The 266,903-nt window shown below is 42.0% G+C and overlaps 11 protein-coding genes and 1 long non-coding RNA gene across 35 annotated transcripts; 3 read left to right on the top strand and 9 right to left on the bottom strand.

Annotated features, from left to right (window-relative positions):
- Window positions 1-32,337: 32,337 nt before the first annotated feature.
- On the top strand, window positions 32,338-64,535 carry map3k10 (mitogen-activated protein kinase kinase kinase 10; the record flags this gene model as incomplete). Of its 2 annotated transcripts, XM_080459126.1 has the most annotated exons (11): window positions 32,338-33,334; window positions 53,380-53,560; window positions 54,885-55,033; window positions 56,838-57,013; window positions 57,299-57,545; window positions 58,891-59,013; window positions 59,086-59,224; window positions 60,140-60,252; window positions 60,356-60,654; window positions 61,600-62,134; window positions 62,327-64,535. In XM_080459126.1, the coding sequence occupies 11 exons, from the start codon at window positions 32,338-32,340 to the stop codon at window positions 62,725-62,727; spliced, it is 3,360 nt and encodes a 1,119-aa protein (XP_080315252.1). In that variant the 3' UTR covers window positions 62,728-64,535. The 2 variants fall into 2 exon arrangements, with proteins under 2 accessions (XP_080315252.1, XP_080315251.1); XM_080459125.1 differs by having other exon boundaries at window positions 32,401-33,334; window positions 58,891-59,224.
- Window positions 64,536-70,778: 6,243 nt separating this feature from the next.
- On the bottom strand, window positions 70,779-94,685 carry ttc9b (tetratricopeptide repeat domain 9B). Its single transcript, XM_080459165.1, has 3 exons — window positions 93,933-94,685; window positions 72,609-72,791; window positions 70,779-71,352 (listed from the first exon to the last, which is right to left on the bottom strand). Exons 1-3 carry the CDS (start codon window positions 94,399-94,401, stop codon window positions 71,258-71,260), a joined length of 747 nt encoding a protein of 248 aa, XP_080315291.1. The 5' UTR covers window positions 94,402-94,685; the 3' UTR covers window positions 70,779-71,257.
- Window positions 94,686-98,267: 3,582 nt separating this feature from the next.
- cUnh19orf47 (chromosome Un C19orf47 homolog) lies at window positions 98,268-105,187 on the bottom strand. 2 transcript variants are annotated; one of them, XM_080459014.1, is made up of 8 exons: window positions 104,943-105,187; window positions 103,530-103,617; window positions 102,827-102,941; window positions 102,319-102,400; window positions 100,609-100,734; window positions 100,337-100,486; window positions 99,655-99,728; window positions 98,268-99,569 (listed from the first exon to the last, which is right to left on the bottom strand). In XM_080459014.1, the coding sequence occupies exons 1-8, from the start codon at window positions 104,959-104,961 to the stop codon at window positions 98,940-98,942; spliced, it is 1,284 nt and encodes a 427-aa protein (XP_080315140.1). In that variant the 5' UTR covers window positions 104,962-105,187; the 3' UTR covers window positions 98,268-98,939. The 2 variants fall into 2 exon arrangements, with proteins under 2 accessions (XP_080315140.1, XP_080315141.1); XM_080459015.1 differs by lacking the exon at window positions 100,337-100,486 and having other exon boundaries at window positions 104,943-104,972.
- A 5,406-nt stretch (window positions 105,188-110,593) lies between these two features.
- fosb (FBJ murine osteosarcoma viral oncogene homolog B) lies at window positions 110,594-116,007 on the bottom strand. 10 transcript variants are annotated; one of them, XM_080459908.1, is made up of 6 exons: window positions 115,714-116,007; window positions 115,262-115,419; window positions 113,327-113,710; window positions 112,852-112,959; window positions 112,090-112,434; window positions 110,594-111,938 (listed from the first exon to the last, which is right to left on the bottom strand). In XM_080459908.1, exons 1-6 carry the CDS (start codon window positions 115,775-115,777, stop codon window positions 111,873-111,875), a joined length of 1,125 nt encoding a protein of 374 aa, XP_080316034.1. In that variant the 5' UTR covers window positions 115,778-116,007; the 3' UTR covers window positions 110,594-111,872. The 10 variants fall into 10 exon arrangements, with proteins under 10 accessions (XP_080316034.1, XP_080316029.1, XP_080316031.1 ...); XM_080459903.1 differs by having other exon boundaries at window positions 112,065-112,434; window positions 115,262-115,449; window positions 115,714-115,993; XM_080459905.1 differs by having other exon boundaries at window positions 115,262-115,449; window positions 115,714-115,993.
- A 1,307-nt stretch (window positions 116,008-117,314) lies between these two features.
- On the top strand, window positions 117,315-139,308 carry LOC308107848. Its single transcript, XR_013935245.1, has 3 exons — window positions 117,315-117,426; window positions 123,176-123,362; window positions 137,109-139,308. It is a non-coding gene; the product is annotated as an uncharacterized lncRNA (long non-coding RNA).
- capn12 (calpain 12) lies at window positions 129,791-144,777 on the bottom strand. The gene is made up of 21 exons (XM_080460414.1): window positions 144,541-144,777; window positions 143,317-143,386; window positions 142,480-142,598; window positions 138,906-139,039; window positions 138,583-138,754; window positions 138,404-138,487; window positions 137,259-137,350; window positions 137,080-137,157; window positions 136,825-136,997; window positions 136,493-136,743; window positions 136,209-136,288; window positions 135,064-135,186; window positions 133,637-133,673; window positions 133,479-133,550; window positions 133,350-133,395; window positions 132,977-133,038; window positions 132,593-132,661; window positions 132,365-132,443; window positions 132,124-132,240; window positions 130,317-130,369; window positions 129,791-130,217 (listed from the first exon to the last, which is right to left on the bottom strand). The coding sequence occupies exons 1-21, from the start codon at window positions 144,739-144,741 to the stop codon at window positions 130,191-130,193; spliced, it is 2,139 nt and encodes a 712-aa protein (XP_080316540.1). The 5' UTR covers window positions 144,742-144,777; the 3' UTR covers window positions 129,791-130,190.
- Window positions 144,778-154,807: 10,030 nt separating this feature from the next.
- znf296 (zinc finger protein 296) lies at window positions 154,808-164,830 on the bottom strand (the record flags this gene model as incomplete). Its single annotated transcript, XM_080459875.1, is given in 5 exon segments — window positions 154,808-157,745; window positions 161,511-161,894; window positions 164,553-164,696; window positions 164,699-164,801; window positions 164,804-164,830. Coding segments are annotated over 5 exon segments (2,466 nt in total). The 3' UTR covers window positions 154,808-155,937.
- A 576-nt stretch (window positions 164,831-165,406) lies between these two features.
- clasrp (CLK4-associating serine/arginine rich protein) lies at window positions 165,407-179,975 on the bottom strand. Of its 5 annotated transcripts, none has more exons than XR_013935215.1 (21): window positions 179,863-179,972; window positions 178,066-178,205; window positions 177,714-177,811; window positions 177,525-177,626; window positions 176,709-176,788; window positions 176,432-176,516; window positions 176,187-176,323; window positions 175,943-176,039; window positions 174,685-174,763; window positions 174,527-174,600; window positions 174,073-174,114; window positions 173,762-173,989; window positions 173,016-173,318; window positions 172,753-172,938; window positions 172,085-172,128; window positions 170,717-170,777; window positions 170,338-170,396; window positions 170,177-170,223; window positions 170,014-170,099; window positions 169,837-169,861; window positions 165,407-166,028 (listed from the first exon to the last, which is right to left on the bottom strand). XR_013935215.1 is itself a non-coding variant. In XM_080459877.1 (21 exons), exons 2-21 carry the CDS (start codon window positions 178,162-178,164, stop codon window positions 165,986-165,988), a joined length of 1,971 nt encoding a protein of 656 aa, XP_080316003.1. In that variant the 5' UTR covers window positions 178,165-178,205; window positions 179,863-179,972; the 3' UTR covers window positions 165,407-165,985. The 5 variants fall into 5 exon arrangements, 2 of the variants coding, with proteins under 2 accessions (XP_080316003.1, XP_080316002.1); XM_080459877.1 differs by having other exon boundaries at window positions 172,089-172,128; XR_013935213.1 differs by having other exon boundaries at window positions 173,016-173,989.
- Window positions 179,976-182,852: 2,877 nt separating this feature from the next.
- Window positions 182,853-238,879, bottom strand: LOC308107949 (uncharacterized protein). The gene is made up of 14 exons (XM_080460560.1): window positions 238,120-238,879; window positions 231,299-231,643; window positions 207,061-207,118; window positions 198,269-198,517; window positions 195,725-195,785; window positions 195,041-195,171; window positions 193,564-193,683; window positions 192,743-192,856; window positions 189,743-189,856; window positions 186,133-186,246; window positions 185,668-185,714; window positions 184,802-184,978; window positions 184,264-184,414; window positions 182,853-184,181 (listed from the first exon to the last, which is right to left on the bottom strand). Exons 1-14 carry the CDS (start codon window positions 238,276-238,278, stop codon window positions 183,745-183,747), a joined length of 2,277 nt encoding a protein of 758 aa, XP_080316686.1. The 5' UTR covers window positions 238,279-238,879; the 3' UTR covers window positions 182,853-183,744.
- Window positions 238,880-242,261: 3,382 nt separating this feature from the next.
- snrpa (small nuclear ribonucleoprotein polypeptide A) lies at window positions 242,262-245,128 on the bottom strand. Of its 2 annotated transcripts, none has more exons than XM_080460328.1 (7): window positions 245,074-245,128; window positions 244,690-244,770; window positions 244,430-244,602; window positions 244,160-244,336; window positions 243,519-243,695; window positions 243,178-243,266; window positions 242,262-243,092 (listed from the first exon to the last, which is right to left on the bottom strand). In XM_080460328.1, exons 2-7 carry the CDS (start codon window positions 244,760-244,762, stop codon window positions 242,933-242,935), a joined length of 849 nt encoding a protein of 282 aa, XP_080316454.1. In that variant the 5' UTR covers window positions 244,763-244,770; window positions 245,074-245,128; the 3' UTR covers window positions 242,262-242,932. The 2 variants fall into 2 exon arrangements, with proteins under 2 accessions (XP_080316454.1, XP_080316455.1); XM_080460329.1 differs by having other exon boundaries at window positions 242,268-243,092; window positions 244,848-245,102.
- A 273-nt stretch (window positions 245,129-245,401) lies between these two features.
- actmap (actin maturation protease) lies at window positions 245,402-252,810 on the top strand. Of its 7 annotated transcripts, none has more exons than XM_080460323.1 (8): window positions 245,418-245,636; window positions 245,715-245,914; window positions 248,432-248,500; window positions 248,660-248,784; window positions 248,871-249,000; window positions 249,133-249,203; window positions 250,205-250,585; window positions 252,566-252,700. In XM_080460323.1, exons 2-7 carry the CDS (start codon window positions 245,742-245,744, stop codon window positions 250,540-250,542), a joined length of 906 nt encoding a protein of 301 aa, XP_080316449.1. In that variant the 5' UTR covers window positions 245,418-245,636; window positions 245,715-245,741; the 3' UTR covers window positions 250,543-250,585; window positions 252,566-252,700. The 7 variants fall into 7 exon arrangements, with proteins under 7 accessions (XP_080316444.1, XP_080316447.1, XP_080316448.1 ...); XM_080460319.1 differs by having other exon boundaries at window positions 245,424-245,555; window positions 252,566-252,810; XM_080460324.1 differs by having other exon boundaries at window positions 245,424-245,507.
- On the bottom strand, window positions 250,793-266,686 carry itpkcb (inositol-trisphosphate 3-kinase Cb). Of its 2 annotated transcripts, none has more exons than XM_080460316.1 (8): window positions 266,254-266,686; window positions 262,875-264,160; window positions 255,117-255,216; window positions 254,746-254,959; window positions 254,132-254,336; window positions 253,541-253,642; window positions 252,576-252,647; window positions 250,793-252,444 (listed from the first exon to the last, which is right to left on the bottom strand). In XM_080460316.1, the coding sequence occupies exons 2-8, from the start codon at window positions 263,964-263,966 to the stop codon at window positions 252,235-252,237; spliced, it is 1,995 nt and encodes a 664-aa protein (XP_080316442.1). In that variant the 5' UTR covers window positions 263,967-264,160; window positions 266,254-266,686; the 3' UTR covers window positions 250,793-252,234. The 2 variants fall into 2 exon arrangements, with proteins under 2 accessions (XP_080316442.1, XP_080316443.1); XM_080460317.1 differs by lacking the exon at window positions 266,254-266,686 and adding an exon at window positions 264,236-264,373.
- Between the last annotated feature and the right edge of the window lie 217 nt (window positions 266,687-266,903).

The following is a 266,903-nucleotide window of genomic DNA, read 5'->3' as shown; positions in this document are numbered from 1 at the left end:
CTGAGAGCGGAGCGGTAAATAATGAGACTCGATGCAGTAATCCACACAACATGGACATCAGCTAGTGACTTTGCATGTTTGCTGTCGCTGCAGCAGAGCAACGATGCTCAGACGCAAGGCAAACAGCATGTGCTCTGTCCAAACTTCATGCTTGACTTCTAAGCCAGTCATCAGATGTGCTTCCTCTTGTATTGCAGTTTAATCAGTCTGTCAAACTCTCTCTTTCTGCAAGCTGCACACAGCCACGTGCCAAGTGAGCATCAAAGCATGTCTGAATGGGCTCGGAACTATTCAAAGAAGAGAGAAGGCTTAGGGCAGCAAAAATGCAGTCATCAGCAAACCTTCAGCATCTGTTAGTTGTTTTGTTTTCATAACATAATCCAGTGTCACAAATTCCTCAGATTTTTTAGAAGATGCTTTTGGACACAGTGTATGAAGAATAGGATGTCAAATTCTACAGCAGGGGTTTTCCAACATGTGGGAGAATAAGCCAGACATCCCCGCACCCTCACAAAATATCCAATGCTGTTCGTCTACAATAACACATAAGTATAGCATTCACCCCTAATAACATCCATTACAACAGTTCCCAATGAGGAGGGTTTCCTAAAAAGACCAAGCCTGCAGGTTCAGGGCATATCATAATAATTTATTTTTTTAAACGGGGGATTTATCACCACACAGGCATCTTCTCAACACACAGACAATCTCTCCAGCCTTACTTCATTAATGCGTATCAGCTGGCGTCAGGTGGAGGTTGGCACAGAGCAACGATAACAATCTCGATTTTGTCAGATGGTTACCTGTTGCAGCTGCCTGAGACGGAGCCCCTATTTTGTCTGGCTGTCAAACAAACCACTCGACGCATTTCTGTGCAGTGACGTGCCTATCAGACACAAGATCTTTTGGAGTCTTGCTGATGAAATGCACACGTGTTTCCCTGCTGAAAACAGGGGGCACAGGGAAGATCCAAGGCGTAACACGACACTTCAAATATAACTGTTCATATAGAAAGCATTAATGATGCATTGAGAATAAGCATCACTTATCAAGTATGAAGTCACCTCATGGGAGCTTTAAAAATAAAGAAAACATTTAAGTAATAAAAAAACTTGGTTGACAGCCAATTTCATAAGAACATATGGGCAGCAGACAGTGATGTGGCAAAGCTTGAACCTTGTGGCCTGGGCCTGTATCCTCTTGAGTCTGATGTGAGACTGGGTGTGAGTGTGTGTGGCAGCGATCAGTCCTGGGGTGACTTACACCGACACAGCTGTTGTGGCTCCCACAGAGACGTCTCAGGGGAGAAGGGAGCGCTACTGGAGCAGCACAATGATTAACCCGAGGGCGTGCACAGGGACTGTCAGGGAAAACACACACACACACACACACACACACACACACACACACACACACACACACACACACACACACACACACACACACACACACACACACACACACACACACACACACACACACACACACACACACACACAGACAGACAGACAGACAGACAGACAGAGGCAGGGCTGCATGTCTGGTACACCACTTAAGATATGATGGTGCACCTTCAGTTAATCATTCACTGAATAATTCAGCAGAACTCAACAGACCATGCTCTCGAGATTTTTCTTGTATTGCTGTGTCTTTACTTCCACAACCCTCTTTTAATAATTTATTGTCTGTATTATAATTTAACTTCCATATCTTATAAGTTATGGAGGGGTTATGACAGGAAAAATAAACCATACGCTGATCCAGTTTTCAGTTGTATTGGGAGATCTGTCAGAGCAACTAAATCTTTATCGAGTTCATTCAGTGTTTTCTTCAGGCGAAAATGAAACATGACTTTAAGAGGAAGGGGGCAGAGTGCTCTAAGAGTTTAAAATCTTAACTCAACCATCGTAGTTTAAAACAATACCATTCAAGTATAAAGTGGTTGAATAGAATCAATGTCCAACTATGTCCCAATACTAAAATGAATAAACACTTTGAACTTACAAAGTCAAGATAAAAATGTTAGTGCAATTTAAAATAATTTGTAATCTTTTTGTAGTACATTTTGGAAAGTCAGGCAGAATTAAAAACAAAAGTAGTTTATGCGCACATTTCAGTTCCTGTCACATAATCTATATATAGTTGGAGTGATTTAAACGAACCTGAGAAATAGGAATGAACCGTATACTTCAAATACAATACAATGTTTTTATTCAGTTTTATTCTGTTTTTAATCAGAATAACAAGCTTTTCAGTGTGGTGCTAATTCAGTTTCAACAACATGCAACAGCTGAAATTATCAGCCATGCATTAACATGTTGTTATAAGTTGTGCAAATGTGTAAATTAGTTGATTCTATAAGAAAGAGAGAAATTTTTTTTTAAAGTTGTTTAATTCAAATTTTCTTTCTCATGCACTTTGTTGGAAATATTTGAACTTAACAGTAATTCCCAAAGCTTTGAAAATGAAGTGGCATAAGTTGAGGTGTCTGACATTTCAGATTCTTTACCAAGTGCATATTATAACTTGGATCATCAAAAATTTGTGGAATGAAATACAATGAGCTGAATAAGGTACTGTCAAGCCATTTCACACTGCAGTAATGCAGTCATCTTCTACAGAGATACACAGGTCACTGTGTTTTGCTTTTTCCTGTGCTGTTGGGCAACAAGTACCTCGACACTATAATTAATACTCGAGACAACTATGCAAAGAATGATCATGCATAATATAGAGACAACAGGGAGGCACGCCTGTCATTGCGTTGTCAGTGACATGTGCTTTTCTAATTGGGAATAATGTTGCATTCATGGTTGCTCACCTGTCAAGAAAACGACAGCACTGAAGGCACTTCGCTGACAGTTATTCAACTATCATGAATACACATGTCATGTTTAATCAGTCATACAGAGCGATGATAAGCCTGCGTTTCCTCTTCAGTGACTAATCCGAGCAGGACCAGACAGAAACCGTGCGACATTTCAGCAGTGACAGGTCACTAATTTATGCTCCTGTGTTTACGTATAACTATGGGTGCTTTCACACCCGTCGTTTTAGGTTGATCCAGTAATTTTATTGAGCGGGTGCAGTGTGGCAGCAACTGCACCAAGGCGCACATCAAAAGCCTGCTGTACATCACAAGTTTGAGTTAAAAAGGATCCTGTAGCGGGACGAGCTATGCAATGGTTTTTTTCTGTGAGCATAGCTCATAACATCAAACACACGGAAATGCCACCAACCAAAGCCAACTGTCAACAACTCTTAGGCACAGTGATGTATACGCTGTGTTTCAGGAAAGCCTCACAAAAAGGGCTCCAAACACTCTGGAACAGCGCTGTGAAAAAGGCCAGAAAAGTGCACAATGTATTGAATTAAACATTCTGGAATGTTGTAGAAAAGACAAGCCCCCGGTTCAACAAGTCGCACAATGTACATTACATATAAACATCTGGCTACCCATGTGTTCAACCGGGCATTTGGCTTCATCGTGTCTTGACAAATTCAAGAGAACCCGTCACGTAATCTATGATGAGAGCCACCATTCTGGGGTGGCTGTAAGGAAAGGATAAGTCACAATCCCTTAAATTACTACAATTTTGAACAGTGAGGCCGGTAACGCGTTAATTAGAAACGCGTTACTCTCATATGACCACATTTTTCAGTAAAAAGCTATTTAATGTGTTACTATTTCCAAACCAGTAATCAGATTAAAATGACTTATCCAAGTCACTGTGCGTTACTATTGCAGCGTCCCGCAGGACGAGTTTCTTGTCTGTGCCACTTTATCATTAAACAGAACCGGCTGCTCCTCCATTCTCCTCCAAATGGACACACGCATGCAGCGTCCGCTTGCTCATCTGACCCGCCCCCTTCTCCATACTCAGCCAATCACAGGCCACCACGCTCTAACGGTGGGTTCAGGTGACACGAAAGAATCGGAACCAAACGTCATCACTAAACCTTAACATTGCATCAATAACAGAACTGAAGAGATGTTACACTATTTTTGTAATTTTCCTGAGTAAAAATATATATTGGCAGGAAGCGCATCCTTTTTTCAATCAATCAGTCAATCAATCAATCAATCAATCAAATACTTTATTTGTCCCTGGGGTGCAATTAAAAGGTCGCATAGAGCCAGCAGTGCAAATAAATAAATAGATAAATAGATAAATAATGCAACAACAGACTACAACTACATCTCTGGGTAAACAAATACCAGATATCGGATGATAAAAGCACAAGTCAAATATAATTACAACAAATAATGTAGGTCCAAGGTTAAATATGTATCAGCACGGTGCAGGAGGCCAGGCAGTGATCAGCACAAAAACCAGTTGTTATTTTCATGTTGAGATGGCGGGGGGTGTTGTGTTGCGGCATCTGCTGAAAGTAACTTAAATAGTAACTTGTAATCTAACACTAATGAAGTTACTTTTTAAAGGAGTAACTAGTGATCAGTAATCAGATTATTTTTTCAAGGTAACTGTGGGAACAGTGGCACTGAATATTTCATTTTGCTTCGTAACTTGTGATGAGATGCATCAAGTCAATATGATGGCCCTGAAAGGACAAGAAAACGGAGGTTTACTAAAACAAGTAAACATAGAACATTGTTTACATCGGCATATATTTTCCCAGGTAGATTGATACCAAAATGCTGTAACAGAGGAAGCAGAAAAAGGAGAGTGTTGACATCTATGTGACTGTGTGTGTGTGCGTGTGTGTGTGTGTGAACTCTGGTTATTTCAAGGTTCTTCCTGTAACCAAATCAGAGCAGTGACAGACTAATGAGGCTAAATGATGATGAGGCATCAGGAAGAGAAAGCTTCCAGCAGGGAGAAGAGAAGATGTGTCAAACAGCAAGGGCAGAGCCTTGGCTTTTCTCCGGAAGCTTTGCTTTTATAGAAACACTATCTCTGGCAGGGCGGAGCTGCTCCCATCATTGACAACGATATCCACCAGAAGTTTAGGCTGCCGTGCAATGAAAAAAGACAAGCTTGATTATTAAGTGATGGTTATTTATCCCCACAAGCAAACTGCCCTATTCAAACAGGGTCGTGGTTAATTGCTCCCTCTCAGGTCCTTGAAGCACTCTGGGTTTTCTCACCGTCCTGTATCAGCTAAAGTACAGGGTGTTGCTGACATTAACAGATGTGAGCACTCATTCAACAGCCCCCCACCCCGACTAGACTGCCTGCCTGCCAGCCAAAAGTCTTACAATTTCATCTTATAATTTCCAGTGACTGGATCAACATGGGTCAAGCATAGGGTAAGCTTCAATCAAAAAATTCCTAAAGCGCATTCCTCCCAGCATTTCACTGAAAACAGATTATTTAATCAGCGCGTGAAGAAACAGCCAAAAGAGGTATTTAAGGCTAAGAACATGGTCTGGCAATATTTTTGCTTTACAGAAGAAACAGAAATAACAGACGAGTCTGCTGCGAAGAGTTTCTTCACTTCAAATAAAGATGGTAATATCTCATGAGTCTGGATTGATCTCAGCTGTACAATGGCACGTGAAGCTAATAATGTTTGTCGAGTAGTTTAATGTCACTTCTTTAAATTCATTAAACACCTTAATACCCCAGAGAGAATTTCTTCCCCTGTTCATTTTCTTTCCAAGTCAACTTATTTTATCAAATGGTTTATTTTTCAGAGAGTGCTTTCTCACAGCAAGAAAACACTAAATGAATATTTTGAAACAAAGCGTCACTGTGTGGAATTTGCATGTTCTCTCCCTGTGTTTGCGAGTGGGTATGAGCTCCGAGATCGGCCTAAAGAGCTGGTCGCTAAGTGACTCGAGCTGAACTCAGTTTGAGTGTGGTGTGAAAGCAGCCCGGCCAGGGTGCACACCAGCTGCCTCGTACACTCCACAGGTTTGAGCAAGTGATTAAGGCTTGAAGGTTGAGGAGGAATAATCTGTACCTCCTCCAGATTTGTGCTGACCAAAGAATTTAGGTACATATACGTGCATCAGCATATTTTTGATCAAACCCTTCAAACAATCTATTATAAAACTAAACCGTTTGAATAGAATGAACATACATAGTGCCTTGCACCTTTAAATACCAGCGTACATCCGTCTCCACTGTTAACTTCTCCCTATTGCCTTTTGAAGCTTATTTGCAAAGCAAATCAAACATATTCCTGAAGAAAAGGAAGCACTAGCACAGCGAGTAGAGTAGTTTGCATTACCTCTTCCTTATTCATTTCTATCATTATGTGTAAAAGTTTAACCTTGCAGCTCCATCCCTGCCAACACATGACCTACATGCAGGGTAGGAAACATTCTAATGTACATACCAACTATTATAACAAAATGACATGTCATTTAATCTACAATAATATTTGGGTATAGCACTCAGTGCATTAATGCTCGCCATGAGAGCATAACCCCACAGAGCATTAAAATTTAACAAGCCTTTCTCAAACATTCAGCAGTATCTGGAGTGACATTCCCATCGGTTCCCTCTTTGACGCTGCTGATTAATGAGAAGTGACACCGGTGTCCTCTTTTCTCCAACCTCCTCTGCATGACGCATTGACAATAGCAAATAAGAGCAGGGTCAAGAGGAGTGTATGCATGTGTATGTGAACGTGTGTGTATGTATATGCTTGTGTGTGTTGGGGGTTACAGTTTAGTCAAACAAAGGGGGCCCTGACACAAATCCAATCAGTCCCCCCTCTCTTTCCCATTTCTTTTTTTTTCTTTTTTAAGAGGCCCCTCTCTATTCGGTTATGTTCAGCTGAATAGTACCATTGACAGAGGAGGCAGTTAGGACCTTATTGTACGAAGACTTTGTGAGTTCCCAAAGGAGCACATGAGCACTCAAAGACAAGCCTGGCTGTTACAGATCATTTTTCCCCTGCAGTCACTGTCTCTCCAGACTCTCAGCCTGGAGGGGGTCAGAGTTTGTACGTGGCTCAGAAAATGTCACTTCACTTGAAAATCAAGACAGTGACAACAACATGATTTACAATGGAGTCATGTCTCTTGTGTGATTTTGGCTTTCGAAAAACTATGACTGCAGCTGTCTCCACCCAGCATTTCAATAGCTGTATGGCCTAGATAAGCCCAGCTGGTGGAAAGAGAGCGTGGCAGGGCTGAAAGATAGCGGTCAGAGATAGAGATAATAGCGCTTGCCGGTTCCTCTGATGACTGTGAAATGAGGGATTCCTCTGGGGTTTTCTACGCAGACAATTTGTACTGTAACTCGATTTGTACCACAGTCAAGGGTTAGTGTGGGAAAGGCTCAGCCTATTATGGGTGTAATACAGTAAGGTCAAATTAATCTCAGAACAAGGGAAAGGGTTTAACCACGGCTGAAATTAGAGATTATTCAGTGCAACTTATTCTCCAGGATAGGGGGGGGTGGGGGGTGTTGAGGGTTCACTTTTAATAGGGGTTGGTTGCATATCGTTAAATCCTTCCGATTCGGAAACACTTTTGACTTGATAACCAAAAAGTAAAGCAAAGGTCTAAATGGATTTATCATAGCTGTATGATTGAAACTTTTTGCATGCTGTGAAATGCTCAAAACACGGTTGAAATGTGTAGTCAACCTGAGATTGCTTTGACCCGTGTGACTATTTGAAGTCAAGCCCAACTGACTGTGGGCAAGGGCAGGGTACTCCCTGGATAGGTCGTCAGTCCATCACAGGGCAAACACACAACCACACACACTACCATTCACATCCACAGGCAATTTTGGTTCACCAATTTACCTTCAACACATGTTTTTGGACTGTGGGAGGAAACTGGACCAGTCAAGGGAAACACAAAAAAAGCAGACTTACTCCTGCAAATTATCAAAAGGAAAGCTTACCTTATATAAGGGTTGAGTGCACTAAATCATCTCACAAGTTAAAGACCAAGCAGCTTTGACATTAAAGTAACCTGTCTGTGGTGTAGTCAGTCGCAAGTTCAGTCTTACTGAAACTAAATGTTGTAACCTCAAAGACTTTGATCGTCACTCCCACCCTCGAATCCCACTGCTAACAGGTCCCCAAGGAGGACCTTTGACCCCAACTGTTCCATCACAGTGCGGTAGTAATCCAATGCTCCTAGCATGTCTAGTTAATCTTAACACTGAATATGTTGGGGTAAATACAAGGGGGGCAATAAAGTATGCTTTCTTTCTTAAAGAAATCCAGAAATCATCCAAGCGCTCTGTTTTTACTTTGTTGATCCTTTCTGAAAATAAGATTTGTACTAAATCTTTACTTTAATTTCAGTGTTTTGAACCCTTTAACAATGCATTGCATTTTGCTGTGCTACATCGTTTCTGTTAATTACTGTTATAGTTGTACATATTATGTCAAAAAATATTTAAAATGTACTTTTAAGAAAATCCCAAATTTTACACATAATCATTACACGATGTTATTGTCACATCTCCAGGGACCCTAAAGAGGAACAGATCAAATTATATTTGAAAGTGATTATGATTCAATGTGCAGTCTGTGCAAGTTTGGTGAAAAATAACCTGTCAGAAAGAAGAACATTATGAAGTTGAAATACATTTAAAACATTTAGATGAGATAAACACAAAATCATTTGATGGTTGAAATAATGCCTCAAGAACAATTGCCACAATGAGAAAAGTGTGGTGAGTACCGGGAGTGATAGTTACTGTTTGCTATGATATAAAGACAGTAGAGTACTGTAGTTGATCCCCATGTGGGATATTCTCAAATTCAACCATTAATATTTGGAAGAAAAAAACCCCAACTTAAATTCACTCTCTTGTCCTCACCTGACCTCACTTTTTGTCTCAATATGAAGCATTGGCATTATTCCCATACCTGTCCTGCAGTTCTCCTGACCCAGATCCCGTCAATAACTGTCGACAGCGGCAGCAGAGGAGAAATAGCAGGCAGCGAACAGCTGCTAGAGGAAATTAAAAACACATCTACCACTCCCTTGTTCCTCCCTTTTCTCTTCAACAAAGCCAGATTCAGCTGCCTCCTTGTACAAAGTGCACATTACGTTTCTGACATTTCTAAAATGTATTGCAGCAATACAACAGTCCCACAAAGTACCAGACAGACATGTGACTAGGACTCTTTAGGCATCTGGCTGATAAGAAAACCACAGATCACACAGTATCAACGTTACACGCAATTTCCTCAAAGCTCCACAAAACTTGTGGTCCGAGTCCATTTTTTCATTCACTGCAGACCCTCCCCAATGTGTCTGCGGTCAGCTTAGTGAGAAATTTCTGGTATTAACTCGCTTTCAGCCACAGAAAGACGTCCGGAGAAGGTGGGAGGAGTGACAGACTTGGAAATGTTCAGCAGGAAGTACAGGCAGGGAACATGGAAAATATAAGGAGTAGGAATGCACAGGGGAACCCCAAAAATACTATCTTCTGGGGATTCAGACAAGTGTTCTAAGGGCTGAGTGAAAATTCTCAAACCTGGCGAGTCAGTGTTTAGGAACATGATTCATCTTGAACGTAAACCACTCCTCAGTCCAAGTTACCCTCAAGGTTTTACAACACAAAGAACTTGACTGAACTGAGGTAGTTTCATTGGCTTGCTTTTCAAAGTTTTTTTGTTCCATTCTGACCGGGCAGCAGATGGTAAACTACTCATATTTCTAACATCATTATCAATTGAGAAGGAAGCTGTGGTAATGCTTTACTTATTTATGTGGACCTCCAAGTAGTACAAGGACTATTCAAATCTGAGATGTGGGCGGCTGTTCAGGGGTACAGTGACAGGCTAGAGAAAGAATAGGATTAGGAGTGGGGACTGTACATTTTCACCACCAAACGTGCAGAGGCATGTCAATAACGTCTATTACATCAGCGCAATGCCTTTTAATAATTACAAAAGTGAACCCATTAATATCTGCAGACAGCATTTGCTTGCTTGTCAGTAATCTTTGGCTCATATCATTCTGGAAAGTTCATCACTCTAAGAACCTGTAGGTCTAATATTTCCCATAGGATACATTTATTATTACAATTGGTCTGCATTTACAAATGCTTATTAATATATTTTTTCACAAGCAGGTATATATCTAAAATGTGTCCCAGCACTTGTCAGTGGAACCCTTTTTATAGCCGTGGTACAAAAAGTCTTTTCTCTAATGCTACATAATCAAATCCAGTCACAGAGATGTATGTTATGCGATTGTCTGGGGACTGTCAATACATATTTCAGAAAAAAAAAAAGTTGACTTTCAGGTAGTACATGTGATAGTCCCAAGCTTAAGCCAGACCTCTACGTTCTAGTGCCACTGAGACTATGTAGCTCTACTGGAGGCACTGCTGGAGTTATTCTGCACCTATTTAAAACTAAAACTACAGACTGAGGCCATACTGTGGCTATTGGAATACCTCACACAGACCACAAGAACTGTGATTGGTCCTCTTTTCTTTTTGATCCTTTATAGAGCCATACTGAATAATAATCTACAATAGATATGTCTTTGTGGTCTGCTTTCCCCCTCTTAGCAGTAACATACTGTAGCTATGAGAGTAACTTGTTATAGCAGACAAAAAATTAAGTTGATCTCACTGCTGTGTTGACAATTCACAAAGAAGTCAGACTACTTTTTGTGCTTTTTTTGTCTCCATGTTTGTCACTCGTGTAGAAGGGTTTCATGTAAACACACTTAGATAATCCAAATACACAACCCCCAAACCAAATCGCTGGTTGCTGGAACTCCTGGCAAAACAGGAAATACAACTTCAGGGAAGCATCAAGCACAACACAACGAAGACGAGTGCGCGCAAACCAGGCAGTCGAGTTTCGCTATAGCATGAGTCATGGCACTAAATGAACAAGGAATTATAATTTGTTTTGTTGGCATGCATATAAACAACATGCTCGCATTCATCCACACACAGTGACCTCGTCATCTAATACAAAGTCAAACTGTTCGAGAGCATTGCGCGTATGTCAATTCTTTCTCATGCTGGAATATGATACAACTTATTGATAGAAGCAAAACTCTACTCTGATATATTGAAAAATCAATGGGAACAAAAACTAAATGCCATACACTTATTTCTCTTGGCAGGTGGCAGGCTGAGCCTTGTTGTGTGTAGACTGCGTGTTTCTGCTTGCTCTCATATTAAACCCAAGTAGTTTAGGGTGGGAAACGCTATAAGACCAGGGTGTGTAGCTCATTTCAAAGTCTCTGTGTAAGATCTGGTTAATGAGACGAGCTGGCATCTTCATGTGCCACATGTGTTAATGAACCACACGCACGCCTTGTGCTCTTTTATATATTGTTTGCTTTTTTTGTTTTTGTCAATATTAAAATTTGTTTTGTGTTACACTATGGCTGATCTTGCGGTTTATGGATTAATGTCTTTTCCCACTTTTCCCGTTATTTTGCCAGATGGACAGAACAGAAAGGAGAAGGGTGTGGCAACAAACACTATAGCAGTGTGTCCACTTCTCACTGGGTGGCCTGTGTCCAGGTTGTTTGTCGATGGAGTGTCACAGCAGCAGTTCACAATGCAACCGTGAAATAAGAGCCGCACACAAATGGTGTACATCTGAGCATCTAATGCATACTGCATCCTACTGCTGCCACCCACTAACCACTTAGAGCCGTGGTTTTGCTCTGATGCTTTTTATAAAACACAGACCTGGAAAACGTGGCGAACAGGTGTTGTACATACTCAGCAGCAGCTGAAGGTTTAACACTCGGTAGAAACTCGCACCCCTCCAGACCTTCCACCAATGAAGAAATTCACTCCGCCCAGTTTGTTCTCCTGTCGGTCGCTGAGCACTGACAATCAAATATTGACAGAAGGCTGGCTTGGGCCTTGCCATTGTGCACTATCCCATCACCTTGGACTTTAGTTCCAATCACTGCAGCATATGAACCAAAACTGCACTACCCATTTTGGTTTGTGACTAAAAAGCAAAGAAGCTCTCTTTATCTGGTAAAATTCTAAGATCAACATCTCGACTTTCAGTGCTGTGATTCACACAGTGAGTTTGAACAAGATCATCATTTCTGATGAACTAAACTCAAACATACAGAATTAGGCTTTGGCTCACTTGGTACAGCTAGTCATCTTCTAATTCCAAGGGTAAAGGTTCAATCCCCATCTCACATTATCTAAGATATCTCACCAAAACAAACAATGAATTTGTTTGCCTGTCCATAAAATTAAATCAACAAGTAGCCTATGCTTGAAGAATGGGTAAAGAAGCAGCCTCACAGCCATCACCGAGGCTCATCAGTGCCAGTCCAGATGGTTTAAAGCTTGTCTGTACCGTCTCTACCTCCACTGTGCTGACCTGAACGGAGCCATCTGTTTAACCAACCACCTTGTGCCAAGCCAAACCAGGCCAGGCCAGGCCAGGCCCAGAGCAGGCATGCTTCTTTAAAGATGAAAAGAGTTTGTTTTGGATATTATTCACATTCACTCTTTCCAGCCACCGTCCTTAAGCAAAACAGTACTTTAATATGTATGAAATGGATAATGCACTATCGTCCTGCGAACCCAGACCAGTTAATTTCATGAAATATGTGGTTTTATGAGAATGAGATGATTCAACTGTAGCTTGAGTTATAAAATGTGACAAGCATGAAATGCAGATGTAGCACTTCAAGCAAAGTGCAGCAATGGGAATGTACACAGAGGTCCATTTCCTCCAGAGATGGTGAATACTTGAGTGAACAAGGATCTTTTATGAGATGGTAACGAGTCTTCATAGTTTCCTAAACTCATCAGAGCATCTGTGCTCAGTGGGACAACATGCCGCCATTATACTGTCGACTGCTTTTAAAGTGGAGGTGTGCTAAATAGCTTATAAATATTGAAAACATGCATAGAAAAAAAAGAATGGCCTTTTTAAGATCAGATCAATCAGTGAATCTCATCAATGTTCTTTTCCCCTGCTTCAGCGTCCATCTGATAATCTGGATGAAAAGCCCAATTTATTCACTATCCCAACACTGGGCTCCCCTGAACACAGACTCTTCCAGGCAGCTCTCCTTTTCAGTGCTAGAATCAGCCTTAGTTAATTATAAATCTCACCCTGTCCTCCCCCCAGAATAAATGCATTAGATAAGAAGAAGCATTAAGAAAAACAGAAGGAGGAAGAAAATCCGGCAGGTATTGGAAAGAAAAGGTCAGATATTGAGACGACATAAGAAGAGGACACAAAAAGGTCTGTTTTGGGGGGAAAGGAGTGAAATAAGGACTGGGATGTAAATGTGGGAGCGTGGCTGACCCCAATTCTGCCATAACTCCTCTGTGAGAGAAGGAGGGGAGGAGTCTAGACGTAAACCGACAATGACAGGGCCGCTGTTGCTGCTGCTTCAACAATGCACCCCCACCACTGAATCGGTCTTTACTTGTTCCTGCCCCTCAACCCCCACTGCTCTTCTCTTTGCACTTCCACTTGTATTGAGGACAAAAAAAGTTGCTGCATAGAAACCTCCTACATTTGAACGCATCATACTGGAACTGTAGAATCTGAAAGTAATGTGCCTCGTTTAGTTTTGTTAATGGTGTGGTCTGAATTTCTCTGTGCAACCCATCCATGCATGTGAAAAAAACAGCAAAGAGCCTGCACATCAAGAATGCAAGGAACGTGGCATTATGAGCCTGTTTTATTAAGAGGGCTAGTCCAAGAGTGTGTGTGTGTGTGTGTGTGTGTGTGTGTGTGTGTGTGTGTGTGTGTGTGTGTGTGTGTGTGTGTGTGTGTGTGTGTGTGTGTGTGTGTGTGTGTGTGTGGCATGTGATGCTGGCAGCGAGCTGGGGAGGGGATGAACAAGCTGAAGAGAAGACTAGAGTTGGACCCCTGGAGCAGAGGCCAGTCCTGCACAAAGTAGTCTGGAGGGGACAAATAAACATGCCTGCCTGCCCTGGCTTTGAGTGCTTGAAGGGCTAAAAGGTTTAGGACTTACTTTAAACCACAGTTGGGCTGCTCCACTGGTGTGTTTATGACCAGGAAACTGCCTCAGAACTCTGACACATGGCTTTCAACAACTCACTGCGAAATGAGCATATGAACAGATGGACATGAAAATGCACCTACTTATCGGACAAATCATGCAGATCCAAACAATAGTAAATTTAAGAAGCCAGGGTGAGAAGATGCAGACAACATTTCAGGACGGTAAGACAAAGAGCAGCCGCGAGCAACAAGCTATCAACTCACTCTGGGAAGAGGATTTAAAGCACTAAGCTCACCGTTTTGGCAGGAGGCCCTGAGATGGTGTGCTAAGTGGGTTAAAGCATACCCCAAGTCTCATAATCGCTTCGGCCTCCCCTCCACCTCCCTCCATCTCACTCTGTCTGCCAAGCCTAGCCGAGGGAAGCAATTTCATCCCAAAGCAGAGTTGGAGATGCAGCGGTAGACCAAGTTAGATTAAATGTAAAAGACATGCATCAAAAGGTAAGCATGCACCTTCATCTGGAGATATTCATATACAATGACCAGATGGGGGACAATGGCCGAGTCCCCTGAAGGCTGGTGAATATTATTTTACAAGGGTCTGCTGCTCTTTCCTTCACAGCTACTGTCAGTCTTGTGTGTCCTGTTCCCTCTCCCCAACATATCTCCTTCAGTGATGACATATTCTTGTGTGTGTGTGTGTGTGTGTGTGTGTGTGTGTGTGTGTGTGTGTGTGTGTGTGTGTGTGTGTGTGTGTGTGTGTGTGTGTGTGTGTGTGTGTGTGTGTGTGTGTGTGTGTGTGGCTACAACTTTTCATCTGCATCACTCTTCTTATTAATCAGCGTGAGCTTAAAAAAAACACTTCACACTGTCTACACAGAGTCCTTATCTAACAATTGGCAGCGCACACAAACACATCCACCCCCAGTTCTCACACAACACCATGAGCCAGACAGTGAGGTAACATGAGTCTGGTGAAACTGAAGCGCTGTAGCCCAGCAGGGCCGAGCACAGTCCCAGGCCCCAGAGAGACCAGGCACTGTTTGCCTGCAGGACTAGTGAGAGCAAACAGAGTACAGTAGGTCCATTGAGACTGAGCTGAAACACAGGAGTGTAGAAAGCACTGACGACGCTGAGAGAAAAGGGAAACAAAGAATGCAGCCGGGTGTACAGGGATATTAAACCTGGGCAAACAGAAGCAGAAGTAAATCTCAAAGGCGACTGTAGAACTGTGCAAATGCATGCATGGACAATAGATGTAAAAAAAGAAAGAAAAAAAAAAACTTTAGTCAGGCTCATCTTTTCTTCAAAACTCACTAAAGGCTGGTTAAAATGATTATAGCCAACTGATTGCTATGTAACTTCTTCTTAAATGATGGTTTTAAATATTGGCTCCAAGAAAAACCTTATTCTTCTACTACTAATCCTTAGATATCTGAGGAACGTTGTGCAGTTACCGAAGTACATACTCAGGCTGGTTTGATGCACAGCCGTGTAGGAGTTAGCACTCTGTTTCACAGAGAAAAGGTGGGTGGAGTTTGCATGTTCTCCTTGTGCCTGCGTAGGTTTTCTCTGGGTATTCAAAGTCCCCTAAAAATTCAACTAAAATCTGAATTCCTCTATGTGTTTGCTCTGTGATAGAGTGGCAAGCTCAGGGTGTAATCTGCCTTCAGTTGGGATAGATTTAAATTCAGACTGAAATGGACGGAGTGACCTACTGGTATTTCACAACATCTATCTTATCGTGTGGTTTTGATGGTGTTACCACCATTAAGCGTTTTGTCCATTTCCCAAATATATAATTTGTTCTCACTAGAGAGTAATTAGATGTCCAGAAAAATGGAAGTACTCAAATGTTCACACACAAGCACACACTTCAGCAAATGAGAAGCAGGTGGGGAGTGCAGGTGAACACAACCTATTGAGTTGGTGATATAAAGAGGGGCTTGTTGTGAATGAAAGAGGATTACACCAGCAAGGTGTGGTTGCTTTTTCTCAGTGGCATTATGTGTCCCCTTCAATATCAATTTATTCATGAATGACTGCAAGTTCTAAGCCAGTATTAATCCCACAAGAGAGGTGAGGGGGAGTTCAACATGCCGATAGAGGTCTCAGCCCCTCAAAACTATCTGAGGCATCTGAACCATCAGCGGCATCCCTGTTGTGGAATCCAGCAAGTAATAACAGCCGAGTGCAAGGTGTGTCTGTTCCGAGCAGCTTCAAATTAAATCAGACAGAAGGACGGTACATCTGGATCATCATCATATACTTTGTTTCCCAAAATTTGGCTGCAGCTGATGGAGCAAAGACTGCATGGTGGCCAGGGTGACTGCCATTTTGCACAATCCACAGTCGTCACTGTCCCGGCCCAAACTAGTGCAGAGAGCTGTCACAACAAGTGAATTCCACCCAGAACTCGTCTCTCCTTCTCCCCGTGTTTGGTTTTAAGTGTGGCGTGAGTCCAGGGTGTGGTCCTACAGCCATGCGTGCACTTATGCGCACCCACACTGAGCTGCACATGTGCTCACAAATGCACACACTGGTCTATTTGTTTTCCAGCCAGTGACAGCAATGGTGAGGAGGGAAAAGGGGAGGATGAGAGGGGAAGAGCAGTATTCTGAGTTATGATTCCACATTTAGGGGAATATGCAGAATCCTTTTCTTTTTTCCCTGACAATACAACACTTTGTGCCCGAGAGGTTGCTTGCTCTCTGGGTTCATACCGTAAAGATCTGAGAGTGGTACCAATCTTCTCTTTTTAAATCTCAACAGGAAAATTCAGTGCCTCTCCCAAAATTTTCGACTATTCTTGATCGAATTTCCAGTAGTCTGGTTGAACTCACATGTGGTAACAATTGAGAAAAACACAACCGTCCATAAACAACTGCGCGGAGTGTGGACACACACATCAATGAAGGGGGGCACTCGGGTTTGTGAAGCAGTTACACGGCAGAAATGCACATGTTGAGGTGTTTGGTCGAGAGCAGTTTATTTCTAAAAATTCCAGAAAGAAGAGAAGCTTTGTGAACGTTTGGGTGCCTTCAGGCAACAGATGGGTTAAGTGAGTTTAAAGAAGGAATGGGGTGTTAACTTTGTCATTACACACACACACACACACACACACACACACACACACACACACACACACACACACACACACACACACACACACACACACACACACACACACACACACACACACACACACACACACACACACACACACACACACACACACACACACACACACACACACACACACACACACACACACACACTAGCAGCAGTGTACAGACAAAACATTCCCTATGTCCTGCCTCGATCTTATAACTCAAAATTTATATTGCTCTTTCCTAATTGTACTCATTAGAGTGAGAGGAGATCCACTCTGAATACACTCTCTCTCCAGAGACAACTGGACTGTGACTTCCCATCATATAATACACCTTTAATCCCGCTCTCTCTCTCTCATGTTTTTCTGGGGGGAATGGTATCTCATTCAGTTTTTTAGTTACTCACATCCATTGTGTTTTATTCTCCTTTCTTTTCTTTGTCAGTATCATTTCCCAGGTAAAGCCTGGCTTGACACACTGAACTAGACAGTTATCTAATCAGAGCTCAGCTGAAGAGGTCATGAGAGAAACAGAGAGAAAGGAGAGGACAAATCAGCGAGGTGTAAGAGGAGAAGGAAGCACATGAGCGAGCTTTCTTCTTGCAACAGACCTTCCTTTCAGTCGCTCCCTCTGCCCACCGATTCCCTCCTCCCCTGTCAAGGCACAAGTTATCAGCTCATCTGTCTCCTCCTCTCCCACGATGATAACCGCTTCTGCTGGTGTGTGGAGAAACACCCAAACTTCTGTCACTTCCTTCCACTACACTGATTTTTAGTCCTGGGAGACAATAAGGTCTGTCACTGGTGCACACATGCAGACTAAAGTTTGAAATAGCTGAAAAAAAGAAGAAGCTTTGACCACTGACTTAGGCAGCAACAACACATTACACTGATAACAGATACATTAGATTTTTTATTTATTTTCTTAGCCCCTAGAAAAATACCATTGAGTGTTTAAATGTGATGTGTGTCCCTTACAGGCTGACAGAGCAATGGTGCATCACCCAAAAGCACTTAAAGCCAAGTCTGCAGTGTGATGTAGATTAAGGAATACAGTGTTTCAAAAGGTGGCATCAGCAGAGCTAATTACAAGATCACTAATTTAATCAGGGTCTTGAATAAACAGCACTTGAAGGCACACACGTTTTCCCACGTCGGAGCTCAGGACATGTGTGCGCTCAGGCTCAGCACAAAAGATGAAAAATGATGATCTATGTATATTGTGCTGAATGGACAGAAGCTTTATTTGGATGGAACAGGAAGACGAAGAGCCACACTAGAGCTCCCATATCAGCACAGCTTCACAGGCAATATGCTTTTGTAACTGTGGCAAGTATTTTGAATGCTTTTTTGAGGAATATGACAATAGTTATTTACTTCATAACAGATGTCTGCTCAAGAAACATGTTCACTTGGCATCCGGAGTAGGGTCATTCGTCTCAGTGAGCAGTGTGTCAGATTGCAGCAGGGCGAATAGCAGATGTAGAAATATCAACGAAGTTCAGTCACAACCATTGACACATTGAAACATGGCCTAGACTAGATGGATTCTTAATTACGGGTGCATCTCCAAAAGATAGAACACAATGTAAAAGCCAAACATTCAAATATTTTTAAACCGCGCAGTGAAACATCCATATACTTAAGATTTATTACACAAAGACTGACATTTTCAATCCATTTTGATTTCATTTTAGCATAAAGTTCAGGAAAATCATGAATATGGTACTTCAATTTATTTACTATTTCATAAGATCAGATGGTTCTTATTTAGTTATAAACCAGTGGCCATAATGACCACAAGTCACTTTAAAAAACATTTTACTTTAGAAGTAAGTCCAGAAATCTTATTCAGTATCTTATTCTTTCTTCTTGTTTGATGTTTAAATATTGCATTAATAATCTATTCTGTGGAGCCCCACTGTAAGGAATTTTACCCTATGATTAATAAAGCATTTCTATTCTATATTCATTGTTTTGAGATATGCCACATACAGCCACATACATCATTGATACACAAACCTACACCATAGCAAGCAAATGCCCAATAGAGAAAAACCTATTCAGTGAGATTTTAAAAGGTCCCAAAGCAAAACAGCTGCACATTTTATTAAACCCCTCTGATCTCTTGCAGTTGCAGTATACATTGTATGCATTGCATGCCTCAGCAACACCATAAACTCAATAGCATACCATGTTTGGACCAGAGTGGACCATATTAAATGTATTAGCTCACTAAGTAGTCTCTCTAAGAGTTTCAAATGATTTGGAAATGAGGAGTAAAGAAAATGCACTTTTTGATACAGTACCATAATAAACCCAGACAAGAGGCATTCATGGAATGGCCACATGCTATACTCAATTAGCATTAAAACAATTGCGCCGTAGGCAGCAGCCATGGTTTGAAATCTGAGCGTGAGTCTGAATGAATGGCTCTAGGAATGTTTTGCATGTTCGTGTTTTTGTATCAAGAAAGACTTGTGTATGTTCATCAATCACATCTAAAAACATCTTACATTTACGAAAGAAAGAAAAAAATATTCTCAGAGCGTACTCACATACAGACTAATGCCCATTTAACAGCACATGTGTTTGCATGCCTCACAGTGTTTTCAACAGAACATGCAGGTCACTTAAAGGAAAACATCCTGAGCGACTGAAGAATGAAGAGGAAGCCCTCAAATCTGTGTGTTTCCTGATGCCGTTAGTTTTGCCCTTTTCTCTGGTCTTCTTTTTCTTTTCATATGGAAGCAGCAATGGTTTTCCCTCTCAACATACTAAGATGAGCCAATGGTAAACTATGCCAACAAGGCAAGAAAAAAAAAGTTCCTGGATTTCAGGGGCATGACTTCTTTCCCTTCCTCAAAGGAATGTTTTTACTCATGTCCTGCAAACTAGTCATTTGTCTTTGTGACATATCTCCACAGTGTAAGGCCACTTCTCTCCCTGATCTCTCATATCTGATTCACAGCACCACTCATCTCCACCACACAATCATTTCCTGTCCAGCAGCTTGACCTCCAACACGCAGCACAGCAGAAGCAAAAAGGCTGATGTACTCCTTCAAATAAAACACAGATGAAAATTCCCACGAGGAGCCTGGGTTACAAAGATGGTATTTGACTTCAGAAAGAAACTAATGTGGTGATTTAGAAATATCTTTCACAATGAATAACTACTTTCATTGGCTTATCTCATGTTCAGTGAATGACCCGCCTGGACTACTGCAACTCTCTTCGGTCTGGTCTCCCTCTCAAGTCCTTTCATAAACTCCAACTGGTCCAAAACGCTGCCGCCCTCATCATCACCCCAACTCCCTCCATCCATCACATAACCCCAGTTCTTCTTAAACTCCACTGGTTTCCTACCAGTTCAAAATCCAACTCCTGACATTCAAGGCCCTCCAGAACCTCGCTCCATCACCGACCTCCTCCACATCCACACACCCGGCTACACTCTCAGATCTGCCTCCTCTCTCGGCCTCACTGTCCCTCCAGCCTGCATGTCCACCATGGGGTCCCGAGTCTTCAGCCACTCAGTCCCCCACCTCTGGAATTCACTCCCATCCAACAGCAGAAGCATTCACTCCCTGGACTGTTTTAAATCTCAATTTCACACATTCACTTTTAACCATGTTTATTGCAAATGCCTGAATGTCTTGTTGTTTTACTGCTACAAATGTTTTTTACTTGTTTTTAACATGTATTTTGTGCAGTGTCCTTGAGTGTTTTGAAAAGTGCTGATAAATAAATTGTATTATTATTATTATTATTATTATTCAGCACGGACCAGGATTAGGAGTTTCTGCACTTCCTCATTCAGCTTAGATTATCTAGATCACTCATAGATCGCACCATTTTTGTTTACCTCGTAGTTGGTGAAAGGAAGTGGTCGTCTATAATTTAATGATCAGTACCTTTGAGACGTTTTAAAGAAAGAGAAGCAGAGGAAATAACATGTATGCTTTGGAATCTGAATTACACTTTTCACCCATGCCAATTTAACAGTATGCAGCCACTATGAAGCACACAGGGAGCATTTGAGGTGTCAGGGGTCTTGCTGAAGGGATTTGAACGAGTATATTCTGGTTATAGGCCTGCTTTACTAACCTCTCGTGACGTGTATTTCCACTATTTCATAAAATAAAAAGTGTTACAGAAACAAATGCAAATGAAACACTTCCTGAAACAGTGCACAATGAACAAAAAGAAAAGAAAAGACTACTGTTATGATATTCCAGAAATCAGTTAAGTCAATGTTTTGCAATGTTTTTTTTTCCTGGAAGCCACCACAAAGTGCCTCTGAGAAAGGCAGTGGATTCTATCTTTGCTCTGATTTCACTAAACATGAGAGTGAAGACAAACACTTCCATTGCCACGGTTTAAACAGAAATATGTTTTATTATGGTCCTGTTTGATATGTGCAGTTTAATTTTGAGAGCAGACAAAGTCTTATGGCTTACCTGCCATCTCCAACATCCTCCAATGGGCTCCCAGACCCCCTGGTTTTAAATTGAATAGACTTCTACTTATATAGTATATTTCACCAGTTGAGCAGTGTCAACAAACTTTACATAATCCGTTGCATTTTTACATATTGATCCACCAAAGGTAGTGCCTGCCATCTAAAGTGCTTGCACACCACCAGGAGCAATTTTTAGTTCAGTGCCTTTCCTTCAACCTCCAACAAACAGCAGGAAGAGAACCCACTCGATCATTAAATCATGACACAGGTTAGAATTTACTTGCTGGATGTGGTGTTTTATGCTGGTTATCGATATTCCATAACAAAAACAACTTAATGTTTGAGTTGCTGTTTATACAAAAAGCATGTTAAACAGTCTATACATAGAAGAAAATAAATTAATTGTGTGACTCCTAATATCTCATTTTGTTTGACACACACACATACTATGTTCGGAGAATGGGTAACCCTTGATTTAGGGAAGCTCACATCAAAGGCTGCTAAATATCTTTACTTCCAAAAACAAAAGGATTTTTTTTAACTGTGACTATGTCGCATTGAGCTTCCTTGTTGGGGCTCACATTTAAAGAAATATACCAACTAAAATAATGACTTGAAATGTGTGTTATAGTCAAGCTGTTGCATCTGTGGGACGCACAAGGTTAATGTACTCCTCCTCACTCCATAAAAAAACAGATGGGGATACAATCAGCTGTTTCTTCATCCTGTCATGCAGGATTTCCTGTTTCCAGTACATTTCTGTCATTGCCAGTGTATGATAGAGCTCTTTGTGGAAACACACACATTCATACACACCACCTGTCAACCCCATGTGTGGAACCCCAGTTAGGGACAGATACGTAGCAGGTGTTACAACACACTCTGACCTCTATAACAACACTCACACACTCAACGCTTAGGACTGAAACAAGATGTTAGAAGAGACAGAGGAAGGCGTTTGCTGCTTTTCTCAGCCCGCTGACAGTTCCTATGAATGAATGGAGATCTGAAATCTTTGAAAGTCTCTGGAACAAAGCTTTCCCCCTGGAGACTTAATGTGTAAACTATGCTTCTCATATCAACATCATAGTCTTTATTCAAGAAAGCACTGATATTCCTTTTTTAACATCAAAATAAACAGGCAAATAGAATTAGAGGCAAGAGAACCAGTTGAGAACTCAAAATGTTCTGGAATTGTGCAAACAGGCCTGAGAGACGGTTGCTGCAGCTCTTCCTACTCTCGTGGCATTAGATTCAGTGTTAGAATTCAAAAATAACTTCAAGAGTCAGCTCCGGCTTTTCCACAGTCCTGTCTGTGAAAAGCTTCAAGTTTTTTTTCTTTCCATTTCAACAAGCACAGATCCAAGTATTCAAATTCAAACCGACTGGCTGACAGAGCCAAGCAAGTATATGTTTCTTCATAAGATCCTTTTGCAAATCTGTGGCGTGACCTTCACTTTGAATTGTTAAATGGACGGCCATATATAAACCTGCAATAAATCACTTTTTATGTGCAGGATATCTAAATGCTGTGGGACCTCTGTATCTCCTATAACCCTGTCAGAAGCATTGTGTAGGGTCCAGCGATGCAGTGCATGACATTTACGCAGACCTGAGATTCTCTGATTCACTCTCTTCCTTGACAAGAAGATGCAAATTGGTAATCAACAGCTTGAGGGAATTTGACCTCTGAAGGAGTGAGAAAAAAAAGAGGAGGCAGGCTTGATAGATCAACTGCCTACCTAGCAAATGGTTGACAGTGAGACGGAAAGCCATAAAGCAGAGGCTCATTTCAGGAAACATGGTGCGCTCCCCCCTCCTTCTGTAAATCTCTGACCTCTTGACACAGTAATGTTTGCTGACTTATGGATAGGACCCTCAAGGGACAGAAATACATCAAAGCAAGTGGGAGGAGGGGTTGAAACACTGTTTGTGACCTAAGACGATTTAATTTCAAACTGTACGCTCGTAGTGCGAGAACCACATTCAACCGGTGTTTCACCCATTTATACTGAGGTGATGTCAAGTTGGTGTTTCTATATGCAGGTCGGTTTGCAGACAGAATGACATTTTGACGATTATCCAATCAATCATTAATAGCAAACCATTTACCAGATGGCCTAGAATACGTATCGGTCATGGATGATTCACATTGTCGGTTAATCCAATGTTATCACCGCTTACACAGAGGCTGTAGAGCAAGGCTGTATTCTCTTACAAATGAATTCAAATACACAGAATTACATAAAACTACACTGTATTACATAATTATCAGATGTAAAATGTAATTTTCCAACCCCCCTGCACGCTCTCACCCACACACATTTTTGTGGTTTTCGGCTGTGTGTTCCATCTGACTGCCATGTTAGACATGTCAAATCTTGTTTGAATATAAACATCATATATTGAGTTCTACTGGAATCGTTTGTGATTACCTGATTGTCATCTTACTGAAACAAATATAGATCAATTTTCACAATTTGAACTAGGAAGGCCTGATTAGATGGCGAAGAGTGAAAGTCCACCTACTCGCCAGTCACAACCAGAAATATTTGTCTGTTAAACCAATTCAACTTTCATTTACATGTCAGCTTAACCATCATGCAGCTGCCCACCACTGGAAGAAGCCCCAAAGCTGTGTTCTAATCTCTGCTGCTGCATTCAAATAGACAAACTGGAGTTTGGCAGCACCTTCATCTAGAAAATGGAAACTGGCAACATGTGACAATTCATTAAGATTAACTGAGAACATGGGTCGAAACTGCGTCACAGTGTTGGTTTATAAGCACCATAAAGAGCACGATGAACCAGTAATAAACAGAGAGAGATGGCAGTTGGCACTAAATGAATATGAAGCATAGGCGAGCAGATCAGCTGATTATAAGCGTGTGAACTCCATAAGTTCAAGTTAAAGATGATACTGTATGACTTCAGCCCCTTCAAGCATGCACATGCAGCGGCCACTGTGCATGCTGACTGACCAGATGGGATCCGTAGCCTAAGGGTTTGTCAACTGCTTCTGTGACCCATCAGAATACACCCGATTATAGTGATGGATGGTGCATGCTTGTATGAGTGTGTGTTCCCCAGCAAGCTCCAAAAAGACACAATTGGTCATTTCTTTAACCTTCATTAGACCAAGTTGTCTTGAACGATTACATTAAGAGTAAGCTTGAGTTTTTAATGCTCAAAAATTACAAATGGAAGGAGGGCTGCCAAGGTGAGAAAAGACAACCGCAACCATCAAAACATAATCTTGGAAAAAAATGTATTGTTTACCGAACACATGACTGGACATTCCTTGAAGTCCTTGACAAGAAGAAGAAAACCAAGAGAGGTTGGGGGTCAAGAACTGATGAGTCACCTCTGCCGAGATAGGACGAGGTGATTCAACAAAATGCTTTCAGGCGAAATAACTCAGGTGGCCCTGATTCAGCTCTCTTTGAAGAATGAACACTTTGTTTCGGCAGCTGCTTACAAAAGAATCAGACAAGAAACATGTTTTTTAGGAGCACATCCTGAAAGTGATTGTCATCTGGTTGCCAATGGAGTCAACAACATGCTGATTGCAGAGGTGTTTTATGATCTGATGCCCTTCCAAAGTCATGAAGTGATGACGTAATATCACTGTGACAATACCAAAACAAACAAGCTGACACAGACACTCAGGACCTGGCATGAGATCCAGCACCGTGTTAGACTCACAGCAACCCATATTTTAGACAAATCCCACAGCAACATGAATGAACTCCAAAACCATTACTCACAGGATTTGTTCAGAAAAATGAAACTTCAAGACTCGTGATTCCAAAGTGTGAACATGTAAGATTCTTCAAATGAAAACATCAGACCGGAAGCTCAAACTCTTGACTAAAACCTACATAGCTTGGATCTTTATTTCAACTCAGACTTTGAGAACTACAACATTGTCATATGTGATTTCTAGCAATGTTGATGTAAAAAAATTCCTAAATTTAAAAGAGGAAGTAAATATTTATTTAAACAAAAATTCTATGACAGGTTAATTTTTGTGTGTTTTAAAGTTGTTTGTTATTTCTAGCCCCTAAAAACAAATCTATTTTTCAGAGAGGACATCTTAACATACCAGTGAAATGCATCGCTGTGCCTAATACAATTAATATCATGATTGGCTACTTCAGTTGCAGCATTACATAATGCGTTCAAAGTTAATAATATTATGAGAACCTGTGCTACCACTGACACAAGACACAGGCCTGACACAACTCAACTTTGGCAGCATACCACATGATAATGGCCCATAAATTAGTGTATTTAAGCCCTTAAACTATAAATTCTTTTTCAATCGTTGCGTGTGAAATAATTGATTGTAGCAACTTATTTACACTCGAATGAAATTCCCACCACATTTTGTGTGTTTGATTAATCTCCTCAAAGTCACTGATCCCAGAGCCAACAAATGACCAACCACAGGTTGTAGCAACATGATGCTGCTTCAATTAACGTATTGTGTCACGCTTAACTACACGTGCAGCAGGATCTCGGCTTTATAGAATAGGTATAGAGCCGTGTCAGTAATATCACGGTCGCGCAACCAGAAGTTAACTTTGATGTAATTTGAGTAGAAAAAACAATAACTCTTCTAATACATATGTATAATACACAACTTGCACTGTAAACTTGGTTTCAACGCCGGATGCTGCTCCTACTACAACGGGGATTCGAATCTAGGTTCCACACACTCCAGGTCAAGACTGACACCAATACATTGGTGAAAAGAAAAATCATGGCCACAACAATGCTCATGCCATCTAAAAATGTCCTGGTAGTCCAGACAAACTGTCCACAGTTGATTTTCTGGAGAAAAAAAGTCTGACTATGGATGTGGTTTTTCTTGAACTTCTTCATCTAATAGTACTTTGCCCATATTTCATAGTTTTAAACAAGTGACGTGGGATAAGCATAAAAGCAGCATTGAAAAAAAAAAAAAGTAGGTTTGAAGAGGATGGACATTGCCAAAAACTGAAGGACCTCACAGGAGCACTGTGTCTATGCCATTTAGCTGGACATTTAACTTCAGCTTTGTTCCAAAAATGTGTTTTTTAGTTAAATGCACACAACGAATTACCACAGTCTAATAAGTGCTTTGTTATAACAATGTAGCATTTATTACAACATGAACGTATCTCAAAGGAAATCATACAAAGAGAGCATTGAATAACTTACTCCTGAAGCCAGTGATCACAGAATAATAAATGTACATGCAAGAGTTGAAATTGTTGCATCAAATTTACACTACTTATTAAACTGGACACAAAAAAAAGGAACCTTTTCCCTGTTGAGACCGTGGGCAGTTCTGGGTACAACACTGGAGCTGATACAGGCTGCTGAGCAGCAGCACAACCAGGTTAAAACACCTGAACATGATTCTCACATTTTCCCTGGTAATCATTATTCCATTAGTTCCATGTGGGAGGCACCCAGAGCAAATGAAGCCTACAATGTGTGCAGCGCGGCCATGGTCTGCTGTTCCTGCCCGGCAGATCCATCATCCTGATCGAGACGTGTCATTTCCTGAGGGTTGGGGGAATACAGTAGTAACACGGGGGATCTCAATGAAAAGGGACGCATCATCACCTCCTTTACACACGCTCGTATGTCTGCGATGCGTTTGTGAATCCTGCACCCCGACTGTGCACACACGTCTTCTGACAGCTGGATTCAGCCTGCAGGTCCACGAGCAATCCTCATTTTACAACCACAATTAAAACATGTTGCACACACCCCTCCGAGGCACAGAAGCAACACTGTCTCCTTTCAACTGCTGAACTCTCACTTCCAGAATACGTGTCTGAACTGCGCAAACCAGCACATTTCACATGCAGCTCATGCTTTAACGCACATCTCCAGCCAAGACAACTTCCGATTGCAGCACAACTACTCGAAATTCAAAGCTCGTCCTGGCTAACTAGCTGGCTAGCCTTGCTCCCAAACAAAGCTCCCATTGTCTGGAACTTGTAGTTTTACCATTTTCTCCTGGCCCCCACAACTGTGAATAACTCAGGTATGAAAAACTACAATTCCGAAGTCTGCAGAGCTCCGAGCGCATGCGCAGTGGCGTCTTTAACGAGCAGGAAGGTTGTAGATTGTTTTATAGTTAGTAATTATTAGCAAGGAGCGGCTCATTTGGGGCTAATACGTGCGCTGTTGAATGGGTGGAGGCGGAGATGGAGCAGGCGCCGGTGTGTGCGGCTCCAGGCTGGTGTGAGCGCCCCGGCAGAGGCGTAGTAGGGAGACCGTACATTGAGTGAAGTTGGTCGGCTCGGCTGGCTCTCGGTGTTCGCCTCCGCTCGCTTACCGTTTAGTTCACTCGTCACTTTTCAGCGCTTTTTCAGCGTCCCCCCCCCAAAAAACAAAACTGTTCAGAGAAAAAAAAACGAGCAGACGGCTTACCTAATGTGGGTCCGGTGTTTTTGTTTCCACTCGGCTCCTACTCCTTTAAAATAGTTCTCCAGACCAGACACTGTTAGACGACGTTCGGCTGTTCGTTCACACACGGAGACGTTACAGGCAGGAATGCTTCAACCGAAACCACGGCGGAGCTGCGCCCGCACGCTCACACTGCGCATGCGCAGCTCCGACTGGTGCAGCCCACTGATAGTAACGCAAAGGGGGCAACACATTACTACTACTCACGCACACACACACACACACACACACACACACACACACACACACACACACACACACACACACACACACACACACACACACACAAGCAATCATGCACCAGAAGATGTTTCCCACGCTAAAGCCTTAATTTGTTAGAACAGTTTTATTGCAATATAATCATTATTGCATCTTTATGTAGCCACACATAAGTAGCCTAACGGATAGATAATTCTACTTTTAAAACAGCTTTACATAAAGCAAGGATTTCATGTCAGTATTATCACTCCAGATCAACACTTGAAACTACAATAAAACTATTTATTCTCATAGCGAAAGGGTGAAAGCATTATAATAACCTCTTAAATTATTGAAAAACACCTAATAAAAACAAACAATTTTTAAAATCAGTAAATATGATTCTTTGATGATTTTTACTAGAATGAAACGATAGGTGGGAAACGATGGGTGAATGGACGGATCACACACAAATTGGTCAACAGCACAGCTTGGTGGTTGGTTAGCATAATTATTCATCTGAAGCTTGTTAAGATTTGACAAATTATTTTTCAACGAACTTTTAACATTTTTAAAACGGCATTGTGGCATTTGCTTGCGGGTATTTATTCAGTTAGGATGACAAGCTTCACCGTTGTTGTCACATTTTCACAAAAATCAGCTGTATAAACTTTACAAAAATATAACAATCACAATAAATGTAGTACCTTGTTTTTGCTTCTGGTGGTTGTGACATATTTACAAAAAAAAAAAAACGGAAGTGGAAACAAGAACAAATCTTTGTTGTTGTGTTTTGTTTCGTTTTTTGATTGATTGAAATGTTTATTTCGAATACGAAAACAATAAAAAAAGAAAAGAAAATTAACAACAAAGTTTTCCTCTCAAATAATAAATAAATGAATAACAAAAATAAAATAAATCAAGAAAAAAAACATCGTCAGAGAGTATTCGAAAAGGAGTGAGAAGAAGTAAAACTTATTTACTCTCACCCCTTGTCACCCCTTTTTAACATAGTATTGTCATATCCAATCTCATTTTATCAAACAATGTACATTTTAATAATACCAGTGTTCTTAGAATAAATAAAATAGACTCAGTTATGGATGGTGGCGTGTATGCTCGTATTAGGGCCACATTTTGGACTGTGGGAAGAAACTCATGCACTGGAAAACATGGAAATTCCATACAGGCCCAGCCAGTAGTTCATCCCACCTTCTCACAGTGAGGCGAGAGTACTCATCACAGAGACAATCCACACACATAAATGTGCAAGTGCATAGAGCAATAATATCAAACATTAAGATCAATCCATGCCTCAAACAGTTGAACGTGATAAGTCAATAAAAGTTTGATCAAATCTAATCATATGCAACTTTACTCCAAGTAACATGGAGATGTTAAAAGATCTTTCCCACAACATGTATCTCCCAACCTTTGCATGGTATGAACTGTGTGGAACTGGACTCATAGTTAGTGGCCAGAGGGCCTCCAATTGTACTCATGAAATAAGTATTGAATGGTTCTGCTTATGAATAGGACACTTGAGCGCCTAACTTTTTTCCCCCACATCATTTAATACACACCAGAGGGCAGTGTCGCTCATTATTTGATGGGCGTGATCACTATTAGAATAAAACCATTGATTGATATTTATGTGAATGGAAATGAACTATGAATTATTCGAGAACTAGTTTTTGTATTTTTATTAAATACCAGTCGTAATCAACAATTGTATCAAGACTGGGTAGGAGTTAAATACTTAACAAAGGGTACTGATACTGACATTATTGAGTAATAAATCGGGACAAAGGGTACATAGTAGTGACCGGTCTCATTAATGAACATTTGTTGAAAGCTGGAGGCTGCATAACCAGGTGGAACAAATCGTCACTGGTCTTTCTTCAATGTAAGACTCAGCGTGTATTGCAATTTACTGCACCATTGCAATGCAATGTAGACCATATATTCCGTTATAAATTAGCAATATGAGGACAACAATGGGCAGCATCGTACATTATTAAAAGCATGTATACAGTGAGATACTCTTAATGTTCGCTAATTATTGTAATATTGTGAATTATTCACGTTTGTCTGCTGCCAGAATGATGTAGGTCAGCAGGAGCGTTGTTCGGGACTCCATTACCCACAGTGCACCGGCACACTCCCACCAGCAGTCCAGACTTGTTATAACTAACTGCAGTGTGTTCCTTTCCGCCCTGCACGGTGCGCAGCACCCTGATCTACACACTGGAGACATGAGTCCGGCTGGAGCACAGCCCACACGCTGTATTCATCCCCACCTTTCGAAGATCACACCCATCTGACGCTCCGTCACTCCAGCCCGTGCGCACAGCACCCCGGTGTGTTTGGATGCAAAGTCAACCCAGAAGACTGACAGCCCCGGATCCCGAAATGTTACGTATGATTCAGGGGGGGAGCATTGTCTGTGAATCCGATGGAGCTTCGGACAGCTGGATGAGCAACACGGACGAGGACTCTCGGGAGCGTTTTAATCTGCCGGGATAAACTGGGTTACGGACCTGTGATGTTCCTCCTTTCCTCTACTTGGATGCTAAGCCAATACGCCCATGCCATGGTGTCAGTGGATGTTGCTACGCTTAATGTTCAGGTTTGGTCACAGCAAAGGCGAATTGTTTACGTATTGAATTAATGCTGTGTGGGACGAAAGATACAAGGAGCGGCTGGATGCCCGCACCATTTTTACGCACGTAGGGAGAGACTGTTTTCTATTATTATTATTATTATTATTATTATTATTATTATTATTATTATTATTATTAGTCCTGGGATGAGCTGTTGTTAAAGCGAACATGGAGACAGTGGCTCTCACCGTCTTTTCCATCTAGACTGTTGGATTACTGACACAGTAATGCTGCAATGCCTCCATGCAAACCCTCTCACATTATTTTCCACCTTGTTGCTGCCGTGTGACGGCTTCTCTCTCTGCTAAACAAGCCGTGGACATTTATTTATGAAGAAAGATTCCCCACCTTCTGCAGCAGCACTACATAAACTGATGGTGTGAACGCGGTGCCACGCGCGCTCACGGAGCAGGGGTATAATGATAAATGGTCGCGTCTCTTTTCTGTCTCCGGCACAGACGAGTTGCTTGTCTAACCCCACAGCTCGTCACCATCCCAAATGTAGCCCGGCGGAAGTGTCTAGTGAAGGAGGCCGCTGCACAGGGACGGAGGCGGGTTTGTTGCGCTCAGACTCCGCTGGATGCTGAACACGGTGCCACTTTGCAGCTCCCGTGTTTGAATACCTGCCTCGGATCGCCTGTGTCACTTCCCAGCTGTCTTAAAATGGACGAGGCCTGTTTTGATGAAGGATATTCCAAAATGCTGGACCGACTAATGTGTAGGATTTAGCCGCCAGGGCCGGCTTGTTGTGGGGATGTAGGGATTTTTTATTTTTTTTTAAATTCCTCACACAATATAGAAAACTAGAAAGTAGCCATACATAGAGATGGCCGGCGGGGGAGGTGCATCTACACAGGGCTTGATGGGAAATAATAAGGACCCCTGCTCAGAGGATTTCGCCCAGCTCATACACAGACTGTGGTTTTTATTGGCAGCCTAATAGTCCATTTTCTATCCCCAAATTAATCTGACAATCAGCTGTGGTTTTATCTTCACCTCAGTCACTGGTGATACACCCACAATCATAAATGACCACAGAAGTGTTCATCTGGGAAAATAATTCAAAGCTATAAATACACAATGTGCTCAGATTTCGTTTTGTAAATTGACATTGAGTATGTAACTGTTTTATTAACTAGGCTGAAGTTTATGGGCCAAAGGGAGTAGAAAAGGCCTTGAATTAGTTTCACAGCTCATTCGCTGATCAGATAAACACAAATTCATCTCTCCTGTGAGAATTTAGGGTAGCATTTCATCAGAGCACACTACCAATCATTGAGGTTCTGGGAGAACACACATTCATGGATCTGCTCCTCTGAGTGTCATTGCCTGACTTGATGTATATCGGCCCTGAACGAACTTGCCTTTGGGAATACATGTTACTTACACACTGCATAGCAACAGCACAGAAACAACTGGTGACAGGATTTGGCACAGAGTCAGCGGTGAGATGTGGCGATGGGGAAGAGCAGTTGCAGCCCTCTGAACCTCTGATCCCCTCTCCCCTCCGCTGGTGGTCGAGGACACCCTGTTTCAGTCGATGGGCCCCATATGGATTTTGTGCCTGAGTTGACAAAGGGCAGGCCGACATCGTCACACAGAAGTCAGGCTGCCATGAACCCGTATGGCAGAACCAGCAGCACAGCAGCCCCCCTGTCTTGTACCAGCTGTGGGGGCTGCTGCTCTCCACCACCCCCTTGCCTTGTCCCCCCTGGGCCTCCCTCCTCTACTACCTCCGCCTCATTCATTCCCCCAAATATGACGCCTCCCCCACCAATGTTTCCAGCCCCGATCCTGCAGGTGGAGAATGGCAGCAGCTGGAACTCCTCCACCATGTCCGACTCGCCGGACTCCCACCCCGGTCACCTATGTGGGGGCAACAATCCCAACGCCTACTGGACAGCAGTGTTTGACTATGAGGCCACAGCTGATGAGGAGTTAACCCTACGGCGGGGGGACCTCCTTGAGGTTCTCTCCAAAGACTCCAAAGTATCTGGGGATGAGGGTTGGTGGACAGGTAAGATCCAGGACAAAGTGGGTATCTTTCCAAGCAACTACGTCACTAGAGGAGACGGTGCCAGCTATCAGCAGCTGACTGCAGGAGGGCTCGTGGCAGGGGGTGTGGGCGAATGCCCGCTGGAGATTGACTTTTCTGAACTCCTCCTGGAGGAGGTAATAGGAGCTGGTGGGTTTGGAAAGGTGTACAAAGGAGTGTGGCGGGCAGAGGAAGTCGCCGTAAAGGCCGCCAGGCAGGATCCAGATGAGGATATTAGTGTCACGGCGGAGAGCGTACGACAAGAGGCCAGGCTGTTCTGGATGCTCCGGCATCCCAACATTATTGCTCTTCGTGGGGTCTGCCTGCGAGAGCCCAACCTGTGCTTGGTGATGGAGTATGCCAGAGGGGGGGCTCTGAACCGAGCCCTCGCTGGCAAGAAGGTCCCTCCGAGAGTTTTGGTGAACTGGGCTGTCCAAATTGCAACTGGGATGGACTATCTACACAACCAGGCATTCGTACCCATCATCCACAGAGACCTCAAGTCCAGCAATAGTAAGTATTTCAATTAACTGTCATTTATCTTCTGTGTAATAGAACAATTGCCATGATTATGGACTTAACATGTCAGAGATTACATTGTGAGACATTGTAGGGAGGTGGGAGGAAAGATGTCCATTAGGTTAATGCATACTTATGTCCGTCATTGGCATTTCAGTCTCACCCCTTTCTGGTTGTCAGCAGATGGAAGTTGCCCAGCTGTAATTCACACATTTCAGAACCTACAATGGTGTCGAAGGTGACACATATTTAACATCGCAGGGCTTTGCATTGTCATCTCATGACAAGAATCCAGGTTTGATCCCTTCGGTGTGCAGTTTAAATGCTCTGTCTGTGTGGGTTTTCTCCAGGGAAAAACTTCCCTTTTCTTCTAAAATCCAAAGATATGCATATTCATTTGTGGCTGTAAATAACCTGTAGGTGCAAATGTATATGAGTGAATGTTAGCATGTGCAGTGTTAGTCATGTGACCTACCCAGGGTGTCTTTTGCCTCCTACCCAATGTTCCATATTGACTCACAATAATGGATTACTGGATTGGTGAAGGGATGGATGTATAGATGGATGAATATTATGCTGAGATGATGTATCTTGGTTTTCAAAAATGTTCAGTTCTCTGTATGTTTCATTGTAGTAGCAGCTGAAAGATTTGGCGAGAATTGCTTGTCATAAACAAACAATATGAAACGCTAAATTGAGGGAATTCAACTTTTGGCTATGACTACTTCTGCAAGCGACTGTATATCATGGCTCATTGCACCCACAACACACACGGCAGAGGTAAACACATAGGCCAATACTACTCTGGGCACTTAAATACAAAAACTGCCAGTTTTTCAAAACCAACTGGCAGAAGTTATCTAACAATCCTAATGTAATGAATGTATAACAAACTGAGTGCAAACATTCCCTCCAATAAGTCAGGCTGCTTGGTAAGAGCCATTTGGGCAATCCTTATTGACCTATGTTTTCAGCTAATTATCTTTAACTTTGGCTAACACGAGCCGCACTGGCAGCTCAAAAGAAGTCGCCTCGGTTTTTCACTTAAAGAAACGGTATTTTCACTTTACAAATGTTACCAATTGTGCACGCTCACATTAAATATAAACTCTTCAAACTATTCAAAAAAACTCAATAGAGTGATAAGAAATCCTGGTGTGGTCTATAAAACAGAATAAACAGAACTAAATAAACAAATCTGAGAGTTGCAGGGTTACTGGCTATATGTATTTATCTTTATTTTATTTGTTAAATATGTTGTAGACAGAAAGTCATACAGGTAGGATAAAAGCTGAAGGTTATAAGGTTTATGAATATAGAATTTGCTAAGAGACTTTCTCAGATTGGTTTGAATACATAAAATATAAAAAATATAGGACGATTCAAACTGTATTGTGGTGTCACTTAACTCAAGACTGCAGCAACATATGGTATTATCATGTTTGTTGCCAAGTGCAGAAGTAGCAGATAGTAAAAGCTTATATATGTGTATATATATATATATATATATATATATACATATATAGCTTTAAGTCTGACATTTTCTGTGTATTTCTTATGCTTATAAACAGAAAATGTCAGACTTAAAGCTTCATATCAGCAGTATTTATACAATAATTAAAAGTTGACAGTAAACGTAGCATGAAGACTAACGTGTGCTCTACTGTAATAAATAGGTATTGCTTTATAAATGTATTAAACCTTCTCACAATCATTTTTAGATGTTTCTGAAAGATGATCAGCCTGTGTTGACATTGATTTCTAGTGCATGATGGGAGGTTTCGGGAGCGTTGACACAGAGGGGGGAAACTTAAATTGAGCACAGCAGCGAAGCCTGAGTCCGGGAGAAATGCTCTCTCTCTGCCATCTTTTCCCTGTCATCTCTCCCTGCACCTCCTCCTGCTCTTCTTCCCCTCCTCAAGGAGAGCAGTTCTGCTCTGCAACTCACTGTGCTATTTTTGGTCCTTTGTGCTACTTGCTGTTTAAAGACGCAGTTGCAGTTGTTGGTGCATCAAAGAAATATTACACAGCCGGCATCTAAAGTGCATTTTGTGTGCGCACAAGTGCGGGTCAGACTGTGTGTTTATCCCAAGTGACATGAGTGATGGGGGAGGGAGTGTGCAAATATGGGTGGCGTGTACGGGATGCTGACTAAAGGCCTTTTAATGAGGGACCCGGGAGAATTGCAGCTTGAAAACACTCACTGCTGATCTGTTGAAATGCCTTTCCATCCTCAATCTACTGTCGTCTTTCACAATTAAACATCCCGTGTCTTGCTCCCCTTTCCCTCCTTTCCCGTGTGGCTGGAAGAGTAGCGATGTGGGATCGGATGCGTATTGGACAGCAGAGCCTTGGCAACAACACCATAACGCTGCCTTTCCATGGTGACATGGGCACTGCTTCTGTGGCACTGAGTCATACAGCTGCTAGCCGCTGTCAGCTGCGATGCAAAATGTCAGTCCCCTAATTTAGAGTATTGTGCGAGAGAAAATAGCCACTGAAAAGATGCAGGAATGTCTCAGGGAGGGCTTGAACCCTTCACCCCCTCCGAATGATGACTCTCGCTGAGAATGGGTGCTAATCATTAAGAATGTGATTGTCTGACTCACACTGGCACTGGGGAACGTTTGCATTAACCCTGATGATGCCTGGAAGGGTGAAAAGCATGGGCAGAGAGTGAGATACAAGAGAGAAGCGGTGACTCAAATGATTGGGGAGAATGACAGGATGGAATGGATCAGGTGGTGGGGAGAAAAAAAGCTTGGGGACCAGAGAGAGAGAGAGAGAGAGAGAGTGAGTGAAGCTGCACGAAACGGGAGAGCAGACTGATGGGAAGGAATAAGAGAAGGAGAGCGCAGGGGATAAACAGTGGTTCATCTCAGTTTAGGGTTACACCTCAGCTCATTGTCCAGGTGCGCTGGTCTCAGGTGTCCTCTTCAAACCGCCGACCACTTGGCATGGATGTGGTGACAGAGCAGCTCAGCCCCCGAGCCACTCTCCTCGTCTCCCACCAGCCAGCTTCAGAGCTCAGTAAACACTCCTCTCTCCCTCCACATCAAGGCAAAACGTGACGTCTTTGATTGGTGTGTGTTTGAAGCTGTGTGTGAATTTTTCATTCCACTGGAGTTTTATTTTTGGCTCCCTCAGATGCTATTTTTTTTCTGAATTTATCTGGTCTCTCTTGATGTTGTCGAAGGCAAGTCTGTGAGCATGTGTGACTGTGTGTTTTTAACCTGCTGAGTGTTGCCATGAGTCGAGCTCACAGCAGGCAAAGAGAGAACGAGTCTGTGTAACGGGCATAATCTGATTACTCTGACCTCCTTGGAGTGATGTCACAGCATGTTTGTGGGCTGGCAGGTCATCAGCCTCGCGGTCATGCCTTACCTGTCACTCTCATCCTGGATCAGGAACCGGCTTCTGAAAGCATAGGGCAGCGGTCCTCCCCACTTGGCTCAAACGCAGAAGGTAAAGACAGAAAAGAGCCTCGTTTCGAAAGTGACAGTTCAGATGCATCATCTTGGCATCATATCAATATCAGGGTTTCAGCTAAGCACCATTTTCATCAGGTCCTCTGATTATTAATCAGTCACATTTACACGTGTCCCACATGTGACCAAAACAAGTGCTTAACAAATGAATGAACTAAATAAACTTGATTTAAATATATATTCAAGAAGACGACAAAAAAGCCTCATCGGATAAACCTCATTGAGCAGTTTAAAGCTTTCTGTAAAGCCATCTTGTTCTCTTCATTGCTTCATTGAAAGCAATCATGAGAGATAATGCACATATGACACTTGGTTTACACAGCACCTTTAAAACCATTGTTACAAAGTTCTTCACAGAAAATCATGCAATTCAAAAAACTGAACTAATTGAATGAACAGATGGTGGTGACCGAGGATACAAATGTCAAGAGCAGTTTAGGGAATGCTGGACTGATCATCCGCAGGTCTTCACTTCATAACAAGGCAACATTGTTGATCACGGTTGTCATGGAAGAAGTCCCTATAATCAGTGTTCAATTCAATTAGATTTTGACTTTTTACTCTATTTCTGGTAAAAACACATAGTAACAAGATTACAAGGAGCTGAAATTTAAAAAATGTATGCAATGCCAATTGTTTAATTTTGAAATCATCTGCTTTTGCTCTTCTTATTTTCTATATAAACATGGACTAATCGTTAAAAACACAATTGTCATTAGAGCTGCTCAAAACACTTGCAGTATTATTTGTAAAGAGGGTCAACTGAATCTCACAAAACAAGTAAGAAAATTCACAGTTTCGGTGGTTTTGTCCATTAATTTAGAAATCTGTTTTTAAAACTTCTCTTACTCATGAGTTGTGACCCATGTTTTAAGTTACATCCACTTGGTCAGTGACACTTTATATGAGCTCTGCTAAAGCAGTGAGTCAGCGGTAAGACAATACAGGTGAAGTGATCACCTGTTACCAACAACAGAAAGACAGGCTGGACAAACACGACAGTCAACGCTCCTATAAATATGATGCCACCGTAGAGCTATGTATATTTCAACTTATATCTGATGTTTGTCTTTCACTTGATCCTAACTGTTGGTGTTGTGCTTCCATATGAAGCCTCTGATGTTGAAGTGTAAATCTAGAGGCTGATAGTGTTGGCACACTCGATAAAGTCAGAGCGAGGCTGACATTAGCTGGTGTTTTGACTGATGAGGCTTCAAATAGAAGCTTTGTTTACAGAACCAACATTCATATGAGTAGTGGGAGCCCCGCGTCTCACAGACAGTCTGTCAAATGGGCACAAAACAAGATTAGGGGGAATTCATTTGATAAAAGCACTTTTTGTACATTTTAATTGAAGTATCGATCTATGGCAAGCATGACCACAACAGCACACAAGCTGTAAGAGTGAGTCTGTTGAGGAAAGGATTAGAGTGGTGGCCAGCCGGCGGCTAATCCCTCAGAGAGACAGAGTGCAGGCCGAGACTGTGGCTCTTGTGCGAGCTGGCAATGTGAGGAATGATGGTGGGCAATACTGTTATCATGTCGGCCTGTTAGCCAGAGGTGTGGAAATTAATCATGGACATCGTGGCTCTGAAGAGTGAACTGCATGAATAATATGTCCAGACTTGTCTTTTTCAGGCAATAATTAACTATAGTAACACACCCAGGAAAGGGAGGGTTCTGAATATATGAGCTTTAACAGTTTATATGCTGTAGTAAGAAAATAATTTAGAATTTTAACAAAATACCTTCATGGAAATGCTTTGTAAAATTCACGCATGTCCCCCCTCTACTCACAATCTAAAGACAGAACCTAGTGACTCTGAATTGACTTTAACTGTGAACGTTTGTGGTGATGGTTGTCTGTCTCTCACTGTTTGCCCTGTAATGGACTGGTGACCTGCCCAGGATTTTGTCATATAAAACACTGTATATCTATCAGTTTTTTTGATGTGAAACATCTTTTTGATATTATAACATAATCTTTAGACATTGTTTAGTATCTGCTCATTGTAATCTATATACAGACTTTCTTTAAAATGTTTCTTTAAAATACTCATGTCATAAATAGCCTAACTTGCGGCAAACTGTTCCTTCAGGTCTTATTTGAAATGTACCATCTCCTTTTGTCACTCCTTTTGCCCCAGATTCATAACCAGCTAATATTTTTCATGAAACACAAATGTCTGGTCTTTCCTTCCTTGTAATTTTTTTTCACTTGTTTATTTAGGATCATGTTCAAGGGCTGAAGGAAATCAAAAACTATGAGCTAAATTACAAAAGAAATACAGAGGCAACCTAACAGGCTAAAGACGTGGCTCATTGAAATTTGAGAAGACTTTGTTTTTCATCAAATCATAGTGAAAGTCTGAAAAAGAATTTTGGGTATGTTTGAATTTCTCTGTTTTATTGGCTTTGCTGATAGTGTAAGCTAACAAATTAAAGCCGAACGTCCACTCTCAGCACATTTGTTAATTCCTTTATGGATAGTGTAAATACTGAAATCAGTCCCAGTGTCCAAATATTTATGGAGCTGATGCTATATCTGTGAGCTCGGTTCAGTTGTACTGTGTATGTGAGCTGCGTTCGCATGATGATCGTTCAGCAGGACACGCTGGCACTGGGGCATAGAACTCCTACAATCGCACACACACACATGTACAAATACACACTTATGGACTCATTGCCGCACTGCAACAATGACCCCATTCTCACACAGCAGCCGAAGACAGAGCGAGAGCAGGGCTCACAATGGCAGGAGTCACTGCGGGGGGACGGGGCAAAGGATGGGAGATGGAGACAGCGAGGGGCGACTGCCGGCCGTGGCTGACAGAGAGGAGAGATGGATGGAGGCGATGCAGGATGGGTAGAGGATCTGAGCAGGAATGCAGTTGGCTGTAGAGAAACCCCTGGAGGCTCAACTGGGAAAAGGGAATAGAGAGATGGATGGGGGAGGGAGAGATGAAGGCAGGAGCAGTAAAGGGCCAGTTTGAGAGGAGGTCAAACCATTCTTCTTCCTCTCAGAGACAGCTACAGATTAAGGCTAACAATCTTGGTGCACTGTGGACTGAAGCTTTTTTACTATCTGTCTGTACTGTTGACCCCAATATCCTCGTGCAGCCGAGCAATTGAATGCTCTCGTATTACCATGACAGCCTGCTGTTGAATAATGTCCAACATTTAGCATTGCTCTAAAAAGTCTTATATGCTTTGTTTATAGGCCAGTCAGCCACAACATTATGACCACTGATAAGGGCAGTGAATAACACTGATTACTATGTTATTAAACGTTACTTGGAGAAATGTGTGAGTAATTGTTGTTGTTGAAGGGATAGAGGCAACGTTACAGGATTTCCGCCACCAGTTAAGTTTGGAAAGGCCCCCGCTCACCACAGACTGATAAAAGGACACAGGCAGGCAAAGAGAGCGGGAGAGGGAGGATTATTGGAAGGACTTTGGACCGTGTTCACTTCACTGGCAGTGTGTGAATTTGGCCTCGCTGCTAACAGATGTTTTGTCAAAGAGGAACGCTGTCGACGTTCAATCCGTCTCAGAGAGAGAGCCGACTGAAGAGGGATGGTGGCACAGTGACACCAAGTCAGAGGCAAATACACGTGCATGTTGTGCCCACACACAGTGAAACACACATCGCTGTTATTTTCTCCAACCAGTCAATAAAAAGTTGATTTGAGGCCAGCTAACAGTGGCTGTTACTGCACTGCAGCTCGGGCTCCCTGTGGAGCTGCCAAACACTGACACACATTCACACGTCCTCCTCAGCCTGCAAGTTTCTGTACATTCTACTGTGCTTTTGTCTAACTGAGGACCAGCTAGTATAGCAGAAATGCATTTATGAACACACCACAGTATTGCAGATGATCAGCTTCTGTTCCATGGTCTGTGACTAGATGTTTATTAATATCTTTGTCAAAATAATCACACATATGTATATGTACATATCATTGATGATGTAACTGTGGTGAATTTACATAAACAGACATACCACTCGAAGATCATTTGACCTTTAAAAACATGGATTAGAGTTATAGAAAATAAACAAATTCTTGGAGAAAAATGTCTCTTTAGATAAACACGGACATGTTTCTTGCCATCAGTAAAGTTGTGTATGTAAATATGGTAAAACACACACTCGCACTCACATCGGCACCTCCTGGGCTCTTGTGCGTCGGGTGGCTGTTGACTCGTCTGTTAGAGGGTCATTGTTGTTTGCCAGCAGCCTGGCACAGGGGGAGTCGGGCCGTGCAGAGAAGGCGCTGGGTGTCCCCCGAGTCGAAGGTCCTTCACCCACTTTCACAGCGGAGTCATGTGGAGTGCACTTCGGGCAGACGGCAGGCTGCACTCTCTGCGTTTGAAGAGCCGACACCAGCTTACGATGATTTATTTAGCGTTTACTTTCACTGCTTCAGAGGTTTGAACTGTAAACAGCGTGTTGTCCTTTTGCAAGCTTTCAGTTGATTCCTCGACATACTCGGGATCGTCCATGACACGGGGATGTTTAACAAATTAAAGTTGCATGCAACAACCTACAGAGAGCAGATGTTATAAACTGCTTCAGGTTTTTTATTGACCTACACAGATATTAGTCCTCCACAATTTCAAATTGCTGAGACGAGCACATGAAAAGAAATCACTGCAATAACAGCATTTACACTGACAAAGTGGAGTTTGTTTTAAGTTTATTTCAATTCATTTGTTGACCATAAAGCATGAAAACAAAATGACCGGAACATTTTTATTTTTTTTTTTGAAAGGTAAAGGTCTCTTGTCTAAAGCTCTAAAGCTTTCAAATTTGTCACTATAAAGTTTGGGAATACTGTGAAGGTATCAAGATTTTGAGGCCAAGATGAAAACGACACTCGAAATAGCACATTTTTGTAAATGAGCCACTTTGACTATCGACAATGACGTTGCTTATACACATTCACACATATGTGAGGGCGACTTCCCACTCTCTCAAGCTACGAGATTAATATTTTACATTCTGATTAACAGTGGCTGAGTCAGAAGTGAGATCACCGATAGTAATTTGATAATAAATACATTTTCCTCTCTGTGGTTTGTTGAGGCCCAGAGAGGAGTTTATGTTACTTTGACACTTGAAATGATAAAAAAAATATTGTGTCGTGAACATCGAGAGTGCTTTAGCAGCCTGTGCACCCAAATGTAAATTTGATATACTGTAGTTCGTTTGGTCTGCGTTCACACCTTCATTTTCCACCCTTCTCCAAATGCGGCACCAACTGGCTCAGTGTCACGTTTCCATGACAACCGAGAAGTGCCTACTTTAAGTCGCTATGATGGGTGTTTCCCAAAGTGCATTATGCAGCCAGTTGAACTATAGTTGGTTTTTTTTTCATTCTCTGCAAAATTGCTTCACTTGTACACTTTGATATGCAGTATTTTGCACAATGTGTTGGACTTCATTGCAACGCTGTTCTACCGCATGACTGAGGATCTATGAGGCTTTTACTGAACACGGCATATAAGTCACTGTTCCCATGAGTTCTTACGTGTTCTTAAATCTAATAGACAACATATCAGTGAGACAGTCACTCTCAGTCATGTTGAAATTTGTCCAGTAACACACTAAATTGAAAGGTAAATAAGATTCGATGGTCATCATTACATCTTGAGTTACATTTAAAGTTTAACTAAAGGAAGCTCAGACCTGCCTGTGAGTTCCCACACTGTACATTTTCCTACATTCATACCACACACACACACACACACACACACACACACACACACACACACACACACACACACACACACACACACACACACACACACACACACACACACACACACACACACACACACACACACATACACACACACACACACACACACACACAGATATGTACAAGAAAGCTGCCTCATTTAATACCCCCGTTTCTTCTAAGAGAGAGGCGGCCTGGTCACACGAATCTGGCAGCTGCGTTTGTGTGGAGACAAAGTGAATGGCTCCAGGGTGAAACTGTGCCACTGTGCGGCTCAGGATTAGAGCCCCGATGGCCTGTGGTGGTACAAGTGGAGCCAAGCTGGGGTATCGATGACATGTGAGGATACTTGCTACAACACTCATTAAAAGCACCGGGGAAGTGGAAAAGAGAGCCAGGGGTTCAACGCGCATCTTGCTGCCTCAATTTTCTTTTAACTCAAATTGTGTGTATTTTTTTTATTGTTTCTGGGAAACAAATAGTCTTAGCAGCAGGGTCATAGTGAAGCAGTGCTTTTGCATTATTAAATGATGGAGTTTAATGGTTTTGATTCAGTTTTGTTATCTAAATCTGCTGTATTTGGTAATCCAGTCGAATTCCAAACATTTTATTTCATTTAAACGGGCCTGATTTAATTGAACAGAGTAATTGAACGTCTTTTCCACTTTATGTGCAAACCGAAGATGTTTCATGTCTCTCTTTGCCTAAAAACCTGTCGAGAGAACAGAAGAAGTGAGAAAGCCAAAGAGAAATGGAGAGACCTATCGAGACACAAAGACATCTGGTATGTGCTGCAAGGAAAATGACAAAAGCTCTCCCTCCAGTCATCTCTCTTTACCTTGAGTAGCCCGCATCTTTTCATCCCCTCATTATTTCTGTCTTTCCCATAGTGCCCGTGTCTTTTCTCCCCTCCATCTCACTTTATCTCTGGTCCTTTTTTTCACTCCCGTGCTGCTCTCAGTTTTTTTTCCTCCTGCTTTCTCCTGATTCTCCTTCTTTGCCCTCAATTCTGGCACTCTCCTCCCTCTTGTCATCTCGGTCCCACTCGTGGCTTTTTCCTCTCTCATCTTCAGTCTCCCATCCCCCCTCCTTTCTCATCTTAAAACCAGCAGCCCCCCCCCCCCCCCCCCCCCCCCCTTGCTTCCTCATCTTCTTCCCCCCACGCGACACCTCCCAAGTTACACACACAATCTAGCTTTCACTTACTCTTTGATTCCTGGCTCCCTCCACCCCTCCTGCTTTGACTCTGCTCTTCCATTTCATTTCCCTGGTGAGTTGTGATTGTAGCCAGCCCGACGACAGCTGCAACAGCAGACAGTTGGGAGGCGATAGGGGTGGGAACGAGGGGGAAATAGACGAAGATGAAGATGCAGGGGCGGGCTCCACTGGTTTATTGGTGGGGTTTTGATCACAGCTATAGCAGAAACCGAGATGGAGATGTCCAGGGCATGCAAGGTGGAGAACTGTCTGCTGAGTATCCCCCGGGCCGTCATCTCGTCTGTGCTGATGCACGGCGACCTGCCGCCGCATCGGTCAGTTCAGTATGTGTCACGATGATGGTGTGAGACAGACGGCTGGGACCAGCAGTCAGGCGTACCAGCATCCCTCGACATGCAGGAGCTAAAGGAGGAGGTGTGGGAAGCTGCAGAATCAGAGGGAGGTATCAGGGGGAGTCTCTTGGGGTTAGACAGACCTGATTTGCTGACTTGAAGAGAAACAGAAACAGCTGTCCCACCCTGCAGGCTGTACCTGTTTCTGCATGAAGGAGGCGGAGGGAGAGGTGGAACAAAGAGGATGAAGCTGAAGGAAGCTGGACTATGAGTGGTCTGAAGATTCATTATGGTTATAGCAAAAGATTGTGCTGTCCTAATGAGTATTAAACCATCAAAGCTTTTTCTTCATGAAGAGCCACAAATATCGGGAAAAAACATTCACAAATCTTTATTGTTAGAAGCTCTGTGAGGCTGCATATTTGTATTATGTAGAATGTTAATGCCTCCAAATAACATATGCAGATGTAATCTCTACCTTGATGCTATTTTAGTGGAGATAGTGCTCCTGTCCTTAATATTTCAACTGTTTTCTACAGGATCCAATGTTAAGAAAAACATATATTTTCTAAATACAAGACAAGACAGGTCAAGACAATTCACTAGAATTCAGTACAAAAACAGTAACTTCAGTGCTCTGAATTTCTTGACATTGATAATTGTAATAAAACACAAATGAGATATCATCTGTATGTTGGGTTCAAGGTGCAAACTTCATATTTGGTGCATTTGCTTATTTAAAGCTGCTTTTGATAGTTGTCTGAATATGGCACGTGCAAAATATATAATATTTATATTTTTACTATCACAAGTTTGCATTTCTTTTGGTTTCCAATAAATTATCATGACTAATGGGTTTTATTAAGCTGCTTTGTCCTTTAGTGTGATGATGTGCCTTAAGTAATGAAAAAATTAAATGAAATGAAAAGTAAACCATATTCCTGACTCATTGATCAACAGGTTCGCGGCTCTGGAAAAAGACTCTGGAAAAACTTGATCAAGTTTCCCATGGGAGTTGAATTTGAACATATTACACACCTTTGCGAACACATTGGTGAAGAAATTATTTGGTAACAATTTTGTTGGTAGATTTTCATACGTTTCTCTTACTCGTACTACTTTTTAATAAGAGATTGATTCATGTCCCCCTGGAGGTACAACGGGTTTAGTCTGAACCATGAGTGTGAGGGACCCTGGTTCCAATCCTGGCTGTGGCAGCAATCTGGTGTAGAGATAAGCTGAGTTGTGGTGGAGGATGCAATGACTTGATATGGGGAACCCTGTAAAGGCCAGCCGCAGTATTAGCACTCTCTCTCAGCGAGATTGATCAGGTGTGGTTAGAAGTGGCCGAGTCTTTTCCCTCTGCTTTTATTGTGCTTATTGATGTTTTGCAACATTTTTGTTCATTATAGATCATTCTGTCAGAGGGTTTGGTAATTGCAAATAAACACAATGCACAGTTAAATGCGGGTGGATATCATTAGTGTAAGACAAGATTTATTTTAGTGAGGACATAAGTGACGGTGTCAGTAAACAGCATAACAATCCATATTCTCATGTTTACAATTCCACTCAACTCAATTAAATGAAACGTTACCAGCTCTGCTTTGCAATGATTGATTGTTAGGAGAAAGGAACGGGGCCTCAGGATAAAAGCTGATTACAGTACAAAATATCTGAGCGCTTCAAGGACTCTTGTTTCATTATTGCCACACGAAGAAGAAAAACAAGGTTCAACTTGTGAAAAATATTAAAAAAACTAACAGGCAAATCAAATAAGACTTTACTTGAGATCAATTTTTTTTATCTACATGATCCTAATGTACAGTCAATTTAAGAAAAGGTAGTCTGGGCATGAAAACTGAAAAAACAACAACAAAAAAAACGCTTGTCATAGGGGCATGAGGGTGTTCACCGGCCAGTGGCCTCCTCTTTCCCAACTCCACAGTCTCACTTTATTGACCTCTGCCCTTTGTTGCCATAACAGGTTAATAACACGACAGTCTGAAGTGAATCTTGGCCAAAACAACACACGTAAGCTGTAATCTAACTGGTTGAGCTGTTTGTGCCAGTAGTGAGCTGTTCAGTGACATGAGGGTGAACGATGAGGATTTGCATTGGTGAAGTTCCTCATGAGTTTGATAAGATTGGCCTGCTCCTGTAAATCTGGGCACATCAGGTGCAGCTCTCATTGTGTCCCTTTAAGTGACACAGCACAGGTTTATCGAGCTGAGAAGGCTACTGTGTTAAAATATTTTTTTTTTCTCTCAAACAAATGTGATTATATATAAACAAAAATACAGGTACATCTAAAACAAAAACAAAAAAAGGAAAGTATACCTCTCTCATGATTGAATTAGATCATATATAATTCCATATACTATATTAAAAGTATTACACATAAAATTTGTTATTTATCAATTATTCATTTCAGCATACATTATATCTCATAAAGATAGAATTTCAAAATAATCCTGAAATTTAGAAGATCAGAAAGTTCTCATTTATTCTTTTTTTGACCAGAGGCCGTTATTTTCATAATTAAAATTGCAATCGTGCTCAAAATGTCTTGGTCATAGGTTGTGTGTAGGGTTGACTGTGTTTATTTACATGAATTGAACATGAAGTGTTATGAAGTCTTTTTACCTCTTTTTAGAGGTTTCTGTCATCTGTGATGCATTTCCAGTGCAAACAAGTAAAATCAGAGTTGTCAAACCAAACCAAGAAACAGGACAAAGTATCACCCCTGCACCCCTAAGCCCAACCCTAACACTTCACTTGGACGGCATTCTGTGGCTCGAGTTAAAAAACAATTGGAGATTTATTTCACAAGCACGTCTTCACTTCAAAGTACCTGAAGATGCTCTTTGAAGAACGGTCTGAAAAAGGAAAGTCGCTCTGAGCTCTGGCAGTCGGCTCCACCTGCAGCGGCGCAATCAGCTGATCACAGAGGATCAGGCTCTCAGCTGACTGCCCGTAAGGCCACGCCTAACACTGGGCTCTGAGAGCAGCTGATTGCCCGCTCTCCCACCACAGTTTATTTAAGGCGAGGCAACGCAGAGACAAAAAGCCACTTTGCCCAGAGCTCCTAAGATCCAACAGACAACCATAAAAACCCAGACTTAAGTAACACTTTTCAAACAAAACCCTGCTGTTTCATGACAATGGTGTAATGGGTTGCCGATGGCAAGGTGCTTACAATAAACTTTGTCACTGTTTTTGTTCAGAATGAACTGAAACAGGGTGAAAAACCTCATATACTACTATTGACAGGTAAAACATATTCTTTATTATAGTCTTTTATTATAGTCCGACAATAATTGAGCTTTTATGGAGCTGATGAAGTTTAGTTTTTTAGTCCTTGCGGTCACATTATGGGGCTGAGTGATTAGAATTGACTGGCCTTCATCAGTTTTCCTTCCCCAGGTATGCTCATGGGTGGACAGGGGTCCATAATAGTGTGCTGCTTGAGTGTATATTATCCGGATTGACATATGTTACACTCACTGCATTTAACTTGACCTTTTTAAGAGTTTTGAAGGAATTATTAGTGGTAAGTGAAGTCAATGATGCGGTCACCCTGCAGGCATTATTGCTTTTGAGAGTAATTGTTTGGGTGGACTTGTTCACATTATGATCTAATTATGACTGCCATCAGACCTCTGAAGTGACCTGTAGAAGAAGACATGATCACACTGCCGTCACACATTTCAGGGTGTGTGTATCAATCTAAAGGTGTTCTGCAATGAGAACTGACAGAGTTATGATGAAGGGAAAAGAGGGCACACGTTTTAAAAATGGTATTTTGTGTTTGCAGTGGCTGCTGTCACTGGACAGGCAGTTTGTACGGCTGTGGTGTTTTGTCCATCCATATATTCTAAAATGCTTTATCCACTCCAGGGTTGCAGTGAGCGAGAGCCAATCCCAGCTAACTATAGGTGAGGACAGGTCACACCCTGGACAGGTCGCCAGTCCTGTTTCATTCATTGCGTAAATGGAATTTTCTGCGTCCCGAGACGTCTCGAGAATTAGAGGATCACGTCGCTCCTCCTTCTCTAATTGTGCTTCGTTCACAGTGATGCAGTGGCTACCACCCAGTATTGTATTTCCAAAGGAAATTAAATCCTTAAAGTAATTTGTTGGCTTTGAAAGAACAGAGTGCACATAAAAACACTTGGTGAATGTAACCCATGTTTATGTTGTTGTCTCCATTTCTGTCAAATGTTCACTCTTTCCATGCACCTTTGTGTGTTTCTGAGTGACTGATTTGTTACTTATCTCTGAATTGGTGTGCACTTTGCTCTCTTTGTTCTCTGGTATGAACAGGTACCTTCCCATTAATAACCATCACGTGATGACTTGACTCTCTGTGGCGTTTATAATGCAGCTCCTCCGCATTCCTGAATGGTGAAACATCTGGCTAATGTGTCACTTGTGCCTCACGCACTTTGCCAACCAGTCTGGAGGATCATTAGTGAGGTTAAAGCCTCTGTGGGTACTTCGCTGACGGTGTTTGTGCTCAGAGTTGTTTCTCAACACTCGGCTGGGGTCAGGGTCCGATCATTAAGGGATGAATAAGCAGTCAGGCAGGACAGAAACCTGCTGCTGCTCCCTTTTGGCTGGAGAACTTCACTCTCCGGGAGCCAGCAGGTGTGTGTGACAGCTGATCAATACTCCACTGCGATCGCAGTTTTTGGATTGTGGCCATGACGGCTATATAGTTTCACACCGTGTCCCAAATGTCATCTAAACCCCTGCGGTTGTCTTCTAAAGACCACAAACTGGAGCATATGCACAGAAAGGCAGTAATTAAAGGGACCCACAAGCCCTCATAACAGGTCTGGGGCGACTTTGTTAATTTACACAATCTAATGTGGGCGTATTAGGAGCTAATGGCTGTAATATGAGTGGGGCCGCCATAGGTTTGGAAAATGTTTAATGGCAACTGAGGAAACGAGACAATTTTCCATTTTCATGCAGTATATCTTCATTGTCTTGTAAAAATTTGTGTTTGTATTTCAAACTGATATGTGAAATCAAACCAGATGTTACAGGATAACGGAGCTTTAAACAGCAGAGAGCCACCGGAGTTCTGCTGCCTGACCGTTTGTTCTCCTTGGATGTTGGACAACCAAAGAAAGCAGAACAAATGAAGTAACTTTAACTTAATGTTCTCATGCTTATTAAACCTAAAAAAAAATACTCTGAAATAAAAAAAACTAACTCTGCTTAAGGATGGACATAGATGAAGATTAAATATGTTGGACTATTGTGTATAAACCACCAAATCAATGTAATGGATTTCTCCCAAATGTTGTTGAAATGCTGTTAAAAACACAAGTAGTGTTAGTGGTGAGCATGTTCCTCTCATAGCAAGGCTCTTGGTTTCAGTCTGCGTTACGACACTGTGGAGTTTGCAAGTTCTCCCTATGATTGGATTCTTTAGTTTCTTTGCACAGGCCAGAAACAAATATGTTGAAAACATTAAAACTAACTGTTAAAGGCTGTAATCAACTATCTGTGTGAGCACAGAAGGCCTGACATTATTTTTTGGCAGTGTAAGAAATGTCATGACCGCCACTTCACACAGCTGCTGGTAGCAGCAGTAACACTGAAGTACTAACAGCCAATGGAAAGGCGGCACAATAATGAGACTTGAGGGGTGACCCCTGTCTGACCTGATGTTGGCGGGGATACGCTCTGTCATCACTGGAACAGGCTGGATAAGGCCGGTATAGAGGTTGTATAGATGGCTGATCATTATCATGGAAAACAAATGCAAACATGGTGGTTTTTTTAATGGTTGATAGTATTATGAATAAGCCTGAAATACTTGATTCAAGATTTTTTTCTTTTTTTCCCCCATATAGGCCTCACAAAGCTGCGGGCTGCCACTTCACATGTATTTAATGGCTCTTTGTGCTGCAGGTTTGTCGTCATTGTGCAGCTCTGGCCACAGTTCCACTGACATCAGATGTGTTTGAAGACTCCAGTGGGTCATTTATGGTTTCGGGCCTTAAAGCAGGAGAAACAGAGCAGATTGGAGTTTAATGAGAGCGGATGAGCTGCAGATTTTATTGCTGATTAATCACAAAATGATCACACAGCTAACCAAACCGTGCTGTCGTAATAAACTCCCTCTTTATACTCATGGTAGTGTGATTTAATCAGCGATGCATCCAGACCTGTAATATTTCCCATAATTCATCTTCGTGAGCTGCCTTCTTCTTGTTTATATGTCGTCTATTTTGAGACAACATTTCCACCGGCTCTGGCGTTGCATTGCGTAAAAGCCACGCTCTCCTTGAGGACTTTTTTTTTCTCCATCGCTGATGTGCTGCGATGCTTCTCATGCCCTCGCGGCTGTTACTTGTGTGTCGCTGCTCTTCAGGTTTGAACACAGAAACGTGTTGATCTTTTGTGTTTGACGACCAGATGAAACGCTGGCTGGGGAGTTAACCTGTAGCAGGACGAGTGAGCGAGGACAGGTGGTAGCGTGAAGACATTTTTATCAAGGCGTGAAGGCAGTGATGTTATAATTACATCATGAAGAAAGGGAGCAGGTGGAAGTGCTGTTTCGCTCACACCTTCAGTTTCTGTCAACATGTCCTCGGTTTCAGTGTGTCTCTCTCTCTCTCTCTCTCTCTCTCTCTCTGTTTACGGATAAAACTAACCGAGAGAGGCTGCATATGACGCGACACACCCATCTGAGCATGCAAACACTTCCCCGTCTTCTGCCTTTACAAGACATACTGGCTCCATCTTCAAGGCTCTAGCGACTTTTTTCAGGAAAAGCGTCTTGCTCAGCCCCCCTTTATTCAATCAGAGCCCTCCTCTACTGCGTGGAAGTTGCGTGTTGGATAGCTGCAAACCGTGTAAATGTTTATTGCCGAATAAACCCGCTTGAGATTGATCATTTCCTTTTCAAGAAGGGTCCAAAACACAAATCGAACATGTACAATTAAATATAATCCCTTAGTAAAAAGCTTGTTTGATTTATACACCATCACCACTGAAAGTATAGTAACTGTGGAAGTGTCCATGAAAGAGCATCATTCAGACACCAGGCCATTCAAGAAGCTTCACAAGAACTTGCAAATACGTGAAAGTAAAACATTGAGGTACATTAAATTTCAATTTGAGATTATGAAAACGGTGAAAACAATCACAAAGAGTCATGAAATCACCACAAAGATAAGATTTTTTTTTTTTTTTAAATAAACAAGAATATTTTGAAAAATGACCTCATAATCAATGAAGGAGCGATCCTGTCATGGAAAAAGTGTGTCACTGTTAAATGTTGTCATTTAATGCACATCTCACTTAAGTTCAGACAAGATCACAACTTTTGCGAACAGTCAATAGGTTGTGTTGTCGGCAACTTCAGCCAGTATTACTATATTACAAATTCATGAGCAAAAAGAAGCAGCAGTAAAGTTATTTTTATTTACTGTATGAAAATTCAGAAAATCAAGGCGATAGATCAGTCGGGCAGGAGGCAAATGAATCAGGTCAGCTTGAAAAGACGGTTCGCTCCTTATCCAAAAGGCTTCATCACTTCATGCTGTTCTTTGAGAAATATTTAAGAATGTGATACAAATGGAAAAGCGTCATCAGAAAGACAGAAGCCAAGTCACACGACCTCACAAAGACCTGAGTGGTCAAGATGCACTGAACTACATAATTCCTTTCTCAGACGTCACTGACTTTGTAAAACAAGTTTGCAGCCTCCCGGTTAATCACGACTTTGTAAACCGGAGAGCAATGTGAATGTGTCATGCGGAAATGTTTCTCTGCTATAGCGCTTTCTGAGAATGAATCGAGTGAATGAACATTAAATCATATTCGTAATGTAATTTCAACACTGTCGCAGAACCATATGTACAAACTGGAAAAAAACCACCTCAACGCTCCAACATCAGGCGTCTCCAACTTTTACTGTGCCACTTACCAAAACAACTGGGATTCTCAGCTTCTGAGGCGAACTACCGAAAAGTTAAACAAAAAACAACAACAACTGAATTCTCCCAAACTCGGAACTTCCACACAGCTTTGTTTTAGGTTATTTAAGAGAAATATGTCCTAATGAAGCACAAAAAGTGAGAATAAAAGCCAAACGCTGTCAGCCCAGCATACATATTAAACTTGCTCAATCTTGTTTTTACATCTTTATAGAAGGGAAATCTGGTTCCCACCAAAAAGACTGAAGACATCAACTTCATTTTAACATTACTGGGTATATATATATATATATATATGTGCATATATGTGCACATACATAATAAAGTGAGACTCCTTCAGTGTCGTCTGACTGTGACAGGAGGTACAGGAAGCTTCCTCATTGTCAACAGAGCTGAGAGGCACACCTTCTTCACATAAAAGGTTTGTGTGTGTGTGTGTGTGTGTGCGTGTGTGTGTGTGTGTGTGTGTGTGTGTGTGTGTGTGTGTGTGTGTGTGTGTGTGTGTGTGTGTGTGTGTGTGTGTGTGTGTGTGTGTGTAAACAAAGATGCTGTTGTGTGCGTAGCCTTGTTTCGCCGCCCTTTGCATAAACCTGCAGATAAAGGGGAGAGAGACAGAGCGATAGTAGGAGAGAGAGCCTACCCCACCTGGCTCGCTACCAACTGTGTACACTCTAAATATTTCCATAGTGTCAACCCTCTCACGGAAATGAACGAGGAAGTCGTACATGAGAGAGGGAGAGAGAGATGAGATGGAGGTCGAACAGCAACAATGCATGCGTGCATTAAAATGACTGCTGGCCCATCGGGTGCAGAAATCAAACCCACTCACCTGGACCGGAGCTCAGAGCAGAAACCTCTGGAGCACATGAAGTGAACCACACCTGCAGTGCAAACATGGACATGTTCTTTAACCTCTCTCCACATGGTGTTTTTGAGCCTGGGCAGATAATAATGACAACACAGTGTGAGATATTTGAAAAAACAAAAAAAAAAAACATCTGAAAAATGATTTTAATCATATTTTTCTTTGAAAATCCAATCAAAAAAAGAAGTCACTAAACATACTTATAAAGATGTTTTATTTATCTAATGAATTGCTTGTATATAATAAATATTAATGCAGATGTTAAATTGGTTTTATACGTTTTATTGCTGCACTCAGAGTATTTTCAATATTTACTTCTTTGCACATTTGGATGACAACAAACACACGAGAACTGTTTCTGAACAACACTTTTGTTTACAAAACTATTTATCAGTATTACTCTTTGGCTTCCTCCTCCTCCTCCTCTTCCTCAGTCCTCATCCTGCAGCCGGTGGAGCGGGACGACCTGAGTGTGAAAACCCTGAAGATCACAGACTTCGGGCTGGCCAGAGAGTGGCACCAGACCACCAAGATGAGTGCAGCAGGGACCTACGCCTGGATGGCCCCGGAGGTCATCAAACTCTCCCTCTTCTCCAAGAGCAGTGACGTTTGGAGGTACGACGCTGGCGAGTTTCCTCGCTCCTCTGGCTTATGCACTGAGAGACTCCATGGAGAGTCTGACTGAGATTTTCTTTAAATGGGCAAAAGTTTGAGGTTATGTGTCTACTCTTGTGCCAAATTCAATACTCACCTTTTATTTGACAAGTGGTTGCCAATACAGACGTAAAGATTTTATTTCAAAAAAGGGGAGATGAAGCTTGAGGTTTGGTGGTAAACATCAAGCCCATTGGCCAAAACTGGATTGCTTACAATCTAGTACAAAGATGACTTTTTTTTTTACAATTTTACCAATAAAAGTGCTATTAATGAATTTTTCCACTGGGGAAGGACATAAAACTGCACGTAGACCCAGTACAGAACAGCAGATAGCAGCGATGTCGTTAACGCGGCAGTGAAAACTTGTGTGCTTTAAAAAAAGCTTCAGCATTAAGGACAGTGAGTTTGTTTAAACCTGCATGCTGAGGACAAGCAGTCGACATTTTCTTGTCAACGTAGGACTTGAGATGGGAGGGAAACACTGTCGTGTGTAGAATTTCAGATTGAACATATTTTTTCTGAGGAGTGGTTCAGATATGTTAGTGAAATAAGAAACATTACTTGTTTTATAGTTTTGTACTTTTTTTGCACTGACTTCTATATTTTGGAATTTTTGCCATTTTGCCCCGTTAAGTTGAAACTGAGCTGTATGTGGCCAGTAAAGTAAAATGAGCGTGACACCCTTGCAGCCTTGCGATCATGGTGGGTGATCGTAGTCCGGCCGATCCTCCATCTGGCAGAACACTAAGACACTGGACCCCAAATTAAAACCTAAAGCGAACTCTCGACAGCAGCTTAGCTAAAACAGGGTTAGAACATGTTGACTGTCGCATTCCCATCTGATCTTTGGGAGTTAAAACAAACAAATCTGTAAACATTTTATTTGCTCAGCACATTTCATGGGTGTTGGTAGAATTAAAAATGCTTCACAGAAGATGGAAATTGTGTTAATAGAACAGAACACGGAGGATCAAGGAAGCAGTGAACACATGAATGAAAAAAAGATGTCTTTTTATAGAGCATACTAACACTGGTTTGTTATAAATAATAGAACTCAGAAGATAAATAAGCCAGATGAAATGATGTAATGATAAAAGAAGGGTAAAACTGATGTTAAACACAGATGTAAAAAAAATGATAGAAGATTGAATAAGACGTCCAAATAACTATAAAATTAAAGTCAAAATAGAATAAATAAATAAATAGAATACATTGTATGTACTTTTTTCACTGCAGATCTTTGTGTTTTTTTTTTTTTAAATGTGCTCGTCTCTCATCACAGTTTTGGTGTGTTGCTCTGGGAGCTGCTGACCGGAGAGGTTCCTTACCGGGAGATCGACGCTCTGGCCGTAGCGTACGGTGTTGCCGTGAACAAGCTTACACTTCCCGTCCCCTCGACCTGCCCCGAGCCTTTTGCCCACCTGCTGGCAGGTAAGCAGGCCACTTACCGACATTCACATCCAGTAACTCAAAGTCAGCGTTCCTGTCTGCATCCATCAGGGAACATGAGCTTCACTGCAAGTGGTCTGACTTCCTCCCACTTCAATTACTGTAAGATCGTTTGTGGTTGATGAGTAACTTATGTCTTACTTTGCCAACGACCTGGTTATAATTTTCAGCCAGTTCTTTTAAAAGCAGCGACTAGTAACTGCATTCAGACACTAATTTTTAGTTACTTCTTTATTTCCACGCTCGTGCGGTCTTGTCTCTGGAGCTCCCCTGGGCCACATGTCTTCTTTTAACCTCGCTAATAATCTCTGCTGAGAGCAGCAGAGTATTAAACAGCTCTTCTTTCACAGTTCAGGTGATCTCTGCTCAAACACACATTTGACTCGTGTCCAAATTGTCCTACACTGTGCTGATCTCAAACACATTTTTCCCTTTTCTGTCTTCGGATATGTGGCTGTGTAAAACTGTGGGCTGGACTCTTACGTTCAATGCAAAGAAAAGTAACTGATTCTCAAACCCTTCTCTTCCCTCTCGCCTCCTAAAGCTCATTTCCTGCCCCCCCCCCCCCACAAACACACACACACTTCATCTTATCCACCATGTTCATCCGTTAATCTCCCCTTTGTCATCCCGCGCTGCTCTCCTCTCTCTGTTTACTCCTGTCATCAGCTCACTTTCATCTCCTCTTCCTCCAACTTGATCCTCATACATTTCATTATGCTAATTCGGCGAGTCCCATAAACAGACTTTGCCCTCTGCAGCTGGCGAAGCGTTTTGTTTTGCCCTCTGTAAGGGCTGTTCCTGCAGAGTTTGATCACGCTTCAGTGTCTGAGCGATGCGGCTGATCGGTTTGTGGCTCAGCAGATTATTGAAGGTGTGCAACATGTTTCTGCGACACAGTCAGGCAGCGCTTGGCTGTCGCCATATGCCGTCCCATCTTGCGCTCCATCGCGTCTCCTGTTGCTGTCTTGACTGCCAGTGGAGAAAAACTCATGGTTCCCTCCTCTGTGTATTATATTTATCGCCCAGTTGTATAAACTGGATGCACTCAAACCTGCGACATCCTCCGTCGGTCACCCTTGAAGGGTTTTCAAAATGTGCGAAGATGAGCTCCGCCTCGAAGAGCCTCACGGGAAGGACAAGTGATGGTTTGTGGTTGAATGCTGGATTTCCACCCGTTGGAATCCACACAGAGAAGCAAGATGCTTTTCAGTGATAATATCAGTTACATCTTTATATATAATTTCGAACAGAACGTGCATTTTAGAGATTTTTAGCACCGTTGCACTCTAGATATTTGAATTTGTGGGCTTAAAGAAGAGAAAAGCGGCCCATAGAATTCACACAGATCAGCCATAACATTATGGTGATGTAAATAACACTGATTTTCTCTTTGTCATGTCACCTGTTAGTTGGTGGGATATATCAGGCATTTTGTCCTCAAAATGTCAGCAGCAGGAGAAATGGGCAAGTGGAAAAAGTCAAATTTGTAAACTCCAGAGGACCGGGTCAGGACGTCATCAGGTTTTCTCGGGGATTCTGCTCTGTTAATGGTCACTATTAAAAGTGGTCCAAAGAAGGAAAATCAAAGAACACGCGACAAGGTCATGGGGAGGTGATTGATTCACACCTTCAGAGCTTTTGTTGATCTGATCGGACAGGGATTATAAATATAGTTGTCTGTATGTGAGAATTTGTTCCCTCCTTGGCTCTGATGTGAGCCTTTCACACAGTGAATGATACATCCACAAAGCCCCTTCAATGCCTTTTCCTTCTCATCCTTCAGAGTGCTGGAGCCCGAACCCCCACAGCAGACCTTCGTTCACCAGCATCCTGAGACGGCTGCTGTCCATCGAGCAGTCGTCCATGTTCCAGATGCCTCTGGAGTCTTTTCACTCTCTGCAGGAAGACTGGAGGCTGGAGATCCAGCAGATGTTTGACGAGCTCAGGGCCAAAGAGAAGGTGAGAAAAAGCACAATCAGGTTATCAAGGTCATGAATAGTCCAGGTGTCGATGTCAGTCCCTGGATTGTAGTATATATATAGATTTAAAGTGTCGTATCAAGCATAAATATGCTCTTCTCATGTTTGACTGGAAGGAATCTCAGCATGTCACATCTGTCTGAGGGGAAAATTAGAATTCCCTGAGCAACGAGCCCAGAAGCAGTGTTAAAGGAGGTGCTGCTGTGTCAGTATCTCCTCCATCCATCCATCCATCTTTCTCCTCCTCTTCCTTATCCGTCTACAGGAGCTGAGGTCCTGGGAGGAGGCGCTGGCCCGGGCGGCCGAGGAGCAGCGGGAGCAGGAGGAGCAGCTGAAGAGGAGGGAGCAGGAGCTCGCGGAGAGGGAGATCGACATCGTGGAGCGAGAGCTGAACATCATCATCCACCAGATGTACCAGGAGAAGCCCAGCGTGAAGAAGAGGAAGGGCCACTTCAAGAAGAGCAGGCTGCTGAAGCTGGGCAGAGACAGCAACTGCATTAGCCTGCCCTCTGGTGGGTAGAAAGAGGAACTGTATTCAAGCTAAAAACAAATGACCTGAATCAGGTGCACAAAGCTGGCAGAGCTCCAGGTTTGATGTTTCTGTTACACAGCAGATTTTTCCAGGTTGGAAAGTGGAACACAAACTGCTGAGCAGACTAATTGTTAAGAATTCCTCTTCTACACTGATTTGATTAACTTAGGGTTGAGGGGGACTATGGGCGAAGGCATGGTACCTCACAGGTTGCCAGATAATCACAGGCCAAACACAGAGAAGCAGACAACTCCACTTACAGATAATGTTAGATTGACCAGTTAGATTCAATCACACCAAAAAAGTCCCCAGCAGGACTCAAACCTAATAATCTGTGAATTGAAAGTGCAAACCACTCAAGACTCCAAGACAACACAGGATCCAACAGGTGTTTCCTTCATAAAGCTCGCATTTCCTAAAATCCACAGAGACGAGTGTACAACTGTATGACTTAATAACAATCCTAAATGATGTGCTTCTTTAGACCACCTAAGAGACAAAAACATTTTCAACTTCTGTTTAAAAGCCAATTTCTTTAAAATAATATTTTATGTTTGCATTTTCAAAGAACAAACTTTACTTAATAAACAAGAAAATAAACATCAAACTCAAATCACAGGGCAATGTAACTCAGAACTAATGAAATAATAATATCAAATAAAAATAAAAGCCAATTTTAAACTAATTTCCATCAATTTAATTGCTCCCGAGTGCCTTCAGCAAATGTGTCTCCTAAAAGAAAAACAAACGTGATAAGTAGACGCGTCTAGTCGGCTGCCAGCTATTTTTTTGTCACCACAGCAAGTAATTCCAACTAGACTTGAGAACGGATACGATTTTTACGATTCTGATTCCATTTTCGATTCTGCTTAACAATTCGGTTTTTTATCGATTCTTACTTGGAAATGAAACCTGCAGTATTAACAGCAGAAGACGTGTTCATGTTGCCGCTGGGTTGAGATTCACTCCGGAGCGGATTGAAAACATTTACTCAAAGTTATGGCTGCTGGGTGTGTAAACGTTTGTCCATGTCGGTAGTATTTCCTCCCATTGATGAAACATCCCTGTTGTCGTCCTTTCCTGTGAAATGTCATTAAACTTTTGAGCATTTTTGCCATTTTGGCACCACGTTTCCTTCTGTCTGGACTGGTGAATGACGTAGCCACACTACGCAACGTGCGCGGTGACGTCATTCGCTCCCACTGGAATCTTTTAGAAAATTGTTTGCAAATTTAGCAAACGATTCCAACACCGGGAACTGGTTCTCAACGAGAATCGGTTTCCAATTTCCATCCCTAATTCCATTCTAAACTCTTGTCTTCCAGGCTTTGAGCATAAGATCACAGTGCAGGCGTCTCCGAGCGTGGACAAACGGAAGACGCAGGGGAGCGAGAGCACGACCCCACCTGCCAGCCCGGGGGTCATCCCTCGACTGAGAGCCATCAGACGTGAGTGCACACGTTTTGTAAGCCCGAACAGGATGCGCAGCGGAGTCAGCATTCGCACACGGTGTCTTTCAGTGACGCCGAGCGACGGCAGCAAGACGTGGGGTCGCAGCGCTGTGTGTAAGAAGGAAGACCTGACGGGCAACAAGAAGAAGGGTCGCACCTGGGGTCCGAGCTCCACCCACCAGAAAGAGAGAGTCGGCGGGGAGGAAAAGTATGTCCAGCATCTGTTCTTTCTCATTATGACAATAATCTTTGATTCATTGTCATTCAGACAAGCTAAATTTGGATACCCGGTCCCACCATATACATTTGTCAATGATGACAAAAAAACAAGTATCATGTCTGTGTAGAACAAATAGATTCAGTAAATAATAGTGGTTAACACTCTCCACTTAAAGTGAGACTCTATACAAAAAGATCTATCATTAGTGTGTCTTCAATGACTTTGTGGCCTCTAATCACAATCGCAGCTCTTGCGATATAATCACTGTGTTATAAAAGAAGTTTTGCTGTAACAGAGGAATTATCAGCCAACATTAATTCATTTTTTTGTACTACATTTTAGTCCTTTCTTCTTTCCTTTTTGATGAAGTTCCAGCCATTATTATGTTTTTGTGTTTCCAGTCATCACAAGCAAGAAGAAGCTGATGATGTTTTCAAAGCAGATTATTGTTTCTAGCTCAGTGAAATAAAAGCTGTTGATCGATATTGTAATAAGGTCAGCGGAGGAGCCAGAAACAGAAACGAGACTGCCGTCCTCATTTGGCCTGATTTCAATCCTTCGATTTGAAGAATAGTTTTGCTGAGGATTACAGTGTACGTTATGAAGAAATATTAAATCTCAACTAATGTTGTTGAGGTGAGTGGAGTCATATTAACGTCTCAGAGCTTTGTGAAACTTTTCGATTGATTAGATTGATTGGAAGTGATCCAAAAATCTCTCAGAGGAATACATTTAAATTGTTTCTAGTATCTATTTAAAAGATATAAATGATAAGATTTTAAGTCAGTGCAGGCAAAAAAAAAAAAAAAGAAGACATTCAAACCCAAATCCATGTTTTCTAATTCGCTTTGATTGCTCATGTTGTTGTATGATCATATGAGTGCTGCATTGGTCTCTTTCCAGACTGAAGTCGCTCAGTGAAGGAGCCAAAGTTTGGTCGTCCAGTGCACCAAACCTGGGAAAGTCCCCCAAACATGCTCCGATGACAGCCGGCTTCTCCAGCCTGAATGAAATGGGTGAGTGTTTAATTCTCACGACCCCCCCCCCCCCCCCCCCCCCCCCCCCGTGCATCTCAACTCAGTCCCCTGAGCCTCTTCATCTCTTTTCTCTCGTTTGTAGAAGAGTGCGGTGAGTTTGAGGAATCGCCGGGATCCCAGATGCCGTCAGAGACCAGCAGTAACGGGGCCATGGAGGACTCGGGGCCTCTGTGGAGCAGCCTGGGGCCCAACATGGCGTCTTCTGTCGGTAGTATAAGCTCCTGTCAGGGATCTGGAGGCCTGGGGACGGGGGTGAGCTACCAGGACTCAATCCGTCGCTGCAGCCAGAGGAAGAAGAGCGACATGCTGCTGCTGGGCTGTGCCTCTCTGCTGGCCTCGGTGGCTCTGGGTCAAGACCTGATGCAGCTGGGAAAACTGCAGGTAGGACGACCAGCGCAGTGACAGTCGGATGTTGGGTTGTTCACATGATGACTGATGCCAGCACTTAGTGTGAAGACTTTGAGTTTATTTCAAAGCTTTTAAATTCTTTATAATTGCAACTTATAGAGTTGAATAAATTCAATGAGTAAATCAAACAATGTGCATCTTATTTGTATTAGAAGAAACAGGCGAATAAAGAGTAGGAAAGAAACAAACTGAGTAAGAGCCATAGTTTATTCATTCTTTAAACCATTCTACAGGAAAAACCAACATTAAGATGTAAAAATCTATTTTGCAAGTGTGTTTTTCACGAGTTCCAGCTCGGTTACATTGACATGGTGGTTTAGTGGTTTAGTGCACTTAAGTTTGTTTGACTCAATCAAAACCTGTTGGGATCAGCTGGATGTGATAATATCACAATCTGAAGTCAACATAAAATCCTGATAAGATAAAACAGGAACATCCTGAAGGGAATCAGATTTAAATCAGATCAGAACACACTCAATGAAATGAGCACCACTAGAAATAAGCTATTCCAAGTAGGAGAGGCAAGAAAATAAAGGATGTGGGCCTCGTCTTCTGGTCAAACTCAGATCAGCTTAGGTTTACAGCTAAATCCCAGTTCTGGCTTTTACCCAAGATTTGCTCTGTATATTTAATTTCATCAGTTTTTATGAGGTCTTATCAGTGAGTCTCTCTTTAGTGTTAGAAGATTATATATAACCTGTGTAACCTGCAGAGAAGCACAACGTGACTTCAGTGATTACCCGCCTTCTTTCTCAATGTTCCTCATCAAAACGTTCCTGCGTAACAGGAACTGATAAATGCCTTTAGAAATATGTTGACACACAAGGAAGGATGGAATATTTTTGTTTCTGATCAAACCTGATGTCTGTTCTGCTGCGTAAGACTGCTTGTGTTTACATGACCTGGCGTTGCCTTCAGGTGCTTCAGGACGAGCAGGACGTCAGAGAGGAGCAGCGGAAGAAGAAGGAGGGCCTCTTCCAGCGGACGGGATGTTTTCGCCGCAGCACGTCTCCACCAAGCCGAAACCTCTCGCTGTCTCTGTCCCGACATCAGGACTCGGCGCTGCCCTGTTTGGACCCTTCTCCCTCCGTGACCCTCCTCTCTCTGTCCTCTCTGTCCGACTGCAACTCCACCAAGTCCCTCCTTCCCTCGGACCCGGATGAGTACCCCATGACCCCAATAACTGGGGTCAAAACGCCGGCCGCGACCCCGGCTCCTGCCCTCAACCCGCTTTTGGACCTGCGGGCAGAAAGCTTTAAGAAGGATCCCAACCAATCCCTCACGCCCACCCACGTGTCTGCAGCCATGGCCCTGAACAGAGGACACAGGCGCACCCCTTCAGACGGGGCAATACGGCCCCGAGCCCAGACTCTGGGCCACCACAGGACGCCGTCAGATGGCAGCATGCCCATGCCTCCTCCGCCAGGGCTGCAACACAGCACCGCGACCAGAGGTACAGGCACACATCTGACAGAATACCCTTTTCATCACCATGTACACCTCTTTTTGCCCTTTGATTCACGAAAATTCAATTAAACTCAAGAACTCGTGACTAGAATACTTGTATTACCTTGTATCGTAAAACTACTTCAGACTGCAGTGGTGAATATCTGCGGTGTTTTTCTAAACTTCTCTCTTGATTCAGGTACGCGTGACACTCTGGACATCCCTCGGCTGCCGGACCCCTCCACCATTTTCCCAGTTCACCAGCGGCGAAAAGCTCCGGCTCCACCGATCCCTGACCCGAACCCTCACTGCCTCATCAGCCCCCTGGAGAGGCCCAAGACGCTGGAGTTTGCCCCCCGGCCGCGGCCCACTCCGGCCAAGATGAGAGCCGACCCCTGGAAGCTGGGCTCTCTCTCGCGGACCCTGAGCTCGTCGCCGGGCAGCAGCTGCGACAGCCCCCTTGGTTCGGGGGACAGCAGTGCAAGTGCGGCGCGGCCCAACCTGATGGACATGGACGTGGAGGGTCAGAATCTGGACCAAACCATTCCCCTGTGCGGGCAGCGGCAGCCCGCCACTCTGTGTGGACAGCAGTCCACATAGTGATAAACAGCAATGGGACGTTTTCCTCTTTCTTTTTTTTTTTAGGCCTTTTTTAAGACACGGGAGTTTGGGCTGAATGACAAACGCCTACTTGATGTCTGAGCCGAGCAAAGTGCACTCACTGAGGTTTGCAAAAACATCCCACTTTCTGTCATGTTGTCTGCATTTTTTAATAGAAGCTGTGCTTCTAATGTGTCCTTTTACTGTCCCGATAAGGTGAGAAACCTTTACAACAAGCCATCCCCTATAGTGCTCACTGACCCGCACGACGCCCAGGATCCCACAGGCCTTTTAATTCCCTGCAGCGTGCTCTTCCAACTCCTGTTCCCGACTTTACCTGCACCTCTCCCTCTCTGGAACCCGTCTCATCTGCTTCTTCGTGACCTATGACCAAACTGTAGTTCCTCCAAGACTCATGATACTCAAAAGCCATTCAAATGCTTAAAAAAAGCCACTTTTTAACTTTGCTCTTTTCTTGTTCCTTCGATCCATCTACTTGTGCTTCTGCCCGTCTGCGTACTTTCTCACTTAAAACCATGAAAGCTTTATTTTATTTGCAACCTTTTTTGTTTCACGAGTGCTTACTTGGTTAAAAAAAAAAAAATAGAGGAGCCGGATTGTTTAAGTCTGAATATAGTATCCTTGTTCTTAATTTGCACAATTTGTTCAGACATCTCCGAGCGGCTCTGCCTTCATCCTCGTGTGTCATCATCTCGCTGCATGGCGTCCGTCGTCCTGTTGTCCGAGACAGGAACAACTGAAAAAAAAAAAAAAGCCTTTCTTTCTCTCACAGCACTGGGGGACAGGTGATACCCTCAGCGTGTAAAGTCAAATACAGAGTTTTATTTTCTCAGTGCTTGCATCATCCCGGTTAGCAAAAAAAAAAAAAAGTTTTTTTATATTGGTTTGGTGGCTCAGGTGTGTTTCTGTGTGTGTGTGAGCATGTAAACATCACTGTACATGTGTGAATGAGCGTCATAGGTTCATTTCTGTGTGCCGGTGCTTCTTCAGCGCATGTTGATTTACATGTGAATGGTTTCATTGTAGCACTTGAACAGAACAGGACCACAGGTTGCTACGCGTTTGTTCGTCTTTTACGTCATCTTAGTTTTTTTCCCCCGTTGAAAACATTCCTGTCTGTGAAGTGGATCCTGCTTCTCGCCACTGAAACGGACCTAATTGGAAACACTGAATGCGCTGCTTGATCTCAACTTCATGTCGGCATCTCTTCAAATGTCACACCCTCTCCTCCGACCTGCTGTACTTCGACGTCAGTGGCACTTTAGGAGCTGTGTTGTGCACCTCGCCTGTCTCCCCGTGGACTCGTTGACTCACGGCTGACAAATCTACTTTTCTCTGCAGAGTCAATTTTGTACATTGGACAGTTCATTCTGGTCGCGGACGATATTGAGTTGACTGTGCAAATTTTTCTTCAGGTGTGTGTGAGTGTGTGTGCGTGTGTGGCTGAGTGAGAGAGTGTGTGTGTGTGTGTGTGCTATTATTTGTATGGGATGATGACAATCCCATCGGTAGAAGACTGAGCCCAAAGTCATTCTCCTCGTGTGGTTAAAGAACACTGAGTATTTATTAAATTTATTGTTATTATTGGAAAGGATTAATTATTATTACTGTTATTGCAGCTCTCTTCCAGGAATATCTGTATATATTTGTTAATATAACAGGAGAGAAAAAAAAACAAACAAGGAAAATGGCTCACTGGTACATCCATGTTGTCTTCAGTCTCTTCCTGTGACATTTCTGGGTTCGATGAGGAATTTGTGTGAAATGTGGTGAATGAGAGACGAATAAAACCCAAAAAACAAAGAAGATGTGTCAGCGCTAGATTTATTTTGTGATGGCCACGAGTGCTTACAAAATCCAACAAGTTTGTTTCAAAGTTGGGGTTCAGTGTCTTGTCTGAGGAAACTAATAATTCTTCATTCTACCAAGTGAGTCGCAGCCAGTCCTTTGGAGCATAAAGTAACTTAAGGAGAAATTTGATGGCATGGCTTGTCATAATAGAGCAATTTTGAATTGTCTTGGTCTTCAGTTTGACTGTTGAACACAGCTCTACAGCGTAGTTCAGTAATATCCAACCATTAATATACACCCTGATTAGATTAACGGATGCTGTCACAAGCTTTGTTGCAAAAATCATTGTTGAAAATGTTTAATGTTATTTAAAGCAGTTTGTGCTTTTTAAGATTTCCAAAAAGCCTTTTGCAGTTTGAGTCACTTTTCAGACATCTGTTGACAATTGAAAAAGTTAATGTGATGTAGTTTTATAAAAGATAAAAAAAAATTCTTCTCATCTGATATTGATCCACTGTCAATATTTACAAAACCAAAAATAGTGATGAAAACTGACTCGCCACGTTCACAGTGACCTACTAACACACTGACGAGTCACAATTAAATATCTAAAGGTGTAAACCACAACTGTTACTATAATACTTGAATATTTTTATGGGAATGTTTTTTCCCCCCTTGTGGTTTAATCTTTTTTACACAAGTAAAAGTACTGTTGAAAAAATGCACAAGTGGAAATATATAGTGCTTTTTGTTCCAGGCAGGTACACAAAAACTATATTCTGCATGGAAATCTAATTTAACCGCTAGCCTTTTATTATTTACAAATTAACTGTCATTAACTCATCAGTGTTAACACATAAGAGTCGCCAAATATTGTCACTTGCCGCATTTCATAATATTATCAGTTTCATCATTAAAAAAAAAACACAGAAGTAAAATGAATGGCGATAAAAAAAAAAGCTTTTAAATTCAGAAAATAGATAATAAACGTTGTACTTGATTATATTTGTGGCATGACTGTGCTAAAGGTGTCATTTCAGAAGCAGCTGACGGTAGTTTGACGCCTGACACCAGCAGACAAAGGTGCCTGCAGTGACACATAATGTCCTCTCGGTGTCGCCACGGTGTCCTATGATGTCATGTCAATTTTGAAATGTTTTTCTTTATGTCTGACATTCCTGTGGTGGCTCCCTGACACTGCAGCTGCCTCACAAGGTACACGAAGGAGCACACCGGCAATCACAACTCTTCATTTACAATTCTCACAACTGAATCCGAGAAAGCAAAGATGTAAGTGTCTCATAGTGTTTGGATTTTTTTTTTCTCCGACAAAGGGACCTTTGTGTGTACAAACAGACAGGCTACAGATGTTACAGACACACACATACAACAACACACTCGGCTGCTGCGTCTGCCAGTGTGACCGCCAATCAAACACCCTTTCAGACGCCAGCTTGTTGCCTAGCAACCCCGCTTCACCTCCATGGTGATGCTATTAAAAGAAACCACACACACACACACACACACACACACACACACACACACACACACACACACACACACACACACACACACACACACACACACACACACACACACACACACACACAATGAGTTTTCTGTATGGGGAAGGCAATGTGTGCTTTCTTTGTCTCTTTCTTTCTGTCATTTGTCTTTTTTCCTACAGTCAGGACTTTCTTTATTTCCCCCTTTATCATTTTCTTTAAGTTTTCGCCTCATTTCCTTCTTTCTAATCACAATCCCTTCTTTTTTTTACTGTGTTCTGTTAAGCTGTCGTGTCCGTGTAAAATATTTTCAGGATAATAAAGGCAGACTCGGGTGGTGGGAGAGAAAGAGGACAAAGGGAAACAAATTGAAAGTGTCTTAATTTCTTAGGTTAACAATGAAACTGACGGTCTGGCAGTTGGTGTGTCCTCCAAACTGTAGAAATCTACATCAGGTCATTACGCCATTAATGAAGTTTCATTCTTGAAGGACTAAATAGATTAATGAACAAAATAAGAGCACAGTGAATCCGAGTTTAAATCATTGAAATAACTTGAAAACTTTACAACAAAACATGGTTCAATCTGCTCAAATTATTGTGTGGTAATGTTTTCTGGATCAATGCATTGATCAGCACTATTTAAGATGTGAAACCACTTGTTGAGCATCACCCGGGGCTCAGTCTGAGTGAAGAGCCTTTTCAAAGCTGTTAAACCCAGCTGAATGATCACAGCATTCAGACCTTTCTCTGCTTAGGAAGATAAAAATATGTTGTAAACTCTATGAAGGAGGGTCTTATATCTGTTAAGATCTCAGTGTGATGAAAGCTGACGGTAGATCCCCACGTGCACAATTAATGTTGCAAGTATTTAAAGAAATTGTAATGAAATCAAGGCTTTATTTTAAGACAAATAATCTGGGAAACGAAGGGTTTGTGAGGCCCATTGAGGATGGTTTCCACTGAAGTTAGTTTAATTAAGTCACGCTCAAACAACAGAATTCCTCTTTGTTTGAAACTTTATTCATAATCTTCATTTACCAATCAATAGTGCATTCCTGGGCTAGCAAGTTCAGTAAAACCAGTGATGGAGGCCTGTTGGATGTTGAAAAGTGAAAGGCCTCCGGGGAGCGGGGTGAGACGAAAATGCGGTCTGAGATCCCCTCGACGTCCCCAGCTTCGTGTCCTTCAGTAACACGTCAGCACAGTAACTACCAGGAGGGACGACGGCAGCTGTGAGGAGCAACTCCCCCCCCAAAAACAAAAAAACAAAAGAAATCAAGTTCCTTAGAGTTCTTCTCCTCTCCTGTGTTCACTGGTTGTTTTCTCTGTGCAGACGAGCTGGTTGAATGGCCGGTGGGATGCGGTGGGGAGTCTGAGGGGATTGCACGTCCTCTGAACCAGTTCTGGATCCCTCAACAAAAAGGGACTTCAAACAGAAATACCAACAAATACAGACACAGTTACAAAGCAGCTCTGCGAAGGAGCTATAGTAAAATTCTCTTTTCTATCTCTTGCTTTTCTATTCTCTTGATAAAGTAATTTCATAAAGTAAAGCTTTTAACAACCATAAAACTTTCCATTTTTGTAATTTTTTTTTTTTGTACATTTGTATCATATATTCACAAAAAACTACTTTGACATTTGACAAACATTTACTTCAAATGACATCAAATAAAAGAACATAAAAAAAAACCCCAATGCAGCCAGTAGTTTTCATTTTTCTGTCTCTTCTTTTTTTGTTGTGCTTTTTGTTTGTTTTCAAAGCTCATCTGATGCAGAGATCCAGTGTCTCTGTCTCTGTTTGCACAGATTGCAGACTTTTCGGATTATGCTGAAGAACAATAACAGCCTCTGAGTCAGCTCGATCATTAATCAAGAAAAATAAACCCAAACCAGAAACAGAAACAACAACAACAACAACAACAACAACAACAAAAAAGACCGGCTAGAAACAAACCTGTTGTACTTGTATCTAATTTTTCCCTAGACAGTTGTAGCACACGTTGAGCTAGAATGACTTAGCACAGCGAGACAAAAACAAGATGGCAGACTGGTGCCATGGAGAGAGGACCGTCTGTGTGTGTGTGTGCGTGTGCGTGTGCGTGTGCGTGCGTGTGCGTGTGCGTGTGTGTGTGTGTGTGTGTGTTTGGGAGACCGATCCCAGAGGGGCCCTTTGTGGGTGAGGACACTCGGCCCAGGCAGCCATGGAGACGAGCCTGCAGGTGCCCTAAGTTACTGCCGTGGTGATTTATCTCCTTTGGGAGGGGGGGGGGACCAGCAGATGCAAATAGAAAACACAGGCGGTCTGAGGGAGGCTTCTGCAGCTGACGACTTGGCTGTAATTAGCCAATCGATAATTATCTTGTCGCTGGATAGGAGGACATTGCAGCGGCTCTGTTCCTAAATCATGTGGGAAGCCCTTGCTGGAGGAGCAGAGGCTGTTACGGCAGCTGGATAAGATCAGAGAAAGGAAAAACGCTCACATCTTTTGGATGATGTGGTGTTTAATGAGAAATAAACTCCTGTTCAGGGGTGTCAAACTCATTTTTAGTTCAGGGGGCCACATGCGGCTCAATTTGATCTCAATGGGGCTTGACCAGTAAAACAAGAGGATGAATACAGACAACTTCAGGAGGTTTACCTTAGTTTTAGTGGAAAAAAAAATAAATCTGTGATTAACAACTTCAAATTTTCTTCTTCGTCTCTCCTCACTCTCATCGTATGGCTTTGATGCTAAAGCTATTTGTTACAAATCTCTCATTTACAAGGACAAGTGTCCTCTGCTCATCAGCTTTGAATCTGATCCCTGTTGCCGGTGTTACTGCTGGATTAGATTCTCAAAAAGGCCTCGCTTTGCCCACAGGCCACATGTTTGACACCCCTGTTCAGAACTTTTCTCTGCTGCAGCGGTGGATGCCTCACAGGGGCTGGCGGCGGCCTACTTCTCCCCCCACTGGAGCCTCTCTGTGTCATGCCGGTCTCTTGAACACATGGTGCCGTCTCTCCAGAGTCCCATTGACACATTTAGATCCCTATTTACCTCAGAACGGGTCAATGAAATAAAAGGGGCGGGGGGGAAATCTTTCCCATCATCTTTTTTTGATTTGATTTCCTGCTCACGACTCTTCTTTCTAACAGAAAAATCCTTTCTCACTTCAGCCGAGGCAGAAGGTGACCCCGGTTCTTCTGAAGAACCTAATTTCTTTCTTCAGAAATATTTGAAACCCATTCTACTGCTGCGATCACAGTTTGTCGCCACCTTCTGTGTTTCTTAAGGGCAGAAGAGATAAATCAGCGGTATGAGCAAACAGTTTAGTGGCAGCATGCCATGGCAGAAAGCAATAGAGCAGTTATAATCCCCATCCCAAACATCTGAAGTAACTCTCTGGAGCCGCACGTTTACATGCAGGATGTGGGCTTTGCACAGGATAAAAAGAGGAAAGTGGGTTTCATGGCGTTTGAGACGAGGGAAAATGCAGGTCATGCTTTCAAAAGTTCAATCCAACCTTCTGCAGAACATGGGCAGCCAGATTCAAGCTGGTGGTAAAAGCTATTTTCAAAAGCAATATTCACATTGTCAACGATTCAGCTTCACAAATCACAAGAGAAGCAGCGGGTAATGGATATCCACCAACCTTAATGTCAGCAGTGTCTAATGCTTATGTTGTGCGCCATCTCTCCGTACAGCACAGAGAGCTTTTAAACTCGGGTGTTTTATCTATCAACATACCATAAAGTGTAAGCAGGAGAAATCTCAGATGGCTCACTCTTGTCGGAGTGCACTAAAGCTGAGTGCTCCGGGACGGTGGTTTGGACTGTTGGGACAGATGTGTGTGTGATTGTTTTCCCTGCACTAACACCGCCCAGAGTCTCCTCGTTGTCTTATCGATGTCTGGAAAGCCTCGGCATTAGCGATAAAAGGGTCGGACTTTTCATTTTCGGAAATGTCAGTGTCAGAGGTGGACAGCCGTCAAAGCCAACGGAACGGGAAATGGAACTCCTCTCATTGGCTATTTTGTGTGGCGTCATCCCTGACGGGAGAACAGAGGGGGCTGACTTGGAGTGAGGGAGGGGCTGCGACAGAGTCAATGACAATAACACGACACATGACCCGGGCGGGCTTCAGACGACACACCAGTTTCCACGACAGCACACCTGAAAAAAACAGCGCGAACCGCTGGAGAAGTTTTGTCTCTGGCTATTTACCACCAATACACCAACTACTCAGTATGACAGCGAGCTGAAAACCCAAATAACGTTTTTTTTTTTACAAACACTTGAATTTAGCCCTTGAATTGAAAAAAGCAAAAACAAAAAAAAAAACAGTCTCAAAACTGAGATCCAGGAAAGAAAAAATGAGACAGAAAAGTGTTAGTTGTAAGCACAGAGGCAGGCTGTTCCCCCGCCGGATGAAAAGGTGTCTCGTGCCAGTCTGTCCCATCGTCTGGGAGACGGGGCCTGAGTGAGCCCTCTTGGGTTAGGATGTACAATCAGATCGGGCTGTGCTCCTCCTGTGTGTCTCTCACACACTCAGACACACCCCTCACTGTCCCACTGCTTCAGCTTGGTACCACCTGCACACACGCCCTCGCCCTCCTGCCGCTGTGGGTCAACGTTCCCGAACCCTCCAGCTCTCCTCGCCAGTTTCACACAAGACGGAGAGAACGAAGAAGGCGGGGAGGAAAAGAGAGAGAGAGAGAGAGAGAGAGAGCCGAGAACGAAATGCATCTTATGTCTTTAAAACGTTTACTAAATCACGCAAATGTCCATTATTCATATGTATGTTTTGAAGCTCCTTATTCATTCCACCACGATGACGGTTTCATATGAGTATAATACAGCCTTTTTTTTTTTTTTTTTTCCATCAATTCATTTTTTTGTTTTTAGAATTGTTTCCTTGCTGAGTTGGGTCTAGGGAGAGGAACCACAGCACCTGAGGGAGAAACAGGGAGAAAGAGGAGGAGGAGGAGGAGGAGGAGGGAGAGAGAGAGAGGATGAAGGTTTGCAGGCAGCGCTTGATATGTGTCCCGTTTTTGTCCACCGCAGGCGAGTGACTGGGTCTCTTCTGTCTGTGCTGCTGCCTGGAGTCAGAGGAGGAGAGGAGGCGGACAGAGAGGGGTGGGTGGGTGGGGTCAGAATGGGACTGCTCATGGGTTCAAAGGTCAGAGAGGGGTCGGGGGTGGGGGTGGTGGTGGGGTTGGGGTGGGGGTGTTAGCCCTGGCTTTCTTTGCCACTCTCTCGCTCCCGTTGTCCACTCTTGCTCATCTTCATCTCTGTCAGCTGGATGTATCGCAGCACGTTGGTGTCTGTGGGGGATGTGAAAGCGAGACCAGAAAATAAACATCTTCAATTATCCCATCATGAGTTTATACGAAAAATATTTATATTCAAGGGACTTTGAGTTTAAAACAAAAAAACAGGAAGTCTTGGTATTTCCAACGTGATACAAATGATTAGTTACCTGCCACCTTAAACGGCCAGACATAACGGCCGTCTGTTCTATCGCCTGTGCTTCTCTGACTGAGTGTTAAGAAACCGTTTCTCCCTGTACAGTCAGCAAAGGTAAACTTTTCATAAGGGTGTAGCTCTTGTGGTAGCTCTCCGCTCCTCAGTCATCCGAGCACAAACAAAAAGATATCTCTATTATTCACTAATTTACTAATGTCTTGTTTTTGGAGGATTAACTGCACTTCTCCACGGCGGAGTGACGTAGGTTTAGTGAGAGAAATGTTTGATCTCGTGGCGTTTATCTAATCTTGTGATTAATATTTCATTCGTCCATCCATCCGTTCTGTACTGCTGCTTCATCAAACTGAGACCCTCCAGGAGCTGGAGTCGTTCCCTGCTGCAGCAGCGTACATGTGGTTTATTTGTTGCTCGTGATCGATAAATGTGAAAAAGGTGAGCGCAGAGAGGCTTCACATGAACAACACATACTTTACACATTCTCAATATTATTATCACCATCATGACATGCTGCACAGTTCGCACTTCTAGTAAATGTAGGATATGTTGGTGTTTATATGTCAGGTTTTTTTGATGCAATGTTTTTTTGTTTTAAAAAAAATTACACATTTCCTTATGTCAGACTCTCGAAAAAGGAAATATTATATATTTTTTTATCAAACGACAGGTGCGGTCTCTTCTTATATCACCTACGGCATTATAATATTTCAAATATCTATTTTTGCAATAACCTTATATGATATAATGAATAGCCAGTTACATTCATGTTCATCCTCTAATTCATTAGTTCTTCGTCTTCTTAAATGTCTCATAGATGTCAATTCTCAATCAGATTCAAGGAAGTTATTACTCAGCAGTCAACTCACTAGTGAAGTTCGATAAGTAATCAAACGTGTATTAGTAGTCTGTTATAGATTATAGATAAATGTTTCATTATTGCCTTATCTAGTTTCACTCTGCATATTCAAATTAGGAATGTGGAAATGAACAAGTCCAGTTTTCAGGTTTTTGTAAGTTAATTTCTTGATGTGTGTTTTTTTCTTTCATTCTTTCTTTGCTGTCGATTCCCTCACTGAAGCTGTCGCTTCATTCTCACCTGTGGGTTCGCGATTCTTGGCGTCACGCAAGTACCGCAGGGCACATTCGTAATCACCCAGGTGGTAGAAGGCGATGCCGGCTCGGTACATGGCCTTGAAGTGGTCTTTCTGGTGACTCAGCACCTTCAAACAGTACTCCTTCACCCTCTCGTAGTTTACCAGCTCGGACTGCAACAGACACGCTGGGGAGAGACGAGACGGGCAACAAGTCAGTGGTTTGACAAGATGCTTCCAAGTAAATAAAGAGATTCACTTTAAACATTTGCATCATTTTGTGCATTCGAACACCCTGAGCGCCATTGAATGAAGTGACAACGACAAGCAGGTCCCATGAGTGAGAAACAAAGACGGGGATCTCATGCTGACATCCCACTCTGTGCCTTTTAATAGAGGCCCGGTGAAATTTAGCCTCCACGGAGCTTCCTCGGGGTGGCAGTGAGCGGAATTTAAACAGCAGGGACTAACATCTCACAGCGTGGAGAGAAAAGACAAAAAGTGGTGCAAGCAGTTAGAGCCCTGGGGCAGGAGAGGAGCATGCGGCTGTTGAACTCCACATGCAAAACAGATGCACAATGGAGAGAAATCTGAAAAAACAAAACCAAAACACTGCAACGATGTTCAGGATTTAGTCCCTCGTCTTAAGAGAAGAGGGACACAAGGCTCATACTGTGATGAACTACAGCCTGAAAGTAAAACTTCAATCAGCTCAAAAAGTAACAGTCATCAGTTCTCAGTCCTTATAGATCAGTGCAGCTGTGAGATGAAAATAACTTCATTAGTAACGACACACACACACACACACACACACACACACACACACACACACACACACACACACACACACACACACACACACACACACACACACACACACACACACACACACACACACACACACACACACACACACACACACACACACACACACACACACACACACACACACACACAGCTCTCAGCCCGGCAAAGCTTTTAAACGCCTGCCGATGGCTCAGATATCTCATCACTCAAACACTATTCCTCTGGTGATCACAACCACTTCTACCTTTCTCCCACCGTCACTCTTCCCTTTTATCTGATGATACATCTCCAAAATATTCCCCTCTCTTCCTGGTTGTGTGTTTCACGGTCACATCCTGCAGCGCTGCTGGCCTGACTCCTTCCTCCCCTCTTTCCCCTCTGAGTCTGCCCTTGACACACAGACAGCTCTGTGAATAGCATGAGTCAGGGGCTGTGAGCTGGGAGGCAGGGTGAGTCAGGAGTGAGAGACGGAGAGAGGGAGGAGGCGGGAGGCGGGAGGAGATGTGTATTGTGTACGTGTGTGACTGTGAGCGTGGGGTTGAAGTCGAGGAGTGGCAAGACCTGTGGGAGACTGGAGGGCGAGAGGCGGGGAGAGGGTGTTAAAAGCAGTTAGTGGCTCTCAAGCAGGGAGCAAGAGCCAGCGCTTAGTGAGAAATGGTCGAGGGAGGAGCGTTTTATAAAACACACATGCACACACGCGCGCACACACACACTGGCCTTCACCATCAACGACTCAACTATACTTAAACACTAAATGATTCATAGTGGATATCAGGGGGAAAACTATTTCAATAAGAATCAATACTTTTTTGGTATTTGGTGGTTGAAGTTGTGCATGACTAATAACTGATGCAGCGTGCGTGTCCATGTATCGAGTCATTACCTGTACCGAGTCATTTATTTATTAGTTATTTATTTATGGGTGGTTAAGGGAGGGAGGTGCAGCTTGTTAGTCAAAATACAGTTAATACTGTTGAAACATTTCTAATCATGAAAATTGCAAAATTTGCATCCTTCCAGATCAAATAGCGAGAAGGTTTGCAGCGTGAGTACACTGACCTGACCAGGCCTGCATATATGAGTTACAAGCCGGTGCACTAAAACAGCCCATCTGGTCCTTTGAGTACGTTATCTGTAAGTGTATTTTCAAATGTTTCCTTCTGTGAAGCTCTTTAATCTGTATTGTCCTTATGAGAGTTGTCATAAGCGCCATATAAAATGTCCTAATTCCATCTTTGTTTGCCAGATGTACTCTCATATCCTTTAATAGTTAAAAGGAACAAAAGCAAGCCTGACAATCCTCTTATTTCCAGTGAGGCTCATGACTCAGCCCAGAGCGGAGCGGCAAGGTCGATGCTGTTTCCCGTCTTCAGCGCTCATAAGTCTGCTCAGGCTGGTACAGTGGGAGTTCACCTCAGATACCAGTCGCACACCTTTCTCCACACTATTCTTCTTTTGATTTGTTTTTACAACTGAACCGGTTGCATGACGACTCTCACCCCTGCACGACACACACCCATCCATCATTGCCCTCCAGCAGTGGACGTGAGCAGAGCTTTCAGGGTATTCAGTTACAGTCCATAATGGCCTAATGGCTGATGCAGTTAGAGAGTATACGGACGCTGACACACGAACATGCGCAGTACACCAACACTCAAACTCTCTTGATGGCACAAGATCAGCAGGCGACTGCAAATGTGCTCTACATGTGGCACAAACAAGAGTTGGGCAGGACTTGGCCACACAAACATAATCACTGGCAGATGACTTGAAATGACTTTACAAATAGACACACACACACACACACACACACACACACACACACACACACACACACACACACACACACACACACACACACACACACACACACACACACACACACACACACACACACACACACACACACACACACACACACACACACACACACACAAAAGCAGGGTGCACAAGTGATGACTGGCCGGCTCCACCCTCCCGGCCCATTAGGCAGACGGATTGCATGCCAGAGGAAATGTAGAGTGTGGTGAGATGCATTAAGGGTGTGATAATGACGGGATCCTCGGAGCAGGTTGAGCAGGGACACAGACAGACAGACAGACAGACAGACAGACAGACAGACAGACAGACAGACAGACAGACAGACAGAGGCCTGATAAAACACTGTGCAGCGTTATCACTGAAGCCAAAGTGTCCCCGTCAGTGAAAGGGCATCGCTGTCTGAGTCCCGCATTAAAAGAAGAGAGATGAGGCAGCAGGTGCAGAAATTAGAAAGTGACTTCCACAAATAGCTGGTTGTGAAACATTTAACATATAAGAAACAAAGGAGAGGGATCAATTTTCTGCAACAAATCCACCTTCATCCCAGGTTTTTGTCATCGGGGAACTGAAATGTTTTACTTCTGGTCGCTAAAAAGAATTTTTACAAGTAAAATAAGATCATGTCCTTGTTTGGATGACATGGATAGAAATGTTAAACTGATGCTGAACAATGAGAGGAAGAACAATGACGCACAATGATCGGCCATAACAATATTGCCACTGAGAGTGAGACGTGATTGCTCGACGACCGGGCCTGAGCGTCTCCAGGACTGCTGCGCCTGCTGGTGTTTCCAGTCTGCAGTGGTCAGCCATCTATCAAATATGGTCCAAGTAAAGGGAATAAGTGAACTGGTAACAGAGTCATGGACGGCTAAGGCTCACTGATGAAAACTGGTGAGTGAAGGCCAAACAGTTGAGCTCCTGTAATGCAGACTGCTGCAGAAGTTGGACAGATGACAGTGCATTACCGTTAGTTTTATGAGGCTGCAGAGCTGCTGCCTCCTGTCCGCACCTGAAAGTGTCTCAAACTGAAACAAAAAACTAGATCGCAGATTGATAGAAGAAGTTGGCTTGGTTTGGTGACTCCTATTTTCTTTCACATCGTATGAGCTGTGTACCTGGCCAGCACATGGCACTAGGATGCCCATGGGAATGAAGCAAACCCATTAATACTGTCTAACACGTTGGTCAAGGTGAAAATTTCAAAAACGGTTTGAGCACAATAAAGAGTTTAAGGTGTGCTCCAGGTTTCAGAGCATCATGTCAGACAACAGAGGAGAGAAAATAAGATGCCACAAAGGAAACAAAATTGAGATTTTTGTTTTTTCTGAGGAGTCTTTTGGAGTCAAAGATCGCCCGAAGCAAACAAAACAGATCAAAATGGTAAAATAGGGAGCTGAGAACGGTATTTAAAAATGCATCCGTTCCTCCAAACCTAGGAGGTGCAGAGCAGCTGTCGAGTGTGAGAGTGTGAAAATGTGTATTAATGCATCTGCCTGCGTTCATGTGACTGGATGCTTGTGTTTCGTGTGCTTGAGTGTGCATTGAGAAGTGTGGGGGTGTGGGGAGTGGTTAACACATGCTCAGGAGCCCCGCTGGTTTGCCCGAAGCATCATTTCTGAAAATGAAAAAATAAAACAGGCACGGCTTCATTTATCAGACAGAGTGCCAAAGCCTGAAATTTAAAAAAATAAAAAAATAAACAGAGTTTAAAAAAAGAGAGGAAAACAAGAGAATCTGGGAGCGATGGAGGACGGAGATAGAGAGAACAGCAACGAAATGAAATCCAAAGACAGCTGAGGGAAGCGACGCAGAGAAGACAAGAGAGATTCATGTGTGAGCCTTTGCTTCTTTGTCACTTTCTTATCAGATCCAAAATATGAACAGGCGGCTTTCAGTTATTGCTACCCCGTCGTTGAATAGAGACATCAACTCCTTTTCTTCTAGGCTTCTTGAAATAATATTTTTTTCTCAGGGGCCTTCCTGTTTGTTCTTTAAACGTGTGATTTTGCAGATTATTTCTTTGTTGTAAAGGTTCTTGGTGAGCCAAAAGTTAATAATTCATGGGTTTCAGAGGCGATGGTAGGATGATGGTCATTTTCAGCACATTTCAACCAGGTATCGATTATTATAGTCCAAATTAGTATATTGCTTCGAGTTAAAAAAATATCAAACACATAAATGTTGATTATAAAGACTATTAAAGACTATAAAGTAGATGTGTTTGGTCTTCAGCTCGCCTCATTTTGATAAAAGTTGTCAAACCCTATTACAATGATAACTCTATTTCTTTCTCTCTTTTTTTGCAATACTTCGAGGGAACATGCATTTATGGGATGAAGAGCAAAACGTGTATGTGAGTTAAACCCATAGAAAATTTTAAACATCTTGGAATGGAAACAATTTGCCAATGCTTTTTATTTCCCTTTGTTAATCACTATTGTTTTTAGCCTCTGGAGCCTCCAGGTACTGACAGTCAGGTGTCTGATTTGCAAGGCAGACCAGTGGTTCTAACCTCAACCCCATCAAGCAGGTGTGTATGTATTAGATTGGGCAACAGGGTGTGACCGTGCTGGTGACCACTATGAGGAAGGCTGCCGAGGGTTGAGTATGGTTCTCCACGACTCTCTTGTTTATTGAAAGAATAAACTGCCATTATGTTTTGGTTTCTTCAGATTTCAATCTTCCAATCCACCTCAAAAGATCCAACAGTAAACAGATGCTGCTTGGTATTTGCAGAGACAATTTGGCCATTTTTGGGTTTTTTTATGCACACAACCCACATACTCAACCAGGATTTCTGACAGCATGCATCTGGCAACAATGAAATAATCCACTGAACATACATTTCCTTCCTGTTTATTTATCATCCCCTCAAAGAAGTTCCTACATTTCTTTTGCAACATAAATAAGTAGTTATAAGGCAATTTATCAGCTGCTATCTGGTTATTCCTGCAGCTTAAGCCCCATCAGACAGGCTTCTTTGAAAACTCTTCTTTGAAAACTCTTCTTTGAAACGCTTTGACTTGCACATTTCCATTTTCAGAGAAGGTTGTGGCTTTAATTTCTAGCCGGGGGTTCCCATTGCAGATTCTACCAATGTGTGTCTGGCTTTTCTGCAGCAACTTCGAAATCCTCCCACAGTCTGAAAAGTTGACACCAGTGCACCACAAACATGACTGGAGAAAAGGGGGTGAAACAGATGAATGGATGAACTGTGTTGCATCTATTTTACTCTTGGAGGCATTCCTTGCCTCATCGTTTTAACTTCTTCCTGTACTTGTTTAGTTTGTTTAAGTAATCTTTGGGATGTAAAGAATATCACAGCTCCACCTGCACGGCTGTAAAAGGATAATTCACTGTAATTTATGGATGTAAAGCATATTCCCTTGGTTTTCTGAACAAGTGCCATAATAATAAACTTGATTTGTCTTGCAGGTGTTTGAGCTCAGCGTCCCCCTGGACTCGTGTCCTCCGTCCTTCTCAATCACACCAGCTGTGACACCGTCCGGCTCATTTAAAGCCACCGGTGGCCCTGCTGATTAGTCTGCTGTCCATCACCTTGTAATTAGTTCTGCGGGATGATAATGATGGATGGAGAGACCCATCACTCACACTCACTCTCTCTCTCTCAGCTGAAGACGCCTCCATCTTTGGACCCCTTCGTTTACAGCTCCTCCATTTGCCCCTTTAAGTGCCAGTCCCTGTACAATTCAAAAGCCGAGCCCTTATCTCTTCATCCACTGCAGCCTCTTTTAACAATGTCAAACTGCTGCAAAGGCCTGATTTAAAGAGACAAATGAGCCTTGCAAAATCATCACGGTGAAATTGCATCGTTCATGTGTTTTTAATGCCAAAAGTGATCCTCCACGGTGACGTCACAGCTCTCGGACTGTGTGGCCGGCCTCTCCGGGCCGACTAAGAATAGCTCCACCCAAAGCATTTTTGAAAACGTCTTTTGCGGAGAGGCGTGGCCACAGGTCAGCGCGCGCTCTATCATAATGGCTCGCCTGCTCCAACATGACACGGCATTTAGTCTACTTTCTCCTGCAGCCAGTTGTTTTATAGTCTGTCTTCTTCTTCTTTTTTTCTGCAGTTTTGTGTCTACATTCAGTCTCTTACAGTCACAAACATCTGGAAACCACAGCATCTTATCACAGAAAATTCTGCTTCATACATTCAGTGCCATTCATAACCTCACTCATTAGATACCTGTCAGACCTTTTCCACATCGGTACTCTTCGTCTCAGGTCTGCTCCATCCATCAGCCTCATCATCGGTTAAGTCTTTCTGACTCACTCTTGTTTTGTTTCGTTGTTATACTTTCCACTGTGAACAAGTGTAGTATAATAAAGTGGTTAGCACTCTCTTCTGTTCCTGTGGATGCATGGTTTTGTTCTCAGGGTGCTCCTGTTTCCAGAAATATAATTCTGAGGTTAGTTGAGGACTCTGGATTGTCCATATATGTAAATGTGAGTGTGTGTGAATGTGTGTGAATGTGTGTGACGGACTAGTGACGTGTGCTCCTTCTTCGCCTTGAATAAGCTGGTATCGACTCCCTCATGGATCTGAATTGGATAAAGCAGTATAGAAGAGGGATGGATACATTGTCATTGTATGTCCTGAAGGACAGCTCTAAATAAAACACATTATTAATGTTATAAACGGCACTAACGGTTTTCCTCATATAATAGTGAGATTAACATCTGATTAATGATGTTTTCTACTATTTCTTCCAGATTTCTTCTTTCTCATCTAGTTTTCAAGTCCATTTACTGAGCTGCGATGCGATATTTCTTCTGGGATCAATAAGGTTTGATTTTCTAATCTCTTCTTTTGAAAGCTGTCTAGATGAAGCTGTCAGTCCCAAAACGCAACAAATGACAAGTTCTGAATCATGAGGTTGGCAGCTCCTCTATATCACTGAAAATGTGACAGAAGGATTATAAAATAGGCTATTCCCCTCAGAGGAAATATACATAATGACAGAGACAGTAAAAGCTCATCTTGTCATTAAATAACATTTTGCTTTAAACAAGCCGAGCAGATGATCTCTTTTGATTGTGTGTCATTGTAGCAGAAGACTAATGCAGCTCCATATGGTGTTAAAAGAAACCTCCATAATTGCTCTATCTTATGACTCCTCTATGGCTGCTTGAGTCTCTGAGACCACCGTAGGGCCGTCCCAGTGGGGGTAATTTCAAACGAGGAGAGCCGAGACCAGCCTCCTAATGAGCCCGTGACTTTGCGTTTTGAATCAGTATCGTGATTTTTCAACTCTCCAATTATGTGCATTCATTCTGATGTACTGCATGACATGGAATAAAGGATTATCTTAGTAATTTAGGGTTTTACTCATTCAGGTTTCTGTCTAGAATAAGATGAGGGGGGATGGATATCAGTCAAACAAATATGTTCATTACAGTGCTCGTGCCGGAAAAGCAGTTACTTAACGTCTGCTGAATTCTTGTTAATAGATTTTCACTGTGATTATGGAGAATTGATGGCTGCATTTCAGCACAACCTTTTCTAATTTTGGCCTGAAGATGGTGATATTGTTAATATCATAAGAGGCTATAAAGTGTCACATCTAAAAGGAAGTAGTAACACCCACTGTACAAACTTGTCCCTGTGCAGAACCCAGACCGCATCTGTTATTATTAACGGAACATTTCAACAACTTTCTTTGGATGAACTGATTTTCCAAATATAGCCTTTTTAATGAAGGGCAGCCTGGTGCTGGTACCACAGTGATATGTACATAAATAGAAACATCTGCAACAAAATCTATAACAACAGTAATATACTGTAATACAATTAATTTACCGGAATGTTGTGAATCTAGGCCTCACAGCAAAGATGATCAGATCATGTATGACCTATATATAATCCCAAACAAGGGTAAAGGGACTTTGATTTATATTATTCTATAGTATTCCTGTGGTGTAGTAGTAAACAACCTTAGTAAACAATCACAACAGACACGCTATTGTGATTTCTTTTCTTCAAAAGCAATATGTGTGTCTAAAATGTACTTGTCCTTATGTTTGCCAGTCTCACAGCATTAATCCGCCCCCTCCCTCGACAAGTCCCCGGCATGTTGGTAACCTCATGACACCGACAACCGCTGGGAAATCAAACGTATTTGCAAGGATCCCCCTCGGTGAAACATTGATCCTGCGAGTGAAAGCAAATCAAGGAAGCACATAATTCTGTTAGATCTCACGGAGAGAGTGACGTTCAGAGGAGAGAAAAGCCTCATCGTTTATTGTTCTGATTTTGTTCCAGAAGAGACCAGAAGTTTCAAATATCAAGCTTCAACCACACACTCTTTGTCTCGTACATCACGAAATTCCCGGACGTGCTCCCGTCCCACCTTAACAATGTTTAATTTGCACTTTTGTTCACTCTCCAAAAATAGTCCTGACTCAGGATTAATGCTCATCTGCTTAAATATTTATACAAGCGAAGATGATTTGGCCGGCATGAAGCCATTTGATGCACTCCACTGCACGTTACAGTTTCCAGTATTTTCCTCTTGTGGGGGTTTGTTGACACCTGCAGAGGAAATGAAGAGCAGCTTATGTTGCTTTGATTTTATTTAGCTAATTTCTTGCTGATATGTTAGTTTTTCTTTTTTATCTTGTGTCTGGAGGCTTTGCTGGTTGTAACGTCGTGAGTAAAAACAGACTTTCAAATGGCAGATAAGTGCAGTTTAATAAAGCATAAAAAAGACATTTATGAGGTTTTATCTGGAGTTGAACTCCCTGGCAGGGATATAATTTTGTTGCGGCTTGAAGCCAGGCCATTATCGAAGCGGTGATGTCATCTGCGGACACAAGGCAGACTCTTGTCTGGTGCTCAGCAGAGCTTTGGCCTCTGTCTTCTGCTGCTGTCAGGCACCGTGGTCTCATTACACGTGACCAAACAACACTCAAGACAAAGTGAAATCAACGCTGTGCTCGATTGTGAAAGTTGACTTTTTAATTTTCTACCTATATTTGGAACATCTATGCACAATAGTTGTGAGAAAAGGGTTCAGTGCATTACAGAGGTTGAAGACAGATAAGAGAAGTGACAAGAAATGAAAAACTGCCAAATGGTTTGGCTCAGATTTTCATGGAGTCATGCTTCATCAGTAAGGTGTTGAAGCGCTTTAACCAAGCACCTGAAGGAAATGAATGAATAAAGCTTTACTTTACACGTGCTATCGGGCTGGGGACAAAATGGATCGACTATCAAGCACCAAGCAGCCAACAAGGTTTTTACCCAGGAGAGACACAAACAGTTCAAGAGCAGCAATTATGAGTTGCCACTTAACCTAACAAACATCGAGGGAGGAAGCCACCGGACGTGTGTTATTCAAATGAATGTCGTCATTTCAGCATGAGTCACTTCATCCAATATGAAACACTGACATCAAACATGTATGAACACTTTAAAGTCACCAATACATCTAACAATCTTTAGCTTGTGAGAGGGAGCCAGAGTACCAGCAGAAAACCCAACAAAGAAAATGTCCACAGCAGGTAGAATCAAACCGGGGCACACACAATGACGTTCATCATTTACAAATCCTTACCGAGATGTTTAAATATTTCAAATCTGATTCTGTTTAGAGATACATTTACATGGTCTTATACTGAACACGCCTCAGTGTAGTTTGTCAAAGTGGTACGCTCGAACTGAGAAAAATTCTGCACTTGTGGTTGTTGATCACTGTCTGTTTGTTTTTGTGGTTAAATGTGAAGAGATAAACAGGCGTCCCCGGGTGGATTTATGGGAGTCTTTCAGGTGAAGCACTAGCAATTATGAGTGAAATGAAAACTTTAAAAACAACCTGTAGGCTTTTGAAAGTTTTGATCTTTGTTTTCTCAAGAGGATCATAACATTTCAGTTGGAAAATGAAGCGTATGGGAGCAGAATGGAGGCAGTTCAGGTAAATATATGAGACTCCCTCATCAGTCCTAATTTCTCCTGAGACACTTACTGTGATCATTCTAACTGATGTGCTGCGAACAGAACACTTTGTCTTAATGACTCTGCCATCTTCACGCTCCAGTTCGGCTTTTTTATGATCTGATTCCTATAAATGTACATCCTCAGTGACAGTAGCCTGAGGTGCATTTTACCCACGGAGCTATTCAATCATTGAAATTCTCCACTAACAAAGAAAATGTGGCTGTTACTTTGTTAGTAAACCAAACAGACACGCATCTGTGTGTGTGTGTGTGTGTGTGTGTGTGTGTGTGTGTGTGTGTGTGTGTGTGTGTGTGTGTGTGTGTGTGTGTGTGTGTGTGTGTGTGTGTGTGTGTGTGTGCGTGTGTGTGTGTGTGTGTGTGTGTGTGTGTGTGTGTGTGTGTGAGTGCACATGCACGTGAAATAAAAACGGAAATGAAAGTAATTTTGAAGGTTTTCACATCAGAACACTATAAAACAGAGTTAGATGAGCACATACTAGCTAAGTGTTGAATTGAAAGAAACATAAAAATACTTATTACACTGGGGTCATTTCAGGGTCAAAAGCTCCTCCGAACTAAAAGGGAACTGCTCAGTTGATCATTATTTGTTAGTTTAGTTACAAAGAGTGAACACTTTTAATTTAATGCAAGCGTTTTCAAAGCATGAGACTGAATCTCATTGTGCTCCTCAACTCTCACGCCATCTTTGGTTGAATGACAGCCTTCCCAATGTTTTCCACATTAAAAGACATTATCGCAAACAGCTGATCCCAACGAAAAACTATTTATCGGCTTGTTAGTTGCTTTCAGTTTGAAAAATCTTTGCTCTGTATATGTAGTCTGCAGTTGTTGTAACTGTTACACCTGTGGTTTTGCATTGAAGTTATCTGAATAATTTTAGTTTGCCTATGTTACATGTACCTTAAATGAATGTTTTGATCATTATTTTGCCTCATAAATTGATTTATAATTGCATTTGTCTTTTCCAGTTTGAAACAACCTTGCTGGAAATTAAATCTGTCAAAGATACTTCACTGCCCCGATTGCTGGATCAGCAAAACAGACTCACCACTGCCTTTACATCTCACTGCCACCACAAACAGGGTTTAACAAGGACGAGTTTTCAATGTCACCCTCTTGCAGGGCATGTAATAAAGCATTCACCGTCAGGTTAGAATAGGCTGAGCAGGGAAAACTCCCGGCCAACATAGCTTTTATTTTCGATCAGTGCGGAGATGAATTTAAACAGTTTACTCTGCCCTGTCCGGCAGAGCACAGGGTGTTAAATATGCGCAAAAACTTCAGTGAATTCTCATTACTGGTGGCTTACAGAGGATAGATATTCTGGATTTCACAGTCTATCTCCCTATTTCACTCGCTCTCCCTCTCGCTCTCTAAGGGTGTCGGGGAAGGGTTTTGTGTTTGAGCCATGACTTTCAACTACCGACCAGCTTTGACAGACACGTTCAATTTATTCATTACTCCACACAACTGTCAGGCCACATCAGGAAGGATTTCATTTTGAAAAGAGGAACGAGAACTTTAGCAAATGTGTCACAAACATGTGCTCATAGGGAAATGTGATCCACATATAGAGATCGTGTCCACGTTTCCTCCTAAACTAAGATTTTTATTGAATATATAACTGGAGGATGAATATGAATCATATAGAAATGGCTAAACCCACAACTTTACTCCCACATTCAAAAAGCAGTCATAATTGTATGTCTCAAATCACTGTTCGGGTTTGTTATCATTTCGACTGATACGCCCTTCAAAATGTTATGCCAGCCAGTCGACCGACAGACCGACAGACCGACAGACCGACCGACCGACCGACCGACCGACCGACAGACCGACCGACCGACCGACAGACCACCCCCTGAGCCAAAATATTTCTATACCAGGTATAAAAAAGACAAAAAATGGGAGAAATATGTTATTAGTGACTTGATAATGTAATGAAATTGGTTTATTAAATAGTTTTTTTCCCCCCACTATTGACGTTATGATGCAGCTGCATCTGTTCCTTTTTCAAATGCAAAACCACCGTATCAAACTGCCTTTCATATATTCTCAAGCTACAGTTTGTAATGAGGTTCACCCTGGTCTTACCAGGAAATCATCCACTGGCGTCACCATGCTCCCATTAAATGAAACGATAAAACTATTCTTCCATGTTCTCTTTGTCCAGCTTGCCCTGTGTGCCCTCCCTCTTCCCTTCCTCCCTGACAAATGACTGGATCTTATTTACTGTTGTGACAGGAATCATATGAGCCTGTCAGAGTTATGATATAAATCTGTTTGGCCTGAATTGGATTTCCAGTGGAGTGTGTGTGTGTGTGTGTGTGTGTGTGTGTGTGTGGGGGGGGGTTCTTCCTCCGATGCTCAGAGGTCACAGAAATAAATGTTTTCTCCACTTCCTCCTTACTTGCCACTCTCCTTTACAGTAATACCCACTACCCCCCGCACCCCACCCACACCCCCACGCCCTCCACCTCCACCCCCATCCCCCGTTGTGTAATCCCATCATATTCAAGACCTCTGTCCGGCTTCTCCCTTTGGTTTTTCTCCCTCACCCCTCCCTTCTTGAGCCAACCCATCCATGACTTCTCGCTAACCCCACTCTTCAGATTTCTCGATCTCTACGCTGTGAGCTGATTCAGAGGTTCGCTATAGAGGACGGTACAGTATGAGCTGTACAGTAGAGGGAGTGCCAGCCGTACCCCTGACAGCAGCGCCGCGCCATCTGCAGCTCTGGCACTCGACATTTTCATGGCTCTGCTCTGGCCATCTCTCTCTAACAGCAGACGTGCATGCACAGAGGGAGGAAAAACACCAACCAAACCTTTTCCCATCCCCCTTCAAACTCTTGTGTGGTAACTCTCCTTATCCTCCTACTGTGCCAGCACACAATAGAAAGCTTATTTTTGCTTTTGAAGCACCCAGCAAGTCTAGTGCTCTCAGCTTCTTACACAACCTTGGTTTTTCCTCACGTTAACCCTTCTATCTTCACCACCGACCCCCCCCCCCCCCCCCCAATTCTTCTCCGGCTCGCTCTTTTTCTGCCTTCTGCCTATCTCATGTACTCCACCACGTCTCCTTGTGACTGAGCTGGCAGGCGATGAAAGGGGGGAGGTCTTCCACTCTATCTTGCTGTTGTAAGCGGGCATTGACTATTCTTAATCAGAGTTGCAGCACGGACTGGTAAAATCACTAGTCTACCGATGTTATTCAAATGCAGCCCAAACACCTCCACAGAAGACTGCACTCAGAGGCTGCAATGTCTGTGGAAGGAAGTGAAGCTAGGGCATGGTGTCCAAGAGCTGTGCTGTAAAGAAGGCGGGGCTTGTGAAGAGAAAAAAAAGAAGCTATGACATTGTATCATGTGCGGTTTAAGAATAGGAGATGTAAAATATTCTATCTCGATATGATATTAAAGGGGTCATATTATTCAGCTTTTCAACACTTTCACATGGTCTCGTTGGTTCAAAAACGTTGTATTCAAAGTTTATTGCCCCAGTTCCAGCTTTTCCTTGATTTTCATCCAATTCAATATTAAATCATCGGAGCTGCATTCAGAATCTGCTGTGTCTGTGTGAGCTGGACTGGCTCCGCCCACACATGTCCATCTTGGGAAGTGGAGGAAGTACTTCCTCTCGTGGTGCCATGTGCCAGAGCAGAGCTGCTTGATTGTGGGAGGGTCAAAGGGAGGGGATACCTTGATTTGAATTGGCTAAACCTCTGATGACACTATATAGGGTTTGATTTCTGATTCGCTTGTTGGAGCGACACACTTTAATGAAACAAGCCAGGGAGAGAGGTTACAGACTTTCTTCACTTCTTCTCTAAAAAAAAAAAAAAAAAAGTCATGTGATTCAATGTTAAACTCCAAGAAACACCATTACATAAACAAAATGCCTGAAACTAATCGTGGATCTATTTAGAGTTGGACTTGTTAAAAGTCTTGCAATTAAATTGATCTGCTTGCACACTCCTAGGAGAAGCTTGTAGCTTTTGTCAGCACATTTCTTTCTCCGCAAAGATTTATATTGAGCCTTTCCATTATAAACGATTAAAGTAGGATGAGATTAATTAAGGTACAGCAGCACAGCTGGTCTACAAATGATAAAAAGAAACATCGTGGTCTGCTCACTTCTCATAGCTGTCAAGCAATGTTGTGTTTCTAACATATGATCCAATACGATAGCAGCTCCAACGTCTATACACGAAAGACTGTTCCTTTTGTTTGTTCTTAGAAAACGGTTTGTGTTTTTATTTTCTTTCTCTTAACAGTTCTTTTTTTTTTTTTTTTTTTATGTGTCGAGTGGGTGGAAATTGCTGGATCATCACCACTGCCAGCGGAGCGGCTGTGAGCTGCAGCGGTTGAATAAAAAGGTGGCTGCTGTTACGAAACAAACAATTTCACTCGCCGCCCCCCTGCTGTGTCTCTCCCAAGGCGGCGACTTCTGACTCATTCACAGATTGAGCCAGTCAGGAGGAACAAAGGGAGACTTCAGAAGGCGATCCGAGCGAGCAGGAGTTAATGAAGAGTCAAGCTGATCGCTCTCACGACACCATCGCACCATCCCGCTCCCACTTTTATCCTCTCTGAACACTCTGATGCACGTTTGAACTTATTACAACTTGCTCCCAAACTGTGGCCAGTCAAAGTGTTGCTTTATGATCAATTTTGAGAAAATGAGCACCGAAACGATGGACATGGTTGTTAATTCTGCTGGAGCCTCACAGAGTGTTGATGGTGGGTGGATTGATGGATGACAGGCAGCCTGCCTCGAGCCTACATGTTGCACTGCTGTGAACCGCGGCAGACACAGACGACACCAGTAGTGGCAGCGCAACCTATTTTGATACAGGCCTACAGGGAGGCGCAGACTGGAGGTCTTCTTAACAAGGCCAGCAAACAGGACGTTCATCATCCATCCTGTGAGGACAGAATCAGGTGGATACCGCTAGATTCATTCTTTAGTTCTCTGAAACCACATGTTTGTCTCTGCATGCAGGAAAATCCTCATAATTCCCTTTACAAAACAACACTTACATCCACTTCCTCCACTAAGTTTAAGTGCTTCGACAAAGCAGGTGGATAATCAATTAAAAAAAATAAAATGTTGTAAACAAAAATAAATAAAAATGACCAAATAGCACTGAATACTAATACAGATTCATTTTGGATTTTCCCTGTCTGGAAATATCACTGATAGGTGACTTTTGCAATATTTCCTTTACATCAGTTTCACATAATAAACAAAAAAGCCCACATATGCGAGTGTATGAGATGTTTGGTTGTATTTTTCATATGTTATGTTATATATCTTGACAATCTTTCATTCATATCTTCTATTGCACCTATCCAACTTTGGGTCATAAAGTATGTGGCTGGAGCCCATGTCAACCACCACTTTACCACCATTCAGCTCACAAAGAACTTTATCCGGCTGTAATTTAAGTTTGCATCACTTTGCAAGCTTTTCTTTCTCACGGAAACTATAGATTTATTGATTTATAGATTTATTGAGCAAAGGCTTCCGGTTGCGGTTGCTGGTCAATGCACTGCTCAGTTCAACTATTTCTAATAAATATGGGTAATTTAATCTATCATAAAACACCATATTCATCATATTCTCCTCATATGGCTTTGGACTGAATACCATGGTTTGAATACTGAAATAACGCTGTATATAGCTCTCAGCTCAACTTCATTAAATTTCATTGTACTTCATTGGATTGTCATTTCGACTGGAGCAAGACACAGGAAAAGCTTGTCACCATCGCAATGAAATCAAGAAGACGAAGAGCTCACACACCAGAGAACGGAAAAGCACATGCACACTAATACACTCTCTTAAACCAAATCAGCAATGTCAGCATTGTGTACGGGAGGAGCAGCACTGAACACACACACACACACACACACACACACACACACACACACACACACCCACACACACCCACACACACACACACACACACACACACACACACACACACACACACACACACACACACACACACACACACACACACACACACACAGGTACAAATGCAAAAAGTAACACATGTAAGTGCTGACACGTGATCACACTCACATGTGTGACTGGTCTAACGAGCTTGTTGCTCTCCAGTCATACGCCACAGCCAAAGACAGCCAGCCAGTCACAGTGCAGCTCCTCACTCATAACCACGGTGACCACACTGTCTGTCCAGCACAGCTCCGGGAAACCAGGGGGGAGAACAGACGGCAGACTTTGTACCCAGTCAGTCTCTGCATGATTTCAGCCGTCGGCGACACTTGATAAATAACATTTTGTAACATAATTTGATTGATTATCGAGACAGAATCTTTCTTGGAGTTACAACGACCAAGTCATCACTGACTGTGCTCAGATCTTGAGATCAACGGGGATAACAACACAACTTTTGCCAAATGCTTGCAACAATACATTATCACTGTCTGGAAGAGAGATTGTATTTGAGGTGGAGTCGTTGCCTTTCTTTCCGCACTGTGGGCATATTAGAGGTTTGAGTCAAGTTGGGGTTTTAATTCTGTTTGTAGTTTGCAAGTTCTCTCTGTATGTGTGGGCTTTCTCTGAGTACTCCAGTTTCCTTTCACAGGTGCAAAATATGTGTTTTGAGTTTAATTGGAGACACTAAAAATGCCTCTAGGTGAGAATGTGTGTGTGAGACTGTCTGTCTCTCTCTCTATTTCCTCTAAAATGGACTGCTGACCTTTTCAAGGTGTACCCTGCTCTCACCCATAGTCAGCTGTGGTCAGATCCACTGAACCGTGGCTCTAAAGTTGGATACGGCCTGGAGTGGGATGGACATAATTTCTGTCATTTAATTGGCCTTGTGAGGTTTGAGTTCTTGCCAATATCTAACATGAATTGCTCTGTTAATGTCCAAAAAACACAGGCACACAAAATGTCAGCAAGGCAGACATGAGTACTGGTCGTGCAGATCCACTCCTCCAAATAATATATTTGCTATAAATGCAAAATGGGATAGATGAGGAGGCATTATGCAGAGCAGACGTCTTTAGTGATTGAACTGATTTTGCAAAACAGCAGGGATGTGAAGTGGATAATCAACCTGTACCTACCTTCATCTGGAGATCAGAGTAATTATTCAATTTACTATCTATTGTGATGTTTACTGTTTACAGCGAGCACCCAGAGTATGAACAAAAATCCCAATGAAAGACCAATATTTACTGTTTTTTTTTTGTTTATTCGTTTTTTATGTTTTCATAACTGACATATTTTACATATTACAATCTACACCTTCCTCATGCTCAGCCACTTATGATCACCGTACATTTTTTTTCTGTTCATTATCATTATTTTGGGATGGATCACACTTGACCATTCATATTAATCGCCATGATCTCCCTGAAGTGCCTATTATTCAGTGCCTTTTAGATTGTTGAATGAGTAGAAAGAGCTGGTTTTAAAGACTCAGGGCTGCTCATGAAAACGAGCCAAGGTTGGTGTCGGGTCTCTTTGTGTGGTTTCATGTGTGCGCGTGTGCCCTCGCTGCAGTTTGAAGCATCAGCAAGGAGAGGGCATGAACAGTATTAATACAGCAAGAGGGAAAAAGGCCCAATGATGGTTGCCATGGTAAATATGACCCCCTGTCGTGTTAGCAGTCCCCTCCTCCTCCTCCTCCTCCTCCTCCTCCTCCTCATCACCCCCTTTCTGTTCCACTGCTCTCTCCATTTCCTCTCCGGGCCTGTTTTTCCTCTTTCATGCTTTTCCTGATTTTCTGTTATTTTCACCATATTTTCTTCTTCTTCTTCTTCTTCTTCTTCTGGCCCATTCCCTCCCCCCCACCTTTCCCCCCTTCACGCCACAGTGGCCATCCTACGGGCTCCAGACAGCTTTGAACGCTGCACAACCAGCGACCTTCAATGCATCATGTCCGGGCGGCTGGGCGGCCGGGCGGCCGGGCGGCGTTGGGACAGCAACAAGACGCAACATCACTGCTGCCGTCACGCCACACCCACAATTCAGAAATCACAACATGTAACAGGAGATACGAGGTCTAATATATGATGTGATGTAACTGCCGTAGTGCCACTATGCGTCATTAATCACAATCATCATCAATTCTCTCTGGCTGTCAGCATTCATCAGCATCTGCTGTGCATGCCGGAAACTGGAGTCACACATCAAATATAGCAGGATATCAGTGGGCTTATCTAATTATCTTAGGCTTAATATCATAAGAACACAACCGGCAACCTTATTGAAAGTGAGTTACGATAGATTACTGAGTGGCCAGAGGATAGATAAAAAATAAAAAAATAAAAAAATAGTAAATCTAATTTCAGTAACATTTATACGGAAAGGTAGAGCTGCTACTGTAAATAAATATATTTCTGAGTAGTTCCTCGTAATTACCTGACACTTTTCAGGTAAGTTAAATTAGATATGTGAGTTATGGATATAAGTATGCGTGAGTATACTCGGATATAGATTATTTGTTTTGTGCAAAAGTATTTTCATTAATTCTAAACGTAATCATTTATAGAGATTATCAACGAGGGGTCTATATATGAATATGGATGTATATGTGTATGTGGATAAGGGTGTACCTTTGTGTGTACGTGCTTGCAAAAATGTTTTTGATATGTCTGAAATGAATGAATTAAAAACAATACGAGAATGTTTTCTCGTTATGACAAGCCATGTCTTTATAGCTCGGGTAAACTATAATGTGCTAAATATATTATCGGTACCCATTATGACATGTAATGGCCAGTGAAATGCAGAAGTTTGGATCAAACCTCTAAAAGAGGACAGAAATGGTTTTCATACAAATGTTTCAAGTTTACAGGGTTAATCTGTTCTGTAATCTACAGTGAAAAACACGGGATGGAAATAAATTGAAAACTCTATTGAACTGAGTTTCTTTTTTCATTCTAGGGACGCTTCCTACTATACTGCACTTTTAAAGCAGTTGTCTCAACCAATCAAAACCATCCACCTATAGGGAGAAGAGTTTTTAACTGCCTATAGATCCCAGCAACCGTAAGCAATAATATCTTACCATGTGAAAATGTTTTGGTAGTCCAGCATTTAACAGAAAAATTATATTTGGTGTGCGACAAAGCATGTGCAGCAGGAGGATATGAGGGGCTCAGGATGTGGTTGCAGCTCTGTGAAGGGGGCTCACCTTACTAATAATAATAAACAAACAAAAACATCTTAAAGGACAATAGCCTTCACAGTCAGTTTAAAGAAATCCTGGATAACATCGATATCTCCACTTAAATGCTGATCAATATTTTTTCTCGATAAAAGCTGACACACACACACACACACACACACACACACACACACACACACACACACACACACACACACACACACACACACACACACACACACACACACACACACACACACACACACACACACACACACACACACACACACACACACACACACACACACACACACACACAGAAGCCTCGTCTCTGAGCGGAGTGCTGTGTTTTCCAGTTACGCCTTTACAACATGTAACATCAGACAGCCAATTACAACGTGTTATTAGATCTCAGTACAAGCTTGCTGCACGCTTATTGACTCACTGCAGCTGATGAGATTTACTCATTAGGTATCAAGATTTGGTATCGAATGACAAGGCGCTTTAATAGCATCACGGTCAGCATTCTGATTTGTGCAGAACTCATGCCGGCATTAACCCGTTCCAGATAAATGGGCCATCATGATGCATCAGAAGATAGAACCACATTTGGACTCAGTCTTTTTTATTCATGTTGCCGGGAGATGTAAAACCTCCACGGAAATGATACCCAGGTTGAAAAACACTGGATTATTCTGCTGTCAGCGAATCAGTTGCCAACAAATCTGATACCGTTTTCCCCTGTACTTAAGACCATTAATGATTGCAATTGGTCTTTCGAGGAATTGAAAGCTGACAATAAGCCAAGTAGGTCCTATATATCAGTTTTCCGGGGAGTATAAAGAAGAAACTTACTGAAGAGTATAATTAATATGAAAATATTCACCAGCTGCAGCTTCACTGTTTACGGTGATGCTTCAAGCCTTTTTTGTTATGGTTTGCCTTATTTCAGATATAGCTTATTATTAAAACTAGCATGCTGTAACTAAGAGTAGTCAAATAGAATAGAATAGAATAGAATAAAAATACTACAGTGATGATGTAACAGTGATGAAGAGCCCTATTAGCCCAGCCAGTAGTAAGTGGTGCCATACACTACACAGCCTTACATCACCTCTCTCCATACAGCCCAAGTGAAATTTTGACGTTACACCAAGATGAACTTGTCTCATGCATAATAAAAAACAGGTCTACATCCCATAAAACATGAAGCTCATGACCTTGATTTTATTTATTCATTGTCTTTTTTTCTTAACAAAGCACTGGCACACTGACTGTTCTACAGCCTGGGCTCGACAAGGATGAGAAGATATTTTCTGAAACGGATAGGAAACTGTTTATCTGGATGAAAAATGTGTTAATTTTGCAAAAATATTTCAACCCCCCCCCCCATGCAATCCGACCATCTGTGTTGTGTTTGAGCGCTCCCAGCAGTGCCAGCTTCTTCTCTCCTGATCTCCGTGCACCTGCTGGAATAAACTACAACCTACGAGCTGTGGTGAACCCGCTGAACCGGAGCGGACGACGGTGTCAGCAGTCCTCGGCTGTTTGCGGGCTACGCCGGCTCACCTGTCAGGCTGTCGTAGCACTCGATCTCGGTGCTCTCCACGGCTCTGCGCTGCTCCTCGGTCAGCTTGGCCGCGGCTTGGCTCAGCAGGTTGACCTCGGATCCCGTCGTCCCGTCCACCACATGCACGCCTTTCAGCTGCAGCAGCGCCCGGTGGTACTTGCCTATCGCCTCCCGGAATTTCTTCTCCTTGTAGCAGCGGTTGCCTTCCACCTTGAAGTCGATGGCTTTCTGGATCTTCGTCTCCATCTCCATCTCAGCCGAGCCGGCTCGCTGCCCGCCGCCGCCTCCTCCGTCTCCTCCGGCGGCAGCAGCCAGGCTCCGGCCGCCGGTCTCCGGGTAGCTCTTTAGTGTCTTTATCTGGTGTTGCTTGGCTTCCATGTCGCTCAGTGGAAGCGGCCGGAGCGGGCCATGGTGCTCGGACACTAGGGTGTGTTTAGTCGGGGAGGACCAGAGCAGCGTGCTGTGCATAAAGGATGCAGGACGGAAGCGGCAGAGGCGGCTGGACAGGCGACGGCACCGGGGAGACGGCGAGCCCCGGGAACACAGCTCCGCACACGGCTCCGGGTCGCGGCTCTCACTGGCGGAGGCGTTAAAGAGCGGCTGTGGTTTGAGGAGGACTTTACAAAGCTGCAGCCGCTGACAGAAGCGTCCTGGTTCCCCCCAGCCTGCAGTGAGCGGCTCCCGGCTGTGGAGCGGAGGATGCTCGGATGGATCTCTATGGCAGCACGCGCAGCTTCAGCACCACAGACAGCGCGCCGCGCACGCACCACAGCACATATATATAGACGTAGACCTGTGAATGTAGACGTCGGTAGAAATGGTCTCGTCATTGACGCTCGCTGTGTTGCAGTTACATCAGAGTGGCCGCCTTCTTGGATGAGGACTCTCTTCTGCTCCTTATAATTAAATTCAATATAGGAAGGTCTTGACACAATGAAAAATGATCACAACTAACTGAATATCCAACGATTTTCGTGCGAGTTTGCCTTCCATACTAAAAATCTGTAAAAATCTCAGGATTCTCTGGTCTTGGTCTTGTTTTTTGAGATGCTCTGGTCTTGACTGCAACTCTATCTAATCACTTAACTTAAGTTCGAAGAACTTGATTCATTTAAATGTCACCAATTATAACAATTGAATTAAGTTGGTCCGACTATTTTCTTTTTTCAGTGTATATTATTTGAGTTCAAAACAAAACTGTTTGTTTCAGGTTTGCTCATGTGCCACACTGAAGAAAGATAATTAATTGAATGAAGAAACAAGTTCAAATGTGTACGCTGTCAGTGTTTCAAAAACTAAGCCTACAATCACAGTCAAATTAAGTAAAGTCCATGCAGCAGCTATTTTTCAAGGATTTTCGCTCTAAATATTATTTATTCTGGGAGACACAGAGTTGAATGGATGTCAGATAATTCGGATAATTATTGAAATATGATACTATATTAATTCAGCACTGATTTACTGTTTTCAATTGCCTATTCAATCACTGGAGGCAAGGCAGAGCCTCATCCAAGATGGCGGTGACACTGAACGCGCGCGAGCCAGTTGTCTACTTTTATATGTCTATGACATCCGTGCACGACTACCCCCCAAGCGCACGGCACTATGGGAAGTCGTGAGGCGTTGCTGCAGTCCAGAATTTACATGAAAAAAAAGCAGGAAAGAAACGTGCAGAAATACCCTGAGACGACCGATTATCTGTCGGAAACACTCTACGGTGGATTTATTAATACAATAAAAACATATACTATATCATATGCGTTTTTTTAAAAATTATTTAAAAAAACAACATTAATTGCTTATTTATGGGTCAATAGGTGAAAGGTCACGCCCTGACATCATCCCCTGTTTTGTAAGATGTTTACAACCGATCTTTTTTTTTTTAATGATTTATTATTTACTTCAGAAGGGGGCAGATTACGTCACTCCTTTGTTTGGAAACGGACCGTCCTTCCACTGTAGAAAACATGCGGATCCAGGTTAATTCCGCTTTTTCTTCAGCTCACGTCTCCTGTCTCAGCATCAGTCGGTCCACAACGCCAGATGACTTTAGTTGATAAGGTTTCAAGGCGATGGAGACGGACAGCAGGAGGCTGCGGGGAGCACGAGGAAGATGAGGAGGAGGAGGCGGACAGCGACCTCCATGGGAAAATAATGTTCATTACACTCATGTTGATGTAATGTGTGGTTCACCTGAGGTGCACCAGCCAGACTGACTGTCCCTGCAGAGAACAGCATATTCTTTCCAGACACTGAGCCAGGTACAGTCATTTTCAGTTGATTTGATGCTCATCTTGCTTCTCTGGGGTGTGATATATCGAGGTAATAAGCAGCAGAAGGATCCCCGAGACTCGACGTGTATCCCCTCAATGACACTAAGTTGTTCAAACATTTAGCTTTACATCTGTGCTTGCTGCATGGTTTATGAATCAGAGCTCTGTGCCGCATCAGGGGGAGCCGTTATCTTGACTGGAACCAGCAGAGAGATAAACATGTCTGAATAATCAAGCAGTGTGAAACTTCTGCATGAGTTAGACAATAAAAACTGACAAAATGTTATTACTTCCCTTCATAACCCACCACAACCACATCCAAGCTATGATAGGGTTAAAGCCTGTTTTTCCTTCAAATCTCCCTTCATACTTTGCATCATAGATTAAACTAAGGTCTGTACACACTCATCAACCCCCCCCCCCCCCCCCCCCCCCTGTTGAAATGAAACTATTGCAGAGTTGCTGCAGATTTATTGACGGGACATTCACAGCACCACAAAGGACTGAGGTCTGTGACTGTAGAGGTCATTTGAGTCCATGAAGTCATTTTCATGTTCAACAAACCAATTTGTGATGATTCAAGCTTTGTGAAAAGGCTCATGAGTCTCCTGAAGTAGCCATCAACAATGGACACTGTGCTCAGAAAGAGAGGGGCACAGCAGGGGGCATAACTCACAGGAGATGGCCTGGCTCATTTGCTAGAGTGGGTCAGCTCACGATTTTTTAGCTTTGTGGTTGAATATCAACGTGTGCTTGGGTATGACACTGAACCCCAAGTTGCTCTCACATTGGTGTGCAAGCACCTGAAGTCACCTTCAGATTGGGAATTATGATACAGGTGAATGTGAGCAATTCGATACAGCACGATAAGAGTGCAGAAGCAGAAATTTTACGGAGGCATTTAAATGCTGCTTATATCTTCCACGGGGATCAAATTTCCACCATAAGAATGAAAGTCACTCCACAATTACACAAGCAGCTACCAAGCCCCGTCAAGCTTTTTAAAGACTCATCAAACCAGGAAATGTTTTTCAGTCTTCTATGGTCAAGTTTTTGTGAGCCAATGTTAATTATAACCTCCGCCCGGCTGTTCTTAGCGGACAGGAGTGGCATTTATTGAGCTCTCCTGTCCCAGACTCCCAAAACAAGTCGTCATTTTCAGTTGAACGCTGGAACCCCTAACATACTGTATCTTATAATCCTACTTGAGAATCATTTTTAAGCTTTAAATCAACCAAAATGGAACAAATGTTTCCTGTATTGGATTTCTGAAAAAGATTGGGTCCACACTATTAACGGCTACTGCCCCACTATATGGTATCTTATTTGCAAATAGCTGTAAATGTGATTTCTTACAAGCACCGTTTATTGACGAGTTATCTGCTTCATGTTCTCAGGAGGAATAGGACTATTGCCTTCGCTGTCATGTCACGTATGTGTCACCGACATGCACTGTAATGCGTCCTCTGCAGAAAAATACTCAAGACCATTGGACCAGCTGTCCCATTTAATTCATTTCCGTTTCCACTCATGTTCAAGTATCGAGCATAGTTTCTAGCCATACCTTTTCTTAAAAAAACAAAAAGTCATAATGGGTTTTTTGTGTGTGTTTGCTCTACTTCATTGTTTTTAAAAAACAAATAGTTCCTCTGTGATTTTAAACGTTTTAAAAATATTTACAGTGTAACAAAGTTCTGATGTGAAGTTTGGCAAAGCAAAATAACACATAGGCGTGAAAGATCCATAATGTCCCCCGATGACAACAGACCTGATGGCGTCTGCGAGTTTCGTAACTCCGATATATGATACAAGATCGTTCCCATACAAAAATAGGCCGCAGAAACAAGTTCTGTGCTGTGTGAAATCAATTTAACAAATCTGTACAATACATTTCAAAATAAACGGTATTCTATGGATCCGGCTTTTCAAGTAGGTGCTCATAGAAAATGTTCAGTACTCTGATAGAAAAGCTGACTTCAGCTCACAGCGGTGAACTTCTTCTCCACGCAGCAACGAAAAAGTGGAGGTGCAGAGTTTTACAGTTTCAAGTGTTCGACGAGGTTCTGTGGTTTGGGTTGCTTTTCTTTTTTTTTTTTTTTAAACAAACACTTCTCTCATCAACACTTCCCACTCTGAAAACATAATATAGGAGGTAATTTTCAGGTGAAGCCAACGACGACAGACAGGTTTAACCCTTTTCAGCCTGCCTTGCCAGTACAACTGCTTTCATGTGTGAATAACATCAAACTATTCTCGTATTTACACTGGATGAGATATTTTGAGAAAAGTTAAAACTTCAGCAAATATCAACAAAACTGTCACATAGATCATATTTGTCTGAGTTCTGGATTCTCCAGAACGGGTAGTTTAGGGAGCAGCGTCTTTAACTGTAGAGTGTCGGGGTAAAATTCAAACCACCATCATGGTAGCTTGGTTGACATGCTCATGCCTTACAATTACAATTATAGTCTTAAATAGTTCTAAAATGCAATAAGCAGCAGATATGAGTGACAAATGATAAATATCTTAAAGGTATGAGCAAAACAACTGATGGCGAAATACGATAAGTAACACAGCATATAAATGTGACTTTTAAATGGCAGCGAGACTGAAACATGAGTTTGAAAATAACATTAAAGCTGCATTTTAAACATCCTCCAGTTCATAATCACCTGCAGTTGTACATGGAGCAGGACAGACGCAGAAGTGTGGAGATACAACTCAGTCACCGTGTTAGGTTCTCTTGCTGCCCAGTCTCTTAAACACGCTGACAGCTGTAGCGTCCATCTGGGCGCTCACAGTGTCTCCTGCTCCTCCTGCTCCTCCTCCTCCTCCTGCTGCTGCTGCTGCTGCTCCTCCTCCTCCTCCTCCTGCCCCTGCTCCTCCTCCTGCAGCCCCGGTGCTGCTGCTCACCTTGGAGCTGGCGATCGTCGCCCTCTCCTGGGCTCGGGGCTTGCTGCTGGTCACCCTGTTGTCCTGCGTGTCTGCGGCTGGACACGACAAAGTGGTGCTTGAATGTGACGCGGGAAGCTTTCCCAGTCTGTGAAGAATACTAATCTTAGCAGGGGGGACGCCGTTGGGAGAAGAAGAGGAGGATGATGATGAGGTGGGAGTGTCGGAGGGAGGGAGCTTGAATTTGCCTCCCAGACGTCGCAGGGCGGTTGGTGCTGGTTTCGCGGCCGGCTCTTTCTTCTGCAATGGAGGAAGTTTCTTCAGGACCCCGGCGTACTGCAGAACGGAGCCTTCTCCGTCACTGTCGTCTTCATCATCCTCATCCTCATCCAAGTTTCCAGCCACGTTTCCTGCCTGCGGTTCATCTTCGCCCTCGACCTCTCTGTCGAGGCGACTGAACACTCCAGTTGGCTGAAAAACACAACATTCACATTAAAGAAATTCCATCTTTGTATTCACAATAAGGTGTGAAATTATAATCATAATAAGGTTTTACCTTATTATTGCTTGTTGTCGTGTCTGCCTTGGACTCAGCTCCGAGTCGTGCAAACACAGAGGTCCGTTTCAAACCTTTGGACAGCAGAAGAGAAAGAAAAGTTATTTACACAAGAATCTCAGTGACAGCTCGACTGTGATGAGTGTGCAACTTGGTCTGATTACTCATGGCAAGTAAACAACTTCCTCTCTCAACTTTCGTCTGATCAGGCAAGAAGACAGAGGAATATTCTAGCCTTTCTCCTGCTGTGCTCATCGCTTCATTTTGCTCATCTCCAAGGTTTTGTCCACAAGCAGCAGGCATTATGAAAACTGATAAAAGCGTAAATGAAGAACGAGCCAGTTACTCAGGGAAAATGATATTATTGTTTTAAAATGAGTCAAATGTGTTCAAAGTAAAGTCCAGCTCTGTCAAGTTTGAGAGAGAACGCATTAAAGGATGAAACAATCAACATTTTAATGAGTAGAAAAACTGAGGGGATTTAGGCCAGTGGTGAAAAACAAGCAAGAGTTTGACAGATAAAATGTCTGCTGGTGTGAGGAGAGGTTAAAGTATGAGAAAAGAGAAAGTTATTTTTCTGTTTAGCGTCACCCTAATGGGAATTAAGCTACAGAGTACTGAGCAGCTGAGATTGAGAATGGTTAAGGGCTTACGACGAGCCAGACCACTGGGTCAGGCCTACCTTTCTTGGCCTGCTGGGCCAGGATTCGACGGGTACGAGCTGTGGTGCCTTTGGGCATGTTGATGATATATTTTCCTTCCATCTCGGCCGTCACACGCCGGCTCTTCGCTGCTGGCAAACCGTTTCCCTCATCAGCTGGTTGACTTACGACTGACAAACACAGTGGTGGACACGAGAGGATGAAACACGGGGAGTCGATGACACTCCGTCGGTACAGGAAACAGAGGACCGGGGATGAGGGTTTGAAAAAAAAACCACTTCAGTGAATCTACCTGTTTTGCTGTTCTTGGTTGCTTGCACGTTGGACACAGTGACGGACAGGCGGTTGTCTTGTCGACGGGCTGGAGTGGCTGGTGGGGAGTCGTGGCTCAAGGCGTTGGCAATCATGCGAGTGGCAGCTGGGAGAATGAGGGAAATGTTCAGAAGCAGCGTTGAACCAGGCGAAATACAACCAGAGGTTGTTGAGGAGTCGCATACATCCCCATCTGATCCCATCTGGACTGGACCAGCAGCAAGGCAGCATCAGAACCAATCAATAGAGACTCTTCTGAGAAACACTGGGACGTGAACTCTGGTCGACTTTAGACTAACTTCTTCCTGGGTCTTCTCTGGCACACCCACAGTGTGGATTTGATGCTAAAGTTTCATTATCAGGAGGCATTTCTTTTTCAGGACAGGGTTTTGCTGCTCAGCTGAAGGTCACGGTGTGTGTTTTGTCTGTATCTTACTAAAACAGTGGACTTAGAGGTGGACAAATTAGAAACAGAGGTTGCTTTCATTCAACAACTGCATTTAATGTCTGTAATGTCAATTTTACTCTTCCCAATATTACAGAGTGAGCTGGACTGACCCCTACTTTTTCGGCAGGACTGTTCATACTCAGAGGAGAAGCTGTCGAACCACGCCCCCTCGCAGCAGCCACACGACTGTGAAGCGGCGTTTTAACTTTTCAACTGCACAGCTTATTTCTCGCCTCCAGTGCTTTCAGAAATGCATTTCTCTGAACTGTTTCAGTGATAAAAGAGAGTTTTGGTCCGAGTCGCGATGTTGGTCCGGTTTTAACTACAGGAGCTGACAGCTTTGAGTGATGCGTTCAGGTGCATCATGTAAGTATGCGTCCGACATGTGAACGAGCTGCGGGACTCATACAGTAGCCAGGTTACAAGCTAAATAGGATTAAGATATGACTGATGGTCATGAGCGAGCTGTGCAGCACATGGCAGTGCAGAAGTTTCGGCCCCCACATAGCTCAGCCATGACAGTTGGCACAGCTGAAACAAATTTCTTCAGCCAGAAGGAGCTGGCCGAAGGAAATGACGCCATTTTGTTCAGCAGGACCCCGCAGAGCCGAATTTTCTTCTTGTTCTTATGGAGTATGAATCGGCCTTAAGTCCACTGTGGATTTTGTCGACTAAAACTCTTATGATATTTAGTCAACGAAACTAGACTAAGACTAAAAAGGTTTCAGGTGACTAAACTAAGACTAAAACTAAATGGCGTGTTACTCAAAAGACTAAGACTAAATCAAAATTTGTTGTCAAAATTAACACCAATTTATTCAAGATGTACCTTCATCCAAATGTTTTAAATGGCCTTTTATTGTTTTTATTTTAAACACAGAGAAAAAAATACCACATAGGAACAAAAACAACTGCAACAGCTGAATCTCGTCTACTCTGTGAGTCACAGCAGGAGCTACGAGCAGCTCTAATTCGCTCGGCTAATTACTGCAGACAAACTATATTATAATACAAGTGATGAGTCATGATGCTGCTGGCTGATCTGGTTCAAGGGTCACTGTGCTGGTGGAGTGAATAACAAATAACAAACAACTAAATCAACTGGTCATGGCAATTATTGAAACACATAACTGCAATCTAAAGTACGAGACCTTCACCTCAGTCACAAAATCTGAACCCTAAATCTAAATAGTTTAAATCGACGAGCAAGCTTTAGCTGGAAAATATTATTTTGTTACTTACGAGTATTGGCAGTTCTTCTGAGCTCAGCTTGAACACTGGTCTGTCCTGAGGTGATGGCTTCTGTTGCCATTTTGCACATGTCCTGAGAATCACAAGGTGGTTAATGACATTTAAAGAGTTGTGTGGAAAATAGAATCAACAATATAGTCATTCATAAGAAGACAGTAAGCGTAATAAGATTTTTGTAACCGACAGAAATAATTAGATTTGATTTATCAGCTGATTAAACTTGACATCAAATTCTAAAATCAACACAAAAACAGCACAAGGACATTAACATCATATACTCAAGTGTTTGTATTTATCATAAACACAATAGTAACCATCATTATTGCTTTGGCCATGTAATATTGTGGAACCCTAGTTGAAAAGACTGTCAGGAATTTTTACATGCCTAAACTCAATACAATCTGTAACACTGCCACGGGAGAAATATTTATAATGTGACACATCTCTGAACTGTACAAGAAGCAAAACAGAGTCGACATTCAAATTCCAAATGCCTCACCTGCCTGTAGACCTGCTTGGCATGTTTGAGAATGGCAATGATGTCCCCAATAACTGTGATACCCAGGTCCATCATGATGTCTTTACTGAGGTCCATCAGCATGTTCTTCTGAATTCTGAACAAAACGTGAAGGAGAACACAGAGTACATGTGATCACAGTGTGGATGCGTGTGTATGAAGTCTAAAGTAAGCCACAGAGCAGAGCAGACTCTGTAGGACCGGGTGGGACAAATCATCCTGAGTATTCCTGCACTCCACCCCGGTCCTGGACCAGGTTGCCACAAACAGAGAGGACTGTTGCTGATCTTTTTCAGCAGGTATCCCACATGATGTCTGTCTTGTCAGCTGGTATCCCATGTGCACAGTCATGTGACTTTGTGAGTTGATCCTTTTGATCATTTAGCTATGAATTCATAGGGAGCAGGCCTGGATCACCACAAACAAGCAGGAGCAATATATTTCAGTCTGGAACCACACCGACCAAGTCCTGAAATATAATTACATTTTTTTTTTTTTTTTTTTTTAAATGGCCAGGATTGTGCCAGACCTGGTCTGGGACGAATAATACTTATCCGCTGACATTGCAAACAGAGCAGATCATGACAGATTTCTTGTACAAGACAAAAATTATTTATCACGATTGTTTGCAGCTTACTTATGTAAGCACACTTTTTAGGACGAATGAAATAAGAGGCTTAAATACCTGTTGTCCACAAAAGAAACTGCATATGTGACAGCAAGACCGGCTGGGATCCCCGCATCTTCAAAAAATTGAATCCACTCTGAGGTGGCTGCAAGAGGAAAGAAAAAGAGGTCGTTTTAATATTCATCACAATGACACTTTATTGAATTCAAAATCAAATCTGTGAATTTTCCTTGATGAAAGTCTACAATGTTTGACCAGTACTGAGGAGATACGCTTCTAATTTATCTTTTTCTTCTTTTTTTTTTAACATTTGTGCGAAATAGTTAATTGTGCAGCTTTTAAACACAGGAAAAGACAACTGTGATGCGACATTGGCTTTTCAGTATATCATAGTATATTTCAAAGAAACTGCTCTTTCATGAGCATCTACATTGTCAATGACATGAGCACAAACAGGATGATAGTAGATAAAGAAGAGACTCCCTACATTACCACTATGCACTGTGCGAACTCTTTAATAGACTGAAATGGGTCATATACTGAGGTTGTATATACACACATGGCTTTACACTCATCAAATACAAACCAAGCTTGTATTACTTATGTGAGTTACAAGCACTACTTCATTTGGAAAGGTGTTATTTATTCTTCTATTATGCTCTTATACGCCCATCCCTATGAGTGATGCAGTCAAGGTTAGACATAATCAGAAGTCACAAAAGCTAAAGGGTTAAGTTAGTATATATTTTTTAAACACTTAAAATGACTAAACGAGGCTCAAGCAACACACAGTCCCAGCTACTACCTGACATATCCGTAGTTTGAACGGTGGATGTGAGTATTTGTAACCCCTACAGTTACTCGGTGCACGATAGCCGCCTGAAACAGGCAGACTACAGTGGGAACACGGCCTGACTCGAAAGGCCGGTGGGAGACGCAAACAGGACGAGACAGCAGAATGCTGAGGTCTAACACATGCTGACCAGGAGCAGCTGGAGGTTATTTATAACCGCGGTGATGAAGCGTCTTGTGGCTGCAGTCACAGATCGTGGGTGAAGGGAGCACAGCAGCTGCCAGAACAATGGCTCATCCCAATGAGCCCTGACACCGAGCAGACCAAACTCACACCGTGGATAAACCCTCACACGACTCACGAGTCAGCGACAAGCACCGTGCGACAGAGACAACTGAGAAACCGAACGCGCGCCTTCTAAACCGTTGTCATTGAAGTACTGAAAGCACACCAACGAAATGCTTGTGTTAGCATTCCGTGTTAGCATCATCTGGACGGTTGTGCTGAAGCAAAGAGCGATATCGGTCTGCCGCTTCGCCGGCTGCGACCACAAACCGGCTCATAAAGCAAAGAGGCGTGCGGAAACGTTACAAGAACAATATCTGATGCAGAACATGCGTGTTGTTCCGGAAAAGGAGCCGCGGTAAGGATTTCTCTTCGGGCCTTGACGCTCTCACCTGTTGTCACGGACGCCATGTTTACAACGAACGTGTGCCGACGTCACCGCATGCGCACAACTTGATGCGCGCACATGACGTAATATCTTAAGATGCAAAACTGTAAAGGTACATATCGATGAGTCCCTCCTTTCTCCTTTCCTGTCTACTTTACCACGGGGTTAAGGAAAGATGTTAGGAGTGTTCCGAAAGGGGTTAGAGAAAGGCCATGACGTTGTTGTGACCATAGATATAAACACGTGGATAACGACTTAATAATAACGCGACAGCGGCGCAGGTTAGTAACGTCACCGTGGTGAAGAAATGGACTACAAAAAGCGCATTTATAGCATTTTCCCCTGTGCCTTTAACTACTGATACAATGTTAAATATCACAAAGTTGGAATTGAAGTGAAAGGAAAAGAGGCCATCAGGTCAATAAATAACCAATGCAAACTGAGAATAGGCTACACAAAAAAATACTTTACTGTCTTTATTTTACAACATCCACATAACATTCATAGTTGGATTTGGTTTTTAGATTGTTTAAAGTTGTTCAAGGCATATTAGTGCGTTGAACAACTTTAAACAATCTAAAACTCATATCCAACTATGAATGTTATGTGGATGTTCAAGGGATATTAGTGCAGTGGTAACTTAACATGATCTGCATTGAGTCATCGTGAGTTTCCCTGAATGAGCGGGTCCCTTTAAATGATGTCTCCGCAAGTAATTGTGGGGCAGCATGATCTCATCTCCTTTTTTTTTTTTTAAATCTCGTCTCCTTTGATAAAGGATGCATCAGTGTTTCCTATGCTAAAGGAGGGTCTAACGGAAGCATTGAGCCTTCTTTTCTTAGTTTATTGAGAATTCGGACGTTCCTTATCATGGCTGCCACTTTAACACTTCTGAAGTTAAGGGAAAGTAGATAGGAAAGGAGATAGGAGGGACTATTCGGATGTACATTCACTGTTACCATTTCAAAAATAAAAAGAACAACACCTTGGATAAAGCCTTTAATGAAAATAAAAAATGAGGAACAAACAAATAAACAAGCATTGAGATCCTAATGTTACGTGTTTTGTTTGGTATCTTTGTTTTATATTTTCATGTATGGTTTCTCAAACCCAATGTCATTATCTTTGTCGTTTTTTTAGTCCTTAATATTTAAAAAAAAAAAAAGTTTTTTATTGCATTTGTTCTTTTTACTTTTCTGTAACAAAATAAGGGAACAACGTCCTCTGGAGTTTTTATTCTTGGCCGCTAGAGAGCGACACAGACTGCTATGCAACTTTCCCAACTTCCTCCTAAAAGAAACTAAACTGCAGAAACTGCAGAAACTGCCTTCAATGAAAGCACAATAAACGTGTTTCCTGTGCAGCGTAAAGGTGAGGATTCCTTTTAGACACTTCCCATCATTTGCTTTGACTACCTAAATGTTATATTCTTAAATCTGAATGTATGGGCGTGAAACTCACACAAAGGATTTAACAATATCGTCCATCGATTACAAAGCACTTGAAAAGACTAAATGATAGGAAAGAAAGAAAGAAAGAAAGAAAGAAAGAAAGAAAGAAAGAAAGAAAGAAAGAAAGAAAGAAAGAAAGAAAGAAAGAAAGAAAGAACTTGTCAAGAATATTCATATACACACACACACAGACACACTCAGTAACATGCAAATATTTCCTATGGAAATGTATTGGTGTTATGTAATTTATTTATGACATGCTAAATTATTATCAGTTGTTGTTAGTTTTTATTTTTACCTACTTACTTACTTACTTACTTGTCTATTTATAATGAAAGGACTAGTTTGTTCGACAGATTTATGACTACTTACACGATCACTGACTAATTAATGTTTACCTGCAAATCACAGTGTTTTCTTATATAAATCAAGTATTGTACGTTACAAAGTATTGAAGTTTTTCAATAAGGGATAAAGTATTATGGCAGGATAATGCAACAGTGACCCTCGGACCCACAAGCAGCCATAATAAAATGCACTTCAGGAGACTTTGACTTTTTATATAAAGCCCTGCGACTGTCAGACATGTCCTACTCATAGTCTGTTCATTTTTATTGTATGTATGATTGATTCCCATTTTATTAGGATTTCTTATAATTAGAAAGCCCCTTCACTCCCCAGTTTCTCCTTTGCTGCCTCACAAATTTAATTGACATCTATTAACAATATAAATTATGATTATAAAACCTGCATACTAATTACAGTAATGATTAAAAACCAGTAAATACACACACACACACACACACCTCTAACAAGTACAGTAACAAACAAGAGCCATGTACTTTATAATATGTTTATTTATTTCTTCACAACTTGGAAATGAATGACATTTGGTCCAACCATGTTAAAGGAGACAGCTCACCCAGCTTTTGCAGTCTAGAAACTTAAAAGAAAGATGCTTTATCTTGTAAATTATTTACCATCGCAAGAAAGGGCCAAGGGCTGGACTACGGTCACAGAGCATTCAAAGTGCAGGGACTACAAAAGCAGTACAGCAAATAATGCCATACATTTGGTCGTCTTCAAGATAGCAACAAACGGGAACAGATTTATTTAAGAAAATAAGTAAACAGAATCTCATAGCAATGTACAGAAAACTATTAAATCTTTTGATTATGTGCTATGCAATTTTAACCTTTTAAATCAGAGCATCACACATGTTTGGAAACTCTGATCTGTGTTAATTTACATCTTGTGTTCAAGTTTATTTGGCCCGTTCATTTGTGTCGTATTAAATTCATGAGCTCATCTAACAAAAATATCACCTAAGTCTGAAGATGTTGTAGCCTTTGCTCCCTGAAGATGAAATACAGAGTGAATCTTTCACAAAAAATGAAATATTGATAAAAGGAATGAGCAATGATTTTCTGAAATGAAGGAGCCTTGTTAGTTATAATGCATCATCAATAAATGAAAAAATATATATTTTCACGTTTTTTGCAGTTTATATCATGAAGATTGTCTCAAAACTAAATATGATTTTGCACATTAAGGATAACTTTTAATACTGTAACAAAAGTTGATAGTTAAAGCAATACAGCATCACACTTGACATATCGTAGCAGTCAGTTGGATCACTTCATGATTTGCTACATTATGTTCATCCAAGAGGATAGTAGGTATTGCATTTTATAACAGGGATAATATGAAGTTAGAGTGCATACGGGACTTGTGGAAAAATAGATGTACATAGCAACATTTACGTCATCGTCATAGAAAAATAGGAAAGCTCTTGTTCAGTTAATGATATTGTAGCCATTGTACAGTACAGGTAGATGCAAGCAGGTTCTCTGGAGCTCAACCTTTCTGCTTTCCCATCTTTGTACCCTTCTCCAGCTCACTATCAACATATTTGTGATTGTAACCTTACAAATAACAGAGGCAAATTCTGACAATTTTCAATTCAACCCAAAACCCAAAGCAAAGGAATCAGATGAAAGTGTCTAATATGTTGTGTTGTGATTGGGGGGGTGGGGGGGGGGGGGGGGGGGGGGGGGGGGGGTCTGGAGGGGGGGTACAATACACAGCCCCCCTGACATCTGTTTATCACACTTAAGTAGCAGAGAGATATAATAAACCATGGATAAACTCACAGAGTGATTACTGAGTCCACAGAGCTTCAGCTGCTGGGGATTCACTGTCATTGACTTTCATTCAAAATAAAACATCCTGCAGAGGCAAGCAGCTATTTCATGTGTCTGCAACTTCAGTAATGACACCCTGTGGCCTTCCGTTGTCTAGCAAGAAACTGCCTCAAACATATAGCCTAAGATAGCACCACAAAAACCTATGTACATGAGAACTATTGAATATGTTTTATGCTCATTCTGACAACAGAACATATTCTCATCACATTTGCATTTGGAGAGAAATCAGAAGGCATCTCCAACATCGTTACAAACACAGTCCATTTTCTTTTAAAAAAATAAATGAGGTCTGTCCTTTTTCTGACTGCCAAGAGCCACATGTGCACAAACAATTATGCCATTCATCTAGCAATTGTTTTGCTCATTTGTATGTTTATTAGTTGAAAATAAAGCTTTTTTTCCCCCCAGCAAATACAATCACAAGATTTTTTTTTTTTTTCAAATAGCCAGACAACATTTTTTTAAACTACAGGAATAGATAAATGTTAACACCGTAATGTCCATCAATCAAGGCAAAAACTGTAGTTATCCTTCAAATACATACTTCTGCAATAGTCGATTTTATGGAGTGATATGTTTACACTGGACTGGAATACATACTGAGTATGAAATACTTTGTCCATAGAATCAAACAGTTAGGTCATTGTGTTGTTGTCTGAACACTTACACTTTTAATATGTGTAATGACATTTAATAACACTTGTAATAATTTCTAATTTTGCGCAAAAGGTCAAGTGGCATTAAGGTGTCAGTAGCTTTGGGACAGACCTCACAGAGAACAAACAAAACAAAGGAGTTACCACAACCTTCTAACATCATCAGTTATAAACAAACATTAACGTAACTTGGATAGTGCTTTATATTGTCTATAAAACATAAATACATGTTACCAGAGGCAGTGACATCGTGCTTCATGTGGAGGGACAGGGTAGTACTTTAAACATATTTATTTTTTATAATATATATATATTGATATATATATATATATATATATATATATATTGATATATTTATATATTTTGGCTCTTTTAGAAAAATATTAACTTTAACATTTCATTGTACTCTTCAATGACAAAAATATCCCATTTAGATGTGCTGACATTCATACTTTACAATCATTTTACATACACTTACATATATCTGTAACCTGTATATATGCATATGTATAGAGACTTATTAGTTTTTTGTTTTTTTTGTAGTGCACAACATGCCTCAAAATTTGTCAAATGAAAATACAATAAAATAATGAAACAATTGTTACAAACAAAAATAATAGTAACAGTTATGAGGAAATATCCCGATTAAAAAACAAAACAAAACAATATAACAAGTAAAGGCAACAGTACAAGAGAAAGCAGAGGTCAATGCAAAAACAATAAGACACACATATGAACATAAACATTAAAATATACAACAGTTCTCACTCAAACATACAGGAAAAACAAATCTTACAAATTCACAGGCGTAGAAAGGACGCGCTCGCCACAACATCACCACATGTTCTCCTCTTTTGTTTCCTGGTCTTGTTTTTGTGCTCACTTGCCACATCAACCTCCATAAAGAAAGAAATAAACGGGCCAGGTGCCTCGGAGTGGACCCACTCACAATAAAAGCACCCCCACCTCATCTCCTCAGAGAGAATGGGGGAGGTACAGAGACCACCGTGCCCAAGGTTTAGAGGTTGTCTGAATCACTAGTAAAAAAAACAAAACACACCTCTCTCCTCTAAATAAAGGCATTGGTTCACATGTGATTGATTCTGAGCAGAACTCTGAGCTGGTGCATTGCAGCAAATCTTCTGTATCTTCAGTTCAGACCCTTGAACGCAATGGCTGAATGTCCACATGTAGGCCAATGGTGATGAGGCTTTGTGGTATGGAGGTGTTTTTACTGAGGTTGACCTTCCACACATTTGGCAAAGCAGAACGTGTTTTCTTCTTCCTCCTTTTTTTTCTGTGTTTTTTTTTTTTTTTTTTTTTTGTTTGGTTGTTTGTTTTCAACATTTGGCTCCGCTTCGTTTTTAATGTTTGTTCCCACAAATGGATGATCAGGGTGAACATCATCCTCGCTTCAGGCTCTGTCAAAGTCACTCCTTGTCGCTTGCACTTTCTTTCTCTCTCAATTCCAGATTAGTCTCTCTCCATTTTTCGCTTTTAACCAGCCTCACAGCAGATGTGTCATATCTTCATTGTGTGAACAACATGAAAAATGGCTCAGCAGAAGACAGTGGCATCCATCTTGCATTTTGTGTTCATTGATTATGCATCTATGTGCGTGTTAAACGTGTTTAGCTGCTATTCACTGTAAGGACTCGAGCAATGTGCTCCAATAAAGAGTTCTTCTGTTTGGATGGGGTTGCAGCCATGTCCTTGTATGACAGAGGGCTAAAGGGTATGTTAGTTGGGTCGGCTTTCACTCAAGGTCCCAGGGGCTGGAGGGGGTCTTCGGGCTCTCGGGGGTCGAAGACTTCAAAGAGAGGGAGAAACAGAAGAGACAGAAGAGGAGAAAACAAAGATGGGCAGAGATGGGTCGCAAGGCAGGTAGGCAGACGGCAGAAGATTTATTTTATAACGAGAGGAGAAAGCACAAGATTTAGTGGATTCTGTGATACCCAGATCCTCCCTTGTCAAGTCCAAGCAGCAAATGAAGAAGCAGATTGAAGTCGAGCGGATGAGGAGTTAGAGGTGAGCGCGAGATCAGCAGTCTGTCTCCCACAAGAAAAAAAACCTGAAAAAAGTGTCCTTTGTCCCTTTTTCAGATCTACACAAATACATTCAGCAAGAGGAAGGAGGAGGAAAAGGATGGAAAGGGATGAAAACAAGAGCACTGGAACGGGGGCAACCGACAGAGGGAACAAGGTAGGGGCACTTGTGCTTGATGGAGTGTAATGTGAGTATTTCATATCTCACTCAATGAGAGGATGAGAAAGATAGAGTTCATTGTCAATTCATTGGTCAATTCAAAGCACTTAAGATTTGCAACATGGACTTGGTTTTGTAATTCACTGTCCAGCTGCACAAGCTCTGCCCAATACAAAATGAGAATTTGTTCATCATTGAAGCTCAATCTTAAAGGTCACACCTATAGTGCAACTATTTGTATGGCTCTTAGTTAAAATCCTTTTCAAAATGTGTAAACTTTGACCCAATCAGTCACAAATGATTGGGAGTATTACTTGTCTCAGCCTCTACTTCCAGCGAGCGTAATTTGTGTGCGTGTTAATATGTGTATGCGTGTGTCTGTCGGTCAGTCAGAGTGCCAGCAGTGAAGGCGAGTTCAGGGAATCAGATGACTGCTCGCTACTGCTGTTCCGCTGGTTGGCACTGACCCCGCAGGCTCCCTCTGGGTAGGTGAACACAAATGAAGATGTGTATGAGGCGTTGTAGCTGCCAATGGCCGCATCGTCATGGTTAACACCACCACCACTGTCGCTGGCCATGAGGCATGGCCCACCAGGTGCCGGCTCACCATAGAAAGAACTAGAAAACTCTACCTCCTGCATTATCCCTGGCTGAGGCTGCGGCTGGACTTGCTGCTGCTGAAGCGGTGGCTGGGACTGTGTGGAGGCCGGGTGGGCTGTGTACGCAGGAGGCAGATAGAAAGAGTCTTCTTTCACAGTCAAGCCCACAATGGAGACGGGAGGTTGTAAGGTCTGTGGAGGGAGCTGAGACTGCACTGGAGGGAGCTGCACTGCGCCATGCTGGGCCTGGTCTTGGTACTGGATCTTGCAGTTTGGCTGATGGGCAACCAGGACAAACTCCAGTCGCTCTTTCTCCTTCTGCAGCTCCGATATCTCCGCCTCCAGCTCGGCCTTTTCCTCTTCCAGTACGTCTGTCTCCTGTGGGCCGGTACAGAAGATGAAGGAAACATGAGGAAACGTGGGTGAAACAAGCAAAGGAAGACAAAAGTTGTGCTTCAGAAAGCGAAGCGAATAGGAGCGTTCGCCAGATTAAGCTTCCACTTCAGTGTTTGTGGAGGTGGATTTATCCATCCCAGCAGAAATCCTGCCCTCCCCAGAAGTTAGATTTACAAGGTGCCTCATGGAATTTCTCTTTAATTAGGGCATAAATACAATATGTACAATAGTCCCTCTTGAGACTGTCATCACCACCGCTAAACACTCATGACCATAGGCTTCTCTTTCACATACACATGCAAACATTTATTAGCACCCTCTAATGCTATTGGAGGTAACATAAAGTCTGTAATTATGACCATCAATCATTTTGACAGCTGAAACAGGTTCCAAGCTTACCGACTGCAGTCTGTCTGTGAGTTCCCGTCTGCGGTTTCTGCATTTGGCAGCAGCCAGCTTGTTTCTCTCCCGACGAACTCGCCTCTTTTCCTCCTCCTCAGGTGTTAGCTGCGAGGAAGAAAAACAGACATGTGTTAGGATAAAAATATTTTTTGGGTTCTTGAAAACGTACTTTCATCCATCCATCAGTGGTAGATACTTTATGAGGACAGCTAGTGTCACCACAGCAACGAATGTTGTCTGGGGCTTTTTTTTTTTTATCTCTTTTTGAAAATATTTGTATGTGTTTTATGAAGCTTACAAGTAATTTTAATAGATTATTTTAAATAAATCAAGCTGTAGTTGGCAGACAGGTCTAGAAGTTGTTATAACCCTTCCCACGTTAGATTGTCTTGATTCCAGCAAATCATTTTCCTACACCAGATGTGCAACATGCAAAGATCAACACACAAACCGCCCAAGCACACAAACTTACTAACACACCAACATCTCCATCTTCACTCACAGACTCGTCTCGTGTACGGCGGCTGCGGGTTCTGGATTGACGGATTGGACCGGGAGCTGGTCCTGGAGTGTCTGAACTTGGTGGGGTGAATCCAGACCCCGAGGTATAACTCGGGCCTGGCATGTCATATGGGTCAACCAGTGACACTGGCTGTGTCATAGTTGTGGTCCCAGTGGAGCCGCTCTGTCCAGAGGCCTGAGAGGAGATAAGAGTCGGCTGCACCATCCACTGCAGGTCCTGGCTGGTGGTGATGGCGGTGACGGTAGGCACGAATGATCCGGGCATCTCACCTCCAACACTGGTCCCTGGCCCGCTGCCCGCAATGCTCAAGCCAGCACCTGCTGACGCACACTCCTACACAGGAAATACAAAGTTTTCATGAGCATTTAAAACCAATGGGGACAATGAATATACTCTATGTACCCTGTATATATTTAGGTTGAGTAAGATGTTTCTTCAAAGTTACTCAGACGTCACAAGCAATGAGGAAAACCTAAGAATCCTAGAATCTGAAGAACAATTAAGGCAAAGTTACCAAAAATTAGCTTTGGTAGTGTGTTTTAAGCTTAGCCTGTATGCTCTGGAGTATAAATGATCAACTCTGATCATTGTCAGTGCCACAAAAATATCCTTAGTATCAGAGGGTCAAGTTGTGACTGACACATACTAGTGGGGTTATGATAACTCATCAAACTGAAAGGACTAACTGCATGTCTCTGATTTTACCCCCCAGGCATTACCTTTGATATTTCTTACATTGAAATTGACAAATGAATAGTAATTTTAAATAATTTCAATGGATACCTGATTGAAATTTTCTGTAAATGACTACCATTCCATCATTACCAGTGAAACCAGTCATTTTGAATTTTTTTTAATTGGCTTATGACTCAAAAGGGAAGAGTTTGCACTTAATGAGATTGCACACAATGTCGTTGTTCTTTTGGCACTATGACAATAACATTCTGATTCTGACGTGGCCAACAGTTGAAAACATTGTTGGAAAAAAGGTGAATAGTCTGGTGAAAGAGTTGGCTGTACATTGAGTTCTTACTATGACTGTCGGTTTTAAATCAGCTTTCCTTACTATACGTATTCGGTGTATAAACTCTAAAGAAAAAATAAGCATTTTGAAAGCACAAATCAATCGTCTGCCGGTTGCTTTTGGAAACGGGGAGGTCCGTCGACTGTCATTAATATTCATTAAAAGTGTGCCGGGACAGTGGAGCAGGCGGATCTGAAAGTTGCGGCCTCCACCAATCGTCTCTCTCCGTGAGCGTCTCCCCCTCCTTCTTGCCTCCTCCCCTGTCCCACCCCCGGTGTTCCCCTTGGCAACGCGACGTAGCGCTCCAAAATAGAACACGCATTTACGTCACGGCGTGGAGAGAGCGCAGCGCGTGGAAGGAGGAGAAGCGGGGCTTCGGCGGTGACGTAGGAGGTTCCAGCAGCTCCCGGTCCTCCGTTCGGCGGCGTGCTGGAAACCGAGCACGCCGCCGCTGCCGGAGATACTACCGCTGCAGCTCCCTCCCGGTACAGTTATACAGAATCAGAGTTTAGCACAGTGGCACACATATGCTTGACAGAGGGGCTGCGGTAATAATCAAAATATAAAAACACATGAAGACTATATCTAAGATATTTTAGGGTTACTTCCTTGCTATTTGTATTCTCTTTATAAAAGCGATTTATTTATTTTTAGGTAAATGTAAAAATGTGACAAATTGGTCAATTTTAGGGTATTATATAGCTTTTGGAAAGTAAATCATCTAATTATTTTGGTAGTGATTGTTCACCCTCACAATGGTGTAAATAGGTCCAGGTGAAAGAAGCACCCCCACATCAGACCGGTGACATTTCTGACGGATTAGTTGACTGCATGGCGTAATAGTTGATCTCCAAACTCACCTGCGGAGCACTGGTGGTCGGCGGGCTCCCGAAGGAGTCCACGGACGAGAGATACTGCGACTCAATGGAGGGGGACGAGCTTCCTCGGGATCCACTATCGGGGTCGCCGGGAAACCCTTGGTACATCTCCCCGGGGGGACCGAAGGAGAACTGGACACCTGCAGTGACCGGAGAGAGCGCGGTGTCGCCTGCAGCGGCAGGGCACGGCGCGCACAACTAGGTTATTAAAGAGGACTGCAAGGAGAAAACCACTGTTATATAGGTAGATCGGAAACATGAAACTGTTGTCCTGATAATCGGAGTGGGGGAAAAAAATACCGCAGCTCGTTACATTGGCCGTCTCGTGTTCGGCAGAAACGGACATTTCCTACTTATTTTTCCGCGGCGATCTATTTCCTTGTAATTCCGCCTAAATGCACCATAACGTGCCGATAAAGTCATTTCCTTCTTACCTTTGTTAATCGTTGTATTATTCCCCGGCGAGATGCTCTTGGTTTCTTTCCAAAAAAGTTGCATGAAGAAGCTTAATCCAGTTTCCCCGCGTTGACGGGGGAAAACGTCCCGGTTCAATCGGTGAAAAAAGTGTCCGCTATCTTTTTAATCCTCCGAGTTTCTTTTCCTCCCTTTATCCGCTTCAAGCGACCGGTTATAGATCCATAAAGTCCGCTGCCGGTGCGCCGGAGGACGTTCGCTGGGCTTACGGTGCACAGTAGCAAATCTGGTCCTATGAATGAAGCCATGACTACAACCAAGGCATTTCTAGCCTCGGAGTTCCGCTGACGTACTTGCCCATATTTGGTATAATGTTGTGTTTGGTATCCTTGGTGACGTTGAGGGATTCCCTCTCCCACAGAAAAGGACCAGAAGCTCACCTCGCCGACGGATAATAATAGACCTTTTTTTTTTTTTTGTATTATCAAAAGCACGAGATATTTCTCACCGTCTGACAATTTTAGAAAGGAAATTTTAAGAAACGTCGGTGAGATAAATATGGAAAGTATCTATTTATGACTATGTTTGCGTATGAGAGTGGAACATTTATGGGCACTTGTTGTGAAGAATACATTTAATATTCCAAAAGATATTTGTCCTGTAATCCGGTGACGATTGTCACATATTTTATCTTGGTGAAATCAATGACATATAGACCTTATGATCATTTTAGTTATCTTGTTAAGTTCTTGAAGACAATATGTTAAAAAGTATTTTACAGCAATTTACTTGACATTAATTTCATATGTAAAAAAAAAACAAAAGTAAACGGGAAAATACCTTCAGATATATAATGAATCCTTTATTGCACTGAGGTATGTGTTTCACAAGGACGGAATCCCGTCAACATGAGAGGGAAATCCTCCAGAAAAGTTTCTCAGGACACGCCCTCGGGACTCCTCCGTGCCTCCGAGCTTAACGTTTAACGAGAGGAAAGCCTCCTTTTCATCCATGCCTGAACACTCCCTGGATATCATGCCAAGTTTGAGAAGTACCTTTCGAAATGTTTATGCGCTGCACCCCATCTTTCATGTTTTTTTTTTTTTTGTCGTTTTTTTTTTTTTTTTTTTTAACGTGGGCGAAATTCCGAGGATATACAGTTTGGCACACACCTTCCAAACATGAACAAATAAAATAAAGCAAACATCGAGTGGCAAACAGCAGTTTGGTTGTGACATGGACAGTGGGCAGCAGTGACGGAAATGGGTTCCTGTCATTGCAAACATCACCCGAAGGAGCACAAAGTGAATCATTATTACAGCATTCATTTGTCCACCAGTGGGAATGTATCAGGTGGGAGGCTGCATGGCTTCTCTGCCTGGGAGAGAGAAGGGGGGTGGGGGGGTTGCGGGGGGGGGGGGGGGGGGGTGCTCCTCAGGCATAATGCGGGAAGTGTAAGGAGAAATCATGAATGAATATCTAAAATACAAAGCCTACGTTTTGGGCTGTGATGTCAAACAATGGCTGTCGCGGGGCGGGCATGCTGCTATGAAAGCACCAGTACAGTCGATGTGTGAAAAGGCGTGAGCAAAACGGGAAGAGTTGGGGATAACAAGTCATTAGTCAGCGCTGCAACAACGTCAGAGACGAGGATGCACGGAGGACGCCGTGTCCCAACCGGGCTGCCGTTACCGTGGCTGTGCTGCTGAGCCGGGATGACTAACTCCGCCGATGTAAGTTGCTCATGATGGGGATTTATTGAGGTGAATAGCTGATAACGCAGGCGAACAGCCCACACCCACGGGAAAGGAAGCATAAACGACAATGCCACGGCTGGACCGGGCGAGAGCACGAAAAAACACGCCGAGCGACGTACGACATAGCTATTTTAGCGACAGCGTGAACCCCGATAAATGTACAAACACTCCGCATAAGACGATAAATCAGGTCGTTTCTCCGCCAACTTTGCGTGTATGGTCACGAAAAGACTCGTTAAAAAAAAAAGGAATATTTGTCATTAAATAAAGACATGTGCTATCCACGGGTTTGCTATTGTGTGTGTGTGTGTGTGTGTGTGTGTGTGTGTGTGTGTGTGTGTGTGTGTGTGTGTGTGTGTGTGTGTGTGTGTGTGTGTGTGTGTGTGTGTGTGTGTGTGTGTGTGTGTGTAGCGTTCCGTCGCCATGGATACGCCGTTTGGTTACGCCGTTATTGCCTCTGACGCAAGCGCGTATAAATTTGGGCTTTTTGTTATGGCGCTTAGCAACGAGTCTCCGTGGCAACCGGCTCTGGGTGACAGACAGCGGCGGACACACAATCTGGCTTCCGGATTCTCCAGCAGACTACAGACTGCTGTTTTTAGAAGACTTTTAACCGTCGACCGTGTTATTTTGTGTGTAGTTTACTGTTGTAACCGGGAAGGTTGTCTCCTAGAAGACTGTTCTTTGTGCAAACCGGAGCTTTTAAGATGCAAACGCGCTCATCAAGGCGGAGATTACACTTTAAAAGGCATGTTGTCGTTTCTGCACGTTGTCGCTTATCTGTAATCATTTTTAATCACATGCGGAAATTTCGGGAGCGAATGATTTTCCTGGTCGAAACAACTCACTATTATCCCCGTAATCATTTGAAGAAACTGTATCTGGAAACAGTATAGTAATGAAAACTAAACACTTGTGTCACTTACATGAACAAAACAATGCATTTATAAAACTATGAAACCATATAGATGAAACTATACAATTATCTATCTAAGTATGGGCCATATTTTCTAACTGACTATTATTATTGTTTGAGCAACAAGGTAGTATTTGACTGTTTTGTGGATCAATTATGACACAGTCTTCACTGGGATGAATTGGTGGAGCTTGTGAAAAATATCTAAGGATTATTGATTTTAGTGATTGAAGCCAACTTGTCAGGTTCACTAGTGCAATGTTTTCATTAAACAATTAAAGGTTGGTTACATTATTCTCATTGCTTACACAGATTAAAATTCTCTATATTACGAAAATGGCACAATGTCAAGACAATCCTTTCAACTTATATGGGTCGTGTTTATTTTTTGTGCCTCCCAATAGACACAACCCATATAAATTAATTATTTGTGGAACACATTTTTATCTCACATTTCATATATACAGTATACTTGTTCTCTTCTTGTGCACTGCCAGCTACAGAACAGTTTATCATTCACACACTAATAAATAATTGTACCTATTCTATTCTATTCTATTCTATTCTATTCTATTCTATTCTATTCTATTCTGTTCTGTTCAATTGGTAACTGTGTAAAGTCACATTATTATGTTCTCTTTACACATAATATGCACATAAATCCTGAGTCACAACAATATTCCACTACAGTGAAGTTTTAGGTAACATTACACTCCTCTCTGTTTTGTCTGTCAAAACTTTGTTTGTTTCCAACTTGAGTTGGTCTAGACTGCAGTCGGCCGAGGTACAGAAGAAAAAAAAAGACGCGGTGCTTTCTAATGCCCCCGATGTGCTTTGTTTTGCTTGCCCCTGTCTCTTAGCGTATTTTCGGGAAGCCACTAACTTGCACTGTGTTCATGAGGCCAGCCCCTGTTTCCTTTTGGAAGGCGGTCCTGTTTGCCTGGTCTGGCCCAAAATATTGTTACTAGGCAACGACTAGGCCAGTCCCAGTCGAGAGCGGGGTTGTTTACACCCCTTCTGGCTCCACGTCCCAACAACATTGCATAACTCCTGCAGGCCTTCTCCTCCTCACTGAGTGAAATTGGAGCTGTCTTCTTTCCTTCGCCAACCGAAATGTCTCATATCCTCATACCATAGTTTTTCCTTTGCCACTCAGCAACTTCTGCAGTCTGTACTCTTCTTACCACGGTGCAACAAAACTGAAAAGAGACCATGAGTGTTTCTGAGTTATTCATGTCAGCCTGTGTAACAGTTTTGTTAGATTCTCTGTCAGGTGGGAGCTCATGTCCTCCTGTGTAGGTCTTCCTCAATTTAATCATCCGTGTTTTTGTTTAAAGCAATCAATTCTTTCTTGGCTAAGTCAAAGGCCGTCCTGCATGTCTGCGTAAACACAGCTTGTGTATACTGGATTAGCCGAAATTGCTGAGTTGAAATTAAAATAGTTTAGTTCTGACTTTAGCATTAATTCAGTTCGGATTAAAATTTTACCTTTGAACTATCTTATTTAAATTTCTGCAAAGCACAACATGTCTGTTTTTAGAACTTAAACATTATTAGTTTTTTTGTTTTTTTTAATCATTCTTGTGATGCAATTTAAAGACATGCTTGCTTTTTGGGGGGAAATGTCTGCACAAAGTCGGATACAAAAGTCAATAATTGGTATATTAAATAAAGGTCTTTACACCTTCCCCTCTATTTAGCTTGCATACTGACTAATGTTATTCTTCAGGAAACATAGGTTTAAGGAACACTACTCATTCAGTCTATTGTTTTAGCAATAAATAGGAAAATGCCATCCAGATTAAAACTGTTCTCTCCCCAAAATTAGGGGCAGAGATCAGTTTCTCAAATATCTGCCCTACAGTTGACTTTTACTGACTGTTATTAATTTATGTATGCACCTGTGGAATAACAAGCCGACTGCATCATCATCCACCTCATCTGGGCTCTCTATTGTATTCACAAAAATAAAATCTGTGATAACATTTTTAAAAGGGTCAGATTATGCAAATTTCACTTTCTAATGGTTTTCCAACAGTAACATGCGTCCCCATAACTGGGAATGACGCCCCAGAACTGAAGAAAGTCTGTCATCTCTCTCGCTGGCTTGTTTAAATTTTTAAAACGTGTGTGCTTCAATTAGCGAATCAGAAATCAAAGCCTATATTGTGTCATCGGGGGTTTAGACAATTCCAATCAAGGTGAGCCCTCCCTTTGACCCTCCCACAATTAGGCAGCTCTGCTCTGGCACATGGCACCACGAGAGGAAGTACTTCCTATTCTTCCCAAGATGGGCATATGTGGGCGGAGCCAGTCCAGCTTACACAGACACAGCAGATTCTGAATGCAGCTCCTATGATCCAATATTCAAATGGATAAAAATCAAGGAAAAGCTGGATTTGGGACATAAACTTTGAAAACAACGTTTTTAGACCAACAAGACCAATGTGAAAGTGTATAATATCACCCCTTTAAATGCAAACTATCTTTTGTCAAGTTTACAGTGACAGCTTTGGCTTTTTTATTTACAAGACTGAGATGTACCGAATGACCCCAAGAGATTCAGCAACTGAAAGTCGAACTGAAAGTGTCACGTTGACTGAATAGGATGGTTCTCATGATCCCTTTAGCGTAAGAGTGTGTGAAGAGCCGCTCTCATTGTTTACATTTCTGACTTTCCAGTTTTACTTGTTTCTTTCTTTGGCAAGCATGTCTGTGTTGATGTTAATGTACCTGTGTTTATATGGCGTAATCCTTCTGGCTCTCCCATTTCCTAACAAGCGTATGTGTTTACATGAAGCACCACACGCACATCAGTAATTTAGAGCAATATGTGGAGAAGGTAAAACATTCAACTCTGCATGTGTCAAAGCCCCGGATGCGGGCCTTTTTTTCAGAAAACCTTTTTCTCGTGTCATCTTCCTTGAGCCATCAGAGTGGCATCAGGCCTCTCACACACATTTTGCCCCATGTTCAATGGGTAAATATGGCTGGAGTTGTTCGTGGCATGGCTGACCTCCACTAAATAGGCTCTTCACAGTACTTGATGATGAAGCACAAATTAAAAAGATGCTTCACAGTCATGTGAGAGAGAGGCTATTGTAGCATGGCTTATAATTGGGATCACATACTGTATTTTGTTCTAGTTTTAGCACCCTGTTATTTTGTCAGTGTGGCATCAATCTGAAGCTATTTGTTGTAAGGCAACAAGATATGCTATGTATTATAGCCTTGCTTGAGCAAGGCTATAATACACAGAGAGCGAGATAACTCCTGATTGCCATCTCGATAACTGTTCTTAACGTCAGAACAATTGCCATTCTTTTTTTGTGTTTCTCCTGTGAGTATGGCCATAAACGTCAGCATCGAGGTGCAGAACAAAGAGTGGATGGATCTATTGTATCATGCACTGCATGGGAGTCAGATGCCTAAAGTTAAATGCAATCAGTGGGTTTTAGTATTCCATCGCTCTCTGTGACTCAGACACAAGCAGCGCGTCAATCCTAGCCTACTTCTACCAGGCTTGCTGCCAGTCAGAGAGGCAAAGTGCCAGAGAGAGGGAGGGACAAGACTAAGAGGGTGAGAGAGGCTGAACATGAGACCAGAGGTGGAAAGTATGTGCCATAACAATGTATTTAAACACTGCTGCACACAGAAACTTCATTCTAAACATTCTACACATGAACTCTATTTAGAGTGTTTTAGTCCCGCTCTTTCTCACAACAGGCATTTGTCAGTTAGAATATCTTCTATTGATAAACCTCACAAGCAAGCAACAGATTTTACACACACATGGTTTAAGCAGATTTCTTCAGCTCTTTAATCCAACATCTGACACAAAGTGAAGTCATGATCGCATTGATAGCATTTGCACTCCCTGAAATCCCATACTCCTGGGTCGCCACATTGTTTTGTAGATACTATGTTACACCAAGCTGTGGATTTTCTTTGATTCATTTGGAAAATGTTACGGCAATATCATCCATTCAACATCTGCATTCACATTTTGATGTCTATTTGTTCAATTGGCTATGGTCAGTCCACCGTTTCTAAATGTTCTTCTTGGCTGAATATTCAAAATGTTGTGTCATTTGCTGAGCAAAATTGTAACCTGAACAGGCCATAATTGTGTTACATGAATCCATATCATGGCATAATGACATGAAACGTAACTACTGTCCAGTTCACAGCAGTAGTAGCCTACTGTATGTCCATTGAATTAATAACAACTGTGAATCATCTATTTTTCTTTATTTAATCTGGTAAAACAGTGACACTTGCTTTTCAAGTGTAAATCAGTGTATCCCATCTCCCTCAATAAGAAGTGTTGATGTTGCTTTTATTATTCCTACTTTTTCATTTTCTCTGACTGCTCAGTTCTATCCAGATGGCTTTGTTTCAAGCTTCCTTTCCTCTGCTCACGGTCTCCCCCCCCTCCCCACTTCTTCTCTCTTTCTTACATAAGGACTGCCCTATTTTTTTTCAGGGACCAGTGAGAGGTAGAAATAAAGAGAGTGAGTGGGAGGGGAAGAGGGACTGATAGAGGGTGGGATCCAGTGAAGAGAAAGAAAAAAGAAAGATATGGGGGCAGAAGAGAGTACTGTGTGTGCACTGCACACGTCAGGACGACACAAACCTGTATGTGTCCCCGTCATTACCCTCGCCTCACTGGCCTTCTCTGCCCACACACATCGCTCACCCTCTGCTATTCACCCTTCGCTTTTGCTCTGGTGCTCCTACCATATCGCTCTCCCTTTCTCTGCACTCTTCCTCTCCTTAATTCACCTGTGTTTGTGCTACAATTTCCAGGGGAGCATCTGCTTGTCACTGGGTGACTCAATTTTTGGCAGTCTTTGATATCACCCTACCGTGGATGGATTCACAATCCCCTGTGGTTCCCTCCCTCGCTGGCCCTCCGTGTCGAATATTGACCTATTTTCTGCCGCGGCGTGCAGTCCACAGAAACCACAGCTGAGGATCTTCTGAGGACACTCAGGTGACCTACAAATGTCAACCACAGCCACACACTCAGTCATCCTGTCTACTCTGCTTTTCAGAGGGGAATAGAGTTACACATAACATCTGTAATCACTTGGAAGACAAGGGATACACAGAAACATGATAGGTTGTTTATTTTTACTCTATTACGGCACTACCACTACGTTAGCCCATCGGCTATCAGCCTATCGATACTTTGCAAAATCTGATTGTGTTTAAAAAAAATAAACCATTTCATCTAAGGCTTTTCTGCAGTTATAATCAAAATAATAAAACTCTAGTAGCAGTGAACAATCTTGATTTCCACTACAACCAGACATTGGTGTAATGTTAAGCACTCATGCTTCAAAATGACTGATTTGATTCCATCTCAGAGGCTTTACATGAGGAAGATGCATGTTGTCCCTGAGTGTGGATAGTTTCCCTCAGGTAATTCAGTCTCCTTCCACAATCAGACGACCTGTGTGTTAGGTTAATTGTTTGCTCTAAATTGCTCCTGAGTGGAATGTAAACTTTTGCAAACACATTAATTAAAAATAAATAATTTTCATCTGTGATTAATTGATTTATTCTTTTTCTAAAAGTACGTATTTAATTTGAAATTTGAGTACTTGATTACAAAACTGAGATGAAAAGAAATTAATCCAAAAATCTGGATGGATGGAGGAACATATACAATTTATTCAAATTTAAATTTTTCTACAAATATTGAGCAGTTCATCAACCTTTTATTGCTTTGAGCAGTTTAAGGTCGTGGGTTGCTTAAGTTCATCCCAACAGACTTTAGTTAAAAGGCTGCATACAGCCTGGACAGGTTGCCACACACACTCATTCACACCTACGAGCAATTTAGACTCACCAGTTCAGCATAAAACCTGTATACTGTTTGACTAAACTGGATTGCCTGGAGGAAACTCAGACATGCACACAGAGAACATGCAAACTCTACACAGCCCAGAGCCCAGAATAGAATGAGGAGTATTTACGCTGTGCGGTACGAGTCCTGACCATTTCAGTACCCTCATCTTTTGGCTTTTAAACCTGATGTTCATTCAAATAACATCTTTAAATACGACAGTTACAGCTTTATTCCACCAAAAAACAAGGAAAAGAACATGGGTCAGAGGAGCTATCCGGAATGTCTCTAAACATATTTGTGAACTGGACAACATCTTATATAAACTGTATAAGTGATCATGAGGTTCTGGATGCCATGTTTGCGTTTGCAAACAAGCAGAGCATTGATGCAACGCTGACTTGGTATTTGAGTCATGACTAGAATTTCAAATGAGTTTTTACTCCAGGGCATTCGATTAACGCGGAATATAAAAATGCTGACGACAGTACTTCTCCCCTGTGATCATGTAAAATGTTTTTTTTTTTTTTTTACTGTGTTTAGTTCATACAAGTTTAACACACACAGAAACGTTTATGAAGACTGATTTTAAATCAGTTTGCATTTTTCATATGCAGCACATATAAACACTTAGTTGGTCAGAACAGAACGATCTTATGTAAATGTATTTCCATCCAGCATGCCTCCCAGAGAATGTTGCTGTAAGAGGAAATTCTTCTTAGAATGGATTGACATTCTCAGTTTCAAGGTACTCTGGTTTCCTCCCGCAGTCCAGAAACATGGTTGATGTTAATTGGGCACTTTAAACCTCCTGTAGCTGTGAATGGGAGTGTGTGTTTGTTGCTCTGTTGTTTGTCTTGTAATGGACGCATGACGTGATCTGCCTCAGCCCAATATCAGCAAGGATCAGCTCCAGCGCTCGGCAACCCCAAGTTTGATAACATGGTCGAGAAAATGGATGGATTAATGAAATACTTTCTACAGTTAATGTCACAGTATGATGGATAATTCATAGTGTAATACTGATTCTTATCTTGCCGTGTAGATTTTTAACATGTTTCCTCAGATGTCTTTTTCAGTTTTAAAAAAATATATTTTTGAGTGTTTTTCAAATCGAAGTACGGACATATCCCACTTATATCTATGACAGAAGCCAGTTTAATCCCATACCAATACTAATACACATGCAATCTGCAAAAATAAAAACATTCAAAAGATGTGATGGATTGGCGCCCGGTCCAGGTTGTACCCTGCTGTTGCCCCCAGTTGCCCAAAGAGCTGAAACATCCTACTGATTAAACTATGTGTGTACTATCTGTTGCTTGCTTGTTATGTTTATCAATAGAAGATATTATAACTAGCAAAAGTAGGAATATCAAAAGTTTGAAACTCATAATGATGAACGGACGGATTGATGGAGGCATGGATGGATTATTCAAAAAACTACAAACTTATTTCAGTTCAATGATTAACCTCAATACATTTTGAGTCACTGCTTCATAATGACAATATGCCCTGTTTTGATCCACCCTGTCATTGATGATGACTATACACAGTAATTATATCAATTGGTTTTTGACTATAAAATCCAGTTTTTCTGCTGAGGATTGTTTTCGTTGTGGCACTCCATAATTGTATTTCAAGAGGAAAGGAGTGTTTGCATTACATAAATACCTAAAATGGGATGGTCAACATGAAAACTAGACAAGCCGAGCCTGGTAAAGGATTCTTGAAAATCTTTTATTTTAATTTGTTTCATTGGATCTTGTGAAGTTACTACAAGAAGGTTAAGTTGCTGTAAAAAAAAAAAAAAAAAAAAAAAAAAAAAAGTTTCAGTGAGACGTTATATCATTAATATATTTGAGGTACAGGTGAATACTGTGAACATCAAGTCACAACCATCTATGACATACAAATTACAAAACAGCAATAACAGGAAAAGGAGAGGTTCCTAATGTGGGTGCAAATGCTGCTCTGTGAATCCCACGTTATCAGCCACCAGCTTTCACGACTTGTAAATAAACACGCACAATAAATACACCCTACATCCCATGACAACACACACTCGCGTCTTAAAATACCCCGGTGCTGACGACTTAGATCGTACTGCTCATCAAATTTATGCGTGAGCAAGCTCGTGCTAAATTTGCCGATGGGGAGCCGATTTACGCAAACCTTCTTGGTCTCCCTTCTGTCTATACAATGGTTAAAAAAAAAAGACAAATCTCACAGCTCTCAAATCATCCCGGCCCTCCTCAGATCACACCCACACATGATACACTACAACTTCCACACTATTCCTGCTCCAGCCTCCGCCGCTGTGGCACAGAAATACCAGCACCTCCAAGAACAGACGCCAAGCCTGTCAGAGCATCATCACATCCCACAGGACAGCTGGGGGGAGGAGGAGGGGGAGGGAGGGAGGGAGGGAGGGAGGGAGGGAGGGAGGGGGGGGGGGGGGGGAGCAGGTGGAAGGATGAGCACGGCTGCTGTCGAGAGGAAAGAGTCAACAGAGAAAATCTAGACTCTCCGAACGAGGGACCGAAAACAGTTTACACTTTTATCCGGCGAGATCAGCCGCAAACTGTTTTTCTTTATTTTGATCTGACAACGGCGGGCTGTGATGCTGCTCCTCATTCAGCAACAACCATACCTGTCAGTCTGTCTGTAATTTCTGTTGCCGGTCATAATAATCTAATTATTTAACTCAGATATTTAGATTGGAGAAGCAGTACAAGTGCTGCTGTCCACTGTGCTGTTGATAAATGACAGCTTTAGCAGAAAGTGTGTATTTTTATGAGGGATTGTAATTGTTTACAACTATTTTACCTTTTGAAACACCCACAGAATTATATATGTATGTTACATGTGAAGGGCCACAGAAGCTGTCCGGTCATTGTGAAGACCATCTCAGTTTACACTTTGAATACATATCAAGCTGGTTGTCATGGATTTAGTTCTATGCACCAAAACAAAGGAAACATTTTTGAGTTAGTATTATTTATAAGTAATTAAGGTTAAAATCAAGTGGGGTGTATGTGGCCCCCTGAATTAAAAAGAGTTTGAACATCCTGCCCAAGATAAATGATTTGGTTTGTCTGGCTGTTTTAGGCAACTGTCTGAATGACATGTTAGAACAATGTTTATTTTAACATCTTCGTTATGTTTGAGTGCCAGAGATTGTGAAGCGAAACTCCATAATTGAGAACAACAGAAAGCAACAAAGAACTCAAATATAGTAATTGAATATAAACCAATATAATGACCTAAAGTACAATGCTTCAATTTTATGTAAACATAACAAAATATTTTCTCACACAGCAACCTAACACAGAGTTAACATTTCCAAACATTCTAGAGTTTACATGTACATTATATGTATTAATTTATGCAGAGTCTACACTCTAGTAGCTACCACCTGACTATTACATAGGTGTGAACAATGAAAAATATACACATTTTTTATTGGAAATTTACTTTTGGATTGAGATCAAATATGTTTGTAGTCGTCTGTTCTCACCTCAGCTTTCTCTTGTAAATTTAAATTTGTTCTTTAGTGTACTCACTCTGTTTTTCTATTTGCTCTCTTTTATAATAAGAGGGTTGAAATACTGACCAGGGCTTTCTCTGTGGTGTTTGCGTTCTTCCTCCTTCAGGGCATGGTGTTTCAATGTTCAGTGTGGTGACCTGGTCACCCTGAATCGGCCAAAGGTGTGAGTGTCTGTCTGTCTGTTTGGGTTTGCCCTGTAGTGGACACACAAACTGTCCACACAGGTTTGTAACCTGCCTTCGCACTTAGTCAACTGGGAGCAGTATAGAAGATAATGGATGTTTTTACATCAAGGTTTCATTTCCAAAAGAGCAGTTGGAGAGTTTTAAGGTAGTGAGGAGGTTTGTGGTCAAAAGGTGAACATAAAAAGGCTTGTTGTTGTGAGTCAGCTCACCACTTTTTCAAAATATAAGATCTTGGCAACTTACACAAATTGATGTGAAGTTATGTAACGTTCATAGTATCCTTAAAATGACTAGACGATACACTGGTGACCGGCTGACCTGCCGACACCTTCACATGGTCATATGTATTAGTGGTTTTATTGTATTTGAGGTTTTAAAAGCCACCAAAACTGATGCTGTCAGCCAACTTGCAAACTCAGTTCAGCGTCTCTCCTGATGACACTCGGAAAGTTGGTAATATCAACTGAGCCATTAGGGCTCCGATTCAAGAACTGCTACCAGTTTATCCATAGTTACTCCTCTGATGACTGATTTCATGCTCTCAGTTAAGTCTGGTTGGCCTGTTTGCTAAAATACCAGCTAACAGAAAGTCTTGATCAGCAGGCTTGCACCCAGACAACGCTGTGTAACTTCAGCCACACAAACACCTGTGAGCATCAACGTGAAGTCAGAAGTGTTAGGGTTTTTTTTTTTTTTTTTCACTTTTTAAAACAGAATAAAGGTTTGAGTAGGAGTGAATCCTCACTTCATCTCATTAATGCCTCAGACACTCAGAAGAGGAAGTATAAATGTTGAAGCAAGACAATAAAAATAATGGAGCTGGTAGATGTGACGAGGATGTCAGACACTGTGAAGAATTATTAAACTCACTCTCCATTAGCTCTCTCTCTCTCTCTCTCTCCCTCTCTCTCTCTCTCTCTCTCTCTCTCTCTCTCTCTCTCTCTCTCTCTCTCTCTCTCTCTCTATCTTTTGTCACCATCTCTCTCACCATCACTCTCCATCACAATGTGGAGGGATGGTTGCTGAGGGCAACCTGTGTGTACTCACCTAACGATGAACAGGAAGTGGTGTGTGAGGTGTAAAGATGCTATTAATAGCAATATGTGTAGAAAGGACATCTGCTCCCGCACACTGTGTATGAGTGTGTGTGTGTGTGTGCGTGTGCGTGCGTGCGTGCGTGTGTGCGTGCGTGCGTGTGTGTGTGTGTGTGTACGCGCGCACGTGTGTGTGTGTGAGATAGAGAGAGAGAGAGAGAGAGAGAGAGAGAGAGAGAGAGAGAGAGAGAGAGCGAGAGCCCAGCATTTAACAGGGAGGAGGAGGAGGATGAGGAGGATGAGGAGGATGAGGAGGATGCAGATTGTGAGACTCAGACAGTTACTAGAGAGAACAGGAGGGGGTAGAAAGAGTGCAAGATGGATAGAGGGAGTGAGGGAATATAGTGGAGGAGGGGGTGAGTGTGTGTTGACGCTGTACGTGGCGTCAGTGCGATAAGAATAGAGATGGTGCGTGTAGCTGAGACATCACCCTCACACCCTCAGTGGGGCAGGCAGTACTCACTCCGTGCGTGTGTGAATGTGTGTGTTCACCCTTATTTCCCAAGGTATGCTTCTGTGTGCATGGATCAGTAAACTGTCTGTCTTGCTGTGATTTTATTTTTTCAGTTGTGCAATTGTAGTTATGTATAGTACACGTAACTCCAATTACACAACTGTGACAAAATTCTGTACTTTTCCAGTCATGTTGCAGTTTCAGAACACACCTGACTTATGCCACTATCTTATCTCACACTTTTATCTAATATGTTATACAATACCAATAAAGAAATAGACAAATCCGAGGAGATTTGTTGGTTTTTATGGCACCTTTCTTGACTATGTTACAAAGTGCTTAACAAGGATAAAACAGTTTATATGGAACTAATTAAAAAAAGAGCAGGTATAAGCTATATTTAGGTTTTTAAGAGGTTATTTTCTTTAGAACATAATAGTAAGAAGAAAAAAAAAAGTTAAACACATCTTTAAACTGAAAGCTGTATGATATTGATTTCATAATAATGTGGAATAATATAATAGTGTTAAATGATTAATCGCAAAAAGTTCAACATTCAGATGGATTAGGAAAAAGGGAAAAACTCTGGCCCAGAAAGAGAAAGTGTTTCAAACTGAAGTTTATGTCTAATGCCTGTTATTTATAGTGTTGGGCTCGTGTGGATATAGACGTCTTTGTGATGCGCCTTCACACCACCAGAAGCTGAAGCAGCCACTGTGGAGATCAGACAGAGGAGAGAGCAGAGCGGGTCAAAAAATCTGTTCCCGTCTGAACAAACTCATCACAGCAGCACACACTTAGGCTCATACTCACAGCATTGATCCCTCTGTCTTTCACCTCTTGGCTGGTCTCTGATTCATACAGAGCTGTGGAGGGGGAAAGAGGGGATGACTGCATAAAGGCTTCAGCTTCAGTAGTTTGGAGGTAGATGTATCGGCGAGTTATTTAATGACTCTAAATACGTATGACGCCTGTTATGAAAACAAACACCGCAGACGTAAATGATCTCTGAGCAAATTATAGACTGACATAACAACACTGACATACAAGAATTCCCCTCTGAGATTAATCCATTATTTATATTCTATTCTATTCTATTCTATTCTATTCTATTCTATTCTATTCTATTCTGATTTACAAACATTGACATTATTGGAAGATGATGAATGAACTAAATGTCCTTTTATCATCCGCCGAGCGTATCCAGTGAAGTTGCTTTTCATCCCTGCTGTCAGCTGCTGTCAGCCACAAGGCCACTATCAGCAACTCAGAGCAGCCAGCCAGTCACCTCTGACAGTGATCAAGCTCCAGCAGTATGTGGACTGTAACAAGTACACCACATTATCATAGATGCAGAGGAGTAACATGCGATGAACAATGTAAGTCTTCCATTCAGAGTTTAAAGAGCACAGCCGAAACAACACCGCTACCAAAATGTACACATCGACAAAATAAAGCTAATTGTTCTGCAGTTAAATGTCTGCAGAGGGAACTGAACAAGAATGAACAAATATCAAGCTGGATAAATACCAATTATTACAACTAAAGACTGAAGAAACTGAAGCGACTGTACATACGATACAGGAACTGCAGTGAGATCTACATCGGTTCCATTTCCATTATACGATAGATTTCACTTATTTTATTACCTTTATCCTAATGAAGTCTCAACTTTATTTATTCTCCTTTTTATGCTGTTCTTATTACGTAAAACCTTGTTTTAATGTATTTCATTATCTTAATCACTTGAGATTAAGATTATTTCTACCTTGTTTCAATGTATTTAGTTTATTCCCCGTAATGCAATGAATTGCCTTGTGGCTGAATGGTGCTATATAAATAGGTGCTATATAAATGAACGTGCCTTGGCACACCTCACTACAATTTACTATCAGGTGGTGTTACACAGATCTCATAAAGTCACAGTAACAGGTTTGACATGTTTCAGCATACCTTAGATGATTCTAAATACTGACACAGCAGCGTATTGGAAATATCTCAATGTGAGGATAAAAAGTTTCAGCATATTGTGTTTTCCTCTAATGGATCACAAATAATTCAGAGATGAAAAATTACTTTATTAGTATTTTCTTGTCAAAACAAGGTAGAGTTTTGGGGTGCAGAAAATCAGCCTCTGATGACGTCACCAACATGGGAAAAAAATGAGGTTGGCGATAAGATCCAACACACTAAACCACCAGCTTGTGTTGCTTCCATCTAAACTAACAAACTAATTTGCTTACGTTGTAAATGGTTTTCTAAATGACTTTTTCTTGGTGACTTCAGTTGTACGCTGTTTTGTGTACAGATGGTCTGTTTTTAGCTTTTCATTTTATTTGCCTGTGAGAGTTAATGAGGATGTTTAAACTTGAATTTTAATAAATCAAACTAAAGTTTTGTGACCTGCGTTATTTTCAAAGGCCATTGTTTGTTGTCGGCTTGTGTTTTTATTTTTGCCGCACACACCGTTTCTGTGTGTGTGTGTGTGTGTGTGTGTGCGTGCGTGTGTGTGTGTGTGTGTGTGTGTGTGTGTGTGTGTGTGTGTGTGTGTGTGTGTGTGTGTGTGTGTGTGTGTGTGTGTGTGTGTGTGTGTGTGTGTGTGTGTGTGTGTGTGTGTTACCAAAAAGCTTCCGCAGCCTGGTGACACATGACACAAAGCCGTGGAAGGGCATGTGAAGCTCTCCAGATGCAAAGCGTGCAGTTAACAGCTGCACAACCTTGTTGTCACACTGCATTCCTAAGAAAAGGGGAGATGGCAAATGGTATCAACTTCATGTGTGTGTGTGTGTGTGTGTGTGTGTGTGTGTGTGTGTGTGTGTGTGTGTGTGTGTGTGTGTGTGTGTGTGTGTGTGTACACCCACCAACAGCTTCCAGCGCAGCGCTGAGTTCAAAGGGACTCATGGTCCCAGATGAGTCCTCATCAAAATTAAAAAAGATGATCTGGGAAAAACAAGTAGCAGTAGTTATAATGAAGTGGCCCAGTCCCTCTCTCTTTATCTTTAACTACACACACACACACACACACACACACACACACACACACACACACACACACACACACACACACACACACACACACACACACACACCTGCAGGCTCCGCAGATTGGACAGCAGGGTTTCCGCCTGGTCACGGCTAAGAGTGCATTGCCCTTTAGTCTGCCGGCGGCATTAAGGACGTCTCAACAGGACAGAGGAAAGAGAGATGCAGTGCTGGGGAGGGAGTGTGAAATCAAACAGTGGGGCGGCACGATGACTCAACCGGAAAAGTGGGGCTCAAACCCCCTCCGTCAGCAAGCATCTGCCACAACCAGAGGTCAGCTGCATTTTCTACAGCAGCGGCTACAGCGAGAATGTGTGAAAACTTGCAAGATTTAGAAAACCAGACACATCACAGGCAGTGTCAAACAACTTGACTGAACCGTACATAGACTGTGAGTGATATTGGAGAAAACACTGAAGGGAAAAGGATACGTCCTCTTCAAAGATGAGCTGTCTGCATACGTCCAGTGGAAGATGGTAATCTTTGACAAGGACTGTGATGAGGAAAGAAGGCAGATTGATCCAGGGGAAGGAAACAAAGGATTTAAATTGGTTTTGACTTTGGAAAGGTGAACATGAGGACACGTTTTTATTACCGAACTGAGTTCAATTTATTTTATCTGACTGAAGCTTAGAGCTTCTGTCTAGACTGGTGACCTCTGTGTCTTCAACAGATCCAGGTTATGAGTGAGCATGTTGCTACTGTGCTCCCACCTACTGGCCGGTAGAGGAATTACAACATAAGGCAGCCTTTCAGAACATGTAATATAAACTGCTTAATTTCTGATACTGGAGACGCACTAACCTGAGTTAAAGAGCTTCATGCTCTCTATGGCATTCAGTCTGTCAACCTGCAAGGGAAACAGAAATAAACTGGGTAACTCTATGGCCGAAAATACACTTTTATTTGGTGATGTAATGTGATAGTTCATACTTGATCAGCCTCCATGTCAAAAGTCTTCTGAACCCTCATGTGGTCCTCTTGGGATGGAGGAGCAGACATAACCTGACAGACGTAAACAGCGATAAACATGCACAAAACAAGCACACTATGAGTTCCGTTATGTATTTAAACTGTGAGTCTGAACTCACTGGGATGAAGCCAGAGGAACAGATGAAATCATGGGTCCTGAAACACAAACATCACACCAGATTGTGAGTGTTTCTCTCCAAAGTAAAACTTTTACACACTGTTGTACTTGCATGGAGACCTGAGGAAAGAGTGTTCATATCCAGTTTATTACAAAGGTTAAAAAAAAGCATTATCACACCAATGAAACACATGTGACGTATTACATTGGTACTATGGCAGCTTCATGACTAATGCCTAAAGTGAAAGTGTTACAGAAAAATGTACTCTCGCATTAAACAGTCTTTTTAAAGGGCACACAATATTTTTTTCTTCAATTTCCTGTCATGCCGACTTTATCTTATGTATACAAAGTTTATATAACATGTTACATATAGTACGATGCAAAAAAAGAAAATCAAGACAACTGTGCGAAGAAATTTCAGTTCACTTCACTTCAGTTCGAGTCAGGCCTGGAGGGGTTTGTATGCTCTTATTGTGTAATTGTGGGTTTTCTAAAGATGTTTTGGTTTCTTCGACATCCCAACGTCTTGCATATGAGGTGACTTGAATATTGTCCCATATACGTGAATGAGAGGGTGCGTAATTGTAATTCCCCAATCGGAATTGGTAAAGTATACTTTCCATCATCTCCCACAGTCAGCAGGGACCTCAAAACGTTATATTTAGAGTTTAGATCTTATAAATCCAAGCAGTTATTTTTATTTTCATTTTCATTTGGTTTATAGGCGCTGTGGACAGAGCGGTGGAAATATGTGTGAAGCGAATAGAGAAGTGACATGCAGACCATTGGGTTCACTTCTGTGAGATGTTAGGTATACAGTATGTGATGCATCATAACTCACAGCTGTCGGAGTTTATTCTCATAACAAACAATGTCTGCGTGGCACAGTATCATACTTCATCTGATCATCATCTGATATTAGTTTTTAGAGTAATAAGTACATCCTGTGCTGCTGAAGCTAAACGAAGTAGAACAACAAAGTCTTGTCTTTACTTAACGCACTGCGTCGTCCCACAGTTGGAAAATAAAGATTATTGTTGAGCGGCCGACTGAAACCACATGAGTTTGAAATTATACGAGCGTCTTCTCTCTGAGGCTAACCGTAGTGATTTGAGATGACGCTCTAGTGTAATGCTGGGGACATAGTGTCTTTCTCTGTGTAGGTACAGTGTGGGTGATGTTGAGTGTGCTGAGAGAGTGGGACAGCAGGTGATTCAGGAGAGTGGTGGAGCCCCCGGGAAGCATTGTGGGTTTTACAAAAGCGAAGACACAGTGAAACACAGTGAAACACATCCTGGACAGTTTCACAAAGTGCTTCTTTTTTGTTTTCTGACATCAACTAGTAGGTAGTATAAAGCTCAACAGTCATGTTCTGATTTTTGTCCCAGTTTTTACGCCATTATGAGTCAGTTCCCTTCAGCTCACCCCAGAGTGTTTCCGGTCTTGGAGAAAATGCGAACAAAGAAATCTCCGGGCTGGTTTGGGCGGTAAGACGACGCCACAATCATGTAGTTACCCGGGTCCAGGTGCAGCTTCCTCCACACGCCTCTGAAGGACAAAGTTAATCACTTCTTAATGTCAAGGCTCTTTTCAACATTAAACATCTTGAACACCCCCCCCACTAAATGCTACTTGTTGTGAAAAATAAACGTGCACTCTGAACGCCTGACAATAGTATCCACAGTTAAAGTGACTTCACGTTTGTAAATTTGAGATCTTATACATTGAATTTTATCCATAATATCAGTAACACCTCTCGATATAATGGTGTCAAGCTTAACATCACTTTAATAAGCAATGTGAAAAATCCACATGTTGACAAATTAAATGTGTCTGATGATGTCAAACAAAGCTGAACACTAATAATTATCTCTGTAAAGGCAGCATGTGTGTCGGAGCTGCTGGGGAGCATCAGCTGTTAAAAAGTGTAACCAATGATCAGCGAGTCACTCAGTCCAACAAACATGCTAAAATAATTCTTCTCTTTTTTTTGCATTATAGCAGCCACTATGTCATGGAAAAACATAGCTCACCTCAAATTTTTTTTTTGCTTGAAAATAAGGGCATCAGATTTGATAAACAAGAAATTTCTGACTGAAAGTCTGCCGTCACATTTCTATGTTGTCATGAAACCATCTATGATCCTGATCCATGCACTATTTTTGTATATATTTGAAATTGAATTTACAATATGGACCTTGGTATTCATGTTTCTAAATATAACTGCTGTTTATTGTGGCTCATGCATTATATGATAAGGAAATTTTATTTTTTGTTCACGCCCGTTTTTGATATATTGATAAATAAATAAGTCAGAGAATTAAACCTCCAGTTACCTTGAAGTATAAGTTACTCCAGAGGGTTTAAGTCTCAACAAATATATCACAAATTCAATTGAAAAGTAGCCAGCAGCAAGTTTATATCTCATGCTTGGTTTTATGTCAAATTGATCAAACTCACTAGGCATAATTTATTTTAATGAAGTCTTCACATGAAGGATTTATTAAAGAATAACATTTGTGAGAGTGAAATAGGAACCAGACAGTTCTGTTAGTTTCTGCTCCTCTTACCTCTGAGACTTGTATTTTCCAGAACGACCCACGGGGCTGTTTTTAAGGAAGAAGCTCTGGGTCAGACAAATTCCCTGCAACTGCACAAAGAATACAATTTAATGCAAGAATCCTGTTTTCATGGCTAATGACAATTATTTTGATAAGAAGATTTGAATAGATAATTAATGATTGTTACATCCTCACCTCAGACTCAACCTGGAAAAAGGAGACGTAAATAGACGTGAGTGTATTACTAACTAGAATTAATATGCTGGGAAGTTAAAGATGATTCAATCATCCACCTTGTAGATGTGGAAAGCAATGTAGAGGAAGTGGATTTTATCCTTCCGTCTACGGTTTTTCTGCAGCAGTTCCACCAGCACTGTGCACTTCTTGGCTTTCTGCTTCTGTTTCTCTTCTCTATTCTTCTCCTCGGCCGTCATCTCCACATCTTCCTCCCCATCCTCATCCTCCTCATCCTCGTCCTCCTCCTGCTCCGGCTCATCCTGCTCTCTGAGTGTCAACTCAAACTGGGGGTTTTGCCAAAATGTTTCTGAGGAAAAACAACACAACTGAAATAATCCCTCAAGGGAATAAATGTGTGGTTGTGAAAGTCGTAGACCCGTACACGTACTTCTGTATTTCCGGCTGCCGCCAGCAGAGCTCCCCGGTATCCAGGACCCTTCGTGCTCACTGATGGTCCATGTAGCCAGGCCAGAAGGTGCAGTTCCCTCCTCCAGACTGTCGGGTTTCAGACTGCAGAGCTCCACGATTTGAAAGAGGTTGCTGAAATCATCAGCGCTGATCCTGACAGAGGCAGTTATTCACGTTAGAGCTCGTGCTGTTTTTGAACATTCGCATACTGTCAGCTTCAGTGTCTCCTCTGTACCAAAACTCTCCATCTTCTTTCTTTTTCAGCGCAATCCTTTGCTTCTCTGACGGGTCTACGTCATCCCACTCTTTACCCCTGCAGTCAACAGAGAAATCATCATGGGTGGAGGCTCGGAAATCCACAAACGTCCAAGGAGCATCTCTCGTTAAGCAGGAACCGGCTGAAAGCTCACTCACTTATCGCTCCAGGGTCCGCGGTACTCGATAAAACCCCAGGGGTTCCTGAGCTTATACAACAGAATCTCTTCTGATGTGCTCGCTTTCTTCACCTAAAATGCAAACAGACAGCTTCAATTATATATCAATGTTTGTGATTAAAAAATATGGAAACAATCAGGATTTAGTGGTCGTCACACTAGATGAGCTCTTCTGTGAGGACAAAGGTCAACAGATCCAGAATGATGACTGATTGATGTTGTACTTTAAGTATTTCACCAACGATATGAGGTTTAGATCATGTAAGTTGAGATAAAACGGTGATTACTGCTGTAAAACAACTTAAAAACAGGTCAAATTAAATTTTCATTTAAGACATACAGAGATGATGACAATGTGACATGCAATGAGATTCCATTTACATCAGATTAGAAAAAAAAATGTCAGGAAATGAAAGGTTTCATGTGAACAAACTTGAATTACACGAAACGATATTACATTACATGAGGTTGGATTTGAGTATCAGGAAAAATTAGGTCTGATTAGATTGAACTAGTTGGGAGATTAGATTAATCCAACTAATTGAAATTAATTAGATTACATTAGACTAGAATAGAATATTAAATTAGATTACATTATATTATACTGGATGGATGATATTACATCAGATTGTGTTACAATGATAAAATAAAATTTGATTATTTTAGATCAAACTACACCAGAGTAAATCGGCTTTTATTGAATTATATTAGAATAGATAAAAATGCTCTAACATTTGATTACTTTACAGTTTAGATTAGACAGATCTGATAACATTAAATATGATTTGATTCAATTAAATTCCATTCAAACATGGACGAACATTAAAAAGTTTATTCCAATTTTAACAATAGTACAAAAATTTGAGTTGTGCTGCTTCAACTTGATTGCAATAAAGTTGACGTGAGATGATCTGATGAGATAAAGTAATAAAATAGATATAAATGATCAAATAAAATCGTTTTCATGATCATCACCAAAAGAGTCAATAAAAAGTCACATGAGCTTAGATCACAAGGAAATAGAAACACGGACATGCTGTGAACATTTTTTTAAAGCAGAAAATACATCAAACATAAATGAATAGTAATGAGGAGCTCCCTGAGTCATGTATGTGTGATACTGGCCTTGTCAGTGTTGGTGATGGCGTAAGCGTGGCCCTTTATCAGTCCGTCTCCCGTCACTTTACCAACCTCACGGTAGCTTTTCGCCTGTGACGACGAAGGTAGAAACTCAGGTGGATGGATGTCCTCATTTGATCTGTGCATGCTCAGTGCAAGCGCCCTGAGGGTCGTAGTGCATGTACCTGGATGAAGCAGCTGAGCAGGCTGCCCCGGGACAGAGCGGCCGTCAGACACCTCCAGAGCACTCGAGGCGTACGAGACGACACCTCCAGCGTGTACGCGATGCCTCCCGTGAAATCCTCCATCCCCTCTGAAATGTTGCCCCCCTTCAGACTCCCATAGGATCCCATTAGCCTACATGTGAGAGGTGATAAATCTGCCATAAGTCGATGTGTATTTGTGTAAAACGAGCCGTAGTAACGATCACACGTGGAGACACACAGAAAAGGAGTGGGAGATCTCAGACATTACAACCTAGAAACATATGCTGGTAGTGGCAACTGACTTGGCATAGGCCTTTTCCACCAGGGCGCTCCAAAACTCATGGCGGGTGTGAGAGTAGCTGAAGAGCAGACGGCCTTCACGTACTGGCAGCTTGTCATCCACAACCACTTCCACCCACTCACCATACTGCCAGAACTGCAGTGAGGGAGAGAGACACGGAGATGGTAAGTGGCGACGCAGTGACTCAGAGGAAAAGATAAAAAGGAGGAACCTGGACCTTCTGGTTCCACGGACGTTCCTGAGAGACGATCCAAACCAGCTGGTCTTAATAAGGTATAAATGTCTTCCTCAAATAACATATTTTATGAACACATGACATTAACTATGCAATTGCTCAGTTTATTGGAGATTAACTCTGCAATTTCTCACTTGTGGGATTAATAAAGGTTTATCTAATCTACAGCACTTCCTGTGATGAGTCATCATTGTCATCGGGCTTCTCAGGTACTCTAAAACTTCATTTCCCTCAGAAAATGACTCAGTATTTTAAGATGTTCCAATGTTAGAATAAGCACTCTCTCTTTTTTTCTTTTATTTATTTTTTTGTTGCTTCAGTCAGAAAGCAGCGCGTTGAGTAAAGACTTCCCAGCATATTTAAGAAGCATAAAACAGTGTAAAGCTCCTGCAGCACTGCTCCTGCGTTCCATCCATTGTGCTAAATGCATTTCAAGAGGAGAAAAGTGGCAGAAAAATCTTGTGTTTTAGCTGTGTGGACAGGGGGAAAAAAAAAAAAGAACTGTCAAACAACACATTTCTGGGCTGATGAATAATTACCATATGTTTTGAATTTAAAGAGGCACATAATTTTTTGATCTGGAGGCTGAAGCGGAAAACAATTGGAAGTAAGTAAAGGCTTTCGGATGAATCCATCATTGGCCTCTTTAAAGGAGAACCTTAATCTTCCTCTACGTGAAGCTTATGAGAGCTTTGACACAAACTCCTTTACTTCTCTTATTCATCTGTCTAGAAGTAAAACATTGGCCTCGGTTGATAATTAGATTTCATAAATAATACTATAAAAAAAGACCATTTCCAGTACTTAGTCTAATTCTCATTAAAACAGCTTGTGGCCTCCAACACTTCAATAGAAAATCATTTGTCCTTGATCTGTTCCATCACGATTTAGGTTTTTACACTTGTCACATAGATTAGATAAATTGTATTTCCTAAGGTTTTTAATGCAGTGGCTGTGGATCAGCGGGTATTGCAGGTTGATTTCCAGTTCAGTCTCCAGTAGCTCCCAGAGGGTGAGCATGTTAGATGGAGCCGTCACCATTGGTGTGTGGTTTTGTGTGTGTATGGGTGAATGTAACTGACCATGTAAGCAGTAAAATACATATACTCATTAAGTAATTTCAAAAGAGCTGTACATGTAGTGTCAATTTTAATCTTTCTGGCCATTTTTAAGTTTATTTCGTAGTTTCTGTGAGAAAACTGACGACACATGTGTTTTATATATTTTCTTTTGTTCTAACTCGTCCCAATGATGTGTCCTAAAATTAAATAAAGACGTTAAATTGTTTTGTTGTTGACAGACTCCTGGCCTTAATAAACTGTTATTCCACATACTCACATGTTAAGATATGAGTAAGCGAAAGCATCAATAAACACAATAATAATAATAATCATAATAATAATAGTGAGAAGAAAACAGAACAGAATCTGACCAGATGTGATGAATGAAACCTTATGGTCCATAAAGGGAAAGTTGAATAAACAATGGATCAAACTGCCTCCTCGGGCTGCTGCTGCCCAGGGCTCAGGGTGTGTACTGTGTGTGCAGCTGCAGGCAGGCCTGTACTGGTCTGTTAACTACAGATTGTGTGTGTGTGTGTGTGTGTGTGTGTCCCAGGGGTAGTCATCACTGGCATGTCTGAACTGCTCTCCCGTCACCCTGACAGGCACTAAATGAGTTTCCAGTCCTTCAGTCCTGCTTGTTCAGTCTCGCCACATTCTCTTTAACATCTGCTAAAGGTCCGAAGCTTCAAGGCAAAAACCTTCCGTGACTCATTTGTTTTATTTGTTTGTTTGTTTTGGTTAGTTTTTTTTACCAGAATGATGATAAATGCTTATCTATTATAAATCTCAGCAAGACGTAGTGAGTAAATAATGAAGTCTACAGATTATAATCATCACATCTAATGAGGTGATAAGGATTTTGGTCTATATTTGTCTGCTCTTACGTGCGAGGCCGTCGTGCAGGGATGACACCAAGATGAGCTGATACCTGTTTGCTCCGACGGCCTTCATTAAATACTCAGAGCAGATCAGCGACAAATAATCTCGCAGGCATCAGTGAATCATCTCAGAGAACAGAGCCTAATCAAATTAAGTATTAATTGCTTCACAGACATGGACGCCTGGTATGTGACATGAAATGGGAATAACACACATGAATCAGGTATGTCGCTGTCAGGACTGCAGGAGCATCAAACTTTAACAGTTAAATCATAAAAGACCTTTCTGCAGAACTCGTAGACTCCTTGAGGAAAAAAAAAAACCCAAACAAAAACAGCACATTTTTGCTTTGAATTGCCTTCCTGCAGGAGGTGGTAGAGAAACGTCAAAGCCTTTGCCAGCTGATGAGAATCAAAATGGGTGCAATTCTTTGAATTTGTTGCAGAAAAGGTCAAGAATGTGATTGTAAATTGCAAACAGTGCAGACAACCGAGTTTGGTTATTAACCACAACGTTTTCCAGGTTGGTGCTCTTTTGGTTGATTTTCACCAGCTGCTCTGTCAACTTTATGGTTTGACGTCAAAAGTGAGCGTGCGAGGAAGATCTTGATGTTCTAGTCCAGGAACAGTATTACTGCTGATATGTTGGCACACGAGAGGTTCAGTGTTTTTATTGTGAGCTACCAGCATTGTAATAATGCAACTTTAATGGAAATTATTGTGCTCTAAGCTAATCTACACAAGGAGCAACTCCAAATATGGAAGTAATGACATGGCAAGATAAGAACATTTTTTCAAAATATATATATTTTTCAAAATAAAAGTGACTTCATAAGACTTCAGTATCATCTCTGCTAATTTTAAACAGCTCTATGAGGCTGATGGTAGGATTTAATAAGGGAGAGGTTACATTTATAAAGCAGAACGATTCAGTGCATCACTTGACTGGTCTTCTGTCAATAAACATCCACAAACAGAAAACAAATAAACAAAACTGAAACCTTCAAAAAATACAACTCCAACTCTTGATCTTGATAACACTTTGACACTGAATAGTTTGTTGTTGTTGTTGTTGTTGTTGAATACCAGACTTCCTGCTTTTCACATTTGAAGATATTATTTTAAGGGTTTGAGGTTTTTGATAACAATTGATTTCGACTTGTATAACTGCTTGACCATCTCTCAATATGCTTATGTGTTTGCTTCGGTGTGAAGATAAGACTTTGCAGCCTCTGAAACAAGTTTAACAAATCAAACAACATTTCAGGGCTAAATTGGGTTTGAGAGAAACATAAAAGCTTAATTTAAGAAAACGGTATACTGTTAAAGAAGAATGTGAAAGTACTCATTTTGAAAACAAAAGAAAAGTGTTTGTGTTTATATTGAACGTATACTCACTCTAAAATGAAAGATTCCAGCATAAGGTTTGGCCAGGCTTTGTTTAGGAGGGACCACCTTCACAAACAGTCTGGGGTGCATGGTGAGACAGGACAGAGCTGCCAGCAGCCAGCAGTTACCTGAATAAAGAAAGAAGCACAAGTTGCTTAATGATGGTGTGTATTAACAAGAAGTCAGAGAAAACACACACATACACACACACACACACGCACACACACGCACACACGCGTTCCTCTTCAACAGCAAACATGTGTTCTATTTTGTTCTTCTCAGGGAAAACAGACCTTTAAAGAGGAAGGATGAGAAGGTTGAGGCAGCGGAGGGAGAAAGGAGGAGGTGAAGGGAGGTGTAAGTATTGATCTGTGTCACTGACATCTTTCACATGCGGCTTTGCAGCATAAATCCAGAGTTTCAAGAGGTGGATAAGGAGTTTGTTGTTGTGCAGAAAACGGTTGTTAGCTCACCACAAAATGGAAAACAGACTGAACAATGAAAGAATCTGCAAAATCTGGGGCGGATGTGAAGTTAGGACCCCCAGCAGATCTGGGCTTTGGAGACTTTAGTGTGACACTCCCCTCTCTGTTTGATGTTGGGTCCCCGGGGTAATATAGCACCGACGGGTTCTGAAGTCATTGCATTTCAATGTGCTCGGAAAATAGGAAAACTGAATTGCGTAAAGTTTCATCCCTTTATTATGTGGAATTCACATTTCCGAAACAACACGCAGTGACAATTTCAAACAGTTCAGCATGACATACGTCAGCTTACAATGATGGTTTTGAGTGGGAGGGAGGATGAGCAGTTGGCAGGAGAAGCTGGTTCCACTGACACACTCACCCAGTTGGCCCTGGCAGATATCAGTGGTCCCAGTTGTTCCCTCCACAAATACGGCGTTGTCATAGATTTCCTGAAGAAATGGGAAGGAAAATGGATAATCTGACACAAATGGTTGAACGTATATCAATTTAATCTCCCCATGACTGAGAGCTGAGTGCTTACTTGTGACAAGCATTGAAGAAAAAGTCATTAATGGGAAACAACACAGATTTTTATGCTTTAACACAAACTAACGAGAAGCTCTGAGGGAGGAGCGTCACCTCAGCTTGTTCTCAGTATGAGACAAAACTGATCAGACTGCTCCTGATTGAGTTCAAAACAAAAGGAGAATTTAATGATTTCTCATTTTTCATAGTATGAAAGTTATGGTTTAAACAATTGCAGGATAAATATGGTCTCTACCAGGGTGAAGCACATTGGCATCATTTTATTTGCGAGAACAAATGTGGTTGTAATTGGAAGATTACAGAGGCAAGAAGCAGAAACACACACACACACACACACACACACACACACACACACACACACACACACACACACACACAAATTCACTAATTTCAAGCAGAAACTTGTTTTAACTCTTCTTGTAGGATTTCCGTTCTATCCTGTTATACATGACAGCAATGTGATATTTTGGGGGGAGTGGACGACATCCTGGAAATTAAAAATACTTTTCAAATATTTGGAGTTGGTTGACGTTTCCTGACACTGTGGTTTAAACTTCATCATTGTATGCTGCGGTCTGGTCTGTGCCATCTTTCTCGCTAACTTTTGCAGAAGCAACACTTTTTTTTTTAAACGTTGCTGTGACTAAATGTTTCATACTATAGCACCCTTTATCAAGTTCACACCTGCTCTTATCTGCCTGTGTGGTTCATGAATTCACTCTGTCTTTGTGTTAATTCACCAAACACGGGCTTTACTTTAGGACTGTCCTCTTTGCACTAAAGTGATTATTTGTATTAATTTTACTTGCTTGTATAAGTAGGGATCTGGTACTGCTCTAATGGAAATTGCTTCAGGCCTTATGTTTGTAGACTTGTGCCACACTTTCTGGTTCAGGCATCTATCTGCAGCCACAGCAGAGACTTCAAGCTTAAATCATTCCCTCTTTTTGCAACCATTATTAGTGTATCATTACTATTCCACCACTTAAAAAAAAAAAGCTGTTGATAAGAGCATGAAAAACATTTTGTGCACATGCAACCTGACGAGCGGACGCACCTTGGGTCGTTTCCATTCAACTGCGTTTTTTGGATCTGGATCTTCGGGCATGCCGATGGACTTCTGCTCTGGCTCAAAGGTGGGATCACAAAACAGCTCATCGGACTTGAGACACTCCTCCAGGAGCGTCGTGAAGTCCTGGTCTTGGAACCTGACGGGGTTCTCGATGGAGCCCAGAGGTGCTCCCTTGTCAGCCGTCATGTTTGTCAGTGGACGCACAGAGAAACTGGTGGCAGAAAGTGCGCAGCCTGCTCCTTTATATGGTTCAGGGCGCACACCCATCCGGTGAGTGAGGGCCTTCCCGGCTCGACCCAGCCCGAGAAGGTATGCAGAGCGCCGGCGGGGCCGAGGAGCTGGAGTCGGAGTAATGACACGGTGCCAACTTTGTCTTTGATCTGTCTAATTTATCGTCCATCATCACCGTTATCCTGAGCGGCCAGAGACGCACGGAGAAAATTATAGTCATAACATGGACAACTGTGCAGGGACTTCAGTCCAAGAGTCGACATCTCCAGAAGAAAAAAATCATGCATGACTTTACATGATTTAAATCTGTATGCATGTCTCTCTTGTTTTAAAATCCCATACTTCCATTACGCACTGACTGCGCTGAAAAGGAGGCCACAATTTTACTGAACCAACTTCATTGAAATGCCTGTTGGTACATGTATAAAGAGGAGAGTGAAAATCACAGTTTGTTAACATTTTCTTGTGAGGAAATCTAGATCAGGAGCGTTGGAGACAGAAAGGCTGCCGACAGTCCGTCTCATGTTCTCTGACATCTGCTCTAGAGGGCGCTATACTCCACTTAAAGAAATCTGAACTGGGATCGCAGAACAAATCATGTCAGATTGATCTGCTCATCAGTATACCTCGTAACATTATTTATGTCCCCTTGACCGAATTGACATCCAGTTCAATGTTTGCTTGAAGCTCAATGTTTTTCCAACCCCTCATAAGCAATAAACGATAAAAAAAAAATATATATACACTCGTCTTAACTGACCTACTGAATTAAACTCCATGCTCTCGTATTTATAGACTTCAAATAAATTGTCAACAGCTCACTTCACAATCGTTATTGTCTCTTTTGATATCGATGTGGATAATTAATTTTATTTCGTAATCATTGTCCATGTTAGTGATACCTGGTTTCACTAATAACCATCCACATTGGCTTATTATGAACATGTTTCAATATGAAAATTTCAAACGTTCCAGATATTTCGGCTAATTTTAGTTAGGCCTCCCTGGGAAATTTCTGATTTAATTAAATTCAATTATCCAGCCAGAAAAATACTGGTTTGGCTTCATATACACAACACATTACACCTAAACTCGTTTTATGTGCTCTATTGTTTTTTTCTATTAACATTAATGCCACTAAGTTTGGAAAATCCATGTCCCCTCTCAGACAGATGCTCATTCTGTGTTTTCTTTGACTCGTGAAATCAGACAACTGGAGTTCAGCTCTGTGATGAACTGAGATAAAAGCATTTACATGTTAGATTTTTCTATCAATTCTGGAGAATAGTAATGTAATTTATTCTCAAAGTTTTGATACAAAGTGACACCTTTTAAATAATCAGTTAGGATCTGAGAGTTGAGCGATGGTGTCTGCAGAGTTGCCTTGTTCACTTGTCCAGAGCGTCTTTTGATCAGTAGTTGTGTGGCGTTCCCAGTATGCTGGAGTCAGTACCATTCAAGGAGCACAGCTTTGCGTTCATGTAACTGTGGCTTTCACTCTTGTCTCTCATTTAAACGTTATTGCATACAGCTTCTGTTTGCAGTAGTACCGTCTATCGGTCTGTTTCAGCAGGATTATTTGCAGAACCACTGATCCTAAAATATTTGGAAATGTTTGATGTTGGCAGATATGATACCATAAATCAACAAATCACACTCAAATGTGGCTATGATATGTCAAATTTGGCTTTTACAAACACAGAACTCATTTATGGGGGGGGGGGGGGGGGTTGTGTTCTCCTTTATAAGAGGTGCTTCCATTGTAAGATGTCCTGAATCATCCAACCCACCACCATTGGTGAAGGACACCCCAGACAGGCCACCACTCCATCACAGAGAAACACACAATCAGTCACACACTGACGTCACTATAATGCCCCTCCATGCAGGTGCAAGGACAGCATGGAAACACTGAAAATAAAAAGCCTTATGATTTACAAGCCTGAGCTTTTGTCAACACAAGTCCGTCTGTCTTGTTCATCATAGCTTGTCTCATCGTTTGATGAAGATGATTAAAATTTGATTCAAGCTTCAAGCCAAGATCTGTGGTTTGCTTTGCATGAACTTGGTGTCCTGTCCTGTTTGTTACTGCCTCCATGCTTACAGAGAGACCCTTGTGGCTGAGCGCTTACTTCCATCTGTGTGGAACTTGTGAACTAAGTTTGGACTCAAGTAATCTGAAGTGGACAACCAATTACTGTCACCTCCTCTCCCTGTGCCTCTTCTGTGGCGTCATTCACAGAGTCTCGGTGGATTTTCATCTCCAATAAACTCTTGTCCTGCAGTGAGCTCTCCGAGGCCTCTTCAGGCGTCTCCGCTCACCCCTCCATCACACGCCTGATTACACCAAAAAACGTGAGACTGACTGGGACTAAACAAACAAGAAGAATAGCGACACAGATCGGTCTAATGGTCACCATTTAGCCCCATTCATGGGCTCTCCATTATGTCCGTATGGTCTTTGAGAGCAGGATTATAGGACGCCTTGGTGACAAAGGTCAGAGGGCCGAACAGACACTCCCACACCTCCATGACCTGCTCTGATCTCACGACCTCGGCAGCAGCAGCCCAGAGATGCTGCTCACTCTCCCCGCTGGTTAACGGGCTTTGTCCCGGCCCGTTTTCTGCCGCATCACTCACACACATCACACACCGAGGGGCGGGTCAGGAGACAGGCGGTGTCCTGAAACCCCAAAGAGGAGAGGCTGAAATAACATGGAGGAACTTGAACTGGGAACGCAGGGACACAGACAAACTGGCCACACGAGTTGATTCAAGCAGCAACATCATTACAAAAGTTTTGCTTTTTGTCATCAGCAGAGATGTGATTCGGTCAGCAGGATAAATTAATAAAAGCACAAATAGTGCCACTACAAAACCACAAAGTGACAGCACAAAAGTGCTGGCTGTCATTGGAGTCATTGGGAGGAGAAATACCTTTTACTTTTACTGAAATCTGCACTCAATGAGAGTTTCCCATCCAACCAGACTGTTCTGTCTGAAGTAACTGTTCTGTCTGGTTATAGAAGACGATGAATTTATGGTAGCAAGCGCTCAAGTTAATTGATACAAAAAATATAGTCTACAATCCCTCTGTGATATGGAGCTAAAGAAGAATTCAATAACATAACATGCATCCTTCGCGATAAAGATAAACTAATCTGATTGTGACATGTGTGGAAGTTAGATCAATTTAAAAACACTCTTAACTAAATGCAAATAAAGATTTAAATATTATAGACTAGGAAGTTCTGTGGATTCTGATTGGAGGAAGTCTTTATGAGAGTGCTGAAATTCTGCTTAACAGCAGTGAAACACTTGACCACTGGATCTCTTTGCCTGACAGTTATTTTAAATGTCCTTAATGACTCCAGGAACAGTTAACACCGGCGTGCCTGCATAACATTAATTACATGTGTATACTTAACCTGCTCTCAACTGTAATAGGAATGTACAAATTATGTAAATATTGTAACTGCAATTGTGCAGAAAAATCCTCCATTGGTCAGCAACATTCAGACAAAATGAATAATTGAAGAAATAATTGACACCTTTTTACTTTGATTCCAGTCAAGCAGAAAATCATTTTTAATTATTTGTATTTAGCGTTCCCAATGCCATTGCATTGACTGTCAGCACGGCTGCTAATAATACTAGTAATAAGATTTCTTAAAATAACTTAAAACAATATGCTTTAGTCTTAAAGTGTTGCTCAAAAATTCAACAGATTTTCAGTGTATTATTTTTTAATCATTATAAATGGTTCATGTAGTTATAATAATTCATTGTTATTATCCAGTACCTCCCACTCCACCTGTTGGCTGCATTCATGTTTCATTGAATAGACATAAGTACAATGACTAGTTGCTTTAGATGTGCGCAGAGACAATACATCTCCCTTAAAGAGATTAAATGCGTCTACAATCCAGGTGCAGTTGTTTTTTTTGCAGCAGCATCTCATCAAATCATGAAAAGAAAAGAAGATTAAACAAAGTTCTGTGATAAAACTAGGAACAAACAATGTGAAAGGGCTTATATAACTGAGGTGACTGTGGACATTAGTCGCATGTGGAAACACTGGTTCAGGCAGTTGAGAGCTGCAGTTCACCTGCCCTCAGGCCTGCAGGGAACAAACACATGAAAGCATTTTCACCTGTCACAGGACTGAACTCTACCTCTAACCTTACTATGCATGCGATTAAGGCAACCCCTTTGACCCCAGTGTGTGCGTGTGTGCGTGTGTGCGTGTGTGCGTGTGTGCGTGTGTGCGTGTGTGCGTGTGTGCGTGTGTGTGTGTGTGTGTGTGTGTGTGCGTGTGCGTGTGTGTGGCTGTCTGGTCAAAATCCAGTTTTTCCGGCATTTGTGGATGGATCCCTCTGGACAAACTGAGCTGAACTTGTGTTGGAGTGTGCGTGTGCATGTGTGCACGCCCACCTGAACAACTGAATAACGGTGTGTGTCCGGTTCACAAGGGTCACCAGGTGCAGCAAAACAAAGTGTGCTTTTTTTTTCTTTTTCCCAGGACTGCTGAGGGTGTAACGGACGTCGGAAGAGCAGTTTATCAGAGTGTCTAGGCCGGCTCTTACTCCTTTTATCTTCTACAGGCTGTTTTTAGCAGTTGTCTTCTTCCCTGAAGCTCTCCCGATGAGCAGTTTCACGTTTGCATACAATTTCCAATTCGAAAAACGGTAGGATTATGAGTAATATAGAAATGTCTGCAACACCACGATTTTCAAATCCCATATTTTACCATGACATATTGCATTTTACATCAGATATTGAACATAAGCCATCTTCTTTCCATCTCATCAAATTATGAAAATAAAGTCATTTAGAAGTGAATGGCATCAATTCTCAAAAAGTTGGAAACATCTGGGAAGTGAGGAGAGAAATTGCTGAAGACTGAAATAAAGTCCCATTCTTGGCTGACGGATTCCAGCAGCTCAAATGTATTAGTTTTTTCTGTTGAAAAATTTAAACAATGGGATTGGAAGAAAATCTGATCTGCCACCTGAGCCACCACCGATCGCTTGGCAAATGTACTTTATAACAGAGGGGCACTGGTACAACACTGGACGGTCATGTCTAACTTAAACACCCTGTGCAGTAATAAAGAGGGCCGAGTCACAAAACTAAGGTCAACAGTATAATCAGGACTAGCACTAGGCAGTAAATCAGTTATAAAGCATTATTTATCCTGAAATGCAAAAATGCTACTTTTTTCTGACGAGAAACCAAATCAAATTATTCTTTGCAAATATCTCGTTGTTTTCATTGAGCCTTTAAAGGAGCACTGGGATGCCAGCTTTGCTGTTCTCTTATTATGCTTTTCTCTTTGGCTTAAGTTTCTGTTGTTGGACTTTAAGTTTACCAGATCGCGGCCAGAAGATCTTGAAGAAAACCATGGGTTCACATGTGCTCTAATGTCACCACACCGTATCATGTTGTGTTGCACCATATTGTCCTAATGCAAGATGCTATGATGCATGACAATACAATACATAACACTTTGTATTGTATTGTATTGCAATGTAGTGTATCACAACACATCACATCACGCTGTATCACCCGGCATCAAACTGTATCATATCAAATGATTTTGAGTTTTGTTTGTGTGCGTGTGTGTGTGTGTGTGTGTGTGTGTGTGTGTGTGTGTGTGTGTGTGTGTGTGTGTGTGTGTGTGTGTGTGTGTGTGTGTGTGTGTTTGTTTCTGCTTCTTGCCTCTGTAATCTTCCAATTACAACCACATTTGTTCTCGCAAATAAAATGATGCCAATGTGCTTCACCCTGGCAGAGACCATATTTATCCTGCAATTGATAAAACAATAAGTTTCATACTATGAACAATGAGAAATCATTAAATACTCCTTCTTTTGTTTTCAACTCAATCAGGAGCAGTCTGATCAGTAGTGTCTCATACTGAGAGCAAGCCGAGGTGACGCTCCTCCCTCAGAGCTTGTCCTTAGTGATCAGTGACATGATATAACCCCTATATGAATGAACCCTCCTTGTCTTTCCTGGCTCTCATTTTCTGAAGGTGTTGAGTGGCAAAAAGAGAGGCACTGGATTGACGGATGGCTGCCCGGGACCTTGTCGCCTCTCACCTCGGCCTCCCACTCTCACACTGTCAGAGGGTGGGAGGAGGAGGAGGAGGAGGAGGAGGAGGAGGAGGAGGGAGATGAAGAGGGTGTAATTCTAGGGTTCAGGTTTCACTCTGCGGTCATTGCGGGAGGAGGGACGAGCAAGCGAAGGTGGGGATTGTGGGAACTCGTCAAGGATAAAGAGCAGAGAGGGAGTCCTGCGGTTTGTCCAACCACTCCCAAATGCATCTTTCCTGTTGTCCCCATCGCTGTCGGCCTGGCTGATGATTTAATCCGGAGCTTCTGCCCCCTCCTCGGCTATTCAAAAGAGAAGAAGAAGAAAAAGGCCACTGAGCAGAGACTGCAGAGATGATCTGAAGCTCCGCACACAGTATGCCATGCGAAATGTAATTAAAATCTCACAGTTAATTGGCTTTTTACATGATAAAGCACAATCTTCTCATACATAAGTAAGAGCCTCTCATGGCCACAGGCCTGCCCTATGGCAAAGCAAACATACCCTCCCTTTGTTGTTGAATTTTCAGAGCTAATCATCTTACATTTTATCTGAATTGGTGATTGTGCGACTTCTGCCAGAAAATGGTGCTTTATGTTTTCAAAGCTGCACATGAAGATATGCATTAGGACACGTCAATCAACGATCCATTCAAGGTTTGACAAACTGATGCAGATCAATCCTCTAGTTTTGATGGTGTTGTATTTACATGACTCAGACTCACTGGGTGATTGTTTCCTCATCAAACCAGAAGGTTTTTCCCTTTTCTGGGTAGACGGGACTTTCTCAGTTGCAGTTTGAAACCATGGTTCAAAATTTGCAATTCAAATGATAATAATAAAAAAGCCCCTTAAAAAGTGAATTTACCACTTCAAAGATTTTTTTTTTTAAATGGAAAAACTGTAAAGAATGGTTGATTAAATCAGCCACTGTAGATAAACATTTCCTGTTTGTCCAACTCAGGGTTCTGATTGTTTGTTGTAGTTGTTATTTTATTCTACTGCACAAAGGAATCTTGAAATCTTGGTATTTCTCAATCGTGATGTAAGCTTCAACTTTGTCATTTTAAGTTAAAACTAGATTTAAGAGGAACAAATATCTTCATTTTCTCCATTTATCAATTAAAGGCAGTCGGCTCATGCATTATATGACTCTAAGTGTGCTGTTTTTTTTACAACAAATGTGCAGGATTAAGAGTTACTTTTAAAGCAGCACAACACTCATATATATGGTTTAATCAAAATGGAAAAATTTAATTAAATCAATTTCAGAATTTTGAATGAAGGTGTTCATGTATCGATTGATGGTTTCCCGTTCAAGTCTACTATGTGGCTTTTCAATGTCTCTACGTTACCCTAGAATGGCAAACCAAACCCTGGCTTGAGGCATTTCATTATATATTTCATATCCACAAGAGGATCTTCGATGTGCTTCATACTAAAGAGGGAACCAATGTCAAACACACGGCACTGTTTGAGGTTATCCACTTTCAGACGGATGACAACCAATTACCAACTTCATAAAAGCACCAGATTTCCTCAAAAACTACTAACTCATTGTTTTGACTGTATTCAAAATTGTGTCTGAATGAAGAGACTGTAATTAGAGACCGTGTGAATTAAAGTTGTATAATCTACCTTGTTTTGCTGATATTATTGTTTTCTAGTACAATGGAAAAGTTGATTTTTCTCTTAAAGTAAAACTTACAAAGGTCCACATATTTTAGATTGACATTTTTCATGAAAATCAATTGATGAATTGATCAAGAAAATCAATCAACATGGCATAAGGTCAAATGTTTTTTTCCCATTTTTCAACCAGAGGCCATATTTATCATAAATAAATGAAAGTTTTTCCATTTCAATGTTATGAATGCTAAAAAACTAAATTGACGACTTTTCAATTCCACTCTAATTTTTCAGGATGCACTTGTACTTGGTTTGATTTTTCCTCGTCCACACGCATGTTGAAAGTAGAACACATTGTCTCTGGAATCGTTGCTCCTTTCATCAATTCAGCGTGTGATGTTAAGACATATGAAAGCCTCTCCCAACTTCAACCCAGTCAAAGTTTTCCCTGCGTGGTCCAGATGTAACTATTGCCTCTCAAAGTCCAGATTACAATGACCCAGGGACACTCACTGGTCAGGAAACCCAGTCGGACACGTTGGCAGACATGAATCCTCGTTGTGATTGGCCGGTTCAGGCACTAACACTGACCTGGGTCTGACAGCAGCTCAGATAGGTGTGGGCTCCAAGGAAGACAAAGGCCACTCTGGGACGTGGAAAAGGTATCCATTGCTGTCGGGGCTGTGTTCGGCTCTGTATCACCTTACCTTACATAATTGGACCCATACGAGCACCAAATGGCGCTTATCTGTGGCGCCCAACAGAAAGAGTGTTTACCGGAGGGAGAGACAGAGGATGCTACCTGTCACCTGTACTGTCCTCCCTCCCTGTTTTTTTTCCTGTCTCTGCGGAGAGAAACGGACAAACTGACTCATCTGGATCCGAGGGGCTTCTCTCCTCACTTCCTTCTTGTTCATCATAACACAATGGTAATTGGTAGGAGTGGGCGTGTGTGCATCTGGTGCAATAACCCCACCACCACCACCCCTTCACATATAACTCCACTCCTCCAATTCATCTACCCAGCCCCCACCCTGTTGAAAGCTCATTAAAAGACCTGCTGTTAATGAGCTAGAGGGATCATAGAACTTCATTTTCATTTGGGGGGTGGGGTTAAGGCCAGAGATGCTGGTGCAGAGGTTTTTATACCCTTAAAATGGAGTCAGCAATTATCCCAACCCCTTGACACTCCCAACCCACCCTGCTCTGCCTCCTAACATGCCCACAAACAATAACCAAACTGCTGCACCCAACCTCACCCCACCCTCCAGTTCTGGATCCTGAGAAATCCTGGTCATCCCCGTCCCGTCACAGCTCGCTGCACCCATCTCGCAATCTGCAAAGTGACTGACAACAACGCAAACGTACAATATGGTAGACACTTGAAAATCTCCCCGCCTCCCCCACCTCCCTCAGTAGAATTACATTACAGTGGTTCGAGACAAAGCCAGAAACATCACAAGGATGTAAACAAGGAGTGAGGGTCCCTTATCCAAACACTCACATTAAAAATTAATAAGTCAGCGCTGACTGTGGTCCTCAGAGGAACGACCCGCACTGACTAAGACAACATCCTGGTGAGAAAAGATACTTAAAAATAGTTTCAGATGCTTTGTTGTGTAGCTCACAGAATTAAAAAAAAATATATATATATATGCACAGAACACAGAGCAGGGAGGGAACAAAAAAAAACAACCAACCAAGCGATATGAAATAATTTACCTCATTTCTTTATTGAGGTTCTTTGTGACAAAGGGCAGTTACAAAATAATGGTGTCAAGTTTACAAAGACAACGAAGCGGCATAGCTTCACAACCAGAGGAAACGATCAGCAATGCGAGGAAAAGTGAAGCACATATTTGTAACAGGGGCAGGCAGATATTATCATTAATTAAAGAAGGGTAAAAACTGCAAGAAGGTCAATCTATGTACACAATTTTAATCCCTGAACAGTTATAGCACACTCATCCACTCGGGATTCACTTTTATACAACACACATCGGTGACCGTTTTCGAACTGAATCCAGTGAAGATCAGAGACAAACATAAAGTCATTGCAGTAGTCAGAGAAGGCGGACCAAGTCTACTTGAAGCTTCAGATTCGTTTAACTGAAAACAACAACCAGTAAAAGTGATGCTTTGGACATAAGAGGGTTCAAGTAGACCCATCAGCTGAGGATTCATTCCCCTGATATGTACAAAAATGAGAAACTTTCACACAATCCACTCACTCAAGTGCTCACGTGGCTGCTTCCTATAAAACTCCAGTCAACTAGCTACAAACCGCACATCTCAACCCTGTAGTTCAGCAGTGAAAGACTTTTTTTTTTTTTTTTTTTTTAGTTAAACAACATGCAGCATTCATAAATTAGGAAGAACTGAAAAACAGGAAACATAAAAAAAATTAAAGTTTCAATGACTGCAAAAAACATGCATGAGCGTCAACCAGCCCGGCACTTTACAAATGTAAACAATAAGAGAGATTACCGTCACAAGATAGGTACAAATACAGAGAGAGACAATATACACCCGTTTCACATGAAGGTAAAACTGCTGTTTATGCATAGAAACTAAAAATGGAAAACATCAGTAGGTGAGACTTTAAAGTCTCTGTATTCACATTTATACATTTACCAAAAAAAACCAAGAAAAAAAACAAACAAACAGAAAACAATCATCCATTCATACTGTCACAAAGTCAGGAGCACAACCTTGTTCAGCCCCGTGAGCCTTGTAAACATTAAGTGACAAGTGTTGTGACAACCGACCGCCTTTAAAAGGACTCTGAGAAACTGCAGGCGGGCAGTGTTTGGATTCATCTCGCCCCTGCGCGTCCGTTCAGACATCTTAAGTCTTTAAAAGGTCTCCTCGAAAGAAACCCAACAACAGCCAGGTAGCACATCACAACTTCTCTCCATCTGCTGGTGTGGAAAATATATTAGCTTCGCTCTATTGCTCGACTTTTATTTAAATCATCATGTCTTATAACCTGCTCTCAGTTATGACAGTTGAGATCCGTCACCAGCTGTCCGACGGGTCACCAGAGACATAAATCACATGTCTTCTGCATCCTGTGCTGCAGCATGGAGGACGGCTTCCTGCGTCAGTGTGTGGACTGTGGTGGTTCACTTCCTGTTCAAGAGCTACGATAATCTCCCTGCTCTGAATGTCATGGCCTTGTTTTTCTCTGTGGTCTAAAGGACTGTAGGCAATCAGTGTCAAGCAGCAGCTTTGCATACAATCATGAACGGCGCGAAGACCGCCTGCCGCAGCTCCTCCGTCTCAAACCGGCCTCCAGGTTAAGTTGACTGTCCATTCAGGGGTGGGAGTGGTTTTCTTTAGTTGAATGAGTGCTTGAAATTCTATACAGTGCTTCTTTTTTTTTTTTTTTTTTTTTTTACTGTCAATGAAAGAGTGAAAATGGTCCTCAGGGTGTAGATGTCAAAGCTAAACCCACTTCTGCACTGTTCTCAGGTGGGAGAGCCCCGCCTCTGCCCGGACTTCCTGTGCTCTCTGCACATTCTGCTGGGCTTTGTCCCTCCTCCACCTCCATGTTTTTTATCGCCTCACTCTGCGTCTTGCCATCGGCTTCTGTCCGATCCAAACTGGTCTCGTCCTCCTCCATTTTGACCACCACCACGTCTCCCTGAGATTTTATAGCAGCTAAAGTGTCCGCGGCGCTGGCCTGCGAGTATGCTCCGACGCTGGCGTGGCTCAGGCCGTGAACCTTCTTCAGATGTTTCTCCAGAGTGGCGTAGACCGTGAAGGGAACAGAGCAAAGCTGACACAGGAAGGAAGCCTTAGACCCGTGAGCTCCATGAGTCTTCATGTGGCGCGTTAACTTTGAGCTCTGGGCGCAGGCGTAGCTGCAGAGCCCGCAGCGGTACGGCCGCTCGCCCGTGTGGCTGCGACGGTGCACAGTCAGATTGCTGCTGTTTCTAAACTGTTTACCACAGTACTCACAGGCCTCGTCCTTCTTCTTTTTCCCAGTAGAAACAGCAGGCGTACCACTACTACTATTATTATTGTGATTGTTTCCTCCAGTGTTGGCGCCTCCTGCTACGGCCCTCCATTCATTGTCTCTCTGCCACTCCTGCACAGCCTCGCTGAGTTTGGCGGAGCTCCACTCCGTCTCCCTCTCAATGATCTCTCCTCGCTCGTTCTCCCACTCTCCAACGCCTCGCACCCGCTCTCCCATCTCCGGACGCTTGGGTGTGCAGTTTCCACTTGCGATGCCGCTCTCGCCGCTCCCTCCCGTCTCTCCGCTCTCCAGTGACCCTTCTGAGGGGCTGGCACAGGGCGAGGTGTGCTGGGGCTCCCCGTGCACCTCTGCCTCCTCCTCACCCCCCTCTCCCGCCTCCTTCTGGCGCTGGTACAGCCTCAGCAGCTCCCTATCTGGTGGTCGAACCTGAGAGGTCAGCAACATCAGGCCTGAAGCTAGGGAGGGGTGTTTGAGGAGGGGCAGGTCCAGATCAGACGAGCCCTGCCCTCTCACATCTGTGCCACTCATTGCCTTTGCGACAATTCCAGCTGGCTGCAGCTGAAACCTCCCTCCCCTCCCCCCCGGCTTCCCGACATCCTCCTCCATCATGGCCGTCTCCACCAATTCGTAGCCATTACTTGCACCTGTTGTCGCTCGGTGATGGCTCCTTATGTGGCGAGCCAGCTGACCACTCTGGGTGAAGGCCTGCCCACACACTCCGCAGTGATAGGGCCGCTCACAAGCGTGTGTCCGGCGGTGAGCGGAGAGAGCTCGCGGCGACTGGAAGCTCTGGTCACACAGCACACAGTGGAAGTCGGTCTGGTTTGAGCCGGTCTGAGGAAAGGGAGAAGCCGCCGGTGGAGATGAAGATGGAGACAGGACCAAGCCTCCAGGGGAGTTGGTCCCTTCAGCGAGCTCCCGGAGACGCACTGAAAAGTTCAGAGGCTGCAAATTGGTGGAGGAAGACGTGGAAGAGGGGTGTGCTGGATGGGAGCGACCGACGCGTTGAGCGGAGGGTTGAAAGGCGGAGGCAAGAGCCTGGCTCAGGTGACGTGGGTCCAGAACAGCTGCAGCTGGTTTGTTCTCTTTAAGACCTTGTCTTGCGCCACCTCCTCCTGCATTTGTGCCATCCTCCTCATCCTCTTGGTAGATGCTGAAGGAGTGCGTGTGCTGAGCGTGCTGAAGGAGAGCCCATGCGGAGGGAAACACATGTTCACACTGCTGGCAGGTGAAGTACGAGGGCTCCTCTCCCACTGGAAACAAAGAGGGACAAGATGAGATCAGCAGCTAAATAAAGAAACGGCAAATAAGAAAAGAAAAAAACAACAACCACCAAACAGTTAAAAATCAGTCACACATTATCTGCAAGAATATGTCAACAAAACCAAAACCCTTTTCACTTGAACGAGCACTCCATATTGTATACTTTAATTGGATTGTCATGGTGTCTGGGTCTACATCATGTAGCTTGTACAATTCTTTTTTTGGACTTCCTTTGAACTTATGGTTACAAATCCTAAAATCTCTCATAAGTGGTGAATGCTGTGCGAATGTTGAGCAGGCAGCGGGAGCTATACATGGAAACTTCAGTGGAAGTTTGACCCAAATCTTGTAGGAAGATTGTACAACATGCATCCAAGTTGCCAGATGTTGTAACTCAGTGACATGAGTCTTTTAGTGTTTGGGTGAGATTGATATCGCGGCTCCATTGCTCAGAACCATTAACCACCAATAGAAGGCGCCACCCTGCTTTTGACTTATTTTTGCTCCACATTCATACAGTTGGATAAAGTAGAGCGATACAACGTTTTTTCTCAATGTAACCTGTGGAAAAAAAACCTGTGAAGGCAAGGGCTGAATAATTAAAACGGTGAGTTTAAAAGTAAAAACACCTGAACAAAACTAAAGAGTCGAGCAACGACCTGCGCACTGAAGCTTTCAGACAACTCATCATTACTGCAGATCAGTTCAGCGCCATACAAGCTCAACGTATACGCATAAATGAAACCAGACATCACGAGCCAACAGTGTCGACACACTGCGATGGCCTCGGATGATGAAGGAATGATATTGAGGGAAGAGAAATATAAAGAACAAGGAAAGTTGGACTGAAAGTAGAACAGGAGTGTCAGAACCTGGAAGCTGGAAGGCCGACACAGTAGCAAAACATGTCGCAAAGTACATCTGGAGATATTTTTTTTATGTGTGGATAGCTTTGTCTCCTAACCGAGAGGCTCCCTCCAATTAAGCTGCAAATTGCTAATTAGCAGAACGTAGAAAACGAACACTTTATGTAAATTAGGCACTGACTCAGGCTGCTTGACAAATGAGGTCTTTCTGCATACATCAAAATTGGAAAGAAGATCCCTAAATTGAGGGGAAAACATTTTTTTTTCCCTACTTTTCTCTCTTTTGGAGAGGTTCAAAGCCGACTCTGGTATAAGCCTCTTTCATGTTTCCTCAAGTCAAATCCTTCTGTATTTTACTGGAGGGGGGAGGAGAGTGGAGATGAAAAAGAGAGCAACTGTTTCTTTCTCTTTTTCCCCTCTCCCACCCTCCCTCTGTCTGGAGACGTGAGCAGCGATGGTGTTCATGTCCTTTAACCTAGCCTGAGGAGAAACCCAGGAGAAGTTGAGATGCTTCTTTTAAAAATAGGGTGAAGAGTGAGAGCAAGGGAGGGGAAAATAAAGAAAGAAAAAAAAAGAGCGAGATAGGTAGGTCAGGGCTCGGGAGATAAAAAGAAAATGAGATAAAAAGATTATAATGTAGTACGGGGGGCCAAGAGACGCCACGAAAATATGTCACCCCTTTGGATTGCACTTGAGACCCATCCTCCAACCCTGGTTCCCCTCACCCCTTCTCTCCCCCCCAAGAAAAACCCTCCAAATCTTTCCCTGAGGGGGGGGCTTTTGTCTCGGGGTCCTGGAGTGAAACACAATACCCAGCCGGTTTGTCTTTCCTTCACTCTCTCTCCTCTCGCTCCTTTTTTTTTTTTTTTTTTGTAAGGATTCCCATTTGGCCCGGGGTAGCACTTGAATATTAAGCAGAAGCAATAACTACTAATTAAAAATGCAGATTGGCTGGGAGCACTAACGAGCAGCAGGCAGAATCTCTTTTCCCTTGAGAGGCAGAGGGAGGAGAAAAGAGAGGAAGAGGGGGGCGAGAAATTGAAAGAGGGCAAAGCGAAAGTGTGTTGAAGATGGGGGAAAGAAACGGGGGTGGGTTGGGGGGGGGGGGGGGTGTTGTAGATGAGGGGAAAAAAAACAAACAAGGAGAATAAATAAAAAGGAATGAGACAGATGCACGCGGCTCTTCAGTAATCCATCCCACTCTACCCCCTTTTCTCCTCCGTCCTCGCAGCTTCGCTTTTGAATACAGCAAAATAGACGGCGAGGACCTGCCTGTTGTGGGATAACTGCTCTTTCACATTCAGTCATCTCAGATGCTCAGTTTCTCTCTCACAAAGCAGCTCGATTAAAACAGGACATCCTCTCACTTACAAAGCTGCAGGCTGTCAAATTTTAAATCTACACTTTGCCGATATGTCATCGGAGAGCTCAAACTTGAAGTTACAAGATGGAGAAACAAAAAGCCAAACAACAGAAAAAGATGAGTAAAGGCTCACTCTCATGTGCAACCTACATTCTTGAATGAAAATTTAATCCAAACTTATCTACTTTTGCATTATTCACAAGCTGTCATGCCCCCCCCCCTTCTCTCTCTCTCTCTGCCTGGTGCACGTGTCGGGTTTGTTGTATAATCCTGCGGGCACCAAATTACTAAACTGCTGCGCTTTCTGACGTTAAGTGAAAGACAGCATGAGGAATGAAAAACAGACTGAAACAGAAAACAAGAGAAGGTTGTGGACAAACGGAAACGGTGTGTGCACATGTCCCCCGAGTGTTACACAAAGGAAGGAACTACTAACGCGTGTGCACATGACAGAGTTTCAAAACGTGCAGGGTGTTGGGGGGGGGGGGTTCGGACCTACGAAAAGTCTTTGGCAAGATGTCCGACCCCTTTGCAATCACCAATAGCACTTTTCAACCCCCACTGCTGAGATGCTGTGTGACCTTCAAATAAATGTGACCTTTGCAGAGAAAAAAAAATACAACACGTTTTTCTCAGATGGACACGAGTTTCTTCAGAATTGTGACGACAATTCATGAATTTCTGATGGACTTTAGATGGTTTTGACCCTCACATTGTCCAGAGTTTCCATTTACCCCCCCCCATTCTCTTAAAAAACAAGCAGCAGGAAAAGCATGAGATGAGAGCAGGGAGAGATGGGTTTGTACATAGAAAATGAGAGGAAGTCGAAAGAGGAGAGGATGAATAAGATGAAGAAAACGCAGGAGGAGGAAGGAGATTCCCAGGAGCTCAGGTGGCTCGGCCTGGGGCAGAACAGTGGGAGATGGCAGAGGAGCTGCACATGATGCAATGTCCTCCATTACAGTGTCATGACAGGCAGAGAGCGGCACGATCTGCCTCACACCAACTCCTCTGACCATTTCACACCGCAGTCCGCGGATACAACCATCAGTCTGTGGCAAAGCTGTGACAAACCTGAACCACGTTCCTGTCCTGAGATTTGAGGGGAACGTTGTTTCAGTGTCTGTTGTCCAGGATGCGGTGGGTGACAGGACTGGAGAAACATGTTTACCTGGCCACTCTACCTCAGAGACTGACAGCCAGGGGATGGGAAGGAGCTCTGGAGCTCAGGTGCTCAGTGAAGAGCCCCCGGGGACCCACAGTGCCCTCCGAATGTTCCTGACGCCTCTCCTTTCCACGCAATTAGTCCGTGCGTCACTAACTCACGCAGGTCTGCTAATGGCAACGGCTAGTTAATGAGCTGGACTCGAGAGGAAGGAGTGCAGAAAGAAGAGGAGGGTGGTTGATGAGAGACAAAAAAAAAAGAAAAAAAAAAGAAAAAAAGCAAAAAAAACAGCAAAACAAAACAGAGTCACTAATTAGCAACCTGCCTTCCTCTTCTTCTTCTTCTTTTTCCCAGCACTCACCTTGTTTCCGCATCTCCGCTTTCACCTTCACGCCGGGCTCCTCCCCCCAGACTCCGTCGACGGCGGCCCCTCTGCGCAGCTCGATGAATCCGGGCCCCAGGAGCTCCACGCTGGCGGCCTGCTGCCGCGCTCGGCTGGCAGGTGAGGGGGGCGTGGCGTTGGCATTTGGGGCTCGGTTTCGAGCGCCGCAGCCGCCCTGTTTGTGCTGGATGAACGCCAGGATGTGGGCCAGCGGGAAGGCCTGGCTGCACTGGCCACACGTTAGGAGGTCACGACCCTCGTCGGTAGGTCGGACCTGTGACCGAGGAGGAGGAGGAGGAGGGGCAGGAGGAGGAGGAGGAGGGCCTCCTGATGAACCGGTGCCCTCTGCCCCATCAGCGACATCTGAGATAGGAGAGAGAAGCTTCAATTAACGGCAAGGAAAACCTTCATATGACGTTTCAGTGAAACAGTCCACAGTACAGGCAAATACACCGTTACATGTTACCAAACATAGGTGTAGTTTTAGTCTATATATTATATTATATTTAATATGAGTCAATGTTGTCAAACTGTGCATCGAAAAAAAATTAAGACATCATTAATTTGCTCTATGGAAAGATGTATAGACTTTTTATGAACATTTTTTACTTACAATAGGAGAACATTTAATAATTCCAATTTAAAAATTGTATAAGCAAACCCATTAATTGGTCAAATTTCCCCATAGGAAGAAATTGGTTTTATTTTAAGACGTCAAGCCTAAAAGAGAGTGTAAGACAGATTAATCTCTCCTACAGCAAGTGTGATGAGATGATTTAACTAAGGGGGAAAAAGACACTAAAATATTGTTATACGTGGGAGGTTTGTGTAGTTTGTATTTTTAGTATGCTAAAGACAAAAAATAGTCTAACAAAATATAGTTATTGATTAAAAATGTGTGGCTTCATAAAATCATGAAGCAAATAAATAAATAACCACCTTCTCCAATGTGGATACTACTTATTTAATTTCTGCTTTCTGGCTGTAGCTTACCAGTTTAATTCACAGAAGTTTTCCTACCAATTTTATTTTAGGTACACAATGGGACATTGACAACATTACTTTTATGAACATGGACAAATCTATAGCAGAAGGCAGTGAACTGAAAAGTTGTACTCAAGGAGAACTATTGTTAGATTGCCTGCGAGCAAATGTAGATCAAAAAGCGTGAATGTTAATTCAAATAATGGTTGTATTGATAAGTACTGCGATATCAAAATAGATCAGATGTACTGGAGAAAGAAAAATATATCTGTTGAGAGACATCGATAAAAGTAGTCACAAGCTGAGACAAGCTCTGGACTAGACTTTTAGAATTTGACTCACAAGGTAGTGTTGACCTCAATAGAAGAAGGAGCAGGCATGGAGATTAAAAGTGTTACTTTCAGTTGTAAAGTCAAGAGCAACTAGGCCAATCTGCTCAGCCAACACTGACCACTTCCTTTAACTAACCCCAAACAGATCAGCTCGCTCTGCCTGAGGCTGCAGGGTGCAGACAGCGGCCCAACTGTCCAGCCTACACATGTGACTCAGACTGTCTAATGGGTGAATTATATATATATAGAGAGAGGGGGAAAAAAAAGTGTCATATGGAGGCTGAGGCTTTCACCTGTCACTCAAAACAAAATGCTTCTCTACCAGCCACAGGCTGTAGGAGTTTCTCAACAGGAAGTGGATTGCAATAAAAAAAGAAAAACAGTGACTGAAGGTGTTGGAGATAAGAGCAGCCCTGAGTTTGTTTTTTTGTTTTCTCTGTTCACAAGCATGTGCAACACAGCTCATCTGATTAAAAGATGAGAACTGGACCCGTGTCCTGTGGCTGTGCTCTTTGAAATGCACATGTTGAGGAGAGCCACTGAAGCAGTGAACACAGTTTAAAAGCCAGACCTCTGCAGGGTTTGTGTAACTTCTGGGTATTTCCTCAGAAAGGCCAGGTAGGGAGGAGGAGGAGCAGGAGGGGGTCGGAGTGTGTTGCTCAATGCGGTCATGGGCACACCTTGATGCCTTGGCCTGGATCCACGTGCCCAGGCTGGGGCCGGTGAGCATATAGGACAGGTACAGACAGTACAGTCTGAAGTCGGATCTCGCCAGTTGTTACTTAAAAATGTCACCTTTCCTGTTTCAGGGCTGCGCTGTTTGTGCAGACTTGCAAGGCGCGGTTTTATGCACACGTACACACACACACACACACACACAAACACGCAGGGTTGAGTCAGGGCCTGTGGTCAAAACAGACATGCACCACTGGTCTCCAGTAGAGAACTGTAAAAAACAAATGCTGTTTGAGTTTCTGTCTCTTTTTCTTTTCAAAACCCCACTTTTTTCTCTCTCTGTGATCTGCCTCGGCCTTTAAAGAAACACCAAACTGAGAAGAAATGTAAAATCGAGACTAATTTCATTTCACTTGTGTTATGTATTGTACAGAACCGGCTGAATATTTCAAACACTGAAATGACATGAACCAGGAGTGCAACCGGCTGAGACGTCAGACGCGTCCACGAAGCGGAGAACTCGAAAAGTGTCGCGGACAAAGCGAGAGACCAAACGAGAAACCTGATCATGGAAATATTAATCATCGTGTTCGGACCTGTAGCCTCTGAAACCAGCGTGCCAATAAACCGGTCCTTCCTCTGTACAAACCGCTGCAGCCACACGCACACTCGCGCGCGCGCACACACACACACAGACACACGAAAGATGGAACATAACGAGCCCTTATTTCAATATTTGCCTGTAAAGTCTGCACACAACATCGAAGATACATTTGGATTTACTGAGTTCAAAGTAAACACAAAAGAAATTTGTAATGAACCTTCTGGAAAGTGTGTGTGCGTAAAAAAAAAAAAAAAAAATTAATAACACGTTTATTTGATATCCTGTGATGGAGCCAGCGCGCATCCAAAACCACGCGCGTAAAGTGGTCATAAAAGTAATAAGAAGGGACCTGTATCGTTTCGGTTTAATCTAAAAAGATGCAATTCCCTTTGGCCCACATCGAGATCTCCCCTCTCCGGTTCTTACCTTGAATTGCGCTCAGGTGCTGCGGTCTGCTTCCAAGTTTGCGCCTGGACATCGCGCCAAGCGTTTGGCACCTTTCTGGGTCCCAACCAGCGAAGAAGCTCCGGCAGAGACAATAATCAGACCCCGGTCCAGGAGTGCTCCTTCACGGGTGTGAGCTGAGTGAATCCCGGGCTGCGGGGACGTGCTGGTTTCACCGGGAGGCTGGACTCCGTGTGCGCGGCTGTGTTCAAGTTCACGCTTCTTCCCCCGCACAGCGAGCGGAGGGCAAAAGGGGGCATGGGCGACTGACGGCACCGCCCGCCCCGCTGCCTCTGCTCCTCAGACCCTGACCCCGCCCTCCTCCGGGTAAGGTAACACCACTTTCAGTGCCACTTTTACCTCCTCGGGGTTCGACGCGGAACGTTTTAGCGCCTGATAAAAGGTTTTGACCACCGAGAGAGGAAACCTGCAGCAGGTTCCTCTTCCTACCTGCTTTCACTCTGCTTCATCTCCACAGGTGCCTCCAAAAGTGAATCGGAACCAAACATTCATTTCTCCTTTTTTTTTTTTTTCTTTTTCTGTTCTTGAACAGCTGTGCACTTCTATAGTCTTTAAAATAAAGGAAACGCATTAAAAAGAAAAAAAAAGCTTTAAAAGTTGTCACTAAAAGAAGCAGCGGTGAAGCGCCACCAACTGATTACAGCAGCACAATGCACCGAATAAAAATGTCAAGTTCACGTCTAAGTAGCTTTAATATGCACATATACAAGAATTTACTTTCGATTTTCTTTTAGGCGCTTCACTGATAGTTCAGTCATTTTAACTCAGACTAATGAGGTCTGGACAAAAAACAAAAGAATCAACATGTAATTTTTAGACAAAGTTTTATTTTTGTATTTAACATTTCACATTACTGAGAAAAAAAAAAAGAAAGAAGCGTATGCTGTTGTTTTCCGGGCTGGCTGAAGACGGAGTACAAAAAGAGCAATCAATAGTTTTAATAAATGCACAAACCTTTGACTTCATCTGATTTCATTAAGAGGATTCGAATGGATGCGTATAAATATCCTGTACATGAGTTAACGTGGCTTAGTGTGAGGAGCTCCGGATAATGAAAAGTGAAGCAGATACAAGGTAAAAACTTCAGGTATGAGCGTTACACTGAAGGAGTGTTGAAGTCTCCACGCAAGGCAATCGGGAGAAAACTCAGAGGGCGCATGCAGAAAGAGGTGAGGAAACCAGAACTTATGAAATGTAGCAGAAACTCATGGAGGCTGAAACAATCAGCTGTGGGATGAGTTAACGTATCCGTCTGTATAGATGAACAATATCAGGTGCAGATTTATTGCAACAGTCAGTCACTCCAGCTCTTCAGACTTCAGCGTGATGATGGGCTTCGGTGTGTCAAAAGATGAGCGGTTATTGTTCTGAGTCCACAAGTACTGCTCGTTACTTTAGTATCTGTAATAAGGACTCCGTGAACGAGACCGAGACCTCCTGTGCCGGGAAACAAACAAACCAAAAAAAAAACACACCTTAGTGTACAAGCCACAAACACATTACTAAATTAATATTAACTAATTAAAGTCAATTAGTCAAAACAAGCTTTTTGAGCAATGACAGCCATTCAGATTTAATTGTTAGGACACCCAAGTCTTACTCTACTGTCAAATTATTGGTTCTGCTAAAATAAATATTCTTGTGGCCATTACTTGAGTCACACCATGAACAAGTCGGACTGGAATCAGTTCTATTGACTCTCCACACACAACATGATATTTTTATTACACAGCGCAGCGCCGGCCCAAAAACAAAACAAAGAAATTCCAGCACAGTTTAGACAAAGCATGTAAATTATGTAAAAGACCATAAACAAAAAGGTTTGGTTTGGACTTTATTGCCTTTCAAAACACCTGTTAAACACTGAGCTTGTCCTCTCGATAGGAACACGTGGCGGCAGTGAAGAGTAACATCAGGAGCTTCAGCTCATGTTCACTTCAAACACGAGAGCGGAGAACAAACGTGATCTGACTCCGACAGGAGCTGGACTGTTGGGGCCGGACACGCTGCTGTGAGTGCTTCTGAACTCGCTGCCGATCTCCTGGGACTTCCACTGATCTCTCTCTTGAGCAGGGTTTTTCAGAGTGTGGGAGGATCAGCCTCCCCCTCTCTCACCCCTCCACCCCCTCTTTTCAAACTACTTTGTCTCACAGCAAGTCGTCATGGACGGTGGGATGCTGGACTTCCCGATGCTTGTTAGTGCCGTTTTGCAGTAATGATTATTCTATAAGGTTTCTTTTTCTCAATTCCAGTCCTGAAAATGTGTTTTATCGTACCTTTATAGAATGGAACCTGCTCTGGCGAGTTTGCAGAGGATTCAGATTTGATAGCAGAATTTGGCATAATTGACTCTTATCCTGTATCAAGAGTGCAGAATACTGCTGACAGTGTTTCCTCAGCGAATCACTGTCTAGTAATGTACTGTTCATCAGTATTATCTTGTGATACATCAGCCTGTCTGAGCGCCCGTTTACACAAAGCAAAAACAGTGATATTTCAATGCATTTGGGTCTACAGGTCACACATAAACGAAGCTGCAATTCATTGAAAACGATTATATCTAAAAACTGTTTGCATGGTGACGGGTGGGAGGGGGGTTCATCGTCACAGTATGAAACATGTGCGAGTTGTGTTTACAGTTCGGCTACTGTGATGACAACACATGCAGTTAAAGCAATGCTTGATTTTAAGTTTTCATTGTTTTGTACCGTAATTTCTGGACTATTGAACGCACCCGAATATAAGCCGCACCCACCAAATTTGGAGCTACATGATGCACCTGAACGCATCACTCAGGGCAGTCAGCTGCTGCGGTTAGACTGGACCACATAAAGCAGCACATGACGAGGTCAGGAAGACAGAAATATCACTTATAGGGCAAATTTTGAATTAGCAGAGGCGCTCAAAACAGCACAGATACAGGCGGAAGTAGAATCTGGCGGCATGAAGCTCGTTAACCCGTAAAAATCCATAAATTAGTCGTGTCATTCTATAAGCTGCAACCCGTGTGAAAAAAGTTGCGGCTTATAGTCCAGAAATGATGGTAGTTTAACGCTCCATTTAAGAGGAGCTCCACTTCTCTATGGGTCCAAACAAACGACCCTGAATCACTGAAGTAATTTGTGTCTTTCATTGTTGTTTTTTTTCTCAGGATTCTCATTGGCTAGAATGACTTTAGATGGCAGTGTAACGAGAAGCATAAAGGGTTGGAATGCTTGTAATAACTCTTAACCAGATTTTTCTTTGTATAATTGAAATTTCCTTTGAAAATGATCGGGTGTGGACAATGTTATTTTTGAAAACGTAGAGGAGGAAATATCTGTTTTTGTAAAAACCCGGCTATTAAATGTGGCTTTAGTGTGGCAGCTGACCTGGCAGCTTTACTTAAATCAGGATCACATTAACATTAAGATCATCTGGGGCTGTTCCGTCCGTTGCTGCTTGATGTTTCAGTCTTAAAAGGCATTCTGTCACGTTTTAACTATCGATTCTATTGCTTTTATACCATCTCATACAGAATTTTAATGTTAACTTAACCTTTATTGCACAAGGTTTTATTTCCCCTTTGGAATGATATTATTTACTAAAATCTGTCATTGTCCTTCATATTCAACCTGAAAATAACAAATCTAAATCTAAAACCAGATAAAGCTCGAGCAAATGCCCCATTTTGGTCATACGGCAAAAACTTCTAGGAAGTCATATTTCCAAAAATTAAAAAAAAAAAAAAAATATATATATATATATATATACATATAGAATCAAAGTGGCACTCTATTGTGTGTAGTTAATCTTTCTAAGATTGCAAGAAGAGATTAACCCAATTAAATTTTTTTTTATAATTTCTACCATTTTATTGGTAGAAAAGTTTTGTCAACATCTGTGATGGAACTTTTAATGGATTAACGTTTGATTGTGACGTATTTCCAGGTTTACGCCGAGCACCTTGAACTGCCTTATGTCTGAATTTTGAATATAAATAAACTTGTGGTATGATCAGTGTACTAATCTCTCATGCAGGGATGAGAAACATGAGACTATTATGAGAGCTACAACAAGTTCATCCTCACTCTCAAATGGCCAAATACGACCTTTCACTAGGACGCACAATGAAAATTACAGCTGATGATCACATGAAAAGAACTACTTGTATAACTCAAAAATAGGTTATGCATGCATTTAATAATGTTTATTTGAAATACAGGACTTATCAATTATATAAGGTCCAAACGTGTCCCAGTAGCTACATTGAGTTTTGAAAATTGGCTCTCAGATGGTAAATAACAGCAGTGGGGTCTTGTCAGGTCCAAAGTATGTTAATAAAATATTTGTAGAGAAACACAAATTTTAATAATGCGACTATTTAATGTATTTTCTTCCAACAAATGGCTTTAACACTGTGCCAGATGGTATTACTGTTTGTTACTGTTGAAGTTTATTTTACAATCAGATCAATTAGAGTCGTGTTTAACTTTCATCCCAGTTTTTATCAATTTATCTCTCAGTCCACTGCAGGGTAACCCTCCTGTAACTGTTTTTACTTTTAATGCACGGCGTAAAACAATCCAAAATGTCTAATGACTGAATGCCTCTGGCCTGATTCTCACACCGGTTAATCCTGTTTGATTGTGTGACTGTACTCTGGACGCATTTTCTAAATGTCACAGACAATATAGGACCTATAGTTAACAGAGGTTTGCATGGAAACCCTGTCAGCAGTGACAGAAATGAAAGGGTTGAAAAACTTCAGCCGTGTTTCATGAATCAAATCCGACCCCAGTGAAAACTTGGGATTGTTATATAGATGACTGCTCATATAGCATGAGATGTAATCACATTAACGTGAAGAGGAAGTAAGGTCAGCGACATAAACGCTTTAACTTGCTGCATACAGAGCTGAAGGTCCGACTCTGTACATTGTTTTTAAATCAACAGGGCTGTGTGTGTGTGTGTGTGTGTGTGTGTGTGTGTGTGTGTGTGTGTGTGTGTGTGTGTGTGTGTGTTTTGTTTACTAATTTTTGGACTTTTTCACCTCTAAATAATATGCATCAGAATGATTCTGTCTGCGCCTCACACTCACTTGGCCTCCGACTTCTCCAGACTAATCCACTCTCAAAACAGTGTTACGTATCTGAAGTCCCGAGTCCGCAGGCATTGTAATGAGACTGTGTTTGTGTAAGTGAGAAAATGAAACAACAAACAAATCATTCTGCTCCTGCGCAACTTCGTGTCGCTTCTCACATACCTTCTGTGCGAGTTGTGCTCTCGGCCTGCGGGACAAAGGACACAGAGCCACTGTCAAAACAATGGCATGCCACAACACGTAACAGTATGCATACAGGAAACGCACTAATGGCTCGCTAAATTAAATTTCATTACACAATCCATGCAAGCTGCAGAAGAGTCGCACTTCGGAGCTCACCATATTTGGAGGGAGAAGGTGAGTGGCTCTGCCGGCCGTACTGTCGTTCCCATTCATCCCTTTCTTTCTCACGACGCTCGCGCTCCCTAAGTGCACAGCCTCAGGGTCAGACAGTTGAAATCATCAACCACCAAACAGTCCACACAGACACAACTGGCCTTACTTCATGCGAATTTTGCGGGCCATGGCTCGTAGCTCGCCTTCCCGCTCCTGTTGGGGGATCAAAAAAAAAAAAAAAAAAAAACAGCAATGAAGGGGAGATTTAGGATAAGAGTCTCTTTGTGCTGGAATTTTAACAACAAACAGTGACAAACGGACACACACCTGTCGTTTATGCTCCTGCTGCTGGATCTTCACCTGAGCTGCTTTTTTATCCGCCTTGGCTGCAGGTGGACAAAGAACATCCAGCGAGAATGTTGAAACAAGTCGGGCCGTTTTACACTGAAATTTGCATACTATTGGAAAAAGTAAAAGACGCAGAGTACTGTGCAAAAGATTTAGCCGAGAGGGGCAAAATACTGCAAGGTATGAACTCCAACTGATATTGGCTATATGATTGAGACGTTCGATCGGATGTTCTCTTGTTTATGGTGCATGATGAGATAACACCATTTCTTTTACAACCTTTGCACAGCAGGGTCCAAAGCATGTTCACATTTTAAAGATCTGCGCTCCCACAAAGTCTCCGTTTGGTCGTACTCACACTGCTTGTTGAGCGCCTTTTGCATTCGTAGCTTCAGTCGCTCCTGAGGGGTCATCTTGGGCTGCAGGTGACGCAAAAGTGTTAATAGGATTGTATGCAGCCTCACAAAAGTGATTGTGAGTGTCTGTGTGTGTATGAGTGAGGTGAGCCGTTACAGAAACGCGATACTGTCACCTTTATGTACAGAGGCTGGTGGAGACAAAAAGGCGACAGATTTATTAATTTCAAGTGACATCTGCGATAGTCGACAGGCACAGAGTTGACTGATGGGTGTGTGTGCGTGTGTGTGTGTGTGCGTGTGAGGACTGTGGCAAACTGCTTCTATAGGCCAGGATCCAGTCACATGAATCTTTTCACAATGAGTTTTGCTGTATGTGTGAACACTGGCAAAGAGATAAAAGGAGAAGACCACTGGGGAAGGAGGAGTAGAGGGGGCCAAAAAAAAAAAAAAGAAAAGAAAAAGAAACAAGAGCAAGTTCAGGTCCGATGAGTTTAAAAAGTTCAGACAAGAGCCAGTTGATTTTTTTTTTTTTTCCTTCCCACATGGATGCCACACCCATCGCTGGGCTGTTCACACCTGGCCAGGCAAGAAAGACTGCAGGTCACAACACTGCAGGCAAACTCAACCCGGAAACTGTAACTTCTATTCCGTTTGACTGTTGGGATTCACGTGAAGTGTTTCTTCTCTTCCAGGAACCGGGGTGATCAACAGGAGGGTCAAGACAGCAAACGGTTCAGCATATTACACAACAAACTGACTAATCTAAAGAGAAACTGTGCGACTTGTATGCTTATTCGTTGTGTTTGTTTTTGTCCATTTACACAATCAACTATTATCAGAATTATAAATCAGATATGGTTGCTATGAGAGCGAGAGACACATCTCACTTTCTCGCTGTCTATGATGCCGATTGTAATTTGCAAAAAGACAAGTGGATAAAAAGATAATAACGTCTATCTTCCTCACACGATCACCAATGTGTGACACACTGTGGTGTGTTTAAGACTACAAACATATATAAAGACACTCTTTCACTCACAAGTAAAATGTACAGGGTACAAACATTAACCAGTCAGACCAACGGCCATGGAGACAATAAACAAAAATATTTAAGGAGCCTAAATGTTCATTTCCGTCTGAAATAAGAGCAATAATTCAGTCATTTGTTGGCAAGAAAGCTGCAAATTCAAAAGTAGATGTTCTGACTGCAGGGTACGTCCACCTTCTGGTGGATTTGTGGATATAAAAGAAAAACATGCGGTCAACAATAGCTTCTACATCCCAGTCTGGTGGACAACCATGTCAGCCTGTCAAGGATGAGGGAGGCGTAGGCTTTAGCAAGAAACCCAGCTAGATCAAATTCTTACTGACTTTGGCAGCTCCCGTCTCTTTACCACCCGCAGTGTCAGGCCTGCAGAGCAGAGGGGAAGAAACAGAGAAACACACCGGGGTGAGACCGATATTGACGTTTATCACATCTTACTGCTGAAGGGTAAATGAAGCTTTCATAACATTACTGTGGACTAAGATGGGGGGAATTAAAAAAAAAAAGAAATCAATACAAATGTTTTTGACAATTTGTTCTGACTTTTTTTTTTTAAAGAAATTGATTGACTCCTATTGGAGGTGCAGCAAAGGCTCAGCAATGCAAGATAATTTATTACAAACATGACTGTACTTGACCTCTCGCTGCTCATTATAAGTTGGAAAAGTGAATAACATTAACACGCCAACATGACAGTCAGCAAGCAAAAGTACTTTTAATTGTAATTTATTACACAGTTTCAACTCTGTCTTAGCAGCAGACTCCAGCACGCACCAGAGATTTCTTTATGTTTTCTGTGAGGACGAAATCTCAAGTGTGGTTCAATCTTTATCACTAACATACTGAGGATAACTGTAATGTTGTCTGTTAGTGGAACAAGCAAAACAAAACAAAACAAAAAGTAGAAGAAATGTTTGTTTTTTCCAACTAGATAGAATTCTATTTACTTTTTGTCAGCCAGTTCGATTAGGATATTTTCTCATCTCTTACTTTCTTAGCTTGTCAGAGATGGAGATGGCAGCAGGCTGGGCCCCTCTGTGAGCAGGGGACGGACTGTGTTGAGGACGGCTCGGCGACCGAGAGGGAGTTGAGCTGACGCTTTCTCCTCGGCGGTGTCCCCCGCTGCTTCGACCCCCTCGTCTTGAACTGCCACCCTGCCGTGAGGTGGAGCGGGACCTGACGGGAAAGACAGTCGTTTCAACAACTTGCTCTGTTTAAAGGCGACTGTGAGGCGGGCGGGAGCTTAATCTGACCTTGTTCTTCTGCGTGCCGAGTGTCGTCTCCTGTCTCTGTCCCTGTCTCGGTCTCTGTTGTTGGACCGCGATCGGCTCTGCTCACGTCTCCTCCTCGACCCAGCTCCTCCGTTACCCCCTCTACCTCTGGAGTAAGACCTGGAACGCCGCCTTGACCGGGAGCGACTCCGAGAGCGGCGCCCCTCCCTCCCTCCACGTCCTCGCCGTGCCCGACGTGAATGGGACGATGAGCGAGAGGAGGACCGAGATGAGGAGCGGGAGGAGGAGGAGGAAGGGGAGCGGCTGGAAGACGACCTTCGTCTCCTGAACAAACACAAACACAGAGGTTTAAAAACAAGACCGGTGCAGCACCTAGCCTACCCATTGAATAAATCTGCTTCTTTTTGTCACAAATACAGATTCCTCTTAGTGATGGTATATTAATATGAATTAATATTAAGATACAGACACAAAAGTCTATAAAGGCTTTTATTTTATAAAACTTGCATTGCCATAACAAGACATGCAAAGTACCAAAGCAATAAAAGCAAATCAAAGCTTGAAGCAGCCCAATTACAATCAGTTCTTCTACCCACATGCACAATTCAATAAGTCCTATTTGTTTCTCATCAGAAGCCTTTTGCACTGTTTCTTCATTTGTAAACTGATCCACCGCACTGAACACAAAAATCAATCTAATCTTTGTGCAGCTGCAGTCGTTTCTATGATAAACCAAAGAAAAGCCGAGAAGAGGGAAAGTTACCGACCGGGAGCCCCTGCTATGACCTGCAGAGTGCTGCAAGGTGGAGGGGGCGCGGCCGGAGTGGGGAGCAGCTGTTTGTGTTGTTGCTGCTGCTGCCGCTGCTGCCGCCGCCGCCGCTGCCGCCGCTACCGCTTCATCGTCGCTGCCTCCAAAGCTGGTGATGAAGGTGATCTTCTCTGGGCCGGGAGTACGAGAGCGTGATCGCGACTCAGAGCTGGACTCTGATTCTGGCCTGAGAAAGTTAAAGAGTTATAAGTTCAAACAGATTCGACAAGCTGTTATGACGACAAAAGGCCAAAAGAGTGGGTTACTCACCGTTTATAGGGATCATATGTGGGACTGTCTCTTCTGGCATAGCTGAAAAATGGACAAGAATAGTATCTTACATAATATCAGCATGTTTTTTTGGGCAAAGTACAGAATTAACCTTACACTCCTGCTGCATTTGGCATGTTGCTCCTAGACTGTTTACAATGTCCAGAAAATTCAAAAACTACCAGAAAGCACAGAAGTACGGCTTTGTGCTTATATACTACTTACTGTAGTGACCCCAACATATGACCATACAATCACAAACACCAGCGCGCCACATATTTATAACTAACAGTCATAAACAAACGATAACGAGAACAATCGCTCACTCAGCAGCTGTGGTGGAAGAAACACGCTATCATTCTATAATTTTAAATTTCTACAGCCACAAAGTAAAAATAGATCCAGATAATTTAGTCATAAGAGGTTTAATGAAGGAGAAAAACTGTCAAATTACCTTGGTGGGCTGATCTGTCTTCCTTTTAGCCTCTTCTCTCTGAACTCTCTCCTCTGTCTGCGGGAGCGGCGGCCCTGAGACAATCAATTACACAAAACTTACAAAACCCATAAACCTGCTGAATAAAACTTCCAAGCAAACAGTGACTTAAATCTTACAGAGTACATGGCCTTCTCTGCCTCTAAAGCTTTGGCATGCTTAATGGCCTCCACCTCTTCTTTATCTTTTCTCAGCATCCTGGCAATGAGAGAAAGCAGAATCACACAATTAATATGACACAATCACGCACTTTAATTGCATATACATTTATTGACGTCCACGAAACAACAAACACTCTTCAGTGTAGTTTCGGGACCTAGCACGGTGCAACAGAGGAGCCATAAACATGGTACTCAAAATATGCTGCGAGTGTCATGTGGAAGCAGGCTTTTGTAGTTCAAGCAGCACTGCATTGTGGGTTGATCCGTTTGCGTATCATTTAGGATGAAACTCCGTGAAGGTAAACGCCAACGACCACAGCAAAGCTGAGATTTGCGCTCTAATTTTGATAGGGGTCTGAGCACAATATAAACATGTAAGTACCATTTAGATAGAAAGTGGTGCATGTGGTGTTTTGTAAAGGCGTCACAGAAAGGGGCTTTAATGGTTTTGGGGAACCGTGCGACATGAACGCCGAAATCCGTTCACTCACTGCACTCAATCAATCAGGACGGGACTTTGGAGCTCACGGGAATTTCAGAATTTCTGTTCCGAGTCAAGAAAACATGACTCTTCCAGTTGGGGTGGCGTTTGGACCACAGTATGTGGCCCACGCTAAACACAGCTCATTAAAGTTACATTTTGATCTCCACTAGTAGGTGGGAAGGCATTTTACATTCAGAAAGAAGTGAAAATGCATCAAGTTTTCCATGAAATCGCATCAAGCATTGCATCAAAATGCTGTAGTTTTTCTATTAGTCTGATGGTGGTGTTTTTAACACTGCAGCAGAAATACGACTAAAAACAAGAAGACATTAAATATGCGCATGAAAGTAAAAACACAGAAGTTAGAAAAAGATGTAGGACGTAGAAGAAGACAACAGAGGAGGAAGGTAAAGCTTGGGAACCTTGTAAACCACCATTACTGTTGCTGGTTAGCAGGGTTAGAACATATGGGTCAAAGAGAAAGCTGGGGCTATGATTTCAGAGTGTTTGTGTTGTTGACATTTAAGACAGACGTTTGTCTTTGTCTCTTTTAGGTCATCGAATATAAGGTAACATAGTGGTTGTGGTATGAGACGTTTACATGGTGTATTAATGTCCACCAGTTTAAGTAGCCTGGTTATCATTCAAACTGCGTTGATAGATTAAGATCAAGAGGCCGATGGCCGATGGCGTGGTGTTGTTCAGGTCACGTTTGACCAGATAATATTTTACCTGACAAAGTCACCCTCAGCCATTCCATACGGCGTCGCCATTTTATTGACATCCAAAACCTGCTCCTGGTTCAGCTCGTCAACGTCAACCTCCACGTCTGTACGAACACGTAGACAAAAAAACACAAGTCTTTCTGGTGACGTCAGCAGACCGAAGCTCTCTCCATTATCAGGCACCTTTTGTGCCTGGGAATTCCATTTTTCCCCCCAATGTGCAAGTCTCAGTGCCAATCACATTCACTCACCAATATCCGGGATGCCCTCGTCCTCTTCGGATTCACTGTTTTCAGAGTTGTCTTCATCTTTGTCTGACAGCGGGTCCGGCTCCGCCACTGTGCTGTCTTCATACGTGTAACCAATCGTTGCCTTTTTCTCCGCCAGTCTGAACGATGTGAGGAATCATTAATTGTCCGTTGAACAAAACCAAGCAGTTGTTGTTTTAAATACATAGTGGACTTTCACGAATGATATTAACATTTAAACCACATACTTTTTCTTCTCGTCCTCATTGGGTTTGGGCAGGCCGCCATAGAGCTCATCCAGGTAGATCTGGTATAAACACTGCTCCTCGGAGACTGTGGGAGGACAGGAGGGAGTTAAAGAGCACAACAGCACTGCAAAATATACCCACTGAGAGCCGATTAACAGACTATTATGGCCACATTAAGCACAAACGTGTAGCTCGGCGTGTGTGTGTAATGTGGTAGCTGCATTAAATGCAGAGCTTTTACTCTTTGTGTGTGTGTTGTTGAAGATTATATACTCACTGTTGGCAAAGTCATTCTGTACCAGACCCCTGTAACGCTCGTAATTGCACTTCCTCTCCTCCATCTCCTGCTCTGGAGTGCTGCACAATGAAAAGAAGATTGTTTAATCATATCTGCCACCTCGTTGACTATTCAAATGTGAACATGAAGTGCAACTTCAGACTTTAAGCTGGACAAAACACTTGACTGAAGAGACGATCTCTATAAAAATACTTGGCAACTATATTCATAACATCTCTTTATCCAGGTAAGAGGCATCTTGAAACAATCGAATCATTTCAACTCCCTGGTCCAGGGATGGGATGAAGTGAAGAAGCCACATGGACAAGAGGCAAAACATCTCTTAAGCCATACAACCAAATCCAGCTGAGATATGGCACAATAGTAGAACGCAAAGCATGGTATGGTGCCATATTTATGCACAAGACATGAATGGGAAACACAGCAAACAGTAAGCGCTGTTGATGTGTCATGTTCTTTTTGTGAAGTTGATATTGATAAAGTCGGTAAAAACACTTTGCATGTGTGTATGCAAGACTGCCATTGCAACTAAACAATGGAAGTCTTTAAATTTGATCTATTAAGAGAAAAACTTTTAACAAATGTCTAACTAGTTATAACTTTGCAACCCAGCCTAATCAAGGGAACAGCACAAACAGATTAAAAAACTTGGACCAAGTCCCGTTTATGTGATTCGATTGTTTTACTCTCTGATGCCTGCAGCGTGTGTCACTAGGATTCGTCTCATACAGTTTCTTTGCATAATATTCCGTCATTTAGACAAACGGTTTATGACAAATTGGGGGAATTACATACGGCGTGGTCAGAAGGGGAGGGGTATAGGTGGGGATGTAGTCCAGATGAGCCCTGACGTCAAATCTGTCGATCATGTTGTTGGCGTCTCCCTGCCAAGGCATCCTTTATGTCGAAGAAGAAAAATGGAGGGAAATGTGAACGATGCAAACCAAGAGCAGCCAGTCGCTGTATTTGTGTGTTTTTGCTCACATGTTGACGGGGCTCTCTGCGGCCAGCGCCACAGCAGGATCCAGATGGATCTTGTAGGCTCGGCCGTGAACCTGCAGAAACTGGGCAGGATCTTTTTTCTGTGAGGGAAAAATGAAAGACAGTCAGAACAGCACAGACGTAACGAGAGAAACTAAAAAAAAAAAAAAAAAGACTGGAATAATGTATGAACACTGGGGCAACTGTTATTGTGATATTACTGGGTGCTTTTGATAGTACAAAGAAGATCAATTTATTGTCTGTGGTTGGACGGTGGCACTGCAGAAGTCCTGGGTGCCAGACCTTCTACTACAGTATTGTAATCAATTCAGCTAAAAGGCAAAGTCTGTCTTACTATTTTCTCGTAGTACTCGCGTCGGCGCTCGCCTCTGCGTTTGTAGTCCACCATCATGCCACGGAGCTTGCGCTCGTGTTTGCGGGCCTCCTGCCACATGACGGCGCCGCTGGGGGTGGGGGCGCGGCGGGGCACGGCTGCTGTTGGGGGGAAAAGAGGAAGAGGAAGAAATGGAGGAGAACAGGAAGAAAGGGCATATTGAGATATTCACAAATTTAATTCTGGACTGCTGATTAAACCACTATTAATACAAATGACAAATCAGATTACATTTTAGACTGTTTAAGATCATTTTATCTATACTATTTTGATTTAAATCTAAACTTTATTAAATTTTAAAGTTTGATAATTGCATGAGTCTTAATCTAAATCTAATCAGTGCAATTGTTTTGTAAAATAGTGCACACTGTTTCCATACATGGGTGACTATTTCACTTGTGTTTGTGTTGTTATATAGTTTCAGCACATTATAACGTTCCTGGATTAGAGAAACACTTTGTGACACTACCTATTAAAAATGGCATGGCAACCAAAGTTATAAAACAAATAATAATAAATTATATGTACGGTGTTCTAGAATCTATTGTAATCTGAAGAGACAGCGTCTTGTGTTGTTTATATTAAAAGTCCACAACAACAACAAAAAAGCTTCACCATCATCACCATGGATTAATCCAGTTGGGTTTTTTTAAGAGTGTGAGAGGATGAAATATTAACAGTGCATGAACCAACCAAGTATCACACTGAACATGTTTTATATCATACCAAAAAGTAGATTTTGAATAGATTACAGACCCCCTATTGCTCGTGTTATTACATTATAGTAGTAAGGAAAAACGCATCTCAAAACGGAGGGAGGGACGGGAGTTAACACATCTTGTGTCATATACACTTATAATTCAAAATATCCTTGTAATAATAATAATATATGTTATTTCAAGGACACCGTATAAGCAGAGTTAAAACAGTGCATTAAAACAGTAATGGCATGTATGACTTCACACTACAAGACATTTTCTAATTGTAAGTATAAACAATTACACTTAAAAACAAAGTAGGCACCAAAAGTAATAATAAAAGATTAGTTCTGTCTTTTAAATCAACATCCTACAGGGGAAAGGCCTCCTTTGACACCCACATTATTTCATATTGCTCAGCCCTGGAGGAGAGGTGGCTCAAATACTTGAAGAAACTGTGTGTCATTATTCTGTGTTACCAAGCTCAACCTGTCTGATCTGGTAAAAACAAACACCAGCGACATTAAAGCAAAAACAGGAATATCCATAATTTATATCCCAGAATAAAAACGACGCTCAAGTATTTTACTTGGACGAAGTTAAATCTGCGGCTTCAGTCAAGTGCGACAATGACAATATCAACACTACGGATGTACAAAGCATTACCATGTGGATCATTTATGTAAACATTCATGTTCCACTTTTATTTGTGTGTTTAAGTTTTCACGACTAAACCTGCAGAGCTAACGCTGCTAACTACGAAATGTCAGGCTGAAACCGGCGACGCTCCGTATGGCATTTCTTTTCGCTTCATTCAATCCTGACATTTGCACATTCAGATCTTAGCCCGTGTTAATTGTCGGTGTTTTCCTGAGTTACCGAGGAGTTTCTTGGCACACATGGGCCTGAATGCGCACTCGTTAGCATCACTGCTAGCCTAGCCTAGCTTTAGCCTCGCTATCCTGCAGAAACGACTCAATCAGCGCTTCAGTCGCAGCAACACAGCATCGAATACAGCCGTAACACGCGCCGCGGGGTTGCCTGCATATTCTCTGTGTACCTGTTTTACGGACCACCAACAAGCAAATGGGTTATTTTCGGTTAGCCGAAGGAGACGCTAGCAGAGCGGCTCCACACACGCCTTCTTGTGATCAGTCAACTGAGTGCTGCAGTGCCGGGAGCAGCCTGCAGGGGCGCTGCAGATAAACTACTATTATCCCTTCTTCGTAATAAAAATAGTTATATTTTTCTTAAACTAACATGACTATGATTGCTATTTTTCTATATATCTTTCCCAACTCTACACTCCTTGTTGATTATCATCATTTAAAATCGTATAATCTACATGCATTCTAAAAATATTAAGATACACATCTTTGTGACATCCTCAAAACAAGAGGAGTAAATGAATCATCCATTATGTCTTGTTAGAGTTTTTAACAGATGTGCAAGATGTGTAGACAACTGGATTGGATATAATTGCATCTGTATGAAGACACCAGTCTGTGTGGCGCGTAATTTCAAACAAGTAGATTTTTTTAATCTTGTGTACTTGTTGTGGCCACAAGGTGTCACTATATGACAAGATTGATCGAGAAGACCCACCGCCTCAAATGTGTGATGGAGCTCAGAAGAAGTGGATGGAAGGGATTAAATTACCTGGCAGTAAACTGAATCTCATCAAAATCCATTGTTTTTAGCGTATTTGTAATTCTTGAATAACCCAGATAAACTCAGCATAAATCAGATTGTTCGAATGTATTGGGTTTGTATATATGTTGTCTTTCTGATATTCATCGACTAATTTGTAATCAGTTAAGCCACTTCATTTGTACATGAAGCCAGTGGCGGACCTGGCTGGTGTTGCGCCCTGGGCAGCTGCCCACTTCACCCATATCAAAATCCCCCACTGCGTGAGGCTGCTGGTTACTCAGAGTCCAAAGGCGTCAAGCTGGATGGAAGAAAACAAGTGTGAGTTTGTTTGAGTCGTTCAATAAATGTAAATCTGGGAAGAGAGACACAGTAGTACCATTTTTAGACCGATTTCAAATATGAAGTATCTCACATTTAGCATTTTTTTTTGCATTTTGCAGTGCAAGGCAGGTGTCGAGACTGTGTGTGTGTGTGTGTGTGTGTGTGTGTGTGTGTGTGTGTGTGTGTGTGTGTGTGTGTGTGTGTGTGTGTGTGTGTGTGTGTGTGTGTGTGTGTGTGTGTGTGTGTGTGTGTGTGTGTGTGTGCATTAACTCTGCTTCCTACATTTCCTTCTGACCAGCATGGTGACAGGATGCCTGTGTTCGTTTCCAGCTTGTCGCTGTGCGCCGAGGTCAAAGGTCACATTTGTTACATTCATTTGTCCATTCACTATCGCTGTAGAGATTTTGCTGTCATTTTACACTGCGCCAATTTACAAAACATTTCCTTTCTCACACTATCATTCTGCTCCTTTCCATTCATCATTCCAAGATCATTCTGACTTGTTGATATGAACAATGCCAGATGCCTGTTTGGTTCTCTCTCTTTTTTTTTTTTGATGCAGTTGCAAAGTAAAACTTAAGGGTAAAAATGCAAGTCAGTCTTCAAACATTTATAAAATTTCTTTCAGACTCATTTTCATTTCATCAAGCCTCGAGGAGTTTCTCACAGCCGCTCTGTTGAGGAAGCTTGGGGTCAGTCAGGTGGTTTTCCATTTTTTCCTGGCACTGTCAGCATCATTGTTTGGGAATGTGTGTCAGAGACAGAAATCAAACAATATCGATATTCCTTGTGTGTACAGTGTGACCCACTGACCCAGTCAATGTGTCTCCATCTTGAAATATCCTGCCACGAGCCTTAAACAACTGTATTCCAGTGAAAAGGGCTCAGATCTCGACTGTGCACACAGTCATTGAAAGGGAGAGGATTTATTTCAGTGCTGCAAAGCAGCAAAGAGCTGGAAGACATCAACGGTGTGTTCTAATGCAAGTCATAATATAATCTTGTAAAATAGTGTGCTTTAAAAAGGGGATGATATGTTGAACCATTTTTAACCTTTAAAACAATAAAAAAATTCATAATGTAGAATCAAAGCACATTTATAACCGTATTTACTTATACAACTCAAACTCTAATTTTAAACATACATTTCTATATTTAAGAAAAGTCTGTAACTTAAAAAAATAAAAATCTAAAACCAATGCCATGTGGTTGAGTGAGTGAAAGTGGGTTTACTCTGGTTACGATGGTTTCCTCCCACAGTTGAAAAACATGCAGTTGAGGCAAAGTGGTGATTCTAAATGGTCCATAGTTGATATTCTGTGATTTATTGTCTGTTTCCCTGTGTTTGCCCCATGATGGACGGGTGACCTGTCCCCATTCTACACTATTTTTGCCCAATGTCGACTGACATTCGGAACTTTCTGACGTTAAATTGAGAAAAGCAGCATATAAAGTGGATCAGAAGCATAATGCTGATTTTCAGTGTCTCTGAGACCCTAAACATTATTTATCATGTCGCGTTTTCAAAAGTCTCTTCAGAGAAATATTGTATAATTCCCACATGTTTCGGGAGAAAAATATTTTCAAAATCAAATGTTTAAAATGGCAAAATCATGTAATCATTTTACATTATTCTATATCCGTCCTCTATCATATTTATATTGCCAGAAATGACAACCAGTCGGACATCGTGTCATAAGGAAAGTGTGGAAGCATGGGTTCATGCATTTGTGGGCTTTAAGATTCTTAAAACGGAAACAAAACCAAACAACACAAAATAACACATTTTGAGCTTTACCAAGATTTCGTACTAATACATGCAGGGCCAATGAAAACTTTAAAAGGTTGTAATATAGCTTTGCCTGGACCTCTGGTATAACAATAATTACCTTTAAGTTCCGATTGCATCTCAAAATTCTACTTATTCTTCACATTAGCACAAAGTTAGAATCTGCGTTCTTCTGCAGGGACCAGAGTTATTGATCTCAGCGTGACGGTGCAAATTCAACAATCTAGCAGTGACCTGAGGGCCTAAAACAGAAGCGATTAATGATAACAGCCAGGAGAAAAAGAAATAAAATTGGTAAATGCACTTTTATTACAATCCATCAGTGCTTATTGCTCCAAATGGAAAGTGAAATGGGGCAAACAGCAAAGTAATACAGTGATACTTTCAGACCAAATCACAGTAAAAAAGAGCCTCAATATGTACAATATATTTATGTACAAAAAAGCTATTTTACACGCACGTATGAAAACAAAATCATACACCTTTGACAAACTGCAATATGACAGAGACTATACAGGCAACATTTTTCAGATGGGGTACGAGCCTTCAGTTCAGGAATATGCACTCTTTTTTTGACAAGTTTATCAACTTTGTTTTAAGTGAAATGTATCTGTCCTTCTTTTCTCCATGTTTATAATATACATTCTGTTAATCCCTCTCTCTCAGACACACGCACATGATCGCACGCACACACACACATATACACCAACACAGAAATACACCAAGTAGGCATCTATTCTTTTTTCTCTCTCTGCCTGTCAGAGTTCAGTCTGAAAAGGAAACGGAAGTCTGAGCATCAGTTCGACGTCAGACGGCATCATGGAGCAGGAAACATGTTGAAAGATCTTCACTTTATGCCTCCTGACAGGATTTCAGGCACTCCAAGGCAAGTTTTTTTTATATCTCCAGATATCTGATCAGTCTCTCAGTCACACAACATTCACCTGCTGCTGCTTATACACGACAGCAGAGTGTGACCTTTGACCTTGTTGTGTAGCAGCTTTTCCTCCCCAGACAACATTTGAGCACCCAAAGGTCAAAGAGTCGTCTTCTTTGCACAACCACAACTTTGACGCAGTGCAAGTAACTGGAGACGTGGTCCTGTCAGCAAAAGGATGCCGAGGACGCAAAGTGAAATATTGAAGAGCCCTTCAGAGGCTCAGAGGTTCAGGGCAGGGTTCAGACCTCCAGCTCCTGGTTGTCTGTGTGTTGGAAGCGGTTCAGCTTCTCCCTCTCCCGGTTTGAAATGTCCAGTTTGGGGGCATGGGCTGGCTTCAGTGCTGGTGAAGGGTGCGAAGGAGCCGGGGAAGGTGGCAGGGTCAGTTCAATCTCCTCGTGGCAACGTGAGACCGGGGCCGGGGCGGGAGAGTGCGTGAGAGGGGTGGTGGGTGGCAGGAGAGGCATGGGGCGGTCCACGTTCCTGATGAGGTTGACAAACTCCCGCTGATTGTTGATGCCTTCTTCTTGCGGGACTGCCTGCTGCTTTTTCCGCTTCCGGTGGAAGTGGGAGAGGACGAAGGCGCAGGCAGCACATCCACAGACAGTCAACAAGGCCAAGATGCCCACCAGAATCATGTAGAAGCTGACACCCCCATGTGTGGCATCTGACATGGCACCTTGTAGTGAAGAGCCAGAGGTTACAAAGATTTTATCATTTTTGTGAAAGAAAACAAAAACGAGAATATAGGCGAATCTTACCTGGACAGTGTTGACCAATGCAAGGATTCTTAAGGCTCATGCACTCGTTACCATAGTAACCTTCAGGACAAGCACAAATGTATCTGCCCTCAGTGATGTGACATTGTACCCCCTGCTGGCAAGGATTGGGATCACACAAGTCCAGAGTTACCTGAAATAGTAGAAAGTAAAAAGTTTGAAATTTCTTCTCTTCAGCACCAACTTTTAAACCAAGAATTATCATTACAATGGATTTAATCTGCTTTCCAAAACTACAGGTGCAGTAGAGGTTTATTTCCACTACAGCTTCATCCTAAACACAAGTCAGGATTCAGGAGACAAGCAAGAAAAAAGGGAAATGTGGAAATACTGTATGGTCTGTTGCAAACTCTGTCATAAATGTTGCTGTTCCATAATTAAAAATATCCATTTTTAATCGCCAGAGAGGTTTGAATGTTACTACATGTGCGATCAAAAAATAATACTTTTGAAAATTGTTTGTCAGTTATTTGTACACTCATTTTATATGTCATTAATCTAACATAGAAGGCTTTCCAACCTCACAGAAGACTCCTGAGAATCCAACAGGACAACTGCAGGTGGGCGTCCGTCCATCTGTTTCCGCGCACTGTCCCCCGTGCAGACATGGAGCACTGTCACAAGAACTCAGACGATTTTGGCAATACTTTCCCGAGAACCCAGAAGGACACAAGCATCTGGATCCAGACAACTGGTCCTACAAAAAAAGACCTTTTGTATGTAATCTACAGTATTTGTATGCAGTTATCATGATGTGAAGTGCAGGAAAATCACAGCTTCAAATAACATCCTACATTTGACTCTGACAATATTTCTTGCATATGTTGTTACTTTACTTAATAAAAAATAAATAAATACCCTTCGTATTTCATACAAGACTCAAACATTAATCTCCCAGATAAATGGCTTGGCTGTAGCTCCAGCTTGCACCTTTACTTGTGTTTCCTTGACCTCTGCCTCTCTACATAGCTTCTGTCATATCGACAGTGTCCACTAGAAGGCACCCTAAATCCTTTCTTCTGGCTCTAGTTAGGTGCAGTTCAGCCATATTACCTCATATTTATGTGATTAATGAAAACTAACAGAGGCCGTTCAGCTGAATACATTATTTTCTCCTTTGAGAATAATTGGACTAATTACTAATAACTATTTAAGATAAAGGCTGCATTATTAAATAATGTATCACATGCTAAAGGATTGATAAAAATCAAAGTGATTATTGTTTAATTCAAATGATTTTTCAAATTTTTGTTAGCAAATAGTGGGAAGATAGAAATAAAGTACAATAACGACAAAGTGAAGTAAGGATGATGAAGCAGCTTGGATATGCAGTGACTGCAGGCCAATGAGAACAACAGAGGAATGCAGCACAGCCTGGAGTCTCACCTCACAAAATCCACCGTTCACACACAAACCCTGACAGCTGCTGTTCCCTAGAATCAGAGAGAGATCAGAAACAATAAGTAAATCTGTCACACCAAGACGGGATTTCTATTACGTCCATGAATCTGCAAACAACAATCAAAAAAGTGAAAACAGAACAGAGTGACATGCAACATTGGTCATGATCGAGTTTTAAATCAGATTGCACCTTTTTACAGCAGTCTGTCAGCACAAAGTAACAACGGAGCGTCACACACTCCTGTTAGTTAGTGTTACATTAATGCCGTATTTCACCTCACCTCTTTGAAAGATGAGTGACGGAACTGGAGTTGCTGTAAAGTGATATCTCGCCTACACAAACTGCGAAAACGGGGCTCCGGGGAAACTGAGCACTATCACATCTCGTTGCTTCCATCAAACAGTCTTCTTTGTTTCTGTTCCTTTTATTTCTGATACTTTTGTACTTACTGATGTCACAGTTTGGCCCCGTCCATCCAGGAAGGCAGTCACACAGGTATCCTCCGATCAGGTTGCGACAAGAGCGGGCGTGGACACATATACTCATTTCACACTCGTTGGTGTCTAAAGAAACAAAAAAACAAACGCAACGACTGATGTAAGACAAATGACATTTTATCTTTGATGCATTCTACAGAGTTAGTTATCAACTGAGTATATAAACCATATATACGAGAATATTTTCTCACATTTTCACTGTGAGAATTTTTAACCCACACAACCTTCTTTAGGTTGATCACATAACACGTATGTCACATTAGACACAAAATAAGAGACAAAGAAACAAACAAACGTTGAAATTTAATCTATGGTGCAGTTGACAAAGCAATGGAAGTTTATTTTACGAGAGTAAACTGATCCTTTAGTTTTATTATTTAAAATATTTTTTACTTGACTTGAACTTGGGGAAATGTATTAGTCTAAAATAAAATATTTTAAACTTATTTTTGTTTGGTGGTTCAAATCATCTATTTTCTATACAGTTTTATCCAACTTGGAGTCACATGGAGTAGATCTATGGGCAAGAGTGCTCGCCACCATCGTGCAGCGAACCAAGACATCCAAATGGTAATTCAGGCTGAACAGCACGAGAACATAGAATCCACACAGAGAAGTGTTTATCTGTCCTGGTTTTGGAGTTGTACAAAAAAACAGGAGGCCAATCAAAATATGAAGATAATCTTCATAAACTAGATAAACTAGCAATTACTTCAGGACTAACTAAATACGGCACTGAAATGAGACAAAATTCACCGTAAATGCGTTCGTCTGAGAGAGCCTCATCCCAAAAACCATTGAATCTCATCACACAAGCCTCCCATTGAGCTCAGGCGATGTTTAATCCACAGGATAAACAAAACTAAATTCATTTTCAGCTGTCAGTCATGAACTGGAGAATCGCTTGGCAGAAACTGGATAGATGAACACCCACACAAACAACATTGGGCTTCTTCTTATATTGTTTGGTTTCTTTGTTGATGCACATCACATTGAAAAAAAAAAAGGAAAAAAAATCACACCTTTCAGCATCTTCCAGCATTCTGCTTGTTTTTGCACACGTCCCCCATGTCGCGCCACTGTTTCTGTTAAGTCTGTTCTCGCTCGCTGTGCTACTGAGTGTAAAAGCCTGAAACCCCAGAGGGCTCAGAGGATTAGAAAGAAACGCTAAATGATAAAATGGGAAGTAGCCAGTCAGTTATAGGTAATCTAAACCATCCGAACCTCTTACTACTGACAGGAGTCCCGTGTGTGCGTGGGCGCACATGCGGGCGTGTGTGTGTGAGAAGAGCCTGGGGATCCAGGGTGTTGGAGCTAAAAGTGAGGACAGAAATCATCTAATAAAGAGTGAAACTGATAGAGAGTTCAATTGACTTTCACTATTTGAGGTACTGCCTATCGGCTTGTGCCATGAGGAGTTTTACCACTCTACCTTGAAGACTGCGTGTGTGTGTGTGTTATAGTGTGACCTGACCTGTGATGTGAAGCTACGGGGGATTATCAAGTGTCAGGGTGACATATCACTGTAGCACCGAGGAATAGGAGAAACTGTCATCCTGAAATATGTCTCACTTTTCACTTCATAACCCCAAAGCGTCTCTACGTGGCGAGTGGGAGCGTGCATCCATGCGCCACGTGTGTATGTGTGTTTAACCTGATGCTATACAGTATTCCCTGTGCTATACCATCCAACACAACAGCCCTCTGGGAAAACACTTGTCAATATGAGCGAATGCAGTGCAAAAGGAGATGACGGTGACTATAGAGAATACTGATTCACAGTCATGGCAGGCTGGTGGGAGAATTAACATGCTGCTGGCTTTTTCCGGCTCTTTAATTTCTGCTTTAAATGCACCTTTAGCTTCAAATGCATAATCACATATCACCCTCTGAAACTAGGGTGTGTGGCTTTAGAACCCAGGATGATATTGCAGCTCGGACAGATTTTAATTTGAAAAAAGTAAAGAATTAAAAACACCGTAAATGGATTCCGTGGAAGTTCATAAATTGATCGTCTATTTAACTGAAGAGTGCGTAAACAACTTTGGGATCATGAAAAATGTACATAATCAATCCTCCCATTATGGTAAAGATTTGAAGTCAGACATTAAACAACTCAAATAAAATCACTAGACACAAACATTTGTGTTGGTCATCTCTGTGAGTAAGATCTGAATTCAATATCTCATTGATTAGTTGAGCAGTACAAATGCTGTGTTGCAGATTAAGTGATTAGTGTAAAGGGTGAAAAACTCACAGAATACCTCAGTGCTGTTTCACTGCTGATACCAGCTGAACTTCTGCTTTTAAAGTAAGTTCTTTGAAATTTAGCTTTAGCGTTTTCTAATACAAAAACACAATTTTTCAGTTAAATTACTGCTTAATGTGGTGTTTTCCTAGTTTTCACAGCATCATCTTCTTTTCTCTTGAAAGCAGACTAATTCCTCATTGGTGCCACCGGTAATAACTATAGATAATATGTACAAAAGTGATTGTCACAACAGATTGGTTTATGTGTTTAAGCTATTCTAACAGAAGCCCAGTGGAAAAAATAAGCTATTAGCGGAAATGACAATATTTGTTTAGTATTGCAGGTGCTAAGCACATGATGTATTACTCAAGCTCAAATTGACTTCAATAAATAACTTAATACATCTCTTCTGTAATAATGCAGACTAATAACAGCCAGTCAAATTAATAAAATCAGTGAAGTGTCTGGCAACTGTGAATAATAAAACAATGCACAATGAGTCAAATCTTGTAAACAATAGTTGAAATGATTTAAGTTCTTCTTGTTAGGAAAAGCATATTATCACTATGTTCATTGAAACACATGCAAATTTCCATTTTCAAATCTAGTTTTCCACTTTATTTACAAATTTATTTAATGTTTATTACACATTTCAGCAGTGTCAACTTTTTTTTACATTCACCTACTGTATTTGCACACACAGTGCTTAACAGAGTAACAGCATGGTTACTTTAAGGTTCTTCCAAAGTCATTTTTGACACTTGGTTTCAAAAATGGACTTGATGAGTTGTGAATCTTTTTTATTTGCATGTTGTATGCACCTCCCAATGCCTCGGCTGAAAAGTCAAAGCTGGTTTGACATTTTGAAAATTCAAAATGTAAATATAATTGGAGTAATTCAAGTTAAAATCACTTCCTCCTTGGAAAGCAATCAGGGGATCACAACTGTTTGCACTTCAGCGTATTTCTTCTCTAACTAAGTTGATAAAATACAAACTTGCCGCCTGCAGCCCACGATGGTATGGGATTACTGTTACCAAACTCAGAAGGTACAAATCTTTGGATCACTTTAGTAAAACAACTACTTTACAAATACTTCATTTAGGACTCTATCAAAACCTTCACTAGGAATAATGATGTTATATTGTTAAATTGTATTTACAATAAATACAAATATCCTATACATAAATAAAGATCAAGATTCATTAATGAATCTAAATGTTTTAGAATAATATTGAAATTAACTAATAAATTGAATTGCTTGACGGCAGTAATACATATAGAACACGTTTGGTTAAATGAGGTACTGACCCAGCTGGCAAGTCCTGCCGGTCCATCCAGGCGGGCAGAGACACCGATAACCTCCTGGAGCCTCCTGACACGTCGCTCCACGACCACAAGGGCTGCGATCACACTGCCTGACCGCTGCGGGGGGGGCAAACAGAAAGCATTGTTCATGAACTAGTGGTCTGTGTAAAGTGTGTGTGTGTGAATTCTTGTTTGTGGTGTGTTATATGTGATGCAACCATGTGGACATGAGCGATCTGGTATGAGGATGATCTTGGCGGTCGGTGTTTTTATTTTTCTTTCTGCTGCTTTGGTTTCTGTGCAAACAGCGATAAATACAATCATCTGCTGCATGTACATGGCTGACACCTCAAGGCTTTCTCACGGGGGAGGGAGAGGGGGTCTGAGAGTGGATTCAAATGAGGAAAAGGGTGATGAGTGAAGACGAAGACAGGCTGGAAAGAAAAAAAAATCAGGCCTGGTACCATCCATCCATGGAAGGATTAAAATCAGATAAAGAAATAAGCAAAACCAGCACGCAGACACGAAGAGAGGTTCACAATCTAGGCGTTAACCGTGCATAACTTCCTATTAGACATGGCATATTTGTACAGTAGTGGCATCTAGAATATTCCCATGCATGCCTCTGCGGTACACATCTCTCAGTGAAGAGCTCTCAGTCTCTCTCATAACCTTTTTTCATTTACCTAACCCGGCAGAACGACCACTCTCCATCTTCCTGACCTGAACTCCAACCCTGAGCAATAATAACCCGCCGAGCTGGCCGCACTTCTCCCAGAACGAGCCGAAGAACCAATAACAAACAAAGAATTCTTTAATTAATATGAGTTATATATATATATATATATATATATTTAGTCTGAATACGGCGCTGCGTTGTGATTTTGCTTGTCATTCCGTGGAAGTTTGACAATCTTCTCACAGTGTATTCCCTAGAGAGCCCTCCCCACCTCACAACACACACAGAGATAAACTGCCTCCGTGACTGTTAATCAAGCAGGCAACAAACAACACAAGGAAAAATAAACAATGTTTTTATTCCCGTGTTTGTCCATCTCCTCTTCCTCTGCCTCTCTCTCTGAGATGTAAAATGCTCTTGGTTCAAGTGTTTACATGCCAGCGCCTGACCTGCAGCTCTGTTTTTCCTGATTGAGGTGAAAAGAGAGGATGTGGAATGCCACTTGTTTACACACACAGTTCTGACAGACCCTATCTTCTGAGATTTCAATCTCAGCTGCCGCCACTCTCAACATCTGAAATCTACTCTTTGAATAAGTATTACACAGACCGGCAGATCCACTCAAGACCGACTGGAGCCACTTTCAAATCATGTAAGTAGGAGGATATCAGAGGTTGTGAATATTGTAGTGAGTCAACGAGAGAACGTGTATGCAAAGAGCAAGATTCAGGAAGAAACTGGGAAATAAAACTGAATATATATTCAGACTTGCTGGATTTATTTAGATTTTGTGAGCTGTAAATACATAAAAAAAAAAAATCAAGTTAAATTCTCCAAGACAACTAAGTTTTTCATTATTATTTCATATATCATTTGTCACTATGGTACTATTATGTGACATCATACTGCAAAAGTCACAAGGATTAAAATGATTAGTATAAGGGTGCAAAGCTCTATTTCTCTGCTGAATTTTCTACACATAATAAATGATCTCCCGCTTATGATAATGAGTATTATGCATTCCAGCCAATGTGAATTGTATTACAATAGAAATATAAAAGGAAGAATGTCAAAAAAAAAAATCCCAAAAGTTTTGCATTCAGACTTGATAGACTTCTGGAGGTTTTTAATCTCATCCTAAAGGTAAACTTTACTGCTCTCGCATTTAAAAGTCATTTCACTCGTCATTAAACACTCTCCTCAGCCTGTGAGAAAAAAAAAAGAAACTATATTGTCTTCTGTGGTTGTGGAGGAATAAAACACCACAATGACATTACCAGAGATAGCCTGCATTACAGGACTGAAATCATGGAAATTATATGATCCAGCAATTTTGTGCTTGACTGCAATCAAACGTGAAGATATCTCAATTGCTGAAGCTTCAAATTCTGACATTGAAATATATTTGCTTTGCTATGCACTGACATTACATCTTTAGCTCTGTCAATTGTCATCACTTTTAATTGTCTATCTTAATTTAGAAAAGCAGAAAATGGGCACAAATCCACACATGTGAATAAAGTCTGTTCTTACAGAGAACCCTCGAATGTGTGAATTTCCATAGAATCTGGAACGCAGTTATTGTACTTTGTGAAAGTAAACACTGTGACAGCAGTTGCCTTTTTTGTGAGTCAGCAACCGACTCATCACAAACATCTGTTTTGTATTTTGGTCGTACTTCTTTCATGGTTTTTTTTCCTTTTTTTTTTAATTCCATGGCAGGAATATTGTGGTAGGAACACATAAGTGTTTTCTTTGTCTTTCACTTAAACAGTACTGCTCAGTCGATAAATGTACCCGCCTCATCTCGAGTTATATCCGGATTCAAGAAAAAAGTAGTAAAACAGCTGGAGAGTGGCAATAAACTCCTAATTCAGAGCCATTTAAGATTAAAGAGTGCCATCCTTTCTTTACTTTAACTCAATTGAGTTGATCAAAGATGCTCTACTTTTTGATTTGTCCTGGGTATAAAGACATAGTGCATTCCCACAGTACACACACACACACACACACACACACACACACACACACACACACACACACACACACACACACACACACACACACACACACACACACACACACACACACACACACACACACACACACACACACACACACACACACACACACACACACACACACACACACACACACACACACACACACACACAGGAGGAGACAGATTGCTGATTGTTGTCCGCGCTAATCTAACTTCCCCTGTCACATTGATCAGAGTCACTCGCAGGCTTTTACCCAATAACATTGAATCAAAGACAATCCTGCAGATCAGACTATGCGATGTGTGCTGCATTGACAATCACCATCTGCGCAGGTGAGTCCCGTCCAGCCTTCGGTGCAGAGGCAGCTGAAGCCTGTCGGGTCCTCCACACATGTAGCCCCGTTCACACATGGAGACGACAAACACGCATGTTCCACTGATGAGAGGAGAGGGGCAGAGGAGGCGGGGATCATGGAGATGAGACCGCAAAACAATGAGGTGGTGAAATATGACAGACATAACTTTGATGAAACCTGAGGGTGGCTGTTCCTTCTAATGACTGGAGAGGACCGTTAAGCTTTCACTTCCTGTGTGGTTGTTCATTTTGAAAAGAAAGGGTTTCATTTAAGTTTGAAACAATGTGAATAAATCTATTTGTAGCATTGTTTTCTCGGCCCTTCCTGTGGGCTTCTATGACTTTACATTTTCATTTTGTTGAGTCAGGTTTGTTTTTTTTATGTGGTAGACGACTGGCTTTGCACCACTCCAGCTCAAACATGCTTCGTCTCACACCAAGAAGTAATGTTTAGCTAAATGGCCAAATTACTTATGCTTTTCACATTAATAGATATTATTGTTAACAACTAACTGTTAGGTGGTTAAAACACAACTTTTAGACGTTTTTCACTTGATAAATCTAGTGAGTCTTTGTATGTAGTTTGTAACTGTTGTCTCTTTTACACCGATAGTCAGCACTGCATTACATTTTTAACTTGTCTCCATTGCATCAGTCCCCCAAATATTTCCTTCTGTGCCCTTATTGTGAAGCACTCTGGCGCCCCCCACCAGGAGACGCTGGCCAAACACTTGTAAAACCACAGCTGTATGAAAACAAAGTTTTTGGGATGACGAAGACTCACTCACCAATGTCACAGGTGCGTCCCCGGAAGCCTTCCTGACACTCACACTGATATTCATTTGGCTCTGTGTTGGTGCAGGTCCCTCCGTTCTGACAGGGCTGGTGGGTACCGCAGTAGTTCAGGTCTAAAACAACAAGAAGTAAACTTAACACAAAAAGAGTGGCTGAAAACACAGAAATTGGGAAAATGATGGATCTAGGGTAAAAAAAAGAGCGAACTCACGCACACACACACACACACACACGAGCACACATACACACACACGCATGAGCACACACACACACACACACACACACACACACACACACACACACACACACACACACACACACACACACACACACACACACACACACACACACACACACACACACACACACACACACACACACACACACACACACACACACACACACACACACACACACACAAGCTGACTGTGCAGGAGGCCAGTAGCTGCAGGGACTCTTGTCTCCGGTGTAAAAGGCTGATTACAGCTTTTCTAATCATCTCCTGTGTATTCACAGTCTCTTTGTCTCACTGCAGCTTCTTACAGAGCCTTTTTGAATGCAGAGAAACGGCTTAGGACCCCACCTAGCTAAAAGCACCCAGCCAAGCCCCGCTCACATTCGCATTACCCAAGGCTATCACCTTTCCTCTGCACAATACATCGTCCCATGGGCAATCGTTCAGCTCAAAAATCCCAGCTCCCACACTGGGGCAAAGTTGGGAGGTGGAAAGTGGGATAATACGATGGGGAAAACTTATATAAATTATTTCAATGTTATACATAAGAAAGAAAGGTGACAAATGGACAATTAAAAATGTTGAAAAGAACTTGTACAGTTTAAAATTATTGAGTAGGGGGATACAGTGTTTTGTTTGTATTAAAACACAAAATGTCATTTGAAATTCAGATTAAAAACAAATAAATCAGGAGGGGACTATTGACCTCATGTGAGCTAAAATGCTCAACTAAAGTGCTCTACGGGGCTGATGGCCCCGGCAATGCCCAGGTCTGAAAAATTGTGTTATCCAGGGTAATTATACTGTGATAATTACACTGAATAATACACTGTAATATTCAGCTCTGTTATTGTCTCTATAGGGTTGTTGTTCTGATGGTTGAGTGATAAAAGCATTTAATGTGAAAAGGGTTGTGAACACTCAACATTTCTTTTGTTTTCACTGAAATCAGTATGTAAATATTTTCTTGTTATATATTTAGGTAAAGCAAGGACACATTTTGGAAAAGTGGATGTGCTTGATGTTGACTTTGGACATACATTATGTATTCAACAATAAAAGTGAGTCATGCGTGACTTTTACAGCCAGTTCAGGATACATTGTACACACAAGTTAAGTTTTGTACAGTACAAAAGAATCTAAAGGGGAGGAACCTTTCACTAACTCATGACGGAAATGTTTTTTTTCTACTTCTTCATTTCTTATACAGAAATATAAAAGATCAGTGGTCGGACCTTTGTCGCACAGCAGTCCTCCCCAGTTTATGTCGCACACACACCGCCAGGGCTCAGTGCAGCTGCCGTACACACACCCAGGAAACGTCACACACTGGTCACACAGCGGCCCCTTCCAACCATAGTGACACCTACAGAGACACAACAGGAGCAGAAAGGCAGCTTATGATTATGATATTAACACATATTATAAATTAACAACATTTAATTAATGTGTTGTTTTAGAGCAACAATTTTTGTATGTTTGAAATATTGTCTGGAGCAGGAATTTATTTTTAAGAAATACAAAGCAAGATGGTCAAATGTGTAATTTGCCTAACCTGCCTGCTACCAGCTCATCTGATCTTATCTTAAACTGAATTTTCATGTCACCTGGATTTTAAATTCTAATGAAAACGTATATCTGGGTGGAGATTTGCATATGCTGATCCACACATACACACAAAATAAATGCATAAGTTTATAGTTTTACAACTCGTCTTAGAACTTTGGACCCTTCAGCTTCCACAACGATAAAAATACAACAATTTACCTACATTGTATTTTGACATCTGACAAATGACAGATAAGTATTATTAATGAATGAAAGAAGAATGTGTAGGTGCATCAATTCATAGCTTCTAATTCAAAATACTACTCTGCTTCCTTTCATTTCGTGTATGGTTTCCTACATGTTTGACTTACTTGCAATCTCCGGGCACCGTACAGGAGCCGTGTACCTGATGACACCCCTGCCGACACACAGCTGCAGAGACACAGAGGAAACCGAGTCAATTAGAAACTGAAAAGAACAACAGTGAACGTTTCACATCTATGTCTTTTGTTTAAGTTTTACACCGCAGAGGTTTCCTGATGCAACCGGAGCAATTTTGGATTAACGGCTTTGTACCTGTGATGAAAAGTGTACACAAACAGAAAAATTCCCACGGGATGATTTTACTTCATTTGGATGTACTTTAACATATGTATAATTGGAGTATATATTTAGATGTTATCCACTGTTATTGTTTGTAAAGTGAATATAGAATTTGTGCTCAATTTTAAAGCATTAACTTAACACTCATAGAGAGCTTCATAAAGTACACACACACACACACACACACACACACACACACACACACACACACACACACACACACACACACACACACACACACACACACACACACACACACACACACACACACACACACACACACACACACACACACACACACACACACACACACACACACTCACTCCAAAACCAGAGTAGCTGCAGTGAGCACACTCACACAGGTAGAACGTTCAAACTCCACACAGAAACACAGAAAGATCTGACAGGTATTCAAACCCACAACATTCTTGCTTTGAGGTGACCACTGCTCCGCCATGCGGCCCATGATAATGGCTACAGGTCTAAGTACATCAAGTTGCCGCCATGTGACTGTCCATTTGTACTGTTGGGATTCAAGGAGCCAGGTGTACATCAAAATAAATAAAATGCCATCAAACAATGATATGGTTATGATGAAGTGCGAGCTGCACAGTGGTGAAGTGGTAAGTACTCCCACCTCACAGTGAGACGATCCTCCATTTGAATCGGATTGGGGCCTCTCTATGTGGAGTTTGCGTATATTGGGTTCCCCTGGGCACCTCAGTTTCCCCCAAAGTCCAAAGACATGTGCGTTTGGTGAACTACTGTCTCTAAATTGACCTTTGGTATTAATGAGAGTGTGTCTGTCCTCCTGTGTTTTTGCCCAGTGATGGAGTGGTGGCCTGTCCACGGTGTAATCTGCCTTCTTCACCATCGTCACGGGAGATTGGCTCCATCTGGATGAGTGGATCATAACGTGCCATCTGACCATGGTATAGGAACTGTATATTAAGAACAATTGTTGGCCTAAAAAAAAGTGCCAATTAAAATATATTGCTTTTGACTTCCGTGAAAACAATCAAGTCACAGACAGTTCCCTGCACTCCATCATCTTCAGTAACCTGCAGGGGGTAAAAAAATGTCCAACGCTAATTTTTCAGGCTTCCTGCCTCTCTGCAGTCCAATCAGCACCGTGCTGAGGGGGAAGTGGGACCGAGTGAGACAGGAGCGAGAGGGGCAGAGCTGCAGGATGTCCTTAAACTAGTTGTGTGTCCTTCAGCATTCTCGTGGTTTCCACTCTGGTTTCCTCCATTCACTCCTACCAGCGCGATGGCATGGCAGTTGCTCGAGTTCACAGAGTGGGGTCGTCCAGCTGATGAGTCACACCGAGTAATGCCCCCTCACTCAATCTGACGTGTGGCCACTGATGTGTTGGCATGAAATTATCCTCATAAACCTTGAGTTTGTTCTTCATTCATAAACATGTGACTGAAAACTACATGTCTGTATCAGTAATAGATCGTGAGCATACATCTATATCTTTCACAATTACAGTTTCAAAGAGCTCAGGAGGCAACATTAAACAGGAGAGCAAATAATCCCTCACGGAAAAACCTTTCAAGAATTCTTGGAAAGAATAACTGAAGAGGAACTCCCTTCATCGCTACTGCAGCATATTAGAGGGAAGCAAATACTTTTATAGTTTTCCACCCCAGTGGATTGGAGGTATGTGAAGGTATGTTGTTGATGGAAACAACATAATTTCCTTGAAGGACAGAGGTCTTTTACTATGATTAGGATTAAATTAGATATATAATTTAAGATATTCATGTAGTGCATGGTAGTAAAAAGACAGACAAACAGTAGTACAATTACACTTTTTGTGTATGATCTTTTAGCCTTCTTTATCCAATTTAGGGTCTTTGCCAGTTAATCAGAGGGCAAACACAGAGACAGACGCACACACACACCCACGTTCACGCCTATGGAAAATTTCAGAGAATCCATAATCCTAAAACACACATTTATGAACACAGTGAGTCCCCCCAAGCCTTGAGCGGACTGAAAAAGTAACCACGTTTTCAACCACTACACAACTGTGCAGGTGCTCGGAGAGTTGTAAGAGAAAAATCATTTTGTTGCAGCAGCAGAATCCAACAAAATAAACTGCGGAGTAAAATGACCCCTGAAATTATCTATGAAAAAATAACATTTTAAAAAGCCTATGCCACAGAAGAGAAAGAATTTCCATTTTTCTTTTCCTTTATTGGAAACCTGACAGGACTAATTTGAGATATGCACGTGAACATTTCCTTAGAGCAGGTGACATTTGAATAAATTACCATGTGACTCTTCCCAGGTTCCTCTCTCACCTTCTTTGCACTCGGGTCCCGTCCAGCCATCCATGCAGACTTTGGAGCCACTGGGGTCACAGTTGAAGTGGCCGACAAAGTCGTCACGAGCCCGGCAGAACTTGTTACAGAAAGGTCCGTAATAGTTGGCGTCACAGCGGAAGCGAAGGCGGTACTCCAGGCTGAGGACCCGTCCGTGGTGACGGTACATCTGCCACTGTTCACCCGGGTTCAACATGGAGGAGAGGAGGACTCGGTCGATCAACTGACCTGCATGAGTACAAGGAAAAAGAAATACACACGTTTGTAAAAATCATAACTCATGTTTGGTATTCTCTCCAGACCTGCTACTGCAGGTCGGGAGGAGGCTCAATATGACTCATGAATCATTTTAAAATCACTGGTAATAAATCTAAATAGCTTCACACTGAATTCCAAACAGGAAAGAAATCTTTTCAGCATGCATTAAATGAATTTATGTGCAGCACCGCAAAGAACAATGATTTAATACTTTCTTATTATGACGTTTATGTGACAAAACTCTAGGAAATTGTAGCTTTTTCTGTACATCCAGCAGGAACAATGCAACATGATCACCATTAGGAAGTTTCCTTTCAGCTGGTTCAGGCTCAGCATCTCCTGAGGGGAAGCCACCTGCCTCTTTAGATGATAAATGCCCCCAGTGTGTCCACCAGTTAATCACTGCCTTTGTTGTCTGCTGTTTGACACTGACCAGGTAGCGTAGAGTCAGTTTATCAGTTATTTCCTGACAAACAGCTTCCTGCTGAGGCTGAGAACAACAACGTGATCACAGCCATTGAAGCTGTGAACCAAAAACTGCAACAAACATTGGAAATCCTCAGTAGAGCACTGACAAATTGAAGTGCTGTACATTAGCTTTTCAGTCCATTAAGATGTTTTCTGCCTTTTGACATGTACAAAACACAAACAAAGAATTTTAAGACAGATCTGGTGCAATCTCCTGCATGCAAACTAACAATTCTGACAATTCTTCTGTACACACAATAAGACTTTATAATTTTCAGGATGTACATCTTTCAATGGTTTGACCCAACCTACGCATTGGCTTTGAAATGCCTCCACCGTATAATCAGTAGACACACAGAGCTTCCTATTTACACCACTATCAGCATCAGATGATTTGACCAGATACTGTGGTGAACAAACTGAAAAGCAATGCCAGCACGAATACCAGTGAAGACAAGGGTTGACTGTCGGGCCAGAGAAAAGGGGTCAGCAGGGTCTGCAGACAAGAGAAAGGGTGGCCAAAACACCAGTGAGGATCAGATGAGCCCTGGGGCAATGCTGGGGTAATGCTGGGGCAGCGGCTGGTGCTTCTGACCCCCGGAGGGGATTTCCTAGAGGCGCTGTCATCCACAACTCAGTTATAATCCTCCCTGACAGGGCGTTAAAACTTACAAAGCGACCAGAATATGTGTATGCATGCATATATGTGTGTCCCCATGTATAGATGAGGGGCGCTGCCGAGATGCTCTGAGGATAAAAGGGAAAGATTGTGTGATAGTAACAGAATAGGAGGCCACGTTGGGAATAAGTCAGCTGTGAAGGGTGTGTGTGTGTGTGTGTGTGTGTGTGTGTGTGTGTGTGTGTGTGTGTGTGTGTGTGTGTGTGTGTGTGTGTGTGTGTGTGTGTGTGTGTGTGTGTGTGTGTGTGTGTGTGTGTGTGTGTGTGTGTGTCTACAACTATTGTGGGGAATTGTTCTTGTTTTGTGGGGTCCGACTCCTCTCCTGTGATCATACTTCTCTTGTTGGGTTCGACTCACGTGTCCCCATAATGTTTTTAATGGGTTAAAGGGTCAAGAGGTGGTTTCAGGGCAAGAAATGAAGTTAGCCTCTGTGTGCGTTTTTGTGTGAATTACGGCCTGAATGTGTTTACACATTAAGGGGGCTTATCATCCTCATGGGAACAAAAGCAAGTACCCTTAATGAAGATCAATTAAGAATATTTCCATGAAGACTTAAGGTCAGACTAAGGTTAGGGTAGTGTGCGTGTGCGTGTGCGTGTGCGTGTGCGTGTGCGTGTCACATGGAGACAAACAGAGTCAGAGCCAAAGAGGAAGGGAAACAGCAATTAGCACACACACATAACAAACTGCCCGATAGAGAGATGAGATCACTGTGGTTCAACACAAAGGAATGAAAACAGGGGCAGACATCGACCACTGTGTGTGTGTGTGTGTGTGTGTGTGCGTGCGTGTGTGCGTGCATGCAACAATCCACAATGTGTGCATTTAGGAGTAAAAAAAAAACCCTGTTAGCTCAGCCACTGTCTGATTCTTTCAACATTCAACATGCTCCTTCTGCATTCGGACTCCAGCATCTATTTTCCAAACACTAACGTACACACTACCATGTGTTTTTTTTTTTTTATCCATTGCATTTCATTAACTTTATGTATCTCCAATGTAGTCTGTTCTCTCCTTTCTGTCTTTTCTATAAACCCTCCGGCAGGATCAGCGACCGCGGAGCGAGCAGTTCATGGTCTATGTTATCCTATCTAACCTATCCCCATCAAGTCGGCAGTGAGTGGATTATGCTAGTGTTAAGTGCCATGTGATGACTGTATAGTAATCAGCATTATATAAATCGGATTGAATTGAATTGTGATTCTTTGGGTCAGTGGGTTAATTTTATCATAACAATTCCCATGCCAGAAAGGCAGAATTAACACAATTACCATTCAGCACAGAAGGATGTGTGAATCTGATGTTTTTGCCGAGGCGTTGGATGAAACGCAGGAGTGAAGCCGTCGTTATAGTAGACCAGTACTCGCCCCACCAGTGATCTGACCGCCCCCAACTTCAACCAAATCATTGTAAAAAAAGAAACAAATCCCTAACCTTAAAGTGTCCCTGATTTCACAATTTCGGGAATGAATGAATGAATGCATGAATGAATGAATGAATGAATGAATGAATGAATGAATGAATGAATGAATGAATGAATGAATGAATGAATGATACACAATAAGATCAATATTTCTTGTTTCAGCTGCCCAAAGGTTTTAGTGGACTCGTTCCACTGAAGAAGCAGAGGCTGGAGATATAAGAAAAGAAATCACTTTGCTAACAAAAATAAACAAGAAGGCATAAATACACAAACTCTGTAGTTTTTCTCAAGATGTTCGTGACTGTCCTCACTTTGCCCCCTCCTCCCCAAGTTTATGTCTCGGTGTGCCCCCCCCGTGCTTCCCCAACTGAAAACATTTCTGAATCCACCCCTGAAAACAGTGGGTAGTGAGCACCAGATGGGATTTAACAGTAAGACCGAAGCAGAATAGCTCAAATATTAAATGGCAAAACCGTACAAACAAGCAGCAGCCTTGAGCCGCCTTTGAAATCACACTTTTCGAACAACTAAGCAGCAGACACTCAGGGACTGTCTGCAGGTAGCAAAAACACTTACATCTTTTTTCCTCTGGCCTCCGGTGATCGTCCCCCCACCGCCTGGTACGAGCTGTGAAGTGCTCGTCCTTGACAGTGGGGGAGAACCCACTGGAAGATGAATAAAAGAAGCACACCTAGTTTTGACTTGCTATTCCACCTCACCTACTAACCGATCAATAAACGTTTGGAAGCCAACAGATCAGCCACATAGTGTTTTGATGTGTGTGAGTAATTTTCATGACGGTCTTCAGTTGGCCTTTCGAGTATAAACTTTACCAATAAAATTATTCCGGCATGGATGAAGCGCTAAGTCTCAACATGTGTCTTGAGTTTTACCGAAAAGCTGCTCTAGATCACAAAGCCTCTAATATTGAATTCCAGTTTCTCCCCAGTGGTGGTGGCAGTTTGTTGGCTGTGAGTGTTTTGTCAATACAAGTTGAAAGCTGGGTGAACGAGCATCAAGTTTGCTCTTGAAATCACCCCATAACATATGTGAACAAAAGAAAATGTAACAGTTCTAAGATAATTTCCTGCATCATTCAGCACTGCTGGCCCTGTCGGGGGTTTAACCACTGGTAATATGATGGAAAATGGTTTTTTTCGATTCAGTGGAAATACACATGAGTAAACGTCCTTGTGCGTGATAAACAGTCCTGTCAGTGGTTTCATGTTATTCCACTGGTGGCTTCAAAAAATTATTCTACAATGTTTTGTTTTTTTAGGACAAAAATTGGACAAGGAAGCCTTAAACCTGGAAATTTGGGGACGTGGTGACAGAGCTAAAAAGAGGTTGGCTGGTGGGGGAAACAAACAATTAGATAGATGTCGAGACTGTGTCTGTGACAAGGTGGGATTGAAATCACTACATTACTATGCATTTTACTGTATATATTCGAATTTTTACATCCTTGATTTAACCATATTCTTCCTATCTTGTTGCTGCTGACTCGATTTGCCATACATACTTCTCAAAAACCATTAATGACATCCAGAACATTTTAAAGTTACCCCTGGACACACATTTGTAGCTTTTCAGTACCATCAAAAACACACACTCATATGAAGTAACTTCAACATGCTGAAAGTTGGAGTTATCGCAGAAAAAGAGGCGGAAACACACATAAAATCTAAATAAATCAGTAAGTCTGATATTTTAAGATTCAACTGAACAGAGCAGGGGTTGCCAAGAGTTTAGAAAAGTAACTTGTAACTCTTCCCACGGTTGCAGAACGGTGGTTTCCCACTGCACCTGACCAATCAAAACCTCACTGTGTACGTGTAATATTATTAAAATTATTTTTCTCAAGATCTGAAAAGCCTTAAAACAGCAGGAAAAGAAGGGTCCACTGTCTCCTTTGTATATTTCTGACACTTTTGTTGGTATTTCTCTGGGGCTCTTCCTGTCCTAATGTGCTGTATTTCATAAGGTCCAGTTTTATCCAGGTATATATACATTCAATTTACAGTTTTCAGGGTGCATTCAAATTTTTTTTTAAATCTGATGCTGTCTAGTAAATCCTGCCTTCCCGGGGTCATTCAGTTCTGCTTTATGACTTGATCATTTTGTAGGCTACGGTTTGCGGTGCTTTTAGTTTGTGCTGTGTTAAACTGCTGGCTGTTTGTATCTATTTTTTCACTCCATTTATTTCAATTAGTCTTGGCTACATGACGTAGCCACCACTCTGTATAATGCAATACAGCTCAAAAGCAGCACAGCCTGCATCTTTTCAAGTAAGCATATAATTAAACTGCCTGCATGTGTAAAAACTGATGAATCAAAGCAGTTTTGCTGATTTATAAAATGACTCACAGCAGCCTTGCAGAATGTTTTTCTGTTCAACTGAAGAATTACAGCTTTGCAATCTTTTTTTTTTTATTTATTTTTTAAAATCTGATATTAATGCAGGATGCCAGGCTCATTTTAAAATGAGCTGCAGTTTTATTTGGTCTCATTACAAACTGAGAACCCGGAGGTGCAGAGCAGGGAGAAAAACCCTGTTCGATTCCAGGTTCGTAAGCATTATCTAGTGGAGTTGTTCTCCTTGTGCATGTCTTTGTTTTGTCCGGGCGCTTTGGCTTCCTCCTACAGTCCAAAGACGAGGGAGCTACTTTGACTGGTGACTCTGAGTTGTGTGTTTGTGGATGTAATTGTTTCTTCGTGTTGACCTTGTGATGAACTGGCTGTCTGTTCTCGGCTCCAGCTCCGGGCAGCATTAACTCCGAAAAATCACAAATAGAAGAAGACGCAACCACAGGAATATCACTATATTGTCCGCACATTGACTGATTTGTAAACCTTTGCCATATGAACACTGGTTCAGGTGAAAATGTTTGTTTCTGTTGAGGTCTGCCTCAAAAGAAAAATAATACAGGAAGTTTATGAGTAAAGCCTTGATCCGCCAAAACATCGTCTAAAAAGGTAATTTTGAAATGTTGACTAAGACAAATGTGACCACATCAAACTTTGAATCAACACTTACCATTAATGGCCATTATCAGCATGCAGTGTGAGGGGTTTTACTTGATGTTTGAATTCCTTCCAGCCCCAGAAGTCCTGGTTTTATTACATATTACTGGTCATGATCAGGACTTGATCTCTGTTTAAAAAAATCTTAACTGCAGCCTTATTATTTTGCTGAAGTAAAACCGTCTTAATCTCAGGTGTAAATGCTTTCTCTGGTGAGTAACCAGTCATCTTAAATGGAGACCAAAACAACACAAAAAACACCACCAGTGTACTGAACTGGAATTACCCATTGCCATACAAGAGGCTCCTGCGCATTAGCATTGAAGCTACATCTTATTTAAACTGAATTTGACCAAGGTCACACTGTCAGGACTCGAAGAACATAATATTTCTCACTGTTTCCAGGGACTATTTCAGAGTCGTGCTTGGTAATCCATCCTGATAAGCAGCGGGGCCCGATAAGTCCATTCAGACTCGTCCAGGACGCCTGTGTTTGGGCTGAGCTAAGCTGTCGGCCTAGTGAACGGCTTTAGGCCCGATGGAAAGGGTGTCAGGAGCTCAGGTGGAAACAGAAGATAATGCAGACGTGATATGAGAGCGGTACTGGAGGGCAGAGGGAAGGAGAGACGGAGGAGAGACGGAGGAGGACAGGGAAGACGAACACTGAGAAGGATCTCCAGTGCTGCTCCAGGTTTCTCATTATCTCAGCCATCTTTTGGATGTGACAGCGGTCTCTGTGCTGGCTGACAGGAAGGTGGAGGATGAGCGGATGAAAAGGTAGAATGTGGCATGACAGGAATGAGGAACGTACATGAACATCTGTCCGTGTGTGTGTGTGTGTGTGTGTGTGTGTGTGTGTGTGTGTGTGTGTGTGTGTGTGTGTGTGTGTGTGTGTGTGTGTTACACTTTCTCATAGCATGCGGCTCACATTGTCTGACAGGGAGCTTTTTCTGATTATGAGCAGAAACAATATAAAGATGAGCAGGAAATTAAAGGGTCCGAATGAAAGGACTTCTCATGTGATCACAGACATGCGAACACAAAAGGAGACTTTCACATTGTTTCATCATGCCGCATCACATCACCCACGATAGTAAGCAAACACCCACAATGTTTGTCTCAATGAAAATGTAAAACTTATAAATAACTGTCTCCTGAGATGCGGGGGAAAATACAGCTGAGACAGACGTGACAAAAAAAGTATTTTTGATGTTTATCATACAAACTGCAATTAATGTCTTGTGGTTGGATGTTGCCACTTACAGTGTTACACGAAGATATATAAAAACTCATTATAAAGTAACACATCACTGTAACACCAATACTTTTGCCAGTAATGGTGTGGCAACTTGGCGCTATCGAGAAATTTTAACCACAGTTAAAAAAATGGAACTTTCACTACGCTTAATAACCATTATGTCTGACATTAAAACAGATGTAGAGCTGCAGTTGCTGTCTCTCTACATTCACATTATCTGATATATATTAGCAGCCTTAAATAGACACTTGGCTTCCTTTTCTAAAAGCTCTCTGCTGTGTTATTAACTCTGCATCTGTGTTTCTGCTTCTTGTCTGTCATCGAGCATGAACTTGTTTGTTCCACGAACGACTAACATCCAGATTACAGAACATTTTCCTCCAACTTACTGATGTGAACTCAGCTGAACCCGAAGGTGCAGTTTTTCATATTTCCGTTCATTGTAAATCATTGTAACCTCAAATAATAACCTCAATTAGACACATTAGACATGTACTGCTCCCATCTAGACCACCGCCACTACCAATCAAGCATGTTACAGCCAGAGAAAAGACAGACTTTATCAACATGGCACTCAATGTGCAACAGAAGTGAGACCTCATTTTTACATACTGCCCCTTTAATGCGTGAATCAGCCATCGATTGACCAACACAGAACTAACGCCTCAAATAATGTGTCTCAATAATACTGCAATAATAAAGCTAGAGTATGAGCAGATAATCCACACAGGCCTTAATGAGGGAAACAAACACATAGAATTCACAACAGGGACTTGCCACTACTTTATCACTTATTAATATTCAGTAACTTGCACAAAAGTGGCAACCAATAAAAGATACGTCTGACATTATTTTCGGCGTAGATTTAGGATATTGGAAGTGAGTAGCTAATAGAAGGTATGACAACATTGTTATCATGTATAGGTGTAGAATATCACCCTTTGCTACCAACATGCAGTTGTTCCATCTTGACAGTAAATGTGAACAACAGCTTAAGAGGTTCAGTCAAAGCGTTCTGGAGATTCTCCTCGACCGATGCATCTGAACATGTAGACGAATAGACAGCCCAAAACAAATGAATCTGGCATGGGCATTAGAAATACTGAATCAACAACTGCATGAATCTGATCTAAACATGGTTTCAAAAAAGAACATTCTAAAAACTAAAATAACGTTGCCGCCTTACATACGTTGGACAAAAACTTGGGGTTATAAACAAAACATGACTCCATGACTTTTAATTCTGCGTGTGAAGTTAGGATGCAATTTAAATGTGTAATTGACATGTTTTTAAAAGATATTCACACGTCCAGCAAGTTGTATTGAGAAAAGTTCATGTTGACTAAAACATTACAAGACATTAAATTATGGTGTTAAACAAAACTGTGTGTGGAAACTTCTCATCCTAAAATGACATTTCACACACACACACAAAAAAAATGTATACCTTGTGGTTGTATGTAAAGCTCAGCTGTCGCTCACATCAGTGCTTGACTACTTTGTAATGATATACATCATTAAAAAGAAAATCTAATAAAAGGCAGATGTTGGTGAAAAATAAGGTGTTATGTAAACAGCGTCCAATATTAAACATTGTTTTAGCCAGACTTTCAACGTTATACATTCCTGCCAACAGCATGATAGATCAAATGCAGCTTTACCTGATTCTGATGTGTCGTTGTCAAAGTCCAAAGCCTCCAACACCAAAGAAAAGGACTTCTGCCAGAAAAAACACAGAAAGAAAACATGTGCACAAAGATGCGGATCTGAGATCAATATGACCTAAAAGAGAAAACACGTGTGTTCCCTCCAGACTTTCTTTTCTCCTCATAATTTTGTGCAAATGAATAATTCATCATCTGTGTATTTAAGGCAGAATATGGAAATGGCTCGATCTGTTTTGGAGCAGTTATTAAAACCACAACCAGCAGGCCTGTGCAGAGTCTGATAAAACCTCATAATCCAGTTTCATTAACTTGAAGTGATCCTCTCTCATTTATTGCAGGTCTGTTCATATAGACAATGAATGGTGAAACATGCAGCCTGAATCTGTCTCCGTCTTTGTTTTATCCCCGACAACATTAAAATTAATCTTTTGTTGATGAAGGTGCAAAAAATTTGGTTTTATTACCACAGATGGGCTGTTTTGACCTTTAAAGCATTTTGTACACATTTACCCAGGCTCAATTAGGTACATATTTTATGGCTCTAAAAGGAGAAATGTTGTCATTTATCATGTGCACATTTTGTTTCTGCCGCCACATGTTTGTTAAGAGGAACATTTTTTTCTGTGAACTGAAACAGCTGTGCATATAAAATGATGTTTGCAAGAGCCTGTAGTGTCCAAAAGACTTTTCAAGAGAAAATGTAATTTAAAGGTTCAAAGAATCGCTTTGTATGCGTGAATGTATGTGTAATCCGTGGTTTTAAAAGGGGGCATTTAAACTGGTTCTCTTTTTACAATTTAAAGGCACTCAACTATTTCAATCAGGTACATAAGCTTTGATTTGTTGTACACAGCAGTGCAGATGCTAATTGTTTGTTTCATCTTATTAATTCCACACTGGAACAATTTTCCAGTCGCATGTGTCACACAATGAGTGTACTGTTGCAAATTGGTGGCGGGTTTAAAAACTAGCGCATATATAAAAAATAAAAGTAAAATATCCCTGGAATGTTAACGTTTTTTTTGTGGAGCTATATTTAACAGTTTCGTAGAATAGTCGTAACTATAGTAATAATTTTAACATATATGATGTATTCATGATATGAGTTATTTCTTATCAGGAAAACCAAACATGACACTCTGTCCATGAATATTTATACAAAAAAAAAAAAAAAAAGCATCTGATCTTTTGAGATATTCTGACATTTTGATATGCTGCATTTCCTTGTTTTCAAGTTGGTTTTTTTTACATCGTAACTGAAATAATGAAATATGGAAGCTTCATTGTCTGAATTAAATCATCTTTACATTTTTTTACGTGTCTATTTGAGATGCACCTGGATGGGTGAGGTATTTTATAAATGTTTTGAGAAGTTTCAGACAGAATATAAAATAATAAATTTCAATACTATAAATGTCAGTATGTGACATTCTTGTCCAGAATGAAATTAAACACCACAACCACGTGCTGTGTGTTTCTGTATTTGCCATCACACCTAACTGACCGGTGTATTAGTAGTGAACTACTGTAAAATTACATTGGGACTGGAGCTTGCTAGGAAACCTAAACAGGAGCACTAACATATGAAAGAGAGTATTATTATCTAGTTGTGGTAACGGAGAACATATAAAACCTATGTTCAATGTTATGAATTCAATGCATTACACATCATTCTGCTTTTGTTTTTACTGCTAAATGTTCGTTGGCAGTCTCATCACAACTCGATAGATGGAGGTTATTGTTCTCATTCCAATTAAATCTGGATATTTATTATTGAAACTCAGGCCCCGAGTAGAGATAAAGTCAGTCCATGTAGAGAAATCCTGCAGTGCAGTCGAGGATATACTGGACATCTTCAAATGATGACTTTGTGCTTACGGAGATATCACACTCTGGAGGACTACCAGAGGACGAATGTTTCTTTTTTTTAGTGTCTTTCTCTTTTCTGATGCATCCGTTGAGTGTATAGATCTCTAATGAATAATTCAGAGAAACTGTGAATCTTACTCTCTCTTTATTTTGAATATATTTTCTCCACATCCACCCACCAGTGCCCCCACCCCTGCGAAACGCTCCGGCGCCCGTCATGCAAATTGTTCCACCACGTGCATTGTGGGTAAAGTTCTCCTAAAGGGCTGCGTGGATGTGTGGTCACGCCTTTGCTGATGGAGCGTACTATACCAAACGGAGGGGTGGGGCGAGAGGACGCAAGGTGCTGAGGGAGGAGAAATGGACAGGGTGTCAGGTGATGCGCGCAGGAGGCGAGCGAAGTGTCAAGTGAGTGAGAGATGGATTCAGAAGGGTTGGCGGAGGGCGGGAGGTCAGCATGAACATTAATGTTCGCTGTGGGCAGAAAGAGGCCACACACAAGGAGCAGTGGAGAAGATGATGGGTTGCTGTGAAGGTGCAAAATGTAAGGAGGGAAAATCGTGTGGCACAAAAAACACTGAGTCGGGGATTTGCCTCACGTGGACATAGATCCAGTATATCTGCAATACAACAGATCAGGAGCCGGGAAGATAAAGAGTAACAGAGTGAGTGTCGAAAGAAAAGAGAAAATGACACTGGAAAAAAAAAAGGAAGGAAGTAAAATGTAGTTGTGGGGCGAGTAATTGGCAGAACTCCTGCAGTTTGGCAGTATTTTTCGATCCATGAAAGACAACAGAGGTCAAAGGAGAGAAAAGATTAAAGGACAAGACGAGAAGAAGTGATAATAAGAGAGAAATGTTGCACGGGAAGAGGAAGACCTCCCACACACTGTATTTCATAGCGCTAATGAGATGCGCTGGGCCGCCGAGGGCCCGCAGCCAGTTCATTAATGCTGGCAGATAGCAGGTAACCCACAGATGGACCAGCTGGAGTGATTAAGCTTCGGCTTAAAACTCTCACCTGAAGCAATCTTCGGTTTTCATGGTTTACATCTGCACGGGAGGACGCTGCAACCGACGAGAAAATTACCTCTGTGCAGGATCAGAGGTGCAAAAAAAAAATCCCTTGTATGTGTTTACATACAGTAAAGTCACAACAGAATGCGCTCAAAATGATAAAAATCCAGCATTCGAAACACACAAAAGAGGCCCTGACAACAGCTGCAGTGCAGAAAGTTCAATCCCTTAATGTTTTTATTATAATATTATGCACCTCAGCCATGGCAGCTGCTTGAGATTAAGCTTTTATTGCTTTTTAAGCACTTTGGATGTCCAGTTTTTCAAGATGAATGTTGAAATAATAACTAATAATAAAAATGATTTGTAATCATTGTATTTCTTGAGAGCATGCTGAAGATAATCTATTAATATATTAGATAATAGATTCTATTATCTAATTCCCCTCCAGCAATAAAACCAACTTTTTTTTATTGTATTCATAACTTGATGGTAATGTATGAAACTACAACACCACATGTAAATCTCTGTTAAAGGGAGCACGTTGGAGTGCAGGGAACATTTCAAGTTGTGAAGGGAACCATTGTGCATTTCAATCTCAGATATTCATTAAGGTGGCGGCTGCTCCTCTCCTGGGTGCTCCTCGTTTTAGGAGAAAGCTGGTAGCCGGCAGTACATCCGCTAACCGTGGGGACGGTGTTTACTGAATACTTGTCAGCAGTCGGCAGCTATAAAGCAGAAGTCTGAATCAGGTCATCAGATGTGTTTCCTGCATTTTCTTGACAGGGAACAAACTGATTAAAATGAAGTAAACTTCAGTTTCCTCTATGTTTATTCAGAGCTGGAACACAGTGCACTGCTGTAACCTCAAACGACACACAATAGAGAACTTTTCCTCAAATGTTCTGTGATTCAGCAGAGTCAGAAGCTTTGCTGGTTCCAATGCCCCGGATTCCTTTGTCCCGGTTTTTAATCATCACTTCTTTATGTGTGCAAGCTCCGAATCTCCTTCCACTCCTTTGTGATATGGGGTTCCACAGGGCTGAATTTTAGGGCCCCTGAGTTTCCTTCTCACTTGCATCTTTGTCTCTATGTCTCGATGACATCAGAGCCTGGACAGCCTTGAACTTTTTAAACTTTAACAAAAAGTAAACACCTGGGCCCACTGGCTCCATATGTGAAGCCAACAGTTTTGAACCCGGGTTTTAAAACGGACAGTGACTTTGAGTTGGACTCAGCGCAGTGGTTAGGTCGAGCTTCTTCCATCTCAGAAAGTTGGCAAAGGCGAAAGCCCCTTCTGGCTCGTCAGCACTTTGAAACAGTGATTCATGCTTTTATTACAACTCGGCTCGACAACTACGCACTTTCTGTTGGAGTCAGCCAGTCTTTCTTCACACGTCTCCAGTCGGTTTAGAAAGCAGCTGCTAAACTACTGACTGGAACACGTAAGAGGGAACACATAACTCCCTTTCTCGCTTCCCTCCAGTGGCTGGCCGTGCATTTTAGAAATTCATTTCAAGATTCTTTCATTTGTTTTGAAGTCTTTTTAATGGTCTTGTACCACCTTTCCTCTCTGAGCTGCTTCAATCCTACACTTCTGCTTGGTGCATCAGATCAGCTGATCAGCTGAGGAGACAGAGCTTTCGCTGTTGCTGCCCTGAAATTATGGAACGACCTACCACTGAGCACCACACAAGCTCCTTCAGTCTCCATTTTTAATACTCATCTAAAGGCCCTTTTTTATTCCTTGGCTTGAAACCCAGCTTGAGACTGGGCTCCTGTTTTGTTTGTTGCCATTTTAATGTTTTTTACTTATCGCACCTCAGGATTTTAGATGTACATGTCCATTTATGTACAGCACTTTGGTTCAGCTGCAGTTGTTTATAAAGTGCTCCAGAATTAAAGTTGAGTTGAGTTATGTTTTTAGTCATTTTGCACTGAAGCAAGAGCAAATATTGTCTTCTTATGTCTTAAACAATGAGCCTGTTTACATGACCACAAAAATCTGAATAATGAGAGCAATCAGATAATAATTGTGTCAATCAGATCCGATGTGTTTACATGCATATACATAAGTGAAAAAAAATCTATTTATATGTGTTCAATTTTCCGATTTCTTGAGAAGAACATACCTGTGTACTGACATAAGACGTAATCTTGCTGTTATATTCAAAACATCGTTTGTTAAACATGGCAATGCCTACGGTCTTAATGTTAGTTGTGTTGAGGATTTTAATTCCATTTAGCATGAATCACATCTCTTCACTTCACAAGGGGTTCTTCAGCAGCTTCCCAGTGCTGCACAGTGTTGTTATCTGACAGGGCATATTGAATTATGCTGTTACAAGATCACTTGACTAATCTGATGACCTCTTTAAACCAGCAACGCTGTGTGTATGCAAACGGGCTCAATAACAACAAATTCTCTTCTAATTGCGATTCTGATGCAATTAGCTCCTGTTGCTCTACAGAATAGATGTTTATGCAACACTTCATGTCTGCTGCAGCAGTCTGGTAAATATCCAGTGGATAAATAGCCTCCATAGTTGGTTTTTTCTGGACCATCATGCCAGTTATGATGAACTATCCACAAATAAAAAATGCCCACGCAGCATCAAATCACTGTTGGCCAGCTCACAGACCTCTTAGCCTTATCGTCTTTCATATCGCCCTCCCTCTTCGCTCACCCTTCCTTCCATCCACTGTATCCTCGCCACCCCCCACCCCCAATCTGCCCACACCTTCTGCCAATTGTAACATCAAACTAAGACCTGTTAGGGATCCAGAGCGCTTATTTTTCTGTTGTTCCCTGTTATTCGTGTACTCCTCCAACACACACTCCAGCCATCTCCCTCCAGCACACGGAAAGCCAGGTGAGTTAGGATGTCGTCACAGGATGGGTGTATCTGAGCTCAGCCCTGTTGTCATGGCTGGGGTCTTGTAAGCAGGCCAGGAAGGGGTCAAACTAACCATAGTTACCATTATAATCACAACAATGACTGACTCATTAAAAAAAAAAAGAAGAATAATACGAGGCAGTTCTTCCTGACAGTCTTTCCAAAACATGGACGCCACAGCAATTTGTTCTGTTCACAGAAAGTTTGTGATGTCAGACTGACCGAGAGGCCAACCGAGTGACCTCCCAGCCTCTGTGAGAAACAAAACAACACGCAAGGAGGGAAAAACTAAAAACAAGAGGCTGATAAGATCACAATCAGAAGCGAAGTGATGTTTGTATCTTTTTCCAGCATAAACAACATTAAAGTGTTTGTGGTGATAATGACTGAAGTGGTGACAGCGGGAAATGACATAATAGGAAAAGGGTGTATGTGCTTCTACTGTATGAGTGTGTCCAAAGAAAAAAAAGATCTTAATATAAAAAATGATAAACGTCCTTTTGGTCTCCTATCACTGATACTTCTAGGTTTACAGTTCTATCTTACTGCCAGTCTATTTTATACTTTTAACTATTTAAGTTTCATTTACCATTCTATTTGTGTGTCACCTGCTATAATTCACCAAGCAGCACTGACCTAAAGCTGAACTCAGGCCAATGGGGGCATAATTATTTATAAAGTTTTTAAATCACAGGCGGCAGTAATTTCTCAGCACTGCATTCATCAGTTATTGAAATATTTCAGTCTGGACTGCAGCACCAACACAGCAATCCATGAAATCCTGAAGCCGGCATGACTAATGAAAGAGACGCATTATGGCATTATTAGGAAGAGGATGTACTGCATGATTCTTTTTGAAACGGCAAGAGAATAGAAATACATAGCAAAAGTAAGATTCGACACAAGCATGCACGGACGCACCAAACAAGAACAGTATTTCTACGATTAAAAGGATTAGGTCTTGCTCAAATGAATTGCGTTAGTAGTTTTATTTCCAATGACGATATTGTGACTCGACGTCAAAGGAAAAGGACATGAAGAAATAATAACGCTGGGGAACCGGGATGTCTATCTTCCTGTAATTAATGACATGCATTGTGTCTGGTAATAATTGGTTATTTGTTACAGCTGCAAGTGTCAAGTCAAAATGTCAGCTGTGGACATAAAAAACGGTTTGTTTTTTTTCCCCTCTGGCTTTGAATCCTGCATTTGTTCTCTCTGTCATAGTCCATAGTTATTGCTTATATGCAAATTTCCAAAAGGATTATTTTATTTTCCTTCTTTATACTCCTTGTTAGCAGAGGATATATGGGCACAACTCTGCTTAATTGGATGTGGCTCTTAAAAGAAGACCCTGGATTAATCTGTGGGGCTGAATCTTAGATTATTTAGATATTTAGTGCAGGGGAGTTTTAGACTGGCTTTTCTTTACACGTCCCTGTTAAAACGCATCTCATTATGGTAGTTAATTTGTGGGCCTTCTGCTGAGTTTGAAGATTAAACATTATATTCGATGTGTTGGAGCAGAGACATGGAAAGCCTTGATTTTGTAAAAATTCAGTGAATGCATACATTTATATCTTTTTATTCTTAGATGATTTGGGTATAACTGTTACGGTTTCATAGATTTATAATCACCGCTTCTATAATTCGTTCATCCATTCACAGATTAATTTTCCAAGGCTGCCTCTTTCAGTAATCATTTTGTTTTATGCTGAAATAAAGAGAATCTTTCACACATGAAAATTTCAAAGTGTTATTGGGTTTAATAATGAGTCCGTCCTGTTGGTTCATTGAGTTCAGTTCTGATTTTGACTGTAGAGGAAACATGTTTGAATTCCAGTTAGGGGTTCTAGTATAATAAAGCCTAATGCATTGATTATAGTTGATGCTTATGAAAACAAGCTTAGTGGTGTAATTTATTAGCTCTGAAAGTGACAATACAGGAAATGGACATGTTGTATGTTTGTTTATGTCACTTAACTACCCGCTACCTGAACTAAACTTCAATCTGGTAAATCCATATTTGTCTCTGTGTGTGCTTTATTTTGCGTCCTATGATTTTACAGTTTTATGTATACAGACACATCAGCAAACTGTATTTTGAGAGGTTCATTCATTGGATGATCTGGATGTTTGTCTGTGTTCTTGGGTCAATGATTGGGCTTTCTGTACAGATGCAACTAATTTTCAGTCGGACTCTCCTTCTGGTTGTTTACGCTCATCACATGGGCAGGTGGTCTGAATCTGGCATTCCTGGAGAAAACAGGGGGTTTTCCTAAACTGAAAAAAATAAAATAAAGCATCAAAACAATAGAATTAGTCTGGATATTATATCGTCCCTGTCCTCAGGCTGCAGCCCGTCTGGTCGCTCGGCCGTCCCTTGACTGACCGCCTCACGGCAGTCTAACAGCAGTGAAGCTGGGGATTAGAACCGACTCTGCTAAGTCAAACTCCTGGGCAGACATTTATTGCATGCCAAATTTTATTAAATGAAGTCAAGCTTGTTTCCTGTCCTTCAAGCTGCTGATTATGTCACTGCTCCCCTTTTCACCTCCAGCCTGATCCCTCCACCCCCACCTCCCTATCTGTGCCCCCCTTCATTACTCCCTCACTCCATCTCTCCCTCTTTCGCTCTCAGACATGGGCAGGGTAGGATATCCCGACAAAGCCAGGCTGTACAAACACAGCTCTACGACAGGAAGAACTCCCAGCCCTGAGAGCGGAATTTCCCCTCAGAGCTCTCACACACACACACACACACACACACACACACACACACACACACACACACACACACACACACACACACACACACACACACACACACACACACACACACACACACACACACACACACACACACACACACACACACACACACACACACACACACACACACACACACACACACACAGCAGTGGCCAGCATGCCAGCTTACACACAATTCAGACACACGCAAGCATTAAGTGTTATTTTGGTACTGTACAACCGTTTGTCTGAAATAGTTTGAGATTTTTGTGGCTTACATAATGTGACATTTAGCTGCTTAGACCTTTGAAAATGCTCTGGTTAAATGACTGAACAAAAGCACAAATCTGCAGGTTAAATACTGGCTGACATTTGTTATTACGGTTACCTGTGTTGAGTGTAAACGGTGCAAATTCATGTTTATCGATTAATGTAGACATTTATGCATGTCTCTATGCGACTGTCAAGTTAACTGGTGGGAAATTTAATTGAAAAGAGAAAGAAAAAAGCAGCTAAGTCCGGGTTGCCACCACTGTTGGCCCTTGTGCAAGGCCCCTAAATCCTCCCATAGTGCTGAACAGGGCTGCTCCACAGGACAAATGTACTGTCGCTGTACTTACGGTAATACTTTCCTTGCAGGGCGTTGCTGGTTTCATCATGAGTGAACAAACTAAAGCAAAAGCGTGAGAGGTATGGCAACCTATTGTGGTAATAGGAATTATAACAGTAGTAATGTAGGGAGGAATCAGAGTGAGTATAAAGTTCATAACATGCAGCTTCAGCTTGACGAGCGGACGGAGGCCAAGGCGTTTACCTAGGAAAATGAGCTAAAGTTTAAGCTGTAGGTTTTTCAGAGCATACGTAAGTGGAGTGAACAACCAACACACACAAGGAGAACAAGCAAACTCCACACAGAAATGTGATATTTGAACCAAAGACATTCTTGCTTTGAGCTGAGGGTGCAAACCCTTGTGCAGGTAGCTATGAATCTAAATTATTTGCTTTCCAACAGTTTTAATAGCTAAATCAAACTAATAAGTTCCATAGAGTGCTTGTTGTTAAAATGAACAAATCAGGTAGAGTGCACATGCTACAGATGCTCTCTGATGTTCATATTTACTGAGTCAGTCGTGAGAGTCGGGCTGGAGTACTCAATATCTGAAAAGCCAAGCACAGCTGACAAAGTATGCAGCTAATATCAATTTCTGTTTTAAAAAGAAGACAAATAAAAATTGAAATGACTGGCTGGGTTCAAAATAACTGTCTATATATCAAAGCAGATGAAATAAAATGTGAGAGAAACACCTAATAAACAGTACTAATGTGACGTTTTGTGTCAGTTGTGAATCACTACACAATTTTCTGTATTTTCATAATTTACCTTTGCTGCTGTGGATAAATGGCAAGTTGGTGAATTATTTCATAAAATCAATCACGGTAGCGCAATGGACAGATAGACGGAAAATCAGTCAGCCCTTTCAACAAGCAGGTGTAATATTAGTTTGTATTGAAATGTAACAGTTTGCATTTATTTTCAGGCTTTGCATTCATTCGTAAGTAGTTTGAATGGAAAGTGGTTCATTTATCAACCGTATGTAAAACCTGCAGACAGCATCATGTTCGACATGACCCGCTGTGTCTGTAATGAATATGAATTAATTAGGCAGAGCTGCATCAACTAGACACCGTCTTTAGTTTCTCTATAATTACGTCCAAATCACAGCTTCCTGCCAAGACATTTTATATGGAAATAATAAATGAGCAAACAAAACTGACAAGTGAATGATTGATTGATTGAATGAATGAATCATTTTAAGTTAGTGTATTATACCTCAATTTAAAAACAGTTTAGGCAGATATATAATTATGTTGTTTTCTTATTTATTGCCAGATGATAACTTAGTGGTATTCTTATTAATATTCACACTATAATAAATGAAAAAGGGCATACGTTCTAATCTTTTAGAGCTTGCACAGATTTCCTCACAGAAGAAATGGAAATCTATAGTCAAATGTCATACACATCTCCATCAGTCTCCATATTTTCAGCCTCGTGAATGCCACATATTCCTAATAAGAAATGCATTTAAGCCTCTCAGTTCATATAAAACATGCATACAAGCAGGGGGACATATAATCATGTGCACTCTTTGCTGAAAATATAATATAATTGGCAGGAAATGTTTCACACAACTTTTCTGATATATATCATCTAATATGTTGTACTGCTGCCCTTCAGGTGATTAAAGGACTCACACAAACATGGAAACGGTTGTCATGACAGCAGCGCTGCTCGAGCCGGATTGGACGTCTGACAGCTCACCTGCACCGTAAACTAGAGGTAACCACAGTAACGCTGTCATTAATATTCAAGCAGCAAATCTCAGGTTTACAGGATTTTAAAGTGCAAAGAGGAAATGTGTCAATGTGCGGATATGCGTTACCTGAAACTATAGCAAGAGTAAGAAGTCAATTTTAGCTGCTTATATGTCACAGTTACTGTGATATTAATGTTGTTTTATGAAGCTGTCATGAGGATTTGATTAATTCAGGATTTAGCATATGCACCTCCTCAAGTAAACAGGAGTTTGGAGTAATGGTAGCGCAAGTCATCTTCACTGCATACTTACTGGTGCGACACAGTGAGACGTTACTTTATTACTTCATTTCAACTCCGAGGAGTGCACAGGAGAGCAGATATGACGTTACAGCGACTAATTGATGAACTGCAAAAGTCTCTATTGGTATCATACACTGCCGACCACCTTTCAGGTGGAACACACACACACACACACACACACACACACACACACACACACACACACACACACACACACACACACACACACACACACACACACACACACACACACACACACACACACACACACACACACACACACACACACACACACACGGAATTAGACCCCCAGTGCGCAGCCGTCCACCCCACCCTGCTCCCATGACCCCGTCTCTATAATTACATGTCTGTGCTCTCACATTCTTGACGTCTCTTCTGTTTTCCTTCCATGGTCGATATAATTAGCTTCAGACATTATCTTACTGCTTTTGCCCCGACTCACTTTCCCTTTCTGTCCAACACCGCTGTCATCTCCACCTCAACATCCCTCGCTTCCTTCAAGGTGCCACGAGAGCGAACTGTTACTTTCCACGACTAACATCTCCCCCCTCCACCACCACCACCACATCCTCAACACCCCACCCCTCCTCCCCCCACTCGCTCTCTCTCCGTCTGACAGTCACATTCCTGCAGGGTTAATTGGCTTAAACTAAACTATGCAGCTACTTCAAACGCTGTGGAACAACAGGGGCCTCTTGAAAATGACGTGCCTTCATCCTCTATGCCTCATCTTCATCCTGTGCCACTCCCCCCACCCACCTTCACCTCCTGCAGTGTATATGATTCTGTCAGCGCGGTGAGTAAGCAGCTATGACAAACTAATCTCCATCCACAGCACCTGTGTCCTCTGAGATCATCCACCTAAATGTTTCCCACCTTCCAGTTATAACTTCTGTTTTTCTTCCCTAAAGTAGCACCTTCATCACTGTTACCCTTTCAACTCTTTCTATCGCCTTCAGCACAACCAGCACCTCCTCATTCCCTCCATTGCAACCCAGATCGAGTGCCCTCCTCATCACCCAACAAAAGCCCCCTCCTCCTCTTCCACTTCCGCAGGAAATTACCTTGTCTAGCCGCTTCACATCCACGGTCTGTACTTTCAGAGAGGCATTATGGGTGAGCAAACAGGACGAGCCTGGGAGTGGTGAGTGGTGTCACTCTGTTCTCACAGTTCTGGTCGCTCAAATTTAACAATAGAAAAAAGGAGAGAAGAGAACCAAAGCGGTGGATTTTGCAAAAGTGCTGTTTAACAGCTGTTTTAGTGTTTCAAAACTCTATATCTGACACTGTTATGCCTTTATGATGTTTTTTATCCCTTTTCTTGAACATATAACAGAACTTCAGCATCATGTCAGCCACAGATTTTATTAGCATATAAAACTCTAACTTTATCCACTTATTTATATCTCTGATATTAGCATTATTTGTGTTTCTGTTACTGTGTGAAATTGACAGAAGTAACAATATGAAGTCTGAATTTAAACATAAGGCCATTCACTTTTCCTGAACCTGAGCAAACAAACTGTAGTTTGTTACCAATTAGGGGTCATTAATCTCTTAGATATCAAGAGGTATTTCAAGGGTATAGAGTGTTATGAACAGCTGTTATTTTTCTAAACTATGTTTCCATAATGTCATCAAGGTTGTACAATCAATAGTTTTTCTAGTTTTCCTTATTTAATAAAACATTTAAATAACATAGCTGCAACATTGAAGCTGAAGGATTTAGTTATTCTGGGACTCATAACATAGCAGCTAAAAAAGGTTTTTTTTTCTTTTTAAAAAGATTTTATTTGTGATAATTATGGAATCGAGTTATTCTAATGGCGAAAAAAACATGACCTTAAAAATAGTGTCATAAATTGTATTATGAGAGCGCAAGATTTCAGTTTATATGCAATGAAGTCCAAGTCTAAAAACTTTTTTTTTTATAAATAAAAAAAAAGAGCTTAGCTAAAAATGGCAGTACCAATAAATAGGCAGGAGTTCTTGTCAAAAAGGTATTTTTTTCTTAATTAATCAGGAAAAATGACTCCAGAAAACAGGCTGCAAATTTCAATGTATTTTCTTCAAACTTTTTTTCAAAAATACATGTAAGCACCGTGTTTATCTAAAATAATAATGCTGTGGATGTTTATGTAAATGTGAACTCATGTTAAAAATATGAGTGTCAAACAGATGCTGGAGACGCACAGGGTTAAAGTCATTATAGAAACTGTGGTCATATTCAAATATTCAGATTGTGAGGGCTCAAATTGATTGTGGGGCCTTTTTCTGAGCTTTGGGAACTCAGGAAACCACAGAGAGAAGAGGTGGATTTACAATGCACGATAATGTTGTCTGCTCTCTAATCCGCAGGGATTCAACGTGGCTGAACATCACAGGAGAACAGCGATACTGACAACAAAAGGTTTACCACGAATGACTCAAATGAGAGAGATGGAGGATGTGATGGGGGAAGAGAGATAATTATGGGTGAGTGATAGAGGAATGTGAGTGAAAAACATGGTGACAGAAGAGAGCAGCCGATTAGCATGTTGTTTGCTCATTAAATTGTTATTTTCATTTATCATCACTCCCATAGTTATGCTCCAGTTGCATCTGTAATAAGGCTAAAGGTCATATTTATGGCAAGCTCTAATGGTCTTTGTGATTCTGACCACAAAGAAGGAAACTAATGAAAACATCTACATGAGGAGGAGTTTCGATGTGGCGACACGGTTTGAGACTGCCATCAGTGTCCGGCGTGGCGGCACAATTTTAATGATGACAGTTTTGACAACATGGAGGCGCAACTGATACTTTCAAGCATGACTGTCTACTGCACTGATGCATATTTCATAAACTCGTCATTTGTGGGAAATACCAAAACTGACATATGAAAAAATATGCAATCTGAAAAGGTACAAAATGCAAACTGAGTCACAAGGATATTTTAATGCCTTTAAAGGCAATAATTTCTACTTAACCAAAGCAAGCAAACTATGATTTGTTATCAATCACGGTGCATCAATATATTTGAATGTAAAAGCTATTTGAAGGGTACAAACCTCCCACATCATTAGTATGGTTAACTCTAAATGGCATTATATATTCATACAGATAAAGAGGCGTACTTGGAAGCTTTCGCTATATCTGAGGTGGTCATAATAGCATTAACACCAAAGGCAGAAAACCAGAATCAAACACTTTCTTGAATGCAGAGCAAAAGTGAGTCTCCTGGTGGGATACCGCTGGGAAAAGGTTGGGAATCACAGTCGTAGGGGGTGTAGGAGGGCCCTACTTGTCATATGTCTGATAAGGCCCATTTAAAAGTCTGATAACATTCAGCAGGTGAAAAAGAAAAGAAGATGGACGGACAACAAGACCATTTTTTTTGTAATAACAGGCATGTATTCATTCCAGCAATAGCATACCTGCAATCTGCATTCACCAACAGACAATGACACATCCAGCAGCAGGGACATACTGTCGTTTCACAGTGATCGTGTAAATCAAGGTTCCTTTGCCTCTTTTCTCCTCTAATAAAAAGACTCCCACTCTCAATCCAATTTGCACACAAATGAAATCATTAAAACATGCTCCCCTTGAGACGTTTACCCTCGAGTTATTAACTTATCTCTAAAAAACACAAGCTCCAAATCCTGATGGAGTTAACCTCTCTTGTGTTTGGCATGTGTGCTGCCTGATGGACTCGTGCTCCGTGCGTTAGGGCGTGTCTGCTGTGGGAAAAACCGAAAAGGTTCTAAGGAGGAATGTACGTGTGTCGGTGCGCGCGCGTGCACACGTACCTGCAGGTGTGTGCGTACGGACGACGTGCACAACAGTATCAGCGTACATGCAGGTATGTGTGGCTGCAGAGGCGAGTCAATTAGGGGACAAAAGAGAGGAGAGCACAAACGACAGGCGGGGAAAGAGTGAAAGAGAGACTCGGGAGAGAAAGAAAGCTCCGACTATGCCCCTCTCCCCTCGATTCCCTTCACTGACTTCCCTCTACTCGGCTCCCACACAGCAGGAATGCACAGGTAACACCACTGTGTGTGTGTGTGTGTGTGTGTCCCGTTTGTCTCCAGTCTCTCCTGTTCAGTTTGAGTGGTGGAGAGTAACTAAGTACCTGCACAAGACTGCTTCAGTACCATTGGTACGCATTTGTACATTGACAATTTATATTTCTGACACACCTAACCTCCTTTTTTTTGTATTGATATCAGAGGGGAGTATTGTGAGAAGCTGGTTATATTTTTTGGAATCTTCAATTTTTTCTCTCAAACGAAGAAGCAAAGTCAAAGTGCACCATAATACCCCCCCTGCACATACAAAGATCTCCAATGACCACACTGGACCTTGTTTGTTTAATCCATGCACAAACACAAAGGCAAAACAGCATGTGCATGTCAGCCTATTTTATGTGTGTTGCCAGGCAACAAGTGTGACTCGTAGTGCACACAGAGAATAACCATAACATTCAGCGTTCAACTCCGAGTCAGATGATCTTTGTGCAGCAAGTGTCTCCTGAAACTTCCACAGTACTATTGTTCAGGTGATTTGTCCCCAGGAGTTTTTATACAAGCGTCACTGAATAACCGCACAGATTCCATCCATTCATCCATCCATCCATCCATCCATCCATCCATCCATCATAGATCCACAAAATGAAGTATCTTGAGTCCGTAAGAGGAAAACGGTGTGCCTGTACAGAGCCTATGGAAACACGAGGAGAACATGCAAACTCCACACAAAAGGTCCATCTTCAGGCTGCAGGAATGTACTCCTTCTCCACAACTCCAATTTAACATAGGGCAGGAGTGTGAGTGGGAAGGATGTAACAATATTTTTTATTCATTATGGGAGAATGCACATTGTTAAAATCTGCACTGTTTAATCAAGCATCAATCGGGGTTAACTGTAAGCCTCGTTATGGTGTATTGTTTTGATATTCTTAATGTATGATGTATGGATCTCTGTATATATTTGTGCCCACAGAGCTGTTCTGATGACTGAAGTTTGCTTTTAGTGGGATTATTTCAGTGCATTTCTTCTTGTCTATATTTCAAAGTTTTATATGATTCATTATTTATATTTTGATCTTTATTGGTGTGTTACACCTGGTCTGTTTTGATAATTGCTTATCTCCCATGGTTTTAAGTATAATTCCAACGTTACTTCTTTGGTTGTTTTCTTGGATATGATCTTCTATAGCACCTTTTTCACATGGTTTTTGATAAATGCTGTATAAATAAGTAAGTGTAGTCTCATGGTATCTCTAGTATTGTATCTTATATTGCATTGTTTCATCTTTTTGTACTATATCTCATCAAGATGAATCTCATCGGATCATATGTCATTGTACTGTATATCATGCAATTGTTTCTTGACATTTGTGCCTCATCATATGGAATTTTATGATGTCATATGTCAGCGTGTCACATTTCATCATACATGCCAATGTGCAGTACCTCATCATGTTGTATTATTGAATAGTATCTCATTATAGAATGTATCTTATCGTAAAACATTATATTTCATTGTACTGCATCTCTGTATCTTGTAGTGTATCACATTGCACCATGTGAACAGTATTGTGTCCGAACATAATGTCATATGTCATGCCTGGTTTATCTCATAGTATCTTCTCTTCTGTAGATGTAACAGTAACATACTTTGGTTACTTTAGATACAAAAACAACTCTTTAAGTGGACTGACTTTGACCTAATACCAGTCCTACTAATTTACCCAAATATCCACAGAGGTCTGTACACGTGTTTTGACTACAAAACTAACCCAAGTCTCTAAATTCACACCTTCAGAATTAATGTGCTCATCTAAAGTCATACAGTGGTTCAAATTGGCTGAAGAAGATAATGGCAGGTAATTTCTCTCAGTTGTTGTTTATAATTATAGTCAATTTCCCATGGTTGCGCACGCACGCACGCACGCACACACACACACACACACACACACACACACACACACACACACACACACACACACACACACACACACACACACACACACACACACACACACACACACACACACACACACACACACACACACACACACACACACACACACACACACACAAAAAAAATAAGCGGATAGTGACCAGTGCACCGTCAAACGTTTATATATTCATTGCTTTGCTTCACTGTCCTTTCTAACTGCACAGACGTTTTCTGGAATAAAGATAATAAAACAACATTATGGCTCCTCACCTGACTTAAACCTTGTTGAGAACTTGTGGGCTTTTCTCAAACGTGAGCTTTACCATGAAGGAAGACAGTCCACATCTCTGAACAGAGCGGAGGTTTTGGTTGTTGTTGCCGCACAAAAAGAGTCCATTGATGGAAGTCTTGTGATGGGTATTGAAAAGAATTGTTGCTATATTTTATCACAGATGTGTTTGTGGAAATGTTAGATATGGTTCTTTGTACATTTTAAGTTAGTTTTTCATTTAGTTGCCTGATAATTCTGCACATCAATATTTGACAAATAGTTTTGCACGCTGAGATATTTTCAAAACCTGACTATTACTTCCTTAAACATTCACGTGAGCGAGAGCACTGCGGTTGTAACTTCTATTCATCATCACAAATACAACTTCCCGTATATTTCTGAACACAGTTCAGGGCACGCTCTAATCACACTCACACGAAAAAACAACTTTGAAAGAAGAAAACAGCAATCTCAGTTATTGATCAAGGCAAGCAAACAAGAATTGTTTTCTTGTTCGTGTCATCCACCATGACCTCCTTCATATACAGTACATACACAGAGGCATTAAACCAGGTCAACTTTCCCTTAACCTCTTCCTACTTATTTACCACAGCCAGCGGGGCTTTTGTCACACAGAGACAAACATTAAACATGTTGTTTGGGGTATATATGTAGAAACACTTGAGGAGTGTGTAACTCTTCACCAGAATAAGCTGATGATAAAGAAACACACACAGGCAGCAAAGAAACAGTCGAGCCGACAGACACTCAGTTCACAGCATCCACAGGGGAAGATATTTGCATGACAACCACACTTTGCATATTGCTCTGACGAGGAAGTACTTTGTGTCATCAGAGCAACAGGCTTTTTCCTTCTCATATCCTTTGGTTTAGATGTGCTAGGTGGAGGTTATAACACATGGAAACACAGAGAAACGAAAAGGAACTCTGTTTTTGGTGCTCAGCAGATTAAAAAAATGACATTTATAAATATCCAAACAACAGCACATCTCTTTAAGAACAAGGTGTTGTAGATAGTCTGCAGACGTCACAGGGGGAAATTATACAGAGCATTCACACTAATTAAAAACTAACTTCTTTGATAAAAAAGTAACAATATTTCAGACTGTCTGGGGGGGAAGAAATAGGTTCCTGTGTGGTATTTGGAGCGCTAAAACAAGCTGGATAGAACAGCTGTGGGTAATAATACAGCTTACAGATAGTTTGGTCATCAGTGAAAACTGCTCAGCAACCTAACAGTTAACAAGGTCACAAAAACTTCAAATAAATGTAAATACATGACTGATTTTATGATAGTAATCGGTTACTAAAATGTTTCTGTCAAAAGTAGTGGTGGTAGTGTATTTTGTTTCATTATGAAGATTATTCTCTGTCAATAATATCCATGTTTAGGAAATATCTGATTTCCCACTCTTGTTGGCTGGATCCTCAAAGAAAAAACACAAAGTAATCTGGGAAGAGTCAACGTGTTCTTTGTGCTGTGAATGTGCTGCGGGAGCAAATTCTGTTTGTAATAATACAAATAAAATCACAAATAAGAAAGACACATAAGACACGTTTCCAATTAATGGTGCGAACATAGTGTCTCACACGCACACACAAACAGAGTTGTTCCCAGGAACATCCAGCTGTGGCCTCTGGCAGTGAACCTGAGCATGAAAGAGTTTTTAACTCTCAACCTGAGGATTACAAATGACATTGGCTTCCCCCCATTCACTTCACCTTAACAGTATTTCATGGCGCCATTGTCATTCGTCACAGGGCCTTTTGTTGACCTAAAGAACAGTGATAGTCACCTCAGACATTGTCGGGTGAGGGTTGGTTTCTACCTCGTATCTACACAGAGGCACTGTGTCTACATAGACAACTGGCTTCCTCTTCACTTACACAAAAGAGGCATCGTCACATGAGTGGTTGACAAGAAAAAACTATAAATATGGAGTAAAGCCACAGACGGTAGACAAAGAATAACATCTGGAGTGACAGGGAGATTCATTTCACATTGAATGAAATAAACACCCTAAACAAAGCTAATGACTTTAAGCATCGGCGTGTTCAACTCATAGGTTTTTGAAAATAACAGGAAGTATGAGATTTACCTCACCATATATGACACACTCACAAAGAAATCTGATAACAGATTAGTAAGATAGTCAACCACTGTTTTGTTTTTTTAAATCGTTATTTCTCACACTTCTGAAATGCGTACCAGATTATTATTGTGATTATTACAATTATCTAATTACTCCCAGCTGTCAGATTTGAATGGCTGCGAGAAAAGCCTGAGTGACTACTGCTGTTCACCTTATTGTTGCAAACAGATTCAGCTGTGTAGTCGCCAACAGAGAGCGGTTACCTCACAGTTATAAAATCGTTGAACTTTTCTCGTACCCACCGAGGAAACAATGCAGAAACACCCGCTTTCTGTCACTGAGGTGAAACTGGAGCCGTGTCCTTGGGACTAGGCCGGATTATAGACGAGGTGAAAACAAAGCTAAAATCGGGTTTTTAGCATCTTGAGCGAGACAAAAACACTTTGGAGACAAGCGAGGTGAAATACAACAAAGACTACAAAGACACACTGCAGGGCCTCAGGGCCACAACTAATGTGGCAGTACAGCATGTTAAAAACACATTTTTAAAGTTTTCTCACCGATATGAATTACATTTAGACCTTTTAGCCAGAAATCAATTGGCTTGTTGAAAGACCAAAAAACCAATCTCACAGAATCAAATGAAGCATAAAATAAAAGCAAAAACATCATCCAGCTTCTGGAAAATCCTTTAGGAGAAAAAAAAAAAAAGGAAACATTAGGCATGTGATGGACATTTTTACCATCTGGTTAAGTCTTTTACTTTCATTTCATCTTTTCACATGTGTTGTTTTCTATTCTGGAAGCTGGAGCCTATTTTAGCTGCTAAATTATGCAAAAAGTACTTTCCGTCTTTGAGAGGGTGCCATTCTATCACAGCATGCACACAGTCACAGCCACGTTATTGTTAGATTCCTCATCATCTGCACAAGCGTACGCTTTACATTAAAGCTGGAGTATCCACACAAAAGAGGAACATGCAAACTCCACGAGCCTAAAACTGAACCAGGATTGTCCCGCTGTGAGGTGGAGTGTAAACACTATTGGACCGCTGTGTGGTACTCTGTCAGTCCTGCCAGTCTTCTGGCGCAACTCACCAAGCAAAGTATTACATTTATCACCCAAAGGGTTTTCGGAGTGTCTACCAAGCTCCGGAACTTTTACAGCCATTTTAAAAAACAGCCTGTAAAAATGTGATTTAGAGCTACAACCGGACAAATCACAACACTGACTTCCAGCATCCGAACGGGGCCGAGCCCCTGCTGGCAATCCTGATAACGTTATAAAACCAACAAAACAAACACAATGAATTATGACCATAGGCGCATACATAAGTGCACACACACACACACACACACACACACACACACACACACACACACACACACACACACACACACACACACACACACACACACACACACACACACACACACACACACACACACACACACACACACACACACACACACACACACACACATTTCCCTGAAGAGATTAGTTCAAGGAAGAAAGCCTGAACATGCGAGGGAGGGCAGAGGACAGAGAGCTCAGCTTTCCTCATAATGACTGCGCTCACCTGTTCATCCGCTCACCTGGGGCAGGGGGACCACCCCCACCCCCCTCCTCATTTACCTCCACCGCACATCCCCACCACCACCAACCCAGAGATGGCGAGATAAAGTGAGCCTTTCACTGGAGGACGCGCTAAGGTTGCCACAATGCGGCGCAGCTCTCTCTCTCTCTCTCTCTCTCTCCCTTGCGGCCGGGCCCAGCCCACCCCGCGGCCCGGCCCTGAAAGTGATCTAGGTAGGCTTTCTGATGGAGAATTTTCTCACACTCCTACACGCCAATCACGCACCTCACCAGCACACACAGGGAAAGACAAAAGTATCCCGGAAAGTGTGACACACGCAGTACACACACCGGAACGCACACAAAAGCAAACTGTACACAGATAAGGGAGGTAATTGGCTTTGGGACAGAGAGTCTCACAAGTAAATGGACTGATACCAATCAAGATGAAGAAACATAAACCGACTTTGTGTCACACCCCTGGTTGTGTGTATGAATAGCTCATGTCGTGGGGACATAAAGCTGTTTACAAAGGCATATTTGAGAGCTCATCTCCTATTTGAGGAAAAAAATAAATAATAAAAAATCCCTGCAATCTAAATCATCCAATCTGAGCATGAAGACTCGGGCAAGTAGTTTTTATAGCTTGTGCCTCCATGGACTTATTGTGCGTCAACCTAATGTCCTCTGAAGCGAAGAAAACACACTTCACCTGGGTTTTGTGTGCCGTTTCAAACAATATTGCAACACAACAAGAGTGTGGGGCAGAGCCACAAGGCCCTCTGTTGCCACTCCTGTAATACCTTCATTATAGTAAAAGAGGTGATCATGCTGGGCACCGTCAGAACCGAAAGAAGAGGAAAAAAAGAAAAAGAGACTGCAGGAGGATTTTACTCAAAGAACAAAACAAACAAAAACCTCCAAACTGCTCGGGGAAAATCATGCTTGACTCCTGCTTGTCCTTGCCAAGTCAGTTTGAAAAGGATTCGCTCCAGCTTCCTTTTCACCGATAAACAAGCATTATTTGTGTGAAGTTCAGGAAAAATGCAAATAATGAGTGTCGAGATGGGCTAATGGATTCTTTTTAGAAAATAGGGTGATTATAGAAGATAAGCACTCCAACGCATTACAGTATTTGTGTTACGCCTGACATTTTCCCAGTCATTATTGGGGTTTTTATGGGGGGAAAGCAAGCAAGAACATCAACAAAAAGCCAAAAAGGCCTATCATTGAAGACTTTTGTGTGTACATTTGACCTAAGTAGTAATCGAGCGTTCACTGTATTCAAAAACCATTTATAAACATTAGCGTGTAAAATTGATTGGTGGGTGGGGGTGACTGAATTAAATAAAATAGAAATACAAAAAAAGAACTGAGCCAAAATTTGCCTAAAACGGACAGTTTTCATCTTTTCAGAGGACATTTAGATGACAGCATACACTGAAACTTGATTATTACACATGATACTGTGTGTTTGTGTTTTATCAAAGATATTCATGCATTATTAGAAAAAGAACAACTAAGAATAAGCAGAGAAAACAGAGGGCCGGGTGAGAATGTAAAAAGGTGGATTGAATAATCAATCGCTCTGCTGGCCACGTCTGCTTGCAGTTGGGCTAATAGAGGATTAATTGTTGTCTTTAATGTGGAAGATAAAACATCGAGCGACACACCGTTTGATCACGATGCTGAATGTTAAATACGCCAGGGAAAACCCCTGACAGGCAGAGAATAAAAACTAAAAATTACAACAGATTGGACAAAAAAAGAAATAATCAAGAATGTGATGAGCGAGATCAAGGGATGAAAATAACGCTGTCTAAGTCAACTGCAATCTACAGTCATTAGCTTAAGCATTAATGTGGATTAATAGTTTTTAATCTTGTTACTTATGATCAATCTTGAAAAATATGTTCCTCGGCTTAAAAAAAAAAACTACTTTACTTTTTTCTGATATTCTAACACAAAATTGAACTTGCCTCAGTCAGGCTGTTAAGCTGAAGTCATGGAAGCTTCACAGAAAAAAATCCAAATCAACTGAAAGTGAAGTTTGGAGACCACTCATCTGTGACATAAGCCTGTCAAACTGTGTCAGTCTTTCTTCAGACGGTCTGCTTCATTTAAAATGAATGCATCACGCCAAGTGGAAGTAAAACCAAACAGGCACAAAGAGATGCGACAAATGAACAAAAAGTGATAGAAATGTGGAACAGAACTTAACCTGGTATCTGATCAGATTTCTACCGTGTGGTGAGATTCTATTGCCTGATCCGTTCTCTGGTCCTTAATCGTCTTTGATATGGTCTTAATTCTGATCTGGTTTGTGGTCTCGAGTCACTGGTTTCTGATCCCTGGTCAGTTCTTTTGTCTCTGCTTTAGATTTCTTGGCTCCAATTTATCACAATGATTACATTTTGTTTCACTTCAGAATATCCTAAGAACAATGAATGGATAAACTAAATTATAATAGCAAAGATTTTGAAGATGGATTTTTTTTTAACGACGATCAGACGTGTGATGACGAGTCGGTCTTCATCACACGTCTGATGACGCTCTGAGGAAGGCTGCAGAAACATGTCAGCAAGGTAAAAAAAATTACTTTTCCTGAATTTACCTGTCGTTAAAAAAGAGTCCATAACCTATGTATTTAGAATGACAAAATGAACAGAATTCAACTATTTTGAAGATGGGGAAGAAAGAAAAGGGAAAATGTATACATTAAGGAGCTCATGCAATAATGTGGAATAATGTAGTTTATCAAATCTTCAGCTGGGATAAACCTTGGTATTTTAAATCTAAGTAGATTTACTATGGGAATGCCATGTTGAGAAACCACTGGTTTGGATGTTTGCTGTTTAAAATTGCTCCCCTGCTTTTACCACTATACCAATTACGCGTTATTTCATGAAAGTGTTTCTCGATATTCAGTTTTATTACTTAACAGCTCCATCTTCCCCTGTTGTAAAGGCCTATTGTGAGACAGACACCAGCTCTGAGACAAATAGCAGATTGTGGCTATTGTGTTGCAAAAGCTCTTCTGATTGTCATTGTTATTCCACTCTAGCCTCAATTTGAGAGTATCGTTTTGTACTTAAAGCTTAGCCTGTTCCCTTGGTAACCACAGCAGTAACCATCGCTGCCCCTGTACTTACCGGCCAGGCGTATTTGAAAGGAATGACAATGTGTCCATTAGTGCCATCCTCTGCTCCTGCTCCTCCTCCTCCACCTCCTCCATCATGTCCTCGGTGGCGGAGCGACTCAGAGTTTCCTCCCAGGATTCCCGTGTTGCCCGACCCGAAGGTGCAGGCCCCAGTTGCGATGACGCGGGCCTGGTACTCCTTGAGGCAGGCTTGGAAGAAAGTGTCACATTGGTCCCGGGCGGAGCAGCGCTGACCGCTGCTGGCCTGCAGGTCGCAGCAGTCTCCAGTCTGCAGGAGTCCGTGTGGGTTCTGGAAGTGACGGATCTGAAGCTCGAACATCCCGACGGCACTCACAACCTGAGAGAGGACAGGGACGGCCACATTAATATAGTGACTCAGTCACAGCAAGCAAGTTCTCACCGTCACATTATGAGTTTTCTTTTGTTCTCCCACCTTGTCCTACACAATTTTTTTTACCTTTGTGCTTTCAGTTTTTGTGTCATTTGAAAGTTGAGCTATAAATGATACTATAAAAAGATGTAAACTCCCCAACGAGTGAGTAAGGGTAGATTAACTGTATTACCTCAGAGTAATATGACAGATAACACTTATTTGCAGTAAACAATAAGTCCTCGACATGGGAGAAAGACAATAGATAATTTAAGCTGTCAATGTGTGTTTCATCTTCACCATAAATTAATTTATTACAATATTTGAAACTAATTTATTTAACATTATAATAGAAAATATTTTTATTTAAAGTTGAAACACTTATTTATGTTATTTTTTAAATTGTTGCTCAAATGACATTTCCCTGCTTCTATTCAATGCAATTCAACTTTATTTATATAGCCCCACATACAACACAGTCATTTCTAGGTGCTTTTAACAGAGAGAAACCCAATAAATCTACTTTATCAAATAATTGTAAATCCATATTATCTTGTGAAAAATTACTATAAAACTTTTCAGAAAGGTATATGAAAGATGTTTTTACTTGATGAAACATCAAGCAGTAAAATAAATGACAGCAGAGAAGACAATTGGAAATGTGCATTGGTGTTTTACGTTGAAAATAGCATGATGCACATAATAATTCAACATTTGATGACCCATGGTCAACAGAAAATGTCAGAAATGATCATTTGGTAATCATGATGCATAATCAATTGTATTACAAAGTAATGAACCTTTTATACTGCTACAGTCAATGTGGTGTCTCTGAATGATGAGACTGCGTTTCTAACTCTGTAGTCAGAAATCTATCAATACCACTTAAAATACAACAGCAGATGTTCAATTTGAGGAAATGCAGACCACCAAGTTTCAAGAGGTTAAAGCAGGGATGTCAAAAATAGAACCAGTGGGGCAAAACTGGTACAGGAGAGGGTTTATTCAGGCCGGCCTTACTATTAATCACAAATGGAAAATAATGTTCTGTCTTTTCTTGATTCACAGGTGATCACACTGTGTGTGGCAGAAGTTTCAAAGCACTGCGACCGGAGCAGAGGCGTCCGTGGTGCTGCAACGAACGTAACATGTGCATCAAAGCCACACTATGAGCGTGCATTTATAAAACAAGCATTCTGAAGGCTGCAGAAATCATTTGAAAAGTAACCTACTTTTGCCAGAAGTAGAGAAAAGTGAGAAAGCTATTTCTGATGTTTTGACATATGTAATTGTCCAATAAAGCTCAAAGTCGTGTTTTTTTTATTATTATTATTTTTAGCTACAACGCAATCCAAAAATAACAACGTAGTTGTTTTATTGTATTTCATATCCCCCGTAACTACATATATCGTAGTTTAGCATTTGAATTTGTGATACTAGTTACACAATGAGCAGCACTATTGTTAACAAGACAACTTTCAATACGCTTTCACCTTTGTACTGTCAGACTCTGTTCAGCTGTTCTCTTTCTATATTTTTTGTCAGGGGTCATCACAGCAAGTCTTTGCAACCGCTGTGAAAGTTCTCGGTTTATACGCTGGAAGCCGTTGCCAGGATTTGAACCAAGGTTGTGCACATCCATAGTCAAATCTTAACTCAATGCACCACCAGAGGAACGAGGCGTACTTTGTATTATTGTTGTACTTTCCTATTCAGCGTGCAGGCATGAGAGTGAGAGCCAGGGAAATTAACTAACTTCACTCGACAAGACAGGAGACAGTTATATTCAACAAAATGTCTCACAATTTCACCTGAACTTTGATGTTTTGATAAATAACTGTATTCTATTATTGACAAATTGTGTTATCTAAGATCATAAAGGCACAGAATCAAAACACAGCAAAAGTTCACCAGAAGGGCTGTATTTGTATTTTGTTTCCAACACTTATTGTTTAAAAAAACCCCAAAAAAAACAGACTGCTGATCAGAAATAGATGATGACCCGTATAAAGACTCTCAACACATCAGCTTCTTTGAATTCTAGTCAAAATGAGGCAGACAAAAAACTCTGGAAATATATTTTGAGTCTCAAAGCCTCAGCTGGTTTTGTAGAAAACCACAAGTCCTCACTTCAGATTTCACAAACGGTCCAAAACAATGGACTTCACTTTTCAACCGCTTGAGCGGTCCCAAAATGCTTTACACCGTCACACTCACCCATTCACACACACGCCACGGGAGGCTGCCATGCAAGTGCTCAATCCACCTATTGGGAATGATTTGGGGTTCAGTGTCTTGCTAAAGGACATGTGGACTGGTAGAGATGGGGAATCAAATCTTGAGATTGAGACACGATTAAGAGACAATCGCTCTACCAACTGAGCCACCCAATAACAACAAGAAAACCTTCATATGGCCAGTCATTTTACATGATATAATCTGATTTATTTGAACATGATTTGATCAAATAAACAGAACAGCTGAGAAACTTTGTGAGTTGACTGTCTTGTTTTCTTCACTGTAATGTCTCGGTGTTGTCTGGGAATCTGCAGCGGCCTGCATGTCTCCTCTGTATATCATCTGTTTGTGAGTATGTTACAACACTCTGACTGCAAACGAGAGAGAGAGAGAGAGAGAGAGAAAAGGAATTAAGACATAACTTTGTTTCCCACAACTCTGGTTGACCTCCAGTCGGGGGGAAAAAATAAACCTTTCCATTTAAATCAGGCACAGATTCACCAGCACTGTGGCCATATAATCCTCTCACTGTTTATCCTTCAACTTCCTTCTATGTACCACGTCTCCTCATGTCTTTCTGTCTGTCACTACCACTCCCTTCTTATTTCTCACTTTCTCCTCCCAGGGGGGGACGATGACAGTGGGATTCAGTTCTCCCTCCTCCTCACGTCTGCCCTTTATGTGGAACAAGCTTTAACGCGCCTGTCATTTCTTTTTCTACAGCCATCAGCTCTTTTCCTCATTGTCCTCACTTTCATCTGCTTCTCTTTCTTCGCTTCATGTCCCCCCCTCCCTGTCTGAGGACGGGTGGGGAGTACACACACACACACACACACACACACACACACACACACACACACACACACACACACACACACACACACACACACACACACACACACACACACACACACACACACACACACACACACACACACACACACACACACACACACACACACACACACTTTACAGTTAACAGGACCCCCTGAGATTCGTGGAGCAGCCGGTCTGTGTGTGTGTGTGTGTGTGTGTGTGTGTGTGTGTGTGTGTCAGAGGTTGTGGCCTCTTTTAGGAACAGCAAACAACAAAATAGGACTATTGTTATGCCAGATTGTCATGGAACCGCTGATGATGAATAAATCTGAATAATTCATTGATGTTATGGTTCTTGGGTGCAATTGTTGAACAAACGATAGTTTATTAAGTCCAAGAATTAGGGTGCATTTGTGCATGCAGCGATAGAAAGATCTATACTGTCCACAATGAGCACCAATCTCAGCTCCCCCATTGTATATGTCCCTCTCTTGCACCCTGTTCCTGGAGCTGAAAGGGGGTCGGTGGGGGTGAACTTGTCCACATCAAAAGGTTTGTGGAGATACAGTGGCGCTCATCACTCCTCATTATCCTTTCTTCCTCTCCTCTGCTCGCTGCCTGAGCCATTCCCAGCATACCAGCATTTCAGCGCTCAGTCTGACCAGAGACACAGGGACCGAGAGAAAGAGACAGAGGGCGGGAGGGGGAGGGAGGGAGAAAGAGACAAAAAAGAAAGGTCCGAGCCAATCGGCACATCTCTGCAGGAGAGCTTTGGCTGTCAAAGGCAGACTACAGGCAAAACTCACCACAAACCGTCTTCTCTCGTGAACTGCAATATATCAACCATTACGAGCAGGTAATACTGTGATCGTCAGAATGAACATGACAAAATTAACCGAATATTGGATAAACATTAAACTAGCGGAAGCATCCACATATTTTGATACAACTGCTTTATTTACTCTAGTGTTACAGGGACCCAAGGCACAACTCATGTGACAATGAGCAACACACAAACAGCCCTCCAGTCCATCTCGCACACAGGGCTAAACAAAAACACATTTGCACTTGGAGCACATTAGACTCACCACTCAATCTTTGCATGTCTTTGGGTTTGTGGGAGGAAGAACCAGTAGGATATTCACATAAGTGCAGGGAGAACATGCAAACGCCATATAAACTCCCGGTAACCTGGTTTCATCGCACAGCAGTGCTAAATGGATAAATCCATGCATACATCTTTGACTCTTAACTTAGGGGCTGAAGCTGATCCCAGCTAACTCTGGGCGGGATACAGTCTGGACAGGTGGCCAGTCAATCACAGAGCAAATACTGAGAGAAGACAACCACACCTACAGTCAAATTAGAGACACAATTCACTTAATACCCATGTCTGGAAGGAAACCAGAGTCCCCGGAGAAAACATGCAAACTCCACACGGAAAAGCAGAGATATCTACCCATCTACTATAATGCTTATATCCTGTGCAAAGTTGCAGTAGCTGGAGAGAAATATGGGCCAGAGAAGCTTATACCCTGGAAAGGCCACCAGGCCCTCACAGGGCAAACAGAGAGAGACAGACAACTACAAACTCACATTCACACCGAGGGGCAATTTAGCATCACCAATTAAGTGTGGGCCCAGAAATATCAAATGGGCCTTTTATCATTTAATGGAAAACAACCAAACATTACACTGATTTCAGTCACTGACTGACTGAATAAGTATATGATGCTTATTAGGTTTACTGGTGCCTTCTTGTGATAATCAAAGTATTGAGATGACAGCTGATGTTAAAACCAATAAAAAAAACTCTATCCACTTCCTGTGACACTGCACCAGGAGAACATGTAAACTCCACCCATAAAGGCTCTCAAGCCCAATTCAAACTGGCGTTGGGGCATTCGTGCAATGAGTGACATCACAGCGCAGCTTTACTTAAGATATAAAATATTTTTGAAGACACTCAAGTGTAAATGTTATCTAATCAGATTTAAGACCTGCATGCAATTTGCAAATGAAATAGAAATAATCTCTTCTCGATTCACATACAAAAGCACCACTTCGTGTGTGATCACTGAGTTATATAAAACTGAACATCAGACTCCCAATTATCAAAAAGCCTTATTTATGAATAGCCGGTTTTCCCCCTGCTGCATTTATAAATAGTCACAAGCAGCTATGGAGGATCCTGGGTGTGTTGGCTTCACACTGCAGTGCAGTCAGAGAATGGAGGGAGTGAGCTGTGTTGTTCCTCAGCTGTGAGGAGGTTGCAGAGGTGCTTAGGGAGACACACACAGAGCTGCCTGAATGTTCAACATTCGCACGCCCCGGAGTATGTTCGGCTGTGGCCCCGAGCTCCACACACACTCAAGAAACAGATGCTGGGTGTGATCTCAGTGTGGTGGAGAAACATGCATGTGCAGATGCATGTGTGCACACACATGCACGCTCACATGGAGCACCACTGGACCTGGGCTTTCTCCCAGTAAATTCAGTCACACCTCAGTGGCATCCTGACAAGACAAGCAGCATCGCTGACAGCTCACCAGGAAAGAAAAGAAGAAAAAAAAGGAGGGGGGGGGGGGATTTTTTTCCGCCCCTCTGAATCAAAAACCTAGTTTAAATGCAACCAAATATAATTGTTTATTCTGGGTATCTTGCAGAAACAAAACAACTTTTAAAACATCAAAAAGAAATGTTGCACTCATACAGCCTCCAGGTGGAACACACCAAAAATGAACTTGAACAGTGGGTACAGATTAAGAATATCAAAAATGGATAATGCACCTGCAGGCAAACACTTTGGAGATGCAATTCTCCTGTAGTCTGTAATATGTAATACTTATGAGAAATGGGCGCTTTACAGGGAGACGTGATGGGTAATTCAGGTGTTAATTACCCTGCTTCAATCATTGAACATTTCTCAATGTACTTTAAAATGAATCATGGGTTTATGTAGCTCAGAGGTCCACACGTGCATCATAATCAGCAGATGTGCTTTACGCTTTAGAATAATTTGTCTGGCGTTTACCAAAATAACCTCATTATGACTTTTGTAAAAAGCTCAAAACGTTTTCAATTAGACATTTTGGCAGTGGCATTTTTCTGTCACACCCCAGAGACAGGGCTGAAGACGCTTCTGTGTTGCGTGGGATAATCGACATCAGCGTCAACGGGCTGGAACAACAGGTGGGCACAGCGCCATGGAGGAGCCGAATGAGGGCAGCACAAAGGGGAAAGGAGGAGTGTGCAGCAGTCTGCGTGGACTTGGTTTGTCACTCTGTCCACGCAACTGTGATTTAAAACAAAGACTTAACCACAGTTACAAATGATCTTGCAAGCTTTACGTGCATGTTGCCCAAAATAGCACTTAATCGGTGGCTTACCTGCGGTTGCATCGTGAGCGCGACAAGAAAAAGCACAGTGCGCTGCAGGTTGAGGGGTCCCCAGTGTCGCCCGGCCCTCGTGTCTGCGTCTCTACTGGTCTTCCCGCCCCAGTCTCTGGGATGGAGCCGAGTTATCCTGTGCGCTCTCGTGCTCTCCATCCCTGCGTCAGGGGATTGGAGACTGTGCTGTGCGCTCTGGAGATGTTGGTGCCCCCCCCTCTCCTCCTCCTTCTTCCCTGAGTCCTCCGTCCGCCCAGCTCGATTTTAAACCCTGAAACTCGGGCAAAGCCACTTCATCGTTCAGGTCACACAGAAAGCGTAACGATCCACGTCTCCGCTCGGATTTATCACTCAACTGACCAAACCCACCCACACGAGCGCACGCCCGATCCAGGGAATGGCACTATCACACAAATACGCACGGACTTCACACAAACACAGCCCTTTTGCGCTGTATTCCTTCCACCACCTGCGTTAAGAGGCTTTACAGGTCCAATCTGCCGGCTCACTTGACTTGAACTCTTATCCCAATTAGCTGATACTCTCTCTCTTCATCGCGTGTCTCTCTTCAAACTCGATCCACGCTCAAAAATACCCCCCCCCCCAAAAAAAAATCTTCTTGAATTAAATAAGGAGTGTAAGGGATCCAGAAATCAAAGTCAATATCTCCAGTGGGAAGATTTCACACACGCACACGCGCACATCTCATCCAAGCGGCTCACTGACCATTCGTCGACCCGATATGAAGCCCGGTGGCTCCAGTCACTGTGGGAAACAATGAGGGAGGGAGCGAGAACGGGAGAGAGGGGGAGAAAGACAGAGCGTGGAGGGTGTGTCCTGAGGCAGGGAATATCCGTCTATCAGCCGTTGTCCGGATGGTTCCCAGCGCGCACCAGTGCTCTCATCCCTTCCTGTCTCTCTCCGTACACTTTGAGCAACATGAAGCCCGGCCCAAACTTTTTGGTCACATTTGCGCATGGGTTTATCCTGAATGCCGCCTCGCATCTCGCAGTCCCTATGTGGGTTTCCCCTTTCCTTTCTACCTTTTGTAGCACCTCCCTGGTACCTCTCCTCCGGTTTCAGCTGTCCGAGGTCCCCGGCCCACTTCAAAGCTCCGCCGTGCCAATTAACTGTTTTCACAGTTCTGCTCCGGGCTCGGGTGGTCTCTCAATGGGGACGCTTCAATGGGCTTCACGAGACGAAGCCCGTCACAATTAAAATGCCCTTCTTTTGCGAGTGATGACATGGGAGGTATTCACAGACTGCCCAGAAACTAACACCGAGTGGCATGACTGCGGGACCTTTGAGCCGCGTTTCTGCTGATGGTGATTGGCTGTTGCGCGCACGGTCATGACGCATGACGCACAGGTGCTGACGCGCGCGGCAATGGCTCACCTGAAGCCATTTCTTCAAAAATGTAATTGACATTTGTGATTGAACTTGCTCCGACAGCTGCCGCTCTGTATATTGTTCTCACATGCTGCAGCCAAACAAGGCCGCCGGCTAGATCCTAACAAGCAAGCTCAAATATAAGAGACAATTGTAGGGTGTCCAGGCTTCTTTGGAATACTGGCAACGGTCACATGGCAGATTTTCCACATCTGACCTCTAATGCCCGTCTTGTTGGACGCAAGACCTCCACACAATGTACCTTCTTCATCGGAGAAAGTCTAATGAGATTCTGCCTCCCGCCTCCTCCTCCATCTTTAAGGTCTATCATGGGCTTGTTGCTCACGAGCTTCCCTGACAACCGCTGGTGTTTCCGCGGCTTGGTGCTCCTCAGTGACCCCGGAGCGGAACAGAGGGCTCTTGAGGAGCACGGCCCTGATTTGCATAGAAGAGCAATGACCTCTAAAACACCAGCTGAATTTCTAACCAACCACCCGGTGTCACACAAATATCACTTGGTCTGCTTGGAGTCTGCAGTGAGCATCACCTGAGGAAGACGCACCAAAAATATGCAACCTCCTCCACTCTTGTTGCCCTGTGACTTTAACCACAAGGCTCATGATTTGTGGATTTGGCACCATCTAATGGTCAAATATGCATCGAGGAAACTCTACAGAGAAAACATTCTGAAACTATTATCAATGTTTAAAAAAAAAAAAAAAAAAGCAACTCATCCATCGTCTACATATTTTTATTCAAATTAGGGTAATTTGAACTGAAGCAGAACCACGTTGTTAATACTGATAGAAGAACAGAGGGAGAACATGCAAACACTCCACTTAAATCATTAGAAAAATCCTTTGAGCTCATTAGAGATGTGGCCTTGAACAAAAAGCTGTTTTGGTCCTTGGGAATAAAATAAATCAAGAATGAAAAATGTGGCCTACGGCCAGACAGTAGTGTAGTGGTTAAGTGAAGTCCACTCATTTCATAGCGAGGATGATCCTGCTTCGGCTTCGGGGTTTTCTCACGGTACTTCACGTTCCCTTCACAATCCAGAACATGCATTTGAGATAAATTGGTAACCGTAAAATTGCCTGTGGGTGTGAATGTGAGTATGTGTGATTGTCTTTCCCTCTCTGTTTGCGCTATGATGGACTGGTGACCGGTCTCTGGTGCAACCTGCTTTCGCCCACAGCCAGCCGGGATCAGCTGCAGTCCTCTGTGAATCTCAATTAGACAAAGCAGTGTAGAAAAGGGATGGAGGGATGAACTGTCTACGAGAAGAAATTAATCTTAAAAACTTGAATCAAAACAGCTGAAAATGAAATTGGATATGTATTTGTGAAAGTGTATATTTTCTTGTTTTCTATTTCTCATTGCTTGTCCTTTACACTGTTTTATTTGTCAATGCTTTTGTATTCTGTGTCAGGTAGGGACAGTTATTATAGATTAGATCAAGCTGTCAAAGGTTCACTGAGGGGGCACTGGTTTTTATACAAATAAACATTGAGATTAAATAAATCCCTAATCAGCCCTGATAAATATGGGACCACAGACCATTATCCATAAAATACACATAGGAATTTAAAATAAATGCAAGCCATGATATATTTGATTGCTTTTGGTGTTTATTCTTTTGACTGATTCACAGAAGCTTAAGAAAATATTCAAATACAGTATTTGAGTCCATATGGAGGTCCAAGCCATGACATGAAAACCACAAGCCATTATTCCAACAACAGCTGTTACAAGTGAATTCAGGTCATCTCTTTGGCTTCTACTGGTCGAGGAAACACTCCATCCCATGCAAATTCATTATCCTGTTTGATTCTGGCTGGCTGAGGCATGTGACCCTCTGTCACCCTCTCCCTGCTGTAAACTACCAAATAGAGGGAAAACCTTAAAAAGAGGTTTGAACCCATGAACAAGTTTCACTCCTTATATTTTACAGCCTCTTGGAATAATCTCACTGAAACTATTCATTGAACCAAGATTCTTTTATGTACATTCCTGAGATATGAAAGGGTTAATAACCCAAACTGAGTTCGTAAACCAACAGTTTCATAGAGGAGCATTGACAGCACAGCAAAAAAAACACCAACACAAATACCATCAACATACAAGTTGCCCTTCAGTGCCGGCAAATGAAGGATTAACGTTTGGTAGATGGGACGGCACGAGGCACGTTGCCAAGATCCCGCCACACACACACGGCATCCCGGTGGCTAAGGTCAGCGCTTTCTCAAGGCAAAATAAGGGAGTGTGGAAAGGCTTGGGAAACTGCTGAAGAATGTGAATTTCTGTGTACACTATTGAGCTGACCTGAAGACAATTACACAGGGCACAGTTTACGTCCACAACAGTGAGGCCTTGTGTGCTGTGGGCACAGTTGATAGCCCAAGCCTAAATTAAGCTTTTCAGGTCTAATTCACACGTCACTTCGTCGGACGCTCATGAATCTAGCCTTTGAGAGGAGCAGGCCGCGATGGTGGGTCTCATTGGCATGTTTTTACTCCGCAGACCTGCATTATCTGAAGGCTGAGAGGAGCGTTTGAGGGTCTGCTACAAAACAATCGGTAGGAATTTACTAATTGGCAAAGTGTGACACACCATATTAAAGGGCATTCACTCATTATTGGTTTCAACATCAACTATTTACACACAGTCCAGGCTTAATCATAATTTCACAGAACATGTAATTTGCTTGGGTATTTGAGTAACTTGTTTCCATAATAAAAGTTCACAATATTTCATTACACAGCTGAGAACTTTAATTTGAAGCATATTACAGTAGATTTTTTGCAATACAGCAGATGTAACTATTAATATTCTCTACACCAATAATCAATTTACCAATTTCTTTCATTTGGGTTAAGGTGGTGCGGAAAACTGATTGCCTCATAGATCTATTACCGTAGCCTGAAGCCCTCAAGTAAGTACAATCTGGATTATTTTGCTCTCTGCACTTTTCTCACTTAATGTTCTTTATGCCAACCAGCAATTCCAGAGAAAGTTTTACAGCACCACTAATATAGTGAAATAATACAAACACATGACAAAAGAGAAAACTGTTTTCACGGGGAAAAATTGTTTTTATTCTAAAAAGGAAAATAAGCTCCAGGTACAATATCTGGTAGACCAGACTCTGGGTGCAATGCTTTGTTACAAATATTTAAAAAAAAAAAAAGAGAGCGAGAGAGAGAGAGAAAGAGAAAGAATGCACTTGTAGAAAGAATAGTTGAACTCCAGCTTCCATACAATTACCTGAACTTCGGTGCAGAACAGGAAACCACCAATGCATACTTACATGTAATCCGGGAGGATGAATAATGTCACACAAATCAGTAAAGAATTTCTAAAAAATTCCGAGTCTTGGCCATTAAAAAAAATGACGTAGAAAGGTCATGGGTCATTGGAGGCGTTATTTCTTCGCGAATGAGATCTTCATGGCGTTTGTCTGTGTGATCTTGAAGCCCTGCAGTGCGTCTCGTGCAGCACCAGCCTGCACCTCATTATCAAACTCCACAAAGGCGATGTCGTGGCGTCCCGGGACCAAACGCACCTCTTTGAACCCGGGGAACCTGAATACAGAACACGGGTCAGGTTAGATCTGTAGTGGAAACAACGTGATGGACAACTGAAAGCAGAAAACGAGTTGTTACTGACTGGTTGAAAAGCATGGAGAGCATGAGTTCATTGGTCTCCTCTGGCAGGTTGGTGAGGAAGAGGATGTGATTGGGTGGATTTTCTGCCACCTGTAAAGGAAAGAGATCGTGTGAAGAAGAGTAATTAGTTCACTTCGACACTGAGAGGTTCATCGACCAATAGTTAAGACTTCCTGACTTCAAAGCCGGTAGACTAGATTCCTTCAGAAAAGATATTTCACTTTAACAATACTAGCTATACTTTCTTCTTTTTTTTTTAATATTGTGTCAACTTCTAAACAGGCAAACTGATTTATTTTGAAGAAATGACAGCCAGCTGTCAGGAAACAGGACACAAACTACCTGCTGGGGCATCTGTCCAGGCATCTGTCCGGGCATCATCTGCCCAGGAGGCATCGCACCAGGGGGCATCTGCCCCGGTGCCATTCCTGGAGGAGGCATCATGCCTGGAGGGGGCATGTAAGGTGGTTGGCCTGGCATGTGCATCATGCGAGGTGCCTGGCTCATGGGTGGCATTCCCTAGAGAGAAAAGTATCAGTTTGATAAAACATTTCAAACTATGAATATTCTACCCAGAAACACCAGAGTTAACTGACAAATTGGGTTCAGTAACATTATACAGAATCTATGACATAACCAAGGGGAACAGGGCATGTCAGGAAGAAGTCACACTTCGACAATACAGAGATTTCATGCACTTATGCCAACAACTTTTTCATTCAGAAATTGCAGAAGATAATATGATGTATCAAAGTATTGTAGTGTACATAATATCAGATTTGTGACTATAAGCAAGCAAATCATTTAAATTGCAATTTCTGCTTTGATATGTAGTGCAAACTGACTTGGGGTGGGTGGTTCAGACATAGATATATTGATTGTATTTAACTGAGAATATATCTAGGAGCCATCACAGAACATCATTCTGCCAAGTTTTTACCCCTGCAAAACACTACAAACAAAACCTCTCAGGTTTCACTTACAGGCATGGCAGCAGGAACTCCGCCGACCATGGCTCCAGCAGCTCCTGGTACTCCTTTCTTCGTTCCTCCACCCTCTGGTCCTTTAATCTTCCTCTTCTCCTTCTTACGATCACGCTCCACATAGGTCCCCTTCATCTTCGCAATGATATCCGAGTCCTGTTTAGCATACTGGATCCGCTGCAGAAAGACACAGATATAAAGATATGCACAAAGGTAACTTTGTGAAGTGTGCTTAATGAGTAGAGGATTAATGTATATCGGTAAACCTACCATAGGTTTGTCATAAAACGGGAATCCCTGCATCGATCTGAGCGCGTTGGAGGCGCTATTCACCTCTTTGAAGATAACAAAGGCCTGACCCTTCATCTTAATATTTCGGGCCACTAAAATGTCCAAAATCTGACCAAACTGGGAGAAGATGGCGTAAAGCGACTTCTTCAGCTCTACAACATCGTGGAGAAAACAGAGAAAGCGTTAGTTTGGCTCCGTTTGTCAGACTCCATAAGTGTAGCACACAGTCAAACACTCACCATCTTTCTTGATCTTCTCGTTTAAGTTGTTGATGTAGATCGTATGATTGAGCCGCACATCCGGAGTGGTCATTGTGTAGCCTGTCGGTAAACGAGAGGACACGTTGAATCTTGAAACACTCAGTTTTCATTCATAAGGAGCTAACTGGCTGGCTAACCTTAGCAAACAACCATCCGGCGCGAGCAGCGTGAAGTTAGCAACAAAGCTAACTGCTAACAGGAACTCAGCGCCAACGATTTAGAGATTTGATGATTTAGATGCAACTACCATGTACACCTATTCATTTCTATTGCTTCAAGAAACGCACAAATGAAAACTAACGAGAAAAAAATGCATTGAAATCAAGCTTTTGGACACAAATGACCAAAAAACAAAATCCTCACCACGAACTGGACACACCACATAGATCAATGGACGAAATCCCGGTTCTCAAATCTCGAGCTGTGTTCTCGCGGTATTAAAACACGGAAGATGAAACGTCACTTCCGATTATTCCTCATACCATCTAACACTTATTATTATGATTTTTTTTTTAAACAATATTATGTTAGATTTCCATTGTGAATGGAATATTGTCATATGGATTGCATTTTGTGAATCGAACAACATTTGTGATAGTGCGCTGGGTCCACTGTTTAATACACTAGAGGGAGCTATGGTGGGTCACGGGTGGGCTGTGAGCTATATGTCTATCCAGAGAAGAAGAACTGTGCCGGCAAATACGACCATATATGGGCATCGGTAGCTGTAGCTCCTTAGCTTGGGAGTTGTGGAACTGTCAACATTGCAATATTTCCTTTGCGAAGCGGTGCCAAGGGTAAATTTCAACTTTCCGAATTCAAAGAAAACGTCAGTTAAGGATCGGGTACGGATAACTTTACCATGTTTATAGTTAACAGACCCATTTGTTAAGTTGAAAGAAGCCGGATAGTGTCAGAGAAGGCGGGTGGGTGCAGACTGAATTCATCTGAGCACCAGATCCTTTACACAGGAGCACTAATGATGATGCTTCCTGTTATATCAGGGCAAGGCCAGGCGGAGTCCAGAGAGGATGCCAGTGGACTGCTCCCTGTCACCCCCTCCTATCCCTCCTCCTCCTCCCCCTCCTGCACCTCCTGACTTAGCACCCAAGCAGAAGTTGTATCAGACTTTATCCAGCAGCAGGAGTCCTGTGGAGGGAAACCACACTGAAGCCCTTCTGCTGCTCAGCCAGAGGGAAACCAGGTGAGATATCCTGTCAGGGGAGACAAATACTGTTGATTTGGATCATTCCTCTGCTGGTTTGGACTCTAGAGTAACTCTCAAGGTTTCTGTGCAGTTTGTTGTACATTCAGGAAAAGATAACATGTCCATCCATGCATCCGTCCATCCATCCATCCATCCATCTATCCAGCTTCTATCCTGTTCAGGGTAGGGGAGCACTGGAGCCTCTCTCAGCTCTATAGGCGAGGCAAAATACACCCTGCAAACACAGAAAACAACAACTACACACAAACAGTTACACCGAGAAGCATTTTATAGTCACCAGTTAACTTTGCATACATGTTTTTGGACTAAGGGGGGAAAACCCACAAACACACTGGGAGAATGTATAAACTCTGCACAGAAAGGCCTGGCTGGTGTTTGTACTCATGAAATCAGTTCAGTTCACTTTAGTTTTTCTTTGTGTCCCCGTTGGGCAATTAGTGTTGCAGCAAGTATAAAAATCTAAATAATGCACATACATACATACGTATATATGTATATACCATACATGACATAAAACATTTAAAATTCCAAGGGAGGGATAATACAGTACGTTGACAAACAATCAATAGAACTGAATCAGAATAAAATCACTAAAAACAGTTCTGCTCTGACACCTATCAGCTTTAATGTCAAGGTCGTTAAAAAACCTCAGTGCATAATGTAAGTTCCTGCCTCCTTAGGTTTGACTCCTCATTCCCTGTTCAAATTCAGAAGGGAAATGGCTTTGGGAATACCTGTTACCCTTCATACAAGAAAGTCTGAGCCTAAAGCCAAAAGGTTAAAAAAAACATTCTCGCTGTGGCGAGAGTGCTAATCACTGCTCCACCGTGTGGAAGATATATAACCATTTTATGAAATATGTTAAATATATATCTGACAGTAGCAACTGAATCCCTCAATATTGATACTGCAGGGATTTTTGATGCAAATGGCAGCACAACAGGTAAACTAGAAAGCAGCAATTATTCTTTTATACAGTATATTCTACCAGCCAGTATGGACATGGTTCATAGCCACTATTCGTTAAAAGTGAAATGCTGTCTTGCTTGGGTAGCTTGTTTATTTTCATTCTTTACATATTACAAAATACAAATTTACAATTTTTAGTAAAATAGAATAAAATAGCACGTAATTGGTACTTTACAGGGAATTACTCATTTCAGCAGCATACAAACACAGAAGCATCCCCGCAGACACCAACCCTCATTGATAATTAATATTGGATCAAATTGTTACGATGATCTTTACACGCCTTCTTTGAAATTGCAAATGAAAAAAAAAAGAAAACCCATTGTGGCTTCTGGCCCACTTATGATTTGTTCTGCTCGTGAAAAAGACCTGTTTGCTTCGAACTGCTGCTTTTACGCGTTCTCAGTGTGTTCGCTCTCCACCACCTTTAAATTCTCCTCCTTGCATGAAAAAAATAAAATGAGGAAATCACAGTTCAGTCTGATATCAGTGGGTGTGATCAAATGGAAGTCAAAGCATTTGCATGCTCAGTATGTCTGTGGATAGTTGTGTCAGATGTCACAGCTTGTTTCCTTTAATATTATACACTATTATATATCATTTAAAGAATTTGAATATACCATGTCGCTGGTATTTACACGAGCGACATGGTATATTCAACATGCACACATTGGCCAAAACATGATGTTGGCATTGCTGCAGGTTGAAGAGTCTTTTAGTATCAGAATTGTCTTTGTTTTCAGTTGCAGAGATCAGTCTCAATCACAACCAAGATTCAACCATTTTGAGTTGCTGTTGCTTTTCTATCATCTTGGACCAGTTTGACCATTCTCCTCAGACCTCTGGCATCAACGGGGATTTATGCCCAGAGAAACTTCACTTCACTTGATGTCTCTCCTGACCATCCTCTGCTGAGTCTAGAGATGCTCGTGTATGAAACCTCCGATAGATGAACAGTTTTGAAAACATGCAGCCCTTCTGTCACCAACAGCAATGCCATGGTCAAAGCTGCTCAAATCACCTTCTCATGCTGGCTTTGATCTTCAGCATGAGCATGTCCACATTCCTGAAGAGATTGAGTTTCTCCCGTGTGATTAGCTGATTAGATATTTGTTTTAACAAGCATTTAATCTGGCTTATCTAATGAAATGGCATCCACCAGTTGGTTCATAGATTGTTTAATTTCAGACCTGTCCCTGTTAGTTAAACAAACTAAATGAAGAGTAACTCTATGGAGCCTCCCATACATCTTTTCATACTGATTTTCTTAACCTGCTTCAATCAGTAACAGACAAAACAAAAGGCCGGGTACACACTTGGTTGGTCACACATTCATCACAAGCCTAACACAAAAATAATCACACATTGGTGCTTTGGCCTTTTAACACAGAAGTTAACCCAACCAGTTTAGTTTGTTTTTTTTGAACAAATCTAACTGAATAGTTTTGTTTGCCACAGAAGTCTTCTCTGTGTTTGAAGCACTTCCATTGAATGTGTGCTCAGAACCATGTTGTTGTGCTCCAGCTTTAGGAAGGACCTGCAGTGGATCCTGGTGAACACATACGTGCCTTCTCTGATCCAGGACGGCCCACAGTAAGTTGGTTATATAACAAAAGTAAAGCTGATACTGTGCATGTTGTATGTGTGACACAAGAAAGCTTTTGTGCTACTATGTTGATGCGAATGCTTCTGGGTTAGTCGTTCAGATGACACATTTCCCGGGGTGTGACTGTCTGAGGATTATTTGTGTAGGTGTGGTCTGGTGGCTTTGTGGATGGCCGCTCACCTTCGACAGCCGTCGATGACTGTTGACATGGAGACGTTGGTTCAGACGGCTCTGAGCAGAGGATACACGGCACAGGGTGAAATGTTTTCAGGTAACTAAACTGTGCACACCATGTGGATTAGGATTGGGGATTTTTCAACTGTTCACTCAATGCATTTCAATGTTGTTGTTTTTTAGCCCAAAACATGGCTCTGCTGGCAGAAGAGGTCTGTGACATAAAGGCTGAACTCCTCACAGGAGGTATGAGTGGTAATAATGCTACAGCCATCATCGCACACCTGTGGGGTCGACAGCCTGTCCTCATCCCGTATCCTGAATCCAAACAAACCTGCCACAAGCACCCATTTACTTGAGCAAAATAATCTGTCTTGTGATTTATACTGCAACACATACACTTGCCTTGTGATTACAAGTGAAAGCTCCCTGACAGCGTGTGCAGGTACGATATGGATCACAACCTGGAGCCGTGCCAGCGTGGTGGTTATAAGGCGCACTGGGCAGTTGCTTCAGGTAAGACATCAGCTTCAAAGAGGACCTCCTATGAAAGCATAATTCCTCCAGACATTCACCCATTCATTCATAGGCGGAGAGCAGTAACTAAGTTAATCTGGCATCAAAGAATTATCTTCCGGGCTCGTAAAGAAATACAGATTTTCTCATCCGTTTCTCGTCTTTTATTACAGCTGCTATGTTAACTCCGTTAAGTCTCTTTAGGAGGCGGTGAAGACTCTTCAGACCTCCTTCCTGTCTTCAGACATAGGCAGATCATGTACAGTTGACATCCTTTTTACAATAAAACATGTTAACTTTTCAATTAAAAAGAAAAGAACACTTGAATCACAATTTGCAACTACTCCTCCAGTCATCAAAACTTGTGGCCTCCCCCTGCTACACCTCCAGACATGTATTGTTAAAATTCTGGTCTGCTTTTATTTATTGCATTTTGTAAAAGTGTGAATAACAAGTTAATTGAATCATTTAAAAGTCAACAGTTTTGTCTGTTCTTTTAATGCTCATAACCTGTAAAGGTTTTATTTTAATTGTGATAATTATTCCAGTTAAATAAATATGAATCATATATAATCGACATTTCAATATTTTTGATTTTGCAAACCTCTAAGCGAACAACAAAACAAAAGGCTTTACATGTTTGTGTAGTAAATCTAAAATCACAATGTTACTGGTATAAACTGAGATGAACTCATAGTAAGAATAAGGCTTGTCTTTTGTCTGAGATCCACCTGTGTTGTTGAGATATTTAAGTGCATTAATACTGTGAGTTTAATGTTCATTTTAAACACTTTCTATGCCAGTTGGGGACATTCTTGTCCAAAAGGAATTCAAACTTTTGGCAAAAGAAATAATCTTTGGTCAGAACTGAAGTCAATCAAACCCAAATCCTCCCCAACTATTTCTGCGATAACCAATCAGACCCTCTGAAACAAAGGTTATTAAAATTGAGTTTGTCTTGTAATCCTGGCACTCGTTCATCCTGTCATCCACTTGTCCAGGTGTTCTCCTCGGTTTGGACCCGGGTAGTGTGAACGCCGAGCTCGCTCAGCCTGATCACACTTTGCCATGGCTCTGGCTCGCCGGCGACGGCAGCTCGTCCTGTCCCGTCAGCAGCGCTGCAGCCATCCGAGAGGTTTACGTCCTGGCTAAGCAGGGTAAAAGCCTGCGTTACCAGCTGTGGAGTTTGGACAGCGTCGCTCAGAGCAACGAGCAGCTGAGGGCGATGGACCCTCAGAGAGCCGGCGACGGGACCCAGTATGTGGTTCCTCAGGGGGGGCTGGAGGCCGGGCTGGCTGGACAGGCGGTGCTGCTTCACACAAGAACCCACAAGGAGTGACGAACCTTACAAATCCAAGAACGGCGCCGTTTGTGAAACATCAGTTGAGTAATCTGAGGGGTATTGCATCAAATAACTAAATTATGCAATACTGAGGACATCGTAAGCAGCCGTCTGTCTGATCAGCCCTCAAAGGTAGTGGAGGTTAAATATGCAGCTATTTTTATGGTTCAGTCTTGAGAATCCTGCATTTATGGCTGAAAAGATGTTCATAGGCCTTTATAACAAGCTGGTTTGGGTTTTTTTTTTTCACATCTGACTGGTGTCTGCAGAGACATGACAAAATCCTAAATGCAATTTTACATTACATTTTCTGACTTGGAAAATTAAAAGGTTTTTATTACCGGTTTAGATCCGATCATTGTGGTGCCTTGTGTAAAATCTGCTTCTTTCAAAACAAAATGTAATTATGATTCAAGTTTTATTGCTTCTAAAGCAGCATCCTGTTTGAAAAGCTGCTTCATTTTCATAAACCAGATTGAGGTCATTTAATCAATCCAGTCAAGGAATGACATGCTAAATATGCTTAGAAACCTGGTAAATACAAAATGATAAAAAGAACTCAAATGTATTTTGTGTCACCAAATAAGGTCATTATTAACAATCAAAAGTCAGGTTTTCCAGTTTCAAGATCACGTTTAAGTGGATGCATATGTGAAATCTTACAGAAGCCCGAGCAGCCTGATCAGGAAAAAAAAAAATCTGATAATTCCAGTTTCAATCACACAAATGATTCACTGTAAAAGTTTCTAAAGCAACAGCAAACAGAGTCATAACAGATTGTAAACCCAGCATTTCAACGCTGCTTCCCAGCTTAAGACACAGAGGCACCTCTTGTTTTGTTCAATGGCTTTGTGAGGCTCCATAGTGCAACAAATTCCAGACAAACATGGCTGCAAAGCTCCTTACTGTACACATAAAATAAGAAACTATTTTTCACTGCATTATCGTACAAAAAAACCCCAAAAAACAATTAACACGCCAAGTTTCTACCAAAAGTTAAATGTTTGACAAATCAGTTCAAACTTGGGATGAACTCTTTGGAAGTTAAATAGCAGGAGTCAACTGCACTGGAATGATCCAACACCACCATCTTAAAAATGAGAGGCACATAAAATATAGATAGTAAAAAGGTTACAAGGCCAAAAAAATCTTAAATTAGTCTGTACACGCTGAGTTAGTCAACACGTGGTCTTACCAGTGTTTTAGTGTCGTCGTATACCTAAAAGTGGTCCATAACAAAAATAAGACTCCCCGCTTCCCAGTGTCCTTGAAGGCCATGTAAAAAAGTTCTCTGTGGAGTTCATGACTGTGAGACAACTGCTGTGTCCACCTCTCACCGATGGAGGGAGCTGTTGTACACAACAGTGGGCAATGTTGTGTTTGAAGGAAAAAGTGACTATCAATTGTACTGTCAGAGAATTAGCCAGCTTGAGTCACTATAGTCAAAACTGTGCATTATATTAATGTTTTCCATGTCATCATGCACACTCTCAGAGCTTTGGCATTTTCCCCACTTTGTCATCAAAATCCTGCAGTTGTGCCTCCTTGTTGTCACACAGTTGCAAGAGGAGTGAAGAAGTCACTGTTGCGCATTCCTTGGTGTCAGTTGGTCTAGTTTTTTTCTCCCCCTTGCATCTCTTTGAACATCCACGAGTTGTACGTGGCAGTCGTTTGAGGCTCTTCATCCTCTCAAGGCGCCTGTGGGAGCATACTGCTGAGGATGTCAATCAGGTTGTCCAGTCCCCACAAGTAACCGTCCTCCCTGTTGCCCTCCACCCACGGAGTCCGGTGGTCCAGTGTCTGAGTGGGTGGGAGGGGGACCGTCTTTCCAAAATCGATCATCCACACTCTGGCCTTCCCCGACGAGTCGTGTACGAACAGGAGCGAGCTTCCCACAACCTGTATCGACGTGAGACCAGTGAGACTGACATACCAAAACATGCCTGTGACTCAGAATAGAAGCTGATGGCAATGATACAACAATACAACAACTCAAACAAAAGGTTTGTTTCTATTTCAGAGAAACTGACCTCGTGTGTCCTGAAGAAGACCGACTGCTCGAGGACTGACCGGAGCTCCTCGAGTCGCTGCAGGTAGAGCTTCTGGGGAAGAAAAAAATAAAAAATAAAAACGTTTCAGTAAGTTGCCAAAACGCAACAAAGATGCTCTTTTGTTCTTCTTTCTGACCTACATGCAAGCTTGGAGTGGAATCTCAAGCAATCTGATACCGCTGACGTTTTGGAAAATAAACATGGGTCTCAATACGGAAGAAATAACTTCTCTTATTAAAGACTGAACATTTGAAGAATGGGCTGGGTTGAAAACGGAAAAAAAAAAAATTTTCTTATCTAAGATATTACATAACCTATTTCATCATATTTTAGATCTACAAACCATGACCTACAAAAAACAAAAGCAGATCATTCAGTGAATTCAGAGCCAGAATCAGTTGATATGCAACCAAGAGAGCCTCCAGGAAATGATCGGTGTCTCATGGCATAAGATAACTTCTTCATTAGTGAGCTGAAGAGATGCAGACAGATACATTCATTGCAGTCAGACAGAAGTAGACTTGGTATCTCCTTTTATTTCGGCTCAGATAAAAAGCTTCTTAGTAAAGCTGATCAAGCCCTAAATGGTCTCTGACCTGAATACATCACTGATATGTTATGATTTGCATCTGAAGGTTTCCCAGGATCAAAACCCAGCAAGGTGAAGCACCCTTTAGTTCATACACTCCCCCACCTGGAGGACAAACCTTCAGAATATCTGGTCTGTTCATTTGAATGAGGGCTTCAGGACACTGCTGTTTACATGTAGCCGAGTTTAGCAAAAACTTGACTTGCTGGTTGTAGCTTCATATTGACTGTACGAGTAGTACGAGTCTCCTCTAAGTCGTAAAAACAGATACGATTCTTGCAATTTTTTGAATTCCGTGAATAGGCTTTGTTGCAGTCTTGCGTTTGCACCATTGAGCAGCGACTTGTTAACATACCAGAATCTGAGTGTTGCCATCCACAAAGTCCTTCAAGGCCTGCATTACTTGCTCTCTGTGTTTTGTCTTCTTAAAGTTGGTGTTACAGGTTCCATCTGCTTTCTGTTTGGGAGGGAAAACAACATTACCTTGAGTGTTTTCAGTTTCTCACTCTGTATAACAATACTTAAATCAACATCAAGGCAAAAACTCATCACGGCAACCAATTTAAAGCTTCCTGGATCCTTCCGGCTGCAGCTTATATACTGAATAAGTTGTACAAGTACAGACTCCAGCTGTGTGCATTCCAGATTAAAGGCTAAATAACACTTCCAGATCTTGGCTGCTCATTCTTGTTTGACTGGAAAGTGAAGTCATGACTTCACCTTCCTCCTTCAGCCACAAATTTCACTTTGAAAGAACAAACAATCCTAATTTTCTTTTATTCCCACTCGAGTTTGCAGTCGAGCTTCTACTAGGATACCAAGCAGTACTGACTATCATTGCTTAGTTTATGTCTTGTAAAAACACGGAGAACTGTTTATTCCGAGTACTACTCAGGATTGGAGCCACATAAACCAAACGTGATGGATATCCAGGATGACTTCTGACCTTAATGCCCTCGATGCGGAATCCCAGAGTGGCAGTGGAGCTGAGCGTCTCCCGCCACTGCATGTATCGCGGTTTGAGGACCCCCTGCTGGGCCCGCTCCTGCTCCGTCGGGGCCCCGGGTTCCACAGCAACCATTTTTTCATACATGTCCTTCCGCAAACGTGGACGCTCTCTGGCTTTCATCAGCTCCTCCTCCAAATATGTCCTGGAGAGTTAAATTGTAACATCAAAATGTTAAGTTGGGATGCCCAATGGTGCACCAGTGATCACCCTTGCCTGATAGTGACACTGTTCCAGCTTCAAGCTGACATAATATGCAACGTTGCATGTTATACTCGTCTGTGTAGATAAAGTGGTTTAGAAGGTGGATGGATGGATAGATTGTAGTTGTCTTAACAACCCCCCCACCCACCCACCCAAAACAAACAGACAAACAGGGTGTGACCTTATTGATATTATGTCCTCATCAAAACAATTGGGAATAAAGTTTATTGAAAATCAAATATGTCTGAAGGTTATTCTCAAGGTTCATTTAATCTTGTCAAAACAAAAGATAAGCTGTGATAAGCTCCAATCAGTACGCTCATGAAAATGTCACAAATGCAAATCTTTACCTGCTGCCCATTTTACAGTCCATGATGGAGGGCGAGTCAAAGTCGGCCAGCAGGTCGTCCATCAAGTTGTAGTCCTGCTCGTTTCTCTGTACCACGCCATAATACCCGGGCACGTAGGGACGCAGAGTGTCCTTCATCAGCTTCTGCAGACACTGCTGCTCACACTCGCAGTATCGCTTCAACAAGCGTCCAAACTCCCCGGCCTGGAAGTTACCTTGGAGAGAGACGCAGAGAAACAATTGATAAACAGCCCGGCAAAGTGTTGACGGTTTCTTCAAGTGAGATATGAAAGATATGTTATCACTTTTCCTGCCAGATCTAAATAATTCCAAATACAAATGTGCATTTTGTACAAGTTCCTTTTTGCATACCTGCATGACCAGCTAACTGCACCCATGGGTAACGCTTCTTGAAAGACACGACAAAAGGGGAGCAGTGAACCATGGTCTTCAACTTTTGCCAGGACTTGTTCTGGAAAGAAAAATAACCCACACATATATATAAAAAAATGGGTTGTTGTTGAAACAAATGACAAATCAGAATCTTCTCAGCAAAAGGGTTTTTTCCCTCTGGCCAAAGAAAGGAATGAAAAAGAGAGATTATTAATTAAAGGAAAACACACCCTGTAGTGTGCACATACACACGTATCAGTAGACATTGGACAGGCCCTCCCCTTCAACCAAGGCCAGGTGCACGCAGTACATGACAAAGCCCATTCATGAAACATTTACCAAAGCCATCACTGTGGTGTCGTAAAAACCAACCTTACCGTTACTGTGTGTGTGTGTGTGTTGGGAAACACCAGGGCAAGGACAGTGTGCGACAGAGGTATTGACGTAGGCGGTGTGGCAAGAACATGACACTGGTTGATTAGAACGTATGTGTGTGGGTGTGTGAAATCAAAACAAATGGACAGCTTTGGGTGGCCATGTTTGCATGGTTTACATTATACTACTGAAAAGGAAACATTATCACATGTTGGATTTTACTCAAGCTGAATTTGCTGTTCAATTTGTGCCATTATGTGAGAAGAATAGGGTGTGCGAGGCAATACGGGTTAACGTGAGCTGTGAAAAGTAGGAACAAGAATCTAGAATCACAAAGTAATCTCTTTATCACTTAATTACTTCTGTAGATGGCCGTTCTTTGTACTGTAATGCCGCTATTTGGCCTTAATGTTTCCTCCAGTGCCCTGTTGCAACTGTCACAATGAAATAATCTTAATATGGAAACACAGATAAAACAGTGGTTCTGTGCGTCTTTCTTCCTATCTAATTCTTACAACAAGTGAAACAAATGTGAAATGCCAAAGAAGAATTAGTTTTCCAACCAATTGTTGCTTTTGGACCAGAAACATCCATGTTGTTCCGAAACAGAACAAGAACCTTGCAGTTTTAAAGAATTTCAAGGGACAATACATTGTTACTTTATACCAAAACATATTATACTCCTGTGACCCCTATGAACTTCAGGAGGCCTGTTAGGATCATAAATATTAGACGTAAAGTGCAATGATGATCTAACTCGTGCAATACTTGTTTTCTAATTAAGATTACCAGAAATAACTTGGCAGGTGTATACTGACGACAGAGCAATCTCCTTTCACTGAGTCTCCAATCCTCTGTCACCTCAGTGGGGAGAAACTGTTCTCGGCTGCTTTCAGGCTGACAGCTGGTCAGTGTCTGGGTTTTCAGTAAGAGGGGAGAGAATAATGAGTAAATACTAGAGGACCGTGAACTGAGCATTCGGTTGCATCAACAGATTAACCCCGACATAACCTCGGCCACTTCTGTGCCAAGGAATGATGAAAGAGAAACTGTGTTCCACTAAGTGTGCGGGGCGAGAGCCAAAACTGGCAACATAAGGAAAATGAATGTAGCTCATTTGGACGACTGCAAGGCTAATTAAGACAGATGGTCCACATTTGGCAAAAGAAGCAGCTTATCTGCAAATGAGCAGCAGTAATGCGTTATGCTAATGCGTAGCGTTTGCGAGAATGCATATTTGCATACAATCAGTTTAAAACTGTCGAAGCTTGACATTTCCAGCCCCCTGGAACAACATACTATAACTATAGAGTACCCAGATAAAGTAGCATTAAATACGTACTAAACACAAATTTTTCGCCCTGGTTCCTTTATTATTCGCAGCATCTGTCCTCATGTGAAAAGGGCCTCTGGAGGATGAAAATCATGGGGGGGGGGCTGAGTGGTGAGAAGGTGAAGCCGACACCCACACAGCTCCAGCCTCTCATCTTTCACTTCTCGTGTCCACATCAGGCTCTCCAATTGCTTTACATCTTCTCTGTGGAGTCCGATGCATCGCCTCAATGTTACCAGCACAGCAAAACACATTTAACTAATCGACCCGACTAGACACGAGATGCCGAGTAACTTTTGAGGGTCACAGCAAATTGCGTTTGAAAGCTTCTTCACTTCCGTTTGAAGTAAAGAAGAGTTGCTATCTCATCCTCCGACTACGTCCCAAACACACTTTCAACATCGAGGTCAGATTTCACCCCCACACAGTAAAACCTCAACATATCACATTTCTGCTTTAGATAACCAGTTAATATACACCTCAGAGCTTTACTAGATTATTCTTTGAAGAATGAGAAACAGGCTTTAAAAAGCAAAGCAATGTACCATTGATGATGATGCATTTTTTCCATTCGGTTCTCAGCCCCTTTCCAGTTTTTCACACCCTGCTTGCCTCTACCAGTTTTCTTTGTTCATGTCAGAGCACCGATACAGTCCTTCTCCCCTGGATCTTGGCGGTGGAATCCCAGGAATGTCGCCAATACTTGTCATGGGGCAGCAAACACTTCCCTGTAAGGGTCTTTCTGCAGTTCACATGACGACAATGGTCATACTAAGGCCACAACAATGGGTCTTTGTAGCACGTCTTCTCATGCTCTTTCATCCGCTCAGCACAAGAATACGGTAAGCCTTTTCATGCACTTGACAACAAATAATAATTCAAGTAAACCTTGAAAAAAATGTCCAATGCAACAACTCTCCAATAAATTAGAAAGACAATTATTTTGTTTTGGATAAAAGCAAATGGCCATTATGTAGGTTATATTATGGGTTTCATTTACAGTGCTGTTCATTTGTAGTTTAGTGATCGGTTTTTGCTTTACTTAAAGGGAAACCGAGAATAAACCACAAGAAAATACAAGTAAATTCCAGGAAATGTACTGATTGCATAAAGTGTTGATCCTGTCCATAAGCTTGCTTCTTAACCGTGTCAATCCATCAGGAGTCAACAGGGCTAAGTGCACAAACTAACAAAACAAAACTCAAATGCTATCCGTTTTATGTTCATTTCCACCCTATCATTATTGTTCTGAAGAACAACTATGGCAAGCAGTCGATTGCCGACTTCCAATCCTAATCCTGGCTCTCTCTTAATAAACCAGCCATGATCCATGTCTTACCTGACAGACGGAGCAGTAGTGCAGGAGGAGGCAGGCGCCAACACAGGCGCACACCGCCCCAGAGACGAAGCGAGAACGCAGCCAGGTCAAAACACTCTGTACCATCAGACCAGGGTCTTCCCAGTGAGGCACAACCACGGATGTGTGCCTCACGGTCAGCTCGAGATCCTTCACGGTCATCTACCGCCCTCTGAGAGAGACTCTGTCGTTAGCACGGAGCTAAAGCTCCGTCTTACTGGAGGTATTAAGCTCCAGGCTGCCTTGTAAACCCTCCCTGTGAACTGACGCTTGGGTTGCCTCGTAAATAATCTTCCTCTGCTCTGTTAGAGGCTCTCACTCTGACCTCCTCTGTCTCCACAGCTTTGTTGTCATCTCAATTTCTCAAGGTTTACCATTTCGCCACTCCTCTCTTTTCATGACACTTTCCCAATACATCGCTTGCCATATAGAGAATCTAACTATTAACATAAAGCTGGCATTTTTGTCTTCAACGACTGCCTGCTTCAACACGTCCCCTTTCAAAACCACTTTCATCACCCCCCCCCCCCCCCAAGAGGCAGGAACATCTACATGATATCACACACACACACACACACACACACACACACACACACACACAAACTGACATCCCCACAGGACATATCCTGATCCATATGCGAAGCCGTTCTGTCAGATACATGACCGACATGGCAGCATGCGAATAGGGACAATAGTTCCCTCCCAGTGTTCTCCTTTTCTCTGCACATTAGGTTCTTTCGCACTACACAACCTGCAGAGGTGTGTGTGTGTGTAGACAAGGCAGAACCTGTCAGACAACTGCAGTGACAACATGTGCCTACACGGACGGTGTTTCAAGTGCTTCTGGAGCTCTTTTTTGTTTTTTTTAAACGAGTTCATGTAGACCACATCCCTTTCCCTTGAGTCAAGACTTGACACAACTCAGCTGTGTTGGGACTTCTGAAGTGGTAGAGAATGAAGTTGCTTGAAACGACATGTTAAACTCCAGGAAAGATAATCTACTGAATCGAACACCAACAGTCATTCATTAAACAAATATAGTTTTATTGCTCATATTTGATAGATAAACTAAGTCAATCGGTTAATGACGGCTATCCTTACTCAACACAATGACAGGAATTTGTTGTTTCAGTCCCCTTTGGTATCAGTCTCTCTTAATATTGTAAATTTAACATTTGAGGCCTTTCATTAAGGTCACCTATGATTGCGACACTTGTATTGACCCAATTTCTGCTGTTTTAATAAACTGTGTTCTCATCTTGTGCTTTGAAAATTCTTAGCCAAGAAGATTTGACTGTTTGAAGGTTCATTAGTTTTCTGAATGGATCTATGAAACCTCATTTAACCTCGACATTAGCTACACGTCACAAGTAGTGGAATAGGGTAATACTGTATTTTCCAACTCACTGGTTAAATGAGAGTTTTGCCAAGTTTATCAAAGCCAATAGAATGAGTTTCACCACTCAATGTGAATATTGCAGAAGTGATAATGTCTTCAAAAAAAAAAAAAAAAAAAAAAAAAAGATAAATTTTACTAAATTATTGTCATTTACTTTGTTTTACTTTACCCTGAATTCAAGACACGTTATCTGTACTGGGAATCTGGATCAGACAGGCAAGTATTACTTAATAAGTTTTTATTTTATATCGTCAAAGCCTGCGTCAAGCCTCTTTATCCCCGTCATGAAGTTTGTGTGTAAGCATTGTGGGAGTGACGCGTAGGAAGGGAGACAAGTCTGCAATTGTTGCTCATGAGTGAATAAGCATGCGTACATGAGAATAATTGTCACATGCAGGCTACGTGTTCAACGTTTCAGTGCATGTTTTTCCTCTGTGTTGGAGCTTTTCTCCATTTAACTTTATTTTCCTATTTTTTGCTGTTCCACCATGCATGTCTCACAGGAAAATGTCAAGTGTTTGAGCGTGTCCAAATGTGGGGCAGAAAACATGTCTCATACAGATTAAACTAAATTATATTGTGACACATCTGTGAGGTTGTGCTGACACCCATGTGAATTATAGCACTCAAACATCTTTACCAGAGTTGACATTGACAAAGAGACAAAGTTGACTAGAGAGAGAGAGAGAGAGAAAAAAAAAAAAGAAGTCCCATATATGGTAAACCGGTTGCCTAGCAACCGACTCAGCCTTCAGCTCAATTTTCCATGACACGCTGTGAACTCTCAATGCAAGGCGGCATCGCAGAGAGAGGTGTGTGCGCGAACAACTTTGTGCTCACATCAGCGAGGGTTTAACTTATAAAAAAAAAAAAAACACAACAACCTGGGTTTGGCTGGGAGCCGGCAGCGTGGCCTTTTACAAAAAAAAAAAAAATACATAAAAAAAAAAAAAAAAGGAACACGCCCTTGACTCACTAATTACAACAAAAGACAAAGCACTTACTCAACTGCTAGCGGACAAAATGTGCCCATTAAGACCGGCTCTTATCAAACACCACAGGACACGTCATAATGTTTGTTACAAGAACTCATGCGCAACTCCCAGTGTTGCTCATTTCCTCACTGTCCGTATAAAAGCCAGGAAATTACACTGAGCTGCTGATCCAAGAGATCATCACTGTATCCAGCAGTGGAGCGATATTTGGAACATGTAAATGTTCGCATGATTGTGAGATCCTCACAACTGACTCAAGAACATACACGTAAAAAGTAATGCAACAGGCAAAGAACAGATTGACGGAACAGATCAATGAATTGTTGGAGTTAGGCAAGCATCGGCAAGAGTCCAACATTACATCACAAGAACAACAAAGGAGCGTATAAAGGTCAAATGGCAACGTCACAAATCAGCAGAGGTACTACAATATGTACATAAACACATTATAATACATAAATGATGAATCTAGATTACGTTCCAACTGCAGTTTACTTTAACTCTGAGTGGGTGCCTTTTACTGTATTGTAATGCGGCTGGAATATTTATTCCTCGACTGCGGAGACCGGCCAATTAAACTTCTATCAAATGGGATTACTTTGCCAATTTCCACATCAAGTTGGAAGTTCGCTGCTCAAAAAAATGTTCCATGTTTTCGTTTCAATGCACTGCAAACCCAACGTAACCAATTTCATATCACCAACTTTGTTTTGATGTTTGTGCAAACATGAGCTCCCACCTTTATGCATACACCTGGTGAGGAGGAACAGCAATAAACCATTCAGACGTTGATTACAGCCCGTCACGGTTTTACAGTGATTGGTGACACAATGCGATAAGGAGCTAAAGCCATGAATAATGTGAATTCACATTGTAGAAAGTCCAAAGTGCAATCAGGATATCAAAACTTTCCCGTTTTTCAGAGTCATGTCACACGAACGCATTAAAAAAAGAAAAACAGAAGACCTTGACCAGTGAAAACTATACGATTACAACATTTGCCAGGTTTCCTCAGTACTGACCAGTAACATGAGCACCGAGAGAAAAAAAAAATAAAACTTTCAACTATCAGGATTTACACACTGCTAAGAAGAGAGCTACTTGAAAGCCCTCTCTAATAGAGACATCCTGTTTCTAAAACATTCCGGGCATGTCTCGTCAACAGTGGATTGAAGCTTCTTGACACAGGTGGGGGAGACGTCACCGTTTCATGCTGGGGAGGTTTAAACTAGGTCGCAGCTCTAAAGCGGAGGCAGACGTCAAGTCTCCAGAATTTTACAACATCTACGTCACTTTGATAACATCGAGAGAGTTTATTTACAGTAGTTTGAGCCAGCAAATGATTTGAATGACAAATGAAAACAAAATGTGGTTGAGCAGTGTTTAAATGGTCCTTTGAGTCAGCTCATCAAGGCCATGTGATGACGAGGCATGGCTGCCCATGGCACAGACACTTCTTGTGTCTTTTGAAAAATGTCCTAATAAAAAGGCGTCATGACTGCATACTTGTTTTAAACGACGTCTGGGATTTTGTCAAGTGCAAAATCATGAATCGGAATCACATGTAGCACAAACTTGATCAGAAACTCCTGACTGTGTGGAAAAACAACCTTTCTTTTTTTTTTTCCCCACTGGTTCTTCAAAACCCCTATTTTTGGAAATTCGGTGCCTTAAAATATCAATATGTGTACAAATTTAAACATGAAACTGAAATTCAAACATTAGCTGCCTTCATTGGTGGAAAAGTGTCAACTTTATACGATAAAGTCCAACAGTACGTCTTCATGCTCCACTGGAGTGCTCTCCTGCTCCTGGTCTGAATGCAGTGTGCGTTGGAATTTTAGGTGTACTTGGTTATCTCCATTATCCGTGCAATCATTTTTCAGCTGATTGTATGGTTTGTTCAGGGGGAGGAATGCACAGCATGTCAGCGTGGTATTCGAACAATCGCAGAATGTTTGGATTTATTTTCTGTATGAAAAGCAGTTAGACCAGTTTATGACTTTCAGGTATTTTTGTGTTTGTTTGAAAACATAGTGCAACTACCAGCTTTGATATTGACAGATGAATTGAATAAAGAATTATTGTGATGATTATTCTCTGAATGTTCAACTGATGAGGCTGGGATCAAATTACAAGCACGTGATGCAGGATATCTCCATTGCTGGTTATAGGATGGCAGTTAAAATGTTATGGATCGATACATACCTAGAATAAATAGACATTTTAAGGAGGAAAATCAGAAGCCACTTCAACCGTCGCTATTTAAGTCACTCACCGCTGTCCCATCGTCCGGGCTGTTGAGGGACGGAGCCGGGGACAAGCTGGACTCCAGGTCGCTGGATGTGAAGTCGTCCTCGGACTCCTCGAAGGACGAGGCGGAGGACAGGCCGAGGGAGGACGAGTTGGACAGCTTTCTCGGGGAGCGCATCAGAGCCGGGGATCCTCCGCACCCGCTGTCCGAGCAGGGAGACTCGTCCTCGGGGTGGAGGTCCAGACACGACCCGGGGCTGAGGTCCGGTCGAAGGGTCAACAAGGGCGGGGTAGTCTGAGGGAGGGTCGGGCTGGGGTCTCTTGTGATGATGAGTTTCGGTATAGTTCCCGGGAAACCGCAGTGTTTCTTGACCGGAACACGGATGCTTTGAGCAGCGGCGGCACCGGAGCCGGTTTTTGTCATCATAGACTCGGACTGGTTGTCTCCTTTTGACGGTCCACCAGGGTCCAAACGACACAATGTCTGCTCAGTTTCCAACTTCGAGGCAAGCAACGAGGCTGAACTCGGGCCGGTCAATGCTCTCGCCGCAGACACAACGTGACCCTGGTTGTTTCCCCCCAGTGGCTGATCTTCCATGGCCCTCGTCGGGGGGTCCGAGGCATTGTCCTCCCGCCCGGGTTTCGGCTCCTCGCAGCCCGCACCGCTGACTTCACCAGTCCGCGCCTCCGAGCCTGACGCATCGGACGAGCCGCCCGCTGCTTCTTGGTTCACGGCGTGTTGTAGACTCTCGGTATTGTTCACATCAAGGCCGGACGGTGTCTCAAAACTCGCCGGGCCTGCGCCGCGTTTCCCAGCCGCCAACGCGACCTCGTCCCTCGGCAACTTTCCCACTCTATGGTCGCTCCGCGCTGCTGGATCTCCAGCTGCGTTTCCGCGACCTAATTCCACCTCGCCGTGGCTGGAATCTCGCTTTCTTCTTCCGAGACACGACAGCACCTTCTTTTTCATCGGATTCTTCTTTATGTGGTCGCAGCGTGATTCTTCAACGCTCCTGTGTCTGCGAATCCGGAGTCGATGCACCGCGTTCCGCTTGGCTCTCTGTCTGTCCGGGGCGGCGGTGCTGCTGTGCGAGGGATCCGAGCTGGTTTGGCCCATCCTGTATTCCGTAGTAGTAACAGTGACCCAGACACACCTCAAATTTGTGGTTTATCAATTAAAGAAAGAAAGGCGAAACTCCTCAACTCCCACAGTCTGCTGTGAGATATTAGTCACCGAATCCATGTATCAACACTGGGGAATCTTAAATTCCTCCATCTCTTTTCTTTCCTCCACCCCCGAGGTTTTCATTTCTGTGAAAAGAAGCAGATGGTTAATATACACCTAAACTGTGAACAATAGCATACTGTAAGAAAAAAGAGCCTTACATCAAACTATTAATCAGCGTAATTATATAATCATTACAGCATTAAAAAAAAGGCAAATGCAGTCATTGTATGGTTTGGTTGAAGGGTGACCATTCATCTGTGAATCAATGTCTTTTACATCTACTTATCTCCTGCAGTGTGGCTACAAGCCCAAAACTGTTTGATCAAAGTCAAACCAGATGCATTGTGGTACATGCACGTCAATTTATAACTGGGCCAACAATAATCGGCTGCACATTAAAACTAAAGGTTTTACAATGGACAGTAAGAGCCAGCTTAATGCTGCCCCCCTGTGTCTGGACAACAATCCTCTGTAAAACTCCAGGTGGATCTGGATGTCTCTACAAATTAGCTTGTAAAACCACTCAGTTAAGAAATATTTATCATTTCAGCTAATATTCTACACTATTACTACTGTTGGTCTTCAAGTCGTGACTAACTTTTCGGAAGTGGATTTAATGATTGATCTAGTAGAACAGAAAAAGTCTTTAATAATCCCAGAGGGGTACTCTCTAAAGTAGATAACAGAATACAAACAAAATCCTTAAACTGTTTTCAAAGAGGCAAAATACTTCTTTACAAACAAAAGTATAGTATATGTATTTTGAAATGATAGAAATAATCTACAATGAAAACATTTATTAGCATTTTGTTTAATGGTTAATTCCCTAAAAACTACTAGAATTACAACTGTATGGCTTTTATCAGCCACTGTCAAGTTCTGTTACTTTAAAATACATTATAACGATATCTTGCATTCCTTCACATTGTCCGTTTTGAGATTAATCTAATTTTTACCTTTCAGACAATGGGGAGCAACTGACTTTGCTATGCTGAAATTCCTTCACAATTATCTATTCACTATTGTCAATTCAAATTCACTAACCTGGGTTCAAAGAAAATAAACCAAAGCTTGCATGCAGGACAGAATCACTGAGCCATACAGATAAAACGAGTGACAAACAGACAATATAATATAGTGCAAAGCTAACCCAAAGACGCAAAACAAAAAGAGTGTAAAGACAATAACAAGAGCTAAGACACAAAAAGTCTTAAAAGAAAGACAGTGGGGACTGCAAACTATGCTATTAGGCAATGCAAAGCTTTACCACAGACACATTGAACACGACTACAATAAAACAAATGACCAGAAATTAATGTAAAACTACCACAAAGACCTCAATAGAAGTACACATTGATAAGACATACAACAACATATAAATGGACACTTTTTTTCATTCCAAGACCAACTTAATGGCATCCTAGCAGTATCCATGGGATATAAAAGATTGAGGCATGTCATTCACTTTTATCATGGACTGTGACCTGCAGAATGACTGTCATTCTAGTGTCAGAAGGAATGTATTCAGAGAAGGAAATGAGACAGGAAGGCCAACAGTGGAAAGAACAACTCATATTGAACAACACATGTTGCAGAGAATTATTGTGCAATCAAAATCATGAATAATTGCACTAACTGACTCACTTTGGCCAGAAACCTCTGCCATGCTGACCTAAAGTGCATGTATACCCTTCAACAGTGACAAACACTGGAAGGGAAGCTGATGATTCGAAAGCAATACAAGTTATAGAAACACTAAAAATATGAGGAACATAAACAGCAATTACATCCTCCTGAGACATTCACTTGTCATTCATTTGAGCAGAAATGCATACAAACCGAGTTTGGAAAACACACCTAACAAGCATTTTCACATTAGATTTTTATTCAGCTACATGTTTAGTCTCGAAAATTAAGAATAGGGTGGAAATTAAAATGTTTCGTTTTAACAAACTGCTAAAATATGTTTATCATCACACGTAAAATCACAAAGTAATATCCTCATTTATATACTAATATATATACACTGAAGACTTTGAAGTGCCCAAACATACGACATTTGAGCCGAATTGTACCGGTAAGTGGTAATCTGTGACTGTCACGACGTGCGTTTGGCTACAATAAACTCACAGCCCGTTTTAAAATGAAAGAAACATGAAGTTTTGATGAGACTCACCGGACGGATCCAGCTCCGGTGTTCGAGAAGCAGCAGCAGCTGTTAAAGAGCCGGAGCAGAGATCATGTGGAAGGTTTCTGGTTTTGAACAGACAAAGTGCGTGCTGTGTGAACTGCTGCTGCTGTGTGAAGAGTAACTTCACCCTGTGGTTACAGCAAAGAGAGAGAAAAAGAGGAACAAAACAGGGACAGGGGCAGCTATGTTTCTCTACCAACGTTTCAGACTGAGTTGCTTCAACTGACAAGAAGTCACACTAATGAACCAACCTGACGGCAACGGCGCGCTAATTAAACTAATGATAATGTGACTATGGATAGAGGAGACGTGGGACAAATACAGGCAAAAGAATTAGCTGATGACTAATTTGCAAAATTACAATCTTCGCCGTGCCTAAAAACGTGACTGACAAACAAACAAAAAGACTGACAGAGAGACTGACAGCGTGCAGATAACCTGGCTGGTTACCGTGCTGCGTTAACCGGTCCCCGGAATGTCACATTTATAGCTGAGGAACAAATTTTAATTTTTTTTTAATGATTATATATATATTACTCTTGACAAAATAGTCTTTAGATGTGGAGTGTAGAAATTACTGTCAAAACAAGAACTTTTTCAACGCTAATGCATTTTAACTTATTTTCAGGTTGCAT

Source organism: Lipophrys pholis (genome assembly GCF_963383615.2).
Source record: "Lipophrys pholis genome assembly, chromosome: 3".
Taxonomy (NCBI): Eukaryota; Metazoa; Chordata; class Actinopteri; order Blenniiformes; family Blenniidae; genus Lipophrys; species Lipophrys pholis.
The sequence above is the reverse complement of the archived record's forward strand: the minus strand, read 5'-3'. Positions and strand labels throughout refer to the sequence as shown.

Excerpts from the sequence above, each read along its gene's own strand:
- ttc9b (XM_080459165.1), bottom strand. The coding sequence starts at position 94,401 with ATGCACAGCACGCTGCTCTGGTCCTCCCCGACTAAACACACCCTAGTG. Across the intron at positions 72,792-93,932 it reads GTGCTACGACAGCCTGACAG|CGTGTCTGTTGCAGTCCGAG; the intron begins GTGAGCCGGCGT and ends GTCTCTCCCCAG. Across the intron at positions 71,353-72,608 it reads CAAGAATCGCGAACCCACAG|ACACCAACGTGCTGCGATAC; the intron begins GTGAGAATGAAG and ends CATCCCCCACAG.
- cUnh19orf47 (XM_080459014.1), bottom strand. Across the intron at positions 100,735-102,318 it reads CAGAAGAACTGCCAATACTC|CTGCCACTCGCATGATTGCC; the intron begins GTAAGTAACAAA and ends TCATTCTCCCAG. Across the intron at positions 99,570-99,654 it reads CGACAACAAGCAATAATAAG|CCAACTGGAGTGTTCAGTCG; the intron begins GTAAAACCTTAT and ends TGTGTTTTTCAG.
- fosb (XM_080459899.1), bottom strand. The coding sequence starts at position 115,777 with ATGCAACTTTTTTGGAAAGAAACCAAGAGCATCTCGCCGGGGAATAAT. Across the intron at positions 112,960-113,326 it reads ATGGAGATGTTGGTGTGTTA|CTAACACCTGAGGAGGAGGA; the intron begins GTAAGTTTGTGT and ends TCTTCCTCGCAG. Across the intron at positions 112,435-112,851 it reads TCACAGACAGACTGCAGTCG|GAGACAGACGTACTGGAAGA; the intron begins GTAAGCTTGGAA and ends ACCGGCCCACAG.
- capn12 (XM_080460414.1), bottom strand. The coding sequence starts at position 144,741 with ATGACGGCTGACAAGGGAGCACCTCTGGGCTCCATCGAGAACCCCGTC. Across the intron at positions 132,241-132,364 it reads CGCTGCGCTGGAAGCTGTTG|GAATGCAGTGTGACAACAAG; the intron begins GTGGGTGTACAC and ends CCCTTTTCTTAG. Across the intron at positions 130,370-132,123 it reads CAGGCTGCGGAAGCTTTTTG|CTCTGTATGAATCAGAGACC; the intron begins GTAACACACACA and ends CCCCCTCCACAG.
- clasrp (XM_080459876.1), bottom strand. The coding sequence starts at position 178,164 with ATGTGGCAGGAGGCCCGCAAACACGAGCGCAAGCTCCGTGGCATGATG. Across the intron at positions 174,601-174,684 it reads CAGAGAAGGCCATGTACTCT|GGCCGCCGCTCCCGCAGACA; the intron begins GTAAGATTTAAG and ends TGATTGTCTCAG. Across the intron at positions 173,990-174,072 it reads ACATATGATCCCTATAAACG|GCCAGAATCAGAGTCCAGCT; the intron begins GTGAGTAACCCA and ends TAACTTTCTCAG.
- LOC308107949 (XM_080460560.1), bottom strand. The coding sequence starts at position 238,278 with ATGGAGAGCACGAGAGCGCACAGGATAACTCGGCTCCATCCCAGAGAC. Across the intron at positions 189,857-192,742 it reads GGGACTCACCTGCGCAGATG|CGGTCAGGCAGTGTGATCGC; the intron begins GTGATTGTCAAT and ends CCCCCCCCGCAG. Across the intron at positions 184,182-184,263 it reads CATTGGTCAACACTGTCCAG|GTGCCATGTCAGATGCCACA; the intron begins GTAAGATTCGCC and ends CTTCACTACAAG.
- snrpa (XM_080460328.1), bottom strand. The coding sequence starts at position 244,762 with ATGACCACTCCGGATGTGCGGCTCAATCATACGATCTACATCAACAAC. Across the intron at positions 244,603-244,689 it reads CGAGAAGATCAAGAAAGATG|AGCTGAAGAAGTCGCTTTAC; the intron begins GTGAGTGTTTGA and ends ACGATGTTGTAG. Across the intron at positions 244,337-244,429 it reads CGTTTTATGACAAACCTATG|CGGATCCAGTATGCTAAACA; the intron begins GTAGGTTTACCG and ends GTCTTTCTGCAG.
- actmap (XM_080460319.1), top strand. The coding sequence starts at position 245,742 with ATGCCAGTGGACTGCTCCCTGTCACCCCCTCCTATCCCTCCTCCTCCT. Across the intron at positions 248,785-248,870 it reads ACAGGGTGAAATGTTTTCAG|CCCAAAACATGGCTCTGCTG; the intron begins GTAACTAAACTG and ends GTTGTTTTTTAG. Across the intron at positions 249,204-250,204 it reads GCACTGGGCAGTTGCTTCAG|GTGTTCTCCTCGGTTTGGAC; the intron begins GTAAGACATCAG and ends CCACTTGTCCAG.
- itpkcb (XM_080460316.1), bottom strand. The coding sequence starts at position 263,966 with ATGGGCCAAACCAGCTCGGATCCCTCGCACAGCAGCACCGCCGCCCCG. Across the intron at positions 254,337-254,745 it reads GACTGTAAAATGGGCAGCAG|GACATATTTGGAGGAGGAGC; the intron begins GTAAAGATTTGC and ends TTAACTCTCCAG. Across the intron at positions 252,445-252,575 it reads TCTTCTTCAGGACACACGAG|GTTGTGGGAAGCTCGCTCCT; the intron begins GTCAGTTTCTCT and ends ACGTCGATACAG.